Source organism: Acipenser ruthenus, chromosome 4, assembly GCF_902713425.1.
Source record: "Acipenser ruthenus chromosome 4, fAciRut3.2 maternal haplotype, whole genome shotgun sequence".
Lineage (NCBI taxonomy): Eukaryota > Metazoa > Chordata > Actinopteri > Acipenseriformes > Acipenseridae > Acipenser > Acipenser ruthenus.
In genome coordinates this window covers 44,947,838-45,224,030 of record NC_081192.1, presented here as the reverse complement: position 1 = coordinate 45,224,030, position 276,193 = coordinate 44,947,838, and the positions used below count along the sequence as shown (strand labels likewise).

The 276,193-nt window shown below is 38.7% G+C and overlaps 4 protein-coding genes across 6 annotated transcripts; 3 read left to right on the top strand and 1 right to left on the bottom strand.

The window, feature by feature from the left end:
- Positions 1 to 4,281: 4,281 nt before the first annotated feature.
- On the top strand, positions 4,282 to 18,242 carry LOC117400020 (glutamate-rich protein 5-like). 2 transcript variants are annotated; one of them, XM_059022443.1, is made up of 4 exons: positions 4,282 to 4,632; positions 9,613 to 10,113; positions 14,539 to 14,652; positions 15,102 to 18,242. In XM_059022443.1, exons 1-4 carry the CDS (start codon positions 4,548 to 4,550, stop codon positions 15,119 to 15,121), a joined length of 720 nt encoding a protein of 239 aa, XP_058878426.1. In that variant the 5' UTR covers positions 4,282 to 4,547; the 3' UTR covers positions 15,122 to 18,242. The 2 variants fall into 2 exon arrangements, with proteins under 2 accessions (XP_058878426.1, XP_033855367.1); XM_033999476.2 differs by having other exon boundaries at positions 14,539 to 14,668.
- A 65,874-nt stretch (positions 18,243 to 84,116) lies between these two features.
- Positions 84,117 to 90,667, top strand: LOC117399864 (potassium voltage-gated channel subfamily S member 2-like). The gene is made up of 2 exons (XM_033999280.3): positions 84,117 to 84,876; positions 86,237 to 90,667. Exon 2 carries the CDS (start codon positions 86,273 to 86,275, stop codon positions 87,704 to 87,706), a length of 1,434 nt encoding a protein of 477 aa, XP_033855171.1. The 5' UTR covers positions 84,117 to 84,876; positions 86,237 to 86,272; the 3' UTR covers positions 87,707 to 90,667.
- LOC117400326 (serine/threonine-protein kinase 3) lies at positions 90,269 to 230,576 on the bottom strand. Its single transcript, XM_034000121.3, has 11 exons — positions 230,279 to 230,576; positions 227,392 to 227,472; positions 225,489 to 225,617; positions 224,939 to 225,053; positions 199,553 to 199,717; positions 198,763 to 198,930; positions 151,594 to 151,731; positions 150,013 to 150,138; positions 142,467 to 142,671; positions 120,316 to 120,491; positions 90,269 to 95,242 (listed from the first exon to the last, which is right to left on the bottom strand). Exons 1-11 carry the CDS (start codon positions 230,299 to 230,301, stop codon positions 95,084 to 95,086), a joined length of 1,485 nt encoding a protein of 494 aa, XP_033856012.1. The 5' UTR covers positions 230,302 to 230,576; the 3' UTR covers positions 90,269 to 95,083.
- Positions 230,577 to 250,302: 19,726 nt separating this feature from the next.
- Positions 250,303 to 256,796, top strand: LOC117399278 (protein odd-skipped-related 2). 2 transcript variants are annotated; one of them, XM_033998369.3, is made up of 4 exons: positions 250,303 to 250,568; positions 254,249 to 254,961; positions 255,825 to 255,924; positions 256,422 to 256,796. In XM_033998369.3, the coding sequence occupies exons 2-4, from the start codon at positions 254,309 to 254,311 to the stop codon at positions 256,494 to 256,496; spliced, it is 828 nt and encodes a 275-aa protein (XP_033854260.1). In that variant the 5' UTR covers positions 250,303 to 250,568; positions 254,249 to 254,308; the 3' UTR covers positions 256,497 to 256,796. The 2 variants fall into 2 exon arrangements, with proteins under 2 accessions (XP_033854260.1, XP_033854259.1); XM_033998368.3 differs by having other exon boundaries at positions 256,340 to 256,796.
- Positions 256,797 to 276,193: the final 19,397 nt, after the last annotated feature.

The following is a 276,193-nucleotide window of genomic DNA, read 5'->3' as shown; positions in this document are numbered from 1 at the left end:
TATCTGTAACCGCTTAGTCCTATAGAGGGTCGAGGTGAGCTGGAGCCTAACCAGCAGACACAGGGCGCAAGGCAGGACCCTGGATGAGATACCAGTCTATTGCAGGGCAACTAAGGGTCAATTTAGAGGCCAATCCACCTAGCCAGCATGTCTTTGGGCTGTGGGAGGAAACCGGAGTACCCAGAGGAAACCCACGCGAACACAGGGAGAACATGCAAACTCCACACAGACAGACCCCTGAGGCTGGAATCGAACCCAGGACCCTGGAGCTGTGAGGCAGCAGCGCTAAGCACCGCTCCACCGTACCGCCCACTGTTATTACCACAAATGCTAAATATAATGACAATCGGATACATGCAGCAAATATGTTCATATTTAAATATACTTTTAAAAAGTATGCAGGGTTGTGTTTAGTTTTTTGCTTTAAAGTATATTTTCTAAATGTGCAATGTCAACTTTTTAACAAACCAACAAAAATATGTTGCTAGTAAGACAACACTTAAACAATGTCCACAAAACTGTATTGCTGTCTTACTAATCTTTGCCAGCAGATGGAGGTATTGAATGTATTATGCCATGTTACTAGGCACAAGAAAGTCTAGGTGGCAACTGACCACTTTTTTTGTTTTTCTTTCACCCTAAAAAGAACCAACTGAGTACATGAGTACAAGCTGCAGCACCAGCACATGAATAAAACAGAAACACATCCAACATTAATCTAAAGTTAAAATCTGAAAAATACTGGTTATTATCTCAAAATGTATCCAGTTGTTGTTAAGCAATGAAAAGTCTAAGAACTCAAAATGATACCTTTTACACACATGAATATAAATTATTGCTTAAAGAATGCCATCTTTGTTTTTCTGTCTAAAAAAATTATTTATGAGTTTTTTTTCTTTATTTGTATTTCTTACTTTTTGCTTTCTCAGTGTAATGTGCGCATGCTGTATATGCATTATGATAATGGTATTTACCTCATACATTTCCAAAACCTCAATCTTGGATTCTTTCCTATTCAGAGCACATGAATAATCCAAAATAGTTCTTACATAATGTCTGGAAAGCACTAGTCCATATGAAATTGAGAGAATAAAGAAAAACATATTATGAATACATATATAGGCTACTATGTAGCACCAGGTTCCTGACAGATTGAAATTGTTCTAAATAAAGCAATGACATTGAAAAAAAAAAAAACATAATTAGATTTCATTTGTTGCTGCTCTCTTTTTAAACAAATCTAATAGAGAGGCTATTCTTTCCTCCCCTACTGTACACCACAGTTGCCAAGTCGCTTTAATTTTCTGAGAGTAGCGGGTTGCGTGATTGACTGGTGTCAATGTATATGCACGTCATTATAATTTTAAAATTCTCCTATCCCCACCAGTTCAACTAAGAAAAACTAGTACTAAAAAGCACTAGAACTACTAAAAAAAATTGAATTTGTATAAACACCCCTACGCCCCTCCCTCTGAAACGAGTTGGGCTTGTTCTGAAAGGTAATGCCGCTTTTTTTCTCGTGAGACTTGGCAACACTGCCATCTCAAATCACCACTAACTAATACGATGTGACAGACCCGTCTGAAAGCCAGAAAGCAAATGTTTCCGTTTATCTCACTCTCGGTTGACTTATAGTATTAAAAATGACAGCCTTTGTCCGAAGACAATTAAAGGTATTTGGATGCTAAAAAAAAAACAAGTCTCCAGCTTTCCCACGCCTCATTAACTGTCATATCTATTTTATGTCTGCATAGCCCTTTTACTGCACGTGACTGCTAAAATATGCATGACCGCAGCTACTGATGGTATAAGTAAAACCTTAAAGCGGGCACCTGTTACAAAATCCGAAACACAGCTTTCTTATGCTGTTTATCTTTCAGAATGCTGAAGCTACATGCATCTTGGTTTATAGACGGTGTAAATTGTGTACATTGATAGTGGTTACAGTGTGTGTGTTAAGGGCTGAACTAGATTGTTACTCCAGTAATTAACATTCATGTAATTATGGCTAAACTGTATAAAACAACCAGCAATTCTTACATGTCTATAAACCCCATGGATCGTATGGTCTCAGACAGTCAGATTACAAATCCAGCTTTCATTTTCTCACCTTTAGATGATTTTTAAGATAACAATCCTGACAACTGCAATGGCGGTTTAGTTTCAAGCAAAGTGATTCTGGACCAAGAAAATAATAATTTTAAGACATTTTTTTTTCACTTCATAATGAGAATATCTTGCCTTCTTCACCTGTGGACTGGGGCCTTCCCAAACAGGCACTATAATCTGTTGATGTCCTGAATTTTTTTTTTTTCAAATAAAAAATCCATGCCAATGTTACAAAACGAGAAACAAACAACTTGTCAGTGCTTAAGTGCTCTGCAATTAAATGACTTAGTTGTTTGAAAATATGACCCCTCACACTTGCATCTAATCTGCATACTTCTGAAACCACTGAAACCGCCCTCCTGTCTGTCACCAACTCACTAAAGTCTGCCCGAGCTGCCTCTCTCTCCTCTGTCCTAATTCTCCTCGACCTCTCTGCTGCCTTTGACACTGTTGATCACTCTATTCTACTATCATCTCTTGCTGACCTGGGGATCTCTGGCACTGCTCTGGCCTGGTTCTCCTCCTACCTCTCCAACCGCACTTACCAGGTAACCTGGCGCGGAGCAACCTCCACACCTCGCCCTCTCTTAACAGGAGTCCCCCAAGGGTCAGTCTTGGGTCCTCTCCTGTTCTCTCTCTACACCCGCTCCCTGGGCCCCCTCATCGCATCCTATGGTTTCTCATACAATTTCTATGCTGATGATGCTCAGATTTTCCTCTCCTTCACCACCTCTGACTCCACCATCCACTCCCGTATCTCTACCTGTCTGTCTGCTATTTCCTCCTGGATGCACTCGCATCACCTCAAACTCAACGTCTCTAAATCTGACCTCCTTTTCTTTCCCTCCTCCTCCTCCCCCTCCTCTGATCTCTCTATCTCTGTTCCTCTGGAATCTACCACACTCTCTCCCTCTTCCTCAGCTAAGAACCTCGGAGTCACACTGGACCCCTGCCTCTCTTATTCCCAGCACATCTCCACTCTGGCACGCACTTGCCGATTCTTCCTGAGCAACATCCGAAGAATCCGACCCTTCCTCACCAATTACGCCACCCAGCTCCTGGTCCAGGCCTTGGTACTCTCCCGCCTAGACTACTGCAACTCCATCCTGGCTGGCCTCCCTGCGTCCGCCACCCGTCCGCTCCAGCTCATCCAGAACTCCGCTGCCCGCCTGGTGTTCTCTCTGCCTCGCTTCTCCCATGCAACTCCATTGCTCCGCTCACTCCACTGGCTCCCGATCACCGCTCGCATCCAGTTCAAGACTCTTGTACTAGCCTACAGATGCCTTGACCAGACTGCACCCAGCTACCTCCAGACCCTCATCTCTCCCTACACCCCCACTCGACCTCTCTGCTCCGCCTGCACTAGAAGACTGGCTCTACCTCCTCTACACTCCCGTGCCTCTAGAGCCCGCTCCTTCTCCACCCTCGCTCCGCAGTGGTGGAATGACCTTTCTACAGATGTCAGGACTACCCAGTCCCTGACCACATTCCGGCGCCTCCTTAAGACTCAACTCTTCAGACAGCACCTGTAGAACTCCTCTGTTTTTCCCCTGGGACACTTATCACCCTTCCTTAAACGCGCTTTACTTGCTCTTATCTGCCCCCTATTTTACTGCATTTAATCCTGTGCTTCAGAGTACTGTAATCTGCCAAGTGTTTAATCTGTAGTATTTCGTATTTAATCATATCCTGATGTAACTATCACTGACACTGTTATCTGCTCCATTATTGAATCGTATTTTGTCATACTTGTACTTGCTTGAACCAAAGTCATTGTATTTTGTCTTGCTCTTAATTGTATTAATACTTGTACTGTGATTCTTGAAATGTATTTTTGTTTACGATTGTAAGTCACCCTGGATAAAGGCGTCGGCTAAGAAATAAATAAATAAATAAATAAATAAATAAATAAATAAATAAATAATAATAATAATAATAATAATAATAATAATTACTGTACAGTACTACACACTCTTGGTGGAAATGTAAAAAATAACTTTAATATTGAGCAGCACTTTTCAGAAACAAACAATTAACTAATAGAACAGAGATCCCACATTTCATGTAAACCCTCTGTGAATCCCATCAGAACCAAATAAATGGTTAACTTGAGTGGTACCCATGCGTGCTCTGACACCCAGCCCTCAAGCTCGCTGAATAATGTAACTGTCCTCAGGTTGGGATACACCGCTTTTCTACCCTGACTGTTCTAATGACAACCGTTCACAACAAATAATATAGACAGATACGACGACAGCTCAGGCCAGACGTAAAGAAAAGGTTAATGGGGAATAAAGATGTTAAACTACTGTTAAAAATCGATTCCGACTTGCTCGTTTCATAGAATACTAGCCTAGTCAACGTCAAGGCACTTTCTTACTTTCTTAGTTTACATTGATATTAGTTCTGTCGGTGCTGGATAAGTATCAAAGTTCAGAATGGGTTGTTCGACCAGCACTCAAACCCAGGAGAACAACAGACCGGGTGTGAAACCCGAGGAAAATAATGGAGGAAATTTATGCGGTAAGTTTAAATAAATAAACTAACTAACAGTCAGGTAACGCTATATATTTACTTTTCCATGTAAGCCATGCATAATAACTTTTTTTTAGCACATAAAGCCGTCAGTTGATTTAGGCAAAGGATATGTTGCTGCTGTAATAAGATTGGAATACCGTATTTCTCTATTGGTGCACGTTTAAAATACCGATATTATTAATGATAAAATGCCGACAATTTCACATTGATTCATGGATTGGGATTCTATGCAGTCTATGGATTTAAGAATTTATTCTGCACGGTGTTATAAATCCAATATATACAGTAGCCATAAGAAAGCTTCATCTACTTTGTCACTTGGCTGCTGACATCATATTGCAGATAGTATTATTATTAATTAAGGATACATGCATGCATTAAACAGACGTCTGTCCTGATTATGTCAATTGTATGTTACATATATGGGTAATTTAATACCCTACTAACTAATTCGTATTTTAACATAATGAGGTTGATTGTTATGTTTAATAATTCAACGAGGTGAACTGCAGCTTCAAAGCGTTTAGTCAATCACACATAGTTATGTCTAATTCGTTGAGTGGAACGTTTAAAAGGAACCTGGGTTGCAATAAAAATCAATTTTATTAACTATTCAATGGAATGTATTATAGGAAAACACAAATATTTGAGTTTCAGAGTTTTTCTAAAAGAAAAACAACCTAAACTCAGATGTTTCTTAAGTTGGACCGTATCCAATGGATGTTTCCAGAGAGGTATTATAAAGACACTTGTGGAGAGCTGTCGTCTTCAATTCTTCACAGACTGGTTCTGTCCCTGTACCACTGTTCACACTCCAGGTGGGTTTGAAAACAGTTGTGAACCCTGGTTTTATACCAGGTTAGTGAATATAGACTACCATTTTACAGAATGTCAAACCAAGTTAATGCAAACAAAGATCTTCAGTTTGAGGGTCATGACATGTTCCCCAACTGACTAGTTAACTCCAAAACACTGATAGATTTTTTTTTTTTTTTTTTTTTTTATGAAATTTGAATTCTGTCCAACATCAGTTTAAAAACAAAGGAACCCAGCTGACTTTTGTTCTGAGAAATAAAAAAAAGTTTAATATCAGAAAATGTGGCTATTCCATGACAGAATAAACTTGCTCTGAATCATATGGTCATTGAAGGTTGGTGTGAAAGGTCACTGAAGAAAAAAAAGGGTCACTAATTTCACTCTATCCTTGATACTTGATAGGCTGGCACTAAGATATGTATTAACAAACCTAAATGATAATGTCTAGTTTGAATGTGAGTATTTGCTTGTTAATTTATTAGTTTTCTGTGTTGGTGGGTTTTGAAGCCTATTGCTTAAATTCTAAATTCAATTTTAATTTAAATATTTTTTATGGTATGATCTTTTTGGTATTGCAAGTGTCAGATCTAAAGTCTCAGCTCTAAAATCAGACCATAGTAGTATATTATAAGAGTGCCTAGGCCCTATACACAAAGGCTATTTTAATCAATGTTTTGATTTATACTGTAATTGAGTCATGTTTTCATTTTTCACTATTTTTTGTGAGGGTTTTTATCATTTTTTTTTTTTTTAGCAATGTTTAATGTAAGCTTAATTTAAAAAAAACAGTCCTTAAGAACATTCCTAAAAAAACTCCTTAAAACAGGAGGTATTTGTTTTTGCTGCTAAATTATTTTGCCCATCTAGTATGGAATTTTAAACTTTAGCCAAATTATAATGTACTGCCAATATTTGTTAAAACAAAAATAGCACATATTGCTGAAACCTTTTTATGGTTATATGCATACAGATGTATCTTAGTAATGGTAGTTATTAAATAGTTCATATAATGTTTCTCTCTGCACACATTTGTTACATTATGCTGTGGTAAAGGGAAGAGTTTTGTACACTTAACAGAAGCAACACAGTAAAAAATTAAATCTTGTAATACCAAATAAAACAAAGAGATTAACATGCCGTGCTTCTGCGGTGGTTCCTTTTTTGCTTGCAAAGCTCGGTAGCATGTTATTAATTGTTTGTCTCGCAATAAAATGATTTGCTAGTGTTAACAGCATAACTTTTTAAAAAAAAAAATTTTAATGTAGTAGTCGCCAATTATTATTTATTATTTTTCTCCCAATTTAGAGTATCTAATTATTATTTAGGCTCAGCTCACTGCTACTACCCCTGCTCTGACTCGGGAGCGGCGAAGACGAGCACACGCAGTCCTCCGAAGCGTGTGCCGTCAGCCGACCGCTTCTTTTCAGACTGCCGACTCACCATGGAAGCAGCTCTCGGGCAGCTTACAGGCAAGCCCACAGGTGCCCGGCCAGACTACAGGGGCCGAAGGTGCGTGATGAGCCGAGGACACCCTGGCCGACCTAAGCCCCCCCCCCCCAGTGGTGCTCGGCCAATTGTACCCTGCCCCCTGGGAGCTCCAGTCCACGGTCGGCAATAGAATAGACTGGACTCGAACCGGCAACGTCCAGGCTATAGAGCGCATCCTGCACTCCAGTGCCTTTACCGGATGCGCCACTCAGGAGCCCCTACAGCATAACTTTTAAATGTCCTCTTATTAGCAAATGTGTAATGATGAAGTCAGCTAGCTATTTGACAGGTACTCTGGAACAAAAACTTTCACATTTGTGAGAAAAGATGCATCTATATCTAGACTACCTCCCTCGTTGGTTATATTACGTAATGTGTTTGTTAACCACATACCCTCTTTTACCATACCCTTTATATAAATTATTTGTTTTCAGAGATTAATATTGTTATATTGTTCACCTATTGCACATTTATTAATGATTGTCTGCCATGTTAAGTAACAGACTCTGATCAACAAAGTGTTATGAGCACAACCTTCTTTATTCAGACCAGAGGTATCAAAGGGCTAATGTTTATTTTTAGTGTTTCCTAGCAATCCCTATCCACAAGGCTATGGATCATTAAAAACATATTTAGACAAGGATTAGCCATTCCAAACATTGCTGCTTTTCAAATTTTAGGTCTTGCTTGGGATATTCAGTATAAACACAAGATTACAGATAATAATCAGGTATATTACAGAGATTCACTGGTAAATGTCAAGTGTTTACTAGAAGATTTTTTGTTTCCCATACAGTTAACAAAGAATAAATAAACAAACAGAAGAAAACTAAAATGGTTTGATAATGAATGGTAAAATGTTACAGATGGACTACTAGAGGCTTCAAAAGAAAGCAATCAGTTGTATTTTGACAGTCATTTTGTTATCATTAAATAAAACAGTTTACTCCAATCAACATAAGAAATTCAATAATCAGGCCCTGCAGTACATTCACAGACAGACACAGTGTATGCAGGTGCTACAGTATGTGAGCTTCCCCACACATCCTAGCAAACCACTTGCAATTCAGTCATCGGCATCTTTCAGGCAGATACTGACCTTGATTATGTGAAACTGGCTGCTGAATTTGTTGTGAGGATCAAGTATGAACCCCAAACTCAAACCACTGCACTGGAACCTTTTAGCCCCCCTAGGAGGAGAAGGCTAGTGCTAATCTTAGTGCTAATCGTATCACTGGTGGTTTTTGTTCTTTTCTCTTTAATTCAGGATGAAGATCAAACTCCTGCTTCTTGGTACACAATTACAGTAAAATGAACACACAGCGAAGGAAGTAATTGTGTACCAGGAAGTAGCATCAATGCTTTTTTTATTTTTTTTGTAGCATTGTATTTGAAATATCCACCAAATGTAACCACTTTTTGAAGTAAGCTGTTTTATCAATGCCAGCTGACATCTTTGGAGCTTCAAGGAATAAAGTTCAAACAACAAAACACAAATATAGTGTTTGCAAATCCTTAAAGGCAGCAAATAAGCTTGGTGAGTTGGTGGTTGTGTTGGACTTGGAGTGGATGGAATGATACGGGGAAGCCACATCGCTTCAAGACAGTCTACTGCTCCAGGCTAGACTTTTAAAGTTTAAAGGTCATCAGAAACCTGCTACCTACTCAGAATGTGCACAGTTTTAAAATGAGGAATATCAGTTCTCTTCCTGGTTTACTAAAAATAACTTGACATAGTTAAAACACTAGAGTAAAGCATAGTGAAACTGTCGTTTGACATACACACAAGTAAAGGAGAGTTGGGCCATAGTGGAGCTGACACTGTTTGTCTGACGCCTCTGTCTTTGAACTAACTGTCCTCTCTAATTAAACAGCCGCATCGTTGACAGTTCCAGGTAGTCTGAGGAATGTCTACAGCTATTCGGTTATGTTAGCAGACATGGCACCTGCTCTGTAAAATATGTTAAACATGTAAAAACATATTAAAATGTGGCTAGAGGCATTTGTTAATTTGTGTTCATTGTCATGTCAAGATGGTACAGTGCTTTGGGAGGTTGGCCCTGGTGCTGTAAAATGGATCTCCAATTTGTTCAGTCATGCCAAAAGTTTTTATTTTTACTGTTTATTACAGAATTATAGATGCAGAGAAGGACCCGACTTGTGTGTGCTTAGAATATTAGTGATCTGTGTTGTTATTTTGTTGACTGCTAAGAATTAAGAGTCGAGAAACAAAAAGAGGGAGTCTTTTTGTTTAAGACATTAAAGTCTTGTACAGTATACAACCAAATCCCAAACTACTAAAAACCAGCATTTTGGAGGGGTATTTTTAACAGCACAACTTAATCCTGACCTGAACACAAAAACTGCTATTTGCACCTAATGGCATAGTGGTTTTCTAATGTGGGCTAATGTGAACCAAACTCATTTCAGAGGTCTTATGCTCTCCAGTAAGAAGAATCATTGTCAAGGTACAGATTTATTTTACTCCATTTCATTGTTTTGGTAAACAGAGTAACTGGTACAATATGTCTGACATAAACATTACTTTAATATGATTGCTTTGATGGCTTCAAATACAAATATAAATCGACATATTTCACAACGCATTTCCTCCTCTTTCCTTTCCATGTGCAATAACATCTGATAACGATGGCAACACAGCTCCTCTGGATGAGAGTAGCCCCATTGCAGATGAAAGCGAAACTATTCCTGACCAGTCTGTCCTAAATCAGTTAAAAGAGACAGACACCCTGCCAGAGGAAAATGTACCAACTGAAAATACTCGCCCTAAGCAGACTGCACCTTTAGAAAACATGCTGTCGGATTGTACCGCTGTCGATTCATCAGAGGCAGCCGCTGAAGAAACTGTAGAGCCTGCAGCTGAGGTGGAAGAAGTCATTGAAGATGCCTCTGTGGCTAACTCCCCAGAGGATACTGCTGCAGTGGAACCCACACTCCTGGAGACCATGGCAGAGGACGTGGCACCCAGAGTCACAGAGGCAGTGGCAGAAGAGGCTCCAAACCCCCCTGATAGCTTGACAGAAGTGGCAATGGGCCCACCAGAGACAGAGGCTGAAATGGTACCGAGCCTCCCAGAAACAGTGATAGAAATGGCACCCAGCTTGCCAGAGGCTGCAACAGAATTACAGGAAACTGCTAAAGGTAAAAACATAGAAGATAAGTGCCAATCCAGCGATTCAACTCAGCGCTTTGGTAACTGATACTGCCAGTTGATAGTATAAAGGTGCAGTTTTGACCTGCAGTGTAGTGTTTGTGAGTGTGTAAATCTAAGGCTTTCTGAACCTGCCTGATTGGCCAGCTGAGCATAACATAAGGGTAAGCATCAAGCATCTTAATTACTATGCAAAATACTTGTTTGTATTTTTGGTTATAGAACTTGGAACATCTCATCCCACCTACAGGGGTTAGAATCCCAAATGGCAGTGCATCACACTGCCCATTACACTTATCAGGGCCAATGTGTAATATTCTGCAAAATGACTGAAATCCAAAAGTTTGCAGGTGGTCACAAAATGTAACTACAAGGAACACAGGCTTTTTGGTTTTACTGTGATTTACAATACTCTTGGATTAACCTTGCTTGCCTGTTCTTCACTATGCCTTTTCTATGTTCTACTGCACTTTGCTATGCTATTACCATAGTATACCACAGTACACTTATATATGTGTATGGGTGAACATACCAAGTATGTTAATTAAGCCATATAGCATGACAGGGTGTGTATTATTGTGGGATTTCTCTATGCCTCAGATGCGTTGTGAGACGCAACCTAAAAACGCAATAAAAAATGTCTTCATGCCCATTGGTTCATGACACCTAGCTGTCACTGCAGTCAATTATCTAGTAGGTAATGACCACTGCGTCAAACCTTAATGCTTTAATAAGATAATTTCCCATTAGAATGGCTTCCTAGTGTACAGTAGTGAGACATTTTACCCATTGGGAAAATACAGTTCAATTCTACCACAGAAAAGTATCTGGAACATGCTGCTTGGCAATAGTGTTCAGCAGTCCTATGTCCAATGCGTTTGCCTCCTTCCGTCCAGGCCTTAAACTCCTGTTTGGGTAAGTGCTTCCTAGTGCTTTCTTTCAGTGACTGTTTATTGTAGGATCAATAAGGTAACTGGAAGGTAACAAACATATAGCAGCTGATTAACTATGCCTGTCATTACTGAGCAAGGTTCATTATACAGTAAGCTGTTTATGATGAAAAAATACTTAACTAAATACATTGGCCAATTTGTTGTTTTATTTTTCATACTAAACCCTTTTGCATCACCTTATAGAATTAACTAGAATGAAACCTGCTGAATAATGTCATGTTAACATATTGAATTACATACTGCTTAGTAGTTTTCCATATACTTAACGAAAAACTGAGAATGTGACATTTCGAAATCTAACAGTACTGTACTACTATTATGGCTTCCAGTAGACTTTTGAGATATTTTGTAGTTTCTTTGATTACCTGTTCTTAAATATTGTTCATATAGATACCTCCTGTATTAATAAAGTCTGCATCTTTTTCCTTTTTAAATATGAGAGCTCCAAGCATTTCTCTCTCACTTAATTTGCTTCCTTGGGATGCATTAACTTTTTGTGCTCCAGCACTAACACCCAATCCTGGTCTCTTAATTATCTTCTGCTGCTCTGTATTTTTTCTAATAGGTGTTTGCTGAAAAGGAGTTGACCATTTCTACCCTGTGGTCAAGTATTGCCTAATTAGGAGGAGGTACCACTTATATTGTCAAATTAGATTAGTAACCTATTGGAAATGTTCCTCAAATGACAATATGTTCAACCTGCTGGAAAAAGATAAGACTCCTCCACCTGGGTAATGTCCAGACCTGCTCTGTTTTTATTTACATCCACTCTCTAACAATGCAAAAATGCTTTCAATGTTCAGGCCAAAAAAACATGAATAGGAATGAGAAGCAGGAACTCGCTCTCTCTGAGTTGCAGATATCACAGTTAAAACAAATTATTTTCAAATAAACATGCATATAGATATGCCTCAGACCATGAATACCACACAGGGTTGCCTGGCAACCATTCAGAGTAACAGAAAGAGCTGCCACAGCGCTCAGGAACAAAACAGAACTGATGTTAAAAAAAATGCAGGTCTAATTTATTGATTGATGAATGGTCATGTGACTCCAACAATGGGTCAACATCCTATTCAATGGGCAGTAAGACATGAAAACCATGATAATAATAACAAAAGCTCTGGTTTGGTTTCTATAGTAAGCATAGAGGATAAAAGGATTCACAGTTATTCCTATTGAGTTTTCATTGAATCGTTTCCTTTAAGCCTGTATAACAGACTCTCACCAAAGTATGCCACAGCTGCATATTTGGACACTTCAGGGGCAAATCCATGCCTGGTACTAAACAGTAGAGTTTAGTGCAGAAAAGAAGCAGACCCTGTGAAACCTCCTGACAGGCTTGTAAACACTTCGACAGATGATCAGCCACCAAAGATAAGACAACAAGATACATGCTTGTATATGATTTACCATGCTTCCACTGTTTTACTATTCTTTGCTATGCTTTATGTTATACAACAGAGGAAGAATTAGGGTGCATACAACTATATGTAAAAAATATATTGCCAGTGTGTTCCAGGGGAAGTCAATAGATACACAGTAGGATACACCTGATACAGGCCCAGTCGTCCACATGTAACCAGAGGAAGAAAAGTACATTAGACAGCTCCTAAAGGGGCACACTCATTGCTGTGTTGCCAAAAAGCTTGTTGTTTGTAATTTTCCTGGGAATAATTATGCGAGGTGACATTTCCAGTTGGTTGGACACAAGGAAAGCAGTTATTATTTATTTCTTAGCAGATGCCCTTATCCAGAGCGACTTACAATTGTTACAAGTTATCATTATTTTTTACATACAATTACCCGTTTATACAGTTGGGTTTTTACTGGAGCAATCTAGGTAAAGTACCTTGCTCAAGGGTACAGCAGCAGTGTCCACCACCTGGGATTGAACTCACGACCCTCTGGTCAAGAGTCCAGAGCCCTAACCACTACTCTACACTGCAGTTAATGAAACGGGCTGATGGTAGAGGTGTACCATCTTGCGCTCAACTACAATGCTTTTTGTGGCACACGTGTAACTCGTAGACGTTGCCAGGGGGAAAAATAGTTAATTGCCCCTTTAAAATGAAAAAAATGCCGTTTTTAGAGGCTGTCTGCCATGTTCTATCAATGGTTCAGCTAACAAACAAAAACTTGATATGCATGCTAGCAAAACCCAAATGTCCTTATGAGAAGGCACTATAGGAAGAACAGAAGAACGCAGTGATCTGATTCAAGCATTCAAAATCCTAAAAGGTTTAGACAATGTCGACCCAGGGGACTTTTTTCACCTGAAAAAAGAAACAAGGACCATGGGTCACAAATGGAGATTAGATAAAGGGGCATTCAGAACAGAAAATAGGAGGCACTTTTTTACACAGAGGATTGTGAGGGCCTGGAACCAACTCCCCAGTAATGTTGTTGAAGCTGACACCCTGGGATCCTTCAAGAAGCTGCTTGATGAGATTCTGGGATCAATAAGCTACTAACAACCAAACGAGCAAGATGGGCTGAATGGCCTGCTCTCGTTTTGTAAACTTTCTTATGTTCTAAAAATTGTTACATGTTCCCAACTGGAGGAACAGTAACTAAACAATTCCCGATTAAGTTACATAATGTATTCAACAAGGACCAGGAAAACGATATAGAGGAAACTCTTTTGATAGACCAACCAAATATTCTTTGAAACACCCCGACTCAGAAATCAAAGGTATCTCGTCATAGCGAAAAAAATAAATAAAAACTCACTAAGAAACAAAAATAACAAACAGTAGACATGTAGTTTGTTAAGTACATTGAATCCTAAACCTTGGACTCTTGGTGTGTTGGTATGATCGATCAGAAAAGATACTGGGAGTACTTGGACTAGAAAATGAAAATGAAATATTTGCAAAACAGTTCTGAGCAGGAACTGAGAGGTTCAATGTACTGTACGGTGCAACTCCACCCCTCAACACACAGAAAAAGACAAACGTTGTTTGTTGTTACTCGACATTATATTAAATACACCAAAATAACACTTCAGGCTGTCACCTGCTTATACCAGCCAGTCAAGAGGCACCTTGAATAAGCAGCCATGAATGTCCAGTCCCTTTCATCACTGGTTTACTCATGCTATGTGTATACAGAAACACCACATGCTGGATAGTTAGCATTTTACAGCTTAATCTGCGAAATCGTCTAACCACCCAATCAGAACCAGGAAAGCAGCTGCATGCATAGCAGCCTATTAGCCACACTACCTTGATATTTATATTAAAATAAGCATTTGATATAAAATGCTAAACGAGTGGGTTGAAGAACTTGGAATCAGCCCCGTGTTAAGAAACAATTTGACAAATACAGCACGGCCAAATGACCACATTAAAACTGCCACTGCCTTTGTGCGCACACACTGTAAATAGCACATGAGAGAGTGACCTTTTAACTAGCGGTTCAAATGCATCCTGATTTAATCTCCATGGTTACTGTTTCCAGGTGAGACAGGAGAAAAGGTGGAAGATGAAACGCAGCAGGAGGCAGCGAGCCAGGAGCCTGAAACAAAAGAGGTTGAAACAGGAGAGACGCTGGAGGCTGCTGTGACAGAGATAGGCAAGTAGACTGGGAGGTAAAATACATTGAGCCTGTTCACAAAACTTCCAAGGTGCTTTAAAGTAACGTTATGTTAAGGACTATTAAAGCCTATTTTCATTAATTAATTCATGTGTGCAGTTCACAAAACAGCAAAAAACAGTCCTTAAAGTTTTGTGAATTGGGCCTGTTATTATTATTATTATTATTTATGTCTTAGCAGTCCCCCTTATCCAGGGTGACTTACAATTGTTACAAGATATCACATTATTTTTACATACAATTACCCATTTATACAGTTGGGTTTTTACTGGCGCAATCTAGGTAAAGTACCTTGCTCAAGGGTACAGCAGCAGTGTCCCCCACCTGGAATTGAACCCACAACCCTCCGGTCAAAAGTCCAGAGTCCTAACCACTACTCCACACTGCTGCCCCATTATGACTGATACCTTGTTTTATTTGCATTTCAGTAACCAGCAGCAAGGACTGAAGCAACACAAGGTGCAACAGTACCATTATTGGACACTATCCATTACAGTGCAACCATACAGTTGACAGTTTCGCACGTCTGGAACTCTAAAAGCTGGTGGAAGAACTGCTCTGGTGAAGTCTACAAACATGTTGAACCAAGTAGTTTCTAACTTGCCAGTTGCCAAGATACAAAATAAACAATTACAATGGGGAAATGTAACTATACCTGCCAGAGTGTGCCTGTTTCTGTAACTTTGGGGTATTTCTAATTATTATTATTATTATTATTATTATTATTATTATTATTATTATTATTATTAGTGGGAAGAGAGCTGTTCTTCTTTTAAGTTGCTTGGGCTGGCAGGATGTGGAGGAACACAGTTCATTGTTTTACATGCCATGCAATGACCTTCACTATGCTGTCCTTTTTTTTATCTCAATGAGAGGTCTCTCTGTGTCCTCAGGTTATATATCTGCATGTAGCTGTGCATATTTGGAGCCAAAGAAATACTAGTTCTCATTTGTAAGTGCTGTTTTGAAAGATGTAATTACCTAGGGGGATTATCTTTTAACGTCTGGCATTATGTTACACATGTGTTGACTTTATTCAAAATATTCTTGCAGCAAAATATTATTATTATTATTATTACATTTTACTGACCAAAGTTTGAGAATACTGCCTGAGACTGTTTTAGTTATTACGATAGTGTTTTCAAAGTGAATCTAAAAAATGAGGATTATAATGTATTTGTATATTGCTAGAACTGTGAATATGGTATTGTGGTAGGGTGGAAGACCAGCCAGTTAATTAGGGCTAAGTTTGGCAGGGACGGGGTTAAATCTGTCCCTGCCAGCAATCACAAGTGTGGCCATTCCCCAATTGGGTTACTGAGTGCTAACTGGGGGATGGCCACATGTATAAAGGCCACACCTGTGATTGTTGGCAGGCACAGATTTAACCCCATGCCTGCCACAGGTTGTTCTTTTCTGTGCATTTGCAGGGCTGTGCAGGTAAACATACTCTGCAGCCATGCACAGTGCAGTGTATTTGCAAATAATATAACCAGCACCATAATTCTGAATTACACAGGCTTGATGTGTTGGAAATGGGATGCTATAGTTTAACAAATTATATATTTGATTCTACTAGGCAAGTCATTAATATGAGTGTATTAACAATGAATTATTAGTAGGGTGGTCTAACATGGTTTGCTTTATTAACATGTAGATTTAAAACTTAAAATGTATAAAACTTTTTCTACAGAGTATGGATTGGTATTGGTATGGAATAGTGTTTGAAAAAAATATGCATGGAACTACTTGCTGTTGCCTTGTTAATTTTAACACTATGCATACTATATATTTACTTTTGAAACTGCTTATTGTACATTTGAAAATAAAAATCTTATACATGGTAATATTTTACGAAGTGCATTATGCTTCACTGTACACCATCTGTCATGCTAATTGGTAAATACTGGACTTCATATTTGGAGCCATGTGGTACATACGGTAATATCGTGTCTGTAGATATTAAATAGGAACTGTGTAAATATTGTCAAATATGGTCTGCATGTGTGGTTTGCAGAATATTAAACAAGCAACATTGAAGGGCATGTCTATCACGTTCACAATGGAGCCATGAAGAAGTAGATCCCCATGTCTTACATACACTGTATTGAGCCAGCCTTCAATATGAATCAGGATGTGGGTCCCTAGCAGAAGGATAATAAAGGTACATACGAATACTATACACCACACATTATAGTAGGGCAGTTTCCCACACTTCAACATGTTAAAATATCTGCTCCAAACCAAAACATGCCCACTGGCAAACATTACGTTTGTATTGGACGATACCCATAACTGAAATAGACCCAGAGCATCTTAGAATACAGCTGTGTACCAAATGTGAAGGCCGATCCACAAAGCTTTAATGAATTGTTTGATTTTTTTTTTTTTTTCAATGCTTGTTTTTAGGAGCAAAATACAGTTTTATATCCATGAAAGTGTAAGGATTATTGCCCACATTGGGGGAGTTTCCATGTGTATTCTAATTTTTCTCGAGACATTGTGCTCGAGCCAAATGAAAAATGACCCTATACATTTCGGGTTTCCATTAGCTCAGTTTATTTTACTCTAAGACACTCTTTTCACCTGTGTGGTCCAGTGGTTAAAGAAAAGGGCTTGTAACCAGGAGGTCCCCGGTTCAAATCCCGGCTCAGTCACTGACTCATTGTGTGACCCTGAGCAAGTCACTTAACCTCCTTGTGCTCCGTCTTTCGGGTGAGACATATTTGTAAGTGACTCTGCAGCTGATGCATAGTTCACACACCCTAGTCTCTGTAAGTTGTCTTGGATAAAGGCGTCTGCTAAATAATAATAAGCTCGGCAAATGAAGGGGAAAGGAAGAGGTTGATATGCAAATTAGCCATGCATACCGTTCTCGTGCTGTTTTCGCAGACAGCTCGGGAAAATGTGGTTTCCATGCACAGGGAACAGGTACAGAAAAGAATCTCGCCTTGAAATCCATGGTTGTCAGGTGACATCTTGTCTGAGTGAAACTTTAAAGCACAGTGTTAAGCTCATGTAATAAAGCTGTGATTTGTAAATGCCTTCTGTCTGGTTGTATAATAATGTGGTTTACTGCTCTAGCCCAAATTGTTTTTCAAATGTCCATTGGTGAGGTGGCATATCGTTAGTAGTGAATAATATTTCAACTAATTTATCACACAACTTATTAATTAAAGAAAAAAGAACATAATTAAACTAGAGGTATATACTGAAACTGTCCAACCCAGCTATTGCAGATCACCATGGCTGAAAACCAGCAGAGACACAGGATGATAGAGATCTGTGCCAGACACCTTCCACGTATGCTCCCAAGGCTGTCTGGATTGGGAGCAGTGGACGTTTTCACGTGAAATGTGGGTTTCCATGTGAAAATGGGTGTGGATTTCCTGTGTTTTACATCATGCTCACGAGTAAATGAGATTTACCCTATCCCTCTCTGTGGCCGTTATTTTCAGCCACAAACCTGATCCTCTCGAACTGTTCTCCCAAATGTGTACGAGCATCACCACTTCACGTATAAATGACCACACATGGAAACTCCCCCATTGTCAAACAGGTAACACAGCAATAATGATCCATGATGTGCTATGGAACTGAAAAACCAGAGCACTTGTTATGTTTTTGTTTTTTTTATCGCTCTTCCTGCAGAGGACAGATAGATCTCAAACCCCAGTCCACCAGAGTGGCCATTTTAAAAAAAGCTTTGAAACACACTTTAAACTTATCAGTTATCAATATTTAAACCAATGTGTAACCTTAAGTGCTCTTTCAATAAACTGTTTTTTTTAAGAATGTGGTGACATGGTTTAAGAAATGTGTTCAAGTTTGCTGAAGTTCTGCTTGGTTAGTCAGGCAGCTGTATCTGCGATTGATCCCACTGCAGCTATAGCTTCAATCTCAACAGCTTCAAGCACACCCTGGTGAAACTCTCCAGGACAGGAGCATCATTTTCTGCAGTTAAAGTGGTGTAAAATGGATTGACTGCCACCATTTCAAACAGATAATGCAGAACAGCTACAGAATGCAGATTACCCACAGAGCCAGGTCACTGGACATCAATACAGACCAGTCCATTACATCACGTTACAAGTGTTTCAACAAATCACACTGCAGTACATTCACTGTAAGAATAACTGCAACCCCCCCCCCCCCCCTTTCAGCAAACATAATTATGCCTACTTGTCAAGAGTTGACACACAAATAAAAAAGGTGACACTTTTTACTCTAAAGTGCCATTATCCCCGCTCCCCCCCCCCCCCCCCCCCAAATTAATTCTCAAATTTTGTAACTTCAACTGGTGTTTTTTTGCTCATGACTTGGAGTAAATTACATTGTGAATTAGCTTCATAACCATTGGGTGATACTGCACTAGTACAATAAGGCAAATTCATTGTTTTTTTATGGAAATGTTCACATTAGTGTAAACTAATGAAAGTCTCCTTGTTTGTGAAAGTACTGCCTCTACCTCTAACAGATAACGGAAAGTTCTTTCATTCTTGAAGCAGACGTTCAAGTCAGGCCTCCGAAGCGCAGCTCATGTTTCGATGCCTTTGATAGTGTGCTATTTCACTGGGATAAAGGATTGAGTTGCATTCTACATGATATTGAAAAGGAAATACCATTACAAATTCGTTTCTCCAGTATAAAAGTGTTCCAGTCAGTGGAGTTGATAAATAATTTGCGGTTCCTTACTTCCCACATGCACTAAATTGTATTGACTGCATTTTGGTATTCGATTTACCAAAATGCAATCAATACTGTTTATCATGTACTTTATGATAAACAGTATGTCTTCTGAGAAAAACTCATCTCAGCTCAATTACTACAATATGTTAAAAAGCAAATGTTTTACTAAAGACTTTACCACATTCAATTTGCACTTCAATGTTCCTCAAAAACCAAGTTTGTCTGACCCAACTAGCCAGAAAGCCAAGAGTGCCACCTAGTGTCAAATGGAGTAACCTTTTTTGTTCAATAGGTCAACAAACATGTTCACGTTCTAATGAAACAACACGATTTTTACCTAACAATAAACAGACAAAGTTATATTTTAGGGTTACAAGTTCATTTCTACAGTGTCATGTATGGTATAAGACTAGTCTACTAGTATGGCTTTTAGGCTGGGTGAAATGAAAATATGTTTTTCTTTCTTTTTTTTCTAAAGAAACAGCAGTGTTTATTTTACTATAATGCCTTTTTATACTACACATTACTTTTATTGATAACACTTTTAAGTCTTCAAAAAATGGTATATGTTTGTCTTAGATTTTCTTTGTCAATATATATAACAAATGAAAACAGTTATTGTACATACTAAAGAAATATTAAAGCGACCACATCTGTATCAGAATGTGTGTACTTACAACATTGCTTGTAAACACTGATAATAACACTGAAGTTCTTCATATCTGCCAGTACATTGGTCTTCACAACTAGAACAGGTACATTACAAAAATATTGCAAAAAGCGCTTCTACAAAATAAAAAAATAAAAAGCAATCTACAGTCTACACTGCTCCCACAATGCAGCATTACTTATATGCAGACTGAACCCTTGAACATGACAACACACCAAGCCAGTGGGGCAGTATGGTAATCTAGATAGCATATCTAACAGAGGCTGATAGAAGGCTGACAACAGGGATGGCCAAATCAGACACTGAAATTGCATTCCAGTTCATGATTTTGTTCCATTTGTTCTATAAATAGTTACACCTGCAGAACATAAAATCATTTCCACAGACACTGAGATGCAATAGAAATTGACACTGGATCCTTAGAGACAGGTTGGAATACAAAGCTGGACTGGAATGAGATTTTATCTAAACAAATTTTAACCACCATTTAATTAACCCCCAGCTTAAATAAAGGCTTTCATTTTATAATTGCCTAATAGATTGTATTTCCCTGACAACAGGAGGTGGTGTTACTTACCATTGTTATAAATCACAGCCTGCAGTTTTAAGAATTTCCCCCATGTTTGTCAGAGCCTGGAAAGAAATAACACACGTACACTATTTACATTTACTTGTTTGCAAATAATTCACTACTTCTACTGAGGACGCATGCAACCCAGTGGTCAAATATTTCAATTGCAGTTTCTTTCTGAACTGTAACAGCTTCCACAGTTGGTATTCTGAGAAACTAAAAACCTGCAAATGTACCTTGTAACTTTGAGAACAAAGCAGCCTACACAAAAGTATTTGTTCAGCTAATCATTATTTAATGATGTGGTGTAGGAAAGCTTCATGCAGGGTGCACTGGTCTGGCAATTTTGGATGCTACACTTAACTTTTTTCTTCACCCAGTTACCCAGTAGGGACCAACTGAGCAGCAACATCTTACACTAGTGAGAGCCGGCTTGTTCCTAGTTTTTACACTTGGCACAACTGACGTGCAAGTAGGTAAGTAGGTGTCGATCAGTAAGCTTGAACTAGTATTTATTGAAATGACACCTAATGGTGGTACAGTTTAGACCTGGGCTGGCTTCGGGTCATTAGATAACAAAATTGTATCATTAGACCCACTTGTTTATACTTGAGCAGTGCTCTAAGTCGGCTTTGAGCCTGTATGCACGTGTACAGCCCCTGAACGAACGTGCGTGACTTCAGACGTATATGGCAACCTCACTATACACAGGACGAAAAGTTAATACAGATGTGCACTGCGATTTCCTGACTTTCAAATGATTGAAATCCTTTTTCATAATATAGTTAACACATCCCTTATTTGATCACTAACAAACATGTATCCAACTCACTGCTTGTGAAAGTCCACAAAGCAGTTCTTTTCAGCAGTGAAACAGAGGCAAACACCACACTTCACACATTGCACCTTGATGATCCCTTTGCAGTCTGGGTATTTACATCTACCTCTGGTTTCTGCCCAAACAGGCCAGTGGTCTGTGTTGTCCTGGCGGACAGGTGTCGGTGGCACTGGACCCACACGCCCTCTCTTCCTTTTTTCAGCCAGACTTGCCTCAACACAGTGGGATGGTCTTCCCTTCTGCTTCAGGTTGATTTTGTTCTACTTGAAGAGACAGCTTGCTATCTCAGTTTTAAACTCCAATAAACTGAGCTGCTCTTTTTTTTGAATGCCACAATCTCTCCGGTACAGGAGCCAATCCTGCACAAGTGTGAAATCCATCATCTGGAAGACAATGCAATGGTACCACTTCTTGGATCTTATCTTGGTTCGGAACAGTGCGATGAGCGAATCCAGGAGGTCCACCCCACCCATGCTCAGGTTGTACAATTTGACAGTACTGGAGCTTGAAAAGCTTCCTTTCTCTTCTTGTCCCATCTCTCCACTGTGGAAGTTGGGTTGGCCGCTGCATAGGTGCTCAAGAGAGTCACCGGATGGTTGTCAAACCATTTGACTGCCCTGAGGTACACACCATTGTGTTTTGCCTCTTTTTCTTCAAAGGTTCCCCTTCCTTTCTTTTTCATTTCCTTGTCATTCATGAAGGTGCATCCAGCCAGACGATTTTGTCTAACTGTCCAAACACTGTGGATCTTTTTTTTTTGTAGAGCCACTTGCAGGTCAATGCTACAAATTGTCAAAGAATATTTTGTAGGAGAGGTTGTTGGGATGATGCTTGCAAGTCGCACAGTACAAATACTTTGTACCCCCAGCGTTTGGGCTTTTTTGGGTTGTACTACTTCATTGCACTTTTGCCTTTAAATGGCACAATTTGCTCATCTGCACAGAGCATCCCATCCATTGGGGTTGCTTTGAAGCTCTTCAGAACAGATGTTAGCAGTGGTCGCACTTTGAAAAGCCTATCATGCCCAGCAGGAACTTGATCATCATTGTTTGCAAAGTGAAGGAAACACTTGATAGTCACCCAGCCATGTCTTCCCATTGTGTTTGCCACACAATCAACTCTAGTGGAGGTACACCAGAACATGCAGGATCATGGCAGACCATACACTGACATATAAAAACATATGCCGATAAATTGTTCCATCTCTTCATTGGTGACATTTAGCGGCCTGTTTGGATTTGATTGTATTGCACAGAGATTGGTTTGCTCAACCATAAATTCAATAGTGGTTGGCTTCAGGAGGTGTCTGAAGTAGTCAATTGGCTGTTTAACTTCAAAAGCTTCAGGCAGCCTGCACTTCCATTGGGGAATAGGGGGAGTGCTCCCCCTGCTTTGCCAATCCAGACCCCTAGCCCTTACTTCAGTTGGTAGAGCAGATTCAAAAGGGGCAACACTTTCCTCCTGCTCCATTTGCTCTGCAAAGGCAATAAACAATGTATGGAAAAAAATGATAAAATGTTACAGAAATTGTAAATGTATCCTAAATATAAATACATTTACCTCATGATGCATACCCATACGTGTAGACGTGAACACAAAGTGTAAGCAGTAGCTGTATTTACTGAATTATTCTCTCAAAATACCTGTATCTATACTGTGATCTGACTCATCCTCACTTTCACTGCTTCTATCCATGGTTCTTTCCATTTCCTCATCGCTAAACCCTAACTCATCCTCACTATCATCAAGGGGGGAAGCCAACTCTTTTTTTCCTTTTTTCTTCCTTTGCCATAAAACATGGTTGTATTCATTTTCTAAACATAGAAAATATAAAACAGCATTGTAATACCATATTACTATATGACATAGCGTGGATGATATGATAATGTAATGCTGAAAAGCTTTGATATAATATTCAATATTACAGTATAATATTACAATATATGGTAGAACAATATTTTATCCATAATATTACAGTAATAATGATGATAATCATAATAATGATGGTAATAATAGGCCGATTACTTTAGAATATGACCACGTGTAAACAAAAACAAGTTGTAAATGAGATTCCGTTGTGGTTCAATGTTGCTTTGAGGCAACATACCTATTTCATGAATTTATCATAATATATATGTTGTGAAAATGAGGTAAAGTGATTAAAAATAATTCTTAACTTACCCAAGATTGTGAATCCTTTTTTATTGAAGAAAAAGCTGTAAAAATGGTTATTTTAGAGCAGGGGTGTCAAACTCCTGGATGGCTGCAGTGTCTTCTGGCTTTCGTTCCACCCGAGCTCTCAATTACTTAATTGGTCTAATTATCTGATTAATTGGACAGCTTTAACACTTCTCTTCAGGTCTCAAAATGTTTCATAGGTAGTGTACCTTGAATCAAGTGCATTTTTAAAACCATCAACTGTAAAAGACCTTGAAAAATATTAAATATGTCAAATTGAACAAATAATTAGATCAATTATGTTAATTGGGAGCTTAAGTTGGAATGAAAACCAGAAGACCCTGCGGCCCTTGAAGACTGAAGTTTGACACCCCTGTTTTAGAGCAATTTTTAAGAGCACTCTAATGGCCATCGCACATGTGCTATATCCTGATTTTAAAAGGTGTTGAAGGAAGGAAATACTAGTCATGTGAACAAATGCAAGTCTACTATTGGTTTATTTAGCTTCCTCCCGTAAAGAGAGAGAATTGTATTATGGTTGATGTTGTTTTTTTTGTGAGTGTAAGGGAGCAAAAACTGGTATGTTACTTTGAGGTAACATTTGGCCATAGAGGGTTAAATTACTTTACGATTTCAGCGAGTGCCTTTGAGTAAGATGACACTGGCTGCAACTCTATTGTCGTTTTTTATACACAAATAAGCTTACTTTATTTGAAAAACGTCATGAATGATACAAGCAATTTCTTACACTAGTTGGTTTGATTAAATGAGTAGTATACAACAAAATATATAAGCTGGCCTTTAATTTCAACAAAGAACAACGACAACTTTTTTATGAAAAAAAAAAAAAAAAAAAAATATATATATATATATATATATATATATATATATATATATATATATATATATATATATATATATATATATAAATAGTCACTTCACTGTCTCTTTTGCATTGAACCCGCGAATGCAAGTCATCTTCTCTTTCAGGGAACCGTTCCCTTTCAATTCAAAGATGACCGCCAAATTGAATACTTTTGGGAAAGTATACCAGAGCCGTCGTGAGGGAGAATGAGCGCACAGCATCTGAGGGACATCTCGCTACCACCATCTAGTGTTGGTGGTGTGAGCGTGCAACTTCATGGACCCTAGTGCCTATTAAAGGCATAGAGGCATCTACGACATTAAGTCGGTAGAACCTGGTAAATGTATGCTGGGTAGTCCAGCTAGCTGCAGTACATATATTGGTCAACGAGGCACCTCTGAAGAGGACCCATGACGTAGCCACACCTCTGGTTGAGTGTGCGACCACCCTCCCAGGTGGGGGTAGGCCGGCATTAGTATATGCAGTCGAAACCCTGTCCACAATCCAATGGGACAGTCGCTGCTTAGAGAGGGCTTGACCTCGGGTCCGTTCACCATGGCAAACGCAGAGCTGGTCAGACTGACACAGCGCTCTCATTCTATTCACATAGCATCTCAATGCCCGAACTGGGCAGAGGGAATTTAATCTCCTATCCGACTCCTCTGCAAAGGGAGGGGGATGGAAAGCCTCTAGTTCCACTATTGATTCAAGTGAAATGCTGTAATCACCTTAAGAAGGAAAACAGTCGATGGGAACATGGCAAGCAGATATGGCTGCTAGGTACACTTAACGTAGAGGGGATTGTAGAAACTGTAATATAACTGCTATAGGGCAATACATGGGATCATGGCCTCTGGCCATGCACCAGTTTTGAAAATATTTCCATTTATAGGCATACAATGCTCTTGTGGAAAAAGCCCTAGCATTCTGCAGTGCATTCAGTACTGCGTGTGAGAGCCCTTGGGCGGACGGACGGTCCCGTTGAGGGGCCAGGCTCACAGTTGGAGTCTGCCCGGTTCTGGGTGCCAGAGGGTGACTTTCGTCTGACTGAGGAGATCCATGCGTAATGGGATCTCCCAGGGCTTTCCCTGTAGCAGATGGCAGAGGTTCGAAAACCAGGTTCTCCTGCGCCATCTTGGGGCCACCAGAAGAACTGTCACTTCCTCGCTCCTGACCTGAGAGGCAGGGAGCAGTGGTATAGGTAGGAAAGCATTATAAAAGCACTTTGGGCCACTCGTGGGCTAGGGCATCGACACCTAGTGGACCTCCGCAGCTGCGGACGGAGAACCACAGGGGGCAATGGGTCGTCTCTGCCGTGGCCGAGACGACTGCCCAGTTCACCACTCCCAGGAGATGTACAGCCCGGAGGGACAGTAGGTGCCTCTGTGCCCAGATCAGCAGCCGAAAGGCTATGCGGTTTAACCCCGGGGACCGAAGCCCTCCCTGGTGGTTCATGTACACAACCACTGACATGTTGTCCGTGCGGACAAGGGCATGTTTGTTGCGGAGCACAGGGAGAAAACGTTGCAGAGCGAGGTGGACTGCTCTCAGCTCTAGCGCATTGATGTGCAGGGACGTCCAGCGGTCTGACCAGGATCCGCTGACTCCTCTGCCTGCCCAGACTGCCCCCCAACTGGAGCTGAATGCGTCTGTCGTCACCACTTGACGGTTGTAAATGACTCCCATCCTTACGCCTTCTCTCAGGTGAGGGGCTTGCCTCCACTAGCGTAGTGCTCTCCAGCACAGACGAGACACTGTCAGCCAACGGTGTCTGTCACGTTTGGGGTGTAGCCGAAAGGCATTGAGAGGTGTGTTCTATGAGACGGGTGGCTTGTTTTTAAAGTAGTGTTTCTACCTCTTGTTTGAGGGCCAAGACCTGGAGAGCATTGTTCACAGATGTGACCGTGATCCCTCGAAAGGGAGGAGATCCCGAGTGGAAGTGCAGTGTGTAGCCGATGTGTACGGTGCCGAGCACCCAGTAGTCCAGATGGTGTTGTGCGAACGGGTGAGTCTGTGGCGGCAAGCCTTCAAAGTCCCTGCTGGTGCTGCTGAGGCTGGGGCAAAGGCTGCCTTGGAGGCTGCCTGGAGCAGTTCCGCTGGAACTGTCTCCCTGGGCACTGGTGTGCTGGGGCCCCACATCCGGCATTCCCCCGTCCTTGCTGCTGGCTCCTTGCTGCAGAGGCCTGGAGGCGGTGCCTCAGGTCACTCCATGGTGCCATAGGGACTGGGATAGTCTGGGTTACTGTGGTAACTGCCGGACGCCAACACCTCAACCTTCCCTGTGCCGAGGCATGGGAGGGGAGCATCGCAGCTACCGGCCGGGACGAATCTCGCTCTCTGTGAGAGCACTGCAAGATCTCCTCTACCGCTGGTCCAAATGTATGGCCACGGAAGATAGCAGCCCTGGAGCCTGGAGGAAGATGGCGGCCCTTTCCATCAGTGCACAAACCGAGTTCGAGGGTGCTGGAATCTCAGGCTCCGAGGTGAGCTCGGAGCTGGGGACCATTAACTGAGTAATGTCTGGGTCCTGAGTCTCCTCATCCCAGGAAGTTGCTAGGGAAAGTGCTTTGTGGTCCTCGCTCATCACCAAGTCCTGTTTGTCAACTTCTGCAGCAACCACTGGCAAAGCTGGGGTATGCTCTGGGGCAGGTGCTGGTGGATCTGTGGTAGGCACAGGGGGGACCTGCTGCCTGTTCAAGTGCTCGAGTATTTGGGCCATTTGGCCCTTTAACTCGGCAATATCCCTCGCCTGGTCCGCATTTCTAGATCTCTTCCTGCCCCTCGAGGGAGATCTAGATCGATTGCAGGGGCACCGTGGAACCAGCGTACAAGAAATACTCTGTGTAGGACTGCGTAGGAGGGTGGGGAGGGGAGGCCTGGGATTCCGTGACCGACAACGGCTCTCCTAGGCTGGCTGCAGAGTTCTTGTTTGAGAAAAGCACCAGTCTTTTTTGTAGCGTGCTCTCCTCTGACCCAGCGCAAAAAGAGCAGGATGACCTGTCTGCCAAGGCAGCAGAGGTGTGCTCGATGCCCAGGCTCCTCACATCAATTTCCTCCTGCAGGACGTGCACGGGTGGAAAGTCGACATTGCAGTTGGAGTGCTTAACTCTGGAGTGACACAGGGGCACTGAAGCACCGAGCATCAAGTATCGAGAGCAAAGCACCTAGGTACTGGCTGCGTGTCTGTCTGGGCTTGCTTGCAGTCACAACCAGGAACAGCGTGTAGCTTGCAATGGTGTGGAACGTAGCCTGCAGACAGTTGCAGTGCAGTCACACAACCAGTGCAGCATGAAGCGTGCAATGGAGTGGAGCACCCAAGATGGCGTCCGGACCGTGTGGAGCCCTCAACTGGTGCAGCGTGTAGCCAGCAGTGGAGTAGTGCAGTCACGGACCTGAAGAAGGGAGAGAGACAGATGAAAAAGAAAACACACCTTTTTTTCTACACACAAACACACTGCTTTATGTGCGAGTGATGATGCGCGTGGTCTGCTCAATATTAAGGCCAAAGCCTAATGGAGGAAGCACTCGGTTTATTTATTTATTTTTAAATTGCAATGCAGTAGAAGAGAGACACTCGACAGCAAACTGGAGTGTTGTCTTTTTTTTTTTACTGTAACAGTAAAATCAATAGTAATCGGTGGCCTGTAGGGGCACTAGGCCGCACACACCAAATGGGTGTACTGAGGTCGCCCAGAGCCTTTGAGTCAACAGCGACTGCAGCGCGAGGCTGGACCCGCTGGAGGGTTGTGTTCTCCTTCTTTTTTTTACAGCTGCAAAGGAAAATTATAGCAAGAACATGCAGCAACCTGCAGAGGTTAGAAAGCAGCCTACGATTGCTAGGCGATGTAGGCTGTTGAAGAAGATTTTTTTTTATTTTTTTTTAACTGAAACGCAGTTGCGTAGCATTAGCTCAGCCTTCAGTTGCCGATTTTCTGATTCCTGGGAAGTGGCAAGCCTACTTCCAGCAATTAATTGAAGGGAACTCACAAAAACTCGAAGAAGGAGCTCTAAAGAGTCAATCACAACTGGAAAAGGTTAGAGTAATACTCACACACCTTACCTACCTATCTGTGAAAGGCAAAAGAGGCTGATATCTCCATGCAGTGACTATTTATTACCTCGGTGAGGCGGGACCGAGGACGTCACTCCGCAGAGGGGCCTATCGGCAGCTTTGATATAAAATGCTCAGCGAATACCTGACAAGCAGGCATATCCCAAAAGTATCATTGGCGGTCATCTTTGAATTGAAAGGGAACAGTCTGTACATTTAGAAATATGCCGGATCTCAAATAATCGTCTGTCTCTAATACGCGCCGGGTCTGCAGGCAAATATTGTATATAAACACCAGGTCTTTATTAAACACCGGGTCTCTGTCATTGCCATTGAAGCTGAGGAAGATGAGGAGCTTGAGCGTAATGAACTGCTAATAAGTGACAGCGATGAAAGTGACTCTCAGGATTAATAAATAATAATCATAGAAAACATAATTTAACGTAGGCCTACATCTAATGCATATTTGTTTAATGCAGTAATTACATTACTAAAAGTTTTGATATAATTTTAAGCATGCTGATAGGCCAGATACAAACCTCTTGGTGTATTTTAATGTGTTTTGTTGTATTAACAGTGTACAAGTTTGGGATTAAACAATACATTTGTTTTGATAGTGACACTTATTGCTTTTATTGTTCATTTTTAAAAACATTTTAGAAGTTATGTGTTATTATTATTATTATTATTATTATTATTATTATTATTATTATTATTATTATTATTATTATTATTAACATTGGTAGATCTAATTCCATTTTTAAATACAAATTCATACTTTTGCTTGTTCATTTTCCAACATTTTGCATACCGTATCCTTGTTAACCAGTGTATATAAAAAATATTATAATAATACTGTAGCAATCTCGGTTAACACAGGCAGGCGCATCACACAGGGCGAGGCAATCCACACACAAGAGGAGGGCGGGTGCGAACCCGGGACCTCCCTCACTAAAGTATAACACCGATACAGCTGTACAAGAGCCGGCTCCTTTGCAAGGAGTGTATATCCGGCTTATGTCTTTGTGTGTGATTACGTCACCTACCAGCCCTGCTGCTGCCTTCCCCCATGCACGCTACTCTCCCCTGCCAGCCTTAAGTCCGCCCAGGCTACAGTCTTTATCCAAAAACCTGGAAAACTTCTTCAATAGAACTAAACACCATGTTACTCCTTCATTCACCTTACCTCATTTATAGTTACTAACAACGCCATTTATTTGTCCACGCGCAACTTTTGTCTGCGCCACATCATATGTGACTTATACCTAACCCCTATACTTAATCCCTAAATCTAACCCTTAAACCTTACCCCTACCCCCTAAACCTAACCTCTACCCCTAAACTTAAACTCTACCCCTACCCATAAACCTAATCTCTAACCCTACTCCTAAACCTAACCCCTAAACCTAACCTCTAACACTACCGCTAAACCTAACCCTACCCCTAAACTTAACCCATAAAACTGTCACTATCAAACTAAGACCCCGTTCACACCCCGAGCCACCTTTTCTCATATATGAATGCTCCAAAAAAGAAAAGGCAGTCCAGGGCCGGCCCAGATTTAGGCTGCCGTTTCGAAGTGGCCCATGGCCTGCAATCCAAGACCAGGGCCAGCCTTTACATATGTATGAATGCAAAGCAGACTAGGGCTGTCCTTTTCATATCACATGACCAATGTGGTTGCACAGCTCAGTAGACACTCCCATACTCTCGAAAGGTAAATAGAAAGGCGAATGCTCTGCTAGCCAAGACGGCAGTGGATCAATATTGAATGGTAATTATTTCTACATCATACAACTTTAATTATAAAAATATTAAATAATAATAAAAAAATCTAGCTGGTTAATGTTCAGGTTGTTTCTTTCACATAATATACGAGCTGCAGTGCATTCATAATTATGCTTATGCTCGTTTATATTATACTCTTTCTCACTGTGTCCTGGCAGATGCTTTTAAACCAGTTTCAGACTGTAAAGTAAGGAATAAGCAATAGATCTAATTGTTTTTGTCTTCATTGTTTACGTCAGTTATATTTATTTCCCTGTTTTATATGTAGGAGCCTGATGGTGTGACAGAAGGGCCCTGGTCGTGGTGGTCGAGGCACCGCAAGGATGCAGACAATCTATCCATACATCACTGTCAAAAATACATCTTTCAGATACTGAAGGGTGGGCCCTTGTGGCAATGTGCCCCGCCCCTGTGTGTATTTTTGTGTTTTATGTTGTATGTTGCGTGTGTTAATGTTGGTGTATTGTAGTTGGTACAAGGGATATAATGTGGGTAATGAGCACGAGTATTTAAAATGTATAATTGTATTTAGGCACGGGGATTCCACTTCACTTCGTGTCCATTTAAAGTACTTAATATATGAGCACTGAGTTTTCACAGATTAGTTCACGTGCTGGGATTCAAGTGAATAATTCATTGGTAATTGAATCCCAGCACAATTGTATATATAGATGCATGTTTTACTCACTCGGGGTTGTGTGTTCGGTGAGTGGAGAACGGGTGTGGAGAGAAAGTAAACTAAAATAAACTAAAATAATAATTGTTATAAATATTTGTACTCACCGTGTTTGTTTGTCTGTTCGTCCAGTTTGTTTAGTGTTAATCCATTTTGTTTGTCTATTTATTTTAGCTGGAAGTGCCGTGTCCTGTTTTCTGTTTAAACCTTTTATTTTGTTTAATAAACGTACTGAGCGCAGCCATTGCAGCTCAGTTTCACTCCTCACTACTGCCTGTGTGTGTGATTCTTTCTGGCCTGACGTCATCCCTGCAGCTAGCCTGTCACAGTCCTGCACAATCTTTTTTGTATGGTTGCTTGGTGTTTAAAAACAATTGTATTGCAGTAGCATTAGTTTTCATGAGTCTCAGGTGGCTCAGAGCACTGACAGATTAAACTAGAAACAATTACTAAGTGCACACGTGTTTCTGTGTTTTCTTAAAGGTGTCGGATCCCGAGCAGAGATCCTAGCAGCTATGGTTCTTCGACTCGCTGCTGATGACCCCAGACTGAACTTGCCAAACAAGAGAAGCCAATCCATGCCCAATCCCTCGCAGCTGCACGGTAACCAATTGAAATGCAAGGGTGGAAACCTGATGAGTATTTCCTTCTCAAGGAGGGGCTGTGTGTGAACAGGTTTGGTTATTTGCATTCTACAGTGTACTCAAGTACCTGGAGCTTTCTGCATGTCTTGTGCTCATTGGGAGCCTCTGCTTGACCATGCAGATGAACCAGGTTTGAATCCTGGCAAGACTATCCAGGGTTATGTACACTAGATCTTCCCTTAGTGTTCTGAACTAAATTACACTTTTAAAGCTGTTCAGTCATTTCAGGTTCCTTTCATGTTTGTTTTTGTTTTAGCAGAGAGGTATCCGATGGGAGATGCAGCTTTTAGATATTTCAGAATACATGTTGGCATATGTCTTTTCAGATTAATGGGTTATGTGAGGAGCATGTTTGCTCAAAAGTACTGTTAAGTTTAGAACTAGGATCCAATTAATTCAAGCATAAACCAATTTTGCGCTGCATGGTCTCCGAATTAACCTGACCATAACATTTTTAATTCTTGTGTCTATTGCTTCCCTCCGCCTGATGATAGAACACTTCCTTTTTCATTTTGTTTCCGAGCTCTGCAGAAGATCAGGCAGCGGGCTCTGTCAGGTGTCGCAGCAGAATGTGCCTGGAGCTCCATCTGGGACCAAGCAGTCTGAGATAATGTTACTGAAAATAAAATTCCAGAGAAGGTACACCGATGCAGAATTGTTTGCAGTAATAATAATAATAGCTGTCTCTCATTCTCTCTCGTTAAATGACTAACCCTTTTTTTAATTGACAGTTTTATTCTTTTTTTAATAAAGTTGATGGAAAGCAATGAATAAGCAGCAAATTGATTTCTCCGACAGACTCATACACTAAGAGTCGAGGGTTTTTAGTAGTACAGTTGTCTCAGGCTAAGAGAACACTTCACTTGCTTCCCGATGGGTGTTCTCTAAGACGGAGTTAGCCACAAGACACAATATAAATAAATAAATAAACATGTACTACTTGTCATGAAGCACGTGCATCAACATATGAAACTGAATAAGTAAAAGAAAAGCAATAGGCAATTGTATGTTAATAAACTATAATAATGAAGTATGTAACACAATTTTTGTTCCTGGGTAGTGTTATTTCCTAATTGCTTATGCCTCAAAAGTATAGAAAATGGCTATTATTCCCCACAAACTTTGCTTTTGTGACCAGGACAGTGATATTTTGAAATTTACCTATTTCCAATGAGAAAACGGGCGAATTTGTGTCTTTTCGTTCACATAAAGTCAGAAAAAAACAACATATGAATCCAAATTAACATGTATTTATACTAAAGTAATACAAAAAATATTTTTTCGAGATTTACGATTATACTGTAAATCACTTTCACGAATCAGCCCCCAAATGTAGTCTCCCATCATGTTCTCGTTATACTGTCCTTGGTAGCGGCGTTCAAAGTCCAGTATATCCTGGTGGAAGCGCTCGCCTTGCTCCTCCGAGTACGCTCCCATGTTCTCCTTGAATTTATCAAGATGAGCATCAAGGATATGGACTTTGAGGGACACCCTACAGCCCATTGTGCCGTAGTTCTTCACCAGAGTCTCAACCAGCTCCACATAGTTTTCGGCCTTGTGATTGCCCAGGAAGCCCCGAACCACTGTGACAAAGCTGTTCCAAGCCGCTTTCTCCTTACTAGTGAGCTTCTTGGGGAATTCATTGCACTCCAGGATCTTCTTTATCTGTGGTCCAACGAAGACACCGGCTTTGACCTTTGCCTCAGACAGCTTAGGGAAGAAGTCTTGAAGGTACTTGAAGGCTGCCGACTCCTTATCTAGAGCTCTGACAAATTGTTTCATAAGGCCCAATTTGATGTGCAGTGGTGGCATCAGCACCTTCCGGGGGTCCACCAGTGGCTCCCACTTGACGTTATTCCTCCCCACAGAGAACTCGATCCGCTGTGGCCAGTCCCGCCTGTGGTAGTGCGCCTTGGTGTCCCTGCTGTCCCAAAGGCAAAGATAGCAGGGAAACTTGGTAAAACCGCCTTGGAGACCCATCAGGAATGCCACCATTTTGAAGTCTCCTATGACCTCCCAGCCGTACTCATCATACTTCAAGGCATCCAGCAAGGTCTTGATGCTGTTGTAATCCTCTTTGAGGTGCACCGAGTGAGCCAGGGGAAGAGACGGGTACTTGTTACCATTATGGAGCAGCACGGCTTTGAGGCTCCTGGATGAGCTGGCAATGAAGAGGCGCCACTCATTCTGGTTACAGGCGATTCTGATTGCCTCGAACAGACTGGTCACATTGTGGCAGAAGCAGAGCCCATCTTGACGGGTGAAGAAGCTGGAAAAAGGTTGGTGACACTTCCTCTGATCTGCGACTTGCACACTTTCATCCAACAAGTTCCACTGCTTGAGCCTAGACGTCAAAAGCTCGGCATTGGACTTGGTGAGACCAAGATCTCTAATCAAGTCATTGAGGTCTTTTTGGTTGGGGTAGTATGGGTTTCTCTCCTCAGCTCCACCTCTGAATTTGTCATCTGGATCTACAACGTCTTCCTCGCTATCTGACTTGCTGCTCTCTTCTAAAGACGGCTGCTCTCTCTCCGGAGGAGTGGGTACGGGGAGCTCATGGCAGTGTGGCACCGGGGCGATGGATGAAGGAAGGTCCGGATACGTGATAGCAGGTGCATTCTTGCCAGTCCGACGTTTGGAAGGGTCCACCATGCAGAAGTAGCAGTTGCTTGAGTGGTCAGTGGGTTCCCGCCAAATTCTTGGGATAGCGAACTTCATGGCTCTCTTTTCCCCTCTGTACCATCCTACAAAAATACATTTATTTCACTATTGACTAATGTGTAAGAGATTCTCGCAACATTTTTCATATATGATATATTTTTTCAATAACATTGAAAATTGTAAAATATTTTAAAATTAAAAACTTTTACAATTTTAAAAATTTTAACAAATTTTATAACATAAAATTCCGAGCAACAATTGTCCATCTTACCTTCCAGAGTTTTTTTTGCAGTGCTCGCAGGTGAAATGAGGTGCCCAGGGTTTGTCTTGACAGGCATGCCGAAATATGCCTTGTAGGCCTCACACATCTTAGCAGATGCTTCCACGGAGTACTTTTTCGCTCTTGTCTTGATAAATTGGCCACAGACATAGCAAAATGCGTCTGCCGGATGCTTGCAGCCTTTTGATGCCATCTCAGAAAAATGCAGATATGTATCCACTTAGGCAGCTGGAACTAAACTGAACTGGTGGGCTTAAGGACCCTGTATTTATATTACTGGAAAGTTCTAGAAAGTTCTAGAAGTTACTCCAAGTTTACTCAGCACTGAATCTATCTGGAATGTTCCGGAAAATAGGTACATTTCAAAATATCACTGTCCTGGTCACAAAAGCAAAGTTTGTGGGGAATAATAGCCATTTTCTATACTTTTGAGGCATAAGCAATTAGGAAATAACACTTACTACACAGGAACCAAAAAAAAAAAAAAACAAATTGTTACACGCTATGAAACTAAATTAACGCAGCACCCCTACACATGTTAAAAATGCAGCAGCAATATACAAGACATGCACATTATTTAACAGAATGGTGAAGCAACTCACCAGAACGGAAACACCAAATTGCTCAGCGACTTGTGTCTGATTGAGGTTTTTCTCAAGAGCTCGAACAACTTCCAACATTTTGGAGCAAGAGAAACAGCAGCGCATTTCACATTTTTTTTTAGCGATGAGGTGCACTCGTGGAAATCAGAATACAAAACGAGTCAATGATATGTGGTTCTGGAAAGATTTAATAAAACAATCAGTGTGCCTCAAGACACTCTCAAGTTGACAAGTCACATTGTTTTTTTTGTTTTTTTTTACATGGTGAAAAGTGCTGCCTTGTGGGTAAATCATGTAATTTCACAAGTGCATTTTAAGAATTGTATTTTATGATCTCACTTGAATGGTACGCTGTAATCCTCCATTAGAGGAAGGGGGGATTTGATTAGAACACATTGTAGAAAGATCTAACCGGATCCCACTTCTAGTCGTATACATTTAGCTAAATGGCTGTTTTTATTGAGATCTAACATGCAGGTATGTGGTCTTCTTCCTCAGATATACAGAGGTGGGCTGCAGGAGGGGCTCAAGCACTCCCAGAACAAAGGATCAGCTCACTTCCCACATGACTTCCCAGACTGCCAGGCCGGCATGCGGTTTGCTAAGGAACAGGAGAATGAACTCGTTGACAAATTCAAAAGTGGACAGTGCCTAGTCTTTTAACATTCTCCAAGTACTCAGCTGGGAGTCTTTTTCTGCAATTGGAGTCTTATTTCCATCCATGCCATGCAACATTATGGAAGGGTGGTGGGCAATTCACTGACACATACGGGAGACAGAAGGTTTTATTTGAAACACCGCACTGGTGCCCAGTTTTATTTTGGAAATGTTCTTTATTTTCTGTTAGCCCGCAGAGGGCGCTGTTGTCCGTGGCCTGAATAACGGCAACGGTAAACAGGACCACAGAAATACCAATACTGAGAAACAGTTTATACTGGCGCACTCACAGGTGCTCTGAAATAATGAATAACAAAAGGCAAAAAAAAGGGAAAATAATAATGAAACTACTAAATAAAAGTGCTGCTTACGCAGTACCCCCACTGCTGCTAAGCTGGTCAGCTCGGGTTGCCGTCCTACGCTGTTATGCACTATACACTGGGGTGGCCAAGGTTCCCCTTCTATTCATACACACGTTCCCTCGGATACTTAACAATTTATTTTTTATATTATTCTCTTTCTCTAGGCTGGCTGTCTTCCTCAGCCGTGCTTGACTATTTTGGTCGCTTGCTCCAACCACTGGCATTCCTGCCTGGTCTATGTTTACACTGGTCTTCTCAGCCAGCATCTCTGTGTATTCCCAATCACGGCCACCCGAATGCATAACCAAGCGCAGTTCTTATGGGCCAAGCAATCCCCCAAAGCCCGCCTCTCAGCCACTCAGAGAAAGGGAAAGCCAACACACCCTCTTCCCCATCTCTCCGTGTCACTGCCACGACTGACAGGCGGATCTACGAGGCTGCTGCCCCCTTCCTGCAGGACCCCACATGCGCCAGACAGTCAGCACAGACCTCCCCTGTTACAAACATGTTGTACTTTGTTTACATCCCTGCAATGACCAGGCATGGAGGGTACTCTATAAAGAGCAGAAAAAGGAACAAACTATCCAAAAACACAAGTTGGTTGGAACACTACAGCCAAGATAATGTGCCTTTAATATATTGAAATGATTTTGAAAGCAATTTTTTATTTATGAGATTTGTGAGTGCGGGAATGACACTACTTTGTTATATCTGTTTTGTCTTGTGTAGGCATCCACCTGCCAAAAGGCCCAATTATATAAAATATGGCAGCATCGCACCATTTTGTTGCCCATGGCAACAGTTAGCAGAGGAACGGGAGATAATAGTTAAAGACTCTGGAGAATAGCAACCAGCTGCCTTGAAGGGAAGCGAGAGGCCTTTATCTGCAGTTCAAGGCTTTTGAAATCTGCTGAGTCACCAAGTAAACTAAAACCAGGTTTGCACCTCGAGGGAATTGAAGTTGATGCTGGAGTTTCAGTCACCTGAGAGCAAAAAGATATATGCTGAAGGGATTGGCTGGGTTCTAAGGTTAGCGTGCATATTGCTGGATCTATGAATTATTTGTTTCTCAAAGAAACTTCTCATTTAAACTGTTCTGAACTGACTGTTACAAGTACAGTTTTTTTTTTTTAAATTACAACTACTAGACAAATTCTAGGTAGGCACCCCTGTGAGGAGCGCTTAACGTTTTTGTAAACCATCAGCTCTTCAACTGCTGATATCTCATAACCTTTTTAGATGCCGACCTACATATTTTCAGTTTTATGGGAAATGTAATGGCACCAATCACTATGACAAGTGATCTAAGATGGCTTCCACATTAGGGTCACGTGAACCTGACAGTGAGATGACATTTCTCAGGCAGCTCTCCATTTGGTGTTGAACTACACCTGGAAAAGATCAAAGGGGGCAACAACTTGTGCCTTCTTTCCAGCAGTTGACCCCTGAGTCTGCTGTATCCATCTCTGCAGCCAATCCCATATCTCTTGTTTGGGCCAGGCTGACTCTTAAAAAAGGGCAGTCTGCACTGCATGCAATGATTTCCATCCCAGCCACTGAGGATTTCCAGCAGCTCAGCAAAGACCCAGCCTACTGCGGCCCCCAAGAGCCGAAACACGAAGATCACTTTAAGCACAAGATCAAACAAAACAAGAGACTTCTGAAGGTTCCAAAACCAGCTTCCCAGAAGGAGACGTTTGTAGGGATCTCACTTTGGGTGTGTGGCCAGAGTCCCTGCCCAGCGGCACCTCTCACTGCTCCAGAGTTACCATCGGATTCGTCACGCGACTATTACTTTATATAAATTATAATGTTATGCACGAATGTAAAAATTGGCTTTCTGTGGTGATCTACTTTTTTCTTTCAAATAGCAATCTATAATCATTTGCATGGCTTATTTATTTTATTAATTGCAAATATATATCTTGCCCACTATTACAGTTTTGTTACAGAATTAATTAGTTTATTTCTAATGTAATCACAGTTTTACTCATAGACTGCTCGTTTTCAGGCTATGTTCCAAATTCTGGGCCGATTTGGTTTTCAGATAACGTCCCAAATTCTGGACCGCTTTGGTTTTCAGATAATGTCTCAAATTCTGGGCCGCTCTGCTGTTCCACATTCAGCCAAGTTTTTGGGATGTTCTGCTCTTACAGATGACAGTCCAGTTTCTAAATCATGGTCAGTTTACCATAAAAATGTACACCAGAGCTGGATTGAGAATTCATTTAAGAGTAACCCTTAGTACATGAATCAAAGTTAATGTATTTTTGACTCTCCCCGGAATTTTTTTTAAGAAGAAACAGAAATCAAATTGAAATGTGTGGGTTTTTTTTTAAACTTATTTCTTTATTACAATGGAGAAACTACATTGCACTGAAATAGATACATCAAAATGCAGGTGTTTTCCCATATTAAAGGTTACTATTATAACACATTTTTGAGAAGGAACATGGTATTCTAAAAAAAGGACATCTCATTTTCTTATGCAATGTCCATCAATATATAGTCATGCGTAGGAGTTTATCATACCTCAACATGAGGTATTCAACATATTTTATTCACATGCAAAAAAACCCCAAAAACAATAAAAGCCTTTATCAGCTCCTTCACTTATGGGTCCATTAAGAGACCAGTGCCCTTTCACAACTTAACACGAGTATTATTGTATGGTATTGGTCAAATAGTCATCACCTATTCCTGATAGTTTAAACTGTAGGCTATACATAATGTTAAAAACAGTTGGACTATGCAAATACAATGGAACAAAAATGAATACATTGTACAATACTAATGATTACATCTAATGAGATTACAGACATTGTTGTACAAATAATGTAATGATATGTGATCATTTATAGATGAGCCCTTGTGCCTTAATATAAAAGGAATTGGTAATTGTTATCCGAGTGTATCAAAAAAACATTCACTTGATCTATGAACATATTGAAGGTGTTGACATGTCAATGGATGACATCATTGTGTGGGGATCATCTAAAGCGGAACATGACACCAGACTAAAGGAAGTGATTGATGCGACAAGAAGAGCAAACTTGAAACTTAATAAAGAGAAGTGCTTACTAGAAGTTACCAAGCTAACTTTTGTAGGGGATGTGTAGCAGGGCAGTAGTAAGCCCTGCTGTTTAAATATATTATTTATTTATTTTTAGAACGGGGTCTCCCCCTCCGCCCCTGTGCAAGTTATTATTTTGTATTTGTTTGTTTTGTTGTTGTAGTAGTAGTATTATTGTTATGGTTTATTGTTTTATAAATATAGCGGCTGAGCCATGTTTTGCTATTGTTTTGACGCCGTAGCCGCGTGTTGTTTTTGTTTTTATTTCAAATGTGTTCTGGCAGAGGCAAGGTTGGGTACTCGTCCTCTGCCAGGCATAATTAAAAAACTTGTGCAGATTGTGGCCGAGGGGTAATAGAATAATTACCAGCTAGTTAAACCCCTCGGGCACGGTATATAAACCTGCAGCTATCCATGTTCCGGGTGGTATGCGATCGAGAGGAGGAATGAGAGAGAGAGAGAGAGAGAGAGAGAGAGAGAGAGAGAGAGAGAAAGAGAGAGAGACATTCAAAATAGAAAGAACTGGAACAGTGACAGCAATCTGCCAAGCCTGACCTATTCGGTTTTGTGTTTGAGATTTGTTTTGTTTACCTTTTTATTTTGCTCTGTGAGCACTGTTTTTGTGTTAAAATATTTATTTTATTTTTGTATTATTTAAATAAACGACGCATGCCGCGTCTTTTCACTGCAGTACTTGCCTTTGTTTTTCTGTTCCTGCATCTGGCCTGACATCACCACAACGTCATCCTGTCACAGGGACATTATCAGCAGTGAAGGCATCCGGCCTGACAAGGTGAAAATATCAACCATTGAGAACACAGTGCAAAAAGGATATTCAGAGATTCATGGGAAGGGTCAATTACATGGAAAAATTCATACCCAATCTTTTGGAAAGAATATCTCCACTCAGACAACTTACAGAGAAAAACACTGAATGGAGTTGGAACCATGAACATATGCTTCCCGCTCTCTGACTGGGATGGAGACAAGATATATGCAAATTGAAAAAGAGCTTTTGAGCATTACATTTGCATGTGAGAGATTCCATCAGTATGTGTCGGGACAAACAGTTAGTGTGGACACTGATGATAAACCTCTAATTGCTCTGTTTCGGAAGCCTTTGAATGACTGTCCACTTAGAATCCAGAGAATGATGATCAGGCTACAGAGATATGCACTGGATGCAGCATACACTCCAGGTAAATTAATGTATACTGCAGACCCCTTGTCAAGAGCGGTGGATCAGAATGCTGCAGAAGAGATACAAGCATCTGTGGACATGATCATTACAAGCTTGCCAGTGGCTGACAAAAAGATGCAGGTGATTTGAGCTGAAACACTAAAAAACCTGAAAACTACAATACTGCATGGCTGGCCACACATCACACAGGACTGTATTCGAGATGTACATGAAAACTATCGGTAGTAGAAGGGGTTGTGTACAAAGGCAGCAAAATTGTGATACCAAGTTGCTTAGAAAATAAATGCTGAAAAAGATTCACAGACCTATTCATGTGTCAAGGAAAGGATTTTCTGATTGTTACTGATTATCACTCTCACTACCCTGAAGAGTGTAGCTTAAGCAGTACTACCAGTGACGCAGTGATACACAGCATGAAAGCCATTTTTTCTAGACATGGTGTACCCACTGAAGTATTCAGCGACAACAGACCACAGTTTGCAAGTCAAGAGATTTGCCAAGGACTGGGATTTTGTCCATACCACTTCAAGTCCACATTTTCCTCAGTCAAATGGACTGGTGGAAGTGTCTGTGCAAACAGTAAAAAGAATGATGCAAAAGTCAAAAGATAGTGGAAGTGACTTTTACAATAGTCTCCTTGAGTACCGAAGTACATCGCTAGAGGGCGGACTATCACCTGCCCAGTTGCTCATGGGCTGAAGAATAAGGTCCAATCTTCCAATGAAAGAAGAGCTTCCCAAAACCGAACAGGGGAAGACAGTGAGAAACTACAAAGAGCAACAGAAATTAAAACAAAAGTTCTAGTTTGATAGAGGACCTCGCAATCTACCAGAGCTGGAAAGAGGAGATCAGGTGAGATTGATGAACACAACAAACACCTGCACAGAGAGGCACTGTCATCGAGCAAGTACATCCGAGATCGTACACCATTCAGACTGAACAAGGTGCAGTACTTCGTCGAAATCACCGTGACACCACCAAAGAAAACCAGACTGTGCTGGAAGTTCCTAGTGAAGATGCTGTAGTCACAGAAGAATCAGCGACATCTACCATAAAACCAAACAAGACTGATGTAATCAGAAGATCAAGTTGTGAAGTGAAGTGTCCAGAAAGACTGATAGAGACTTGCTAAAATAAATAAACAGAATAGTGAGGTACATGAACGGTAAAGGTTCATGGTGAGAGTGATGTGCTTGTAACCTCTCCTCCCAAGCTAATGAAAGTAAATAGGTGAAGCCTGTTTATTGTTCATCTTAAGATACTGTCAAGTGGACTAGATAATGTCTGCAAAAAGTAGTTCTTATCAAATATATTTTGTTAGCTGAGACAAGGATAAAGTAGTTTTATTTAAAAATTCACTGGGCGTGAGCTGGGGGAAGGATAAGGCAGAAGAAGCAGCAAGGAGCAGTTAGTAGGACAGAATGTGGTTACTGACTGAGGGCGACGCTGCCGCACATCCCAGTGGCAGAGGACCCAGCAACCGAAACGGGATAGAAAAATGGTCACTGACTGAGGGCGGCGCTGCCGACACAACTCAGGGGCGAAGGACCCAGCGACCGAAGACAGGATAGAAAAGAGGTCACCGACTGGGGGCAACGCTGCCGCGCATCCCCGGGGCGGAGGACCCAGAAACCGAAAACACAGATGAGGGTTATGACTTGGAAAGCCGCCCCTCGAGAGGAGATGAGAGAGGTACCCAGCATCTGAGGCTTCTGTAAGGGGCGCTCGTAAAACCCCTGATTGGTCGAGACGTCACGCTGCCTGGGACCTGAAAATAAGGACAAAGCATTAAGGTTAGTATAGGACTCGGCATGAGTGACCACGTCCTGAAGAGAGGCAGAATAGAAGAGAGCCTCGAGTGAGATAAGATGAGTGCAGGAGCTGCGACAGGACAGAGTTTGGCCGGGGGTCCGCTCTGACTCACGCGGTGAGAACCCCCCTGAAGGTAAGGGAGGCGGCTGCCTAGCCCTGAGGTCGGGGAAGTGAGACTCACTTGCCCTCCAAAGGATGGACCCCCGGCACCCCACGAAAACTCCCACACCGTGAGACACAAAAGACAGCACATGCCAACGCATAACATAAACAAAAGACCAGAAGGACGAACAGGACGAACAGAGGGAGATTAGTAAATTTGTTAGTAGGATATAACTATGTGTATACCTGCCGCTCGGTGGAGAGGAAAAAACCCCCTTGAGGCAGATTAGGGGAAAACCTCTGGTGGCCCCGGCGAACAGGTAGCCCCCACTCCGGGCATGCTAGCGATTTTAAAATGGGCTGCAACTATATCGGAGGGAGATGAATGAGCGTAATAATCTACTGCGGAAGAGGACCAGCGGCCCATGGTCTTGATCAGACTGTGGTTGATGCTGGCTTTTGCAGCGGAGGTAGCTGCACTTATACGAAATGAATGGGGAGAATACAGCTGAGGAGGGAGGCCTGCTCTAGAAAGGAGGGTGGAGAGGTGGGCTGAGAACCAGTGACGAGTGATAATAGAGTAAGAGGAATCGATGAATAGAGGGTCCAGGAGGGGAAAGGATTTCCTGATGGAGAGATATTTTGACATTGCTGAGAAAGGGCAGATAGAGGATTCAATCCTTGAAAGCTGGATGAACTGACCACACCAGAGTTGATCTGTCTTTGAGGTACGCAACCGGATTATGAAATAGGAGTTGCTAATACAGGAGAGATCACATAGACGAATACCCGCTGCAGGGAAGCTTGAAGCTGAAGGAACTGTGAATTCTGAGCTTCTGAGGAAGCCGAAGAAGGCTGTGAGGCAGATGGTTTCCATTAGGAGATCTTCGTCGCTGCAGGGAAACTTGAAGCTGAAGGAACTGTGAATTCTGAGCTTCTGAAGAAGCCGAAGAAGGCTGTGATTGATGTTGGCCCTCGCAGCAGAGGGGGCTGTGCCTACAGAATGATTGGGGGTGGGGGGGAGGCCTGCTCTGGAGGCGAGGTAGGTTGGAATCCAGTGACGAGTGCTCCTAGGAGCGAGAGAAATCAATGAGGGGGTAGAGTAGAGGAGGGAGGCTTGCTCTGGAGGGTGGAAAGGTGGTTGAGAACCAGCAATAAGTGATGATAGGAGCGAGGGGAATCAATGAACTGAGGGTCCTGGGGGGGGGGTATAGAGGAGGAGGGGAGGGGGGTTCTTGCTGGGGAGATACCTTGATGTTGAAAGGGGCAGATAGGGGACTCTACTTGACAGCTGAATGAACTAACCACGTTGAAATTGATCCCTCTTGGAGGTATGACCGAATGGTGAAGTAAATTAGAAGCAGAAGAAACTGCGAGTTCTGAGGAAACCGAAGAAGGCCGAGAAGCAGATGAGATACCTTGACGTTGAAAATAAGGGGCAGATAGGGGAATTTGCTTGACAGCTGAATTAACTGACGGCGCTGAAATGGATCCGTATGGAGGTACACAACTGAATGATGGAGTAAATTAGAACTGTGGATTCTGAGCTCCTAAGGAGACCGAAGAGGGCTCAGATGCAGATGATCTCCATAGGTAGATCCTTGTATGGAGAGAAGTGGCGTTTCCGAAGAGTAGAATGAGCAAACTGAGAATGTTCATTGATGCGGACAGCGGGAAGGTGAGGCAGAAGGGAAGGCTCTTAAGAATCAGCTGTTAGGCAGATGGTCTCCATGAGGAAATCTTCGTAAGGGGACAAGCAAACTTTCCGAAGAGTAGAGATGAGTGAATGGAGAATGTCTGTTGATATGGGCAGGCGGGAAGGTGCTGCAGGGGGGGAAACTTTTGAAGATTCCGCAAAGAGTCAGACGAACTACTGGTATGGAGAGAATGGTGGGAAGGGAGAAAATCCCAAGCTGGACGATGAAAGCCATGATCTGGTTTGATTTGAAGGAATAGGATGAATCCGATTCTGGCACAGAACGTTTAAAACACTGACCAAGCTGTACAATATGAAGCTTTCAAAGGAGGGAGAGGGCTGCAGATATGAAATGCTGAGCAGATTGAAGGAGGTTACTGAGAGTATGATTCAGTCAAATAACAGCTGGTGAAGCTGGGGAATCGGGGGGGTGGTGGGCACGCAGCAGACGGGACCAGTCGACGGAACTTGGATACTAAAAAAGTGGAGGCAGAAGGGGAGCTGGAACTGACAGTTGAAGTAGCAGCTGGAACTGAACGAATGTGTGTAAATCGACTGCTGGGGAAGCTCAGCATGCTTTGTGCTCCATTTTCTGGAATGGAGGGCAGAGATGAGATGTTGATTATCCTAGGTGTCAGTTAATACGGGATCGATCTGTGGTCTGCTACTATCATGTCTGCTTGAAATGGAAAAGGTGAACTCACATTGAGAGACTGGGTTTCACAACTCCAGTTTTTCTCCTAGTAGTGGAACTCCTTAACTCAAACAAGACAGATTTCCAGTCTCACACCGCGTCTCTCACCATGTATTAATGCTGTAATATTTGAGAGGATGTGTGGACATATGAATAGATTGCTGAGAAAGTCAAGCACCTCGTATTTTTGATTAGATGGGGATTAGCATTAGCCTCGACTGCGTAATGCTTCCACGATCTGCGTATTGGAGGAAAGCGGAAGCGTTGGAAGATCTGGAGTAGTGCAGGTACAGATTTAGACTGTGAACTAAAGCAACTTGCATGCTATAATAGTGAGTAGATCTGAAGAGGGAGCAGAGATCTGCTGCAGTGAGGAGCAATCAACAGTAGAGGACGGGATCTGCTGAACGGTGCAGAGATCTGAGGAAGTAAACAAAGATGAGCTGTCAATAATGAGCGGTGGTCTGCTGGAGAGAGAGAGAGAGAGAGAGACCTGCTGAAGCAGTGATCTGTAATAGTGAATGGTGGATTGCCATCGGTAGTGTGATGATCTGCTGTAGAGCGCAGAGATCTGCTGAATGCGGTTGATATTGGTCTTTGAGTTAAAGTGATTTAGATGAAGCCAGAGATGTAGAATGCATAGAGCTGAGGCCGTTGTAGAACCTAAGAGGATGAAGAATCCGTTGCTCTGAGGCTGTTGAAAAATCTATTGATTTGGTCGGGAGCAGTCCGCCTCAAAGGGGCGGGGGGGGGGGGGGGGGGGGTAAGAGTTGAAATTGAAGAATGTCATTTGATATAGATAGACAAAGGAAGAGGCAGGAGGGGAACTCCCGAGAATCCATCCGAGTGAGAACTGCGGGAATAGATAGTAAAGCTGTAGTGTCCGAGCTTCGCAGCGATACCAAATTGGTTTAATGTATAGAGAGAGAACTTGTGGTATTATACTGCCATCCAGAGGTTATGATTGGAATTAAATCATTGACTTGAGTGAAGCAGGGAAGTATCTATGAAGTTATTACGATTAAATCCTTATCTATGTAGAACAACATTTGCTTATTCCTTTAGATTTGAATAATACATATTCTAGACATGTTTAGGACAGTTAGTCATGAATATAAATAAGTTAACGCAGTATTTAGATGTATTACTCGTATGTAACCCTTTTCCAAATAACGTATTAGAAGGTAAATGTACCAGTATTTACTGCACTAAAGCAATTGGGGAGGGGACTAAGCAGTGTTGTTCTCGCTTGTTTTATACATCGCAAGATCTTTTTATCACGTCTACTTGGTGATATTAAAAATGTTTGTGAACGAGGTGAAACAAAAGATAGCGGAGGGTTTATATCATGTACTTCGAGAGGTAAATCAGAAGTGTGGAATTATTTTGGAATCACAGCGAATGAAAATAATGAACATGTGACTGGATTCGTTGCTTGAAAAACTTGTCATTATGTTTTTGTAAATGACAGCCACAAAACTGGTACATCATCTCTGTGAAAACACAGGTATAGCTCTGTGACAGAGATCGAATGATTATTGGTGTTAGATTTCCCTCCTGACCTGTGAGGGCGCTGTCATAAAGGAACAGAGTACTGTAACTAAATGGCATGACAGTTTATTCCTTGGGGTAGGTGGAAGTCGGTTGTTTAGGAAGGGGGCGGAGCTACGGTACCCAAACTCAATGACTCAGATGGGAAACGGTGTGGCATCCGAGGATTGGAGGAGCTGATGCGCTCGTTAACCTAGGGGTCATGAGCGAAGGTATAAATATGGGTCGTACTGTAAGTGATCTGTTCCTCGGTAAATGGTTAGATACAACCTACAAGGAGCCTGTGTTATAACTGTCTGTTTGTTTTAAACTAGACTACCTATAACACAATCCAGAGCTAGCGGAAGCCAGCATAAACCCGGACATCACTTTCACCCCTGCATTTCATGGAGAACTTCAAAACACCACTAGCACCTATTCACTGTCACTAAAACTGTGTTTGTGTTTTGTGTTGGTGTATAAAACTGGACTTTTGGTTGCAGGTCAAACCCGGGGATTACAAATACTGAGTGATACACACCGCTGTATCACTCCATCATTATTATTTACAGGTATTCATCATAAGGCTCTGGACATTGTATAATCAATAAACACCCTTGCACCTGGAAATTATTGTCTGTTTTGTATCCGCTCTGCACTGAACACACCTGTAACCACTCACCACTTTGCCACAAGCTCCCTTTCAATTGGTGGCACGAAAGGTAGAGATAGGTATTTTATTGTAAAGTAGTGATAGTTAATATGTTACAATGTTAAAATATATGCAGACCACTTGAGAAAGCTACCATATTGTATAGCCTATTGTGTAAAACTCAATCCATGGAGAATGGTAGAGATATCTGTGTGAGAGAGTCAGTTGACGCAGGCAGTAGGAAACACTTGCGGGTTTGGGTCAGGTAGCAGATCTTATTAAAGTGGTTCGTGTCGGGTCGCGGGTAAGAAGACAGCGGGTCGTAAAAATCGGACCCACCAGGACACTAACCTACGTAATGCCTAAAGGATGTTCCAAATATTAGGGTGTTAGTAACCAACAACAATGCGGTGTTAACAGATGTACTATAAAATCTCTTAAATTATTTTACAAGCTTTTAATGCAATTGTAATTATCTGTTATTCAGTGTAAATAATCATTACAATGTTTATTAACACATTAACAGCCATCTTATAAATGGACTCTTAAAGGTTACTCTGTGTTTATAAGATGAGATTTACCTCTGCTCTTCTACCATGCTGTGTATTTGGCAGATTTCTTTTGACACAATGCTGATTGTTTTGTTCACACATAGTAAATCCAGATCGTGCTACCCCCTCAACACTGCTTGTCGTTTTCTGATCCCACAATACGCTGTTCATTTGAAGAGCACCGCCATTGTTGTAGGAGGGAATATGAACTGGTTACATGATGCTCATAAGAGAATTTCTCTTTTGCTCAATTAATATTGGGAAAGATATTCCCAGCGGGTTTGTGACAATACATATCAAAACTTTAGGGATTATGTTTAAAATATATATTGCTGCGATACAGACAACTCAGGATACAGGAAGGTAAAGTAATGCACTTCCTTAAGACACTGCATGGTTTGTAATAATAAAGGGTGTTTGTTTTGTTTATGTTGAAATTCTGTCAGATAGTGTGTGACATTTTTCTACTAATAAATTAAAAGAAAAAATAATTGAGATAAAAAAAATAAATAAAACATAATAAGTTAAGTTTTTCAGACTGGTTAAACCTAAGTTAAGTTGTATAATGTTTCAACGTTACAACAAATACCTTTATTTCAAAACAATTAAACTGCTGCACCATTAAACTGTTATCTGTGTGGTCCTGTAAAAATGAACCGTTTCTGGCCATGTCAAAAACAGATTTTCATTCTTCTTGTTAACAAGCTATTATAAAGAGGCTCCCTAACCCTTATAATGAATGTTATTATAATATAACAAGGCCGTAGCAAGCTATGAGGCACCCGAGGTACAGGCCTTGGTTAAAATCATACTAATAATGAATTATTTAGGCTCTTTTCCACGTTGCTTTGATGCAAAATAAAATGCATTTCATCCCTCATTATATGCATACATTAAAAGTCCTGCTGATATCTATAGCCTCTATCCCATACAGGGAGTGCATGGGTAAGTGCCTCAGTGATTTTTCATGGCTGGCTATGGCCCTATACAAATTATACAGTACTGTATAATACCCCAACATTAGTATTACCTAACCTTCATAGTTTGATGGAATTGTCTCATGTTGATTGCAACATTAATTATAATACTGCAGTTTTTTTAAAACTTCTTAGAGGTTTTTGTATTAGTCAGAATGATAAAGATGTGCATTGCAGTGAGCAAAAAGATTAGTGTTGTGTAGACATGTCTCACTGGAAATCCCTGTTTCCAGGCAACCATCAAAAGTTGGTCACCTTTTTTGCAGGACATATTATCTAACTTTGGACATCTTGTCTCCTCCCTCTGCAATGAAAAGATGTGTACAGTTATATATTAAAAACAAAAAAAACATGGTAGGCAGAAAAGAGAGCAATTCAAAAGAGCCTTCACGGCTCCCGAGTGGCGCATCCAGTAAAGGCGCTCCCCGTGGAGTGCAGGATGCGCCATATAGCCTGGAGATCGCAGGTTCAAATGCAGGCTATGTCATTGTCGACCGTGACCAGGGGTTCCTAGGGGGAGGCGCACAATTGGCCGAGCGCCACCTAGGTAGGGAGGGCTTAGGTCGGCAGGGCAATCCACAGTTCACCGCGCACCAGCAACCCCTGTGGCTGATAAGGCGCCTGCGGGTCTGCAGTGGAGCCACTCAGATTTGTGTTGTCCTCCAGCACTATAGGTTTGGTGGCTTCGCTGTGGATCTGCAGTTCGAAAAATGACAGATTGGCAGGAACATGTTTCGGAGGACGTGTGTTTCAGCCTCCATTCCCCTACGTTGAGCCATCAGATCCAAGGACATTATCCCCTGCTGGTCCCAGGTAAGAAAAAGTTACTGAGAATATCAAAATCACATGCAAATACTGGATGTAGGTAATGGTGATATTACCTACACCTAACAGAAGCATGAATTTGTTATTTGCATCAGTAAATAGAAAACTACTTTTGCTGTATTCCAGTCTTGGGTGAAACTCAGAAAAGACATTATTCCAAGCTGAATAATTAATGCATGCAATAATTAATGCACAACTTGAAGACATGGCAGGCAGAAATGCACACTCTCTTATGCCCAGTACATGTAACACCCTTTCGTTTAGTTTCCCTGACACCGATTTGCACTGATCATGGACTACTTAATGCTACCTTAGGTAAGGTCATCCATGATTAGTGCTAATCAGGGGCCATAAAAACCAACAGTATAAAAGCCAAGTTAGGAGTCTTTCCACACAATCCACACTTTGAATGTGACTTTTAAGTGATAGTGAGATCAAAACTCTTACCTTAGAAAATATATTTTAGAACGTACACAGCTGGATTCAAAGGCACAGATCAGCACTAATCTTGGTCTACCTGATGTTACCATGGTCCAATAGTGGTCTATGAAAACAACCGACAAAGGCTCAATCTGCAGCAGTGTGGAGTAGTGGTTAGAGCACTGGACTCTGGACTAGAAGGTTGTGGGTTCAATCCCATGTGGGGGATACTGCTGCTGTACCCTTGAGCAAGGTACTTTACCTAGATTGCTCCAGTAAAAACCCAACTGTATATATGGGTAATTGTATGTAAAAATAATGTGTAAAAAAATAATGTAATTGTATGTAAAAATAATGTGATATCTTGTAACAATTGTAAGTCGCCTTGGATAAGGGCGCCTGCTAAGAAATAAATAATAATATTGTATTCTTGATCAGAGCAGTTCACAGATCAAATCCACATTTTATAACAAAAGCTGTAACAGGAGATTCTCTAATATGTAGAATATTGATTTGACCTTGGTGTGGAAATGTGAATGCTTGGTTTGTCTTATTGCTTTGTGTCTTGCATACTGCTACATCCTCCAGATGGCACCCCAGTGTTTAGATTCTGTTCTTTAGTTTTTTTTTTTGTCTGGTACAGAACGTCAAATGAAGATTGCTTTGCTGTCTCACATTATCAAACTAACAATTTGAAAAGGGTTTGTCTTTTATTTCTGACCTATTTCACTTTATTTGGGGTTATGTGTTATTCTTTCATTTTTTTTCCATTTGTAGTCATTATTTTTTAATGTATTTCAACATTTTTTTGGCTGCCTGCTGAACTGATTTGGAGAACACTCAAAAAGTGTGGCATCAAATATCCTCCTTCCTGGAACAGCATATCAGCATTGGGTTCCTGTTTTAAAATGTATCCTAATTCAGATTTTAAGTGGATTAATACTTGCACTAAAATGAAAAGCTTGTATAACATCTTTTAAATCGTCAGGTTTGGGATTGAAACCTGAAAACCCTTCGGTTTTGAACAGTTAATTGTGTATAAACGTGTAGTTCAAATTAAATGTATTACATTAATTTGCATGTTTGTTAGACTGGTGTCATACCAGGTTGCTATTGGTCTCCAGTACTTTTGTTAGTTCTGGTTCTGGAGAAATGTTTTCTGGTTACAGTGCTAATGCTTGACATTCTACCCATAGTGAACACCAGCTGAGTTACAGATGGTGATGTGTGGCAGGTTCTTTGCCAATTTCAGACAGCCAATTTGAAGTCAACACAGTACTACTGAAACTTTTACTAATATAAGCTATGCTTGTTTTTTTGGAGAAGAATTGAAGCTTCGCAACATTGCTCACAAGCATGCCTCAGACCCTGGACTGGAAGTATTTTTTGTGGATCAGTATCATATGTATTATGGCTTGTCTGCTCCAGTGTTAGGAATTACAGTTTGCAGTGTTATTTTTATATATTTATTTTAGACTAGCCCTTTCTGCTGACCTTCCAGGTAAATTTGATGATGGCAAAGGTAAAATACTGCTTCTGAAACTCACTAATCGGACACCAACACTTGACACTGAATGAATGTTTGGTGAAGGATAATGCTGGCTTCTTCTATTCTGGGAAACAGTCTAGACATTATTTTTTATAATATAATCAAGCTGCTGTGTTGATTTTTTTTATGCATATATCAAATCTCATATATCACATGGAGCTCAAGTGCTAGGCATTTTTGTTATTTCTAGTAAATACATGTCAAATATATATATATATATATATATTTGTATACATGAAGAAAACAATTCTGATGGTATAAAGTACTGTCTTGACCTTGATGGAGAATGTTGTGCTTTTCAATTACAGTGAAAAGGGATATGCAGTATTGCTATTGAATATCATTACTTTTGCTGCTTGTTTTGGTTTCACTTCCATGGAGATACAGCACCTCATGCTAGTATTCTTAAACTCAGTTCAGATCAACCTCGCAACATGAAATAAAACATAAAAATGTAAAAGGTATATTATCTGTTAATAATGTAACATTCGATTCATAAGGTAGGCCATGCGTGCATACATGGAAAGGCTTCACTTGCACAATATATATTTATGAGCAGGATCGGTCAATATGTTTTACAGTAGTCTGGATCACATTTGACAACATATCAGTGAAGCACAGCTTAGCTATATACAGTAAAGATTATTGGAAGTCAAACTAACCAACACTTACTGGAATTACAATAGTCTGTTCAGCCAATCAGGTAAAAGGTTGAGAGAGAGAGAGAGAGAGAGAGAGAGAGAGAGAGAGAGAGAGAGAGAGAGAGAGAGAGAGAGAGAGAGAGAGAGAGGCAGGCTCTTTACAACTGTTGTAGAGGAAGTGAATTTACATTGAGTGAATTTGAAAATCAGGTCTAGAAAACTAAACTAAGACCTAATTTGAACCTGTCCAGGTGACTCTGTCCTATTTTCCAAAGAAAATAGACAATGGAATAAAGCATTACATTTGTCTGTGAAAATTATGCTGAATTACTGCAGTTGGCAAAGACTGGATATCAGTGGGTGGGTTCCATGGCAACCCATCAGATTGTTCAAAAAACCTTTTTTTCCAGATAATGGAATTATGCAGAACAATTTAAATTTATAAAAAGCACCTTTCACAAACAAACACCGCAAGGATCTGTACTGCAGAACAGATAAAGCAAGATCTGCTTGTTGAATAATTAAGCAAGACATCGAGTCAATCAAAAATGTTTTTTTAAAACGCAGAACTGGATTCTCAGTAGGAAGCAGAATATTACACAGGAAAGGTGTTTCAAGAGTTTTTGTGCGCCATGTAAACATAATATGATAATAAATTCACACATACGATACTTGTCACTTCCATAATCCCTATCCACAGAATGCAGAGTGGCATTTTACAACAAATACGAATGCATAGTTTCATCAGACTGCAGTGGTTTCCAAGCTTTTAACTGTTTTAGCATCATGTAACTTTGCAGGCAGACAGCACTGCTATAGGTAATTCAATAGTTTCAGTGTCACAGAAATAGGTCATACAAAAATGATATACAGGAGTACACAAGCGGGCCCGATTAACTGGTCAGATGTGCCGAGTGGAGTTTTTTCTTAGGCTGCACACGCAGTCTGTAATCCGAACCATGATGTCAAAATTAAATGTGTGCTGATTGCATCTACGGAAATCAAACTTCAATTTCAGAATTCTATCGTGACTATTTAAAGCATTTACTGCTGTATATATATATATATTTTTTTTATTAAATATTAGTATGATATCAAATACAAGACATTTTTAGTATGATACCAATTACAGTACACCCTCGCTATAACAAACCTGTTGGGGTCCAAGCCTTTTGTTCGTTATATCGAGGGGTTAGTCAGAGAAAGGACAATCAAAATGAACGATACACTGTTGGACTAAGTTAATGAGATGATATTGTGATTAAAAGTAGAATTACATGTACCTGTTTGTTTCATGTATGCAGTATTCTGCTTTTACTTTATCCTATTTGTTAAAGAATTAAAATGCAGTACAAAAAGCAAAAACACCGAATTGAAGCTGAACTTGAATTGTTTCAAAGTGCACCAAATCTTAATCCAACATGTAAGAATCCCAAACTGAGTTTTTATTCCAAATCAACCTGACCATGAAAAGTTTCCCGCTAGGACACAAATACTCACCCCAATATCCAAGGGCTGCTAAATGGAGAAAGTGCAACAGCAGTTGATATGTTATGCATCTGTGGAGAGGTTACACTGTTTAACTTTGTTCTTAGCCACACGTTATAAAGTACTTTCTCTTTTTACAGTTAAATTATTTATATTGTCTGGAAACTGGGTGTTAAAAAATAAATAATCTAGCTCTAGGTTCTATTAACAACAATGTATGGTAATTAAATTGTAGCAATTGCGTAAGAACAGCTGAATTCATATTACATTCATAAACACCAAAACTAAACCGTTTTTAATGCTTCTCGTATAGATAAGCATTAAAAATGGTCTGATGTTGTTATGGTGATGAATAATAAAATAATACTTATTTTCCCAGGCAGCTTTGTGTTTTAAATAGATTGGCTACGTCTGTGCAGAGCTCAGGGTTTGTGAGAGGATAGAAGGTTCTCTGCAGGCTCTTTGAGTTCTCCATCTTTGTTGCCTAGAGGCTTTGTTTCAGGATCCAGAGATCCATAAGATATATGCTTGCATCTGGCTGTATTTTATCCATTGATATTTGTCCTACATACAAAAAAAGGGCTATTTTACTTAATAAAGCAATCTGTTTCTAATATATTTATTGTAAAGTTCTAACATTTTCTTTTTCATAACCTGTGTGATTCAGTCAGGAAGAACTGCTGTACCCTTTTTAAATAAACAGGCTATTTGTATTTGGATGTCACAACTTAGCCCTAGTAGTCCCTCTCCCAATACTTGTTGTATGGCACTTACATATCTAAATTGTTTATTTGCATCCATTAAATGAAAAAGATTAACAAGTACATCATCAAAAGGAACAGTTGTGTGTCACTTATTTTCTAACAATGGCAGTTTCAAAGAATGATGTAGATGGCACACTGCAGTACAAAGCTTTGATAAAAAGGACTGCTAAATGTAATGTTTCACTAAAGAAAACTTTTCTTGTGGTATTTAACCTAATCGCACTGTGGGGAACTTTGGATAAATGTTGACAGATTTTTTAGTTACATGAATACAACAACAAATCCAGTAATGGGAAATTCCTGTGCCAGTGTCCCAGACAGAGCTTTTTAACTCAAAAATTAAAAAATCAAATCGGCTTTTCTTTAAAAAAATAAAATGGTGTCCAAAAGTTTGACGAATCATCATATATGGAAATGTACAAACAGAACTAGTCCATAATTAGGTAAGTTATCATTTTGTTGGAAGAAATTTACATTTTGCATCGCTGTATGCGCACAGGAAAGTATGAGGACTTGGATGAGAACTTACATTGGTTTCAATTTGTACGTGGTCATTTGGTTATTGATAGGGTTACCAAACATCCCGAGGAAACAGTAAAATTGATACATTTGTCACAGGGTGATGTAATGTCTACAATTTGTTATTTTTTTAGCTTGACGGATATAAAGGAGCAGAGCAGACAGACAACGACAGACAGCCACAGGCAGCGAAGAGAGCAGAGACTGGGATCCAAAGAGCAAATACGGATACTAGATGCACCTTTATTTTCTCTCTGCTGAGAGTAATACCTGCATTTTATTTTAACCCACCAGCTGGAAAAAGGCAGGCTGTGTGGTGTTTACCCCCTGTATTTCAAAAAAATATAATCACAATGATTGGTATTTGTCTGCAACTTGTGATTTGTTCTGCACCATTTAATGCTTGTTGTTAGGGTATAAAAGCTTTGCCTTTTGTAATTGCATGTATATTAGGCTGTGTCCAGTTATTACTTCGAAAGAAAATATCTATCTTGGTGGTGTGTTCTATTGTCTTGCACTTTATATTGATATAAATGCCCGCCATAGAGTGAGTGGTATTTTAGGTGCTGCATTTAAATTTTAACTGTGGCTGGAGAGTGTGTTCTTAAATGTACAATGTGGTATAGGTAGCAGTGGTAGAGCAATAGCAGGTGCAGCAGGTGCAACTGCACATGGGCCCACGCACTCAGAGGGCCCCGGAGGGGTTCTAAAGTTTTTATTTATTTATTTATTTATTAACAATGATACTATCCTTTGCATTTATATTTGCAGATGTTACACGTTTGTATCACTGTAGCTGCCGCTGTGCGGTGCCAGTAATTCAGATTGTATCCTCCCTCATTTCAACAGGTATCGCTATTGTCTTAATTATCCTAACTTTTTTCCCCAGGGGGCTGGTACGAGGCACATCTTCATGGAAGGTTTTGGGGTACTATTCAACACAAACATTAGCAGTTATATTCTGTGTGCACGATTCATCCTGTAGTTTAGATGGAAGCTGTTGGATGCTGCTGCTGACACAAAAATAAACTACAGCAAATCAACATGCCTGCATTTCTGATTTCAAAATAATAATAATAGTAATAATAATAATAATAATAATAAAACAGTTTCCTATGTGAGACAATTTCTGCAAATGTCTGTGCAGAATTGTGAATTCTGTAATAATTTCTGTGATCGCAGAATTGGGGAATCCTGGTAGGACTGATGATTTAAACCTGTTCGTTTATGATTAAAAATAGTGTAGTGTTGGATGTAAAGATGTACGCAAAATAAAATAAAGTATGTGAGTAGAAAACGTTCTTATTACGTACTGTTTCATACATGCTAACATTCTGACAATTAAATATAGTTAAGTATTGAACACTTTATTTGGTATGTTTGATGTTTATAAATAAGGGTTAAATTAACATTTGGGGAGGGGGGGCCACAATAAGGTCCTGCAGTGGGGCCCATCTTCATCTTCCTCCGCCACTGATTGGTATAGTTAACTATAAAAAAGCATACTTAATTTTTGTTGGGGTGTCATGTACCGTGGCTAGTACACTGCATATAGTGTGTGGGTCACTCAGTGCTGTTGCTTTTTCTGTCTCCAGGGGGGTGCCTGCCACGTCAAGGGAGGAGCCAGCATATGAAGATATTTAGCAAGACTACACCATAAAGCGTCTGATAAAATATTAACTAGAATAAAAACAATCAGCAGAAAAAAAATAACAATTAAAGAATACAATGGACCTGGTTTTTCACAAAAACAATAACACGATGTTCCAGTACTGTACTTAGTTAAATGCACACCTTTCAGTGAGATAACTGTCTGGTGCAAATCAAAAAGCAGACATATTTTGTTAGATTATCTTTAGCACAAACTATGTAAAGCTAAAATCCATATACCACTTATTTTGTTTATTTTCTTTTTTTAAAATTTTGAATAGCCAATTGTTTTTACTCCCCAATTTGAAATGCCAAATATATATATATATATATATATATATATATATATATTTTTTTTAAGCCTGGCTCACCGCTGCAGCCCCTGCGCTTACTCAGGAGGGACGAAGACGAGCACACACGTCCTACGAAACGTGTGCTGTCAGCCATCCGCTTCTTTTCACTCTGCAGGCCCGGCATGCAGCTACCTTCAGAGCTGCAGCGTCGGAGGACCATGCAGCTCTGGGCCGCTTGTAGGCAGGCCCACAGGCGCCCGGTCAGTCAACAGGGGTTGCTGGTGCGCGGTGAGCCGAGGACACCCTGGCCGACCTAAGCCCTCGCCACCCAGGGTGGCTCTCGGCCAATTGTGTGCCACCCCCTGGGAACTCCCGTCCACGGCCGGCAGTGAAATAGCCTGGACCCGAACTAGGCTATAGGGAGCATCCTGCAATCCACGTGCCTTTACTGGATGCACCACTTGGGAGCCCCCTACCATACTTAAATTTAAACTTAAAAACACTTACTCCAATATTTTTTGTATCAATATTAATGCTTGTAAAATATTCATTAGTTAGGTTTTAATGCAACCTTAAAACTAGAATAACTAGCTTTGTAAAGGAAGATATTGCTATCAGAAATAAATCCATCTTAATAATGTGATATTATCCCAGCTCTCTGTTCACTTGCTTTATAAATGTACATAGGTGCTTTCTCAACATTTAGAATCATTTCTGTCTGCAGTTCTGTTACGGCTTGTTGCCCCTACATAAAGTCACTGAAGTGGATTGATTACCCAAGGGATGCAACAGCAGTGTGAATGTTGTGATTGTTGCTGTGTTTGAAAACAAAACACAATTTGCTCAATGGCAATTAAGAAGTTTATAGCAAAAAGTTATTATCCAAAGCAATCTAAATCTCATTTTCATCCACAAATGAAAGACACCAGTTTTGCATGATAACATTAAAGTGTGAGTCATCATGGCTATTGAGGTAGCAGTAATTCAGTCCTAAGGGAAAGAGAAGGAACATTGTAAAACCTGTAATGAAAAACAAAAGGCAAGTGCATGAAATAGATTTTCATTTTGCTCCCAGCCAAGTTTCTGACTCTTTAGAGAATGCGTCATGATATGATATTTAGGGCCACTTTTTTCCCCCAAAGCATTTCCTCCAGTGATTAGTTTTTTGAAAGGAGAAAAATTATTGCAAGCATTACAAAATAGAAACAGACACATAATGAATGCTTAAGAGATCTTGGATTGCATTACTGTTTGGTTCTGGTTTTGTATAATTAACTGGAGTTAATAAAAATAAAAAAATAAAAAAACTGGAGAAAACGCTTTGAAAATATGGCCCATAGCAGAATGGTGTCATTTTGAACAAGCTCCATTAACACTATCTATTAAACAAGACATATTAAACATGTAAAATAATAATAATAATAATAATAATAATAATAATAATAATAATAATAATAATAATAATAATAATAATAATAATAATTTTCCTCTCATCTTTATTTATAACAAAAACTCACCCACCCCCTTCTCAAATATTCAACAATTGTAATGCTTATGAAAGTTGTCCAGGTTACTGACAGCACAGCAGGCCCTGTGTGCTGAACACACTTTGTTGGTAAGTGGTGCAGTGAAACTCTTACAGAAGACTGCTCAAAATTAGTACTAACTGGCAACATAATCTGCAGTCACTCAGAGTGGCATAAGACTGTCAGAACCTACCCCCTTTGGCCTCTATGCAGAATGTTCCCTCTGAAACACTTGAAGCAAATGTGCCAATTAGATATGCACACCCATCCACTGGGATTCAGGCAAGGACCAACACAAGTTTCACAGCACAGCAGAATATTTTGAGATGTCTTTTTAAATGAAAGATTTTGGATTTGATGGTAAAATAAAATAAAATAAAATACAGGGTGATTAGAAAGTAAGTTTACTATATCAACACACACCATATCACTGATGTGGTAAACTTACTTTAGTAAATATGGTCATGGAGGGGATGGCTATAAACATTATTAACCCAAGGGAAGACTGTTGTTACCAACGGGGCTATAATGTCCGAAGCCGCAGGTAACAATAGTCTTCCTGAGGGGCATTTAATTTTCCACTATGGCCGAGTCTGCAGTACATATTTTATATATGAATCAGTCAAGAAAATAAGGGAGGTATGGCTGGATAGTAAATACAACTTTATATATTTTGTTTAAAAATACAGTAGCTGATACAGCATAGGTAAATAAATAACAAATAAATACCAGAAAATGTTTTTGAAGTTCATATTGTATAGTTAGCAAAGTTTTTCTCTGTCTGGTTTACCGACTGCTGCATAATCCAGTTTATATCCTGCCTGTCACATTTGTTTGAATTTCAGAAAGTCAGAAAACAGTGATGTTTTAATCACCATTTTAGTGTTTGGAGCATCTTTCTTTTGTAGTATGTTTTGTAATTCATTTTCTGTAACTCACAGAATCGGTGTTCAGCCATTTTCTCTTGTGAAGAGTGCAGGGGAGAAGGGTGTTCCTTTGAAAAGGCGTTAGACTGACAGTGAAGTGAACCAATCACATGACAGACCGAGACTATTAACTGGTGGTGTAAGGATGTTAGGGCAATAGTTCAATCTATTTTCCTCCTATGATGAGATTTTAACCAATCAGGTGTTAACTGAAGACCAATTATATGTGAAGGACTAATTTGGGGTTTGACCAATTTTGGTCAGTTTGTTGTTTTGGTTTTGCAGTACGGAACATAGGGTTACTTTTTACTGGACAACACCTGTAAAGTAACTTTATTGAGCGACAAAATAGAATATAACTGTGTACCAAATGTAAAAACACTCTCTCAAAGCATGTGGTGTGTATCAATAGTCCTATACATACAGTATAGTCAGATCAGCAACAGGAAAGTATATCCAACTGCATAGTTTCTAAAAAAAAAAAAAAAAGTTAACAGAGGAGTAACCTTTAAACCAGACTATCCTGTAGGTCAATCAAACTTACAAATTTAAGCTCAGGTCTCCCAAAATGAAAGGCTAGTGAACTAGCCACTAAAACGGCATGGTATTACAAAATAGACTGTGTTCAGTAATTTGGATAAAAGGCTGTAAATAACTCAAGTAAGGGCAATGTGACTTAAGGTAGAAAAGGCTTCAATTACATAAATAGCTGAAAACTTTTTTAGATTTTACTCATCTACCACTGTTTGTCTTTGTTACCCAATGTAAATTACTTGCACAGCACAGGGACATTTCACTTTACCCAATCCTTTTGGACTACTCTAACATTTAAGAAACTTAATGTTAGATTCTTACCTGCACTCATTTTTTTATATACAAGTTAAATATTCCACTGTTCCTTTGAGTAAATGCACCAGGACGACTGGCACACCTTAAACCACACCAGTACTGACGAGTTCTGCAGATTGATAAGGGCATACCTGCAATTATTGCACTAGCTGTAAAGAGCACAAAGTTGATAGGAACCACTTCTGTTGCATCAAAAAGTTTCATAGCTTGGTTCAAGAATCTAAAAAACAAAACAAGTAAAATCAATTCTCATATTTTTTTAAAACATTTTTTTAAGCATTAACCCTATTTCTTGGAGTAACATTATTTGTGATTTCCATTAAAAGCACAGTGATCTTTACAAGAGAGCTTTATTCATTACTAGTAAAATCCCCATCAGGTTTGTACTGTGCAGGTACTTCTGTATATGAAATAATCTTCTAGCATTTGTACTTGTCTATTTTAAAAGCAGAAATTTGCTTGGAATAAATACTATAGACTGTATTTTCATTATAAAATAAATTGGTAATGTATCTGCAGTCTAGATCAAACATATTCTCCAATACCTAGATTTTTGAATGTCTTACATTCAGGCTGTCATTCACTTCTTTGGTCATTTCACCTTGGTAGTGAAATTCTTCCCACCTCTTGAAAGCTTTAATTCTTTCCTGTCATAAACCAATCAGCTTTGACCCCAAAGACACTGCTGAGGCGAAAATACTCAGAATATGAATAATGAACAACTGCCTGGAATGTAGTGCATGCAAACTAAAAGCTTTCTTTTAACACGAAATACAAAAACGAGGAATAAAGTCAACTGAATCCTTACCAAGCAAAGCCACCAGCATTAGAACAACTGCAAAGTGCTTCAGATCCTTCTTCTTGTACAGGTAGAGCAAGGTGCAAAAAACTATTTTTTCAAAGAACTGCAAATTAAAAAAAAGTTCAATATGTATTTTGTGTGCTTATTTGCTTATTTGTTGCTTTTTCATTTGATGTAAAATACAAATGTTCCTTAAAAAATTGTGTAAACCCTTCCTAAAATCAGGCTCAATAGACTTAAATTTTATATATTTGTAGCTGTAACAAGAAAGAATCAGTTAAATAGTCAATTTACACCCCCTCCTTAGTATCTTAGATAAAGCAGTAGAGCAATACATCAGCTCGAAAATGCAACCCACAGTCTCATATGGTGAGTTCAGTACTTAATCGGCTTTAATCTTTTCATATAGTACCGTGGGGCCCTAAGCTCCCCAACAGATTTGGCTACATACAATTAATCTTTTAACAAAAGCTTTTTAAAATGGACTGTTCATCTCTTTTGAGATAAAGAATGTCAACATGCTTTCTTTTTTCTCCCTCCTACATTTTCTGAAGTGGTTAGGTACATGCGGATTAGGCTCACTTCCAGCCTACTTCATTTGTTTAAGCAGTGCATTATCTATCCTCTATGCAGAACAGCACTGGCATGTATCTTTTCAAGAGTGCTGATTGTTTTACTGAAATGGGACCCCATGTCATTTATAGCGATGTTCAGCCTCCCACATTTACAAGAGTAGAGTTCTCTATAAAAGAAACAACTGTGATGATGTTTTTTTTTTGTTTTTTTTTAACATTTTAGTAGAACAGCACGACTTATCCAATTATTTAGTCTTTTAAAGAGAAACTTGGTATGGGTATGGAATATTAGTTGTCTTAATGTTTTAACATTCACTTTTGGTATCACTTTCGGTTTCAGTTATCAGGTTCTCTGAACTGATCTCAAAGTAAAATCATTAAAAGCTGCAGTTCACTATGATTCTTACTTGCTGCCCTACCATCACAGTGTAGGAAGCCTTGAAGCTGACATGTAATAATCAGAAGCCCCAAACACCCTGAACAAGCAAACCTGAAACTCGTCTTTCTCACGTGAAACCCTCCATATCAAAATAACACATAACATATAAAACTCACCAATATACTTCACAACTCAAGTGTGCAATATGATACCTTATGGTTCTAATCTTTTTTTATTATTGTTTCTACACAATGTCAGATTGTATCATAAACTATTTGAATATGAGCACATTTTTCATTTTGCTTCTTTACATTTTTTTTTTTTTTAATTTAAAACATTTCTGAGCTGGTCAAAATGTAAAATGACAGATACAGGAAGAATCCTGTCAAGTAGGAGGCTGTGTGGTCCAGTGGTTAAAGAATAGGGCTTGTAATTAGGAGGTCCCCGGTTCAAATCCCAGCTCACTCATTGACTCACGGTGTGACCCTGAGCAAGTCACTTAACCTCTTTGTTCAGGTTAGACATTGTTGTAAGTGACTCTGCAGCTGGTGCATAGTTCACACACCTTAGTCTCTGCAAGATGCCTTGGATAAAGGCGTCTGCTAAATAAACAAATAATAAAGTATGATACATAAAGTGTATTTCTATATTTATTTCTGTCTTCCTCTGGGTATATGCTAAACTGATGTGATATTTTCTGTTTTACCCTAATATGATTGATTCAAATATGCAGCCAAATCCTAATTTCCATCTCTGCTTTACTGGCATGCATAAATCCATCACAGGTTTAGATCTTACCAGATAAACTAGAAACTGCCAGCTCATTAAGTATTTTATTAAGGGGGGGGGGGGGTAAAGTCCTCCAGGCTGGCTTGACCTCCTCTCCTGCCCCCAGCTGCTCCCTCCAATAGGTATCTGGAAGTGCTTTAAGTAGTTAACTATCACACAAATGTGATAGACTTTTTTCCCCTCTAATAAGTTTCTAATAATAAATGACTTTTAAACAGATCCTTCACTTTTAAAATCTTGCTGTTCTCTTCATCAAATTGACTTGTCGAAGGAGAGATTAGCAAAGAAGGAAACAGAGTTTGCGGAGGCATTCAACATTCATCAAAAACACTCTCCGGTACCTCTCACCACTCCAGAGTCAGAGCTTCATGCAGCTGTACCAGATACAGACCTGCCACACGCACAGACCGCATGACCAGGGCACCAGCTACACATTCAGGGCTTTTCCAGACACACTGCTCTGTGTCTATCAGGTCACAAATCTTTACTATTTTAGCTCTTATGAAAGAATCATTAAACAATTCCGAAAGGACAATTCCGAAAGCATCAAATAAATATTTAAGTGTAGATTAAAAACCAAAGGCTGCTCCCGAACCCAAAAGGGGTCCAAAGAATTATCATATTCAACCTCTAGTAACATCCAAGCCCTCAGCACACTATTATAAAAAAGAGGAAAACATGAAAAATGTATTTTGTTAAAATTTAAAAATAACAAATTAAAATCAAAACCAAGCCCCCACAGCCTGACGAAGAAACAAAAATGCCAGTTCCCTCCAGGGCATCTTTACCTGAGAATAAACCAGTTTTTGCAGCACTTGAATCCCAAAGGCAGCTAACCTGCACTCAATATTCATAAGCCCTTGCCCACCCTCTTCTAGTGGTAGATACAGCACACACTGCTTTAGCCAATAACACCCATTCCAGAAAAACTCTAAGAGCCGGGAATTAATCTGTTTAAACAATAGTTGCAGGGGCTCCACACAGATCAATGTATGCCAGAGACTGGAGGCAACTAAATTATTTATAACTAAACCTCTAAAGGACATCTGTGGAAGAAGCCACGTCCACCTCTGTAAACAATCTTTTACTTTTTCTAGAACCCCTTCACAGTTTAAATGTTCCACTTTCTCATGCCCAATTTAAATGTTCCACTTTCTCATGCCCAAAAAATATCATCAAAGATGGATCTATTTGGGATGCAATAAGTTTGATCAGGGTGCACAACCTTCTCGATCACTGTACTCAGTCTGTTGGTCAGAGCTCTGGAAAGGATCTTATATTCAGAACACAGCAGTGACACAGGTCACCAATTTTTGACATTACTAAGATTAGCTTTCTTAGGGAGCAGCGTGATGACAGCTCTTCTAAAGCGCAAAGGTAACTCTTCAAAGACTTTGAGAAGGTTGTATTGAAACAAGTCGCAAAAACGTTTTAAAAATGATATGGGCAACCCATTGATTCAAGGAGCTTTACCTTGTTTTAACCCCTGAAGGCATCAATAGGCTCTTTCATAGACAGTGCTCTTCCCAGCTTCTTTCTTGCCTCTTGAGGTAGACATGACAAGTCCTGCAGGAAACTCTGCATCTCTTCAGGCTCAGCCTTAGCCTCCATTACAAACAGGCCCAAGTAGAACTCCACAGTGTACCTGCGAATCTGCTCTGGCTCCCTCAGCGCTACTCCATCTGGCCTTGTCAAACAGTAAAAGGTCTTTCTCTGGCCACTTTTGTTCTCCAACCAGAAGAAAAACTGTGTGGGTGCATCCATCTTTGTCAATCCTTGCATCCTGGACCTCACCAAAGCTCCCTGTACTTTTGCATCTAAAAGATCTGCTATTAAATGTTTCTTACATTTCAATCTTTCAATTAAACTATCATATGGGTGGGCTCCCGAATGACGCATCCAGCAAAAGCACTCGCTAGAGTGCTGGATGCACTCTATAGCCTGGACGTCGTCGGTTCGAGTCCAGGCTATTCCACAGCCGACCGTGGATGGGAGCTCCCAGGGGGCGGCGCTCAATTGGCCGAGCGTCGTCCAGGGGGAGGGAGGGCTAGGTCGGCCAGGGTGTCCTCGGCTCACCGCGCACCAGCGACCCCTGTAGTCTGGCCGGGCGCCTGCGGGCTTGCCTGTAAGCTGCCCAGAGCTGCGTTGTCCTCCGACGCTGTAGCTCTGAGGTGGCTGCACAGTGAGTCTGCAGAGTGTAAAGAAGTGGGCGGCTGAAGGCACACGCTTCGGAGGACAGCGTGTGTTCATCTTCGCCCCTCCCGAGTCAGCGCAGGGGTGGTAGCGGTGAGCTGAGCCTAAAAATAATTGGGCATTTCAAATTGGGGAGAAAATAATAAAAAATTTGAGAAAAAACAAACAACAACTGTCATATGGGTTGGAGAGTTTCATAGTGTGGTTTTGGTAGGTCAGACGAAAAATTACCAGTGTGGAAGGAGCAGGCGACTAGCACCTCTGAAGTTGTTTCATGTAAGTGAGTTGAGTCCGGAAGTACAACGGGTAGCTGAAAAGTATCTGCATGTATGGACATGCCACAGCAATGACTTTGGGAAGGATAGGGGTGTGGAAATTGCAGTGGAAGGAGAACCACACCATCAGTATCCAGTCAAAGCTGAAGCAGTAGAAGCTGTATAAGGCATCATACAGGATCTGCTTCAGCAAGGGATAGTGAGAGAGTGTAACTCCCCTACCAGTGTTTGTATACAAAAGGGAGACCGAGGACTTGTGATGGGAAACGTAACACTATACTAATTTGCAATTGCTTGCTATTGTTAGGCTTCTTAAAGGCTTTGAGCAGGTTGTGCAGCAGAACCGTACTCACTGGTGTATTACTTCTGATTGCACTCACCTTTCCATACAACATAGACAATATTCCACCAATATCTCATACTGCATAGGTTCTAAAACCATATATGCTTTACCACGCTTATATGTGGACTCTGGCTGGGACTCTTGATCACTCAGCCCTCCTCCAAATGATACAGAAGATGAAAACTGCTCTGTGCAATGCTCAACACGAAGCAATGTTGGCTGAGGTACACGCTGATATGGTGCAAGCTAACGCCAAGATTATCAGATCAAGTGCCTCTTCCTCAGGATGGGGTTTTGGTCACACAATGAGTCAGTGGCTGAGGTGGGATTTGAACCGGGGACCTCCTGGTTACAAGCCATTTTCTTTAACCACTGGACCACACAGCCTCCTTTTAAGATGAATATACGTTCTGCTGCACGCACACACTATTTTGTCTTGTTTGTGCATTACTATAAAAAGCTGTACCTTGTAACTATGTGTCAGAGAAGCATTAGCAGACTGTCTGCGACGTGTTGTCTCTCCAGATACCTGCTTGAATAAAACTACCTAACCGTTAAATGATTTTTCTTTTTTTAAATGTTATTTTTATTAAAACCTTGTGACTTCACCAGACCCCAAAGTCCCACTGATTGTAACCATAGCAACAGAAGGATGTGGATAATGTGCATGCAGAATGATAATGTGGTTTCTATTGGATTTCCATGTCATCCAGAGACAAACATAATAAAAAGAGACCAGAAGATAGTAAAATTCAATTTAGGGCATTGGCAGGCTACAGTAATATGTTTAATGGAATACTCTAAAGGACAAAAATATTAAATATTATTTCTCTTCTATACTATACAGTGTAAAGGGTAATAAATAAATATTTGAAAATAATGTATGGCCTCTCATTAGCATTACAACTTGTAAGTCCCTTATCATTACTGTGCACATTGTTTAATTTTCCATATTTATTTTATCTTTCAAGGTGAAACTCATTTATCCTGCACTCCAGGCACAGCAGGTGCTGTATAAGGATCCCATCTGCCACCACTACCACAAGTCATATGTGCAGCAAAGGAAGTTTTATTTATTTTTCAGGTGAGGGCCTAATACCTGTCGATCTACAGTTTGGCGACAGGTTAAATGGACTCATGAGTGAAAACTAATGTATTTTAAACCAAATCTAACAGGTAATATGTTTTACTGTCCTCTTACCTTTTTAAGATGTTTACAATCATTCTGAGTGCTTCTTTTTGACAATTACTCACAATTCACTTTTGTTATATACAATGGTGAAGGTGCCTTGACCAGAGTTCTGGAGCAGACCTTCTTCACCATAGACATATGCAACAGAGACAGGATTAGCAAAGTGTCTGTATCATTGTAAGAGTCAGCACCATCTAATGAATATCTACAGTGAATCAAGTTTCCTTTCGTATTGATGTCAATACACAATAGCTGTTCTAGATATCACTTTGGTGATCTAGCCTGTATTACACTATGTCTATAGTGAAAAGAACTAAAGATCTGCCACTAAGCATAGGTCAAAGCACTTTAACACAGAATACATCAAAACATTCAAATAGACGGTATTTACTAACTTCAATAAGAACTACTTAGAATAATTGCAACTAGTATACATATAAAGATTTTTCATTTATAATTTTTTTTTAAATTATTAACTGAAAATTAGATAAGTGACAAATCTTTATAAGTAATTCAATCTTTTCTCAACCCTTGAAAAAGTATCAAATTAGTATCAAATTATGAGCAAGATACCCATGAGAACACCAGTGTATAATGAGATACTCAGCAATGCATTTATTTCTTCTGTAATATTGTACAAGAAAATGAATTACTGCAGCAGTAAGATAAAAACCTTTTCAACAGGTCCTGGGGAAAAAGTCATTGTTATTTTGAAGGTGCTTGATCATTGTTGATTTGTTGAAAAAGGTTATGAAGTTGATATTAAAAATGATCACATGTACACGAATCGCTCTAAGAAAACATTCATTATTCAGTGAAGGGATATTGCTTCAAAGATTAATAAGCCTGGAAACTGGGCCACAGTTTCTTAATGCAGTCACAATAGTACAGAAGAAAACATGCATACAGGTATATCTGAGCAGATACCTGTTTATAAACTGGTGTTGTTCTTAGGGGTCACGGCCAAAGTGAAACAATCACATCCAAGTAATGCTGTCTTTTATGAAGTTAAAAATAAATTTTAAAAAATTGGTAATTGGTTCAAACCCTACTTTTTCAGGACAAAACTCCTTGACCAGAGAGCGTTATGGTTTTAAAATCTACGTATTAAGTTGATCGTACTCAAAGGAATCCTATAATACAAATGTTCTTTGTGAACCAATACAGCTAACCCTACATCTATAAAAGCAATTTGATTTTCTGTTTTGCATAAAACCAATGTTTAACTTGTTAATTAAGTTTTCATAAAAAGTTAGGGATGGTTGCAACAACTACAGTGAGGCATAATGCCAAAAGGTTCCAGAAAGCACTGCCTCACAGCTCTGTGAGTGCACCACAACCACAAACTGAACAACAGTCTTTTTGTGGAAACTATGCATGGGAAGTTGTTCTGATATATCCTACATGCAACTGTTGTAGTAGATCAGTGTACTAACATGTATATTGTGTTTTATATCCTTATTTTGGGGATACATAGTTGTAATCAAAAGTTTACATACCATAATGGAAATTTATAATTTCTAGAAATTTCTCAAAAACAAATAAATATAGGACAAATCTTTTGTAGCAAAAGTTACAAGAAATTAGGGTGACCAAACGCCCCGTTAAAATCAGGATTGTACCGATATTAGGGGTTTGTCCCATGTCCTGCGACGTACTGTTGGGACGTCATTTGTCCCGATTTTTAGCGTAAACGTTGAAAACCCACGCGTAAAATGTGACATTTTTATTTTCTCGTTAGGAAATTCCGTATATGTGGCTGCTGTACCGTCTCGCGGTGCAACAACATACTCTACTGGTTTAGGATTTCACTGACATTTCGCGGACCTGTTTAAACATTAAATACACCTAATATTTTATAGCACTATAAAAGCCTAAAAATAGTAGTACTTGCTTCCTTACTAAAACAGAGCGCTGTCATTTGTTAAAAGGCAAGCATGCAGCATTCCCCAGCAGTTGCTGCCGACATTTTCTGTCTGGTGTGGATTTACCCATACATTGAGACTGCATGTCTGCATCCACGGAATTGGTTGGAAGTGTAAGGCAGGTGTGAAAATCGATTAGAAACAGCCCCAAAACTCGGTTACCCAAAGGTGTCTGGCATTCTTTAATAAAGTCCATATAAACAGCACGTTTGTTGTCATGTTATTTGTCCCATCCAGGAATTTATTTTATCAGTACCGAGTCAAAACAAAGAAAACTTGCCTATTTCGGGTCTAAAATTCTAACTGCGTTTAAAAAGGAAACAGCAGGTTGTTTGAACCGAGGTAGCTATGCTAGATCGTACCTGTAGTGCTGATTTAACTTGGGTGCAACCAACACTTTTGTTATCTGGTCACCCTACAATTATTTATTTCCGTTTTTTTTTTTTTTTTTTTTTTTTGCAAAACTCAAAAAATACTCATTCAAAAGTATTCATACCCTGAGAAGGAAAATGAAATTAATAACTAGCAATAATAACCTCTTTTAAACAATTAGGATATTTGTCAGTGAGCTTTTGGCATGATTCTTTAGTGATTTTTGACCATTCTTCAATGCAAAATTGTTCCAGTTCATTCAAATTCCGAGGACTTCTCTTGTGCACAGCCTTCTTCAACTCATACCAAAGATTCTCAATTGGATTTAGATCGGGGCTTTGACTAGGCCATTCCAGAACCTTGATTTTATTCTGCTTTAATCATTCTGAAGTTGATTTTGATGTGTGCTTTGGATCATTGTCGTTTTGGTACGTCCATTCGCGCTTTAAACCAAGTTTTGCAGCGGAGGGTTTCAGATGATTGGCCAATATCTTTTGGTATGCTATGGAAACCATTTTACCATGTATTGGAACTACATTTTCTGTGCCATTAGAGGAAAAACAGCCCCATAGAAGGATATTACCACCTTCATGCTTGACAGTAGGTATAGCGTTCTTTTCTTTGTACACCTCACCAGACTTTCTCCAAACATAATGACTATCAGCGTGACCAAATAGCTCGATTTTTGTTTCATCACTCCACAAAACCTTTGACCAGAACTCATATCCGTCATGCAAATGCCATTTTGCAAACTTTAAGCGATTGTCCTTGTGACATTTTCCTAAGATGGCTTTTTCCTTGGCCTGTGACCATTGAGACCTTTACCATGCAATACTCAACCGATGGTTGAAATGGAAACCCCAGTCCCACTTGCAGCCAATTCACTTTGAACATCTTTGGCAGTCAATCTCAGATTGTTATTAACCTTCCTCACAATTCTTCTACTTGTTCTTGGTGAAAGAACCTTCTTTCTTCCAGACTGAGGGAGCATTGTGAAAGTACCATGAGTCTTGTACTTCTTGATAATAGAAACAATAGTTGAAATTGAGATATTAAAATGCTTGGAAATCTTCTTGTATCCTTCTCCAGCTTTATGACAATAAACAATTTTCTGCCTAAGGTCTACAGATAGCTCTTTACTTTTTCCCATATTGATTGATAATGAGAGCAATCATTATTATTATTATTATTTGTTTATTTAGCAGACGCCTTTAACCAAGGCGACTTACAGAGACAAGTGTGTGTGAACTATGCATCAGCTGCAGAGTCACTTACAATTACGTCTCACCCAAAAGACGGAGCACAAGGAGGTTAAGTGACTTGCTCAAGGTCACACAATGAGTCAGTGGCTGAGCTGGGATTTGAACCAGGGACCTCCTGGTTACAAGCCCTTTTCTTTAACCACTGGACCACACATCCTCCTTAATGCTTAGGCATCACCTACAATCCATCATTTTCTAGACTTGTCTAGAATTAGGTTCTGCATTGTCATATTGACATTTCTAGCACCTTGTAGACAATATTGTCATAGCATCAAAAGGTATGAATACTTTTGAATTAGCATTTTTGGAGTTTTGAAAAAAAAAAAAAAAAAAAAAAGCTGAAATAAATAATTGTAGACATCTATTTCTAAGTTTTGATTGTTTAGATCAACGGTTTTCAATCAGTGGTCCGTGGAAAGGTTACATAAATACGGAAAGGAAATGGCAGCACAGTTTATAGAATCCCATTGCAAACCCAAAATGTTAGACCTTAAAACTCAGCTACAGAAGCAGGAAGAAAATGCATACATGGATACCATCTCCACGTTAAAAAAAACAAAAAACGTCTAAACTCTCAGTTTTGGAGTGTCTAAAATGTATTATTTACTATGGAGTTTTCGTGTATTGCACTCATGTGCACTGAACACACCAGCTTGTAAAGTAATGGATAACACACGACAGGGCATGCATGCGTGTTGCATTAACATATGGCTGTAGTTGGGTTGGAGGCACAAAGCGAAGCCAAGTGCCTTCAACCAACAATGCTGTATGTTAATGCAACACAACACACAAGCCCAGTGTGTTATCCTGCTTATAAAACGGATACAATTTACAAAAGAAAAAAATAGGTTTTTTTTATAAAAAAAAAAAAATAATAATAATAATAATAATATTCTTCCACTTTGGAGCGAAAATAGTCAATCAAACAAGGTTCTATTTGTTGTAAAAATTAATGATGCCTCCGTGCTGGTCTCAAACGCTATTAAAATACAGTTTTGTTAAGTGCGATTTGCAGGTTGTCAAAGTTTAGATTTGGTCCCTGGCTAGATCACTTGCGCACATGCTGGGTGAAACAAAATCTTGGAACCACATGACAGCTGTGTTGTTGCCTTATGTCTTGAGACCAATGATTTTCTAAGCAAAAATAGTGACAATGAATATGGGAAGTTACCAAACCAAAATGGATGATGAAAAAGAAAAAGAAAATGTAGAAAATGAAAAACAGCAACCCCGACAGTCAACGAAGTGCTGTGAAGAGCGAATTGGAAGAACAGCAAGAGGGGTAGTGCGCAAAAAAACACACATTGTGATAGTGGGAATGATGTTATGTGGGGGAAAAAATGGAAATGGCTTTTTTACTGCAAGGAATTGGGTGGTGCAAGCACTGCCAGAAACAGAAAAAAAAAAGATTACAAAGGATCAGGGGGTAAATGGAGCAGTGTAGCCTGTGTACAAATTAGGGTGGGTTATTATTCATTATTCTCTTTCTTATTAGTATTCAAATTCATTGTCTTATTGCATTTTTAATGTAAGGCAACTTTATTTTTCTTTTAAAAGTGCTCCCAGCTATAATGCTCTGCCACCCAGCTATACATAATTCCTGGGGAGAACCCTGCAAGATAGATGGAGTACTCAACCAGCCGAATTACGCAATGAAGTACAGAATTCTCATAACCACCCGTTTACAAGACAAACTGTTTTTAAGTCGAGTACCATTTCTTTATGTTTCATCCAATCTATAAAAACACCATCTGATTTGTTATATCTTTGTGTAGATGTTTATTTATTTATTTATTTTCAATGGAGGTTTTGCTTCTTGTAATTTTAGCCACTTGTCTACTGTCATACCTCTGATAAAATGTGAAGAAAGGAGGGTGACTCATTTTTAAAAAACTTTAAAAGCTCAAATTGCAAAATGGTTATATTTGTCGGTGATTGACCAAATCCTGACTCAGAGTGTAACATCCTATAACACATTAAAATGAAATAATTTTTTTGGTACATTTTTATTTTTTATTTTTTACAAATTGTTTAATCTCTGTGTCAGTAACAGAGTCAAAACACAGAAATATTTATCAAAAATAAAATGTACAATAAGTGAAAGGCAGCACAATGAGATCAAATAGAGAAAATGGCAGTTGATATGTACAGTTGTTCTTCTTTCTGCCAGACAGCAAGGTACTGTTTCCCTGGGATGCTCCAGTTAGTAGAGAGAAATACTAAAAGTGAAATTTGAGATGGATGAGAGTAAAAAATGTTGTTTCCTTGGGCAAAAGCAATTCCACCACAGGGATATCTAAGCGAGAGAAATCAATGTAAAATATGGCTTCAACGTTCTAGTATTTACATAATCCACATTAACTGTGTCGGTAAATTTGCATTTCTATTCAATAATTTGAATGTGTGAGAGCGAACAGTCATCCCTCTTTGTACTGTTATAGGTCAAACAAAAGTTGTTATATTTTAGACATAACCATCCTTGCTCAGTTAAAAATATTTCCCAGAACAAACAGTACAATTGTGCCACAGGTAATGTTCTTGAGCAACATAAAGGTTCCAATAAAACCTATGAGGCTTGCATTGTTGAGACTTAACACAACCCTCCCAACCCTTACTAAACATGTCATGGTTGCTTTGTTTACAGCACGGATCTACTCATCCACCCCACCTTGTACACATACCACACATTAACACAGAACCATACCAATACATCATTGCAATAGCTAAGGCTTTATAAGTGCAAATGTCTCAACTCTGTATAGTTTATTTCTAATAATCGTTTAGAAAATCCATAAACTAGAAACTAACAGTGAGCAGCTGAGCATTGGTTTTTGCACTGTGTCGCAATTACATATTGATATCCCTTATTAAGCAAGACACTAGATACCGTTCATGTGTTATCCCTGCATCATGTTGGGTTATATCAAATGAATGTGAGAATAATAATCGCTCTCATTACAGCACATCTCCCTCTGTGGAATATTAGATCTGCTACCTTGACAGCAGTCTTGCAGTTAAACACAGGGTTCTTTTGACCATTCAGCCGTTAAATATTAATGAGTCACATATCTTACCTATAACAGACACACATCCCAGAGGAGCGACGAGCGTAGCTGAGGCAAAGCCATAGGCAGCAAAGTTCTCCAGTTCACCAATCCCCATCAGGATGATGGGACTCCACCACAGGACACTTTTGTAATATGGCTTTGGGTCTTTCTGCCAAGACAGTCGCACATGTGTGTATTTCTGAAATAAAGGTAATAATAATAATAATAATAATAATAATAATAATAATAATAATAATAATAATAATAATAATAATAATAATAAATTATTATCATCATGATGCACATATTATGTTTTATTTATTTTTATTTGTATTCAGTGGACAGCAAAGGAACGAATCTGAATAATGTACAGTAACAGGTTTGATGTTAGAAGGATAATGCAGTGGATTCAAATTAACCTAGCTAAGGCCAATGTAATACTGCCCTTCGCCTTGAATGCATTGGATTGCATAATTATAAGATACTTGCTTTTGTCACCCATGATGATGTTGATCATGTTACAAGCCAGGAACTAACATGGCACAATGCGGTATAGTTTGTTATGTTCTGAAATTCACCTGTATGCCTCAGATCATGATCATGACTTCCCCCCTTTGTGCATTTAGGATTAAAGGGTAGCAGCATTATTCCAGAATGTATGAACAATGAGCAAGACTAGAATAATTCATGTCACACATTGTCATAACATTACAGCAATTTTCAGTATAACCATGTATGTAAATGTCAAAAAACCTTACCTGTATTATTATTATTATTATTATTATTATTATTATTTATTTCTTAGCAGACGCCCTTATCCAGGGCGACTTACAATCGTAAGCAAATACATTTCAAGTGTTACAATACAAGTAATACAATAAGAGCAAGAAATACAATAACTTTTGTTCAAGCAAAGTACAAGTGTGACAAACCACAATTCAATAATACAGCAGATAATAGTGATAGTTACATCAGGATATGATTAAATAGTGATAGTTACATCAGGATGTGATTAAATACAAAGTACTACAGGTTAAACACTTGGCAGATTACAGTATTCTGAAGTACAGGATTAAATGCAGTAAACTAGGGGGCAGATAAGAGCAAAATAAAGCACATTTACATGAAGGGTGATAGTGTCCCAGGATACAAACAGAGGAGTTCTACAGGTGCTCTTTGAAGAGGTGAGTCTTGAGGAGGCGCCGGAATGTGGTCAGGGACTGGGCAGTCCTGACATCTGTAGGAAGGTCATTCCACCACTGCGGAGCAAGGGTGGAGAAGGAGCGGGCTCTGGAGGCAGGGGAGATTTAACGACATACTGATTAGAAAGTTCCCTGCTGTAGCTAGCAGTATTCCCAGTAGCTGAGTCTGCAATATGAAATATAACCATTCTATTTTAATAAAGGTATGGATAAATCAAATTTAGTAAGATTAAACCAGATGATGCAATCCTCATGTTATCCACATTTATACTTACAACTCTGACCTGTGCCTCCATAGATCAGAATGGATTAAAACATTGTTATCATTTGGGCCACCCATTTCCACTTGTACTGGACTCTAAGACTCTGTTCACACTACTACCTTTGCACGTTCACATATGCTGAAAAGCAGGCCTAAAATGTGGCGAATTGCTTGTTTTTTTATGGAATAATAGCCTGCACTCCGAATGTTAGTTCTATCGGGATATACAGTAATCCTTGATTTGTAGCAAATGTTTCTTATTAATATATATATATATATATTCAATGCAGCACAGTAGCAATTTTACCCTGGGCCGCCTTAAAATCACAAGTGTGAATGGGTCTGCGTTAAAGCCAATGGTCGGCATAACCTTTGGGGTGTGGCCTCATTTGCATGTTAGCTTTGAGCGATTATGATGAAGGTGCAGATGGGGGGGACTGCGTCTCAAACTAACCAGGTAAGAGGAGGTTTATTTGAAATGCAGGCGCTGTCAATCCCATTAAGAAAAGGGAACAGCAATTGGTGAAGGAACGAGGAAGCGAGTGAGAGAGAAAACACACATTTTCAGAAAATGTTTGTTGTATTTTTATATTTTAAAATAAACAATAAATAATATAGCTGGGTGAACTGTGACGTGGAACGTGCCTTTGTTAAGTTAAGGGCTGATCTGAAAAATCGAGGCCCTGCTCTTGTAAGTAGTGTGTTTGTTTTTTCTTATAAATAAAGCTTGTTTATTTTGAATGTAAATTTGACAGGAATGGGGTTAAAATCCCATTCCTGCCAAATCCATGTGCACAATGTTGCCAGGTGCTGACAGGTTGATTGATTGTCAATCAGCCCTGGTAACATTATATAAGAGGAGCCAGGTCCTCTGTTGTGGGTTCATTTCATTTAGTGAAAGGACTGGGAGCAGCAGGTTGTACCCAGGAGTCATGTTTTCATGTAAAATTGTAATTTATAACTTAAAGCGGCAAAATCCATAAGTGGAATTAAACCCCAACAAAACAATACTGAATAGACTGCTGAGGTGAGAATAATGGAAATGAAATATCCTGTTTGAGTAAAATGTATTAGGACTTTGAAAACATGTCTATGGATTAATGAGAGTAGAAACAGAAGCGTTTCATACCAATAAATGTGTATTCATGTTGCAGCATTTTGTTTAAGAGGACGGACCATTCATGTTCCAAATGTCATTCCTTGTTGGTACACATGCTTGTTACGCTGTTTCGGGCGATCGAGCTGGCTCAACACATCCAAGTCACTAACTATACTTACTAATGCCCGGGTGTCCTCCTCGCTCCAGTGATTTTGAGTGGAGGCCGGACACGTGTTGTCTTTGGACATAGCTGGGATCAAAAGCAAGGGAATTCAGTTACAGACATTTATTAAGCAGCTCACTTGCTCTTCGCGTTTAACTTTAGCCTAGTTTTTACAGCAAGGGTATTCTCAAGCAGCTGCTTTAATACTATAACAAGGGTATAACACAGTTCATGGTAAGTGGTTTTATACAGAACTGTAAACCCATAAGAGATATACAGCATGACACGGCCAACACAGCAAAAAACAATACAAAAAAAAAGCCGCCCGCATTATCATTAAGGTGAACTACACCACTGCTAACCATAAAACCTCCCATCAGCCACTTACTTTCTGCCGTCTTGGAATCCACGGTAACAACTGACCCGCTCCCTTGCAATATTTATAGTGATGTCACTTAAGGATAAACACGCTCATTAACATTTACATGTGAAATGCAGGTTTCCATGCGAAACTGGGCGTGGATTTTCCTGTGTTTTTCATCATTTAGTAAATGAGATTTACCCTATCCCTCGCTTTGGCTGTTTTTTCCGGCCATAAACCTGATTTATGCAGTGGAAACACCATGAAAGTTGCCTGAAACTTGTAGCTTGCAAGTCACTTTCTACAAAAAAGTATCCCTTTCTACATTTTTCTAACAACATGTAGACCAGTGTCCCCTCGGCTTTACATCAAACTAATTCAAAAGTAAAAACACAGCTGTATGTTATGACCATTAAAGCAAAGCAACAAGTGCTTAATTCGCAAGACATCCAGCTCCTGAATGTTTTTAGCACCATCATCCCTGAAAGAAGAGAAATGCTTATTAATGTTATAGACCTAAAATATAATATAATTTAATCCCTAGATTATAATTCTTCACTGTTTATATTTGTACTTCTGTAATGTTTCTTTTTGTTCTATAGATTGGATAGCAATGAATAAAATAAAAGTATTTAATGGAAATTCCTGACTACATCTGTAATTTATAAGTACACTTATCTTACTTTACTGTAAGTGGGAGTAACAAGATTATGCTAACAGTTTGAAAGTCTCTATTTACACAATTGTACTGTGATGAGTTCATTTCAATAAATTACTTTATTGTCTTAGGACATGCATCTCCATTTTTTGTAAACCAAGTGTAAAATGTACTTATATTATTTGCTCTGCAGGTGTTACAGTATGTGAGGCAGGCATAGGAAAGGGGTATGTGGCATACAATCTCGCAGTCCTTCAGGACAGATCAGCATGGAACTCTTCAGGATAAGGTTGTCAATGCTGAGGTGCTGTTTACAGGATTTTTAGTTGAGCACAACCTGCCATTTTCAGTAGCTCAACATGCAAGTAAGATGTTTCCAGACAGCAAAGCATTTTGCCTGTTTTTACACAAAAACATCTGCCATTGTAAATAATGCACTTGAACCAGAGTTTTTCCCAAAACCTGTTTCAGCATATTCTGTCAGAGAAAGGGTCATATAGTCTAATGATAGATGAGAGTAATGACATTATCAGCATGGTTTTCAAAAGGAGCAAAATAGGAACTAGGTCACAAAATGATTTTTAAATAATTTATATTTTTTAAAGGGTCAACAAGTGAATACATGACTCATTTCATATAACCCCTTTGAAAGCCTTATACTTAGTGACCCAAATCAGGTTTTAGAAATCACTTTGCAACCTAGTTCTTATTTTGCCCCTTTTGGAAATCATGCTGTGAAAAAGAGTGTGCTATCCTTGCAAGGTACTTTAATGAAGAGAATGTTCAAATCAGCGCAAGGCTTTGTAGATATGCCTATCTGCAACTCAGCAAATGCGGAGAACATATGCAGATGTATTTAATCATCACTGGAAGGAAAAGGAATCTTAGGCTTGGTATTGCTGGCTCCCTGAAATCAATCTCATAAACTTGGGCTGTCTGTGTAGTAATTGTGGTGAAGAAGAAACAGTGGAGCATATATTCAGGAAATTGAATACATATATTCAGCAAAGAAACATATTAAACAGAACGTTAAGGGAAATAGAAATTGAAGTAACAACAGTAAATGATATTTTGAAGGTAGGAGGGAAGAAAAGAACAAATGGAGAAAAATAAATGTTTAATCAAAATTATAAAAAGTATATGGAAATGGTAGAAAATATAAGCAAAGAAATAAATGCATATATATAATGGTAGAGGGAGCTCATCATCTCTGTTTTAGATGGCATGCACCAACAACCCCTAAAAAGAGAGAAATAACACTGTTTACTGGTTATTTTGGTGCTTTATCCAACAATCACTTTGTATGGTAATACAGTACACTTCATTATTAGAATTATTAAATTTCATTGAAGATTTTTTTTTTTCCCCAAGTGAAAGTTAGTGTCCTTTTTTTTTTTTGGTTGTGGATCTCAGCCTTTTTCGACCTGTGACCAAAAACATGTCCCTAAGAGATTGTAGCAAAACAAGGATGCTGGTAACAACCCACCAAAAGTTTCAGAACAATTGACAATTTGTGAAAGGATTTTGTTAGTTACACAAATCGCTTGAGTGTGCAAACAAACAATACATGGAGAAATGACAATGTAATTGCAAATGGTAGATATTTTTTCATTCATTAAAAATTCAAGCATGAGAAATATTTCAGAATCTTTGGGGTAGGTGATTCATTAGTAACAAGGATACTGATTCAAGTACATACTGTATAAACTATCTTCAATGTGCATGTCCTCTGCATGTGTTTGCAGATAAAACCATAGCTGTTATTTCATATGTAAATATTTTGTGGATTATAGTCTACAGGCACATATTATCTACAGTCCTGTGTTTCTAGGTCACAGATGGATTCTGGCTCCACACGGATGAACACAATTATGCATTTATTGTTACTGTATTTATTTGATATCAGTAGAAAACTATGGCTTTTCCATATAAAAAAAAGATTAGTATTTTCTATGATGCAGAAGCAATACATCATAGAAGACAGTATGCACACACAGGCTCATAAAGAAAAAAAAGATATGATTTGTAACCATGACCATATATACCAGGATTTAAACAACCATATTTATTATTAATTTATGTATTTATTGCGTTTATATAGCGCTTTTTATACAAAAGTATTGTAAAGCATTGTATAGTACATAGCAGAAAAAAAGAACACACCACAATACATTTCTATAGCATGTCACACATACAACTGCCATAATCAGACCATTTAAATAACAGTATACACATAATAATACAAAAGCAGCAAGCTGCAAGCTGGATACCACATGTTTTGGGGCACCAGAAAAAAGTGCATTACAATAATCAATGCTAGATGAAACAAAGGCATGCATTAGTCTCTCGGCATCAGATACGGAAATAACTGGTCCAAGTTTGGCTATATTTCTCAAGTGGTAAAAAGATACTTAAGTAACTTCCCTAATATGAGTCTCAAATGATAGACCATGATCAAAGATGACTCCCAAACTCTTAATTTCTAGTTTATGTTTTGATGACAGACTGCAAGGTTACATCAGATTGTATTATTATTTAATATTTTAGGGGTTTTTAGTTGAGAATAATATATAATAATGCATATTGTGTAATGAACCCCATTGCTATCTGATGAACGGTATTTGATTTCGCTGGTGATGTTATGTGATTTCAGTGTGTAGTGTATGAGGTGTCAGTTTAAAATTATGTCCCAAACAGCGCCTCATACTGTGACAGGATTGAAAGGAGTTTCTGTCGTAATTTTCCCTCCCGATCACCGGCAGCGCTGTGTAGGGTTGACCTTGTTTGGGTCAGGAGGCTGAACTCTGACCATACAGGAAGTTCCGGGTCGGGCGGCCATCTTGGCCCAAGGTGGAACCATGCGGCCGTCAAGTCCCATCATTGCAATCAGCTGTGCTGTTCTCATCGATTGGCTGACGTGAGGCAGCGTGCTGATTGCAGGGGTGGGACTTGGCAGTATTTAAGCAGTGTGGTTTTGCCATTCGGTCTCCCTGTCCTGAACTGGAAAACATGTGCTGTGCTTTGTTGTTTTATTGAACCTGCTGTAATTCACAGAAACTTGAAAATTTGGGAAACCCTGGTGGATTACCGCAGTGAGGAAAACCCAGGACAAGTCGTTCATCCGTGGAAGGGAGCCAGGAGGCGGTGAGAGGAAACCCACTGCAGTAGCACGGAGAAACCCAGTGCTTCCTTTGTTGTTGTTTTTGTAACCGTGATGTTTTTGTTTACTCTTTATTTGAAACCTGAGTTTACCATTGCTGGTATTCCAGGTGTTTTCTTGTTTATTTTCTGCAATACTGGACTCTTTATTTTCATTTTGTGTGAAAATAAAATCCTGCCCAGATACCATTGTTGGAACAGGGCTCCAGGACTAAACGTCACTTCCAGCTCCTGTGTGCTGCCATTTCTGGTCCTTCCCTAAGCTCCACCTACTACCCTCCCACATACATTTTACATGTGCCCTGAGCCTCATATGTGCATATCTTCTACTCATCTGGTGGCTTTTTAATAACTGTTCTATTGTCTAAAGTAATATTTTTATTTAATTAAAAACAAAGTCACTCACATCCAATCTGATATATAAATAAATTATATGAAACATGGACAGGAAGCCAATTAAAAGAAAAAACTACACCACAAGCTGTAACCCAGAAATAGCATAAACACTTTGACATGTTAATGCTTGTAGTTCAGTTTTCATTACACTGTAGAAAGAAAAATATATAATGTGCTTAAGAGTGACTTGTAGATATTTCCATTGGTACAGCAATAGAATGGAAATGCTTACAGTGTGCAGTTTCAAGATAACGTATACAAGTATGTAAATATATTATTATTACTATTGTTGTTGTTAATAATAATACTCCTACTAATAATAATCACTTTTTGACTAGCAACCCCATTGTTTTTGAATATTTCCTGTATCTCACTACATAGCTGTTGTCAATCATGTTGGTAATATGACTTTTGTGTTTCAAGACAAAAGCCAGGGGATTTCTGTTTCTGCTCCAGTTACTTCAAGGCTCTTCTATAAACCTACAGTCCTGGTACATGCTTTGCATAATACAACATGCAATGTGGGTATTGTGCACATCCTAATGGACTAAGACAGCTTAAAAGCAATTTTTTATTGAATGATGTGATCATTACGCTCAATTCTGGCTGTATTTTCATTGTAATCTTTTGGGGACATGTAATACAGTATCTTCCTTGCGTTCATCCCAGATTTACTTTATCCCTATACATTAAAATATAAACAACTGATATTGTACGTGACACACATTGCATTCCTGAGTAAAAGATAATGAAAAAGGCCCACCTTGCCAAAATGTGAGTTATGTAAAACCTGTGCATGAAATGATGTGTGGGCACACAGGTTGAAAATAGGTTTTCACAGAAACAGAATAACAAATATACATTTATATTCTAAAGTCACCATGGCAAGCGCTGGGAAAGATAAATCCTAATATTAGTTCATATCATCACCTTCTTCAGTGCGCAGTCAGTGCTGTTCAATGTCAACAGTAGCCATAATTATCACTAAGTACAACAAGTACTGTAAAGCGGGCTACATTCAAAAGAAAGATATGGACAATGCAAAACAAACTAGGTTCACACCAATAACAGAAGAATGTAAACAAATGTTTTTAAGAGAGCAAGAAAATGAAAATACAAGAAGACACTAACTGACATAGACCTCAAAGTTGTTGGTTTTGAGATAGCAATGCACTCATGGCTGTGCCACTTTTTTCAAATTGTTTTGATTAACATTATGTTTAATAGACACAAATAATTCTCAGTGTCGCACAATATATCACTGGATTAAAAACCACAAACCAGAATGTATAGTGACTGAACAATATCTAGCAGAAGGCGGCCAAAAAGCAAAAGATGAAAATAAATAAAGTGAGCATTCATGACTCACTTTTGAAATTGCATTTTCACAAACAAAGTAGAAGTAATTGCTTCCAAAAAGTTCCTCAAGGGTGATTGTAGCATTCTCCCCAGCACCAATTAATAGTTTGCAACCCCCCTGCTCCATTTAAATTGGTTTAGCCTACAGCAAACCTGTGATGATGACAGGCAGTGACAGAAAACTTCTCCAGATTCTCAACCGTGCCCTCTCCTGGTAATACTGGGATTGCTTCCCATTGTCAAGTCTATACCATAAATCCTTTTGAGGCTACTGAATAATGTTCCTCTTATTGCTTTTGTGTTGTACTGCTGGATATATGTGATGTTTATAGCTGCCCACTGAAAAGAGTGTGCTGTTTTCAGATTGTCCCCTGAACAGCCATTAAGCTGAATAACGTCAGTCATTATTGACGAGGCCTGGAATTAAAGCGCATTCCAGAGGCCGATTACTAAATATTTTATTAACAACTCAACAAGCCCACTGAAATGGCAACATTTAATTTCACAGCTTTGCAATAATGGGTGCCAAGCAAATAGAACTTAGCCAAACTGAATGCAATTGCTATTGTTTACACTACAGCTTTACCATATACATTTAACCACCATCAATATACACAGTAAAACCAAAATGTTTACAAAAAAAAGAATTCAGGGTCTTTAGTGAAAATGTCAATGAAAGTCAATAAAGCCCATAGCAGGGTTATTTGCAGTAGGACCTGTGGTTTGGTAACCTTGACCTTACAAGGTAAAATATGGCCCTCTGCAGCAGTTCAATACATTAGTAGATCTTCATCTTCGGACACTAGAAAGGACAGAGGGAAATGCTTCTCTGCTTTAAAAACAGTAACACAGCTCACTCATTTTGTTCTTGGATTGCACAAACACATACTAAATGCACATCAATATAACTGTGCTTCTGCAAATGTCAAAGAGATAAAAATGGTACAAAGGGCACACTTTAAATAAGTCTACAGAGATAGTGCAGCAGTGCAATTGTACAGCACAGGGTGTCCAAAATAAAACAAATAAAGCAGCATTTCCATCACTGATTGTGCATATGTCTATTTGTGAGCTGTATTGCATACAACCTTTTCAAATATGTTTTCAGCAATAATGGTCCTAATACAACATGGTCCTAGTACAACTAATTCAATTGTTTCAGTGATTTACACAGTACTGCAAAAACAACAAGACTGGTTGGCAGCATTGAAAGAGTTAAAATACCTACAGGTGGTAATGGGCACCATCCAGAAGGATAGGTCATCAAGTTGAGTTCCCCTCAATGTTTAGTCATTTGACTAGTCTAGTTCTATTGTTTTGAATGACCACCGTTTTACAGCAGATAGAAAATCAATCAACAAGGTTTTGCATTTTCAGGAAATGAATGCCATAACTGAAGGCTGTACAGTATGTTGGGAACTACCTCTCCCACACAGAATACCTCCAATGAAGCCAATTACACAGTCCCAGGCTACAAACATCTTAAGATAACAACTGTGCTGGAGTAACCTTTTAAGAGGAATTGCTGGATGATTTCATCTCTTGGAAGCCTCAGAAAATCACCAATCCAGTGATGCAAAGCTGGAGTGAAGGATCTTATTAAAGGATGATCACAGATGTCCCTAAAACAAGTAGGCATGGGCCATGTGGGTACACATGATCACCAGACTGTTGAGTTGAGGAGCTAATCCAGCCATTGAAAGCACCCCGGGTTCCCTTCAACCAAAGCATTTCTCCATCTGCAAGCAAGATGATTTACATCATATTCTTCAACATCCCTGGCTTGATACAATACCTTGCTGTGTCCTATAAAACTATTATAATCAGTCACGTTTATTAGGCTGTCCTTTTAGACTTTGACATATGTCCCAGAAGGAGGTCATTCATGTTCCAAATGTCAAAGTAAAGGGGTGCAGCAGGAGGGTACAGAACATACAGGACCACTATTTAAAATCTCATACAAAAAACAGCTCATCCTCTGAGCAAAAGGCTAGTAGTATTTCATTTTAATTGGTCCCTTTATAGTAAATAGTGTCAGCACAAATTGTGTGGTACTTCATAATGTTTAGATATTGGAGAAATTGAAGAAATGCAGTCGTTTTATAGACGCATAGTTATTTAAACAGTTGTCACGGTATAAGCAGCAAGGAAATTGAATACATTACATGGACAGTTAATGGATATTTAAAAGACCATGCACCTGCTATGCATAGTGCGTATTTTACCATCATCGTCCAAAGTTTAAATATCAGACTGCATTTGATTGACGGTGCAGTGCAGAAAACGTGTCAAATTATCTTCATCTATATGGAAGTGACAGGTGTTTTCTTTTCATAAGACACACCTCACAGGAGATGCGTTAATGTATTCCGCGTATGTCTTGGCTTACATGGCTTCATGCACAATAAATTGCATTTTCTATTCTTGGAAACGCTACCTTAGTCCTTCAGTATATATATATAAAGCAATAAACTGAAAAAAGTGAATCTGCGGCTTAGACGATTGACTTCAAGATACGTGTAAGAATTCTTCTCTGAGCTAAATAAAATAAAATAAAAAATAGTCTTGAACCGTGAGTGTAATATATTAGGCTATTTACAGGTCTACCTTTCTGAACCGACACCTAACCCCAACAAACCAAATATCCTAAAATTCTTTATTTTATATTTTTTACTCGTAACCGCAGACGAATTCATGACTGCTGCCTCGGAGCTGTCTCTTCAGCACCACAATGATGTTTTATTCCAACTACTGCTACAGTACGTGTTGCTGCGCCGTGCTGGAGTAGACTACAATAAGGTTTTCCAAGACTGCTTCAGTGTAGGGATAAGACATGAACAGAAAGCTTTGCGCTGATCGTGATGTTTCTTTGTTGAGGTAAAAGAGCAAAAATTAGGACAGTGATGCGAATTCTTTGATTGCAGAGGGTGGAAAAAATGACCGCGTTGATTATTGGGTAATCCCCCCATCCAGACATTTAATTTCCACAAATAACAAAACTGGCACCAGAACTAAAAACGGCTTGGAAACTACAATCTCAAAAAGGAAAATAAATCTGCGGGATTAAATGGAGGCAAACAACTTGCTGCTTCTCAGTACACAGTAAATAACTTATTTCAGGTAAGGCATTGGTAGGAAACTTATTATATATATATATATATATATATATATATATATATATATATATATATATATATATATATATATATACGCACGCACACACACACACACACACACATTCTCTGTATAGTGGGTAGGTAGGTTGGGTCAACACAAACTAAAGGTTCAATGCTATAATGTAATATTTACATTATTTTGTTAAATGCACTTAAATACACCGAAGGAGAAGGTAAAATAGGAACTGATTTGAAACCCCCGGGTTTAATTTGTTTTTGTGGAAATTAGATTTTAATATACACATAATTGCAAGGCAATGTGAAATCAAGAGTTGTGCTGTGTTCTATAAATACACAAGAGGAAAAAAGCTGTGCTTGAAAATATGGGCAGTATTTATAGGTTAGCTACAGATAACAGGGCTCTGTTCTAGGTCCTTTGTTATTTTCATATACTACCGTTAGGTGATATCCGCACACACGGAGTGAACTTACATTTGAGAAATATAGCCAAACTTGGACACATTATTTCTGTATCTGAGACTAATGCACGTCTTTGTTTCTCTAGAATTGATTACTGTAATGCATGTCTTTCTGGTATCCCAAAAGGTGTGGTGTTTCGCTTTCAGCTCGTTCAGAATACCGCCGCTAGAATTCTAACTAAAACCAGTAAAAATTAAATTACCCCTGTTTTAGACTCCTTACACTGACTCCCTGTGCCGTATATAATAGATTTAAAGATTTTGCTGTTAACGTATAAAGCCCTAAATGGATTAGCACCTAGTTAACTGCAGGAGTTACTGATTCTGTATCATCCAAATCACAGGATGTGGGGCTACCGGTTATTCCTAGGGTCAACAAAATTAAGACCTGAGGAAGGGATTTTTCATGCAGAGCCCCTTAATTATGGAATGCCCTCCCTTCTTTAGTCAGAGAAGCTGGGACTGTTACAGTTTTTATGTCAAGACGGCTTTCTTATTTTAGTGGGTTTTTAATGTAACTTTAAAATTTCTGTTTAACATTTTTTTTTTAAATATGTATACTGTTTTTTAAATATGCTATATGTAGAAATTATGTGTGTGACATGCCTGATGACTTTTATACAAAAGGTATTGTGTTGTGTAAATGATTATTTATTTTAATATACTGTACAGTGCTTTGTGATACTTTGGTATGAAAAGTACTACAGTAAATGTAATAAATAAATAAATAAATAAATAAATAAATAAAAAGGAAACCTGTGCTAAAAAATGAATGCTCTTCAAATTTGCTGAGCATTTTTAAATGATCTAGGGGAATTGTTTGAAGAAGCTGCACATTGTTACAATACAGCTGCATTACTTTTAGTTTTTTCCTTTTTCCTTTAGACCAGTTTCCTGTGTATCTGAATTCTGCATCTCAGCATGACAGGTCAGAGTCTGGAAGACCTAACAGAAGCCAATTTTGAAAACAATGAAATAAGCATAAATGTGGGAGGATTTAAGAAAAAGCTGCGGTGGAACACCCTGTCCCGGTTTCCCGAAACCAGGCTGGCCAGGCTGCTGAGCTGCCAGTCCAGAGAGTCTATACTAGAACTGTGTGATGATTATGATGACACAGAAAACGAGTTTTACTTCGACAGGAACCCTGCCCTGTTCCCTTATGTTTTAAATTTCTACAACACCGGCAGGCTTCATGTGATGGCGGAGCTCTGCATTTTCTCTTTCAGCCAAGAGATAGAATACTGGGGCATAAACGAGTTCTTCATTGACTCCTGCTGCAGCACCATGTACCATGGCAGGAAAATAGAGCCAGAACAAGAAGACTGGGATGACAAAAGCGAAGAAGAGAGCACCACATCTTCCTTCGACGAGATCCTTGGCTTCTACAATGATGCTTCTAAGTTTGATAATCAGCCCCTGGGGAATATCAGAAGGAGGATCTGGTTAATGCTGGACAACCCTGGCTATTCTATCCCGAGTAGGATATTCAGCTTCCTTTCAATATTGGTGGTCCTGGGGTCTATAGTTACCATGTGTATGAACAGTATGTCTGACTTTCAGAAATTTGACAGTGAAGGGAACCCAGTAGAGGACCCCATGTTTGAAATGGTGGAGCACTTTGGAATTGGGTGGTTCACTTTTGAGCTGGTGGCAAGGTTCGCAGTTACACCAGATCTCCTCAGATTCTTTGAACACCCTTTAAATCTCATAGACCTGATGTCAATCTTACCTTTTTATCTGACTCTCTTCATCAACCTGGTGGTAGAAAGCAGCCCGGCTCTTGCAAATCTTGGACGTGTGGCTCAGGTTCTAAGACTCACAAGGATCTTCCGGATCTTGAAACTTGCTAGACATTCAACAGGGCTCAGATCCCTTGGAGCCACCCTCAAGAACAGTTACAAAGAGCTCGGCCTCCTTCTGCTGTATTTGTCTGTTGGGGTCTCCTTTTTCTCGGTGGTGGCCTACACCATTGAAAAAGAAGAAAATTATGGACTGACCACCATCCCTGCCTGCTGGTGGTGGGCCACGGTCAGCATGACCACAGTGGGTTATGGAGATGTGGTCCCAGGATCCATAGCAGGCAAGATAACTGCATCTGCCTGCATATTAGCAGGGATCCTGGTGGTAGTGCTTCCCATCACACTCATTTTCAACAAGTTTTCCCACTTCTACAAAAGACAAAAGCAACTGGAATCTGCAATGAGGAGCTGTGACTTTGACGAAGGAATAAAGGAGGTGCCTTCTATTAATCTGAGGAACTATTACGCACACAAGGTGAAATCCTTAATGGAAAGCCTTTCAAATATGAGCCGGATTTCACCCAGTGAACAGAGCCTTAAGAATTCAATACTTTGAAGGTGAACAAAGCAAAGGTCAGCGTTAGAGGTAGTGTACTTCACTTCCTAATATTTCATTTAAAACGGGATGCATGGACGGGGGAACCTGTTATGTAAAACTGAGGTTAAAAAAAAAATGAAACTGGTACTTCATGTTCACTTGGAAAGATTGTGTAGAGATTTACCCAACTAAAAGACATCAGCAAATTGGAATAGATTTTTAATACATGAGGAGCATCTCCAAATGCAGTGGCTACTACATAGTTAAAAATGATATTATAATTTTTTGGAACAAATGTAAATGTATGTTTTATGTTTTGACAGTATAAAGAAATAATGTATAGCAAAGGCAATTCCGTATTGACAATGGACTGAAGAAAGACAGTTGGATCAGTAACTTCTTGTTCAAGCAAATTAAAATTATAAAATGGTATATCTGAATATAAGTAAATGGGCAGTATTTTATATCCAGTTCATCAAATGCATTATTCACCTAATTAAAAAATCACCTGTTTATAGAAAAGCAGTGAGCAGAATTGTATATTGAAAAACGTGGGGCTTGTCCTCTTGGAGTTGCCAGCAACAAACGAGGTGTTGAATCAAACGTACAAGCAACATGTACTTTTACAAGCAGCTAAAAACGGGTTCATTTTGTGTTAGTTTTACCATTATAAGTGTTTACCATAGTAAGAGCATAGCAAAGTGTAATAAAGCAATGTGAAAGCATGGTAAAATATAAGTAGGCATTGCAAAGCCCAGAGCAGTATGGTAAAGCAAATTTAAAAACATGCATAGTATATCCATGGGAAAACTGCAAAAGTTCCATGCAAAAATACCATGGTTAAAAAAAAAAAAAAAAAATGTATAGCCTTTGTTCCATAAAAGTAACTAACAGGTTGGTAATTATTTTTTGTGTTGGTCTTTTCAGTATGCTAGTATTTCACATGTGTGATTCACTGCCCTGTAAACAAAGCTTTCAAGTTACTTTGTACAATAGTGTACTGCACTGACAGCTTGCTGGCTCATAATGATATCCAGCTGTTGTATTAAATCGAGATAATTTGTAGTATAAGAGCACCTGTGGGTTACTTCTGACCATTTCATAAAAATGTACAGTCGTGATAAAAGGTATTTTTCAACAAAATTATTTAAAGGCTTGTCAAGATTCAGATCAGTGGGGGCTCCAGAGTGGCGCATACAGTAAAGGCACTCCACGTGGAGTGCAAGATGTGCCCTATAGCCTGGAGATCGCTGGTTCGAGTCCAAGTTATGCCATTGCCGATCATGGCCGGGAGTTCCTAGGGGGCGGCACACAGTTGGCCGAGCGCTGCCCGGGTGGGGAGGGTTCAGGTCGGCAGGGTAATCCTCGGTTCACCGCGCACCAGCAACTCCTGTGGCCGATAGGGCGCCTGTGGGTCTGCTGTAGAAGCCACTCAGATCTGTGTTGTCCTCCTGCACTATGGGTCTGGTGGCTTCGCTGTAGACCTGCAGTGCGAAAAGACGGCTTGGCAGGACACGGGATAATAACTGGGCATTCCAAATTGGGGAGAAAACCGGGGTAAAAACCATTGGCGACGACCAAATAAAAAAATTAAAAAATAAATAAATAAAATAAATAAAAGATTCAGATCAGTGGCTATTTTCTCATTTGCTCAAGGACGTGTAACAGACAGAACTAGTGTAAGAGCCCCTTTCTATTCCACCAGCACAGATCCTGCATTCACATACCATCATTGCATACTGTATTTCCTAGCATGGGATAAGCCAGAATTCATTATTACTTTTTTTTTTTTTTTTTTTTAAACCAATGCACCTTACTAAGCCTGTAACATTCTTGTTGCTGTTACCTTGTACTCTCACACAATCTACTAATATATTATGCAATATAAAATCTGAAAACAGTATCTGGTAATTGTGTCAAAACAATTAATGAATGTATGTATTCTTTGTTAGTCTCAGTGTTACTGTAAAATAGAGTTTTACTAACTTATAAATCTTAGAACCAGACATCTCTGCATCATCAACTGAATGTGCTTTTCAAATGTGAGTGAGCAGCATGGATAATTTAATGAACTTAAAAAATAAAAAAAGCATGCATTGTGTTGTATGCATAACCATGAATTGTGTTTATAAAAACTGTTAATTTGCTTAAAGTTGTACTTCCCATACCACAAGGGGTAAACACAATGTTAAAATAATAAAGAATATTACATTTTGTTGTGCAAATGAACTTATTTAGTAGTGGTGTGCAAACAAAGACTACACAGTAGTCTCTCACGAATAAACCTTTAGGGAAAAAATAGAGACAGCTCTAAATGTTTTACACATGGAATTTTTTTTTTTTTAATGATAGCATGGTCCATTGGTCATTTAATATTCTACTGGGGTCCAGGATTCTGAAAGTCTGTTGTACCTGGACATGTCATATTACTGTAACATTTTTCAAATACAAATATAACCAATAAGAAAAAAAAAAAAAAAAAAACACACACAAAACGAACACAAAAACCCCAGTTGGTAATCTCTAAGAAGTTACCCAACAGTAAAGGGGAGTTGGGTACACAATGTGAGAGCAGAATGGTTGACGGGCAAACTTCTTTAATGTGTTCGGTAGGTAAATACATTTCAGAAAATAACTTAGTGTCTTCATTGAGAGGTTACAGACCCATTTAGAATGCGTACAAAGTCTTAAACACTACGTGAAGTAAATATGAAGTAAATAACTGAGCAACAAACTCTGGCAAACATTTCAATGAGAAACAGCACCTTATCTCATTTGTAATCTAGTTTCTTTTAATTGCCACTGAATGGGTGATATACTATACAGTAGTAATACAAGAGTGGTCAGGTTGACAGTCCTGGCCTCTTTTTAAGTGTGAAGATCTTTAAGTTTTACTTAAAATTTAAAACTGAAAATTCAATACCATACTATGGATAGAATATGAATATGTACTAAAATAAAATGGGTAAAAAAAAAAAACTGATCCTGTTCACTGCTTTTTAAACATTTCTAAGCTCCTTTGTTTATTTTTTTAAAATAAACTACAGAAATAGCAACCAGTTCTGGAGTTAGAGACAGCATTATGTCTGCTAACCACAGACAGTGATTCAACCTCCACTCCAATAGCAACTTTCAAAAGGTACTTTTTTATTGAATCAGGTTTGTATCCCAAAAGGCGAGTACTGTGCTTGTTCATTTAGCTTTATAACTGGGTATTTATAAATGTATCACTGATGATCACTGGCAAAATATGATCATAGTCCAATTTACAAGGAATCGAAGAATGGAAAAATCTGTATGTCGTAGATTAACATAAGGGCTTAAAATCACTTTGTCAGATATTGCCAACAAGGCTGCTAGTAAACATCAATCATCGTCCTTTATTTGTTTGCGCATACCTTCTACAAAGTCCACGTTAACTAATCTCTCTGGTATTAAAAATGACAGTGCAGATGTATCACAACTGCTGAATGATGGAGCTCTTGCAGATTTAACGACTTTTAAGAGACCTGAACCTACATTTATTAGGACCTTGTCACACACCCTGTATTGTAAAAAAGACAATGCAGCCTTTAACTGCAACTTCATGCAGACATAATGTACTGTGCCACAATCCACTACAGAAATCAATTCCTTTCTGACAATGCGGATCTAAATCTCAGTATACCATCCTTAATTAACACCAGCTTTTCTCTTTCTGCCAATACTGGAAAACTTATTAGGGGGTCTCTGCTCATTAAAAGAGATGGTCAATTACAAAGTCAGCACACATTACTCAAGGCAGTGCAAAAGATGCAGTTTAGTTTTACAAAACTATTAAGAAACAACTTGGGCAAACTCAGCTCATAAACTAAAACATACATGTTTTTTCTAACATATAGTTTTGAAAGATTAGTAGTATTTTATAGATTTTAGGAAAAGAGGTGCAGGAAACTGGACCTAGAAATTTAAATTTCCAGGAAATACCCAGGCAAAATACTTTACTTTGAAATTCTTAAAAGTAATCATTTAACTATTTTGTACATCACTTAATTTTTAAGAACACAAATAGCTAGTTCTGAGTTTGTAATTAAATGTTTTTTTTTCTCTCCAAATGTATTTACATCATAAAATAAATAATGTTTGAATGTGACTGGCTTAAAACAAATACTAAAGATTGTATTCATAAAGCACTGGCATCCTTACAAAGCGGTTACCAAGACATGCTTCAGCAAACAATTGTAAAAGGACAACAATTTATTTAACACATAGGAAACATACAGTAACTACCAAAATAAGCCTAAAGCTACTGTTCAACATACCAATTGGTCCCATACCAAGTGGCTCATTATTGTTGCCCCATTTGTTTTTTAAAAGGGGTAATAAATCAAGGCTTGAAAAACATTCTTATCTCTCATTAGCATAACAGCATTCTGGCCAGTGACCTGTCATTTTTTCTGCTTCCCAGGTTAGCTATATCTTCAATTATCTTGGAGCTAAACTGATTCAGATTTAACTTGTCACTTTAGATATAGAAACTAGCGGCTAACCCGATGGGATATAATAACCAGTTAAAGAGCAATAGTTCCACATAGTTGCAGCAAAAACATTAAAAAACATATATTATTCAGAGCTTGACAGCAGCTGAATTTATGAGATGGGAACTAAATGAAACGTTAGGTTATTATCATAACCCTGGTTCCCTGAAATAGAAATGTATCCATTACACGATGGGTTAACCTATTACAGCCGGTTTAACTTAACACTTCTACCAAAGCTGCATCTCCACCCCCACAGGAGACAAAACTGCATGCAGGATGGCACTCAGTGCCATACATTTTCTTCAGCCTACTGCATAGTATGTACACAGCAACCAAATAATTGTAATGGATACATTTCTATTTCAGGGAACCATGGTTACGATAATAACCTAACATTCCCTTTGAAGTATGAAATGTATTCCATTACATAATGGGTAAATATACCCATGCTGTCACAAGGACATGACTTGCAGAACAACCAATTTGGCGAGACTGATGGCTTGCCATAATTATAAGGCACGGTAACGTCCACAGAACGCATAATTACCTGAGACGCCGCTGTCAGCATTCTGGTTCCAAAGTAAAGGTTCTGAGGATCCAGGACATTAAGCCTGTAAAATCTTGTGAAAATGTGGCCCACACCACTGTATCATAAATGTCAGAGAGCGATGCACCCTGAAACAATGCCCAACACCCCTGGTGGAATGACCTGTGACCTCTGGAAGGGGCAAATTGGCTTGCTCGTAAGCAATCTTGACTGTCTCCACAATCCAATTGGACAGCCTCTGTTTTGATAGGGCATGACCTTGGTTATTAGCTCCAAAGCATATAAACAGTTGCTCAGATTGCTGCCAACCTTTTGTCCTGTCAACGTAACACAGATGGAAGTCTGGGACGGTACCAGCTGGCTTTTTGACAAGTTCACGGTCAGGCTGAGACTGTCAAGGTGAGCAGTCACCAGTTCCATGTGCGCTACTGCCTGCACTGGAAACTCTGCACATATGAGCCAGTCATCCAGGTAGTTGAGCATTCTGATGCCTTGCAGCCTCAGAGGGGCCAGGACAGCCTCCCTGCACTTCGAAAAGATGTGAGGGGCTAGAGAAAAAGGCAGAACGGCAGAACACAGAACTTGTAAGCAGTCCCTTGAAAAGTTCGGGACATGTAACAGAGTCTTCACCTCTTGGAACATCACCAGGACGTCTTGAGGGTTGAAGACAGAAGTCGTAACCACTCCTGAAAAGGGGGGAGGACCCTGTTTGAACTGGAGTGAGCAGCCGAGCTGTACTGTGGAAAGCACCCAGATGTCCGTGGTGCTTGATCGCCAGTAATCTGAGTTGCTGGTGGTTTCGCCATTGATTTTTGTGTGTAAAGCGGTCGGTGATATTGCCGGCGGTGCCCCCTCTGTATCTGGCCGCCCCTATGGTGGGGAACCCCCTGACCTGCAGGCACTGCCGACCACTGAGTCTGGGGCTGCTGAGCCCTAGAGTGCCAAGGCACCGTTTGCTTTTTGGGCAGCAAGCGAACCAGATCTTTGGTGGATTCGCGTGCCTTCTGGGAGCTCAGCAAAAGTTTGTCAACCACTTGAGCGAACGCATGGCCTGGGTTGACCAGGGCATACAAAAGGGAGGCCTTGTCCCCATCAGGCACTCGTGCCTGGGAGAGCCAAAGCTGCCGTCGAGCAGCTATTAGTGCTGCGAGACCTCGACCATGAGACAAGCGAAAACAGACTCGCGGTGAAAAACACAGTGAAATTATTTAAACAATTTTTTCTTCAGCGGTTTATCCCATGGGGGAAAAAACAAGCAGAAATAAAATAAGACAGGCTTATCTGACTGCTTCTGGTCAAAGATAGCGAATTTTCACTCTCTCGAATGGTGAGTCACTCTCTGTGTATAGCTGAAAGGCTGAAATAGAAAATGGCACTGAGCATCGTCCTGCACACAGTTTTGTCTCCTGTGGGGTGGAGACAGGCGTGCTGACATAAGACGCAGCTTTGGTAGAAGTATTCTTTTTTTACAGAAATTTTACCTGCATTCAAATTTCAAATAAAAAAGCAATGTCACCCTGGTTATCACAGGAATGAGATATTACGGTATTGCTGCCAAAAGCTTACAAGTAGAGGCTGAATCGACATGGTTTTTCTTCTATTGGTAGATTCAGCAACTCAGGCTGGTGTTAATTCCTGATGATCAGCTGTACTGAGATGCTTCTGTCATCACTCAAGACTCCCACACCTGCTGGATTCAATATGCACACTGTCAACGATGCCATCAATGTTTTGCTCCATACGGAGATTCTGCTAGGAAAGTAACACCAAAAAGTTGTTTGAATTTAAGTTATTATTAGAAAATGATTATTTATACAGAAGCCTTGATTATTACCCTTTTACGCTAACATTCCAGTCTGGCTTTTTTCCCCCACTGTTTGTTCCCTGAATAGGGGACTGCTGCAGTACCAACTAGTTAAAGCAGTACACAAAATGAAAGACTAAAAAGGCACCCAATCTTCATCTGCTGTTGCTAGTGCAACAGGTTTCCTAGACAATTCCCTTTGGTTTGTACTTCTGTGTGTCTTCTGGAATCCCATTCATCCGTAATGTGTTACTAAAAAGATCCAGTGAAAGATGGCCAACAGTAAACTAACCAAAAAAAAAAGAAAAGACATGAATGCCCAAACTCTTACTCAAACCTTCAATTAAATACATTTTAAGCACAACTTAACTTTTTCTAGTGTCCATATAGTGTTGATGAATAAGACTGTTGGAAATAGAAACGGCTGCTTTAAATGGCACCCTTTAATGCAAATGATCTGTTTAAGGTAGCCAGAATACATTCTGCATTTGCAGTCTGTAGGAAAGGAATGTCTGGGGCATCCTTTAGAAATTCTGCTGCCTGCGCTTCTTGGCGTCCATGGCATCCAGGATGGGCTGACGCTTTGCTGTGTATCGCTGGCGCAGCTCCTCGATCTCTCGCTCCATCATGGGGTCCAGGGCGGTCAGTCTCATCTGTAGCTCTTCGAAACTCAGGTTCTTCAACTAGAATAGGGAGAGAGAGCGAGAGAGCGAGCGAGAGAGAGAGAGCTCATTCATTAGTTAACTACAAAGCAAAGGAACGTTTAATGGCAGTGCCACTTGTGATTTTGTCAAAAGTCTACAGCAAGAACTGAGCTAATACCAGGAAACTTCATTGCTACTCCCTCAACAGACACCAAATCAAATGACTCCTAATCCTTTTCTTATTGGTGCTGAAATGAAGTGGCGACCCACGAGATGAAAGATTGCCATTGAGTCACTACTTCATCACAACAATCTTAGAAAATATTCAATACAAGAAACTGGTGTAGTTATATAAACTGAAGCTCCACTTCCCTATTCAAGACCCTTCTGTTTTTTATGCTTTTTTTAACATTATTTCACCAGACAGCATGAATCTGTTTTCCATTAAATACCAATAAAAAGGACCCTCTTGATAAACAACATATTCAAAGCTGAATTAAGATGTTTTTGGAAATAAAACATTAGGTTCAAATTCATAAGCAATTTTAAAAGATTAATTAATGCAACATCAAGAAAGACACGGCTCGGGCTGTAACAGGGGAGGTTTTCCATCACCTGTGATCCCATATGGTCAAGAATTACAGGATGGTGTAGATGGAGGCTTCAGATCCCAAAGGTTTTGGTGCATTGTTAAAACTAAATCAACAACCGTTTCCAATAAAGAATAAACCTGTTAATATACAATCTGTCCTTGCTACACGTATAAAAAAACGATGCACTATAAAAACCACAATTAAATAACCAGATAACATTTCTTGATCTGAAACACTGGGGATGATATTAAAACTCAATGTCCGTTAGTTTGCTTCTGTAAGATGTGCTCAGTATTATTACTCGAAAGTCAGATCCTCAAGTTATTTGATGGTAAAAAATAAATAAAAAAGGTGTTGCATTACTTACAAACAACAACCACAAAACAAAAAAAAACACACTTCATGGGAACAGATGGTACAAGTGCAGTCTGATACTAGTACCATGCAACTATGTAACTAGTAAGAATTACACCTGAGTTATTCAGCATTTCTGAAGACTCAGTGGAGGGGTCTCCCTTTGTGTCATGCTATTTTTGTAGTACCTTCGGGGTAATTTGGCTTTCCATGTAGTTTCCTTTAAGTGAGAGAAATTCTCCTTGCAAATACAAATGACCTTATTAATATTACAATACGGGAGAGCAGATTTAAATGTTTGTCTGCTTCCAATCTAGCCTTGTGCGACTACTGATATCACGCAGCTTTCTTTTTTAAACTGGGTTTCCACAGTTTTTGGCCACCACAAAAAATATAACAAACAAAAGTATGAGAAAACAAAACAAAAACCCAGACATAGCATTACACGAATACACTCCCCCCCCCCCCCCCCCCCCCCAAAAAAAAAAAAAACTAAAACAAAAAAAAACAACATTCATTAAGAAATTCAATAATGTATTATTTGCTGAACATTTTTTGACTGCTTATATATTTATTATAAAACCTATTATACACGCACAAATATAAAATATACAAGTTTTCCTACAGAACCATAGCTTCAGCAATTCTTATCCTTAGTTCATGAACAGAACTAAATACATCTTTTTAGGTTAATTATTCAGTCACAATGTTTAGTACAGTACATTTTCAAAATGCAGGGACAATGCAAGGCTCTCTCCCCTGTAGAATCTTGTTTATTTATTTTGTTATTGGGGCTCCAGTATGCCGGTAGTTCAACACATTTCTCAGTAGATGCTAATCCACCCAGGCATTTTTGTAATTTTCTGGAACTTTGTTCTGTAAGACTTGACTAGCAGCAAGCTGATGTTAAGCCCTATATTTGCCTTTTTGAACAAATTTTTTAAATCATGTCGGTAGCCCGGCAGTAATACAAGAGACCACTGGCACGAATTCCCAGCTATGCTTGGTTATTAAAGGTAAAAGCTAAAAGCAATATTTTTAAATCAATTGTAATCTGCAGTGGGAGCTAATGCAAAGAGGCCAAAACAGGAGTAATACTGTATGTTCACTTTTTCTGGCTTTAGTCTGAATTCTAGCGGCACTGTTCTGACCATGCTGTAAGCAAGACATTTTGAGATACAAGAGAAAGGTGCATTACAATAAATTATTCCTAAAAGGTTGTATTTTGTAAGAAACATACATAGTATTCTCCATGTATAACCATGTATATAGATTGCAGGCAAAATAAAATATTATGTATGCCTCAACCACCTGCTATTTTCTCTGGTCTTTATTTTGAAGCAATGTCTTCTGCATATTTTTACTGACAAGGTTTATTTCAAAAGCACCAACAACATTTCACACTAAACTGTTTCATATTCTTATTGTACATCTCTTTCCTGGAGGCAATCCATGAAATCAGTATATCATAATCCTGCATATTCCCTTAAGACTGTTATTTTTCCATTGTAAATTACCTAAGCCTTCTGGTGTTCTCAATCCACCTAGCATTCAGCAAACATAGCATTCAGACAAAAAAATTATCTTACATCTCAACACTAAAACTGAATACATTGATAACATGTTTAACATTCCTTTTTGTATGCAGCCAGACACATCTCCATCCTAGCGACTAGCCTACCACCTTTGTTTGAGTTTTGTTGGTAACCAATGCACATAAAAGAACACAAGAGCACACAGAGCCTGGAAATGAATCCACAATACTGTATATGTAAAATTATTAAGCAGGAGATTAACAGCCTGACAATCTGCAGGAATTGAAGGAAGTTCTCCAGGACATCTGGAAAAGCTTGGACCAAGGGTGACACAGTCCCTCACTTACCCATTGGCCAGGCAAAAGATGTCCTTTATTCCTGCTGTAGCAGGCACAATAAAACCATTCTTATTCTGGCTATGGTCTGTATATACTGGTAGGTTTAGATTGAAAACTATGCATATCTAAAACTTACATCACAAATATTTACAGAACAATCCATGGAAACACATATTATTATCTGTTTTTTAAGCAGAAATGATAGTCAGGATGTGGCGGAGCGGTGCCAACTTGAGCTCATGATAATTCAGCAAGGGGCAACATTGCTATATAATTATAATGTGTCTATCCAAGACAGGACACTTTCCAAGAATTAGACCTCAGCTCATCATTAATAGGAAAATACATGTCAAAAGTAATCCAGGAATTTTCCATAGTAATCAAGTAACTTAGCCTCATTTTCCCCAGGATGACATGGGAGGATTCATTCAATAAGTAGAGACAGTTATTGAACTAATCAATCTAAATTAAAAGTATGACAATGATAAGCATGACAGCAAAACTGTGGAAGCAATTAAGACTTTTCAGTATTGTTATTGTAGTCTGATCTTGATCCTTTCCAATGATCTCAACCCATTGGAACATTGGAATTGATTGCACAACAGTTTATTAAAAGTTCTAAAAATAACCTTATATAATGCCTAACCACAGCAGTTAAACAGCACCTTAGAGAATATATCTTGATCATACTACAAATACCATAAAAAAAGTTGATGAATGCTTACATTTCTTCACAAGCCAACACCCTGAAAAGGTTATGCTAAAATATTAGTTCGAAAAATACATTGAATGATTACACAAGCAGGAGCAAAAGAACCACTCCCCATTCAATTAAACAAAACTGAAGTCTACATTTAGGCAAGTTATTATAAGTGATTTATTTATTTTTGGCATTAATAATAATAATATCTACCCACTGTGATATAAAAACTTTGAAGCTGCAAAAGTCATAACATGCATTTCAAAAGCAAGATGTCAGTTTGAAAAATATTGTAAATGATGGATGTTACATATATAACTTGGGCCCTATTCAGCAAAGTCTGCAAACCCCTATGGCAATGGACATGGGCTGAACTTTTACATACAAATGTAGAGATTCAGCAAAACATCAAGTGTTGGCGTTTGTGCAAACTACATGGTCGACTATAAATACTGCTTAAACTACCAGGGAAGCAGGTAAATAAAAAAAAAAAGAGAAAAAGAGAAATAAAATAAATATGGAGTATGCACTGGATTTCTACAAGGCAAGACAAAGAGAGAGGAGAAGGAGACATTCCCAAATATTTAGAAGTCATCTGCCTTTTTTGAGCCTGTCTGACACACAAGGTATGCAGCAATTTTGCCTCAACACACAAACGATCACTGATATCTGCCAACTGCTTCAGGCTGACCTGGAAGGAGAAATGCGGAGAGCACACTGTTTGCCTGTAGCTCTAAGGGTACCCGCTGCACTAACATTTTATGACACTGGCTCGTTCCAACGTACTGGGGGTCACTGTAAAGCCATAGATAAAGACTTCCCCAAAAAATGCATAATAGAAGGCTCGCAAATATTTATGACTTCACAGTATATTGCAGAAATGAGCCAGTCGACTGTATCATGTGCAGTGCTAGATGTACCTGCAGCTTTAGTAAAGCAGGCAGGAGAATTCATCCATGTCCCTGTCTCTCACGAGCTGCAACAAAATACAAAGCAGGGTTTTCTTGGGAGGTATGGGTTTCCTTGTGTCCTAGGAGCCATCAATTGCACACATGTGCAGCTACGCGTATCAACATAGAATAGGCACCTCTACATAAATCGGAAGGGGATCTATTCTGCCAGTGGGCAATAAGTATGTGATGCCAACAACTACATCACAAATGTGTATGCAAACCATCTTGGCTCCGTTCATGACTTGTTTATCCTCACTAATTCACAGGTGGCAGCTGCGTTTTAGCAGGATGTCAGTCTGAGATGCTGGTTGATAGGGGACAACAGGTATGCACTGAAGCGATGGCTACTGACACTGCTGCTTAACCCCATGACCCCTGCCGAAAAGAGGTATAACCATACCTTTAAATGTGCTTGTACTGTAATTGAGCGAACATTTGGAATCCTCAAAATGTGATTCCGTTGCATGGATGTCTCTGGGGGAACACTACAGTACACATCAGAAGGTTAGCAATATCATCCTGGCTGGTTGTGTTTTATATAACATAGCTTTGTAATGGATGTGATGTTGAACTTAGAGGAAAGATTACACGGTTTGAGGGAAGCAGATGAAGATTTGTGCAAAGTAAACATATTTAATGTATTTAAGATTCATTTAATGTGTTTTCTTTTAACACACACTTCTTGTCAAAAGTAAAAATACATGGGGTTTCCATGCGGGTCAATTTACACGTGAAATGGCGATGCGCGTGCACATTTGGGAGAATTACTCGGGTAAATCAGGGCTGTGGCTGAAAAAAACATCCAAAGAGAGGGACAGGGTAAATCTCATTTACTCATGTAAATGATGAAACACACAGGAAAACCACGCACAGTTTTGCATGGAAACCCGCATTTCACATGTAAATGTTAGCATGGTAGCATGTTTATCCTTAACTATAAATATTGCAAGGGATCAGGTCAGTTGTTACTGTGGATTCCAAGATGGCAGAAAGTATTGGCTGATGGGCGACTTTATGATTAGCAGTGGAGTAGTTCACCTTAATGCTAATGTGGGCAGTCTTTTTTTATTATTGTTTTTTTGCTGTGTCTGGTCTGTCATGTTGTATATATCTTGTGGGTTTACAGTTCTGTATAAAACCACTTACCATGAACTGTGTTATGCATTTGTTATAGTATTAAAGCAGCTGTTTGAGAATACCCTTGCTGTAAAAACTACACTAAAGTTAAACACGAAGAGCAAGTGAGCTGCTTAACTGAATTCCTGTCCTTTTTTTGATCCCAGCTATGTCCAAAGACAAAACGCGTCTGCCCTCCATGTTAATAAATATAGTTTGTGAACTGGATGTCAAAATCCAGCTCGATCGTCCAAAACAGCGCAACAACATCCGAGTTGTTGATGCCCTCTCAGAACTGACCAAATAAAATTGCAAATGAATGTATTGATTGTGTTTTATTTGTTTGCATCATTAATATTTAACACAGCAGTAAATCCAACACAGCTTAAAAGAAAGGAGAGCATCTCTGATAGCACGAGTCTCCTCAGATCGCTGCTGTCCCATTGAAACTGGCGGCTGAGGTAACCTTCACAGTTGCCAAGTCCGCTTATAATAAATTTTTAGCGTCGCGGGTTGTAACTTGCATAAACACCCATACTCTAACATGGGCTGCTCTTGTTTTGGGCTTGTTGTGAAAGGCAGTGACGCTATTTTTTTTCTCGTGAGACTGTAACCTCCCTTTCGAGTGCCCACTACCCGTATTTGCCCAAGTGTGATGTTGAATGCTTCCTCAGCAGCTGTGAGCCATCCAGACGGGTAGGGTTTCTAAGCCAGGGTAGTATACACAGCATCACATGATTCCCTATATGCTATATCGCCTGAATGAAAGGGATATATATATATATATATATATATATATATATATATATATATATATATATATATATATATATATATATATATATAACGTCCGCCGGTTTCCAGCGATGGTATATCTGCAATACCTGAGTTGGTCAGAGTCATTTAATTTCGCCACGTTTTTTTATAGTTCTCTGTAAGTACTCACTTATATTTGATGTTTGCTAACCGCTTTAACTTTGCACTGAAACCAATTTAAAAGACGTTAACTACTCCTTTCCTATTTTCATGCTGAGTGGAAATAAATGTCAAAATTCACAGGTTTCGTCACCGCTGTGACAAAATCACATCCCCAATAATGACCATTAGAAAAGTAAATATATCTGACAATATATTTGGTACCTGTAATTATTAAAATTATTGGCCTTATAAATGTTATATTTCAAATAAAAATACATAAGTTACTATTTTTATCAGTTTACAGAATTTATTTTTGTAATTTATTTTTTTGTTCAACCTGCTCTTTTCCCTCCAGAGGCTTGTACCTTACCGAAATGGCTATCAAAGGAAATTTACTTATACACGTAAATAAAAACATACTTCACGTTCCCTGACTTTCTTTAAAGAGCATGTTCAAGTTCAACTCATTACATCATGCTTGTACAGTAGACACACTGTAGAGTGTATGTATTGAGTCCACAAAATCTCAAAAAGTGTTTCAGAACACCCTGCAAAGTTTACAAGAAATGCATCACATTACCTTTTGCTGTGTCCTGTGCTCTCCGTATCGCATTGTGTTACCCTTGCTGTGTCCTGTGTTGTCCGTATCGCATTACGTTACCCTTGCTGTGTCCTGTGTTGTCCGTATCGCATTACGTTACCCTTGCTGTGTCCTGTGTTGTCCATATCGCATTACGCTACCTTTGCTGTGCCGTGTTGTCCGTATCACATCACGTTACCGTTGCTGTGTCCTGTGATGTTCGTATCGCTGTGTTCTATTTTTAAACATATTCCTGGCTCTTTAAATATTGAATCCTATAGGCCTACCACGGATCATAAATCAACTGGGCAGGAGAAATAAAGTGGTCTTGGTGTATTCGTATCACACTCCCTCTTGAAACAAATACTGGTTTTCTGCTCCCACAATGTGCCACTCATTTCAATCAAAGCACCTGCATTGTTGCAGGTGGGAACATTAACTGGATACACTGCAATGTTTAGAAGATAAATCTCTCTCCTGGCGAACATTCCCCGAGTAAAAACTCTACCAAAGTGTCTAACACAGTCAGCAAGCTAACTTGACGAAAATATAACACAGTATATAAATAACAATATACATGTTCCAATCACTGAACAGGTCCTAATACAGTCAGCACTAGACCACGACTGGAAATTGTGTCCGGTCACCATGAAAAATAATAAAAGGATGTTTTAATGACTTTCCGCAAAGCTCTGATGTAGACCTACTTATTCATTCTAATACAGAACTCCATGGCTTGCATTGGTCACTTGTTTTCAACAGCTCATGAACAGAGCACCAGATGCATCTCTCTGTACTGGCAACATACTTTAGAAAACCATCTTGCCTAAACATGAAACATATAGTGCACTAGGGTGCAGCGGTGCATGGGATTTCTTGAACAGAAATTCAACAGATGATTTCTAGGAATTAGAGCTGTCCAATGATACAGTCTAAAACATCCAAACATATGGTACAGAGACAATAACACGTTAACACAAATTCTCCTCTTGCTTGAATACAGATCTTAAATAGTTGTATATATGGCTACGTTCTACATAAAAAAAGCCAAAATCGATCATACTGCCCGTTTTAAGGGGGCAGTACAGGATTAAAGGGCAATATTAACAATAACATACATACTATTCAACACAAGAACCAACGGCAGTAGGCTAGACACAAATGGACTGATTTGTAAGCATTTCTTTCACCACCTGAGACTTCTAATATTACCACAGGATCTCCATCAGTTTAGTTTTGCAGTGTGCTGGAGATCACAAGTATAATAATTAAATCACACAGGCTTTGTAAAGTCTAATTGAAGGCTTACTGTCCTCAACAACAAGCTGGTCAATAAACTGAAGTGGTTTCATTACATCAACACCATGACCATATCCTGATGCCACTATTACAAGTAGAGTACCAAAATACACCCACCTCAACATGAGTTTCTATGCTACCCTAGAGACAATGACTGAAATCTCATAAAAAACATATTTAAGGAGCAGAAAAAAACTCATTTTAAAAATGTGCATTAAAGTTACGTGTGAAAGCCACAAAAGAGAGATGATAAACAAACAAAAAAAAAAACAAACAGAATGAATTTGGAGAGACAAAGGGACTGAATCCAGTAAATGTAGCCTTACTGTAAATGTATATCTTTCCCAAAGGAAAACAGTATTATCCCAAATGTATAGAATAGTACAGGGGTGGCCAAACTTCCTGACCCTACGAGCCACATACCAACATTTCCATATGGTCGAGAGGCGCAAGACACATATTGTAAAACATGAAATGTGTGCGAGCAAGACATTTTCAATACTAGCATTGTTGTGCAGTACACTAGTTGTTAGGCTATCTCTTGATGGCAGCAAAACACACAAGAACAAGGGATAGAACATTGCAGAGGCTACACGGTGTTTGTGTAAGTGTTACTTTACTGTAGATCTACAGTGTATTAAACTTTAAATGTAACATACTGGTGTTTTTCCATTATTTCTGTTTATAATGTATGTATTACACACTTTAGATAAAATATATTCAGTTATTATGAAGCAAAATACAATAACTGACCTGATTTCACCAAAAACACCACATAAAAACACATTTTGTAAGGATTCTTTTTGACAAGCTCTTCCCTTGAAGATCTAAATGCTCAGTTTAATAATAATAAAAAAAATTAAAAAAGATGTGTTTTTGTATGACTTGTGTGTATTAAATACTTTTGAGAGCTTTGTTGATGACAAATTCACTGTTTTTATTACAGTACCTACTCATGACAAGGCAGAAGATATGTAAATAACACTCATTTTAGACCTGCAATATAACATTTAAACATGCATTCCTAGCGCCAACACTCCAATTTTATAAAAAAAAAAAGATTAATGCATCTGAGTAAGGACGTTTGGCATGAGCGATATTCCATGCTTGCCATACAAAACTCGCTTGAGTCGGTAAAGCAGCTTCTTTACTGAATGCCAAAAGGAGCATCTGCCTTAAGTGTGATCCAGGAGGATATTGAGATGAAAATGTGTTGTGATTTGTTTCATAATGATGTTTGGAGGTTACTCATCTTGTACAGACTACAGTGTGTAAACGATCTGTTGCAGAAGAGACACAGGTTTACCACTGTTTTCAGTGAAAGCAAACTCTTTCTTCCAGTCTGGTTTAAAGCCTCATACATTTGTTTATTACTCATGAATGGGTTGCTCAAAGCCATTGTCACCACTAAACGAACGAGCACTTAATTCAAAATTATGAAATTTACTTTCAACTACACATCAAGCTTTCACTCGGTGATCGAAATACACATGCGCCAGCGAGCTGTGTTGAAAGTCAACAAGTGACAAAATATCCTTGCAGTGAACAACATGCAGGCTCAGAGTAACAGGAGAGAGAGAGAATGGGAGAGAAGAAAGAATAAATTAACACGAATGAATACAGGAGAACAAAAAATAATAAACTAAATGAAACATTACAGGGCGTTACTTGGTGTGTTAGTGTCAGCTTCAATCTCTTCTTTTAAACCTATAAAAACTTTCCAGGCACTTTTAGTTTTATTATTATTAATTACTATTTTTAAAATAAAATTTAGGAGTGACCAATTATTTATTTATTTTTTTCCCCCCCAAATTTGGAATGTCCAATTATGTTTTTTCTCCTCACCGCAGCGGGTCCCCACACAGCACAGACGTGTATCACAAGCAGATGATTATGGAATTGGTAAAACAGTCTGATTGCTTGTCAGTGGTCACCGACGAGTCGACCGATGCCATAGATTAGTATGGGTTACACATTGTATTTGTTTTGCATCTGACGTACTAGAACTGAAAGTTGTCCTTGCAGATACACTTTACCTACAGGCTGTTAATTACAACACCGTTTCACAAGCTATTGTAAAGTGCTTGAATAACTTTGACGTTAATTTTGATGAGGTCAGTGCATTTAATCTCTATATCTGCTGTTTAAAAAAATAATAATCTGTACACAATGTATAAAATATACTGATGCACAATGAAAATGCAACGGTCTAAGTTTTACATCAGTAGCTCATTGGGCACATACATAATGTTATTTACATTTTAAATAGTGAGCAGATAGGTTTCTTTACTGAGGCGGTATGGTCCAGTGATTAAAGAAAAGGGCTTGTAACCAGGAGGTCCCCGGTTCAAATCCCACCTCAGGCACTGACTCATTGTGTGACCCTGAGCAAGTCACTTAACCTCCTTGTGCTCCGTCTTTCGGGTGAGACATAGTTGTAAGTGACTCTGCAGCTTGATGCATAATTCACACACCCTAGTCTCTGTAAGTCGCCTTGGATAAAGGCGTCTGCTAAATAAACAAATAATAATAAATTATAATATTGTTCCTTAGGATAACAAAATACTGAGCTCAAGTCCTGTGATTTCATAAAAACGCCAGGTGCTCAGTGGGAATTGAGTCAAAATTGCCAAAATGAGCTGATTAAGAATCTGTATAAACAGCCATTCGAAGACATGATTTTAATTAACACAAGAAGTGAAAGATATGACCATGCCCCGCTTGAGTAATGAAGATCGTCTGGTTGCTATAGGCAGCCTGTCTATGAGAGAAGCTGCCCGGAGAATGAGATGTTCTGCTTCAACAATCAGTAGACTAGTCCAGAGAAACCAGGAAACTGGCTCTGTGAGGGACAGGCCACATCCTGGAAGGCAGAAGGTCACCACACCGGCCCAGGACCGTCACATCCGACTGATCCATCTGCGTAATCGCATAAAGACAATGGCGACCAGCCAACCTTCGCCAGCTGGCTGCAGCTGCACAGAAAAAGTGGCGGAACATCCTACAGCAATCTATCCAAAGGCTGATCAGGTCTATGCGTCAACGCTGCCAGGATTGTGTTAATGCCTAGGGAGGTCATACCAGACGCTAACTTTGTAATTTTGACAGTGTGTCACGATTCTTTGATCTGTATTTTTGTTCACATTTTCTGTGATTTTGTTTGATATCTAAGTTTAAAATATTTAATTAAATCATTAGACCCGAGTGTTGCAAAATACGATACTTTACCCATGACACTGCCGTGAATTTTAAAGAAAATTTCTGCGATTTTCACAGGGCCTTAGTCATAAGGTTATGGTTTGTTTCATGATTTATTTTTTCAGTCTCAGTTCAAGACATATTTTTGAACAATCAAACCTACTGTACATACAGTGTTGTGCATAAAGATATATTCATAAACACATTTGCCAGTAGCAGGGATTTGGAGTACAGTCAGCAATTTTAACTACAAAAGGCAAGGCCACAAAGAAAATATATCCACTTGTGGGTTTTAGTGGTACACAGGGATACAGGGATATTGCACTTTAAATCAAACAGGCATGTTAGGAGAATACATCCTCTGATACGTCTGCAAGACAAAATTAGATTGCTCAGTATCACGATAAAATAGATCACCATGATCTACAGTACATCCATTGTGTGTACATGTAAAAGTATGACACACAATGGCAAAGGGGTAAATACTTTATACATGGATGGCAGGATAAGGTTCAGATTCTTCCATATACCCACCGACTCTCAATAACTTGGGCTTGAACAAAGTTCCATCAAAATGAGAGAAGGGGTTATTTAGATATATGCAATTACAGCTCCCATAAACCCATGGCTGGGGATAATATGCTGATGACTCATCACTCTGTCTTCAAGCATTGGGGAATAAAAATAAAAAAAAAACATAAAAAACAACATTTAAAAAGATTAGATAAATAAAGAATTAAACAGCAATGCTATCTAGAGAATGCATAAAAGAAAGCTTTCAAACATTTAAAGAGAATAGCGGGGTTCCGAAAAATATAGCGTTACACGTCCCCGTATGTAGCTACGACTATTTCAATAACGTACCTGTAATTTCTTTTCATTGGTAATATCCTGACACTTTTTCACACCTATAAATTTAAACTCTCTCTCAAAGGTCTTTTAAACATGTTTGCTTAGTGCACAGGTTTGAGATCAGGGGGGTGTCCTCTTTCTGATCACTGCCGGTAGGCACACACATTTTTTTCCTACACATTCTTGAAGAGACACAACCCAATGAAGCTGGGGCAGTGAAGAGTCTGTGTTTTTTTTCTTTATCTATTTATCTATCTATATAAAAAGGACCCCAAGCCGAAATACGACCCTATCAGGATGCAGAAAATGCACTTTACCCGAAGCCGATCTGAAGATCTGTTTTTGTACTTGGGTCATTCTATGCCAACTCAATGAGAAAAGGAACATTTCGTTGTACGTTCGTCTCAGATTTTCCTAGAAAAATTCACCTGGGGGTTTTCAGACACACTGAGTTCAGAAATGATAGCCATTTTTTTTTTTTTTTAATTTCCCCTTTGACCTGTGACCTTGTAAAGGTCAACCTAAAGTGAAAAAGAGACCTTGACCAGAAAAATCAGCCTAGGTGCAATTTAGATGCTACCATCATGTGTAGCACCTCGTTCTACTCGTATTAAATTGGGCTTTTCAGAAAAAAATACTAGGAGCACCCTACTCACTTCTGGCAAATTGCCAGACGAGGAGTAAAGTCTTATTCAAACTTCAGCCTAACCCTTTACCCTGTAGGGGATGTGGGTCCTAAAATGTAAGCATTGCTGTAAAATCCCCGGATACTAACATATTTTGCTTGATGCTTTTAGAGCTCATTAACAACTATCCAAACATATCTTTGGGTGATTTTTTGGAGTCCTCCCACGCAAGTTATTATGGCCTAAACTTGGTACAAATAGCAAAAATTCTAATTTCAAGGGGGTTTAATGACCAATGGTGGGACTTGAAACCAAATGTTTTTCACAGAATTCGGAAGACTGGTTCCTAAGGTTCTTACAGCAATACTTACATTTTAGGACCCACGTCCCCTACAGGGTAAAGGGTTACACTGAAGTTCGAATAAAACTCATCAGTTACTCCTCATCTGGCAATTTTCAAGGAAGTGAGTAGGGTGCTCCTAGTATTTTTTTTTCTGAAAAGCCCTATCCAATACGAGTAGAACAAGGGGCTACACATGATGGTAGCATCTAAATTGCACCCAGGGTGATTTTTCTGGTCAAGGTCCCTTTCTCACTTTAGGTTGACCTTTGCAAGGTCACTGGTTGAAGGCGTAATTAAAAAAAAAAAAAATGTCTATCATTTCTGAACTCAGCGTGTCTGAATCCCCAGGTGAATTTTTCTAGGAAAATCTGACAGACAGGCAACGGCACTGGTTGAGTTGGCAAGAAATGACACACTTTTGAAATGTAAGTAAATAAATAAATACATACATACATCGGATGGTTTGATCATTTTATTTATAACGCATAGGTCAGCAATGCATTTATTAGGCCAAGGACACGTAACCCGCAACCCATGGGCCGCATGTGGCCTGTTTATCGCCTGACTGCGGCCATATATTTATATATTTTTTTTAAACCTTTGTTGAATTTTTCGCATAAAAAGCAGCACACAATTTTAATTTGTACTGCGGGGGGTAATTGCTACCCTGGAGAATGATTCCAACTAGTCTCGTTTTTACATGAAGGGATGAAAACTAAATAAACATGGTCTATGGGTAGAATTGTACACAGTTGTTTATTTGTTTTATAGTTTTTCTTAAGATGTATAACTGAGTGTCTGAAGTAGTGGATGAACATACTGTAGTGATCTGTGTACTGTATTCCTGCACTGTGTATAGTATTTCCTGTTGTATATTTCTCGCTGCTGGTTTATTTACCTCTGTCTGTATCTGTGTAATTCTAGCCTGCTGTGTGCGTTCTGTGATTCCCTTGTGATTGGCTGTTATCTGTCTGTCGTCATTGGCTGTTGTATCCCTGTGCCCATTGGTCCTAGTGTGCGGCTGAGGACCAATGGGATGTGTGTCAGCTCTGGTACCCTGATCTGCATAAGGAGCAGAGTAGAAGGTATAAGAACGGGCTGGACCTGGCGTTCTGTGTCACTGTTGTAACCAGAGTTAAAAAAAGATCATTAAAAGGAAAGCATCATCTTTCTCTTGTATTCCCGTCATCGTATCAGGTGACTTCAATTGTGCTCTAAGGGACGTAGACCAGAGCAGGCCACGCAACGACCACTCTAGTAGAGTTTTGTCCTCCGTAATATCTGATTTCTCCCTGTGTGATGCAGGTAAGGACCTGGTGCCTCCCTTTACCTGGGTGAGCTCATCTGGGACCTCCTTCTCCCGTATAGATCTCATCCTGCATACCAGCTCCCTTACGAAGACGGCAGTAGACACCCAGGCCGTCTTCTTCTCTGACCATAGGCTCCTGCAGGTAACATTGCAGGTCCCTCAGACCTCCCAGATGGGGTCAGGGGTCTGGAAATTAAACACCTCCTTACTCGACGACCCCTCCATAGCTGCAGCCTATAAGAGCAGGCTTGTTGAGTGGACCACTTTGCGTGACCTATTCAACTCCCCTATAGAGTGGTGGGAGATGGTCAAAATGAGAACTAAGGGTTATTTCATAGCAGCAGGCAAGAGGAAAGCAAAAGAAAGGAGGGCCAAATATAAACACCTGAATGCTGCCCTCCAGCGTCTGAGCCTGCTTCAGCTTCGGGGGTTCCCTGTAAGCGACGAGATAGCCCAGACCAAGCTGGATCTTTCAGTGCTTTGTAGGGAAGAACAACGAAAGGTCATGCACAATGCAAAAGTGCAAAAAATGGAGGAAGACGAAAAGTGTACCCGCTTCTTCTTCCAGAAAACGAGGGAGAAGCGGCACTTGATGTCCTCCATGCTCGACAGCAGTGGGAGGATAGTAGAGGATAGTGAGGGAGTGAAAAAAGTGATAGAGAACTTCTATAGGGACCTATATAACATCAAAGCTACAGATGACACCCTGATAGGAGCCTGACTCAGTGCGGGACGAGGAGGAGGAGGAGGAGAAGGACCCAGAACTCACGCTGGAGGAGCTCACCCAGGCGGTTAAGACCATGAACACCGGTAAGACGCCAGGTCCAGATGGCATCCCGGGTGAGTATTACCATCTTTTTCGGGACACGCTAAAAGTCCATTTAGCGGAGGTCTACAGAGCGGTCTACAGGGAGAAGCGGTTGGGCCCTTCTATGCGGGAGAGTGTAATTACTCTCCTTCATAAGAAAGGGGAAGTTAAAGATCTACGGAATTGGCGCCCAATCAGCCTCCTTTGCGTGGATTACAAGATACTAGCCAAAGCTCTGATGCTCCGGCTACAAGTACACCTCCCTTTGGTCATTGGCCCCGACCAGGCTTGTGGTGTCCCAGGGAGGTCCATCACCGATATTTTAATGTTAACAAGGGACATTCTGGCTTATTCTAGAGAATGGAACCATCCCCTCTGCCTGTTCAACCTTGACCAGGAGAAGGCGTTCGATAGGGTAAGCCATGAATATATGTACAAAGTGATGGACCAGATGAAATTCGCTCCTGGACTTAGGGAGTGGGTTAAAACTATCAATACAAACATTAGTACCTGAGTCTTGGTGAACAGACACCTGACTGGTAAAATATCTATCCAGTCAGGGGTCAGACAGGGTTGCACACTATCCCCACTGCTATATGTCGTGTGCATTGAACCCCTCCTGCAGGCAATTCATAGGGATACCAATATAACTGGTTTCCAGCTACCTGGATCCAACGGGGTCCAGGTCAAAACAACAGCTTATATGGACGATGTGTCACTCATTTGCACCAACACATCGTCGGTACCTCGGATTAGTAATATCCTTGAGAAGTACTGCACGGCGACCGGGGCAGTGATTAATAAGTCCAAGAGCGAAGTCTACGTGTCTAAAAATTAGCAGGTAGATAGGGAACTGTCGGACATGTACCCTGTCAAAAAGGACACAATCAAGATTCTGGGCCTCATTTTCGAGAACAATAGCTCAGGGGCCCAGAGCTGGACGGCGGCCATTAACCAGGTCCGTAAAAAGATTGGCGGATGGAGCACAAGATCCTTAACAATGACGGGTAGAGTATTAATAACCAAGTCTATACTGTTCCCCATCCTCTCTTATGTAGGAAAAATCTTTCCCCCAGACAGGACCACCAAAAAAGTGGTGGACCGCATTATCCACCGCTTTATCTGGGGCAGCAAGATGGAGAGGGTAAAGCGAGCCACCTTGAGTAAAGCCGACAAGAAGGGAGGTAAGGGGGTCCCAGACGTTGTGCAGCTCACCCGAGTGCAGGGGCTCACGCAAACTATCAAGAACATCCAGGCCCTGGACAGGAAGGTATGTTACATGAATCGTTTCTATTTTGCCACCTGTCTCAGGGCCTTGGGCCTCTGCACTATTGATAACACCGTGCCGTACTCCTGGGACCCCCCATTGTATTATAGAACCTTAAGGGACACTATATATAAATTGGCCTCCTGGGAATACAAGGCTGTAACTAAATATCTTGCCGGTTCCCAGGAAATTGAAAAAGTAGCTACTTTCTCCCTCACCCAAAGCCAAAAAATCTGGGAGAATGTGTCTCACAGCTGCCTCAGTAATGTCCAGAAGGATATAGCATGGAACACCGTCCACAGTTCACTCCCCACTCGAGCATTCATGTTCAGGAGGGGACTAGCCCAAGTAGAAACATGCCCCTATGCAAAGTGCCGCAAGAGAGAAACACCAGCCCATATCTTCTGGGAGTCTGATGTGGCTGGCAGTGTCTGGCTCTCTGTCTCTGTCTTCCTAAACAGGTTTGCTGACACGGCCAAGATGACCGCTGAGACTGTGCTCTATGGGCCTGCGGGAGGAATCGCTACCAGCACAGCTAAGTGCGTTTGGCGTGTCATCAATGTTGTCAAGCAGATCCTGTGGGAGGACCGTAACGTCTATGTCTATCACAAGCAGGAGCTAGACACTATCACCACGACCAGAAGGGCACAAACTCTTATTAAGGACTTTGTAATTCTGGACATCCGGACCCTCGGGAAGGACAAGGCCTGCGCGGAGTGGAGGATCGCCGGACTTCAGGACGTGAAGATGGAATGAAGGAAAAAACTGGAACCGCTAGCTCCTAGGAGCGGGACTACGGGGAACCGCTAAGCCTTTTATTTATTTTGTCATGCCAGCATTCCGCCCTTTTTAGCTGGCATGACCGTTTTTGAACGGTGCCCTGGTTTTATGTAGCCTTTTTGTTTCAGTTTTATGGACTTTTATTTGATTTATTTTGAATGTTTTATTTGATTTTGTTTTGTTTTGTTTTATGTATCTAAAAGATTTTTAATGTTAACTATTAAAAGTTACATTTTAAGTGTTTTAGAATTTTATACACTGTCCCCTTTCCCCTGTACCTGTTTTAGTTCTATAGTTTTATTGTTCTGTTTTATGTTCACTTTTGAACTTTTTTAGAGAGCACTCCCCGGCCCTCACAAGCACTGGTTTTTTATAGATGGTTCTTTTTTTCCAGTCACTTTTAAAGCAGCACAGGTTTTTTTTCATGTTGATTTTAATCTGTGTCTGTTTTAACCATGTACAAAGCACGATTGTCTTGGTGTTTTTAAATGTATTTTAAATGCTTTTAAAACAAAATGTATGTCTGTATGCATGAATGTCATCTTTAAAAGAAATGTATAATGAATGAAAAAAAGAATGGGTGTAAATGTAAAAAAATGTAAAATCTCAATAAAAGAGTATTTCTCTTGTATTCTGCCTCCTGCAAGAAAGCTACAATACAAAATAAAATATAGTACGTGCCTTTCTTAAAGTAAATTTGCCTATTTCTCTTCATACAGGAGCATCTTCAGTTTCATACAATATTAATACATAAATAAGTGTGGAGTAGTGGTTAGGGCTCTGGACTCTTGACCGGAGGGTCGTGGGTTCAATCCCAGGTGGGGGACACTGCTGCTGTACCCTTGACCACTTTACCTAGATTGCTCCAGTAAAAACCCAACTGTATAAATGGATAATTCTGTGTAAAAAATAATGTGTAAAAAATAATGTAATTGTATGTAAAAATAATGTGATATCTTGTAACAATTGTAAGTCGGCCTGGATAAGGGCATCTGCTAAGAAATAAATAATAATAATAAAGTTAATGCAGTAATAGGTATATTGCATGCCTATGCTTTTAAATAGAATTATGGAAGCTGTCTGTCTGTCTGCCATATAAAACACAAAATATTATACAAATAGTAAAATGTCTCTTGAATGTGCATTCATTGTTTGCAATTATACCTGACAGTTCCCCAAGTCAGCAGCATCTTCAGTTCATGAATCCCTGAAGTTGAGAGGGCCTGCAGTACATTTGTTCATTACATTTCTCCAAGCAATAACCGCTACGTGATTATAATATATATAATAGCATGTCACACATACAACAAGCCATTTTATAAAAGTGCATTTTTAGTCTTGACTTGAAAACTGGTCCCAGCTTCCCTGACAAACGGTGGCAGAGCATGCCATAATTTCAGAGCTTGTGACCTCAGAGTGCTGTTTGGAAGATACTCCTGCAAATATCTAGGTGCTAATCCATTCCGGGCCTTGTAAGTGAACAGCAAAATCTTAAAACCAATTCTATACTACACAGGGAGCCTGTGTAAAGAGGCGAAAACAGGGGTAAAACGTACACTTTTTCTGCTTTTAGTCAGAATTCTAGCGGCGGTATTCTGAAGTGGGATACCACATGTTTTGGGACACCAGAAAAAAAGTGCATTATAATAATCAATTCTAGATGAAACAAAGGTATGCATTAGTCTCTCGGCATCAGATGGTCATGGAAATAGACTGACAGTCATTTTGTATTTACAGCCAATGCGGGATGTATGTAACAGACATACCTGTTCAGATTTTGCATTTGTTGGTATGCCAGGACTTCATATGGTAAAATGAGTGTAAATACTCGATCATCATTGATGCATGACAACACATTCTGTGTAATGACTAAAATACAGTTTGTATCCACTTTGAATTCCAAAAACTAAACCTAAAATACACTGGCCTTACCAGCTGCTACACTCTTCACATCGTGTGGCATCCGGACAGTTCTCTCAACCCGCACATTCACCAACTGGCAAGTTTACATAATCTATTTCCATCCGCAATACAAGATGGTTATATTCTTTGTGTTTCAAACATCAAGGTAGGCCTGGATTGTATCCTTTATCTACCATCTCTCTTCCTATTGGCAAACATTCAGCTGGTCCTTGTTGCCAAAATTCTTATAAATGTACCTCTTGGTAGCACCAAGAATAACCCTCCCAGTATGTTTCTCTCTCTATCTCGCTCTCTCTTATCTTCAACATTCAGTCTTCATCAAAATACGCAGAAGTAATGAATACAAATGCTCCTTCTGTATATTATGCAGATGATGACATTAGTGGGGACACAAGCTCCTGATTGATTTTCCCGATTTATCCATTCCCTTGCTTACTGTTGTTTCTTGCCTTTCCTGTTGTCACAAGCTTCCATATTCCTTCCATGTCTGCTTAGGAGCTGGAATTCTATTAATCCATTTACCTTTACTCTATTTGGTTAGATTCTTAAATTGTGTTTACATATTTGACTCTTTCCTGCCTCCCTGGCAGTCATTATGCCACACAGATTTCTGCCACTCGATACAAAGAGCTTATCCAGTTCCTGGTTTGCTGAACACGTCAGTGAAGCTGACAAAACCCATTTCTTTTCCACATCAGTGCTGGCTGATGCATCATCTATTGCAAACTTTATCCTTTCCAATCACTCTACAATGTGTCCTCCAAAAAAACTTGACTGGAAATGGAAATAATGAGTCTCAGTGTAGCTACTGAATATTCAGCACTGTCTATTATCTCACAAACCTCTGAAGTTAAGTTGCAATTTCTTACAGACTGTAAGCCAGCATTTTAAAACTTGAAATGAAAACTACTTTATCATGCAAAAAAAATGAAATAAAAACTAAAATGTTAAATTTAAGTATATTTAATAAAAAATTATATTTATAATACATATGTACTTCTCACTCGTGATTTAAACTATATTTTCCCTTTATAACCAACTAACCTCTGGATTCCTAGAAGTTTAATTTCTGGAGTAGTTCATTTCCCACAGCTGCTTTTTTGTTTTTGTGACAACAGAAAGCCTGTTGTTATCTCTAGTGGACCTGGCAGCTCAACCTGGATTCAGTGCTGCACCGAGTGACACACGCAAGAGAAAACATGTTACTTTCGTTTTAAATTAAAAATGTTTTTTTTTACAGTTTTGTATGTACATATACCTGTTTACACACTAGTTTCTTTTGAAATGTTTATTTTATTATAGTTTTTCATTTTTTTGAAGTAGTGCTTTATATGCGGTAAGTTAAAAATAAACCTTTTATGTTTAATTGTTCATTTAAAGTGTTTCGGCTGTGCAGATGTTTGATATGACGTGCTTGAATAGAACTTTTGAGTTGTATCCAATAGTTTGTCTTTCATTTTAATATTGATGTTGTTAAAATCTAACTGTCATAATGACTGCTGACACCGGTTTTAGGTATGAGTATAACCGCGGTGGCTCGAGTGTTAAGCACCACGCTTAGCCTCCAGTGAGGAGGCCATAGGTGGCCATAGCCGCCGAGCCCCTTTTAAAAATTGTACTGCCAGGAAGTGAGCTCCTGGGGAGACCGTCAATTTCGACATGACAAGCCAAAATGGCTGCAAGATAGATCTTTAAAAACGTGGAGGGGGATTTCTCCTGGTCAAAAAGCTGCAAAAATGGCAGTATAACTGCCATTGGACAGGTTGTGGGGTCGAACCCGAGGCAGACACCACATCTGGAAAACACCCCACTTGTACCCTTACTGTGAACGTGTGGACTGTCCTCTGACATTCTGCAGGGTGTCAATGACCCTGTTAGAAAGCCCAGGGCAGCGCAAATGGAGCCGTTCAGGGGCCCCAGTGCCCCATAAACCTGTCCTCCTCTTGCCTACACCAGTTTTTTAGCCATGTGTTAACTTCCAATCATCGCTTGTTGTCTTGGCCCTGCGCGTGGAACCAACAGTATTTCAGAGAAAACTACTGTAGCGGCTACTTTTAATTCTTTGCCTAGCTCTATAAATTTATTTTTACAGAGTCTCATTACTCTGTTTACCTATGCCATTTGTTCCTACGTGAACAATGACAACTGGATCCTCGACTCGCCCAGGCCAAGAGCCTGTCCACCCGTGTCGTGATATCGTGCACCTGGGCGCCAGGTAGGCAACACACCATTCGCAACTCAGGATCACGGCTGCACACCCGACTATCTATGTTCCTAATGATTGAGTCCCCTATGACTATTGCTGCCCTTACTGAATTTCGCCTGGGGGGCCACGGCACTGTGGTGCCCTGGCCACCCACCACGCCCTCCACTGTGCTTGCTGTGTCCGTTATGGCTGTCTCTCCGAAACCTGTTCAAAATATTTGGCACTGCAGTGGCTTTTTTGTCAAAGGATGCACTCCTTTTCCTTTTATTCCATCCCACTGTAACCCAGTCCCTACCTAGTACTGACTGTTGTTCACTCCCACCTCCTCTATTTGAGTGCACACCTCTCTAAAAGACTGTTCTATAAAATCTTCCGCTTCTATCATGCTGTGCAGTCCAGACAGCCTTGCCTCAAGGCCTGCCACCCTAGTCTCAAAGTCAGAGACCAGCTGGCATTGTTCACAGGTGTTTTCCCTCTGGATGAGGTTATCCAGAAAACAGGGGATGTACATTAAATGTTTCGATCTAAAAACGAATCCATGGAAATCGTGCAGAGCACTCCATTCAGAGTTCAACTGATCGTTAAAGGCCATAATATCAGCAGTGGACTCTGCATGTGTGTGCGCCAATGAACCTGAGACCAGACTAGGGCCCTGAACATGGCTCAGCAGTAAAAGACACGTACGCTTCCTGTTCTTGTAAATGGACAGTTCACAAAGTAGTAGCAGTATTTGTTGAACGTTCTTTTTCTAGAATGTTAATGTCATTGAACATCGAAATTAGTGTTCTAAGCATGGAAAATCCAGAGGGGGTAGGTCAGTGGCTGTTTGGGAAGATTAGCAACAGTTCATAGGTGAAAATGTGTGAAATTCAATGCTCCAGTTACAACTGCTGTAATCTTGGAAGGCCACGATTGGGTAAGTAAAATTGGAACATTTCTGTAGCATAATGTAAAATCGTACAAAGTACAAAATATTAGCATAACCCGTCCTTAATTTCCATATAACACCCACTGGCATGGCACTTAGAAGCCTGTTGTAAAGCCTTGTCAAAATAAAAAAGGACAAAGGACAAAAATAGCACGACAGTCATAGCATACCACCTCTATTATCACTGTAAATGTAGTCATTGTGCACGCCTGGCATAAGTTGTGAAACACTGACTGTTTTTGGAATCATGAAGACAGCTTGTCTACTAAAATGTACATAATAAAAACCTATGGTCATAAAGTATGTTGTACCTAACAATTATTTACTGATTATCTTGTGAGAGTGAAAAATGATTCACTGTGTTTCACCAGTCGAAATTAAACTGCTTGTCAAATATAATGAAGGGATTATTGGTTTTGGATTTTATTGTTTCAAACAGTGAACAAACTGAACGAATACTGTGACTACTAACTCACTAATTAGTGCACACTGACACTGTTTTTCTTTCATAATGTTTCATTTAAGGAAGTGATATTTTGTTTTTAATGCTCTATTTAAATGTGACTTTGGCCATCATGTTTCTAATCTGATTATGTATTACTATTATTTTGCATTTATAAAAGGCCTCCCCTGTCCCATGTTCCTCTAAAGAAACACCTGGTTGTATTAATTATTGAAATGTCTAACGAGGGTAGGTCAAATCATTCTAGGTTTTATTGTAAGCTTAGTCAATCACACATGAACTTCATTATGTATGGATCAAACTACCATGCAATGGTCTCATTCACACTCCTGTACAAAAATTGATCAGCATCAGGATGACACATCAAGGATGATTTTGACAATGGCGCTGCCCTGCTTTGTTGTTCGGCCATGTGTTCAGATGCAATAAATAAATCCTATTTTAATCTTGTTCTCATCTAATCCAACTGCTGCCCTTCGATTGTTACACTTAAATCACATCCCTGAAGACAATGAGCTATAAAATACTGCAACTCATTCATTAGTTAAACTACAAAGCAAAGAAACGCTTAATGGCAGTGCCACTTGTGATTTGGTCAAAAGTCTACAGCAAGAACTGAGCTAATACCAGGAGACCTCATTGCTACTCCCTCAACAGACACCAAATCAAATGACTCATGATCCTTTTCTTATTGGTGCTGAAATGAAGTGGCGACCCACGAGATGAAAGGTTGCATATTCTATTGCCAATCCATTGAGTCACTGCTTCATCACAACAATCTTAGAAAATATTCAATACAAGAAACTGGTGTAGTTATATAAACTGAAGCTCCATTTCCCTACTCAAGACCCTTCTGTTTTTTTATGCTTTTTTTTTTTTTTACATTATTTCACCAGACAGCATGAATCTTTTCCATTAAATACCAATAAAAAGGATCCTCTTGATAAACAACATATTCAAAGCAGAATTCAGATGTTTTTGGAAATAAAATATTAGGTTAAAATTCATAAGCAATTTTAAAAGATGAATTAAAAAGAGGAGAGGAAGAGAGGGAGATACTTGTGGGGGGGGGGGGGGGTGGAGGGGTGACATGTCTGATCAAATAGTTAGTAAATAAGAAGTAATATTTGTGTGTGTGAAAAAAGTGTGACCTGCAACAATGTGGCAGTCATTTTAGGTCACGGGTCATATTGAAACGTGGCATTAGATTTTGTCTGGAGGAGTTTTCATCACACTGAAAAAATGTGGTTGCTAGCTGAAATGGTTTATAAAGATACCAGTAGTAGTAGATGAAGTAGAATGGAAAATAAAGCTACCCTCTCTGGGATGCCTAAATATAGTAATGTACAGCAGGCTTCATTTCAAAAGTCTAGTGTAGGTTTGCCCCTTTTTAATAGGCCTCAACACAAATGGTGCTTTTCCCAGACACTGTGATGTGACACCTTTCTTCAGGGTCATATTTAAAGTGCTGTATATGCTATTAGCATTTGCGTTAAACCTTGCAATTAGTCCCAATTATAGAGCCAGAGATATAGCAAGCATATTAAATAACAGGTAAAAAAACAAAGGCAACGCTATATTTTGCCTGCAGAGATATGAGCAGTAATGGATTTAGAGACGTGGTGGGTTTATAAAATTATGCTTAAATAACAAAGCAGGAAATCTAACAGAAAAAACAACAGAAGAATGTTATGGAGTAGTCACCAAGGGCATCTCATTCTTACTATTTATTTATTATTTACTTGAGCAACACAGTGAAAATCCAGACAAAAAGCATGGTATAGAGAATCAATAATCTGCTCCTGTCTATCTCACTACTTACCAGATCTATACCCAGTCATTGTTATATTCTTCTGCCTCTTTGTACCGATTAACCTTCTTATTAGTTTGTAAAAATGAGGTGCATATAAATACAGAAGCTTGTTCACCTAATTGCAATACAAATGTTTTTTTGTTTTTTTTAAATTACATGCCTTTCCCTTTCTGTTGTGAACACAACTACTAGAAATAACTGGATACTTACAAAGTCAAAGTCACCATCCTGTGGAACCTTCCAATTATCTGGGAAGATATTCTTTGCTATATGGTAAGGCTCCTGCTTGTTTTGATTGCAGTTTTCATGAGCTTTATTTTTCGAATCCTGCTTGTCAAAGTAATCCATGAAGGAAGGTCTTTGTGCTTGTTGTGAAGTAGCATTTCCTAGATGAGAAAAAGCAATTATATAAAAAATTATATATTCCTGAGAGTCTCTTCTGTCGAAAAAAAACAAAAACAAAAACACAACAACAACAACAAACAACCATATTCTAAAAAGGAAACCAAACTGCTTCATGGACTGAACTAATTATTTACTTATGTTATATTTAGGGACTCTGATTTTCGGTTTGGGCAGCAGTGTGGGGTAGTAGTTAGGGCTCTGGACTCTTGACCGGAGGGTTGTGGGTTCAATCCCCAGTGGGGGACACTGCTGTTGTACCCTTGAGCAAGGTACTTTACCTAGATTGCTCCAGTAAAAAAAAAAAAACAACTGTATATATGGGTAATTGTATGTAGAATAATGTGATATCTGTATAATGTGAAATAATGTATAATGTGATATCTTGTAACAATTGTAAGTCGCCCTGGATAAGGGCGTCTGCTAAGAAATAAATAAAAAAAACTAAAAAAAAAAACTGATAAAACCCAATAAAACACCCCCGATACAAAAAAAATTTAATCGGTAGGTATCTAATAAACACTGGAAAACACCGTAAAAACTGTGGAAATGGTTAATCTATTCAAGTTGACTTTACCCTTTTCACATTTAAAAAAATAAAACCTAATACAAAAATAATAATAAATACATTTCCCTGTGCTTCTGGGCAATGTCCTGCCTTCCAGACTTGTATCTATCATTGATTAGTTCTGAATACTTTAAAACGGCCCCAACTACTGAGTGACAGCACATTCCTACATTTCTATTGAGACTCCGCTTGCGAGATTTAAAACAAGATTACAATCAGGATGGAGGCTTGTTAGCGGGATTTAAAGCTGAATTACAGATAAGACACAGAGGAGCTAAAACAGAATTGTGGCGAAATGTACAAAAATGCCTACACACAAAATCCCCAGAAGAATGTGCCCGTGACCATAGGGATTTCGTTGTGGAAGACATCAAAGGAAAGAAGGTACAACTTAAGTGTGCAAGTACTGTTGAGTTACTATACATATTTTGACACACACGCACGCATGCACGCACGCACACACAAACACAAACACACACAAAAATGGTCAAGCATTTTGGAAAGTAACCGAAAACACTAATTTCATACAGTATATCAAAAATGAAAGCCCCGAAAAAAACGATTTACATAAAACTCGAAAACAGCTAAAAATAAGCACCGAAAATACAATTAATAAAACCCGAAAAACAGAAGCCCTAGTTATATTTCTTTAAGAAGCACTAGATCTTACACACTGTAAATCAATTATAAATCTGTTTAAAAGCCAAACATGAGCTGGACAGAGTGTCAGCCAAAAACAAACTGTTCCGGGTAGAAACAATTATTTTATAAACTTCTATTCTATAAGCAAAAGATAACAAAGTCTTACATTGTTCTTCATTGAGTAAATGTAAATGTGAGTAAAGGTATTCTACTGTTGTGATAGGGCAGAAGCTCTGCACTTGTAAATATAGTGTGTTGTGTATTTACGTTTGGCAGGGATGGGTTTAATTGGCTGTAATGTGGCTGGGTCTTGATTGAATAATTGCTCAAATCGATCAAGTCAGTGGGTTCAGTGAAGGCTGGCCAGCCCGGACAATTCTGCATAAACGATTTGACAGTAAGGTTTTGTTAAGCTGCTTTATTTAGGCCCCTGCTATGTTCCTGTGTTCAAAATGAAACAGTATATAAATATAAATATATTCTTCAATAATAAGAATGAGGCGTTTAAAATGGTTGTTTCTGAAAAATAAAAACAAACCAAAAAAAAAAAACAGAGTTGAAAAGTCAAATCAAAGAGGCCAAGAAGCAGAGCATCACAAAGACCAGAAAAAAAGACCCTCTCGTTTTATCTATAGTTTGCAGGAAATAAAAAAAAAAGATGTTTAGCAGCAGTCTGAAGTATTTTGTTTAGCAAGGTTTAGTGCTAATAAAATATAAATTAATATTTTTTAAAGATGCAAGCCCACTTTTTTGTTTAAAAAAATAAATTAAAAAGCGCTGTATGTATGTGAAGATCTCAATCGAGTTTACAGTAAATGCTGTGTGCATACACAACCAAACAATTTACAGATACTCGGATATTTGTATTTTCAGAGCATGACATACTGCATTTTAAAAGGAAATAAAGGAAGTGCCTAACCAAATGTATTTTTACATTCATTTCCAAGATTTCAGTGACTTTTGTTCAAATTTACGATTTCCGTGACAAAATCATATTCTTAGCTATTGTAGTTTAACCTCCCAAACTCTGTTAATCCTAACAGTTAACATCCCTCGATTGAAAATGCAACTGATCTCACTGCTCATCTCAGAACAGCTGTCAACAGCAAACTCATGGGTACAATAAACAAATTATAATGAAAAAACACATCTGAAAGCACTGTTACTTGGTATTTCATACTACAAGCTCTACATTGTACAGTAAACGCTGTCCTCTGAAGCGGTGCCGTCAGCCGACCTCTTTTTTTCACACTGTGGACTCACCATGCAGCCACCCAAGAGCTACAGCGTCGGAGGACAACACAGCTCTCGGGATGCTTACAGGCAAGCCCGCAGGCGCCCGGCCAGACTACAGGGGTCGCTGGTGCGCGGTGAGCCGAGGACACCCTGGCAATAAAAACCTGAGCAATATAATGGCTTTTATTACTTTTTGAAAAGGAATGAATATTTGAACGAATATTTAAATTATGAGCGAATATCCGAACATGATATTATTTGCTTGAAATTACACAATCCTGTCCAATTTTACATTGAACTAGAAATGTGTGCCTTTGTGAACACTTCTTAGTGAGCAGGATATACAGACACATCGGCTTATGACTAAAAAACAGACTACAACAACAATTCATTTCATATTTTGGTGTAATTCGAACAGCAGCAAAAACAGTAGATGAAATAGGAAGATCTGTTATATACAAACAGTGTAGTTTTACAAAAACTGAAAATACCTCCAGTTAGACCGGCAGACTGGAGACTTAAGCTCATGACCTTCTCCTGCAGAACTGCAGGTAAAGCCAATCGCTTTAAATATCATGCAATAACTTATAATTAATTGGTCCTATTTAAACAGCATCCATGTGCTGATATCCGTGACCGCCACTGTGTCTTAGTCAGCAAGTCCAGTGTTAGTACTGTATGGGTTTTAATGTAAAGTATATGCAAACTCATATGTGCTGTATATCATTAAAGGAACGTTATGCGATTAATAATTCAATATCTTGGAATATGTTACAATATACTCCCCAAATCGGACCAAAATGACAAATTGGCTATTGCTAGGCTTGTTTGACCTTAATTTATTGTCTGTTAAGGTCTCGTCTGTGATTCCATTTTTAAAGCTTCCAATAAATTATTTTGCAGATAAAGCCACCTTGGGTTTAACCTTGCTTGCCTGTCTTCCAGTGGGAAATCAGTGGAATCCCCTACATAGAGCAGGTAGAGTACCATTTCTAATACTGTAACTTGCCTCTTAATTGCCCATGCTATTGATAATGCCATTGAAGGCAGCTGGGTATTGCATCATAGTACAGGTATTTAAAACTACTTGTGTAAAATAACTTGTAACGTTGTGTATGAGTGTGAGGATGGCTAAAACACACTTTTATAGGAAACTAGTCAAAGTACTGTGCGAGATAAGCTCATGGACTTGCACACAAGACTATTTTAGAAAAACAGCAGAAGAGAAAGAAGAAAAAAATCTGTGCTTAAATGTGCTCTTCGTTACTATCATAATTTATCATGCTGGTGTATAGTAATGCAGTAATGTATAAAACATCTTGGCCACCACATCTTGTATTTTAACTTCTTTAGGGGCTTATGAAACCAAAGGATTAACTGCTTTTTCTCAAAAGTGCACACCCAACTACAAGCCCCAGCTCCTACTGTATTCACATGAACCTACAGTGAAGCCTATAAAATGATTCTATCACAAGTGAGGGATGGTCCGATAATGAAGGAGTGGCAGAGCAGAGCACAGTAGTGTAGGAAAGTCTGATGGATCACCAAGAACAGTTACGGATTATGGAGCTGAAATTACTGAGCAGAAAGAATGGTCACTTCTGTCCTTTACTGGATTTTTTATATTTGAATAGCTGAGGTTTTCATAAAAGGTGTCTACAAGGCTGATGATTGGACAACCGCCCTTTCATGTGTTTTCATAATGCCAGAGTGGATTATGAGGTTATACTATTGAGAAAAATAAATAAAAGGTATAGCCACTTAGTCCTTCAAAGCAGGTCTAAATCTAATCTGTACACATTCTGAATATTAATGCTGCAGGCAGACCGCTAGATCATTTCAGTTAAGTGGCAATTATTAGTAATGCCTCTACCCGTGTTTTGTCTTAATTCTATCAATTTCAGCTGAAAGACTGCCAAGATAGTAATATGAGTTTAATGAATAGTCTTCAGCATTTAGCAACATTTGATCTATGATACCTGTATCCACAGTTCAGTTTCTCAGACTACTCATTAGAGGGTTTTCCAAAGTTGGCATCACCTTACTAATGGAATTCAGCATATACTGAAACAAATGACAAAATATGAATGTAGCTGCTGATGATTAATTACACAGTTAGATGGTACAGTATATTATACTTTGAGAAGTACCGGTAGTTGATTATATCTTATGGTTTTCTCCTGCAAGCTTTTGCCTGCAAGAATTCTGAAACATACCTTAAAATGTATCTGTAGTCAACTATTTATAGCTCAGGTCTTCTTCAGCCAATTAACTTGTTAACCATTGTGTTTATTAACAAACTATTGGTTTTGCCCAATCTTTTAAATTGCCAGGATTGATTTGAATATCTTTTATCCTGAAAGTGTACATGATTATTAAATATCAAGTATTAACTGAACAATCCTTAGCTAGGTCACAGATAAAATCACTGTTAGATGTCCATGTAAAAGTATCTGATATAAGCACCGCGAGGCAAGACACTTTCCATCCCAGTCAGGTGCTGCAGCACAGACAATGTCATCTTGCCATTATATAATCCAGATACAAAATCATTTTAAAATCACTTAATTTTCAAAATATTCCATTATGTGGTCCTGTGATACAGTAGGTGTGGCTTATCCACTGACCGATTGGGAGAGACAGGAAGTTGTTAAACGCCACACAGGCACTCAGGGTTCATTTACATTGAGAAAAAAAAACAAAAAAGAAACAACCTTTGACTACCACATCTTACAGGAAATGAACAAAACAGGTAAAACAAAAACATAACTAGAAAATATAAGGTGCCGTTAAAGACAGCAAGCGCTGATCCTCTGTTCTAGGAGGTCCCACTGACACACACACTCAAACTTTCACATGGGACTTAAAATCCCTAAACTAATCCCTACTATGTGTAGGGTTAAAACCACGATCCCGGTTCCACACACAGTGGTTGGAGGTTTGGTTTAAGCTAGGATTGTTGTCCGGGGTAGTGTAGACCGTCCTGTTCCTTGACTCACAGCCCGGATGTGTGTCTACTGACCCCGGTATCGTGAGACACTCCACTGGGAGACACCCAGCAGCCGGTCAAGGAAGCACAGCTGTCCAATCCTTGGCTGCGATTCCTTGTAAACAGGCTAGTAGCATATGTCTAGTGGAGCGTCTGGCTTTAATTATTTACAAAAATAAACAGGAAAGAACTCTAACAAAATACACAAATTAAACTATATACACATGTGCAGGGCTTTAGCTCTGCCACAGGTCCATTAAAGACGTTTACTGCATCACTGAAGCCTATAAATGCTCAGTCTAATATTACAACTGACTGCTTTGTCATTCACTTCAGTCAGGCTGCAGCGTCAAGAACACAAATAGATTTGCAAAGCTGATTAAGGGATTACATTAAAAGGTTTGAGTAATATCAAACTACATTAATTATTTTGAATAAAATTCTGAGCAAATAAGAAAATGAACAGAAAGCTTTTCCAGAAATAACTAGTGCTGGGACGAACATGAAATTTCCATTGGTGTATGTAAACTTTTGACTCCAACTGTGTGTGTGTATATATATATATATATTGTGAATGAACTCACCCACTTGGGTTCGTTGCCCCTTTAAAAACATGACCCAGGACACTCAAATGGATTTTTTTCAGCGCGGTTGCGCTATTTTTTTAATAAACACAAACGTAAAACAAAGCACAAAAATAAACACCTAGCTCTTTCTGAGCACTAACTACACACGCAGGAACCTAACTATCACAGGACGGCTAAGCCGTTTCCCTGTTCCACAAAACTTAACCACACAGGTTTGCACTGTACCTTTTTCCTCGGGACTGCCAGGAAGCAGAGCACCTTCCTTCTGCCTCCTTCTACTCAGCAGCCCCGAGCAGACTGCCTGCTCTCCTTTTAAACCCCGCACCTGGGCCTAATTTCCAATAACGCCCAGGTGCGGATGATAATTAATAATAAAACAATTAAACAATTAAACTAAACAATAAGACACTTAACAAAACTGATTAACTGAAAAAGCAGAAACAATTAAGAAATCAAATGAAAATCAAATGAAACAATAAAGCAACACAAATCAAAACGGTGCATTTCTATAGCAGGGAGGTTTTAACCCCCTCCCTGCTGTCTCTCACAACCCTCTATCTCACATACCCCCCCCCCTTGTCTTTACAAGACACAGGCCACGAGACGGCCACCTCCTCCCCTAAAACACAACCACCCACCCTCAAGTCCATAAATGTCCTTTCTTGCCCTCTTCCACGGGCAGGCTTGAGGGTGGATCGGTCCACATCCCGGCTCAGCCAGGTAAGGACCGCGCACCGGCGACAAGGGGACCCAACGGTTCGACAGGGGCGACCGGAGCGTAGACCGTGGCACTGGAGGATGCAGCAGTGGACAGAGATCTTCCCCTGGGAACCGGCGCAGTGATGTCCGATCACCCAGGGGAAGCGAAGCAGCGAACAGGGGGAGCGACAGCGACGTCTGGCAGCAGCCCAGCGACGTCTGGGTGCTCGGGGAGAGCGGAGCAGGGACCCAGGGGAAAAGCTGTGGCCAGTGCTGCAGACTCCTGGGCTCTAGGTCCAGCGCAGGAAGGTCCGGGAAGACCGGCCGGGTGTCCTGGAGCAAGGGGTGAGGGACTGGACGCAGCGGTGCCGGACTGGACCGTAGGGGCGGTGGTCGGGGCTGTGGTGGAGGTATACTTTTCACCTCCCCCCTGGGCTCCGGAAGCGGCGGCTCCTCCCCTCTGGGCTCCGGAAGCGGCGGCTCCTCCCCTCTGGGCTCCGGAAGCGGCGGCTCCTCCCCTCTGGGCTCCGGAAGCGGCGGCTCCTCCCCTCTGGGCTCCGGAAGCGGCGGCTCCTCCCCTCTGGGCTCTGGCAGCGGCGGCTCCTCCCCTCTGGGCTCTGGCAGCGGCAGCTCCTCCCCTCTGGGTTCTGGTAGCGGCAGCTCCTCCCCTCTGGGCTCTGGCAGCGGCGGCTCCTCCCCTCTGGGCTCTGGCAGCGGCAGCTCCTCCTCTCTAGGCTCTGGCAGCGGCGGCTCCTCCCCTCTGGGCTCTGGCAGCGGCGGCTCCTCCCCTCTGGGCTCCGGCAGCGGCAGCTCCTCCTCTCTAGGCTCTGGCAGCGGCGGCTCCTCCCCCTCTGGCTCGGGAGGCTGCGGAGCTCCGCTAGCCCGCTCCCATTCTTGGAGCAGCAGCTCCAATTCTGTTGGCTCCCTTTTCTTCCCTGGGGCCAACCCCATCTCTCTCTCCCATCTCCCAAGTTGCTCTCTCTGAGCAACAGCCTTCTTTGTAATCTGCTCAATCATCTGCAGTAAATCCATTTTCTGAGTCTTAGGGGCGCCCACACTCTCTGCCACCATATGTAAAAGACTCACCCACTCGGGTTCGTTGCCCCTTTAAAAACACGACCCAGGACACTCAAATGGATTTTTTTCAGCGCGGTTGCGCTATTTTTTTAATAAACACAAACGTAAAACAAAGCACAAAAATAAACACCTAGCTCTTTCTGAGCACTAACTACACACGCAGGAACCTAACTATCACAGGACGGCTAAGCCGTTTCCCTGTTCCACAAAACTTAACCACACAGGTTTGCACTGTACCTTTTTCCTCGGGACTGCCAGGAAGCAGAGCACCTTCCTTCTGCCTCCTTCTACTCAGCAGCCCCGAGCAGACTGCCTGCTCTCCTTTTAAACCCCGCACCTGGGCCTAATTTCCAATAACGCCCAGGTGCGGATGATAATTAATAATAAAACAATTAAACAATTAAACTAAACAATAAGACACTTAACAAAACGGATTAACTGAAAAAGCAGAAACAATTAAGAAATCAAATGAAAATCAAATGAAACAATAAAGCAACACAAATCAAAACGGTGCATTTCTATAGCAGGGAGGTTTTAACCCCCTCCCTGCTGTCTCTCACAACCCTCTATCTCACATACCCCCCCCCTTGTCTTTACAAGACACAGGCCACGAGACGGCCACCTCCTCCCCTAAAACACAACCACCCACCCTCAAGTCCATAAATGTCCTTTCTTGCCCTCTTCCACGGGCAGGCTTGAGGGTGGATCGGTCCACATCCCGGCTCAGCCAGGTAAGGACCGCGCACCGGCGACAAGGGGACCCAACGGTTCGACAGGGGCGACCGGAGCGTAGACCGTGGCACTGGAGGATGCAGCAGTGGACAGAGATCTCTGTACTTTGCCCCATTCATTTTCCCTTCTATCCTGACAAGTGCCCCAGTCCCTGCCGATGAGAAACATCCCCATAACATGATGCTGCCACCACCACGCTTCACAGTAGGGATGGTGTTCTTTGGGTGATGCGCTGTGCTGGGTTTGCGCCAAACATAACGCTTTGCATTTAGGCCAAAAAGTTCCATTTTAGTTTCGTCAGACCACAAAACTTTTTGCCACATGGCTACAGAACAGTCTTGGCCATAAAAGTCCTTAGCTCTTGTAAAGTTGCCATTGACCTCTTGGTAGCCTCTCTGATCAGTCTCCTTCTTGCTCGGTCATCCAGTTTGGAGGGACGGACTGATCTAGGCAAGGTTTTGGTGGTGCCATACACCTTCCACTTCTTAATAATCGTCTTGACCGTGTTCCAAGGGATATTCAAGGCCTTTGATATTTTTTCATACCCATCCCCTGATCTGTGCCTTTCAACAACTTTGTCCCGGAGTTATTTTGAAAGCGCCTTGGTGCTCATGGTTGAGTCTTTGCTTTGAAATGCACAACGCAGCAAAGGGAACCTACAGGAACTGCTGAATTTATCCTGACATCATGTGAATCACTACAATTTAACACAGGTGGAGGCCACTTAACTTGGTGTGTGATTTTGAAGGCAATTGGTTACACCTGAGCTAATTCAGGATTGCTATTACAAGGGGGGTGGACACTTATCCAACCAAGCTATTTCAGTTTTTATTTTTAATTAATTTTCTACAAATTTCTAGAATATTTTTTTCACTTGGAAGTTGTGTGGTAGGATGTGTACATAAATGAAAAAAAAAAAAAGATTTTAATGCATTTTAATTCCAGGCTATAAGGCAACAAAGGTGAACATTTTGAAAGGGGGTGTAGACTTTCTATATATATATATATATATATATATATATATATATATATATATATATATATATATATCAGTGGTAAGAATCCAAGTGTACAGTGTACAACTTATCTTACAAAATAGATAGATCTCTTATTTAGCAAATACAGTGAACAGCAACACTCACCAGCGCGCAGGCTGATCTTAGCTGACAGTCAGGGCACCCCAGGAGAAAGCCCCCCACTGCTCTGCGACTGCCATGACGGTGCCAGCAGGATGTGCCCCCCACTCACAGCAGCAGCAGTGACAATAGCAAGCAGGTGACAAGCAAGGGAAAGTGAGCAGTGGCTCCAGGAGTGTAAATCCGGCCGCCGGCCTCCACGACAATATATATAAAATCTCAAATAGATAAAATAATTTCTGACAGACACGACCATATTGTTTTTTGCCTTCGATTCAGGGATTCGAAACGGAACAGGAACGATAAGCGGAAAAAAAAAAATAATAATTACTCATGAAACAGAAACAAAAAACGAAACAAAATTAATTTATTACGTCCTGGAACGAAAACAACATTCAAGATTTTGTTTAAATCGGTTAATAACATTTTTTTTGTTTCCTTTCAGCTTGTTGTTTCTGTCTCTCTCCATTGTTTTCAAACATGCAATAATTTGAAAAAAGCGCTCTTCCCATGGTCTTACACCTCATTGGTCAACGACAAAGCACACATCACAGCCAGCTCATGAAATTCAACATTACATTTAGCTTGCTTTTTTGTAGTAGCCCACAAATCAAATAGCACTACATTTGCCTTCAGTTTAGGTTTCCACCTTTCGGTCAGCTACCTGCTGGATCCAGGTTATGTGATCAGTTTTGTATTTGCACAAAATAAACAGGTACTGTTAACTTATTAAGTTATGTACACAGAAAACAATCTGTAAAAGTATATGTGGCAAGTGAAGCGCTTAGGTCTGCTAGTTGTTAGGCCTAAGTGTTCATTTTAATTGTTTTATGTAATTATGTTGCATTCTGTCATAAATTACTAATATATAGATATTTCTATGTTTAACTTAAAAATAATATAAGTAGTATCAGGGGTTTGCCATTTTTGAAAAAAAAAAAAAAAAAGAAAAACTTGTGTAAGGGACAAAATGTAAAAAAAAAAATCTACTTGTCCTTCTTAAAAATCTACTGCACCCCCTATCTGTGGCGCAAAACACACACACAAAAGTAGAATATGAAACTTGTAGGATTTTGGTTTTATTTAACAATGAACACAATCAATTAATTACTGATTAACAGGGGCGGATCTAGCCTTGTAGCTTGACTGGTTCACTAAATTCTTCAAGATACACAAAAGGTTCCCTGTGACCCCACCTCACCTCAACAAATGTATAACATACTTTGAGGAAATGTTCCTTTCAGTGCAGTTTGGAAGTTTTGTTAAGTATACTGATCAACATTTTGTTTTGTTGTGATCCTAGTATTTTCTGTTATGTTGACTGAAATAAACAAAAACAAAAACAGTGAGGTGTTTTTTTCTTTTTACAATGCCCCCTTTTCTAAAACATTTTGAAGAGTATATTGAGTTTGTGAGTTTTCACTTGCATGCACATCTAATAAAAAAGGCAGAAGTAAACCACAGTAATGATATTACTTTTTGAAAATTTGTCATTTGTCATTTTGTTTCTTGTGCAGAAACCACAATGCCTGGGATAAAATAAAAAAAATCTACTGTTATACTATTTCTGCCTGAATTTTTTTTTTCTGGAATAGATCATGGTAATTAATCTACACAGAAACACAACAGAGAATCACACAACATATTATTGTAAGAGAAGTAATAAAGTACAAAATAAATAAAAGAAACAGGGATATATGTTCTAATCCAAGGCTATTATTGTAGCATGGCCAGGTCATGTTGTAGTTGAGTACCCAGGGTCTGGAAAGTATGGGGATGATTTCAGAGAATACTATGGAGATTAAAATAGCCAAGTACATCATTAGTAGTCATAGTAGTGCCTGTTACATAATACATTTGAGGTTTTTTTTTACATACCATTTTTTTTTATAACATCATCCCTTTGAAACAAAACTCCCTCTCTACAGCAGTAACCTCATAGTGTACTATTTCTTAATGCTTGTCATTTAAGGTTTAAGTGTTATATTACAGTAGCAGTTAAACTTACAAAAAAAATAATACTAATAATTATCATGGCCTTCAAACCAGTAACCTGTGACACCTGCATGATGTGGGAAATTCGAGAAAACCCAGCAGAGCTAAACCAAGTGTGTGTAAAGTGCTGCAAAATCCAGGACTTGCTTCAACTAGTAAGCATGCTAGAATTGGAGCTGCAAGAAATGAGAGAGCTACTGGAGCTTGAGGAGCTGACAAACCCAAAATTCTTGGAAGTTTGTACCCCCAACAGACAGAAAGTCACCAGCAAGATAGAAGAGGGTCGAAACAGTTGGATCCAGATAGGCAGAGAAAGGATAAAAAAATGTATGTTGTAAAACGATGTGTGTTCAGATGCTTATTCATTTACATTTTCTTGTTTTGATTTGTAAAATAAATGTTCATATGTGTATGTATATAATATGCTTCGGTTGTTCAGATATTTATGTGACGTACTCAAGAAAAAAACTAAATACATCTCCTTTCGTTATACTATTTACAGTTTTTTAATACAGCCGTCAGAAAGACTACTGCGGGGCTTCTAGGTATGAGTATATCTCCGGTCCTTCTAGTGTTAAAAGACAATACCAAAACTTTGGTATTTTCTGGGATACTGTCGGCACCTTGCAAAAGGACCATACGGACAGCTGGAAATAAATAATCAAAATGCATGGCTAAAATCGCGGTGCACATAGGATGTCTTCACCTTCCTTGAACATTGGACCACATTCTACAACAAGAACTATCTATACAGGCGGGACAGACTGCACACAAATAAAAAGAGAACCAATCTCCTCGGAAAAAATACTTGAGGAGGTTCAAAAGCATTTAAAACTAGAAAGGGAGGAGAAATCAACAAAAAAACAGACGGGAGACTACATCAAAACAAGGGCAACAACTCAGGTAAGACAGCCATTAAATGTATTTATCTAAATGCTAGAAGTCTAAGAACAAAATGATCAAACTTGAAGCTACTGCACTAACAAGTAACTACGATGTGATAGGTGTTACAGAAACTTGGTTGTCTGAGCCGAATATAATATTAGTGGGTATACACTGTATAGGAAAGACAGGCAGGACAGAAGAGGTGGAAGGGTAGCACTATACATAAGAAATAGTCTTGAAGCCCAGGTGGTAAATCTGGACAAAGAAAACAATGCCGAATCAATACGGGTCAGAATAATGGACACAAATTCAAAAGGAATAATAATAGGAGCATGCTATAGACTGCCAAATTCAGATGCCGAGCAAAATAATCTGTTATACAATGATTAGAAATGTGTGTAGCAAAGGAGGAGCCATACTAATGGGGGATTTCAACTTCCCCATATAAAATGGGAGAACCTGGTTGGGAGCACGACGGACGAAATTGAAATGGTGGAAATGACAAATGACTGCTTCCTAACGCAATTTGTCAAGGCACCGACTAGAGGGGAGGCATGCCTTGATTTAGTCTTTTTCAAATAACGAAGACAGAATAACTAAAACAGAGGTCAGAGGTCAGAGAGCCATTGGCAAACTCAGACCACAACATGGTCTCATTTGAAGTGTTTTTTAAAACCCCAAAAGTAATGACTAAGGTTTACAATTTTAGAAAAGCAAACTATGAAGATGAAACAGAGACTAACAGAAGTAGATTGGAGTAAAATAGAGAAAACATCCACAGAAAAAGGATGGCTGTTTTTTTTTCAAATGTAGTACTAGAGGCGCAAAACAATTACATCCCAAAAGTAGACAAATCTAAATCTAAAATAAAAATGGCCAAAATGGTTTAATAGATTAATTTAAAAAAAAATATTCAGCGAAAAAAGGCAGTTTACAGAGCGTTTAAAAGGGACCAAAAACAAAGTACACAGAAAGAGTACTTGGAACTGCAAACACAAGTCAAAAAGGAAGTTAGAAAGGCCAAAAGAGAGATAGAAATCAATATTGCTAAGGGGGCTAAAACCAATTCCAAAATGTTTTTCCAATATTATAACAGCAAGAGAACATTTAAAGAGGAGGTTAAATGTCTAAGAGACACAAATGGCAAAATCATAGATGAAGAAAAAAAATAGCAAATATAAATGATTACTTTTCACACGTTTTTACAAGAGGCCACAGACAACATGCCCCACATGTCGACCTGTTCCTATCCAGTTTTAAATAACTTTAGCATAACAGAGGCAGAAGTGTTAAAAGGACTAGGAGCTCTTAAAATAAACAAATCCCCTGGGCCGGATGATATCCACCCAATAGTACTCAAAGAAATGAAAGAAGTTATTTACAAACCGCTAACCAAGATCATGCAACAGTCTCTTGACACAGGGGTTGTACTGACAAACTGGAAAATTGCAAACATAATACCGATCCACAAAAAGGGAGACAAAACTGAACCAGGTAACTACAGCCAATAAGCCTGACTTAGGGAGTGGTTAACATCTAGAAAACAGAAAGTACTGATTAGAGGAGAAACCTCAAAATGGAGCGAGGTAACCAGTGGAGTACCACCACAGGGATCAGTATTAAGCCCTCTGCTCTTCCTAACCTACATTAATGACTTAGATTCTGGTATAGTAAGCAGACGACACAAAAATAGGAGGAGTGGCAAACACTGTTGCAGCAGCAAAGGTCATTCAAAATGATTTAGACAGCATTCAGAACTGGGCAGACACATGGCAAATAATAGAGAAAAGTGTAAAGTACTGCACCATATGGGAGTTACTGAAATTGAAGAAGGAACCTATGAAAAAGCACTAGGAGTTTATGTTGACTCAGAAATGTCTTCATCTAGACAATGTGAGGAAGCTATAAAAAAGGCCAACAAAATGTTCGGATATATTGTGAAAAGTGTTGAATTTAAATCAAGGGAAGTAATGTTAAAACTTTACAATGCATTAGTAAGACCTCATCTAGAATATTGTGTTCAGTTCTGGTCACCTCACAACAAAAAGGATATTGCTGCTCTAGAAAGAGTGCAAAGATGATGCAGACAGGCTAAAAGAATTGAATCTATTCAATCTTGAACAAAGACGACTACGCGGCAATCTGATTCAAGCATTCAAAATTCTAAAAGGTATTGACAATGTCGACCCAAGGGACTTTTTCAACCTGAAAAAATAAACAAGGACCAGGGGTCACAAATGCAGATTAGATAAAGGGGCATTCAGAACAGAAAATAGGAGGCACTTTTTTTACACAGAACCAACTACCTAGTAATGTTGTTGAAGCTGACACCCTGGGATCCTTCAAGAGGCTGATTGATGAGATTCTGGGATCAATAAGCTACTAACGACCAAACGAGTAAGATGGGCCGAATGGCCTCCTCTCGTTTGTATCCTTTTTTAATGTTCTTACAATACAAGACTGTGTAATACAAATAAAGGGTACAAAGCTTTCAGTATTTTCAGCTTCTTTGCTTATGGTGAATTGGTTATAATTGATCAGTTATTTTTAAGGCTTATTATGTATTTATAAATGTACCAATATGCATACATTTTTAAAAGTATTTATTCATTGCCATTCAAATTGTCTCAATTATTAAAATGTTTACACCCATCTCTGCATATGAGTACCTGCACTTTTTTGTTGAGAATTTCACCCCTGGTGTACGTGTATATAAGCCTGTATTTTTCTATGTTTTGGGTGTGTGTTCGAGGAGGAATGTGTGAGAGAGACTGGAAAAACAAAACCGAAAGTAAAACGGAAGGAAAAGCAATTGCTACTTGTGTTGGGCAGATCAGCACTAGGGTTGCCACCTTTTCCACAGACCAAAACCGGACATATTTCTCAGTCAGCCTAGCTCTATCAAAACTGCAGTATACTGTTATACAGTTTAACAAACTACCACCAGATCTCGGTACAAATCAATAATCATGCAGTATACAGAATATTGTGCTCTTAATAGTTCTAGCAAACACGAAAATAGTAGCTATATCATGGTAGGTTAGAGGCTAATCTTACCTCAGACAAGTAGCTGTCATGATGAGTAAAGCTGTAGTAAATCAATCCAATTTCTGAAGTGACGATCCTGTCTACGTGCTTTTTTTTTTTTTACAAATAATTTCTGAGCCTGTAAAGCCTGTTTGTGAAGGTCAGAATTATTTTACAGCCATTGTGTCATGGCAAATTTCGCCACCCCCCATTAATAAATATTAACAAACGTTATTAACAGACTTTAAAAACTACTGCACTATTGGTTGTGTGTTGGTAAAAAGAGACAAAATGTGTCAAAATGAACTCAAATTTGGTTCGGGTTTTTCAATGCTCCTAATGGCTACCGCTAAATATGCAATGTTTATACATGCACGCACGCATATACGTGGTTTAATTACCATAATATATCATAAGTAACCCATATTTTTACTGCAAAGGTTATGTATTTAATCACACACAGATCAGTGAAATGTACAACATTATTCAAATGCTTGAGGCACAGTAGAATGTACAGATCAGTGCTAAACATTACATTTCTAATAAGATAGTGGAAATCCTTTAGCAACTAATGTACCGTATAACTGGAAATGTTCTACTTTTAATTTAAAAAACATTCAAAACACGTTTACTTAATGAAATGTGTCTGCTAAAACAGTATCTAATTTATAGTAACTAGTTATAGCATCTACAATGTCACTGCAGCAACTTGGAGAACAACAAAGAAGGCCTTCTAAAAATGAGTTCCAATATTTATCATGCTTATACGGCCCTTCAATTTTAAGATATCAGTAATTGGAAAGGATTATTAACTGCAGTACACTTTAATGATAGGCATAACTCAGTTTTAAAACGTAGCTATGGTTCATTAGCATAACAAAGTGGAATGATTACAGTATCATGTAGTGATTGTAGAGCAGTATTGCACATGTGAAAACTTTAACAAAGCCAAAACTAAAACACTTTAAATTTAAAACTGTTTAATAGACTAGCAAACACTGGCAAAATAAAAAGCTTTTTTTTGTACGGTGCAGAACTAATTTATTTTAACATACTGTTTAGGGACTTTGCAATACCTGCACAGTGGATAGTAGTATCTACATGCATCGACAGTAACAGTCCAAAGCAAATTGTTACAGATTTTCTATCACGTCTGGCATAAACAATTTTGGCTGCTACTTAATTAATCCCTTGTAAAAAAAAAAAAAAAAAACAACCCACAAAACTGCTTAACCTAAAAGAGCCTACAGGTACCACAGTAGCAGGTGCAGCTTACACATGTCCGGTCTGCTTTTAAGTGAAGCAAACTGGCTTAATCACTTACTACCAGTCTCATGTTCTCATATTCACTTTGACATCCGACACATTCTTTCCCTTGTCCAGCATGTGCTTCTTTAACCTGTGCTGCATAACACCACCAGTCTGTCAGAGGGCGGGATCACACACTGTATGCCACACTCTGATTGGTGGAAGTATTATTGGCGATCCAATCCAACCCGCTAATAAAGCCAAAATAAATTCCACTCCAAAATGTCCCATTATACGGTTTGTCAAAAAAAATATTAAAAGGAAGGTTGGTGTTTATGTGTTTCATTTAAAACCGGACATTAGGGTGTCCGGGTTTGTTAATTCCTGCCACCCTGATACAGATGCCAATTCCCGGACCGTCGGGTGGCAACCCTAATCAGCACTATATTTGTTTATTCGATTTGTGTTCGAATGTGTTTCAGACTACAATAGTGTGTAACGTCTTCATGTAGGGTTTAAAAAAAAAAAAACAGAACCGACATTTAATTTGAACATGGTGTCGCTCTTATTATGATGTCATTAGGTTCTGCAGACTGCTTTCAATTCAAAGGGAATTGTCGGCTTTTAACTGGCTAATTATCATCATGTATGTTTTGCCTCATCTCAATTTAAAACTTTAAAACCTCAATATCAATAGATCAAAGAATTGTAACAAGAGGGATTTTTTTTTTAATCCTACCTGAAGACGTTACACACTATTGTTATGCTTATGTGTTTATAATGTGGATCTGTATCGGCCACGCGAAACTCACCTGTTTATAAATTAAAAGGCTACAATTTGTTATTAATTGAAAGCACTTTGGAGCAGCCCTGTACATTGTTTATTTATTTTTAGATCGGGGTCTCTCCCTCCGCCCCTGTGCAGATTGTTTTGTAGTGTTTATTTATTTTTAGTGTATTGTATTTATGTCGGCGAGCGCCGTATGTTTTATTGTTTTGATTAAATGACGGCGTAGCGCCGTGTTATTGTTTTGTTTATTTTTTAAAACGTGTCCTGGCAGAGGCGAGATCAGTGCTCGTCCTCTGCCAGGAGTAATTAATTGTGCAGAAGGTGGCCATCTCCCGAATGAGTTAAGTGGTTTAATTTGTTGCTAATCGGGAGATGGTCACCTGTTAATAAAAGCCTGCAACTCTCGGCACTCGGGGTGGGTGTCAGAAGGAGAGAGTGTGTGAGAGGAGACGGAGTTACTTAAAACGAAACTAAATCATAGCATACAGGAACAGTGACAGCGACTGCCCAGCCTGACCTGTATGGTTCATGGTTTATTTATTTTGGATTTTGTGTTCGTGATTTGTTTTTGTTTACCCTTTTATTTTGCTCTGTGAGCAAGTGTTCTTTTGTTTAAATATTTTATTTTATTTTTGGTTGCTTTAAATAAAACGGCGCCGCGCCACTGCATCATACCTTTTTGTTTTTGTTGTCCCTTCTTCTGCCGTGACGTCAGACCAGTCAGCCATTCCTGCCACAAGATTATACACACAGCACAACCTAACTGTGTGATTTAAAAGTTTAACCGGCTTTCAGTGAGACCTTAAAGGAACATTATTCAGAACCGTTGTTACATTTGTTGTATGTCTTACTGTGAAATGCGCATACTGATGTTAACAATGTTCCCCTTAGTGCTTAATAATAAAGAGTATTCATACGTAATTGATTACTTGAGATGATTTTTTTTCTGCATATCTTCTGTTTAAAACAGAGTAGCTATACAATAAGAAATATGCAGGTTATGGTAAATATATAATGCTTTGAAGACATGTTTGTCACAAAAATGATTTTTGGGTATTACCTTTCAAATATACAGCAGATGAGTAGAGCCCTGGATTTTTTTAAAAGACAAAACACCACAAAGCTGAAAGGTTGAACAGAAGTGAGAAAAAAAAGCAAGCGGCATATTTGATAGAGCCATGCTCTCGATTAGCTGCAGAGCTTATTTCAGACAAACATCACATTAAGTTATTACGTTGAATGTATGGACACTAACCCATCGAGATTGTTAGTAAATGTTGCTGTTTTTAATTGTTAAAAAAATAAATAAATGTAAACTCGAACTGAGGCAAACGAAAGTTGCAATGGAGAAAAAAAGAAGCGGACTGCTGTCATTTTCTTTTAAGGCTGCAACATATGCATTGTTGTTTCTAGACAGGACGTAAGTGCATTTATTGATACAGACGGATAACTTGGCACACCGTTTTCCCTTTAAGTGCAGAGTTATCTGGAGTTTACTGCATTTTATGCTTTTTTGTTTAATTCGAGAAAATGAAAACCTATGAACAACAATACAATAGCCTACTTGGCCTGTCATATACTTGTACTTGCTAGAACCGAAGTCATTGTATTTTATCTTGCTCTTAATTGTATTAATACTTGTACTGTGATTCTTGAAATGTATTTTTGTTTACGACTGGAAGTCGTCCTGGATAAGGGCGTCTGCTAAGAAATAAATAATAACAATAATAATAATAATAATAATAATAATAGAAAAAAAATTGAACCAGTATTAACCAGTATTTCATTTCATTCAAAACGGAACAAAATCAGCAGTTCAGAACTTTAGGAACTGGAGCCGAAAATTCTGCTTTGGTTCGAATCCCTGCAAAAAGAAAAAAAAGTTTGTTCGGATATTTGTCCCAGCACTACAAATAATACTCTCCTAGATCGTTGATTTAAGGCCTCACAGCTTTCACAAGGCTTAAGAGATAATTCACTCCACTGGCTCCCGATCACCGCTCGCATCCAGTTCAAGACTTGTACTAGCCTACAGATGCCTTGACCAGACTGCACCCAGCTACCTCCAGACCCTCATCTCTCCCTACACTCCCACGACCTCTCCGCTCCGCCTGCACTAGAAGACTGGCTCTACCTCCACTATGCTCCCCTGCCTCCAGAGCCCGCTCCTTCTCCACCCTTGCTCTGCAAAGGTGGAATGACCTTCCTACAGATGTCAGGACTGCCCAGTTCCTGACCAGATTCCGGTGCCTCCTTAAGACTCACCTCTTCAAACAGCACCTGTAGAACCCCTCTGTTTGTATCCTGGGACACTATCACCCTTCATTTAAATGTGCTTTATTTTGCTCTTATCTGCCCCCTATTTTACTGCATTTAATCCTGTACTTCAGAATACTGTAATCTGCCAAGTGTTTAACCTGTAGTATTTTGTATTTAATCATATCCTGATGTAACTATCACTATTATCTGCTGTATTATTGAATTGTGGTTTGTCACACTTGTACTTTGCTTGAACAAAAGTTATTGTATTTCTTGCACTTATTGTATTACTTGTATTGTAACACTTAATGTATTTGCTTACGATTGTAAGTCGCCCTGGATAAGGGCGTCTGCTAATAAATAAATAAATAATAATAATAATAATAATAATTCTAAGGATAGGATCACTGATAACAGCCACATATATAGGGCTGACACATTATCTTTACTGACAACAATGCCCATTGAAGCAAGTACAAATAAAAGCAATGTACAAATCTTTCACATATTGCTTACAGTGTCACAATATAATGAACAAATCAACTGCTTCAACAATACCCTGCTATCTCCAAGGACCACTTAAAGATGCTGCCAGCTGTGCTTTAGAATATCGGAGAACAAAGGCAGCATGATGGCCTGATATTTGCAGCTTAGCCTTTGAGTACCCTTAGCCAAGTACCATTGAAACTAATGTTTTGTACAGCAGGAGACATTATCAGTGGCACAATATCCAGGATTATACCAGGAAATACAGAGTGCCTGTCAGTTTTAAAAGCCAGCTTTCCTAAATTTATGTACACTTCAGAAAGTATTTTTTTTAATTTTGCCATTTCTTCCTGAACAGTGAAAAAGATGGAATGTTATTAAGACTCAAAACGATGTCTAAAATCTGCAAGGAATAATGTGGATATTAGAAAGAAAAGTAATTCTAGTTTAGTGTAAACTTGAAGTAATATGGAACTGAGACAAATATCTGCATCACTGGTATATCCCGCTGTTAAACAATAATGTGGCACTGAAAAGGTTACTTTAGACTGGACACCACCGGTAATAGAACTTTATTAAAGGAAGTAGACTACAGTATTTGAAAGCAAGTGGTCTGTATCAATTATAAAAGAATCTGGCACTGAAAGTGTTACTTTTCACTGGACACTACCTGCAAGGGAATTTTAATTCACAGAATACAACTGTGTACCATGTCAAACCATATGTCAAAGCACCTGGCCTGTATCACTGCTATGGACAACATGGAACTTGTTGAAAATCAAATAATCCTGCTGTGTACTAAACATGCAGCTGTAACTTCAAAATGTCATATGACCTCAATAAGGCAGCCATGTTAGGTTAAATGGCCAATGTAACAGTTAGCAATGCCTTAAGCATGCAGGGTTTATTGAACCTTGAAAATAAGAAGCTACTATCTTAAATAGGATGCTTTGACACTGGCTGGGTAAGCTTTGCAAAACAAATTGCACAAAAGGGTACGTAAAATAAACTCTCAAGCCTCAAGACAGGGTAATTTGTATCCCATAATATATTATTGTTTTAAAACATGCTGCGATGTGCAGGTTACTTTGGGGCTTTGGCACACAAGCCTAAGGTAATGGCATTGAAGACTGCATTAGGGCAATCATAATCAATTGCACTTCATGACTGAATTTTGATTAGGTGTCTGCAAAGAGAAATAGCAAGGTATTACACTTCCATCTAGTGGTGAACCCCCTTAATAGCAGCTCAATTGTACTCTCCTGCATACATGACAATGTTGAGAACCAGGAAAGGTAGAATGTACATTAGTTTTATCTGAACGAATATGTTTTATATGTACGGCTCATTGCACTGGTATTCTATACTGTGCCCCATTGTTTTCTTAAAACAGGTTGATTAAAGTTCAATTGTTAAGGGTTTAATTTTCTAAATTATAATTTGATGAAGCATATTACGGACTCAAGATTAATCCCAAATAGTAATTTCAACACCTAATATGTGCACATTTTGCATCGATATTTATATTTACATAACATACTACTACTACACACATGCCCCAGATAAGGGCATTTGACCACACAGGATAAAATGAGCAACTCACTTTTCATGGTGCCATCCACCTCCTCCTCTTCCTCCTCCTCATCACTGTTAATGACCATCGTCCCCAGGTCAGACTCCAGCATGGTGCTGTTGTGTTCGATCATTGTCTGGGCCCCGTCGCTCATCGTACTAGTAGCCCTCATTGTGCCAGCGCTTTCTGAGCTGGTCTTTACCATGGTGTGGGAATCTACTTCAACCTCTTCATCCTTAAAAGAAAGAACATAAAGAAACTAAAAAAAAGCAGAAAGGTACTGAACACAGTTCAGCATTGTTCTAAAAAAAGCGGCACTCTTGATTGAATTTAAACGTAATGTTTTATTGTCATGTTCCAAAAATTTGTGGTAACATTTTCAATGACCGGACAGTAAAAAGTATGCTTCTTTTTGACAGGTTTATATTTCCAGATATCCAGGAAGGTGGCTACACAAACTAAAATGTTCACGCTGTTTCTTTTACAGCTTTCATTTATGGAGCAAATCCCCATTCAAATCCAGTAGAACTAGTCAAAACAAGGATTAGTAATAGAGTATAGTGAAAGATAAACATTCTTTAAGGAGGACAGAAATCATATATTCGCACATTCACGGATCTAAAATATTGTCTCTGGACAACCTTTTTAAAATGTGCAACATCGGGCTACTTGCTTATGGCAACATTTCAACTCCAAAGCCAATATAATCTATAATTTCTTACAGCACAGTTCCCCCTGGCTGGAAAGGCTTTTACTGAAATTAATTAATATTTAAAATGTGCTACTTAATGCATCTTCATGTGTAGAAATGGTATCTCTGTTAGCATACTGCACAACCAGAGTACCAAAGGGAGCCTGAGTATTATAATACAATAAAATTGAATGATTAATGGCACTAATCAATGTGCTCTTGGTGTTGTTCGAACAAAGTGGTCAGCAATCATTAAATGTCTCTTGGAGACATCGCATAGTAATTAAAATCAGAGGACTGCATGTACGAATACTCAAAAACAGGTGTATTGCAATTTGCAGACACATACATTCAGAGCATGAGCAGGGAAGCATATGAGAATGAGAACATTGGACCAGGTCACCTACATATATTTGAGTTTCCATTATAGATATATATGGAGAAAGCAGCTTGAAAAACAGATGTACTGCAAGTTGTGGAGCCGATGTTTAGTTGAAAATAAGCCTAGCTGACTGTAATATGACAGAACCCTTTAACATATATAGTCAACTCAATCTAAACCACAAAACAGTGGTTTTAGATCAACAAGGCACACAACCACATCCAAAAGCTGGTCTCTCATACATACAATTTGGGTAACATGTACAAATGCTTTTATCAACAAGAACCACATATCCTTATCTACTCATATGGGCTTTGTCTCCAACTACTAAGGTTTTCTGGTTCTCTTAAATGCCTTCCAAATTTGCCACAAATCTCAGGCAACCGATCATCCACCTGTTGGTTTTGAATCCTTTCCCAGTGTGTATGGCCATTATGTTTTTTCAAGCATGCAAATGACACCCTCCTTTTCTTCACCTAAACAATTCCTGATAGTCATTGCATGTCCACTATTAAATACTAACTAGAAAAAAAAAAACAGTTAAAAGTTAGTCACATGAAACCCTAACCATACACCCTATATTTCAAATATACATTAAAATGTTGTCAAGACCTAAAAAAAAAAAAAAGAAGTTGAAAATCATCAAATTAGTATTATTTTAGCTGAGACAAGGTCAAAGTTTGAACTCACAAGTAACTTTAAATGGCATTTGGAAACGCATGTCTTATGGGAAACTTTATCGAAGGATATAATGCCTTGTGGATTTGTATTTTTACTTTCAGGATCCCCATGAGGCCTAGATTAAAGCAGTTCAAATTACTGAACTCAAGTAACTTATCTTAGCTATCCATCAAAATGTAACCTGTATGATAATATTAATCTGTAGGGTATTTATTAACTCTACTAGTTGGACACATTTTCTTGGGGGGTTGCCTAAAAAAGAAAGTATGACTCACTTTCATCAATTATACCCAAACCTTTTCATGATGCTCCTTATTTTTTTATTTTATTTTTTTAAATAGCTCATAATTGTTAATAGTAGAACACCAAGGGACTGAAGCTGGGTCACCTAAGGGTTGTTCTGGTGTGTTTAACATGATGCGTATGGAGACTAATCTCAAAATCTAACACTCAAACTATGCCTGCAAGTGGGGATCTCTGCCAAGTTTTCCATAATTGTACTACTTTCTATAGAACAGGTGCTGGCCACATGAGAACAATCCCCCCCTCCCCCAATTTTTTTTTTTTTTTTTCAAAACACACATATAATTTAAACATCTGTAGTCAATACAGTGTGTTGAGTTCTTAAAAGAAACACAGTACAGATATAATTGTTGGCGCTTCATTTTAAAAAGAACAGAACAGATTGCTCTGATTGATAAACACTGTAGGGGTAAAAAAAATAAATACCTCCAAATAATAAAACTTACCAGACCTGCTTTTTTTGTCTATTAAAAACAATAGTACTCAAAGAAATGAAAGGTCTTATTTGCAAGCCACTGATCCGACAGACTGAAGAATTGCAAACGTAATACCGATCTAAAAAAAGGGAGACAAAACAGAACCAGGTAACTACAGACCAATAAGCCTGACTTATATGATATGTAAACTACAATAAGATCCAAAATGGAAAATTACCGATATGGTAACAGTATCCTGGGAGACAGTCAGCATGGTTTTAGGAAAGGGAGATCGTGTCTAACTAACCTGCTTGATTTTTTTGAGGATGCAACACCGACAATGACACTTCCCAGAACCAACTCCCCAGTAATGTTGTTGAAGCCGACACCCTGGGATCCTTCAAGAAGCTGCTTGATGAGATTCTGGGATCAATAAGCTACTAACGACCAAACGAGCAAGATGGGCCAAATGGCCTCTCTTTTGTAAACTTTCTTATGTCCTTATGTTCTTAATAAATGCAGAACCCAGGCTTTTTGAGTAGAACAGAATCATATTCAATGTGGTTTAAGATACACTTCTGTAATTATCTACTCTATTTTGCTCAACATAAAGGCACATTCATTCTGTTCCAGACCACTTCAATATATCTTTCAAATCATATCATATGATAGGTCCACTGCTGGAATAAAAACTGGCATTCAAGAAAAAGATTTATCCTAATTGGCAATTTCCTTGGCATAGCATCCGATTGCAAAAACTACAACCAGGACAAAGAGCACCTTAAAAGATCGAGTTTTTGTGGTTACTTACTTAAGCTTAAAGGGTATGTGCCAATGTATTTCCTCCACGGGCATACAATACTATGTTGATTGCTTATAAATATGTTAATCTGGAGCTCAATATCTAATAAACTAAGCTTCTGGTGCAATGCTTTCACAGAGAGCACTGGACTAGAAAATGTAGCCCAGGGTTTACAGTCATAAAGAGGACAACACCCAAACTGCTGTACATGAAAGACATTTTTAGTACCAGTGTACCAGGAAATAAATAGATCAGGAAATAAGTTGATCAAGCTCTAGAATTTAAAGGGGAGGTTCCATTGTTTCTAATGTAAACGAGCCTAGGCCAGGAAATAAGTAGATCGAGCCAGGAAATAAGTAGATCGGATATATTAATGAACAATAAATAATTTAAAATTAATGTTGCAAGTATAATTTATATCAATTAGTAGATAAGATTTATGCTGCTAGATAAGATTATGTGAATATCGCTTTAGATCCGATATATTAGCCGAACAAAAATGCATAATTTAAAATGACTTTTGTACGTATAATTTACATTAAAGTAGATCGGATATATTCGACAGTATTACACTAGATAAGGGAATGTGAATACCGCTGTAATATATATTAGCAGCAAATAAATAATAATTTTAAAATGGTAAATCCCTGTAGTGCAACAACCAATAAGACATATAACGAGAAAGATACAGTATATTGAATTAAAGTGAATAATCACAATTTAAAATCATGTAGATATACACATATATATACGGTATCTCTCTTCCTCATTTTATATGTCTTTTTTATATATCTCTATTCCTCATTATAAATTCCTGTAGTGCAACAACCATGTAAGACATAACGAGCAATCATATCTACCATGGCATACATTTTTCATTTCTGTATTTGTCCTATCAAGAGGATTTGACAGGGTCCTTATTTTTTTATTTTATTTTATTTTTTTTACATAGTACAAATCTTATCCCTTAGTAATACTATATATTACTGCAAGGAATACAAACTCACAGCAACCACAAAATGATTGTGAACCACAACCAACTTTTTTATTCAAAATGCACCTCAGACTAAACATTTACAGAATAAAATAAACATTAAAACTCCTTAAATTATGTTTTCTTTTTAAGCAACTCATTGGGATGGTACTATTCAACTATAGCATGTCACACTTGGAGATGTGCAGTTATAAAATTTCTGGCTTCAGGTTACATGTGAAAGCTGTTGAATTATCAGTTAACCCTTCTGCTACGGCACTCCCAGAAATCGTTCCTATATGAACAATGATGTAATGGTGAAGTTAGATGCCTATTTTAAGTCTTTTTAAACATCCATTGGTTGCTTACCAAATGACTGACATCTCCAAAATCTCCAACAGCCAAATCAGGGATGGCTGTATATACTTTCAAAATGAAAGTAAAAGTTAAAATCGACAGAAAGCTAGACAAGTGAGTTTTAGTTTTTTGTTTTCTGGTTGGGAGATTAGGCGATCACAAGTACAATCTTACCAGAAATCATACTAAAATCGTCCAAAATGTTTATAAACCCAAAAATAAATTAACAAAATATTAACTGTAGCTAAATATTCATAGGATAAACTTCAGGGATGGCTCTCCAATCAAAATGCATTTCACTAAAGCCCCAGGCCAATAGAGACACCATTAAGAGATGCTGCAGATCTTAGGTTTCAGTTTTGAATACCATATATACCATGATTTTAAAGCGCAGCATTACCGGAAAGCAGGGGTGCCCAATCCTGGTCCTGGAGGGCCGATGTCCCTCCTGGCTTTTGTTGCAACTGTGCCCTAAATTACTTAATTGGACCAATCAAGCCCTTATTAGAAGCTTAATTGGTCCAATTAATCAATTTAGTGTACAGTTTGAACAAAAACCAGGAGGGCATCGGCCCTCCAGGACCAGGATTGGGCACCCCTGTCGGACAGCATACTAAATTGCTTTACATAACCAAGAATGCTTTCTGGCCCAAAATGACTAAATTACACTTATGGACATTACTAAAGAAAAAATAATTTTAGTACATTAAAACTATTTTATATTCAAACTAGGTAAATCGTTGGGTATATTTCATCATAGAGTGATTCTCTTAATTCTCTCAGCCAGCTGTTTAGAAAGATATAATACGGTATCCTTTTCGGTGGATATTTGTCCTGATACACCAGCCAAAAAATCAAGTTATGTCAGTCAGACCTCAAACAGGTGGAATGTTCATCGTAGCAGAAGGGTTAAATGGTAATTCCTGTTGGTATGGCAGCCAAATGACTGTCTAGGGTTTGTGAAACAATACTGAATGATAAAAAGTAATTCATCACTGCCCCCCATGTACAAGTTAAGGACACTTCTCTCTAACTGTAGCAAGCATCACTCAAGGGCAATAGATGGCAACAGGAAAATAAAGCCAACCCCATCTGCAGAAGTTAAGCCAATTCTCAACAGGGAGTTGTGTAATTCAGCACCCCTTTAATTGGCAACAATATGAGCTGCTAATGCAACCCAATTCTCAAATGTATGCATGGAAAGAAATCCTTGCAGGTGCCTTTGGCTGGCCACTACTCAAATAGATTTTTTTTTGTTGTTGTTCACAGGCCAGCTTTTAAAACTTTTGTCTATGCCACACTGGGCATTGGGATGACTAAACAGATTTGTGTGTTTTGTGTAATTATGTTTTCCAGAACGGTAAATGGCTGTGAATTGTGTTACAAGTATCTTGGGAATCTACAAGTATGAGATAACAACGTGAACATTTTGTTTTGATAGTTGGAGCTCCAACTAATGTTCAATATTATACAATTATTTTTTCTTTTACCCTTGAGTCCTGACACACCTTACACTCAATGGCTTATTTTCACACATTTCTTAGTCTATGTGAGCACAGCTCTCTGAACACCAACTGGGAATTCTCATCACTGTCCTCAGAGAGACCAAGTGAGCTAATAAATGTACTGTATCATCAAGCTCATTTAACAAGGGTTTAAGCACAAGGTTGCTGTATCTAGAGACATAGCTCTGGAAGCATGAGGTTTAGTTTGATGCCAAAACTGCCAATTTCTAAAGCACATAGAGACAGGAACACATCCTAGAGACCTTGAATCTGCAATCAAAATGAAATGTACTTACCAACTGCAAAATAATAATAAAAAAAAAAAAATGAAAATCGATTTTTTTGTTCCAGCAATCATGAAAACACATTACAATAAAACAAAACCCCTAATTTACATAAAAAAGGTCTTATTGATTTCTGCCTTAGAAAAGATCTCATGCAATATTTATGAATGTTTCTTGCCCATTGCCAGGCAACCTTCAGCTTTCCATTTCTTCCAATACATCTGCTTGACCTGAGAATGAACTTCACATCACACTACAAATAACATGTAAGGGATGAGGGTGATCATGTTTAGTATGCTTAAACCAACATCAAAACTTTGATATTCAGATTAAAAGTATGCGGATCGCAATTTATTCTTAATTAAAAAAATCTGAAAAATTACCTCAGCAGCTATCAAAACATTTCAGTTTGTCAGATTGCATTCTCATCACTAAGGCCACGTAGAAATCAGATCAAGGGGTTCACATTATTTGTTTCTGAAGATATTCAGTATCTGTCTTACCGGATGGAACAGAAATGGTTTATTTGGTTTCGTGTCATGCGGACCATATGTGTGGATTTCACATAAAATGAAACAAAATTAAAAGGAGGAACATTTTGACAAAGCGTTACTCCAGTAGAGGGCTATCAGTTGTGCTGATGCAAACACATTTCTTTTTTTAATTTTGTATTTGAATTGTAGATTTCCTAACTTTAACAAGATTTAACTCCCATTTGATAATAGAAAAAGCACACATCATGCATTTTAAAACAAGTATGGTCAGTAACATACAATACATCCCCAGCTACAGCTGTAAATTCAAAATTAGAGCTGATGAAAATGTTCATGACCATGACAGATAACAGTATGTACTGAACAGTATACAACATGTATTAGCAGTATTACAGCCCATTCTGCTCAATGGAGACTTTTATCCTGCCTGCCATTTAAATCCATTTGTCTGTTCCATTTTAGATTTGTCAGTGGAGTGCGTTGCTATAATTATATTCCAGCTACTGACTTCGCAATTTTATTCCAGCTCGCCCCCTCCTTGTTTCAAGTGGTTTATTTGCTGTGGTTTACTGTGGAATAGCCTGTGGGTGTTTTCTGGTAACCCGTTTAGAATACTTACGTTGTGGTATAAATGGGGTCTAAAAGTAAGTTTAAGTTTAAAGTTAAATGAAAAAGACAGCTCACACACCGAATTGTCCTCCTCCTCTTCCAATTCCCTCTGTTGCTCCAGGTGTCTTTTGGTCTTGATCTCCATAGCTTCTGTTATTAGATCCCGTAGTATGGACACAGGCTTAGCATTCTTAATAAACTGATGCTGAAATGAAAAAAAGTTTGCTTGAATCTTAGTGATAAATTAACCACAGTTTGTTTTCTCAGGTGAAATAATGGTTTTCCTTAAAAAAGTTAACAATTTTTTTTAAGTTAAAGTATAAACTGTATTATATCACAGTACATTAAAATTAAATGTACTTTTTTATTTTATAATGACAAAACTCGACACATTTACAAGAATCTTAAATTCCAATTGGTATTCTGCATACCGAGTATGCAAACGCTATATTCTACAGGAATGGCACATTCCCCATCATATAAATGCAACATAATACAAACTGCGTGTGAGCATACTGAACAGGATTAATACATTGCTGAATCTTCTGCATAACATGGGGTTCCATCTCATGGACAGAAGACCTTAAAAGACTGAAGAAATCTGTTGTTTTCATAGATTAGCAAATAAACTCTGCAGCAATAACCAACTAACTAAGGGGTTTTAAGAATGAAGGCAGTGATGTCTGGAAATAATCCACAGCACACCCATTCTTTTAATCAGCAAACATCAAACAAACAATCAGGGGCCTGCACTAATTAACTTCAATTAACTTTTCTGGAATTTAGCAAACTAAATTTCACTCTACTAAAAACTAAATTCACAGTCTGGGCATGAAGCACGAATGATTATGAATACAGTTCACAAACTGTCAAATCAAATCAGTCTTGCAGAACAGTCTGCAGTACAAGTGTTCAGGTTGGTATGGAATATCAGAGACCTGCCAATTATTTTGTCATGCACAGAATTTATGCATTCAACCAATCAACATTTTTCAACAAACATTGTGCATACAGTATGCACCATTGGTTATTCTTAAAACTACTACAAAAACAAAATCATTAAAACCAGAACATAGTTCTATACAATGTCAAAGCGTATACAGAGCCTTGATTACACAATTTTAGTGTTATAAATGTAGCCGTTTGTCATAATATTTACATGAAAGCAATAACACACTCCAGGGTGTCCAAATATGGTCCAATATTCGCACAGCTTAGGGTGTTGTTAAAACAGCCTAGGCACACAGATTTTGAACATTTAAAACACCCTGGAGTGAGTTATTGCCTACCAAAGCAAATTGGTTACCAAGTGAATTGGGCAAAGTGGGTCGAACAGTTCCAAAACATTTTGGTACAGTGACATATTTGCTCAGGTTGTAACACTTGTTAGCCAATGATATTGCTTCCTCTATCTTTTCTTTACAGGAATAGCACAGGAAAGTTGTGAATAGTGTACCAGCCACAGTCTCACTGTTTAACATTGGGCCCATCACCCCCTTGTCCTTTGCTCCTATCTTACTTACTTGAAACAAGACTTTCTTAAAATATGACCAGGAATATTTCCCTCATGTAAAATGAATCTCCTCCCTCCTCAGCTAAAATATTCTAATACATCAACACCACTTTCCCCCTTTTCTCTCATGGGATCCTCTGTACACACCTGTAAAAGCTGAGTTGCAGTAGCTCTCTGCTCAGGGTTCTTCACCAGACATTTCTTTACAAAATCAGTGAACTCGTCAGACCACAGCTCCGGCTTCCTGAATGTAGGAGGTGGGTTCGTGGGAATCATAAAAATAGCCTAGCGAAAGAAAAATAAGATGGGGAAGGGAGGTGGAAGAGAAAGGAGAAAACAAAATCAGCAAACATCTGAATCATCTGACACTGAAGTCCAGGCAAATAAACAAATCCCTTGATTCACCTTCTCTATCAGACTGTAAATCTGGTGAACAAATTTCAACTGGTCTAGGATTTCTACCGTGACTGAGTTTCAGGAAACAGGTCCATCTGCTACCAATGTAGCCACTTCCCATTAAATTTCCTCTATTTAAATTGTACCTCATTGAGCACATCATTCTTTATTTTATCTATTACTTTTTATCAGTCCCTAGAGAAGGGCAGGTTTCCTCCCCCCCTATTTATGTCTCGTGCTGGTTCCATCTTGGTTTTATCAGAAAAGCCCCAATAGATTATTTTCAGAGCCGAGTCTTTCATGGGAAGAATATTTTTGTAATATCCCCAACTTGCACATAGGTCAAACACCTTTCAGGTTCATTCCTCACACCATTTTAATTTTGACAAAAATAAACACGGTAGCTGGCCACATTACCAATAGTTATTAAAATTGCAAGCTCTGTGTGTGTGAAAAAAATAAACATATCTAAGTACAGAGTGGGCAGTTGTTTTTATTAGGCAGGATGTTTTTCTGTAAGGAGTCCAAAAGCTACTGTGTACGTTCTGCAGTAGAACATCCTGAAAATCTGGAAGATATTATAAAGAAAAAAAGGTGACACAAAATTTGTATTTCACTTATGCCTTAATAAATCTCCTTGCTCAGTCACCTCATAACTGGAAGGTCAGAGGTGTTTGTGGCAGGCACCATTAAAGAGTCTGCTGAAGTCAACTAATCAGCACTTTTCACAGGCAATGTCCAGCCATAGCCAAAAACCGAAAAGTTAATATATAGTCTCGCAGGTTTGAAAAATTGTTACAAATTAACAAACAGTTTTTGAGGAAGTACACAAAGCATTTGTTTCTTGTGACGAATTAGTGATCACCATTAACTAGACATCAGTGATTTTAAAATGACTAATAAATTCAATCAACATCAATATTTACTGTAAATTGACTGTAAAGATTAGTTACTGTACTATATAGGTGATATTTTTTTCATTAACTGCATTTGAATCTTTCATTGTTTGTTGTACACATCTAAAAGAGGCAGACGAAAGAACACCATCATTTTCTAGAATATAAAAATAAACACAGTTTATGTTCCACATGTTTGAAATATGAAATAAGCTAAATACTTATGGTTATCACCCACAACATTATCAGAACATAAACGCATAACAAACAAATCATATACTGTATGGACAAGAATAAAAGATATACTGTACTGTTGCCTAGAATAGCTAAGCACATCATTTCAGTACTGTTCAATAAAATAGGTCACTGTGATGGGTTTATCATCAGATTTTGTATTTTTTACATTTGTAAACCAGTCAGAGGCAAGAACTCATGCAACAGCAAGGCCACCATAACCTACATTCTAAAACACTCAAGCCAAATGCTTATTGAATTAAGGTCTCCTAAGCCAAACCTTAAAACTAAAACACCTTATTTTTATTAACTAAAATAACACTTTATATTTTGCCATTTTAAGGCATTTTCATTTCACTTCAAAATTGCATTTCAGTTCATTTCAATTAAAGCCAACTCTGAAGTTTGTTACAGCTTTCAAACTAACCACTCAGTTTGAAATAAAACTGCCTCAACAAATCACTTGAGAAATATGAAATATATCTAAATGAAATATATCGTCTCCTACCTTGCCAGCAAACTAGAACGTGCTAAATGTCAAATACAAGTTGGGCAATATAAAATGATACGCCAATCACATGCAAATTTCACAACTGTCTTCGATTACCACAGCTGTAACAGTGACAGGGGATAGATTTAAGCTCTAAAGAAATCCCAAACAGAACTACATCCTCCCAGTGATTTAACCCGATTCGAGTGATTTAAAAAATGACTAACTTCATAAAATCACCTCTTTTTTTTACCACCACAAAGTTCTTGTTGGATCTACTTCAAATCAAAAGTGAAAGATTAGTAAGCGCATGTATCCAAAATACAAACAAAACAAAAAAAATTCCTCCCTTAAACCACTTTCACCCATAAAAGGTGACCTAATGTATATATAATCCTGCATATTTAACATAATATACCAACAGCAGGACAGTGTTATGAATATCTGTTTATATACTCTAATATTTATTAATGGATAGGTATGTTAGAATGAATACATGTATGCACATATTTATATTAAATATATAATTTAACTTCAAAAAACATTTCGATTAACTATCATTAGAAAACAATTCAGTACAGTCAGCCAATCAGCTTTCAGTTCTAGTGGGCTTTAATAGACGGTAGATGCCGGCTGGAACGTCTCAGCACCAACTGTGAATCTGCAAAAGTGCTTGACTTGGTGTATTAATAAGCTTAGTTCACATCTATTGGACACTAAATACTAAACAAAGACACAATTGGTCCAAATTAATTTTATTATCCCAAAACCAGCCAATCAATACTTTGCATCGACAAAAGCAACCAATCCTGTACCTGCAACTGCCAAGAGCCAATCACAGACTGTTCGCTCGACTGAAGCACACAGACACAGCATCTTTCAACAACAACAAAGAGAGACACAGACAGTTCAGTAATATTGCTCCATTCATAGGCTTTGGCCCAAGGTAGAAACATGGTGAGTTAGGAGGCGTTTTAGAGTGGTATTTAAATGAGAGATTGTATTGGTTCAGTCTCCATCATACACGGACTGTTCAGTAATTGCTCCGTTCATTTCTCAGGCAGTGTCCAGATTAAAAATAGGGGTTTAAAACCCTAACAAGTTACTAACAAATACAAATTGATTTACTAAATAAAAACTAATTGTTTTTCTATCTATATATGTATGTCATCCTTTTTTCTTATTTAAAAAAATGTTTGTGACTATTTTCTTAGAACCTCTTTACTTGGCAGAAAGGTACCCAACGATTTAGTACAAGTTAAAGGTAAATCTATGTTTTAAGGTTGTTTTTTTTTTTTAAGAAAAAAATGTACAAAGTCATTTTCTAATAACAATAGAGCCCTCTAGATGCGTGCTCTACCGTGTGGCCTACGGATCGGGACGCATAACTCCTGTCGCAGTCAACTACCACACGGTAGAGCCCGCATCGACGGGGTCTATGGCTTAATTATGAATCATAATCTTGTCACGTTATTAGCGCATTATATAATGTAAAATAATGATGATATATGATGCATTTAATTTGATCAGCTGATGTATATAAAATAAATATATAATAAATATAAATATATAATATATATATATAAAAGGGGCTCCTGAGTGGCGCATCCAGTAAAGGCGCTCCACGTGAGTGCAGGATGCGCTCTATAGCCTGCAAGTCACGAGTTCGAATCCAGGCTATTCCTTTGCCGATCGAGGACGGGAGCTTCCAAGGGGCGGCGCACAATTGGCCGAGCGTCGCCCGGGGGGAGGGAGGGTTAGGTCGGTCAGGGTGTTCTCGGCTCACCGCGCACCAGCGACCCCTGTAGTCTGGCCAGGCGCCTGCGGGCTTGCCTGTAAACTGCCCGAGAGCTGCGTTGTCCTCCGACGCTGTAGCTCTTGAGTGGCTGCATGGTGAGTCTGCAGTGTGAAAAAAAGCGGTCGGCTTGACGGCACACGCTTCGGAGGACAGCGTGTGTTCATCTTCGCCCTCCCGAGTCAGAGCAGGGGTGGTAGCGGTGAGCCGACCGTAATAAAATAATTGGTCATTCCAAATTGGGAGAAAATAATTTTAAATAAATAAATAAATAAATAAATAATAATAATAATAATAATAATAATAATAATAATAATAATAATAATAATAATAATTGGCAACGACTAAATTTAAAAAAAAGAAAAAGAAAAAAAGATGAATGTGTCAACTTTGCCAAAAATTTATTTGTTAATTACATCATGTACACCAAAACAATGTTCAAATACAGTTCTTCTTAAGGTTAATGCACTATTCCAGTTGAACTTTGAGCTGTAGTCATAGCTGTATCTTTGCAGATAATCTTACAGTAATTTGCAGTGGCACTGCAGCTAATTGGAGCTCAGATAAACAGAATGCCTCTATAATACAGTTTTCTAACACTTCAATTTAGTGTGCTAGGTAATAGTTAGTGAATAATATTTACCATAAAATGTAACCTTTATCCTAGACATTCAAGGTAAAGTTGAAGTGAAACCTTTGACTAGAAAAGAGAACAAGTCAAACTAAATAATAACCAAAAGGTTTTGGTTCACAATATACCCCTCCCTCCCCTCCTATTTTATTGTCAATTTAATGGGGAACATTATGGGTATGAAACACGTCATTTTCAAGAACCAAGTGTACATTGGTTCTGCAGCATTCAGAAACAAAGGCCATGTGTATTTGTATCTAATGTATTTTTAAAACCGTTACAAAGCTACATGGCCCTGTAGTCTAAAGCTGCTTTTTAAGTCATTTAAAACCCTTAACTGCCTTTGAAATTCACAAGCTTTAGTTAATTTTATGAAACACACCATAAATCAGAGCCTTGAACCACTGTATTGGGCATACAGCACAAATACCTGATCACGTCAAAACACAACAACTTTAGAACAGTATCACCGTTCAGTAAATTGTTTTTATTTTTAAAAGACATTCTGCTTTAAAGGTTCATATACAACTTCCAAGGCATTAATAAAGTTTAACAGCCTGTGTGTCACACCCATTGTACACTCCCTGCCATGTCACCAACAGAAAACACAGTGCAAGGCCTATAAGCACAGTCTTTTTCTCTTTACAAAGATCAAAAGCCAGTTGAAACTCACTCAAAAAGAGTGGACTGGTACTTTAGCTGGTAATGCAATCCAATTTCTTGCTTTAGGGGCAATAGCTGTATGTATTTCTTGTCAGCAATTCCTCAGCTAACAGGGAGGATTAGACAGCCAGACAAACCAGCCTCACAAAGCTTCTGCCTTTCCAAGACGTTATCTTGCCAGCGGAACAATTGTGCTGGAAGAACCTTAATGTTGACTAAGACAAACCACACTTTATAGCACTGCCAGTGCATTTCTTCATTAGATAAATCACCAGCAGATACGCTGTTACTATATCCAGCACAATGTCACGATTAGGAACTACTTAGGAACAAAGGCAAATCACTGCACCTGTGCTAACCACGTATCACTGCGCCACCAAAATCAAACAAAACACCTGTCAAAATACCTGCTGTCATGGAAGATACTGTTCAGTGAAAGGATGAACCAGAAGCATTTCTGCAAGAAAATAACCAGCACATGCAAAATACTGCATACAAATTGTATTTAAAAAATAAAAATAAAACCCTCACACAAAACTTTGCTTTCAAAGCTAGAAAATAACACCATGGACCAGACCTGTATTACACAAATGCAGAAATACTAATTATAAATCTCCATGTTTTGAGGCCAGCTAGTATTGTAAGCTTGTCTTATCTCCATGCTCAGATAAACATATTATTGTCTTTCCATCCCCCAGACAGTCAGGTATTTATCAGCTACAACTAACTGCACAGCCAGACATTTTTCGCTTTTAAACAGTACAGACTGAATACACAACAACTTTAAAAGCTGAAAAAAACAGCTGATATTGGTGGTTCAGTGGCTTAAAGTGACAAACAATCTTAAACTATGTAATTGTAATTCAAATAAAAGTTTACGCTAACACGGCCATGGTGAAATTGTTAACAAAGTCAATAAAGTTTTTATTATCTTTTTATTCATGTTTTTCCTGATCACTTTATTTTTTCAAGAATATCGTACAACAGAATTGTACTACTGTATACTACAGAGGTGGCCAATTCGTATAGCCCGACGTCCGGGACAACAAGATTTGTAGGATGGACAACAAGTTTTGCCTTTATACTTTGCCCGTCAGACAAGTAGTTTTTATTTATTTATTTTTCTTATGTTCGCTCTGTTGCTAGAAAGGCACTCCGGGTATATTTGTAGAGAGCCATACAAGTTTCTGAAAACTGAATTGCAGAAGTCTAGCGCCTACAAACAAACATTTTAAAAAGTGTTTACGCCCCACCCCATTACTTCTGATTGGCTAGCTGTGGAAGAAGCTGATCTTCTGTTAGTTACAAAGAAATCCAGAAATGGCTGCCTGAGAGCGAGTGCCTCTGTCAAGACATACGCTAATCTTTTAAAATTTAAGGTATTATTTACATTTTTTGTAAATTAGAAAGTAAGTTATACTGCTTTCTTAATGCATGTACCTGACATTTAAATGCAGCAATCTAGTAAAGTTACAAATAAATAAATACACCAGTCGCTAAGGTACTTGCGGATTTGAAAAAATCGTGTTGTGTAATTTATAACACTTCGTGGTCAAGCGTGTACTTGTTGGGAAAATGTTTTTAAAAAAGTAAAGTTTACTGTTTAGAACCATTTCAAGACAAACTTTCCCTGGCAAAAAATGTAATGATTTTTTTTTTTTTTTCGATTTTAGTGTTGCTAACCTAGTTTGCCATTTACCAGTTACATTTTTCTTTTTATATTTGAACGCTATATTAAATAAATATATTCCTATATTAGTTATTTATTGGACATGCACAATCCATGGGCTTGTGAAACTTGTGAAAACATTAAGAGATTGACAAATATGTTTATAATAATAGAAATGAAATGCTTAAGCAATAAGGCACGAGAGGGCATACATGGGTTGTGATGGATATTGTCACTTCTTTAATAAAGACTTTAAATAAAAAAAAAAAAACCTTGATATGTGTTTCAAATCATTTTTCTGACTTTAAATAACTATCAAAAAAACTTGCTTAGTTGTGTATCTGTGAGGTGATGCCTTCTTGCATATTCTACATAACACTGTTGCTAGGTAATTCACTCCCATTGGCTCTAACAGGCGCAAGAGTTTAAATGCGTTCCTAAATTTTGACAAAGTCCCGCATAAAACATTAATTCTCAAACTGAACGCAGTAGGGATTCAAGGAAATGCATGCACATGGATTAGGGAGTGGTTAACATGTAAAAAACAGAAAGTACTGATTAGAGGAGAAACCTCAAAATGGAGCGAGGTAACCAGTGGTGTACCACAGGGATCAGTATTAGGTCCTCTGCTATTCCTAATCTACATTAATGATTTAGATTCTGGTATAGTAAGCAAACTCATTAAATTTGCAGACAACACAAAAATAGGAGGAGTGGCAAACACTGTTGCAGCAGCAAAGGTCATTCAAAATGATCTAGACAGCATTCAGAACTGGGCAGACACATGGCAAATGACATTTAATAGAGAAAAGTGTGAAGTACTGCATGCAGGCAATAAAAATGTGCATTATAAATATCATATGGGAGATACTGAAATTGAAGAAGGAATCTATGAAAAAGACCTAGGAGTTTATGTTGACTCAGAAATGTCTTCATCTAGACAATGTGGGGAAGCTATAAAAAATGCCAACAAGATGCTCGGATATATTGTGAGAAGTGTTGAATTTAAATCAAGGGAAGTAATGTTATTAGTAAGACCTCACCTAGAATATTGTGTTCAGTTCTGGTCACATCGGTACAAAAAGGATATTGCTGCTCTAGAAAGAGTGCAAAGAAGAGCAACCAGAATTATCCCGGGTTTAAAAGGCATGTCGTATGCAGACAGGCTAAAAGAATTGAATCTATTCTGTCTTGAACAAAGAAGACTACGTGGCGATCTGATTCAAACATTCAAAATCCTAAAAGGTATAGACAATGTCGACCCAGGGGACTTCTTTGACCTGAAAAAAGAAACAAGGACCAGGGGTCACAAATGGAGATTAGATAAAGGGGCATTCAGAACAGAAAATAGGAGGCACTTTTTTACACAGAGAATTGTGAGGGTCTGGAACCAACTCCCCAGTAATGTTGTTGAAGCTGACACCCTGGGATCCTTCAAGAAGCTGCTTGATGAGATTCTGGGATCAATAAGCTACTAACAACCAAACGAGCAAGATGGGCTGAATGGCCTCCTCTCGTTTGTAAACTTTCTTATGTTCTTAAATACCTGGAAGTGTTGTGACAACAGTGACGTTTTTGTCGAGCCAACGCTCAACAGTACAATTTAATTTAGGTATGCACACCATGCTTTGTTAGGGTGAAGATTATGAATTATTAAGTAATTAATTTAAAGTCTAAATGTATTTTTTTTTTCTCAAAAAGCCATTCTTTTTACCATTTAACAGCCCAATTTGTGTGGTATTAATTTCATCTCGAGTTTTTTTTCTTTTTTTTTGTCTGTAATTTAAGAGTGAGAGTGAGTGCGCGGTAGTAAGACATGAGTGAAGAGAGGCAAGAATTGGATGGTTAAGACATTGCGTATAGTAATGCAAGTACTGTCGAAAAATATTAAAATATCCACAGTTAAAAATTAACTAAATTAAGTCAGTTTCACAAAACAACGGCTGATACCAACTAAAAGGAGTAAAATAAAACTGATTATCTGACAACTGGATCCGACCGAAGTTACAGAAAATGACTGGTATGTACTACAAATTAAATACCAAAACAGCGTCTCGTTTAAAATAGCAAACTGGTTCGTATTGCAAATTAATATAAACTGGAAGATATGACAAGACACCTTGATGTCTTCCGTATCTTCCATGACAGCAGGTATTTTGACAGGTGTTTTGTTTGATTTTTGTGGTGCAGTGATACGTGGTTAGCACAGGTGCAGTGATCTGCCTTTGTTCCTAAGTAGTTCCTAATCGTGACATTGTGCTTGATATTGTAACGGCTTCGAACTCTGATGGATCAATCAGCATGCAGCATTCTAACAATCCGTTTTATAATTATAAGTATAGTACTACTAAGTAAAATAAATATATCACAGAAATAAACAAAAGAAAAAAGCCTACTGTAAATATTGCATGCATTTTGGTAGAAAACCACACGTTCTTTATAAATCTGGGGTTCAGCAGTTACAAAACTGAAAGAACGTCAAGAAAATCTTAATTCCACAAAGCAGCAGTAATAGTTGCCAATGAATTTGTGTCTGTGATGCAACAAACTAAAACACCTGTACATCAGAAGTTTAATTCAGCTTATAAAGAAAGAGTGGAAAAAAACGGCAGAAGCTATTTTTATATTTGAATAACTCCCAAGTATTGCTTATTATAGTTGTACACTTAGTATGTTACTTAAATGTACTAGCAAATGTGTTCCAAACTGCACTGAAAGAAACATTTCCTTAAAGTAGGTTATAAATTTGTTGAGGTGAGGTCGGGTCATAGGGAACCTTTTGTTAATTTAGTGAACCAGTCAAGCTACAAGGCTAGACCCGCCCCTGTTAATCACTAATTGATTGATTGTGTTCACTGTTAAATAAAACCAAAATCCTACAAGTTATATTATACTTTTTTGTGTGTGTTTTGTGCGACGGGGTGGGGCCAAGTATTTAAGAAGGACAAGTAGATTTTTAAGAAGGACAAGTAGATTTTTCTAGCATTTTGTCCCTTGGACAACAATTTTTTTTTTTTTTTTTTATAAATTGGCCACCGATACTATTGCCAATGCATTTTCTAAACTAGTGTTGTGAACATACCCTGCATTGCAATGGTTATTGCTCCACAGACTTTGGTATGTTATGCAAAACACACAATAAACCCTGTCTCCATTAGAGGGCACCAGCAACTGACTGAGAATAAATGTTTGACAACACACAGTAGACTATATCATTTAAGTAAACCCTCTACCAAATGCCCTTGGACACAATATCATTCACTATCTTCCACATTATCTTACAGCAGATAACAATCCAGAGAGACACCTTTGAAATTATGAAATCTTAGCAATCACAGCTAGTTATTGGGTGTGCAAGTCTCTTCTAAAAAATACTTGTACTTATAAACCTGCATTAAAGCATCAGAAAATAATGTCAAAAGTTAATAAAAGTTTCCTCCTAACACTGCATTCAATCGGACACATTGCTATTTGAGCCATGACCATACATCTTACAACCAAGAACAATGTATACTGTCAACTTTGTATTAAAACACCACCTGTCTTTCATAACCAATCTGCTCCCCCCCTGCATTTTCTATATATTAAATCACCAGTAGATACAGGGTCATTATATTTGGGTGGTCATTATCAGCAGGTTTGACTAATTACACCCCCACTTCTCCCCACAATGTAAATATAATCTTTTGTTCTGTAGGAATTAAAGTAAAACTAAAGAAACTTCTTGGTCTAGTCAACAAATGTTATGACAAAAGTATATTTAACATCTGTAGGGGTTCTAACCATCACGTTCCTTCCCAAATATTTTTAGCAGGAGAAAGATTCAACAAGACTGTTGAAAGAAAAAAAACACACACACACAACAACATGTTTATAAAATAAATGTTACAAGCAAGTTTTCAAAGTAGTTGTACAAATCTACTAACAAACTGGTTGTACAAATCCTGAAGACTGCCAAGCTTGTATACATTTCAAGTGAGAAAGTTACAGTTTGGTTTCAAGTCACATTTCATGTTTGTGAATACCAAATCTCCAGCAATTGTATTCAGCCAGGATGTTTCCCGTTCAAAAGCAGCATTTTGAAGGTTTCACAATGCAGCTCTGTTTTGTACTGCCTTATTTTTTGGGAGGCCAGAGAATGTTCTCCAGATACAACTCATAAGTGTGACAATATGTACGTGCACACAGGCGCCACCGCTACATCCCAGTCAACAGGGCTATACATCCTCAGCTGGGGATGCTCGGAGGGATGTTTAGAGATGCTCAGCCCATCTCTAAATTACATCACTATTATCATTCAGACTTGTTAATCTACATCAAAGGTCTTGGCCTTGCAGTTTTCATTCTTACCCATTAGTTGTCTCAACACCATCAGGGCTGTGTTTTATAGCAATCCCGGCACAGAAACAGCAAGGCTGCAGATGTGTCCTCCAAACACTTTTAATGAAGGTCAGGTATGTGCCATCTTTATTACAGGGAGGCCAAGAGAACATTACTGCAGATGGATGGACGCAAAGCTCCAACACGGCACGATTCTCTCCCATAACCTTTAAATCTGCCAAAATCCAGCGGTTTGCTTGAGATAACATTCTTACATTGTGTCCTCAACAACAATCCAACATTAAAACGCCTGATCTTTTCCTGGTTACACACCTCTTATTTTTGTCATTTTTATACTTTCACTTCAATACAGTACTTTACCTGTTTTTAATTGTGTACAGGCGCATGTCATGTCATAGAGAAGCCTAGATCAAGTAAGATTTGTCCCCTGAGTTGTCATACCAAATTAAGAAGGAAAAGTACTCTTGTTGATGGAGTGCTGAAAAAGATACTACAGCAGTGGTTCCCAACCTTTTTTATATGCCACGGCACACCTTTATATGATAACATTTTTTTGAGGCACACCTCCTATTTTCTCCAACTGAATTGCCCTCTCACAAAAGCCATTTCTCTCTAAAACCCCCTAAAAACAATTCAAGCCACCATCTAATACAATTTCTCGTTAGTTTAAGCAGTTTACAATGAAAGTTAAAAAAAAAAAAAAAAAAAACGTCTGCATTTCTCAATGTGAAAGTTCATATTCATAACAATAATTAAAAAAAGTTATGTACGGTTGATGTTTTTGCAGCAGCGTTTTTTTTTGTTTTTTGTTTTTTTAACGGAAACAAAGGTACATTGTGTTTTTATTTTAAATGGACGATTTTAATGTCATTTTGACAGGTTTTAATATGTGTATGTATTAATAATTTTGAGACTTGCTTAAATAAAGTTTAAGCTTCTGTTCCAGACAACTTTGCCTGTGAATTTCTGTGAATGTTCAATTAACTATTTCACTCCAGGGGAATTTTTATAAAAAAAAACACCTTCCAATACAATTTTGGGAAAAAACAAACACTATAAACCTTGGTGGTCACTCTTTTTTCTGGTTTAATAAACCTGATCCTAGGCAGCTGTGACATGAAACTGATCCAATGTTGTCCTATTTCTTTTAATGAGGTGGGTGAACAAATACGTGCTTATGTTTGCTTATTTTTAAACTATTTACATTTATTTTTAATTCAGGAGATTGCACGTTCAGGCTTAATCCTTTGTTGACATCTAGACTCATTCCAATTTCTTTTCACCCCAATTTAGCATGCCCAATTATTATGTGTATCCCAGGCTCACCGCTCGCAACCCCCCCGCCGACTCGGGAAATGGAGGCTGGAACACGCGTCCTCCGAAACGTGCTCCTGCCAAGCCGTCATTTTTCGCACTGCAGATCCACAGCAATGCCACCAGACCTATAGTGCCGGAGGACAACACAGATCTGGCGGCTCCGCTGCAGAGCCACAGGCGCCCTATCGGCCACAGGGGTCGCTGATGCGCGGTGAGCCGTGGATTCCCCTGCCGACCTAAGCCCTCCCTACCCGGGCAGCGCTCGGCCAATTGTGCGCCCCCCCCTAGGAACTCCCGGTCACGGTCAGCTGTGACATAGCCTGGATTCGAACCTGCGATCTCCAAGCTATAGGGCACATCCTACACTCCGCGCGGAGCGCCTTTACTGGATGCGCCACTCTGGAGCCCTTTGACTCATTCCATTTTCAGTTTCCTGGACTTGGGTGACAGACAAGAGGCTTGATTTGTGTTTTTTTTTTTGTTTTTTTCCCTGGTATGGTGTTTCTAATACTCAAGGATGGTTGTTTAACTATTTACAGTACTAAGTTTAACAAATTGCAATGTTTTAAGTAAAAGTATTCTGTAACTTAAAGGATTTTCTATGAGCAGTTAGCAGTTTATAAAATAAATTCTAAAAATAAATAACGTTTATATAGGCCTATATATTGTTCTTTTTCTATTTTACTTTAAATTATTTGTTTAATTTTGTTTTCATTATAAATAAAACAGGACAAATTACTGTATCACTGTATAATTACACAGCTATTATAGAGCTTACATAGACACTAGGAAGTGTCTAGCTGGACTTGTCACGGCCTAACCTGTAGAGGTTGCTGATGAGAAATTAGGTGAACTGCACTGTGTTTTCTGTTGGTGACATGGTAGGAAGTGTACAATGGCTGTGGGTCCATATTTATTTATTATAATTTTTTTTTTCACCCAATATAAAAAAATATTAATATCTTGACTCCATAATATTTAGAACAGAGCTAAATGCACTACACAGAATAAAAACTTCATGTGATGGTCGCCTAAATGTCCGCACAAATCGCATGCAAAAAAAGGCCAGCAGTGGACTAGTAATTTCTGTTACAAATTTCAGTCATTATACCGTTATTAGGATAAATCTGAAACACTGGGTCCTCGTTAAAAAAAAATAAAAAAAAATGCTTGAACACATTTTGTGGAATGACCAAGAGATAGTATAAATAAAAATGTATGCAGCGGTCCAGATAAGATGCGTACTTTCCGTTTTTACGCATTAAAGAATCCGGAATATGCATACAATTTTAATTTAATGCGTAGAAATGCACATAGCAATTTTGCTGCACAGCTTGTCTTCCTCCACTCCTGCCTCCCCTAAAACATCTACTGCCAACTACATCTCCCAGAATACAATGGCTTCAGTTACTAGGAAACTGTACACAAGAAAAAAACAACCCAACAAACATTATCCAATCTCTAGCTATCCCTGTTGTCTTTGCAGCCATTCACAGTAAGAATATGGAAAATTGAAAGCTACATAGGTTGAAGCGTAAACACCCCAGTCCAGCTACAAATCCAACTGGAACCATCGTCAGAGGCAACTGTTAAAAAAGGGTGCCTATAATATTAAACAAAGTGTTTTACGACATATTAATGAATTTCCTTATTTTATTTACCTGTATGGCTTTATATTGAAATTTTAACATGTTCAGTGAGTTTAAGAATTTAAAGTTAAATTATAAATAACTTAACGGAAAAAATGCCCTGAGCCGATATTAAAGAACCTCGTAGAACACACGCGTGGTTGTACAGTAGCTCAAAGTAACATTGCAGTTAAAACTGAAAGCTCTTTTTAATGCCTACCCCATTACCACTAAATATTGTACAACAGTTAAATCGAGGTTATGCATGACTTAAAGGTAATGTTGCATTTTACCTCATGAAAATACATTTTACTCTCTCAGTGTTAAAATTAGAGGGTAAGTTATTCCCAGACCCAAAACCTTATCTGGAGCGCTGCTTGTATGGCAGTTCTCTTACATCCAGTCCGAGAGTCACAAACTGAATTTTAACAAAATATATCTTGTGCATCTGTATACATTTAAATAAACTGTATACCTCACAGCAGTCTGGGGTAAGGGGAACTATGTAGTATTGTTTATCAATATAATTCGATCTGAATCCTGCCAGTTACATTCTGATCTGATCAATTCAGATGAAGTGGTCCAGGAGTTTTCACCAATGCAGGACATACCAGAAAACCTGAGTTAAATTGCACTAATTCAGTACAGTCAGTAGTCTTACGAGGGGAATAGATTCCTTTTACCCTGGCAGATTGAGGCGGCAACAGATGAGGGAAAAAAAGTTAGGAGATCTGCTGATCTTTCCCCTTCCATGAAATCACTATTTACCCCACCATGAAACTGAAAGTACCTATGAATATATTGCTAACAAAGCAAAGCTTTCAAGGGAAAGCAGATGGGTAAAAACAAAACCTAATCTAATTTCACTTATTGCATTTTCCATTTGTTTCTGATGGACTACATTTATATATGCAGTATACGAGTTAATCAATTAAATTATGGGTTGAACGAATATTAGTTTATTTAAAAATGTAACTTTACGTACTCTTGCCCTTAAAAGGATTGGTTTTGATAAGAATATTTACTTATGTTTTTTTTTTTTTTTACGAAATGTCAATTGAGAACAATCATTTGGCAGAAACCTACATGCCACTCATGTATTTTTTTTTTTACCTACTCTGTTGTTTAAGACCCCATTAAAAATACTGGAAGGAATGAAGCATTGGATAATCCTCATATAAAGCTTTCATGAACACATCTGTTAGGATTGTTAGCTACCAAGTTCTTGGCTGAATACTTAAAAAGTACTGCCAGTGAACAGTCAGTTTAACATGTTTCTGTAAGCATAAAAATACTGCCACTCTGTTTGCCTCCAAAAGACAGCATTCGTGATAACGCATGCTATTAAAAACCAAGCCAAAAGATCTTTATCTCATAATATAATTTTTCAAGTATTCCGCCCCTATCAATGTAAGTCAAGGATGAGTTGCCAAATAAAACTACAATCTTTTTCTTGCAAGGAACACAATTGCTTTATTGTGAGCAAAGGTCTAAAACTGCTAGCACAAAGAAGGTCTGTCGCTGTAATAACCTTATCTGCCATCAGCTGCAAATATCTGACAGAGAAACTGCATTTTCCAAGACTTCTCAATATTTCTCCTTGTGGGCTTCTTCAGGGGAAAGTAAGGTATAACAGATATTAACAGACAAAAGTTGGACAGGTATATTCTGCAATCCGATTGGTCTGCCTCCATTTTAAAATTACCACAACAATATTGCTGTCACTGGACAAATTTATTTTCTTCTAATTTAGTTTTGTTCTACATATGTACAGAAGTTTGAAACGAGCTGTTCATTATAACCAAATAATAGCCAGCAGCAACCTTGAGTAACACTGCACCCCAGGCGTGCAAGCAAGAATAACAAATACCTAGTTGTTAATTATTGCTTTATTACTACACAATTAGCAATATATTTAAATAGCCCCATTACATGTCATCTACTCCAGTTTCTTAATTTAACAGCTATTAAATTACTGGTACAGTCGCCACCACTTACACCATACAGGGTTATTTCAGGCAGCCGTTTATATCGGACAAATAGTTTGCTGTTTGCCATTCCCATTGATTTCAATAACAAAGGCATTGTTCATATCGTATCAAGCACGGCGTATATTTCGGGTACTCAGCTGTTTGGATCTCATTATGTGCCATTCACATAGATTTAAATAACAAACGTACTGCTCTATACTGTAGTAATCGCTCTTACTAATCCACCAATCAGATGTTTTCACCTTGTTACCTTGCCATTCACATAGATTTCCATAAAAAGGCAGCACTGTAGGAAAAAAGCTTAACAGATCAATCAATCATCTGTTTGCACCTCTGTACTGTACCGTAGCTACTTAATCCCTGTACACAGTGTCAGGTTTATTTACAGTTTGAAAATACAACACGGACTGCAACAGCAAGCAAGCACGGCTGGAAAGAGAAAAGCGATGAGCATCACCACAAAAATTCAGTGCAAATAAAATGTCTCTGTTAGATGCTGTGCTCTTGTTAAAGCATGCTTGGAACTCTAGTCAGTCAGCAAACAATGCAACGTTGCTTCAAAAAACTGGGGACAATGTGGGAATGGACCTGATTATGGACTGGGGAAGGGGATGGGAGTACTCTATAAACAGTGTGCGTTTGTAAACTGTGTTATTCTTGTTCAGATCTGTTAGCGTTCTTTGTGTTTTGGTGCTTGTATGACTACAGCTGAAAGACTGCCTGTGTGTGACTGCATCACTGAGGGGGGAGGCAGCAGGTGTGACACGAGCAGAGATAGGGAGTGTTGAACCAATGAGTGAGGAAGGGGGAGGGACTTGGGTGTGTGTGTGGAGATGACAGTGAGAGTTGAGAGGTTGAGTTTGTGAGTGAGAGGAAAGGAATGAGAGCCATTGTTCACTAAAAGCTAAAAAAATAATAAATACAGCTGTTTCCTAATGCTTTGAACATCATCTGTTGTCTGTCATTATATCCTGGAAACCCCACAGCACAGCGCTACAATATGTAAATAAATCACGTTCGCCTGATTTCCACATGGCAGGCGGCTACTCTGTCACAAGCATTAATACCCAGTATCTTACAAAACAAGGGATTTAGGGGAGCTCCATAATAAATGATGAATGTCAAAACGGTAGCAATATAGTACAGTAATTGTTACAGTTGTGTATAATGGCACTTAAAACAGAGTAATAATGCCTTTCTGCATGAGGTATTAATTATGTTATTAATTATAAGTTTTACATTGTGTGTCTTTTATAATTAAGTTGTTTTTAATCGTTAGGTTTAAATTGCATGTGAATGTGCTTTTATAGTCGTTTTAATGCAGTATTGTCCAAGTTTAGAATTCTCTCATTATACATAGCTGACCCTGAGACGGGGGAGAGAAGGTGCATTAAAAGACAAAATGGCTGCACCATGCCACATTACATGTGGCTGACCGTGAGACAGGGGGAGGTATTTTAAAAGACAAGATGGATACGCCCTGCTGAATGTAGCACGTGACGGACCATAAGGTCAGAGAGCACCGCCGCCTTTCCCACAGAGGAAGTACGTGGTAGGCTCGCCGTGTGTAATAGAAGTCAGTTTGAAGAGGTGTCAACATTTGCTTACAAAGGTATAAATATCAAACATTGTAAAGTTTTGTCAGTCTTTTCATCTCTTTCGAACTCCATGGATATCCATGCTTTTTGATACAAACATATGCACTGAGCTGTACTGCGGCCTTGTCCAAAGTCAGTTTGGAACTCGAGTTTGGAAAGATTGTATTGGAGGTATACCTTTCTTGTATATAAAGTGTTTTTGAATCAAAAACCATTTGGTTAGCTTGATTTTTTTCACTACAACAGGATTCATGTATCCGTCTTTTTACATATCCGCCCTTACTTTGGTCCCATCACAGTCGGATTACTGGACTTTTTATTACATTCATAGGTTTTTTAATACATCTTTTTTATTAGTGTAATGAGTGTCTTAATAACATTTCTTAACCGCATACACGCTTGTTTGTTTTGATTACTGTACTGGTGATTGGGGGACATTTTGAATGTCAGGTTATTGTGTGGGTGTTTATATCGTCCATCACTTACTGCAGGTGAATCACGGTAACACAAACACGCCCGTTCTAAGTGGTGGCGACTGTATGACAAAGCAAGACAGAAAACCATAAAACAAATCTCTGCTTCAATAATAATACAGGTTTTAAACTTTTAATGTCAACCCACTGTATAAAGCTTTCTTTTGTTTAGCAATGCAATTGTGGATGAAAGTTACACCTTTAATGATGGAAAAAAGGTACATCAATAAAATTTGATATTTGTGTAAGGTGCACAACATAGCTGTATTGTATGGCCAGATCTGAATGCAGAATGTGTACTCCAGGTGTTGCCAGGAGAAACAGCTGCCCACGCCCTGCGGCCTCTGCTGTCTATGTCTAGTGCGCAAATCCCCAAGTTGTTTAGGAGCAGCAGTTACTTTTACCAGCCTACAAATATGAAGATTTCTTGACCCAAACGACTTCTGAAGAGCGATTCTGGTCATGATTTAGAGACTTTTATAATCAGAAAGTGTGAATTTTAAAATGTATGGGTAATAAAAGGTATTTCTTTTTAAATCCCCCGCCAACAATTTTGTATATTTTGCTATGTAAATATTTAGTGAATATATATACTGTATATATAAACACAGGATCAACACAGCAGCTCTTGAGGCTCTATGTAAAAGTTTTAGATAGCAAAAAGTAAACAAACCAGATTATGCGTGCGCACTCCTAGTGATCTCTATGGAAAGTCATCTGGGACAAGAATGCGTTGTGCTGCTTTAGAGCGAGCCAGAATCTCATAGGACAGAAAAAAAGGCAAACATGTCTTTCTGAAATGCCTCGCTTAAACAGTACCCAACTTCCTGAAAATATTATGTAGTGATTTTTATATAGATTGTATATATTATCGAAGCTTTTAGTTAACGCATAATTGGTAGCATTTTGTTACCCAAAACTCTAACTTGCTATTAGATTTTTTTTTTTTTTTTTTTTTTTTATACAGTAGCATTTTTCTGATACCTTACGATGCAGTTTATGTGACCGACCCTGAGTGAACACGTACATAGTACCCGGTATTATCATTATTATATTTTTTTTTAACACGTACATTAGTATCTTTCATAAAGCAGGAAACCATTGCTAATAGAGCTTCCTGATAGATGACTGAGGTTTGTACCGCTTCATGTAGATACACGCGAGGCCCACAATGTAAATCGTATTGACCAGTGGAGTACAAATATCTCGTCATTTTTTCTCCAGAAAAAGCCGAGAAAACCATTCAGTGGCCAAGTGAGACCGATAGGAGTCGAAAATAAAAAAAAAAATAAAAAAGGGCCGTATCTCATGAATACAGATAGCCCCGACACCACATAGATAACATGGACATAAACAAACAAGATAGTTGCATCTGCATCCAGCGCTCAAAGAATATCACAGACATTTGCAGAGCTTTTTTTTAGATGTTATAGTAATAAAATAAAGACTTGGATCACATTATTGAGGAGTTTGGTGATAAAACGAGTGATCATATGATTTATCGGTATGCACAACTATGTAGAGGTATGTGAAATACAGCGAACAAGGGGTGGGGCGGGGCTGGAGATGCAGTACTGAGTGTCCTGTTGATATGCAGTGCCTTTTAAACCAGTTTTACTGTGAAAATACCTTTAAACAGCGCGTCTAAAATAAACTGTGCGTGTGAAAATAAACTGGACCGGACGTGCCTGAGACGCGCTGAATAAATGGACCACTAAGAGTTAATAAGCATTTTTGTATCCATGGCAATATGATCAAATATTTTTTTCAGTCTGCTCGTGGCCTTGCATTAATGCTGTTAGAACGAAAACAATGTTATGTTTTGTAAGTAATTTAAACAGAATTAGGTTAAGTTTGGGACAGTTTTTAAATGTTAGATATTGTAAGCAGGTTAAACAAACAATATATACGATAAAGAAATGTACTGTTTTGCATACATTTTCTGCAATAATATTAATTGAGTTGAAATTAAAAGCAGGAGGAAATTGCATCTGTTTTTATTATTTTATTTAATATGATAAAAGGAATATTCATGTCAATTTATTTATTAAGCAGATTTACTAGCGGGTTGTCATTTCTTTAATATCTCTCTTGCACACAGCAGCATTCACATGCCCAGATTACAGCTTTATATTTTTATATAAATTATTGATTACATTTTCTTCTTTTTAAATAGAAAACAGCGTTAAATGTGATAAGCGCATTGACCGTGCCATTGGTGTGTGTAAGAGGCTGGTGAGCACATTCTCTTACAGCTGGAAGAAAAGATAAGCCCTGAATTTGGCTCAAGCTGAGCTCAATCTACCTCAGCACCAGCTGATAACAGAAACACCTACTCGCTGGGGATCAAGGTAGCAAATGGTTCAAAGGGTGCTGGAACAGGAAAAAGCTATCACACAAGTCCTAGCTTCAGATAGAAAAAACAGCCACTTTAGTTATTGACGTGTTTGATTCATTGAACAAGGCTTTGCGCTCACTGATGGGTTTTACAGACGCTCTGTTAGGTGAAAACTATGTCGGTGTGTCCTACCTGAAACCTGTTTTGCATTTGCTTAACAACAATATTTTGGCTGCTGAGGAAGACAAAACTGAGCTCACAAACTCAATCAAAGAACGAATTTTGAATTACTTAAATGAAAAATATTCTGACACCCAAGATCTACTTGATATTTCATCTTTTATTGACCCAAGATTCAAGATGGAGTACATGAGTGAGGAAAAGGCTGCATCAAATCAAATCAAGAGCACTGTCAGTGGTGGAATCTCTGCTAGAGCAGGAAAAGGGCTTCGCTGGCACAGCCAGTCACAATGGAACCTAATCAAATGAAGAAGGAGGAGCAGCAGCAAATAAAGGGGCACCAGCTAAAAAGAACGAAGAAAACCTTGGGCAGCTTTTTCAAATCAAGCACGCCTGGAGCTACTATTACCACCTCTGTAGTTTCTGAAAGTAAATCATTACATACTTAAACCCTTGGCTGACAGTGAATCCGATCCATTGATCTGGTGGAAAGCTCAACAGATAAACTTACCTAGACTGAACAAACTTGTAAAGAAGCATCTGTGCATACCAGCAACAAGTTCTCCATCTGAGAGAGTTTTCAGTACCTGTGGTAACATTGTTACTTGTAAATGTACAAAACTAAAACCTGACGCAGTTGTGTTTTAGGCCAAAGAAAACTGTAAAAAGCAGGGCAGGGCTGCGTGAGTTGGGAGTAATTAGAGAAGGGACGGAGGCATTATTTAATTGAAAAAATAATAATTGGGGTTTTCAATTGTTCTGTAGATTTGGGTTTTTGGGCATGTTTGTATTATTTGAAGTGTTTAAAGTTTAAATTTCAGTTTTTGTTTGCTTGTTCAGCAAAAAAAAAAAACACACAAGTAAACCATGTGTTATTTTATGAAAATGTGTCTATGGCCACAGTTTACTGTGAAGAAAAGGCGATGGCAAGGAATGAAAAAATAAATAAAATAAAATAAAATACGGTGTCATCTTTATGTACTATTTATTCCTGGAATAAAACAAAACAATGTTTAATGTGAACTGTTACTTGGCATCCTTTTGTTTTGTAGTTAATTCACTGGGGTAAAGTAAGTCCTAAACAACTTATTCTTTACTCCTGGGATACTTTTCTATTTTTAACGTGTTACATACTGTAAGGTCTTGCTGTAAAATAAAGGCACACACACAGGGGCCACGGCCACGCCCCCTGCCCCTGCTGCTATGCTGTCTCTGCCTGCGTTCAGAGCAATATAATGGCTTTTATTACTTTTTGAAAAATGAATGAATATCCAAACTAATATTTAAATTATGAGCAAATATCCGAACATGAAAATCCTGTGTTCATCCAAGGACTAATTATAATATTGCATTGCAGTTATAAAGAACGGAAGATGATTTACTCTGCTTTCTAACAAATAGCTTAGTTTGGTTGACTATGGGTATTGAGAGTAACTAATTAAACTTTTTTTTTTTTTTTTTTTTAGTAGTCGCAAATTGATTTTACCCATTTTACTCCAATTTGATATATCCAATTGTATTTTTAAGCTCAGCTCACCACTACCACCCCTGCGCTCACTCGGGAGCGGCGAAGATGAACACGAACACACACTGTCCTCCGAAGCATGGACTTTGCAGAGGAAAAAGCAGCTCTGGCCAGCTTACAGGCAAGCCCGCAGGCACCCAGCCAGTCTACAGGGGTCGCTGGTGCACGGTGAGCTGAGGACACCCTGGCCGACCTAAGCCCTCCCCCCCGGGCAGTGCTCGGCCAATTGTACACTGCCCCCTGGGAACTCCCGTCCACAGTCGGCAGTGGAATAGCCTGGACTCGAACCGGCAACCTCCAGGCTATAGGGCGCATCCTGCACTCCACGCAGAGCGCTTTTAGCGGATGCACCACTCGGGAGCCCCTAATTAAAACTTTTAATTAGAACAGTGGTTTTGTGTTTCTACCTAGCAACATGAGCTGGATGCAGTATATCCTGAAAAAATAAATCAGGTTGTTGACAGTTAAGTTTGTGTGAACCATAATCCTGGCTGTAGTAACCCATTGTGGCACTGGTACAGTAGTTTAATATTAGACACACCACTGCATACATCGCACCGGTGTGTTCGGTCGCTCACCCCTTTTAAGGGTCCTGCAAAAATCCTTAGAAAATCAACTTATACAACAGTTTTTACAGTAACTGAATTCTTCAAACTCATGGTTGTGTAACAAAGAAATAAAAGTGATGCCAGTAAGCTACTGTTTACTGTATTTCAAGTTACGTATTTTTGCCAACAATGCATTAAACATTACTGTTATATCAGTAAAAAACAAACAAATTGAACGTTGTTAATTTACACACATGTACACATTACTGAGTTATACATGTAGAGAGAGAGAGAGAGATTATTACAAATCTTTACTTTCAGCAAGATAGTCCTCCCTGTTTTTTGTTTCTCTCCTGATCCAACTATAGTCCCCCTTTATAACACTAGTCAGTAGCCATTACCATAACACTGTGCTATTTGTGGTCCACCTTATAAACGAGAATACTAGTGCAATGGCATAATGGGGCAAATGGGAGCCATGACTATACTGCCTTATAACCTGTTCCGCAGTATAAAAGAACCACTTTATAATGCACTGTACAATTGACAACCAGTAGATGACATTGAGTAGCCCTGCTGACTCCTCATTGTCATATCTTTAACAGAAACAACATCTACGGGCTAGATTCTCAAAGCTATTTGCTCCAAAATAACCAGCAGCACATTTGTTTCTGACAAGGAAAAAAATAATTCCAACTCTAAAACAAATACTAAAAAAAACACCTAATTTAAATGTTTCAGTTATTTATTTCTGGTTTGGTAACTTTATTAAGTGTATTTTTCCTTTTGGAAAAAAAACACAACAAGCGAATGACAATTTGAATTAAAGAGCTTTGAGAATCTAGCTCTATGAATCTTTCCAGGTTTGTTATTTTTTGTTTGATAAAAAAACATAAGCGTATTGTAAAGCTTGTTGCAGTATATGCAGCCATAGATATAAATCACCCATAACTATTAAAACACTCAATAATGCTGAACCTTCAAACACTTAATAATATGTAGGGCAAAATTAAAAGGAAAGAATAGAGGTTTCATGTTAATTTTCTTTGTACCCATTTTGTGCCGATACCTTATTTATGGTGATTTTCGCTTGTATGGCATACATACTGTAGCAACTAGGATATCAAAATAAATTGTGCGCTACCTTGTTAAGTTTCACTGCATGCATTATTTTCAATCAATAGGGGGGTAATTTAACAAGGACAAAGAACAGTTGATTTTCCAGTTCACTCCGTGAAAAAAAAAAAAAAAAAAAAAAACTGACATTAGTAAATAGCCTCAAGAACTGTCAAATAAAATGATGTTTTAGGACAGAAGTCATTAAAATATGCCGGCTGATCTAATTGCAAGAATTAAGTCATGCTGTTAAGACTGTATGACCAATGATTGAAGGTGACGTGCACGTTCTTTGTACCACTTTGTTCTTTTACAAGCAGGAAATCATTGCCTCTCAAACAAAATGTAATAAAAGCAAACCATCCAAAACCAACAAAACAGTATTTAAAGTGTCATTATAAAATTAGGATCACATTAGAGACATCCAAGTATGCCAAGTTTTTTGACAACCTCAGTAGTGCAGAAAAAGACTTCCTTTGGAGAATGTAGTGCAGTTCTCAATGATGAAAGAGGAATTAGATCTATGAATTAATATAGCTTGCATCTACAACAATAAAGCAGTGCCAATAGACCATTTGGAAAAATCTTCAAAGGAAGCACTGAATAGTTACAGAAAGACATTCTTAACAGTGATGATCATAAAAATGGCAACTCTGCTAAAATCATGACATAAAAGGAAATATGTAGTCCAGTTGCATGAATCTTCAGTTTCAGTTTATCAAACAAAACCATCTTTCCAACTTTCTCCTTTCCTGTACAAGGCCCAAGCTATGTGGTGTTTTATTTATTTTACAATTACGCTAATTCAATGCAGGTCACTCATTTTTACTAGGTCCAGATGACATTATTTGACTAAACATATGCCAATTAGCAGTGTTGTTCTCTCCACCATCAGGTAGGTCACAGTGGTTTTGCAATATGCCAGTGATCTGGGTTTCAGAAAGGACATCGCTTCATCAAATCAAGAAGGTTTCTTACTGTATCACTGTACAAAAGAAGTTTAACCACATATGGTAGCATGTTAAATGAATTAGGATGCAGTACTTCTCATTAACATAATTCAACAAATGGAATACAAGGATTGACCAGAAATAAAGGTTTAGTGTACAAATTCAAACAAGGAAAGATAACATTATCTTGCAGTCCCCCATAGAGAATACATCCCATTTACATCGCCAAAAGCCTCAGCATATAAAATCCTGTTTTCCAAAAACGGTTGGAAATAAAATAACTACCTGTGGCAATGCGCCCAGCCCCTGTGTGTATTTGTGTGTTATGTGTTGTATGTTGCGTGTGTTAATGTTGGTGTATAGACTGGTACACGGGATATAAACGGGTCTGTGTTTCACGTGTATTTAAAAAGTGTAGATTTGTATTTAGGCACGAGGAGAGCACAAATCACTTCACGTGCTGGTTAAATGTAATATGTGAGCACGGGGTTGCACAGAATTAATTCACATGCTGGGATTCAAGTGAATAATTAATTAGTAATTGAATCCCAGCACAACAGTATATATAGATGCACATTTTCATTCAGTCGGGGTTGGGTGTTCGAGAGTGGAGAACGGGTGAGAGAGAGAAGGAGAAATAACTTTAAAATATCAATTGCTATTACGTGCTGGTAGGACCAGCACAATACTTGTTTATTTAAAACTCACCGTGTTTGTTTGTGTGTCTGTCCGTGCACTGTATAGTCCGTTTTGTTTGTCTCTTTATTTTGGCGTGAAGTGCCGTGTCCTGTGTTTTTGTCTGTTCCAACCTTTTATTTTCTGTTCTGTTATTAAATGCTGAGCAAAAGCATTCGCTCAGCTTCACCAAACCCCAAATCTCTGTCTGTTTATTTCCTGCATCTGGTCTGACACCACCCACTCCGGCCGTCTTTGTGACACTACCCCACCAAGTTAAAAACCCTGGATTGTGCAAACAAGGCGAAGAGGTTAACTAAAAGTGCAAATATACCTGAAAAATATTAAGTGATCACAGGACTTCAAATTAACGGTGGCCATGCGGCAATTGCCATGGTTGCCCTTATCAATTGCTACAATGCCCCTCAAAATAATGGCCACAGTGCCCTTTCAGCTACAGCAACGAGGGATGCCTGTATTAGGAATTGTTTGGATCCAAAACATGATTATGTGATTTGCGTGGTTAAGTCGCACCAATTCCATACACAACACATGTCAATATTTACCAATGCGCCATGACGTCGTCTGTAAAGGAAAAAAAAAAAAGCAGGCATATCACTTGTTTTAAAACTGAAGCATGAGAGGGACGACAACAATCTGATCGAACACACATGCCTGGAAGTTCAGAGGTGCTGTATTAACACCAGCAGAACACAGTAACCCCAGGTTCATGTAGCAATTGTGATGGTGACCAAACGTGTGCGAGTACATTTTAGCTTAAAAGGAAAACGTTGCAGTCAAGAAATTTAAAACGAAAAACAAAAATAAAAATACACTTAAGGTTTGCGTGTTGCCCACATGCCATTAACAAAATGCCCTGAAAACTTAATAAAGAAAATTACAATGAAGGGCTGAAACACAGCAGAAGGTCAATTAAACAGATATATTCGGTTACAAAGCAGGCACAGTAATTCAAGATGTTACCATAATGAAAAACAGTAAATGTAGCGTGAGTTTTGTACTAAAGCAGGGTCAGATGAACTTCTACAGGGTTTATTTCTCAAACTGACCATTTTAAAGAACGGTGACAGCACAACACAAATAAATACTAGGGACTGTAATTAGGAAGTGTACTGAAAAAAAAAATACATTTAGCAAATTAAATTAAATGTACTGCACCTTACTTGATTGCAGTAGAAAAACAGCCATTCATTAAAACTTAGCTTTTAGATTGTGTTAATGAAAAAAAATGGTTTGGAAATATCTGAAATATAGGATACTGTGTTTACTGTGGTGTATTTAATATCGTAAATAGTAGAACAAACTCACTGAAACAGTTACATGTATAGTAAAAACATAAGAGCTGGCTGTGTTACATGCTTTCAGACCAGGCCTCCACTACACTAAGCATGCGAGCTGCAGCATGCTACTTCCTATACAACTGGACACAATTAACGGGGCTGTCACGAATTCTCTACACAACAAAATATCTCAAATATAAAATGCCGAGTTCATTGCAGTCATCTGCTGATCAACAGAATGCTGCAACAACAGAATGATGCAACAAACAAGTACCTACGTAAAGGTACTATTTTAGTATTGCTTTAGTGTCTTAACAAATTATATTTTAATCAGTTGAATATGGTAGCAACCAACTCGATCTTAAAGTGGCACCCAACATTATTTTTTGGCCTACGAGCCATTGGCTCCTAAGGCAAAAAGTTAGTCTGGAGTCCTGTCTATGCTGCTGGTTGACAAAAAAAAAAAAAAAAAAAAAAAGCTTTTTTGAATAAATAAATAGTTATTATTAAGTTAAACTGTGTTGTTTCTTTCTGTAGCCAATAATTCACTTTATATATGAATACTAAGCAAAATAACACAACATACTACACTTTGGCCTTGACTTACGTGTATTGGCCTGGTGCTCTCTACAAATGTATTGAACTGAAGGCCATTTTAGCCTTGCCCTTTTTTGTTGCCAATTTAGAGCCCTGTGATCAGTATAATAAAATCAAGAAGAGCACTGTGCAATAATGTTAAAATAAATTAATTAGATAAATCAGTTGTTGTTTCCATTATTTGTGACGGTATTCTATACACAATTTAAAAAAAAAAAAAAAAAAAGACCAAAAGATTAAAAAGTATTAGGATTACAGTGGGATGGTGGGAATTTCCAATACTAAGTACTGCATGGCGATTGTAAACTCTTGCATTTCAAAACATTATATTTTTTACTTACAGCATTTTAAATCAATAAAAGCAAATAAAATAAAAAAGCTCTATAATGTTTTTTCAAAGCCATCTTCATGGAATGGGTTAGTTAGCTTGAAAGCATATACAGTATGGATGCTCCAACAACAGAAACAGATGCTGTAAGTGTAATAGAACAGAACAGAAGTTAGAAAATACTTTTCACAAAGCATTGGGACAGTGCTCATTGACATACACTTCTGCATAAGCTTATTTTCATTTAGAAGCATTGTCGGCTTACTCAAAACAAACACTAAACTACACCAAAGCCAATTTTGGATTTTAACCAATCATGTATTGCTATACTGTGTAAGGATCGCGGTCTGTCTTGGAAAGCATCTTCAGTCCTGGAAAGTTCTCAGTCACTTCCATCCACAAAATTACAAAACAAAGTTTAGAATGCCACCCAACCGCTTCCACCGAGACCAGAAGCAACATGTTTTGTAAAGGACTGAATGTAAAACACGGGGTGCTACATAAACCTGATGTCATTTTGAATAGCTGTAATCATACGAGTTAATCTGGCCTCATCATGTCCGACAATAATCAACTGTACACTAAGGGTGGTCTCTGCATATTTGTTACCGCTGCTGTTGTCACCCAGCAAACAAAATAGCTTCCATTTTAAACCACCTTCAACTACGTTTCTATAAACCTTCCAACAATGCAGCTTCAAAATCGGACAATACTTTGAGACAAGACAGGGATTCTCAGATGTCTGTGGACCATCAAGTGGTGACTATAACAAATTTATACTGATTGGAAAGTCTTTAAAAAGATTACTGCTAGGCCCTTTCAAGGTGCTGAAACCTCACCTAAAGCTTTTAATGTAGCTGTGTGTTTGAGGTTTCCTGGTACTCGCACCCATCTATCTTTCCCCCAGTATATTATTTATTTGTCAAGATTTTTTTTCTTTTTCTTCCTCTTAACAGAAACTGTTTGACAATGTGTGAATACTATAAATCACACATTAAATGTCACTCGCATGCAAAATTCGATCATTTGATTTGTATAATGCATATTACGTAAACAAAATCCGTTACCAAATCATTATACATTACGTACAACTCTACATGGCGCCGCAGCCATGTATGGAGCAGGGTCCTCTAGTGGCTGTATTGCTTCAGTAAAATATGTACTGAATATCTCGTGTACAAGACAGTGTAAGAGAACTGTTATGGTAGAATATGTTTGAAACTTACAAAATATATACTAACACTAATAATTTTAATTTCGAAAAAACTGAGCACTGTCCGTCCCTCGCCCCTCCATCTCATGTTATTCAGAAGCAAACCTTTAATTTCTTCATTCTCCATCCCGACAGCAAAGCGTTGAGCTCAAGACGTAAAAGCTGTATTGAAAGAAATGTCTCGAAACCCCTCTGCTTTTTGGGGATTTTTTTGTTATTATTATTATTATTATTATTATTATTATTATTTATTAGCAGACGCCCTTATCCAGGGCGACTTACAATCGTAAGCAAATTAAATGTTGTTAAATGCCCAGACGACCAAAATAAAAAGAACGCAAACTGTGTAAGCGACTCGTATCATGGAGGCATAACCAATCTCTGGGGTCACTTGACAAGCGTAAGTTCATATTATTATTAGTATTATTATTTTTTTTAGTAGTAGTAAAATGTGACTGATAACCTGCTTGGAACGGTGAATGTTAAATAAAGCTTTGTCCGCTGCAGTTGGTGCTGCTGCAATGCAAGCTTACTGTGTATATCACAAGCAGGCTCAATTATGTGTAAATAAACACTTTTTTATTTAAATTATAAAAACATGATTACTGTTCTATATAACGTATTTTTAAACTACATATGAATGTTTTATTCCATTTATATGGATAACCTGTAAAATAGGATTTTCAATCAAATATAAACAAGTAGCTATGGTGACGTCACCAATACATTATGCAAATGAGTACCATCGAAGGTACTAATTCCTTCGGTAATGTGTTCCGAACCTTCGAATGTCAAAATGTACCCTTCGTCGCAGCCCTATTTATAAATAATAATAATAAAAAAACACATACGAACATAATTTAGATATTTTATTTATCATGTAAATCAAAGAAACTACAAAATGACATCGCAAAAGTCTACCGGAAGCCATAATAGTAGTGCAGTATTTCATGTTAAATTTCAAAATGTCACATTTTTCAATTTGTCAATTTTACATGAAGTGTATAGAAAACTACAAAGCGGTATGTAATTCAATATGTTAACGTAACATTATTTCAGCAGGTTTCATTTAACTTTATGAAGCAAAGTAAATGATACAGTATATGGTGATGCAGAGCTTTTGGCCATAGCTGTACATTATTGAAACAACTGAAAAGAAAACTTTGAAAGAAACAAATATGGCATTATTGTATCTGTGTAAACTATTATTTTACGTGCATTTCCTTCAGACCAAGATTAAACTTATTCTAATTCGATCACCAGAAATAGAACCCCAAACCCCTTCCTCTAAATAGCATGAGAAGGACTCCTCCCATCCCCATCTTACTTTTTGGCCAATATTTTTTTTGCAAACCTCTTTCTACAGTCGAGTCAGTACACACACATATCCCCAGGGTTGTTGCTGTCCCGTTTTCTTTTTTTTCTAATCATTGGGATTATACTTTTGCAAAACCAGAAAGTCTTTTACAATTTTAAATTACCTCCTTAACTAACAATGAATGTCCCTTTTTGACTAAGGCAATCTTTTGCATCCTGTGCTCCCCCAATAAGTTATTTAATGTATCTATATAGGTCACACCACAGGAGAAAATATATCCTTAGTGGGGGGATATGAATGACAATTGCATACATGTTCTGGTTTTAGTATAGCTGTACTGTTTTTATGGTTTCCCCTAAAGCCAACACCATTATGAGTTGTTGTTTTTTTTTTTTTTTTTTTTTTTTTTTTTAAACAATCAATTGTCTTCTCAGAATAACACATATCAGAAGGAATTCTCTTCAGGCTATAGATGTGGCAAATTTATGGTTCTGTGTGTCAAGAGTACAGCATGATTGGGCCATTCTGTATATTTAATCAATTCCTTCTTCTCCCACCCTTACAGCTCTCATCCCCCACACTCTCCTGTAGTAAACACAATCATTACGAGTACAGAAGGAGACAAGTCACAAGTAGCAACAACCTCCCATATTAGTAACAGTCCACGTCTGTTCTTTATCAGGGGACTCCACTAGTAGAAATATATTTGTTTTTGCTACAAATTAGGCCTACATGACCACCCCCAGCCACAGCAGTCACTCACTTTACCACCAAGGACACTGATCATTTGATCTATGACCTGGCCTAGGTTTTCAAACCTAACCCGTTTGAACTGTCACCCGATTCCCAGTGGTGGAATTACATCTGAACTGTTGAAAATGTACTTCTGCTCACAGTACTAATGGAAATTTAAGCAAGCTTTAAAAATGTAATTCAAGTGAAATCAGCAATTCTTTTACATTTTTTTTTTTTAAATACATACAGGTTACTCATTCTAAGCCATGTTATATTTGATTATAACATTATAATAAGCATTGAGCAGAGAAATCTTAAGCAATTTTTAAACTGTGATTTATATACAAAGATCATAAATCATAATCTCAGATACTTTTCCACGACTGTACTTCTCCCACGCTGTCGCTGCCACACGCTGTCACTGTGAACACTGGCAGGCTTTGTATGTAAACTTATGGAAACTATAATAAGATCCAAAATGGAAAATTACCTATATGGTAACAATATCCTGGGAGACAGTCAGCATGGTTTTAGAAAAGGGAGATCATGTCTAACTAATCTGCTTGATTTTTTTGAGGATGCAACAGACAATGGATAATTGCAAAGCATACGACATGGTTTATTTAGATTTCCAGAAAGCTTTTGACAAAGTCCCGCATAAAAGATTAATTCTCAAACTGAAAGCAGTAGGGATTCAAGGAAATGCATGCACATGGATTAGGGAGTGGTTAACATGTAGAAAACAGAAAGTACTGATTAGAGGAGAAACCTCAAAATGGAGCGAGGTAACCAGTGGTGTACCACAGGGATCAGTATTAGGTCCTCTGCTATTCCTAATCTACATTAATGATTTAGATTTTGGTATAGTAAGCAAACTCATTAAATTTGCAGACAACACAAAAATAGGAGGAGTGGCAAACACTGTTGCAGAAGCAAAGGTCATTCAAAATTATCTAGACAGCAGTCAGAACTGGGCAAACACATGGCAAATGACATTTAATAGAGAAAAGTGTAAAGTACTGCACGCAGGCAATAAAAATGTGCATTATAAATATCATATGGGAGATACTGAAATTGAAGAAGGAATCTATGAAAAAGACCTAGGAGTTTATGTTGACTCAGAAATGTCTTCATCTAGACAATGTGGGGAAGCTATAAAAAAGGCCAACAAGATGCTCGGATATATTGTAAGAAGTGTTGAATTTAAATCAAGGGAAGTAATGTTAAAACTTTACAATGCATTAGTAAGACCTCACCTAGAATATTGTGTTCAGTTCTGGTCACCTTGTTACAAAAAGGATATTGCTGCTGTAGAAAGAGTGCAAAGAAGAGCAACCACAATTATCCTGGGTTTAAAAGGCATGTCGTATGCAGACAGGCTAAAAGAATTGAATCTATTCAGTCTTGAACAAAGAAGACTATGCGGTGATCTGATTCAAGCATTCAAAATCCTAAAAGATATAGACAATGTTGACCCAGGGGACTTCTTTGACCTGAAAAAAGAAACAAGGACCAGGGGTCACAAATGGAGATTAGATAAAGGGGCATTCAAAACAGAACATAGGAGGCACTTTTTACACAGAGAATTGTGGGACTCTGGAACCAACTCCCCAGTAATGTTGTTGAAGCTGACACCCTGGGATCCTTCAAGAAGCTGCTTGATGAGATTCTGGGATCAATAAGCTACTAACAACCAAACGAGCAAGATGGGCTGAATGGCCTCCTCTCGTTTGTAAACTTTCTTATGTTCTTATGTTCTTATGTTATCCAGTTAAAACAATCTGTCTCTCTCTATCTCAATGTTACCAAAACAAACACCTCTTATCCTAGTGCATACGCATAACTTTACTACTTTTTCGCTAAACTCTCCCTCTCGCTTAATTAAAAGGTAGCAGTGTAAATCTAACATGCCGTGACCGAACATTTCTTTACTGTTTAGGCATTAACCTTGTGACATGACTCGTGGCTCTGCTGCTTATGAAGACCCCAGGTCAGGGATAGCTCGTAAAATAATAATTTTCATTTGGGCCGTTCTACACTACAAATAACAGTTGTACTATTTATTATTATTATTATTATTATTATTATTATTATTATTATTATTATTATTTATTTCTTAGCTGACGCCCTTATCCACCTTTTCGTCGTTGAAAGGTGCCAAAAGATTCTAAGTTAAGGTGCACTGGCATCTAAAAATAAAACACCACTTGATTTCTTAAATAAAAGCTTAGAAACAGGCAATTGAGAGAGTAAAACAAAACATCCACAAACATTAATTGCTGGTAGAGGTATAATCTGATCCAATTGTTTAGTTTTATTCTCATTCCAAGAAAATACAAATCTCTCAAAGCCTTCCCTCCCCACTACAGTATTAAGTTAAATACAAATAATCAAATGAATAAAATATTGGTGTTATGTACACCCATGATTCCTTAATATTCAGATAATTAGACAGAATTGCACTTATACAGTAGTTCTAACCCAAAACTAAAGTTTCAAAAGTACATAAATTCAGTTGTCACTGCTTTTACCTTTGTTTCCCCAAGTTGTGTTTTTAAAAACAAACCTACAATGCACACTGGCTAATTCAGGGAGCTGAACAATCTGTTATTTATTTTTATATCCGGGGAAGGAGAGAGAAAATTAGGTCAGGACCATGCATGGGAATTTGTGTTATAAAAACAAGCTAGGGTAAAAGATAGTAACAGTTTTTTTAAGTGAAACTTTTAGTTATTTCTTGCCAGTTTTACAACACAGATTTATTTTTGTTTTGCTTTTACTTATATATATATATATATATATATATATATATATATACACACACACACACACATATATATATATATATATATATATATATATATATATATTTTTTTTTTTAAGGACAAGGAGCGAATGTGGCTTTAAAAAAGTTACACATTATTTACGAGAGCACTGTCATCTCCACGGATGGAAGAATACACTTGTCTACAGGAGAGCACAGAGGAACAGTCCAAGCAACATATTTCTTTTCTTTTTTTTTTTTTTTAAACTAAACAACTTTATGCTCTCTGGGAAGCATAGGCTGTTAAAGGTTTTACGGGAATAAACTTGGGTGTTTTTTTTATTTATTATTTTAACAATCCAACTGCTTACTTTGAAAGTGATTAATCAAAGTGAAGAAAACCAACCATCAAATGTGGTATGTTTTGAATTTCCTTTTTCTGGTATATCATTCAGATGAGATGAGCTTATTACAAGTTAATTGAAACCTCATTTTGAAATATGAGGTAAATGTTTTCCATGTTATCGCAATTACCATTCAATTGCTCTCTTTAAATTTCAAATTGCATGTGCCCTTAACACTGTGCTACTTGATTACACTAGACCAGGGTTTTCAACAGGGGGTACTTCTAAGAGTCAAAAGGGGGTATGCAGGACGACTCAGAAATGCAAAAATAAAAATAAAAATTATTATAATGCTTTGTATTATCTCTAAACCACTGTGCATAAATATTTAATTTTTGTTTAGCAGCTCAAACTTTACAGTACTTTCAAAATGATCATCCATGCGTGATTTCAATCGAGCATGATTCCAATGGGATATTTGGCGCGGCTGCATTTTAGTAACAGCGACAGGTTGAATTGTTTTCAGGTACTCAATCCTGTGTATCGATTCTTGAGTCAAAAATGGATACATTTCTTACTTGCATGAGAAAAACGAAGGAAGAAAACAAGATTCTACAGAAAGTGCAACATTTTTATGTTGGCTTGAATACAAAGTTTATCATTGTTAATTACAGTAGTATAGTTTTATCTTGAGTTTAAAGATTTTGATGTTGTAAACATTTGAAATGGCACACAATTATGCAGAGATGGGAAGTAAATGGCAACGTGAAAACATTAACAGTGCAGACTGTTTTGGATTATTTATAATAGCTTTGCCAAATATAAAAAGTGAATAGCTGTGTTATTTGATTCTGTGCTTGTAATTAAACATTAAAGAATTACTGTTTTGTATTCTGTCCTAAACCAGCAGTGTGTCAGTCTAAAACTGTTGTGACAAATTAAATACCAAATAAAACAGGAAAGAAAATCTGATTATTCTGCCGTTTATTGCAACTATGGGACCATTCAGTAGTGTGAACATTGTAAAGGGCTACTTGAGCTGAAACCTTGCAATAGAGATCGAATGATTCTCGGTGTTAGATCTCCCTCCCGACCTGCAAGGGCGCTCTGTAAAGGGAACAGAGTACCCTGGACTAAATGGCATGACAGTTTATTCCCAGGGTTAGGTGGAAGTCAGCCATCTAGAAAAGGGGCGGAGCTACGGTACCTTAACTCAATGACCAGGCCAGGAAACGGCGTGGCATCCACGGATTGGAGGAGCGGATGCGCTCGTTAACCAAGGGGTCATGAGGGAGGGTATAAATAGGGGTCGTAGTGAAAGTGATCTGTTCCTTTGTAAATGGTTAGATCAAACCTAGAAGGAGAACCCTGTGATAGCAAAAACGTGAGTGTTGTGTTTCGTTTGTCTGTCGAAGTAAAAACTGTTTGTTTGTTATTTTAGATGGCTGCTTACACGATCCGGAGCTGTCGCTATTCAGCCAGCATCAAACCCGGACACCAGAACATTCCCTTTGTTCACGGAGAACTGTCTTTGCACCACAAGCACTAATTTCACTCACTGTAAACTGTGTTTGTTTTGTGTTTCATGTGGGTGTAATAGAACTGGACTTTTTGGTTGCGGGTCAAACCCGGGGATTACAAACTAAGTGATACACGCCGCTGTATCACTTTTACTACATTATTATTTACACATGTTTGCCATAAGGCTCTGGACATTGATTACTCAATAAACACCTTTGCACCTGGATATCGTTGTCTCTCTGTTTCATTCTGCACTGCTGCATTGCATTCACCTGCACTCACTTAACCACTTTGCCACAAACCTCCAGACAGAAGGGGTACAGTTTAAAAATAAATAAATTGAAACCCATTACACTAGACAAGACACACACCAATGTTAGGAGGACAATGTATATTCTGTCCTCAAAATCAGAACACATGTACTGTAGCACCTAATTCATATACTTATACATAGGGCAGTCACTTGATTAAAAATATTGATCGGTTAATATATGGGCATTAGTTAATTAAATCGGTAGATTAATTGGTAGAGTAATCCGTGCACATTTAATAAAGGTAACAATCTTATAGTGGCTGTCCTACACAGTAATACTAAAAGAATCTATATACTTGTTTTTTTAAAGCCCAATGGGAATTTGGTCATTTTAAAAGCATTTTATGATTTTTATTTAATAAATAACACATTTTCACAGAACAACCGTTCTTTCGGGCCACTGTCAGTCACATACCTGAAAACACAAGAGCTGCGTTTCCAGCATTGGTTGTTTAATCTACCATTACAGATACGTACTTGGGTTCCTTCCTGTACTTCTGCATCTAGCAGAATCTGAGGCACCGAACAGATTAAGCCGTTCATAATCTTGTTAGAGGTACCCGAGAATACTGGCTATTGATAAGTGATTGCTTAATATGCTGTCGTAGTCAGAAATCAGAGAAAGTAATTCCACATACTTACCTCTATTTGAAGAATTGGTGCCTTCATCATGCCCTCTGAATGCCAGTTCTTACTTGCCAAGTTAAACAGAATTAATCAACCGTTTAGAACCTCACAATGATGTCTTACTTGCTCATTGCGATGTATTGTATCCCTATGCTTCTGCTCATCCAGTTGAACATCAATCTGGGTTTGTCCAAAACGTTTTGAGTGTTACAGTGGCTCGCAAGTGCCTTTGGGAATGCTCATGTCTTGTGTTGACTTTGTTAGACATCCTAGACTGCTGTAGCCAGTGCTGTTCCATATCGCCTTTTCTGTACTGAACAAAATACAGTTCCAGCAGTATACTTTTTTTTTTTTAAATTGACAGCTACTGGTAAGCCACGGATACCTTTCATAATTTGAATTTTGTAAGTGCCAAGTATATACCTTCCCTTCCTGTGTCGGGTCAGGTATTTGTGGTGTAAACCTCAATTTTTTTTTTTTAAGAAAGTTCTTAAAAATTGATTTATAACCAAATCGACTACAATGTCTCCATTGTCTGATTACTTTTTTTTGTTTTCATTTGTAAAAAGCAATTTGAAATATTACTTCGAAGTTCTCAATATAATTCTCAATAACAATCTCTACAATAAGCAATATCGCACGAAATTCAGGTAATCTTACACTGCTTACCCAAGCATATTTATGTCCCGCCTCTGCTCACTAATGATTGGACAGCTGCAAAACCAGGGCAGATTTTTTACTATCCCCATTGGTTAAACTCCCAATTATGTCCCGCGTCTGCTCACTCATGATTGGACTCCTGCATAACAAGAGGCAGATCTTTGACTCTCCCACTGGTTAAACCTACTGCAGTGGAGAAAATGCAGTTCTATTGGTTGCTTTTATTTTATATAAATAAATTAATGCACGATTAAATTGTAAACAAAATTAATCTGCGATCAACTCTTTAGTTCAGCATTCCTCATTATATGTCCCGTGGGCCAATAGTGGCCCTCAGGGTCCCAAGGAGTGGCCCGCCAGCTGCCTCTGTATAGTCCTGCAGCATTTTGTACATCTTTATTATATTACAGTACTTTTTTTTTTTTAGTACGTACTTGTGTATTTTTCATTCCCTTTTCACCAGCTCCACTGCTGCTTTAACCCGTCTACTTTTTTGGGGTTATTCAGCCAATCACAAAATCTAAATCATAAATCCTACTCTTCTTATTGGTTGTTGCTCGAGAACCGCGTAACCACACGTCAGTTCCTGCCGGCAAAAACGAACAAGATATGAAAATGAAGAGCTTTCTACTGATGCCACCGATACTGCTCCCAGTCAAAGTACAACAAGCGAGTCCCCAGCGCTCTGATTCTGAAGACGTTTCATGCCAGGCAGCAAGTCGTCACATTCAATACAAAAAATTTAACTCTGTCTGGGAAGATGAGTTTTTCTTTATCGAGTTAGAAAATAAACATATCTGTCTGATTTGTCAGAAATCCATGTCAGTCATGAAACGGATCAATCTGGAAAGGCATTTTAAAACAATGCACAGCGATTATTCAGTCCGCTTTCCGATGGGATCTATAATTAGAAAAGTGCAAGTAAAGAAACTAAAAACATCTCGGAATTACCAGGAGCAGTTCTTAACTCAGGCAACTGGGCAGGAATCAGTAGTTACTGAAGCGTCTTTTCGAATTATATGGATTTTACTCAAACATAAGAAAGCTTTGAGTGACACGGAAATCATAATAATAAAAAAAAAGTTTGTGTTTCAGAAACAGCAGTGTCGTAGCGCGCATTGCAACAGCAAGACAGCGGGAAAAGCTGTCAAGACAGTCACAGAAAATGGCAAAGCGAATCTGTAAAACTCAAGCCTCAGCACACTACAAGCTTTCGTGGAATAAAATGGTTGTCCATTGTTTATCAGCTCAAAATAGGCCAAGTACTGTGCATACTTCCATCAAATATTTGTTTGCTCAGTTGTACTCACAAGATCTACATTAAGGTACTGTACACACCTGTTTTACTTTTATGTTTAATTGTACTGTATAATGTATAATGTGATATCTTGTAACAATTGTAAGTCGCCCTGGATAAGGGCGTCTGCTAAGAAATAAATAATAATAATAATAATAATAATAATTACAATAACTTTGTTTATGCCAGCTGTTATATACTGTACATTATTTTACTTTTCATATCATGCTTTGCCAGAGAATAGTGCTGTTTGTATTGAGTGCATAAGTTGTTTTATTTTTCTGAACTTGTACAGTATTTTGGGTTACTTGTAATAATATATAAAAATAACTTTGTTTATACATTATTTTACTTTTCATATCACAGGGCGAATAAGACGGGTAAATACAATCAATATTCAGCAGGTGGAAAAAAGACACCTTAGAAACATTGCAAATATGCTCTTCAAAAGCCAAATTTGGATAAAAAATAATACCAAGGTTCTTTACGCATGTGCTAGGCCGGGTTTCAAATTCTATCAATAACCAGTTTAAAAGTAGTGTCAAGTAGATCAGTCACGTGAAACAACAGTGTTGAGTTATCCACTAGTCTTTAATAGTTTTTAACCCTTCGGTACTGGTAATAAGTGTAGAGTTACGAGCAAAGCATGGTGTTGAATTAAAAAATTAAGAAGCAGGATGCATATTTTATATGGAGAAAATCCGGGACCAAGACTGTCGAATTAAGCAAAGGTGTCAAGTTATCTACCATTCGAGTTAACCGAGGTTATGGATGCATGTATGCATGTATGCATGTATATAAACCTACAATTTGTGTACAAACAGTGTTCAACACTGCAGATCTGTAAAGGTCAAGGACTCCACTGCACTAAAACAGTAGACCAGTAAAGTAATCAAATATTAAAATATATACATCTATGCCCATTTTTATTCCACTTAGTATAAGACACAAAGAGCTAGATTCTCAAAGCAATTTACGCCAAATCATCATTAACACTTCTTTATTTTTACATATTTATTAAAGAAAAATGAATCCCATTTAAGTTGCTGGCTATTGGTGTTTTTACCTTTCCAAAAAATATAAAAAATTAAAACAAAAATAAAATAAATAATTGTTCTACTTGTCATTTTGACACAGGACCACATTCTGACTTGGTACACCAGACATAGCAAAGGGAAGAGAGCAGATGGAGAAGTACTGGACATCTCTTCTCTGCTGCTATTAGGAACTGTGCAAACAGATCTGGTTTGAGAACTGCCAACCAACTAACCACATGCAAGCAGGCTGGAAGTGAATGCAAATCAGAAAGATTTCCACTAATCAAGGTAATTGGGATCTTCCAGTCTTTGCTTACAGTTTGTCCTTTTACTATTTGTATCTCCCAAACACTACTTGCCCAGTTCTGAACCTTTTTCCAGCTACTGCTCATCAAAGCGTGACGTTGGGTCATTAGCTTGTGGCTGCATGAACTGTGCGGAAAATCTCAACTTCTGTCTTCCTTCACACTGCATCATTTATTGTTGGTAGACAACACACAGACCTGCATAATTAAGATCTGGAAAGGACTCATTATATTTAGTCTATTCTTGGGACTTAAAAATTAGCACTGGAGGGCTGATCCACAATTCATTTTTGCTCAATACAAAGTCACAGACTTTAAGTACAGACAGTAGTGTAATTGAGGGTAAACACGGATAAACTGAGTTTACCCACTTTCATTTGGGGAATATGGACTTTACCCAGTTCTCATTAAAGAATAAAGCAATTACTCATGCCTACTCTATTGTGATAAGCAAATCCTGGCTATACCAAGGGTTAAAGCCAAGGCATATTCCAATTTATTTTGCAACTCTGTGCATTTAATGATGGGCAGAATCTCTTCTGTTTAACTTTTAACACAAAATTCTGCATGACCACTACAAAAGAAATGCATGTAATCTACTGTAAAGGCATCTCTGCACACGCTTACTGCCTACCGTAAAGGTTAGTTTGCCCACTTCCTTTTTTATCACTACACCACGGGACCAGTGCAACCCCTACCTGTCCATTTTTCACACAAGTCAATGACTAATGAGTAGAAACAGCAGAGAGCAGGCTGTAAATGAAGCCTCTGAGGCACTTACATTATTACAAACCCTGCTTGCAAACCCTGTCCCAGTGTTTACATAGGTCTATAACACAAGAAGGGTCTCTGCTACTGCCAACTTTATCAAGGCTTTTGTTTGACAGTGTGATGTTGAATGTAAATAAAACTGAGGGCAATACAGCAGGTTTAGACACATACTGTAGGTGTCTGTAGATGTGTTTTTTGTTTTGTTTTTTGCAATATGCATTTGAAATCAAACACTTTTTAGGAATAAAACTTGGGAGGGCCTCCTAAATTAAATATTTTAGGGTATGCTGATCACCCCCCCAAAAATATGAGTTTGCAGTGTGAAACTCAAGAACCCAAATATTGCAGCAAGATTTTCAGACCTCCTTTATCTTTATGTTGTATTCCCCAAATGTTCCCTGCAGCACAAGTCAATGTCATTCTTCAGTAACGAAGTAGCAGGCAATCTGCTCAAAAGTTCCTTTTCGCATTACTTACACACTGCACAGATCACTGCTCAAGGTTAAGAAAACATTTTGGCAGGTGGAATATATTGTGAAGAGCAACACATTTGGTACGTTTATTTCTGAATAAGATTGCTCAACTAAAAAGAAAATATCCAACAATCTGTAATCCATTTATTGTAGGCAGTTTTTCAAAAAGTCTATAATTACCCAGAAGATAAAATCAAGCTGGCAGACATTTTTAAAACTCTTCATGTGGTCAAATCAGCAGCGATATTTTTCAGTGAAAATTGAAAACACAAAAAAATATCAAATATTAAAAAAATATATATATATTAAGATACTGGTAATTTATTCTTTCAGCATCATCCATTACTGTCGAGGTGTAGGCTAGATGAATTTTGGAAACTAAAGATTTTTCGCAGAGAAAATGTAATTTCAAGGAAGATTTAATGTTACTTATTTAATATTTGTCCTCATTGCCCCTCCTCTACACTGATCCATTAACATCTATTGACACTCTTGGCATTGGCATTTGGTGTTTCAACCACAATACAGGTTTTCGAGAACATATATTAAGCAGTATCCCACCATAAAGTATCCCCCCTTCAATCAACCATATTAGTGCTTAGTAAATACAGTTACTGCTGATCGCATATGTCAGATGATAATATCTATTGACAGCTTTTGCCGTTTTCTTCAAAAGGCCTTGGGAAAATGTGAAATCTACTTCAAAAGTTTGATGCATTTTTTTTTTTTAATATGGTGAAAACCAGCAACATTTCTTACGCCTCCATTGACTCTCCATATAATTTTTTTTGCCGAACTCCATGTATATACCACAATGCTTTGCGCGCAGTGAGACGGAAGTCTCCATTGAAAATCAGCGGAGTCGAGTATCTTGATAAATAGAATATCTTTTGAAACGCCATTTCTAATAAACTGTAATATTATTGGCTGAAGCAGTTTTGAGTGAGGCTGGATTTTCATTGGTTAAAAATATTAGTGTGTGCCCCCATTGGCTTGAAAGGTTGCAGTGTTCTCAGCACACTGTGAGAGATTGACAGTTGGAAGTTTGTCTGTTTGTTGGGAAGCTTGCAAGGAAGTTCACCTGGTTGATTGGAAATTTGCATGTCCGTACAGCCTTTCGTATTAATGAATTTACAAATTAATTAGTGAATTATTAGATGAATTAAGAAATATGTTTATGAATTACGGTACGAATTGATGAATTTATGGAGGAACTGCTGGACAAATTGACCAATTCATGAATTGACAAACGAATTGACAAATTAATGGCTGGATAGTTTTGGCACACCCGTGAGCAAAGCAAGGTCGTGTCTCAAACAATGGTTGGGTTTACATCACATGAAAATCAACTCATGACTGTGTGGCGTCACACAAATACATCGTGAAACAGCAAACGGACGTCCTTTTGGCAGCGCGACTTTAACAGCAGGGTCAATCACTTTCTCACTTCATTTTTAGTAAAGATGGATTATTTCATGTTTGACTTTTCTCACTTAACAGTCAAAGTGTCCTGTGGTGTGACTGTTCCCAATGGTGTAGCAATAAAAAACTCTGAATAAGTTAATCTTTTATGCTTCAAAAATGCTAGATAAGGCTCCTAAACTAATTCTACAGGGATATCCTAAGATATGTTTAGAAATTAATTTACAAAAGTATTATCTTAAAAAAAATTTAAAAAAAGTTAGTCTCAGAAATCTCTTAAATCATCATCTATGCCTCCCTGTATGACATTATGATTTTGTATGTCCTTCGGTGTGACACAGAAAAGGAATTTATCAACAAACAATCAATAAACTGCTTATAATCTTACATTGAAAACAAATACATGTCAATAGATTCAAGGTCATGAGATGATATATATGGCTTTATAAGTGCCTGTTTGGAATAAGACAGAAAAAGTCTTAAGGTGTGACAAAAATGTCCTATAGCGTGACAAATATTTGAGCGTCGCTCCATAGGACTGAGTTGTCACACCATAGGAAACAAATGTTTTATCTATGGGTTTTTAGCCTCATAAGAGGTACTACGTCCTTGTATAATCTATAAATGCAGTATACATAATTTACCAAGAATTGCTGCAGGATTGTAAGTGATAAATCTATCATATTTTCAGATATAGCTAATGCTTTGCTGGAAAATGTTCTGCCACAACTGATAATGATGTACAGATTTTTCTTTAACGTCTCTTAACCTTTATTTATTCCATTTGCTTCCAGATGCCCACTAGCAAAGAGAATAGCTAAGTACTGAGGAAAGAGCAATAAGAACCTGACAAATTAGGTATATTATGGAAAGTTCATCATAGACACAGCCACAGCCAAAATGAGTATTCTCATTTTTTATTTCTGAATCATAAGCCTAATATTTAATCTCCACCCACCACCACTGCATTATTATTGTGTGGCCCCTTATGATTGTAACTGCTCTCATTGTTACTAAAGCATGTTTTTATCATTTGAGAAATATAACTAAACTTACATCCATTATTTCTGTATCTGATGCCGAGTGGCTAATGCATGCCTTTGTTTCATCGAGAATCAACTAGTGTAATTTACTTTTTTCTGGGATTCCAAAGTATTTGGTGTCTCGCTTGCAGCTTATTCAGAATGCTGCTGCAAGAATTTTAACTAAAACCAGAAAAGGTGAACATATTACTCCTGTCTTGGCCTCCTATCACTGGCTTCCTGTGCAGTTTTGAATTGATTTTAAGATTGTATTTTTAACTTATAAAGCCCTTAATGGATTAGCACCCAGTTATTTACAAGAGCTGTTGATCCCATACATTCCTAAGCGGAATCTTAGATCTCAGGATGCAGGGCTCTTGGTTATTCCGAGGGTAAATTCTAATAGTATGGGAGGAAGGGACTTTTCTTATAAGGCTCCTACATTATGGAACGCTCTGACGTTTTTTGTCAGAGAAGCTAGGAGTCTTGCTGTTTTTAAGTCAAGATTGAAGACTTATTTTTATTTTTTAAATATACATGATTGGAAATATATTTACTTTTATTTAAAATACTCTTATTATAATCTTTATCCTATTTGAATGTTTTATTATGCTGTGTGTATTATGTTTTCTGTAAAGCACCTTGGGGTCTATGACGTAAGGTGCTATATAAATGAAAATAAATAAATAAATAAATAAATAAATAAATACCATTCGATTTAGTGTGCCATTAATCTTTGTACTACAGAAACTTCATTTTTCCCACTGCTGGTACCTCCTTTGCATAGCCTTGTATGGCTTATCTATCCATGCGATTTATAATAACAAGATTTCAGAAAGGTGTTAGTAGATGGAAATGATTGATGACCATTCCCTCAGTATCAACATTACTCAGCTAACAAGCAATGGCGACTAGGATAGAAGTACAGGTATTCTCCATCAAGGACCTCACTGAAGCTAGACAGAGAGAGATGCGGGATAGTTGGAGGAAATCAAAAAGAAAGATCAAGATGCTGTTAGTCATATCTCAGAGCAAGAACCTTCACCTTCATCACGCTTTGTGAAGCGGTGACAGGATGAGTGGGGAAAAATGTTAAATCATCAGGTAGCATGATCAATGTAGGGATATTTCTGAACTCCTCCCCCTGCCACATGATCCCTTTCTCTCATAAAACACGTCTTTTACTTGCGCCTCTTTCCTTGTAGCAGGTTTCAGATTTTATTAAAATAGATATATTAAAAAAGGTGTATTTTGTTTCAAAATGTTTCCCATTGCCTATCTTGTATTTCCTCATTTGTCGCATTGCAAATCATTATCGTATCTTTCAAACTTATGTGTAGCGTCCCATGGTGTGACATCAAAGTCCTACGGTGTGATGTTTAAAATTGGTATGAAAAATATCATGAATAAATGCTTTAAATCAGTAAATGTGCACAATATCATGGAAAACTGAATAATACAAAGCTATTCAAATAGTTTTATTTTTGTTAGGAAAAGTTTTTAATTAAGAAAATCAACTGACAGGCGCCAGCTATGGCAAAACCGATTACCGTTAGACCACAAGTCTCATATATAAAGACTTTCAAAAATGTAAAAAAGTGTTTTGGCCAAGGATACATATAGATTTGATAGTTACATTTTTTTTAGTTTCCCAACCATCATTATATATCGAATTTATTTATTTATTTTATTTATTTTAAAGAAAATGCTGTCGTCACACCACAGGACATTTTTAGGCCACCAATTAACTAAATCCTGCAAAAAATTTGAAAATGAATTGGATCTGGCGTGAAATGTATGTTCAGAAAGTTAAGACCCTATAAAATCCAATGCAAGCTTAGTTATGGTGTTTTATTTAAACTTAGATTTTTTTTTCAATTTTGAAAACCTTAAATTTATCCTTCACCCAATTACCAAATATCTGAAATGCCATCAGCAAAAAAACATGTGGCAAACGCCATTTTCTGGTAAATAGCACAAGAAATGTTAAGTTTTCAATTGCCCTCACCACCAATGAAATTCCTGATAAACCTGGAAGAACAGCTGGCTATGTGGTGGCAGAGAGGAAGCTGATCTTGTTTGCATTGAATCTGCCATTTCCTGCCTTCCTAAATACTTGTAAGGAAAGTCATGTTATACTTCCAATAAAGTGTAAGTGTAGCCGACTAGGAAACAACCTACTGGCAGTGCATTGCCTTTGTGGACATGCCAACAAGCCTACAGCAAAATGGCGTACCAGATTATTCCAACGTGCATACCAAGTAACAAAATTTAGTATTAAATAAAAACCGCGAAGTTAGCTCTGTGTCCAGAAAAAACAACTACATTTACTCTGGCTTTCATGACTACCCGTATCAATTGTATATCATAACTAAAACAAAATAGGAAAGCATTCACATGTGTCCAGGAAGCCTGTGAAGTCAGATCAAGTAACTCAGAAAGAAAGAAAAAAAGTTGAAATCTGCGTATTTGTTGTAAACCACTGTAAGAACTTACTAATACAAATTAGGAGAAGTGACTGGTATTCATTCCTGTAATTTTACACATTAAAACAATAAACTATTTATACCAATCCTGGTATTCAGTGACATGCTGGGATCAATAATAAATCACATTTTCTAATAAAATCACATTTTTGATGGTTTATTAAACAAGAATGAAAGAAAAATAACAAGCCAATTATTGTAATGCTAGATATATTGTAGTTATATGAGAGACTGAAATTATATTTTGTCTCTGGATGATGAGCAGAGTTAGCTCTATTACCCTGTATCTAGTCATGTCCTTTTAACAAATCCCAGATGTCCCATATTTTAGTCAGCCTATATTATTTCAAAAAGGTAAAATTACCTGCTTAAAACAGTAAAAACAGAGAGAGCACAAATCAAAAGTAATCAAGCACATTTAATGTAATTAATTGAACTTCCCAAAGTACTACTGCAATCCCTCATTTTATATAATTAATCATCAGTCATTACAGCAAGAACTCACAGAGGTATTTAACATGTCAGTGCACATTTATACAAGTTATTATTCTTCCTCTTATTTCAGCATATGCTCCCTGCCAGCAAAAACATTTTCACATCTCGTGTATTGTATTAATCCCCAGCCATAGGTCTTAATTCTGTAAAAAATCCTTCATGGGAATATAGATAGGCTTGTCAGCTTGCACAATAAAAACTAGAAGTTGATGTTTAACCAAGCTTCTAAGTTGAGCAGGTATGGTCATCTACATTATCAATTTACAGTATGATCCTGGGGGTGACCAGTCAATGGGATGTTGTGTTTCACAAGCCCATCTATCGTGTATGAATATTTTAAATATATAAAAGCTCCGAGCTTAATGCACAAACTGCATGGCCTGTCCATACAACAGTTGAATACAGATGGCTTATGTTTAAAACTAGCTAAAAGCAATAAAAAAAACATGCAACTTTAAAACATATACAAATGTTACTATTAAAATTCATCAACTATGGTATTCAGCCTTGGGGACTGCTATTTCTGAATACACCTAGGATTGCTTTGTCTGTGTACGAGGAGAAAAAAAAAAAAGCAATGAATACAGACATGCCACAGTTGTTACTTTTCTGCCTACTTTCACATGCAGTTTCTCTAAGTGTAATAAAAAAACCTTTTGAAAGATAAGATTTAAATCAGATGTAGGGATTAAAAATGTAAAACAGCATATTTTGAAAATAATAATTAGCATTTATAAAGGTTTATAAAAACAAGTAGTATGCTTCCTTCAGGCCGTGAGAAAGAATAGCAGGACAAAAAGGGTTAATACGCAAATATTAAACCTATAACGTACCCTCATTGGATGAATATCAGCATACGGTGGCTTGCCTTCAGCCATTTCTATTGAAGTAATGCCTAACGACCAGATGTCAGCCACGCAGTTATAACCAATTTCTTGAATAACTTCTGGTGCCATCCAGAATGGGGTGCCAATGACAGTATTACGTTTAGCCATTGTGTCCTGCAAACAATGAAAAAGTCATATTAATTCAAAGTCCAAGACCCAGTGGCTCACAAGGTAAAAACACCACTGCTTGCAGCACAGGGTGAATGTTGCCAGCGTGGTTCGAATCTTGGGGGTGTTGCATTAGTCTTTACCCTCGCCCGGGCCAGGGTGGAAAACCGGCAGGGCATAGTTCACATCATAATGCCTTGGCAACCCCTACTGATCAGACACCCGACGAGTGCAGTCGGAGGCTTCCCGGGTTGGGCTTCGGCCTTTAAGGTTCAGTTGCTACTTTGATATCTCTGGTTTGAAAGGTGAATAGAGGCGATTTGCTTGACAGCATGAACAGATATACTGTAAATGTGGCAAATTAGCTCTGGAATTTGACCTTTAATAAAAACTTTGTCCTTAAGCAAAACAATGGCACCCCCAGCAGCAAAATTCTCTTTTGATCTTTTGGGAAGTAAAGGGATGTGCTTCTGTGTTGTACACCAACAGGTGTTTAGAAAACAGCACAAACATTTGGTGTCTCACTTTTTTTTGCCTTTTAGTGGCAATTGTGTTTAATGCCAACTACCAATCAACTCCAATGAATCCATTTCACACTATTAGAAATAAACATGAAAACAGCACTTACTGTTAGCTGCCCAGCAACACCAAAGTCAGCTAGTTTTGCATGTCCCTCTGTATTCAGAAGAATATTTCCAGCTTTGATGTCTCTGTGAATTTTCCTCATAAAATGAAGATACTCTAGTCCTTTAAGTGTTGACTTCAGAATGGTTGCTATCTCATCTTCTGTAAGCTGAAAAACAAACCATAAATCAGATCCATAAATCCTTTCTTCTTGATATTTTGTTGCCGTTATCTTTCTCCAAAAGACAAACAGATTTGATAACAAAACAACAAACACAGTGAATGTTTTGCTTATTCTTCATTGTACAGTAGAATGGTTTGTTGTTTTGAAATCAAATTTAGTGGAAATTCAGTGACAAAGGAAAACAACAAAATGTACTCGTTGCCATCTTACGTTCTTACTGTTGGTTTGGATTAGGCTGCATGCTTACATCGAGGCTGAAATCATGAAATGGCTTTGGCAATCTGACAAGTGTGGTCAACTAGAGGAACGAGATGAATTCACTTCAAGCGACAGGTGAAAACACCTAAAAAAAAGTGTTTGTGCATTTATGCATGCGTGGAACTTAGTGCTTGCTCATATCTAGAAACAGCACATAAATTGGTATAAACACACTGGTGGAAAGCATAGTTCATAAAATGTTAAAAAAAAGTACTGGAACAGTCCAGACGAAGCCAAGACCAGGAGGCATGTGAGTCAAAGTGTTTGAGCCAGAGAATAGTTTGGAAAGTGAAGACCCAGCTCAATAGAAATGCTTTAACTATGGCAATCTGATGACAAGAAACACCATCTGTACTTTGCCATATAGATTATGTTGCACATAAAAACACAAGGAATGGAAAGACTAAAATAATTTTCAGAAGTGTACTTTAAGGCCAGCGATTTTGTATTTCAGTTTTTTTTTTTTCCTCACCTCTTTTGTAAGCTATACTTTTTCAGAGACCAGACCATGCTGCAAGACTACTTGGTGTGCTTAGCTTGTTTGAGCTGTGTAAATACAACTTACCAGTGCATATATACACATGTAAAATGTCAGTCTGAAACACAGCCAGATTCCTCCATACAGCCCCAGAGTCTGTTACACTTGATAACTTGCGTACAACCTTAGTTATACAGTGCAACATATAGTACGTATGTAACTTTGTGTAACTTCCTAAACATGTACATATAGATTTGGGATTTATAATTTGATGTGCACAAAATAGTATGCACAACAAACAGCGTACATAACATGGATTTTAAGAATGTGTAGACCAGTGGTCCTCAAAGCTGTGCCCGCCAAGCCAGACCATTGTGCCGTGGCAGCTGTTCTCTTACTTTATATTGTAACGACCTCGGTTCCTGCAGGCAGGGGTTTCTCAGACGCGGAGGTGGGACATGAACCCTGGACCTCCCGCACTGAAGCATAGCGCCGATACCGCTGTACAAAAGAGCTGGCTCTGCCTGTGAGAAACCCCTGCCTGCGGGAACCGAGATTGTTAGATTAGTTTCAGTAGTGGGAAGCAGGTACCCCGGAATGCACTTGGAAGCCTGTAGCCTGGTGAGCAAGTCTGGCAGGGGAGAGTGTAGTGTCCACGGGGGTAGGGGTCAGGGTTGGTAGGTGATGCAATCAAATATGAAGACATACAGTGCCTTGCGAAAGTATTCGGCCCCCTTGAACTTTGCGACCTTTTGCCACATTTCAGGCTTCAAACATAAAGATATGAAACTGTAATTTTTTGTGAAGAATCAACAACAAGTGGGACACAATCATGAAATGGAACGAAATTTATTGGATATTTCAAACTTTTTTAACAAATAAAAAACTGAAAAATTGGGCGTGCAAAATTATTCAGCCCCTTTACTTTCAGTGCAGCAAACTCTCTCCAGAAGTTCAGTGAGGATCTCTGAATGATCCAATGTTGACCTAAATGACTAATGATGATAAATAGAATCCACCTGTGTGTAATCAAGTCTCCGTATAAATGCACCTGCACTGTGATAGTCTCAGAGGTCCGTTTAAAGCGCAGAGAGCATCATGAAGAACAAGGAACACACCAGGCAGGTCCGAGATACTGTTGTGGAGAAGTTTAAAGCCGGATTTGGATACAAAAAGATTTCCCAAGCTTTAAACATCCCAAGGAGCACTGTGCAAGCGATAATATTGAAATGGAAGGAGTATCAGACCACTGCAAATCTACCAAGACCTGGCCGTCCCTCTAAACTTTCAGCTCATACAAGGAGAAGACTGATCAGAGATGCAGCCAAGAGGCCCATGATCACTCTGGATGAACTGCAGAGATCTACAGCTGAGGTGGGAGACTCTGTCCATAGGACAACAATCAGTCGTATACTGCACAAATCTGGCCTTTATGAAGAGTGGCAAGAAGAAAGCCATTTCTTAAAGATATCCATAAAAAGTGTCGTTTACAGTTTGCCACAAGCCACCTGGGAGACACACCAAACATGTGGAAGAAGGTGCTCTGGTCAGATGAAACCAAAATCGAACTTTTTGGCAACAATGCAAAACGTTATGTTTGGCGTAAAAGCAACACAGCTCATCACCCTGAACACACCATCCCCACTGTCAAACATGGTGGTGGCAGCATCATGGTTTGGGCCTGCTTTTCTTCAGCAGGGACAGGGAAGATGGTTAAAATTGATGGGAAGATGGATGGAGCCAAATACAGGACCATTCTGGAAGAAAACCTGATGGAGTCTGCAAAAGACCTGAGACTGGGACGGAGATTTGTCTTCCAACAAGACAATGATCCAAAACATAAAGCAAAATCTACAATGGAATGGTTCACAAATAAACATATCCAGGTGTTAGAATGGCCAAGTCAAAGTCCAGACCTGAATCCAATCGAGAATCTGTGGAAAGAACTGAAAACTGCTGTTCACAAATGCTCTCCATCCAACCTCACTGAGCTCGAGCTGTTTTGCAAGGAGGAATGGGCAAAAATTTCAGTCTCTCGATGTGCAAAACTGATAGAGACATACCCCAAGCGACTTACAGCTGTAATCGCAGCAAAAGGTGGCGCTACAAAGTATTAACTTAAGGGGGCTGAATAATTTTGCACGCCCAATTTTTCAGTTTTTTATTTGTTAAAAAAGTTTGAAATATCCAATAAATTTCGTTCCACTTCATGATTGTGTCCCACTTGTTGTTGATTCTTCACAAAAAATTACAGTTTCATATCTTTATGTTTGAAGCCTGAAATGTGGCAAAAGGTCGCAAAGTTCAAGGGGGCCGAATACTTTCGCAAGGCACTGTAAGCACGATACCAGCTCCTGCAAGTGAGGCAGCTCTTTTGTACAGCGGTATCGGCGCTATGCTTCAGTGTGGGAGGTCTAAGGCTTTGCATCCCATCTCCGCCTGTGAGAAACCCCTGACTGCAGGAACCGAGATTGTTACATTATATATTAGTGCTGGGACAAACATCCAAACAAATATTTTTTTACATGTATCTGGATACAAAAATCAGATGTTCGTATTTGCTACAAATGACAAAAAACAGTTCTGTATTTATATAAAAAAAAACAAAAACAAAAAAACACCACAGGATCAACACAGAGCCTCCAAAAGTTTTAGACAGCAAAAAGTCAACAAACCAGATTATGGGCATGCACTCATAGCGATCTCTATGGAAAACCATTTGGGACAAAAACGCATTGTGCTGCACGAGCCAGAATCTCATGGGACAGAAAAAAAGGCAAGCACGTCATTCTGAAATACCTCGCTCAAACAGTACCCAACTTCCTGAAAATGTTGTGTAGCGATTTTTATATAGATTGTATATTTGGTAGCATGTTGCTAACCAAAACTCAATTTGCTACTGGTTTTTTTTACGCAGTAGCATTTTTCTGATACCTTATGCTGCAGTATATGACAGACCCTGACTGAACACGTACATAATTACCGGTATTAATTATTATTTTACTACATTATTTGTATCTTTCATAAAGCGGGAAACCATTGCTAATAAAGCTTCCTGATAGATGACTGAGGTTTGTACCGCCCCATGTAGATACACGCGAGGCCCACAATGCAAATCTTATTGGACAGTGGAGTACAAATATCTACAGTACTACAGAACAACGTGCATACAATTTAAGAGGTATTAAGTTTTTTATAGACCAAAAGTAAAATTCAATAACTGTTAAAAACATTACGATTTTATAAGATAACAGGCAATGACCTAACAGGATAAGTGTCTATAAAATGCTAATTTAATTTGTCATGGAGATTATTTTGTTATAGCCTAATGTTAACCATGGTTTCACTCATGCTAAAAATGACCACATAATAGGTAGAAAAGTATTACTTTATCAAAATTCTGACTACAAAAAAAAAAAAAAAAAACAGGAGCAAATAGCTAGCTATTCATGATCCAAGTCTTCCTTGTTTTATCAGTACGAATAATAGACAAAATACAATCTTGAGGTGCACTAAATTTCTTTTCTTTTTATAAAAGATTAATGTTTAACTAGTGAAACGTGTGCGTTAACACAAAATGTTATATTATACACACACACGGCTAACTAATGTCACTGTTTAATAAAACAAACCCAGCGTGCATATATATATATATATATATATATATATATATATATATATATATATATATATATATATATATATATACAGTGCCGTGAAAAGGTAATTGCCCCATCTGATTTATTAAAGAAAGTTATGCAACACTCAATTCCCCCATGTGAAAAAGTAAATTGCCCCCTTAGACTCAAAAACTGGTTATGCCACCTTTAGCAGCAATAACTGCAACCAAACGCTTCCTGTAGTTATTGATTAGTCTCTCACAGCGCCGTGGAGGAATTCTGGCCCACTCCTCCATGCAGAACTGCTTCAACTCAGTGACATTTGTGGGTTTTTGAGCATGAACTGCTCGTTTCAGGTCCTGCCACAACATCTCAATGGGACTTTGACAAGGCCATTCCGAAACTTTAAATTTCTTGTTCTTCAACCATTCTGATGTAGACTTGCTTGTGTGTTTTGGATCATTGTCTTGCTGCATGACCCAGCTGCGCTTCAGTTTCAGCTCACGGACGAATGGCCTGACATTCTCCTGTAGAATTCTCTGATATAGAGCAGAATTCATGGTTCCTTCAATGATGGCAAGGCGAGAGAGGCCTGCAGAACCCTGGATGTTGTTCTAGGGTTCTTTGTGACTTCCTGGACGATTTTACGCCTTGCTCTTGGAGAGATTTTGGCAGGACGGCCACTCCTGGGAAGATTCACAACTGTCCCAAACTTTCTCCATTTGGACAATATGGCTCTGACTGTGGTTCGGTGGAGCCCCAGAACCTTAGAAATGGCTTTGTAACCCTTTCCAGACTGACAGGCATCAACAACTTTTTTCCGGAGGTCTTCAGGAATTTCTTTTGTTCGTGGCATGATGTGCCTCTAGAACCTGTGTGCTGACAACTTCACTCTGATGGTAAAGGCCAAAGTTAGTCAGATTTATATTGGGCAGTGCTGGCCCAAATCAGGCCTGGTTGTTAACCAAAGTACTGAAACAGCGGACCCTAATTATCCCTTTAATTAATATATTATATATATATATATATATATATATATATATATACACAGACGTGCTCAAATTTGTTGGTACCCTTACAGCTCATTGAAATAATGCTTCATTCCTCCTGAAAAGTGATGAAATTAAAAGCTATTTTATCATGTATACTTGCATGCCTTTGGTATGCCATAGAATAAAGCAAAGAAGCTGTGAAAAGAGATGAATTATTGCTTATTCTACAAAGATATTTTAAAATGGCCTGGACACATTTGTTGGTACCCCTTAGAAAAGATAATAAATAATTGGATTATAGTGATATTTCAAACTAATTAGTTTCTTTAATTAGTATCACACATGTCTCCAATCTTGTAATCAGTCATTCAGCCTATTTAAATAGAGAAAAGTAGTCACTGTGCTGTTTGGTATCATTGTGTGCACCACACTGAACATGGACCAGAGAAAGCAAAGGAGAGAGTTGTCTGAGGAGATCAGAAAGAAAATAATAGACAAGCATGGTAAAGGTAAAGGCTACAAGACCATCTCCAAGCAGCTTGATGTTCCTGTGACAACAGTTGCAAATATTATAAAGAAGTTTAAGGTCCATGGAACTGTAGCCAACCTCCCTGGGCGCGGCCGCAAGAGGAAAATAGACCCCAGATAGAACAGAAGGATAGTGCGAATGGTAGAAAAAGAACCAAGGATAACTGCAAAAGAGATACAAGCTGAACTCCAAGGTGAAGGTACGTCAGTTTCTGATCGCACCATCCGTCGCTTTTTGAGCGAAAGTGGGCTCCATGGAAGAAGACCCAGGAGGACTCCACTTTTGAAAGAAAAACATAAAAAAGCCAGACTGGAATTTGCTAAAATGCATATTGACAAGCCACAATCCTTCTAGGAGAATGTCCTTTGGACAGATGAGTCAAAACTGGAGCTTTTTGGCAAGTCACATCAGCTCTATGTTCACAGACGAAAAAATGAGGCTTTCAAAGAAAAGAACACCATACCTACAGTGAAACATGGAGGAGGCTCGGTTATGTTTTGGGGCTGCTTTGCTGCGCCTGGCACAGGGTGCCTTGAATCTGTGCAGGGCACAATGAAATCTGAAGACTACCAAGGCATTCTGGAGCGAAACGTACTGCCCAGTGTCAGAAAGCTCTGTCTCAGTCGCAGGTCATGGGTCCTCCAACAGGATAATGACCCAAAACACACAGCTAAAAGCACCCAAGAATGGATAAGAACAAAACATTGGACTATTCTGAAGTGGCCTTCTATGAGTCCTGATCTGAATCCTATCGAACATCTATGGAAAGAGCTGAAACTTGCAGTCTGGAGAAGGCACCCATCAAACCTGAGACAGCTGGAGCAGTTTGCTCAGGAAGAGTGGGCCAAACTACCTGTCAACAGGTGCAGAAGTCTCATTGAGAGCTACAGAAAACGTTTGATTGCAGTGATTGCCTCTAAAGGTTGTGCAACAAAATATTAGGTTAGTGGTCCCATCATTTTTGTCCATGCCATTTTCATTTGTTTTCTTATTTACAATATTATGTTGAATAAAAAATCAAAAGCAAAGTCTGATTTCTATTAAATATGGAATAAACAATGGTGGATGCCAATAACTTTTGTCAGCTTCAAGTTATTTCAGAGAAAATTGTGCATTCTTCGTTTTTTGTGGAGGGGTACCAACAAATTTGAGCACGTCTGTATATATATATATATGATATAACTTATGGCATATTAAATGCTTAGATGACAGATGGTTGCATTCTTGTAGAACTCAAGGTTAAAACTAAATACATTGACAAGAAATAAATGCTTTCTGATTTAAATAGAAGTCTATTAATGTCAAATATAGGTCAATTATAGGTTTTTATTAATTATTTTTATATATTACACTATGTAACACAATTTTTGTTTGTGGGTAGTAAGTGTTATTTCCTAATTGCTCATGCCTCAAAAGTATAGAAAATGGCTATTATTCCCCACAAACTTTGCTTTTGTGACCAGGACAGTGATATTTTGAAATTTACCTATTTCCAATGAGAAAACGGGCGAATTTGTGTCTTTTCGTTCACATAAAGTAAAAAACAACAACATATGAATCCAAATTAACATGTATTTATACTAAAGTAATACAAAAATGACTACAAAAGATTTAGAAGCGAGTAGTTTTTCGAGATTTACGATTATACTGTAAATCACTTTCACGAATCAGCCCTCAAATGTAGTCTCCCATCATGTTCTCGTTATACTGTCCTTGGTAGCGGCGTTCAAAGTCCAGTATATCCTGGTGGAAGCGCTCGCCTTGCTCCTCCGAGTACGCTCCCATGTTCTTGAATTTATCAAGATGAGCATCAAGGATATGGACTTTGACGGACATCCTACAGCCCATTGTGCCGTAGTTCTTCACCAGAGTCTCAACCAGCTCCACATAGTTTTCGACCTTGTGATTGACCAGGAAGCCCCGAACCACTGCGACAAAGCTGTTCCAAGCTGCTTTCTCCTTACTAGTGAGCTTCTTGGGGAATTCATTGCACTCCAGGATCTTCTTTATCTGTGGTCCGACGAAGACACCGGCTTTGACCTTTGCCTCAGACAGCTTAGGGAAGAAGTCTTGAAGGTACTTGAAGGCTGCCGACTCCTTATCTAGAGCTCTGACAAATTGTTTCATAAGGCCCAATTTGATGTGCAGTGGTGGCATCAGCACCTTCCGGGGGTCCACCAGTGGCTCCCACTTGACGTTGTTCCTCCCCACAGAGAACTCGGTCTGCTGTGGCCAGTCCCGCCTGTGGTAGTGCGCCTTGGTGTCCCTGCTGTCCCAAAGGCAAAGATAGCAGGGAAACTTGGTAAAACCGCCTTGGAGACCCATCAGGAATGCCACCATTTTGAAGTCTCCTATGACCTTGATGCCATCTCAGAAAAATGCAGATATGTATCCACTTAGGCAGCTGGAACTAAACTGAACTGGTGGGCTTAAGGCCCCTGTATTTATACTACTATGTATATATATATATATATATATATATATATATATATATATATATATATATATATATATATATATATATTATATATATATATTACTGGAAAGTTCTAGAAAGTTCTAGAAGTTACTCCAAGTTTACTCAGCACTGAATCTATCTGGAATGTTCTGGAAAATAGGTAAATTTCAAAATATCACTGTCCTGGTCACAAAAGCAAAGTTTGTGGGGAATAATAGCCATTTTCTATACTTTTGAGGCATAAGCAATTAGGAAATAACACTTACTACCCAGGAACCAAAAAAATAAATAAATTTGTTACACGGTGTAATTATTAGTCGAATAAACCGCTACCGAATACAACCATTTTGCTGCCTACTTTCCAGGCAGGTAACAAATACTCACTACTGCCTAAATGTTAACATCTAGCCCTGATATTATATAAATTTGTTTCAACTTTCTGTTATGTGGAATGTAATAAATGAGAAGCAAAACGGTAAGTTTTTTTCCCCTTCATTTTACAATGCCATTTCTGCGTTTAAAGTTTAAATTTCAGTTTTCGTTTGGTTGTTCAGCTTATTAAATTTATGAAAACGTGTCTATTGCCATTGTTTTCGGTGAAGAAACGGCAATGGCAAGGAATGAAAAAAATAAATAAAATGCAGTGTCAACTTTATGTACTATTTATTTTAGGAATAAACAAAACAACGTTTAACCTGAACTGTTACTTGGCATTCTTTGTTTTGTAGTTAATTCACTAGGGTAAAGCAAGTCCTTGTGACAGAGAGCAAATTAATCCGAGTCAACAATCTCCCTCCCGACCTGTGAGGGCATTGTCTAACAGGAACAGTGTGCCTCAGACTGGATGATTTGACAGTTCATTCCAGGATCAGTTGGAAGTCGGCGGAGCCACAATACCAGAAGTCATCACCCTAATACAGTAGGCGATGTGTCAGTCATAGATTGGAGGAGACGGAATTACACTCACTACCGAAGGGGGCGGGCTGGTGGTATATCAGGGGATGTGGCCAAGCGATCTGTTCCTTGTTATGGTTACGATACGACCGGGAGGAGTAAAGCAACACTGAGTGTTTAGTCTGGTCTTGTCTGTGTGATTAACTGTTGTTATTTGTCACTGTAGACGGCTCAAATCCGGGAGCTGTCGTTATTAAGCCAGCATCAAATCTGGACTCAAGTATTCTCTGTTTACGTATTTCACCCAGAGCACTCACTGTTGGACTGGTGAACGTGTAGGTGTTTGAAAGTGTGTGTATTACTATTATTTCCGGACTGAACCCCGTGGTTTTACTGACTTTACACATTGTTGTTTATAATCAGTATTATTATTTAAAACAATTAATAAAGCTTTGTTTTCACCATTGAACTGTTGTTGGACTGTTTCTAATCACTGCATCACCTCTACACCTGTGCACTACAAACAACTTTGCCACAGTCCTACACAACTTATTCTTTACTCCTGGGATATTTTTCTATTTTAACGTGTTTCACATTGTATGGTCTTGCTGTAAAATAAAGGCACACACACACACAGGGGCCATAGACACGCCCCCTGCCCCTGCTGCTATTGCTATTGTCTCTGCTTGCATTCAGAGCAATGAAATTCAGAGCAATGAAAAACAATGAAAATGAAAACAGTGAAAAACAAAAGAAAATCCAAACAAATATTATGAGCAAATATCCAAACATGAAAATCCTTTGTTCGGCCCAGCACTCATTTTATATATATATATATATATATATATATATATATATATATATATAATCACACACACATACAGTGGTTCTCAAAAGTATTCACTACCCTTGGACTTTTCCACATTTTATTGTGTTACAACATGGAATCAAAATGGATTTAATTAGGAGTTTTTGCCACTGATCAACACAAAAAAAGTCCATAATGTCAAAGTGAAAAATAAAATCTACAAATTGTTCTAAATTAATTACAAATATAAAACAGAAAATAATTGATTGCATGAGTATTCACCCCCTTTGCTATGACAAACCTAAATAAGCTCTGGTGCAACCAATTGTCTTTAGAAGTCACATAATTAGTTGAATGGAGTCCACCTGTGTGCAATTAAGGTGTTTCACATGGTTTCAGGTTAAATACACCTGTCTCTGGGAGGTCCCACAGTTGGTTAGTACATTTCCTAACAAAAACTACATCATGAATACGAAGGAACATTCAAAGCAAATCCAGAATAAGGTTCTTCAAAAGCACCAATCAGGGGTAGGATATAAAAGAACATTTCCAAGGCATTGAATATCCCCCGGAGCACAGTAAAGTCCATTATTAAAAAATGGAGAGAATATGGCACAACTGTGAATCTGTCTAGAACAGGCCGTCCTCAAAAGCTGAGTATCCTGGCGAGAAGGGCACTAGTCAGGGAGGCCACCAAGAGGCCTATGGCAACTCTAAAGGAGTTACAGTCTTCCACGGTTGAGCTGGGAGACACTGTGCATACGGCAACAATAGCCCGGGTGCTTCACAAAACTGGCCTTTATGGGAGAGTGGCAAAAAGAAAGCCATTGTTGAAAAAAACTCACATCAAATCTCAGCTAGAGTTTGCCAGAAGGCATGTGGGAGACTCTGAGACCAAATGGAAGAAGATTCTATGGTCTGATGAGACCAAAATAGAGCTTTTTGGCCTCAACGCTAAGCGCTATGTTTGGCGCAAGCCTAACACCGCACATCATCCTGAGAACACCATCCCTACCGTGAAGCATGGTGGTGGCAGCATCATGCTATGGGGATGCTTCTCTGCGTCAGGGCCTGGAAAGCTTGTGAAGATAGAGGGCAAAATGGATGCAGTAAAGTACAGAGAAATCCTGGAGGAAAACCTGCTGAAGTCTGCAAGAGACCTGGGACTTGGGAGAAGATTCACCTTCCAGCAGGACAATGACCCCAAACATACAGCCAAAGCCACACTGGAGTGGCTTAAAAACAAAAAGGTCAATGTCCTGGAGTGGCCCAGTCAAAGTCCGGACCTCAATCCAATTGAGAATATGTGTAAAGAGTTGAAAATTGCTGTTCACCAAAGGTCCCCATCCAACTTGACGGAGCTTGAGCAATTTTGCAAAGAAGAATGGGCAAAAATTGCAGTGTCCAGATGTGCAAAGCTGGTAGAGACTTATCCAAATACTCATGGCAGTAATTGCTGCCAAAGGTGCCTCTACCAAATATTGACTCAAGGGGGTGAATACTACAAAACAGAAAATAATTAAAGCAATCAATTATTTTCTGTTTTGTATTTGTAATTAATTTAGAACAATTTGTAGATTTTATTTTTCACTTCGACATTATGGACTTTTTTTGTGTTGATCAGTGGCAAAAACTCCTAATTAAATCCATTTTGATTCCATGTTGTAACACAATAAAATGTGGAAAAGTCCAAGGGGGGTGAATACTTTTGAGAGCCACTATAATATATATATATATATATAAAATCTCCCAATGAAAATGTATAACTTCTCAAATTTCTCAAGGGAAAATCTTTTGCAGCAAAAATTTTGGTTTGTGGATAAGGAAAAAAAAGTTACAAGAAATAAATGATAAATGTCTACAATAATTAATTTATTTCACCAATATTATTATTTATTTCTTAGCAGACACCCTTATCCAGGGCGACTTACAATTGTTGCAAGATATCACATTATTTTTTACACATTATTTTGACATACAATTACCCATTTATACAGTTGGGTTTTTACTGGAGCAATCTAGGTAAAGTACCTTTCTCAAGGGTACAGCAGCAGTGTCCCCACCTGGGATTGAACCCACAACCCTCCGGTCAAGAGTCCAGAGCCCTAACCACTACTGCACACTGCAAAAATGGTAATTCAAAATTATTAAACGATTTTAGCACGATTCTTTAGTGATTTTTGACCATTCACCAAAATTGTTCCAGTTCATTCGAATTCCAAGGACTTCTCATGTGCAAAGCCTTCTTCAACTCATAAGATTCTCAATCGGATTTAGATTGGGACTTTGACTAGGCCATTCCAGAACCTTTATTTTATTCTTCTTTAACCATTCTGAAGTAGATTTTGATGTGTGCTTTGGACCGTTGTCGTGTTGGAACATCCAGTTGCACTTTAAACCAAGTTTTGTAGCGGAGGGTTTCAGATTCGCCAATATCTTTTGTTATGCTATTGAATCAATTTTACCATGTACTGGAACTAAATTTCCTGTGCCAGTAGAAGGATATTACCACCTCCATGCTTGACAGTAGGTATGGTGTATCAGCATGACCAAATAGCTCGATTTTGGTTTCATCACTCCACAAAACCTTTGACCAGAACTTCTATCCATCATTCAAATGCCGTTTTGCAAACTTTAAGCAATTGTCCTTATGACATTTTCCTAAGAGTGGCTTTTTCCTTGGCCTGTGACCGTTGAGACCTTCACCGTGCAATACTCGACCTATGGTTGAAATGGAAACCCCAGTCCCACATGCAGTCAATTCACTTTGAATATCTTTGGCAGTCAATCTCAGATTGTTATCAACCTTCCTCACAATTCTTAAGAACATAAGAAAGTTTACAAACGAGAGGAGGCCATTCAGCCCATCTTGCTCGTTTGGTTGTTAGTAGCTTATTGATCCCAGAATCTCATCAAGCAGCTTCTTGAAGGATCCCAGGGTGTCAGCTTCAACAACATTACTGGGGAGTTGGTTCCAGACCCTCACAATTCTATGTGTAAAAAAAGTGCCTCCTATTTTCTGTTCCGAATGCCCCTTTATCTAATCTCCATTTGTGACCCCTGGTCCTTGTTTCTTTTTTCAGGTCGAAAAAGTCCCCTGGGTCGACATTGTCAAGAACTTTTAGAATTCTGAATGCTTGAATCAGATCACCGCGTAGTCTTCTTTGTTCAAGACTGAATAGATTCAATTATTTTAGCCTGTCCGTATACGACATGCCTGTCTGCATACGACATAAACCCGGGATAATTCTGGTTGCTCTTCTTTGCACTCTAGAACAGCAATATCCTTTTTGTAACGAGGTGACCAGAACTGAACACAATATTCTAGATGAGGTCTTACTAATGCATTGTAAAGTTTTAACATTACTTCCCTTGATTTAAATTCAACACTTTTCACTATATATCCAAGCATCTTGTTGGCCTTTTTTATAGCTTCCCCACATTATCTAGATGAAGACATTTCTGAGTCAACATAAACTCCAAGGTCTTTTTCATAGTTCCCTTCTTCAATTTCAGTATCTCCCATATGATATTTATAATGCACATTTTTATTGCCTGCATGCAATACTTTACACTTTTCTCTATTAAATGTCATTTGCCATGTGTCTGCCCAGTTCTGAATGCTGTCTAGATCATTTTGAATGACCTTTGCTGCTGCAATGGTGTTTGCCACTCCTCCTATTTTTGTGTCGTCTGCAAATTTAACAAGTTTGCTTACTATACCAGAATTTAAGTCATTAATGTAGATTAGGAATAGCAGAGGACCTAATACTGATCCCTTTGGTACTCCACTGGTTACCTCGCTCCACTTTGAGGTTTCTCCTCTAATCAGTACTTTGTTTTCTACATGTTAACCACTCCCTAATCCATGTGTATGCATTTCCTTGAATCCCTACTGCGTTCAGTTTGAGAATTAATCTTTTATGCGGGACGTCTACTTGTTCTTGATGAAAGAATCTTCTTTTTTCCAGACTGAGGGAGCGTTGTGACAGTACCATGAGTTTTGTACTTGACAATAGAAACAATAGTTGAAATAGCGATGCCCAAATGCTTGGAAATCTTCTTATATCATCCTCCATCTTTATGACAATAAATAATTTTCTGCCTAAGGTCTTCAGACAGCTCTTTACTTTTTCCCATATTGACTTCCCGGCTCCACAGTACTTGGCAGACTCGGTGGGTCTCCAGGATGATTGACTCGATCAACTGTCCAGCCAGGCAGGGATCACGTTTAATATGACCAACCCCCCGTTAAATCTGACGAACCCCGTCCACAGAGCTTGTGTCGTTTCAGACCTATCGTAGCTCAGCGCCTCTGTCGCCCCGCCCTCCTTCATTTGAAAGTGTATTGGTGGCTTGTTTTAAAATCAGATACATTTTGTTCACAAATAAAATAAAATACAAACCTAGATTTAGATAGTTTCAGTTTATAAATAAGGAGGGGGCTTAGCTTTTAGTTTAAACTAAACAGGATTTGCTGCATGCAGAATGTAGAAAACGAGCAAACAGGTGCAACATTTTATTCCACAAATCTTTAATACAATCTTAGTTATAATCAAAAAAAAAAAAAAGCTGTACAAACATTACAATTACTATTTGTAATTGCATTAACATTATTTACAGACTAGACACAGGTATACTGTAATAACAATAACAATAAATAATAATAATAATAATAATAATAATAATAATAATAATAATAATAATAATAATAATAATAATAATAATAATAAAATCTGTTTCATTTACAGGGCTTTGCTGTGAAACAATTAAATGGGCTTTTAAATCCTCCATGTCCTTACTTTCTCATTTAAAAGTGGAATGAAGAATGAGAAATCGAGAGTGCAGCATTTTAATAAGTGACTAGTTTTTTGTAATGGAGTAATACAATTACGAATAGTGATTGTAACAAGTTGCAAGATTTGCTCTTCGGTGCTTTCCTTTCACAGCAGTACTATGAGTTTATCTTCTCATCTGTGTGTCGCAAGTAAGTTTATTTTTCTTTTAAACAATGTATTATATTAGTTTAAATCTGTGCCATGGCAGTACATTTACAGCTATAGCCTAAGTCTACGTCTTAATTATGACATACTCAGCTAACTAAATTAAACTAAAATAAATTAGCTGTTAGTTTCAAGTTTATAAGAAAAACAGGCCAACATATTCAACACAGTATTGGTTGTACGTAGTACTGCTGCTAATTTACAGTAACGCATGGCACTGTATTTTATGTCTTATATTAAAAGACTTGCTTTGGCTAACTTCAGATTACATGCAAGTAAACATATTTATTTATTGTCAAATTGTTTAATTAAAGTTGCCTGTTAACTGTTAGGTGTCATTAATAAATGCTTGCAAAAAATAGCATTAATACCAAGTGTTACTTTTAGTTGTCTTTCACTACAATTGCATATTACAGCAACCGGGTGTGATTAATCGATTAATTAATCATGCAGATGGGTTGATTTTATCGATTAAAAGAAAATGCCAAGATTAAAACACCTAATACAATTAATAAAAATCGAAAAAAGAAGCCCTAAGCATAAGGTACAGCGTATTATTGAAAAAAAATTGTAATGGGTATGTGGTGGATTAAAATGCCAAAATTAAACGGCATTAAAGATAAAACTCAGTTTTATCGTATCCAACTGCTGTGGTGCCACAGTAAGGGCAGATATTATGAAAAGGAAGGGGATTTGGCAATTGCCTCCAAATAGTTTTTCTAATTCTTGGTCGATCTAGCACTTCACTGGTGCACTCTGTTCATGCTGTAATAGGCGTGGTATGGTATCCAGTCTGTTGTATATTTTTAATAAAAGGGCATCTCTAAAACAAAGGAACGAGGTGAACCATGAATCACGAAGAAAAAAAAGAAAGTTGCAGATGATCACTTATGCAGTAAATACTGTTGGGGAGGAGCAAAGAACAGTACTGAAATAAGAAACTGATAGATCTAGCAAGCAGAATTAAATTAAAGGGAAAAAGAAGGCAGATGAAAAAGCTTTTAAAAAGTTGATTGAGGAAAACCAAAATAACTCACTGTCGACAGAGATTTGGAGCTGTGTAGAAGTGAAAGGCTGCCCTTCTTCAGCTGCATATAAAAAAAGTAAATGCTATGCAGTAAATGTATTTAAAGAAAAAGTGTACTGATCTGAGTTTACTTTTCTTTTACACAGCTGAAAAGGGGCTTTTGGTCAAAAGCACAAGTAGCCAGCTAAGCACTCGCTACCTTGACACTTGTATTAGTTTTTATTAGGGGGCATGCCTGATAATCAAGCTGCATTTAGCCTCATTATTTAAACCTGTGGGGCAGGTTATAACATGGAGGTGGCTGTTGCAACAAAGCTTTATTGCTGTGGCTGTATTGCTGTAACTGTAGCCGAGACGATTTGAGGAAAGTGCTTTGTTTCCGTGATTTGGGGATCTGGCGGGTTTCTTTTTATCTAGAAGCGAGAAGGAGGCACTCATCACTATTTTTGTCACTTGTTTGGTCCATTTTATTTATTTGTACCATGTTTGTGTGAACTTATTTATTGTACACATTTAATTTTGTTAGCATTATTATTATTATTATTCACGTAATAATTGCTGCACAGCATTGTCACCCGTTTAAAGCAAGGCAATCTGCCCAATAATGCTATTACACAGTGTAACAAATTTTTTATTTTTTTTTGGTTCCTGGGTAGTAAGTGTTATTTCCTAATTGCTTATGCCTCAAAAGTATAGAAAATGGCTATTATTCCCCACAAACTTTGCTTTTGTGACCAGGACAGTGATATTTTGAAATTGACCTATTTCCAATGAGAAAACGGGCAAATTTGTGTCTTTTCGTTCACATAAAGTCAGAAAAAAACAACATATGAATCCAAATTAACATGTATTTATACTAAAGTAATACAAAAATTACTACAAAAGATTTAGAAGTGAGTAGTTTTTCGAGATTTACGATTATACTGTAAATCACTTTCACGAATCAGCCCCCAAATGTAGTCTCCCATCATGTTCTCGTTATACTGTCCCATTAGCATTGGTATAAAAACAGGTAATTTGGACCTCCAACACACTTCAGTTAAAAACTGTATCTTGCCAACATATACAGACGTGCTCAAATTTGTTAGTACCCCTCCACAAAAAACGAAGAATGCACAATTTTCTCTGAAATAACTTGAAACTGACAAAAGTAATTGGCATCCACCATTTTTTATTCCATATTTAATAGAAATCAGACTTTGCTTTTGAGTTTTTATTCAACATAATATTGTAAATAATAAAACAAATGAAAATGGCATGGACAAAAATGATGGGACCGCTAACCTAATATTTTGTTGCACAACCTTTAGAGGCAATCACAGCAATCAAACGTTTTCTGTAGCTCTCAATGAGACTTCTGCACCTGTTAACAGGTAGTTTGGCCCACTCTTCCTGAGCAAACTGCTCCAGCTGTCTCAGGTTTGATGGGTGCCTTCTCCAGACTGCAAGTTTCAGCTCTTTCCAGAGATGTTCGATAGGATTCAGATCAGGACTCAAAGAAGGCCACTTCAGAATAGTCCAATGTTTTGTTCTTATCCATTCTTGGGTGCTTTTAGCTGCGTGTTTTGGGTCATTATCCTGTTGGAGGACCCATGACCTGCGACTGAGACAGAGCTTTCTGACACTGGGCAGTATGTTTCGCTCCAGAATGCCTTGATAGTCTTGAGATTTCATTGTGCCCTGCACAGATTCAAGGCACCCTGTGCCAGGCGCAGCAAAGCAGCCCCAAAACATAACCGAGCCTCCTCCATGTTTCACTGTAGGTATGGTGTTCTTTTCTTTGAAAGCTTCATTTTTTCGTCTGTGAACATAGAGCTGATGTGACTTGCCAAAAAGCTCCAGTTTTGACTCATCTGTCCAAAGGACATTCTCCCAGAAGGATTGTGGCTTGTCAATATGCATTTTAGCAAATTCCAGTCTGGCTTTTTTATGTTTTTCTGTCAAAAGTGGAGTCCTCCTGGGTCTTCTTCCATGGAGCCCAGTTTCGCTCAAAAAGCGACGGATAGTGCGATCAGAAACTGACGTACCTTCACCTTGGAGTTCAGCTTGTATCTCTTTGGCAGTTATCCTTGGTTCTTTTTCTACCATTCGCACTATCCTTCTGTTCAATCTGGGGTCGATTTTCCTCTTGCGGCCGCGCCCAGGGAGGTTGGCTACAGTTCCATGGACCTTAAACTTCTTAATAATATTTGCAACTGTTGTCACAGGAACATCAAGCTGCTTGGAGATGGTCTTGTAGCCTTTACCCTTACCATGCTTGTCTATTATTTTCTTTCTGATCTCCTCAGACAACTCTCTCCTTTGCTTTCTCTGGTCCATGTTCAGTGTGGTGCACACAATGATACCAAACAGCACATTGACTACTTTTCTCCATTTAAATAGGCTGAATGACTGATTACAAGATTGGAGACATGTGTGATACTAATTAAAGAAACTAATTCGTTTTAAATATCACTATAATCCAATTATTTATTATCTTTTCTAAGGGGTACCAACAAATGTGTCCAGGCCATTTTAGAATATCTTTGTAGAATAAGCAATAATTCATCTCTTTTCACAGCTTCTTTGCTTTATTCTATGGCATACCAAAGGCATGCAAGCATACATGATAAAATAGCTTTTAATTTCATCACTTTTCAGGAGGAATGAAGCATTATTTCAATGAGCTGTAAGGGTACCAACAAATTTGAGCACGTCTGTACAGCAGGTAAAAACCTTCATGTGGATAGCTTTCCCCTCACGTGTATCTCTTAAATGGTTTAACAATGTATTCAAAGCAATACTGCATTGTCAAACCAAATAGGCATTTCTAAAATAATATTTCCTGTCTGCAACTTCAAATAATGTATCCAGAAGCCAGTTCTCATGTGACTCAAGCAGCTTGATCTCCCTTGCTACCAGTTGTGAACATGCACCTTGTAATCTTTTAACTTACTCACACAGCTCGAAAGGAAGTCATTATGAGTGATTGATGAAAGACAGCATGTAACCTTTTAAACTAAATAAACTGTTCTTGAGTTACATTACTTGGACACTTAATAATAATACATGGAAAGAAAGTCTAATTCATCAATTGGTACATTATTAAACAAGTAAAAAAAAAATTACAAGTGTAAAATTTAACTAAAAAGAAGGAAATCAAAATACCCCTTGCTTTAAGTATGTAGCCATCAGGGCCTTCAAGTTTGACAGTGTTGGAGCTAGTGTTATTGCAATTAAATATCATGTAATAAAGAATATAAAACAACATGCTTTATCTGAACAAAAATAGGGTTTATGATATCTAACTTGGGTTGAGAGTCTTCTTTGAAAAGTATGATTAAAAAAAAAACAAGGCCCATTTTAAATTTAAAAAAACAGAAGCAGGTTTTAGATTAACTAAATAAACATTCCATTTTCTTTTGGTGGCCCTCTAAGAAGTACAGTATGTTAAACTTGAGAAAGGATTATGTATAGTTACAGTATAATGGGCCTTAAATATTTCAGCACTAAGTAACTTAACGGAATAAGTTATCCAATGTTTATCTTTCAGTGATGAAAACATTCAGTGTCTTGCAGTGAAAAAGAAACCAGTACATACAGAGGTTCCTCATAATCGCGCAGTACATGAAAGATTTAAAATGTTTGTAGAAAATAGGGGTTTATCGAAGTTAAAACTGCAGAGTTAAAACTGCACTGAATTAGGGCCCATTTCGTTACAAAAATAAGGTGTGGTATTAATTAGTGCTTTTTAAAAGCTTATAATCTTTAAAATGTTTAAATAATAAAAGGAATATGTCACGTAACCCCAAGGCCAAAGTTACTAAATAGTTCCTGCTAATTTTAAAGAAAGTCTCAACACCACCTCCTCTGTGCCACAGTCAACATGTGGATGGTATAGGGGATTAAAGGCCTTGTTGGTTCAGTGGCCTTCAATTTGGCTGACCTGACTTTCCAGAATGGAGTTAATGTTTAATATAATCATAGGGAGCCTACAAGTCTGATGCTGGATGCAAGGCAGATGACCATGTTGAAATACAAACTTTGCTATGGGAGGCAAAAAATAGCATTATGTTTGGATCACATGTCAGTGTAGCATCCTTGTTCACTATTCCTGAGATTTTTAAGGCTTAACAAACATGTTGCTCCCACTCCTATGACTCTTGAGCCAAGACAAGCTGTTCTACCTTCAACCGCACAATAACTGAAGTGAAGATTATAGTGAACGAGTAGGTAAATTGGGGGGGGGGGGGGGGGGGGGGGGGGCCTTGTCTTGGCTCAAAAGTCATAGAAGTGAGACCTAGCACTGTTTAACTCTGTGAGACCAAGTAGAGTTCATATAGCAAAATATATTGGGCCAGACAGTGTATAAGCACTGGAGAATACACATGGGAAATATGTATTCTCACAGAATAAGCTATGAATAGGCTATGCCCTGAAAATACAATTCCACCTGGCAAAAATTCCACTTTTTTTTTTTTTTTTTTTTTTTGTTATAACCCTTAATATCTCAGGAATAGAGAAAGATGCCAAAATAAAATTCTGGAGAAAGTTAGACCCTGTTAGGACTCCCTTGTGTGTAAATCTCAACTTGATACAACCTATGCCACATCTTCATTTTTGCCCATTTGTGGGACTACCTCACTACTGGAAAACAAAATCCTTGATGACCATTGGAGCTCAATTTAGCCATGAAATATATGAGAGTTTTTGATGTGGTTTTTGGAATCTATGGCTAAAAATCTATTAGAATGGTAAGTTCTGTAAGCCTATCATAAATATTCTAAAGGTTATTAGCTTTTTGCTGCAATGTGTGTGATTTTTCACAACCTCTGTCTGGGAGGCGAAAATGGGGTGATAACCCCCAAATTATGTCCTGCCATAGCTCAGAAACTATTTGGACTTAAGAGCTAGAACGTCATATTTTTCATAACTCTACATTAACTAACTATGTACCGAGTGTTTGGGCGATTTGACACACAATGACCCATGTGAAGACTAGCACCAATAATTGCCGCCCCATGTCCATGTCATCTAGAGTTTTATGACCAAAGATATTAAGAACCTTAGAATAAAGAGGAATTACTTTTTGTCTTTTCATTGCAAAAGATATTGCAAGGAAAATGTGTAATAAGGCAATACATTTTTTTTTGATTTTGAAAAAAAAATGACGATGTACAAAGATTATTTTTAATTTCTGACTTCCAGAAGGCACCCACTGAAATACAAACTGCAGTTTGGTGACCTTATAAAAACAGCCAGATAATAAATGTCAACCCTTTAAACCTCAGAACATCCATCCTGCAAATTACTAGAACTCTAGAATATTTATTTGAATTTCAAATTTTTGGCATAAATTCCAAGGAATCTACAGAAGGGTTCTAGAATTATTCTGGGATCTAATGGGTTTTAACTGAGCACAAAAAAAAGAAGATGCATGAGTGAGAGAAACAAAAAATGTTCACTTCAAAAACAGATTTAAAATATAACACATATGTGCTTAAAAGCTTTTTTGGAGCTTATAAATGTTAGAGCAATAACCTTGAACTTTCAAAAGCTGGGGCAGAGTTTATATATACAGCAATAGATCAAGGCATGTAATTTAATCATTAAAGAACATTAACAATACAAACACTCCAGACATATCGTATTTGTTCATTTTAGAATGAAAAATGCATTCTGTATTTTCATAAGTAGAAATACAGCAATGTATATGATCCTTTAGAATTGTACTGTGCATTTCTGATCTTCTATGTAGATCTTATGTGCAATTTTGTAAGATGTGTTATGCCAAATGCATATTTTTATGGAAAAATGTACTAAAAAAAGTAAAGTACAAGGACAGACAAGTTCAACCTTTGATAAGGACACCGGTGCAGTTAAAACGTGCAAGTGTATAAATGCAGACATTGAAACAAATGCCAGTAAATATAGCACAGTATTCTTTTACTCCCATTAACCTTCTCTTTAACACATGAAGTACCAAATAATTTTTTCTTTGAAAAAACAATCAGAACACAAGCTGTAATTCGATACATTACATTTTTACTCAACTAGCCGTTAACAAAATTGGAGTAAGTTATCATAACAACATAGTTAAAGAGAAAATTAAAACAGGTAGTAGCCAGTTAAAGCTCCAAAATATGTTGCCATAGAAAATAAGCGGAATATTTTAAGGCAAAACATTTTCCACTTGGGATCATGTCAAACTTCCCCAATCAAACTGTATTTAACCAAAAAAAGAAGCTTTTCAATCACAACACACAATTATGTTCAACAGCAATCAGGTTATAGTACTGTCCAGCAGAAAATGAGGATCATTTTCCAATTATCCAATCCACTTACTGCAAATTTAAATACTGCATGCTGTACCAAATGTTTATGGCTGTAGCTAACCGGACATATTTGTGCCCCAAGGTAAGTCTGCTTTAAATAAGTCATTCTGCATATTTCTTACTTTCCACCAAGGATTGCACAATATAGCTGCTTAGAAGCTACCCACAAGGTTTAGAAACAGACCAAACTGATTAAACAGAAAACAATAACCTTACAGTACTTTCTTGAACATACAGTTATTGGTACAAAGGTACTGGTACCCGGCATTTAATATAAGATAATTCAAGAAAACATGTTAAATACAATCATTTAGTGAAAATTAAACCACCAATTACTATGACAAAGACCAAAATACACAAATGCACATGCAAAGTCAAATATTTGTTCATGACAAAAGTATTGGCACCTTTACATTAAAAGTGTAAAAATGTTATAGAAAATCATTACACAGCAACTAAGCTTCATAAAGTCAGTAGCCAGAAGAGTTAATTATTTCCAATACCTATTGAATAACCACCTTTTGGTAACACAGCAGATGATGGTCAAGACAAAGGACCTGGATTCACATTTAAGAAAAAAACACTTGTACAAACTACAACAAAGGAAACGGCTACTTAACAATATCAAAGAAATATAGAATACCAAAATCCACAAATCAGAGCAATAATCAAGAAGTACCACATAACAAATTCAACTGAAATGCTTGAAAAAAAGAAGTGGACATCCAAAGAAAATTACGGATACAACAGGTAGGAGAATCATCCGAGCAGCTCAAAAAAAAAAAAGATCAACAGCCAAGGACTTGAAAGAAAGTTTAAGAAGCATGAGGCATGGGGGCTCCCGAGTGGCGCATCCAGTAAAAGGCACTCCTCGTGGAGTGGAGGATGCGCCCTATAGCCTGGCGATCACAGGTTCGAATCCATGCTATGTCATTGCCCACTGTGACCGGGGGTTCCTAGGGGGTGGCGCACAATTGGCCCAAGTGCCGCCCGGGTAGGGAGAGATTAGGTCAGCAGGGGAATCCACGAATCCAAGGTATTTTTTTGCATTTGAAGATACCTATTTAAGAAAATGTAATGATGGGCTATTTCTGTTTAACACGTCATCATACAGTGTTTGATTTTAAATAGAAGTGCAGAATTAAACACAACCCTATAACCATGGCAATAAACACATACATTTAAGTATAAGTGTGTGTGTGTTGGGGGGGGGGGTTACATACATACATACATACATGTCTATTTGTGCTATTGTATGGTAAATAGGTAGGTTAATTAGTGAATGAAGCAGTAAAACTAGTAAAACCTACAACATGCACTTCATAACCCAACTCAACCCCTGCAAGATAATGATCTAGAGTTCTAGAAACTGTGGATACAAAGATATTTCCCTCAAAGAAAATAAAGCATACAACACGCTAGGAAAGTCAATGCGTCATTTGCTTAGCAACGGGCTATCCTGGCTCTAAACAAACCAGCAACATTGCATTGCCAGTTTGTTTTTACAGCGTTATGGTTTTATTCAGTGATGAACCAAAAAAGTTATTGTAAATACAAAACTGCTATACAGTTATGCTTGTATTAATGCATAGTAAAGTTTTTCTTTTGTATGACATTGCCTAATTATTATTATTATAGCTGTAGAAATATCAAACCTTAAATCAGAATACCATGATGAACATTTACTCTTAAGGAAAAAAATTAAATTACTCTTGTATGCTGAGATTAATTATTACAGTAAACTATAGTCACATGCCGGCAAGACCAGAGGCCTAGTTTCCCTGCATATTTTCCAAACGCATTAAAATATCTATGGAATTTGACCTTGCTAATTATTAGGAAAAGTTGAATGCTTCCTGGCTTCCTTCCTAGGCTGGCTGTCAGCTTTATGTAAAATGTGTAAATTGCATTGTGTTTTAGCATGCTCTCAATGCAACTGAAATGGAATGACCTGCATATCTGGAGATTATATTTGCAGTTTATGTTATAATCCCAGGCAGGTAAGGGTAAGTATCGTGATATAGGAGGTTGTATAATTACCAACATATTTGTATGGCAAGTACCTATACATGAACACAGTTTACAAGGAAAGCTTTTTTGATGGTGTTCTATTTCCATAGTACTGGTAACAATATTATATATATATATATATATATATATATATATATATATATATATATATATATATATATATAATAAAGTATAGGGTGCTGTAAAATACAAAGTGGTATCCAACCCACAAAAGGTCAGAGTGGATTTTTTGACTGCTTTGATCTAAAGTTGGATAAAAATAAAACCCACAAACAGCTTGTGACAGCACCCTATATCATACTTTTATAGCATAGTTTTAAAAAAAAAAACTGATCTTGACAGGGCGTCATTTCCATTGGATACAAACTCTGACGCAAAGAAATTTCAGAGAGCTGTATCTCATTAACATCAGAGTCTACTATATTTAAGGGTCAGTGGCATTGCTGTAGCATGTTACAATGAAATCACGGAACGTCCCAGAGGTCAAGGGCATTATTTGAACGAGGGAGTTTCATTATTACCGAGGAACTCGCCACAGCAATGCCATCATTACTATACTACAGTGGTTTAAAGTTATTTGTTTATTTGCCCATTTGTCTGAAATAATCATTGTAGTCCACATGTTATTTTGGAGAACAAGGCTTGACAAGCCGTGTGAAGCGTTTCATCAGTAAGCAGCAATTTTAGAACAAGTGCCATTTGTCAGCCATGCTTTATTTTACTCAAAAATGGAACGGCTGACCTCCATAGAAAACAATGGGAGAGCAATGTGGTTGTTGTACAATATAGCTTACCGTTTTATTTCTCAGTCTGATAATGTCAGATACAGAACCTGCTCCACAGTACTCCATAACAATCCACAAGTCAGTATTCTTGAAATAGCTGCCGTAGTACTTTACTACATACGGACTGGAAAAAACATGCAAAAACAAAAAAGGTTTATTGTGAAGAAAAACAAAAACACAAACTATACGAATGCTTGAATACAGAAAGTAAAAATGCATTCTAAAGTAACTAAGGCATACAGTTCAAGTATGCAAACATACCAACAGCCCAAGTGAGAAATAAACACAGCAGACCCTCTCTTTCCTGAATGGATGTGAATACTATTTTTTTTTTTCTTGACCAGAATATCGTCTGGTTTAACAAAAGAGAAGTACAAAACATCTTCAAGTATTTTGGTTTTCAGTCGTTGTGCCAAACCAATTAAAATGTTTACATGGACAGGTAGCTTTATATGGCTTTGCACTTTGATTTTAAAACAAGATACCCAATACAGTACCTTACAAGAACACCAACCTTTACAAGAGCCTGAAACTTGAACAATATACAGCCTTTACATACCTGTCACACTGCTGCATTATTGAAATTTCTTTTATAATTTCTTGAAGATCCGATTCAACAGGCACTTGTTTGATTGCAACCACTTGACCAGATTCCTTATGTATTGCTTTGTAAACACTGCCATAGGATCTGTGAAAAAGAGGAGAAAAACACCACATATATGGTTTACTGGTTTTACTCTCTAAACTTTTTTAAACTAACAGATCATTTATCTGCATCACTGTAGTTTTATTTCCCATAAGCCAAAGTTTGATTAACGTACAGTGGTTTCTAATAAGTTTTCTCTTACAGTATGTGTCAGTGTTTCAAGATGAAATTAAGCACAGGGGGTCAGAGGAACACAGAGTGATGAATAGAGAAAGATCAGCCAACTCAAACTTCATAATCACAGCCAGTTCACCCTCACATCCACTGTAAGAAGTTGTGCATTCCCCTTCCAGTATAACCCTCTGCTCAGCAACTTTGATTCAGTAGGAAAGTACAGCATCATTGTGCTTTTTCTTTAGAAAATTTGGCAGAAGTAGGTTAATCTGCAAATACACCTTTAAAAATCTGCAACAGGCATTAAATATTATTATTTATTTATTTCTTAGCAGACGCCCTTATCCATGGCGACTTACAGTCGTAAACAAAAATACATTTCAAGAATCACAGTATTCATATAATTAAGAGCAAGATAAAATACAATGACTTCAGTTCTAGAAAGTACAAGTATATGACAAAATACGATTCAATAACGGAGCAGATAAGTGTCAATTACATCAGGATATAATTAAATACAAAATACTACAGATTAAATAACATTTGTGACAGATTACAGTGCTCTAAAGTACATGATTAAATGCAGTAAAATAGGGAGCAGATAAGAGCAAGTAAAGCACATTAAGGAAGAGTGATAAATGTATTAAATACATTTTGAAATGTATTTGCTTACGATTGTAAGTCGCTATGGATAAGGGCGTCTGCTAAGAAAAAAATAATAATAATAATAATAAAGTGTCCAGAGGGAAAAGAGGAGTTCTACAGGTGCTATAGTTACGGAGTTGTGAATTGTGCAATGTTTTTACTCTCTAAATCCAACTTTGTAATGTTGAAGGGATTTTAATTTAAAATACAATAATGTAGTAACACAATAATGTAATTTACAGTATGTGCTAGTAAAACGCTTCAAAGTTTGTAAAGTTTGCATAGCAGAAGCAGCCTCGTTCTAGCCAAGTAGCAGTCAAAAGGTCAATGCTCTTTTCATACTTTTTTTTTTTTTTAAGTTTCAAACACCAGGTACAGTATGGACACCAAACCTACTTTTGAAACACATTTAATGAATAGTTTAAACAGTGCTTACCACAATAGTTTTACCATGAATAACGCCCAAGAAGAGTGCAGACAACATTGTCAAGAATGAATGAGATAGTAGTGATCTTCCACAAGACAAAAGCCTGCTGTATGCTTACCCCTTATAAAAGCGGTTCTTATTGCAAACTCGTGATAGATCATTTCTTAATTTAAATCTTCAATTAATTATACTGCAGTTACTTATTTGTTTATTTAGCAGACGCCTTTATCCAAGGCGACTTACAGAGACTAGGGTGTGTGAACTATGCATCAGCTGCAGAGTCACTTACAATTACGTCTCACCCGAAAGACGGAGCACAAGGAGGTTAAGCGACTTGCTCAGGGTCACACAATGAGTCAGTGGCTGAGCTGGGATTTGAACCGGGGACCTCCTGGTTACAAACCCTTTTCTTTAACCACTGGACCACACAGCCTCAGTTACTGGTGACGTTTGCCATCTCTTCTGCTTCTCACATCACAGTAAGGAAAATAACACAGCAAGGAAATATTTTTTGGAAACAGCGAGATTCAGCGTTATCAAGGCTTTAATAAGACAAAAAGCAATTCTTACCCTTCACCCAGCTTTTCTAGAACATCAAAAACTTCTTCTGGCTGCTTCGTTAAGCTGTCTTCACTCAGCTTTTTCAACGTGCTGCAAAAAAAAAAAAAAAAAAATCGGAATCCTAATTATTATCTCAAAGTAAACATGTTAACATGCAGGCACTATCTGAGCAAAATTCCATAAAAATGCAGGAATGGTAACAAGGTAAATGGCAACAAGTAGTAATTTAGCTTTAATTCTAGTATTAAAAGTTATTAAAATAATTATTTGGTAAAAAAAAATAAAAATTAATTATGGAGCGCACAGGCCTTCAGAGACTGCAGTAGTTACGATTTTAATTTGGAAATGGGAATATGCTCAAACATTACATTAAATTGGCTCTTCACATCATGGCAGGCAGCTGAAAGGATACATCAAGACATGGGTTCATGTCTAGATTTACTATAAAGACATAGGCCTATTTACCAACTCCATTAATTATAACAAAGATTACTCTATCTCTACAAAACAGCAGCTGCAAGCTCAACAGCATTTACAGCAGGTTATCAAAGGAGACAGATAGCTCTAAAAATGTTCCATTGATCTAGAAACCACACTCTTTGGTTACAAGAATGCACCTGCTTGGAAATGGGAATCTGTTGAGACACACATTTCTGGTAGAGCAATTTCTCAATTGCCTATATTTTTGGCTTACATAATTACAAACAGTCAGTAAACAACAGTAATCAGAGAATGACCTATTTGCAGTTTAACTGCTGCAGTTTTTACAGAATGCAAGCTGTATGATCTCCAAAGGAAGACCTGGTTTACCATCACTACACATGTAGTCCACTTTGTTTTTCCCTAAAGGTAGTTTGCAGCCTTTTAGCCAACCTGCAGAAAGTTATATTACTAACTTTTACAGCAAAAAAAAAAAAAACACAAATTTGCTTTTTCTGAATTTGTTTGAAAAATGACACTGACCCTACTTGATATTTTTCAAATTTACTAACTTGTAGTTGCTGAGGGAGCAGAGATTACAATTGCAAAACCCAAGTGGTGATTTGAGAGGAGACATTTTTGCTGGAATAGTTAATAAGCATGGTAAAAATGATCTATGCAGAAACCATTAAAAATGATGAACTAACATATAAGATAATAAACAGGTGAGAAATTAAACTGATTATATAGTGTAACCTTTAACTGCATCTAGAAAGGAACTGACGCGAGTCTCAAAAAATGTATTTCCGTTTGTCAAATAGTGTACAGCATCTCTAACAAAAAGCAAAACAGCTATTCAGAAAAGTTCAGTGACATTAAAACACTATCATATGTCATTTTCATGGTTTAGCTCAGTGAAAACCTATTTTGATTAAAATAAAATTGAATAACCTTAAAACAGGTTTCTCTGAACAAGTTGTTGAAAACAAGATATGAGTGTGTTTCGACATGCAATGACCCAAGAACACAGAAGTAAGCTAAAACCATACAAAGTTTCACTTCTCAGCTTTTAAAACACCAAGTTGTATCATCTCACTGACAGTCGAACACAAAACCACTGAAGTGTTGTGTGTTGTCATCTTGGTTTATCCAAAGCACAATTCTGTTGAAAAGGGGGGTTTGAATTTCTTGTATAATGTGAAAATAACCTTGCCTGAACCTGAACATATTAGGAATATTCAGAATCAGAAATCCTATCCAAAAGGTGTCCCCAAATGTCTCTCTAGACAAAGGACTGCAGATTTTTATGAAGGGTGAGTTATGTGAGCATGGATGGAATCCCACTAGCGCCAAGTTACCGTTCTTGGCTGAGGACCCTGAGGGAGCGCTGCATTGCCCTCTGCGCTCCCACTGATCGAGGAAAGAAAGCCAGCTGGCACAAGGGAGCCTCAAAGTGCTTCACAGACAACTACTGGTCAGTAAGCCTAAGAGTCCAGTCAGACTTCCCAGGCTTGGCCCCGCATCCAAGACTCAGAACTTTCATAAAGCTGTACTTGGTGAAAAGAGGCTATGGGCTTAATAGCCAGAACAGAGGGACCCTGTTGATCTAATCAGTTGGTGGTTTGCTGTGGTGAGGCAACATTCGGATTGGGCACTCCAAATGGGTTAAATCAACGGGGTATACTACACAGTAGGCCTAACTGATAAAAAATAAGAGCTTCCAAAAGTACCGTTGTTATTAGGTGACTGTGACATAGCCTGTGTTATTTAGGTTGAAATAAGGGACTGAACATGTATACACATTTTTTTAAGCCAGCCCCCACTGTAGAAGTAGAGTCAAACCAGTATACCACCATTAGGGACCACATGGACAATCCCTTTGTAGATTATCATAGTTCCAAAATTAAATGACCTGTAAACAAAGACAAGCAGTCACTTTAAAGGGCTGTCATTAACAGTGTCTGCAGTTATGCTGTACAGGCCAGAACCAACACACAGTATTTATATTTCTGACACTAATATATTTTATTAGGGGCCTCCTGCAGCACAGTATTCCATTTCCTTTCCATTCAGTAGAAACCTCCCATGTTACATAAAGGTTATCGGCATCATATGCATTTTCAATTGTATATGGTTTGCCAAAAAACAAAGGAAAATTAATTGATAGTTTATCCAAAATGGTTTGGATTCAACACAGCGCGTACGTTGAGAAAACCTTTCTTTCTTTTTTCTTTCCTCCTAAGCAAAAATGGAAAAATGGAAAAATGGAAAAACATCTACGGGTATTTCATGAACTTGGCAAACATGGCCTACTACCAATATAACCAACAGAGTAACCCTTGTTGATTAAAAAGAAAAAGAAAAACAAACACGAAACAATCGTACAGCACTGGGAAAACACCATAACAAACCAAGGGAAATAAAAGTTTAACACATCAAACAGTATCTTCCCATTTCAAATTGACTGGTATATTACCTTTTGGGCGCTGGCTGTTCCATTCTTTACAATTTCCAAAGACACCACGTTGCTAAAACGATGTGAAATAAAAACGCTGGTGGAAAAGTCTAAACTTTCATGTTCTTTACTCCAGCTGTCCGCTCAGTGACACATTATGTCAGGAGCGGCGCTTTCTAACGTGCTACCACAAAACGTCCCTGCCTTCCCATGGAAGCTTTGCCCTGGTTGGGTGGAAGAACAGAATGGAATATCCACACTGGTTACATTTAATGCCAATTATAGCTGCAGCTGTTTGGATCTCTCTTGCCTGCTTGCTCACTTGGTACAGTAGGAAGTGAACCTGTGCGTTGTTGTGGCATTGTGGGAAAGACGTATCAGCTGGGAAAATGCTTAAACGAATGACAATGTAATTATGGATGTAGTGGTTATTATAATTTAGTAAAGGAATCGCAGCTCAGCTGTTAGTCGAGCGCAAAACGTGGAAATGTATTTAGTTTTATTTATAGGACATTTTATTGTTGCAAATTTTGTTATCTTCTACAGCGGTTGCCTCACTTCCTTTTTTGCGGTGGGCTTTAAAAGCGAATATAATGGGAATTTAGGGTTAATACTGCTGCTTTACATATAAAGTTTTGCCTTATAGTGCAATGCGCAGCTGTCGTTGCGAAGTGAAAGGATAATGTTTGTTTACGCTGAGTCCTCAAGAGTCTCGGCTTCCATTCTGAAAACGGAGTTAGAACAAGTTAAATGTTTACTGGCTTTTTACTGGGACCCCCACCATATGACATCCATGACCATTTTTACAAAAACGATTATTTAAGGAGTGTAGGAACAGCTGACACATTGTAGTAAATTAATTTCTGGTGGATGTTTTATAATGGATTTAGGCAGCTCCTCACTAAGGTTGCCACCAGTCCCTGTTTTCCTGGATCTTCACGGTTTTGAGCAAGTTGTCTCGGGAATTCAATATGCCTTTCCAGGACACTAAATGCCAGTACCACAAATTGAGCCCTAGATAGATATTAAAAAATGGCCAACAAAATGCTCAGATATATAGTAAAAGTGTTGAATTTAAATGAAGGGAAGTAATGTTAAAACTTTACAATGCATTAGTAAGACCTCATCTAGAATATTGTGTTCAGTTCTGGTCACCTCGCAACAATAAGGATATTGCTGCTTTAGAAAGAGTGCAAAGAAGAGCGACCAAAATTATTCCGGGTTTAAAAGGCATGTCATATGCAGACAGGCAAAAATCTTAATTTCACTGCAACCAAAATATATAATAAAACAAGGCACCATGTTAAATTATTTTTTCAGGAGCCTCTTTCCACAGCAAAGCAAAATCATTGACAATTTTAAACACAGCTTTGATAAGCATACACAAAGGCAGAATTAACACCGTAAATGCTGGAAAAATTATGAGTGCAGAGAAGCCAACCGTGTAGTGCTGTAGTGCAAAATACAATGAATCATGGTAACAAGTGAAGTGCTGTCCGGGTTTGTGCTGGCCTCTGGCAACAGCTCCGGACGTGTTTAGCCGCCTACCAAAATAACAAGTAACAGTTAGAGACAAGACAAAACAAACAAAGCACTCAATCACGATATAACACAGGTCCTTCCGGTCGATTCCTTAACCAAAATGAAGGAACAGATTACGTTGCTTCGTCCCCTTCTTGTACTGTCACACATGACCCCTTGGTAAACGATTGCAGCTGCTCCTCCAGATTCGGCTGAATCTATCTTTCCCATTACTCCCCCCTCCTGGGAAAAGTAATCCGCATTTTGATGGTCTTTCCCCGCACGGTGTACCATGTGGTACATGAAGGGTTGTAATGCCAGATACCACCGAGTTATTAAGATCAAATAAATGTCCCAGCAGGTAATATCACAAAGAGTGAGTAGCCCATTTAATGGCCAAACAGTCCTTTTCGACTATGGAGTAGTTGTGCTCCCGAGGTAGCATCTTCTTACTCAGATACAGTATCGGGTGTTCTACTCCGTCTACCTTTTGGGACAAGACAGCACCCAAACCCACGTCCGACGCATCGGTGTGGAGGATGAATCTCTTTGTGAAGTCAGGTGTAATAAGGGTGGGGGTCTGGCACAGTTTACGCTTAATAGTATCAAACACCCCCTGACACTCAGCTGACCACTTAATTAAATTTGGAGCACTCTTTTTGGTGAGGTCGACTAAAGGGTTAACTACTGCGGCATACTCAGGGATAAAGCGGCGACCTCACCTGAGTCTTGGTTTTGGGGATCGGCGCGTCGACCAAAGCCTGGATTTTGGTGACCACAGGTCTTACCCTTCCATTTCCCATTAAAAATCACAAATATTGAGTCTCTGTCTTGGCAAACGCACATTTTCTCAAGTTAGCTGTTAGCCGGGCTACCCTTAGAGACTGAAGGACGGCTGTAACCCTAGCCAAATGCTCTCGCCAGGTGGAGCTGTAAATCATCACATCATCAATATGCGCTGCTGCATATTCATGATGTGGGCGTAAAACCTGGTCCATCAGTCTCTGAAAGGCAGCAGGCGCACCATGTAGCCCAAACGGCATGGTTTTAAAGTGAAACAGCCCTTCTGGTGTTGAAAATGCGGTTTTCTCTCTAGAACTGCAGGTTAAGGGGATCTGCCAGTATCCCTTTGTCAGGTCCAGAGTCAAGATAAACCTCACCTTTCCCAGTCTATATAGAAGTTTCGTCGACCCGAGGCATAGGGTACGTATCGAACTTGGCAATAGCGTTTACCTTCCGGAAGTCCACACAAAAGCGATTGGTGCCGTCTTTCTTAGCCACTATGACAATTGGACTGCACCACTTGCTCCTGGAAGGCTCAATCACCCCAAGTTCGAGCATGTCCCATACCTCTTTTTGTGAAAATGCCACTTTGTCAAATTTCCGGGATCCAGTAAGGTCTCTTTCGTACTGTGACAGCTGAGGGAGAGACAATGTCACCTCAGAAAAAAAACATCGTTGAACTCCCGTTGCTGATCTGGAACCAATTGTTCCCCCATCGAAATGATTTTAGTGCTAGGGGTCTCTGGACAGGGGCCTAAATCATCATCTACATTGCCTGGGGCTATAAATAAGACCTCCCTTGCCTGCCAGGGCTTTAATAAATTTACATGATCAATTTCACGTTCATTACGGCGATCGGGCTGTCTAATTTTATAATTCACCTTCCCTATAGCCCAAATCACTTCATATGGCCCCTGTTATTTAGCACATAATTTCGATTCTGAGGAGGGAAGCAGCAGCATTACCTTGTCTCCTGGTCGAAAGGTTTGAATTAGTGCATTTCTGTTGTAATGCTGCTATTGCCGGTACTGAGCTGATTTGAGGTTGTCCTGGGCCAAACGATTGACCAAATCCAGGCGATCTCTCAGTAGGAGCACATGCTGTACTACATTTTTGGACGAGCCTTTGTGCTCCTCCCACCCCTCTCTCAACTGTCGGCCGTACAAGAGCTCGAAGGGGGAGAACCCTGTCGAGCTCTGCGGCACCTCTCTCACTGCAAAAAGGAGGTAGGGAAGAAGCGATACCCAATGTTTTTGCTCTTGTGTTACAAAACATCTCAGCATCTGCTTCAAGGTCTGATTAAATCATTCCACCAAACCGTCCATCTGTGGATGATAAACAGGTGTCCTGATGGGACGTATTTTTAGTATTTTATATACTTGCTGTAACGTGTTAGACAAAAAGTTGGTTCCATGATCAGTCAAAATCGCCTTGGGGATCACTACTCTAGCCATAATCTGTACTAACTCTGTGGCTATTGCAGCGACACGAGTGGACCTCAATGGAACTGTCTCCGGGTATCGCGTTGCATAACCTACCACTACTAATATATGCGTATACCCAGAGTCAGAAGGTAGCAAAGGGCCCACTATGTCCATCGCAATGCGTTCAAAAGGAGTGGAAGTAATCGGCAGTGGGACCAAAGTGGTGGGGCGCACTCGACATGGCGCTACTCGCTGGCAGTCTGGGCATGTTGCTACATATTTCGGTATGAAGACCTACAGAATAGAATTGAGCCAATATCCGCTCCCTTGTCTTGTCAGCTCCGAGGTGCCCCGCAAAAGGGATATCATGCGCCAGCCTCATGACCTCGGTCCGACAAGACAGGGGAACCAATAATTGTTTTACAGGCTGTCCTGTGCCCGCAGCTGGATTTACCCTTAATACTGAAGTGTGGATATACTAGTGCCCCAGTGCCATCAACATCCTTACCTTCAATAGACCTGACCTGCCCCCAAGCGTGCACTAGTGACGGGTCATTATGTTGGCCCCACACTATGTCCGCGCTTGAGTACCACATGTCCGGTATATTGAAAGGGGCTGGAGTAGCATCTGCCCTAGATGGCCCAGTAACCTCGCCCTCTCTGTCACACTGCGTTCCGACTCCTTTTGACTGGCGTTTGTTACCATCCGAGCACTCTCCCACCAGACCCCAGCCTTGTCTCAGGGATGCTCCCTCCCATTTTGCGGTCCTTCTCTCTTTATTTGTTTTTCTAGGACGGTAAATAGAAGAAAACATTTCAGCTTGAAAAGGAAACACATCACCAATTTGTTCCCTTTTCTTTTTTTCTGCCACGTTTACGTGTGCGGCTGAGACTGCCATTATTTGCATTAATTATTTTGGCCCAGAATAACTGGGTGTGGCAACCTTTCCGCCACCCCTACTACGAGGTGATGTTTTATCGGTCCTACCGATAAATATACTTTTAATGTGGGGGATGCCGCCGTGTCCCCATGGATACAGGAGATGGCCACTTGACCTCGTGGCCGCCACTACACACCGCCCAAGAGAGCTGTTCTAATTAAGCTTTGCTCACACCCTGTGCTCACTAATGCATGGGTTTTCACATTTCCTAAAACCACATCAATCATACAAGGCCCCTCCTGACCATTTTCCCCATGCTTACCTATCTCAGGTGCCCAATTACAAGTGGCCACGTCACACTGTATGGCAGCAGGGCAAGACCTGGCCAGATGTCCCGGTTGGTTGCACCTAAAACAAGTTGGGGGAACAGAGGGGGCAATGGTTAGATATCTGTCCAGTTGCTGGTATGGCAACAAGGCAGGGGCAGCTCCTCTACCCCAGCTTGGAGTCAACCCTAGTCTCCATGAAGGGGAGGCAAGGGGGCCCATTGGGGTCGGCGGTCTCGGAGGTCTGGGTCCTAGGGCTGATGGTGGCTGCAGAGGAGGGAGAGGAGGGTCTCGGCTGCTCCAAAGGGCAGGAACCGACAGTATCCCGGTCCGGGCGGAGACTAGGGAGTCCTCATAATCCTCTGCCAGTTTCACAGCGTCTTCCAGGGTGTCGGGGTGGTGGCGCCATATCCAATTGCAGGTTGGTTTTCTTCTCGGGGGTCTGCCAGTGTAACATGTGGTCACACAACCGTTCCGCAACCACCCTGGGGCGTGTCTCCGGGGAGCTTCGGTACTCCCTGAACCATACCCTGTGGGTCTCTGCCATAATGGTGAGGCGGCGGAAAACGGCCAGCTTGACCAGGTTGTAACTGGTGGCGTTGGGGTTGTATATCATTAAAAAGGTAGCATCTTCTCATGATGGCTTTTGATTGGTTACAAAGTGTGATACATTTTGAAGGTTTAAACATGCTTAATTGTACAGGAAATAAAAACAAATCTAACATCCCTAGCAGACATCATTCTAACAAACTGGCAGACTGAGACATCACACAGCTAATATGCATCCAAATACATCTGATTTGTCTTCATATTTGGGGCATACTGACTTGCCTTCTATTTTAATGTTAAGAAAAACGCTGCTTCCATTCGGTATCCTCACATCTTCCTTGCCCTGCCATTAATTGTGCTTGGATGATCTTAATTTAGCTTTTAATCGTCTGTATTTCTATAAAGAGTTTGTGCCAGTCTCAAAATGCACAGAGCTCTGTTCAGGTTATTAGTCACATACTGACTGTTAACTGACTATATTGGTTCTACAGCTTTCATCGCACCTCTACTCTTGGGTTAGGTATACTGATCTTCTGAAACATAAGGTTTAACCCTTCCAAAACGACCCCCCTTGCTGTAGAATATGAAATCCAAGAACTGAAGACAAACAAGCCTTTTCTTGACTTCTGCAAGCTTAACACTAAATGAAGATCGATGTCATTCAGTCATTGCGAAAGCACAGATTTAGCTCCCTTTCAACTGGTGGCATGAATGGAATAGACAGGTATTTTCATTGCATGGACAGGAATTGTTCAAAGCCACAAGGTAAAGTATTATTTCCAGACCCATCCCTGTTTGTACTCATCATTCATAATACATGTGCATGTAGATTGCCTGAATTTCTGACTTTTGAGTTTAAATGTTAGCCTTTAGGCGTAATTCGGGGGATGCCGTAGAGGGCGCTCTCCCGCTTTGCGCTCCTTTTTTCTTCTTATCCTATTTCCTTTTCTTTAGCCTGTCTTACCTTCCCTCCGTGGCATCCTGCCCGGTAGCGTCCGCGATCTCTTCCGGGTGGAAGCTGATCCCAGTTCAGCCTCATTTAGTATTTCCAGCCAATCGCACAATGCAGCGCTCGCCACGTCAATTATTAGGGCATGGCCAGCACTGCTCCACGTATGTGTTATTGGCTGCCCCTCCTGTCTATCTCGCTCTCTTTTTCTACTTTAACCCAGCACTATTTCCGCTTCCTTGTCTGTGTTTGTTTTTTGTTCCTGGTCTGTGTTTGTTTTGTTGTTCGTTTCTTTCACTGCAAGCCGTTTCTCTGTCTGCGCTCGCAAGATAGTATCAGCTATTTTCCTACCTGCTCAGTCTGCGCCGTTCAAAACGCAGCGTCATTCTCAACTTGGTCTGCGTTTTCATCAGAAAGACTGTTTCAATGTCACCGCTGCACTGCAACTGTTTTACACCGGCGCCTCACAGACCATGGTTACCACGGCAACGCCTCAGCGAGTGACTACTGGGAGTGGTAAGTTGCTACGGCGACCAGGCAGCTTTAACAGGCAATGAGAGCCTGTGCCACACGACTGCAATTTTCTGGCTCCTGCTGCAGCGCTTTTGCAACATGAGAGCTTCAACTCGCCGAATTGTGACATCTAAATACTGCAGGCTCCTCTTCTAGACCTACATTAACTTACTTATATCATCACTAACTGTTCTAAAGCAAATGCTTAATACATAGACAAGGATTGTAATCGCAATAACCAAATATATGCTACCCTGCTTCACTGAAGCCAATAGTTTCAATTCCAATCAAAACCTCTAGATGGCAGCATAACACCACAAGCTCTACATAATTTAAGATGATTTGCTATCGCTGCGAATCTGGCACTCTCCAAACCTTCTATCAATTCCTGCAGTTCGTTGTCTTTTTGAGGGATTCTCAGTACCCTCCTGCCTCAACCTCTTTTTCTACATATATTAACTTGAATTTTTCAAATCCAAACTCCTCCCCTTGAGAACCTTGTCATGAAGCCATGCTTATCAGCTTTCTGAGATGTTAAGAATCCACCGTCACATTAATTTACAGCTTCCCTGCATCAGTCCATTCCTGCAACCTTCTTGTTCCTGGATTTGCACTTCCTTATTTGCCCCCAACTTCATCAAGGCACTTAATATAACTTTCAAAGTCCATTTCATTCAATTTGAGCTACCAGTCACATTCGGAAACTATGTGCTACGATTATCAACATTTCAGTCTAGCGTCCTCGTATCCCGCAATGGACAATACACTCTTAGACTGCTCCTGATCAAATCAATAGGTTTTGCAGCAGCCTCCGAGCAACGCATTCCTATCCTCTCAGGTTCTGCAGCGGCCTCAGATCTATGCATTCTTCATCTCTGCCCAAAGGCAGCCCCATCGCCGACATCATCTAAAAACGCCTTAACTCTTAAATACCAATTTTCACCGCATTCAGCAGCTCTCTGCTCTCTACAGCAGGCCACTGCAGACTACTGACAGCATTCCATCATTTACTCCCTCAGATCTCTGCCCGTTCAGCAGATCTTGCCTCTACTGTTAATATCTCCTCATTACAGCAAATCTCGGCTCCCTCTTCAGATCTGCTTCTATTGCAGCATACAAAAGTGGCTTTAGTTTACTGTTCAAATCTGCAACTGCTCTCCTCCAGAGCTTCCAACGCTCCAGCTTTCCTCCAATACCTGGATCTAAGATATATATATACACGGAGAGCTTGACTTCCTCAGCAATTTAGTCATATGTCCGCTCATCCTCTCAGATACTACAAGCTTTAATATATGGTACGAGACTGGAAATCTGTTTGATTTATGAATTAAGGAGTTCCACTATTTGGAGAATGATTGGAGTTGTGAAACCCAAATCTCTGATTTATGAGTTCACCTTTTCCATTCCAAACAGACAAGATGGTAGCAAACCGCTGATCAATCCCGTATTAACTAACACAGGATGGTTGGCATCTCAGCGCTCTGCCTTCGTTTTAAAAACATCTCAGCAGTCGATTTCATATATTTGTTCAGGTCCAGCTGCCACCTCAGCTCTCATCAAACTCTGCAACACCAACATCTGCCGTTCAACTAAATACAACACTCTCCAACCTTCTGCAATCTGCTCATCACTACATGGCCACACTCTTAGTCCCAGCGACCAAATCTTCATTTACCTCTGGATGGAAAACATTTACAACTTTCTGCACTCAAAATACATCCCATTCTGATTTAATGAGCAATGGATTCTAGCCTCCATCGCCCATGCAAGGGATTCTCTTCACTTAGCCCCCTCTACCGTTAAAGCCTACATCTCCGGAATTTAGTATTTCTGCCGCCTCATCTCCGTCCCTTCTTCAACACTCCTATCCATCCCATCAGTTTGCTTGACACTTAGAGAGATCCTCAAGAGCCCCCCCCCCCCCCTGCTGCTCCCTCCTGGCTCCCTATAGCAATAGACATCCTTCACTCTTTAATATCTACCCTCAGAAAAAGCTGCTCTGTCTATGCAATGACCTTACCTTGGAAGTACTATGTCTAACTGCTCTTGTGAAGCACTTCCTCTGCAGGATTCCTGAAGGAACAGAGTGCACCCTGTGAACTTACCGTGACAACACCTGTGATTTACCGGTTTTTAAAAAAAAAAAAAAAAAAAAAAAGCAAGAGTACCAAGACATCAAGGGGAATACAATGGATAGACTCTGAGCGTTAAGCCATTTCAACCATGAGGTCTTGTGAACCATTCCACGCACCCAGATACTGGACTTTGGCCAGCTGTAGTAATTTTACTACAGAACACTACACCTTGCAGTTAAAATAAAAAAAATAAATAAATAAATAAATAAAAAAAATAAAAATCAGGACTTCATCAGGACTTCAAAACAGACAGTGACATCAAGATCCAGAAGTTCTGCAACCTGGTCCCAGGAGCAGACCCCAACCCTCGTCTCGTACTACCTTTCAGCAAAACAATATTCAACTGAATAACTCTCTCTCCGGCCTCCTTCAATCAGCACGTGGATTCATGGAGAACGCTCTCGCCCCATCTACCCGTTCCTCCTACTCGACTGCCTGGTCTTCATTTACTCACTTTTTTTGCGAGTAAAAAATAAATAAATAAATAATTTAAAAAAAAAAAAAAAAAAAAACGGATCTCATACCTCTTTCAACCTACAGCACCTCCTCGCCTTCATCACTCACCTCAGGCTGTCTCTACGTTTAGCCCCCTCCTTTATTTAGATGCTACCTAGCGGGCATTCAGTATCAATTTCGCCTCCAATCTTTCTCCTCTCGTCCGTTCTAGAGATGGCGGATCTCTAGAGAGAACGCTCAGAGGTATGGAGAAAAGCCTGCTCCCCTCCTCTCCATCAAGTTAATCAATCTCTACTGACCTTCTCCTTTGTCTCATCACTGCTCTCCCGCAAGGATGCTTCAACCTATTCAACGACATCGTCATGGAAACCCTGTGCCTGACCGTCGCCTTTGGATTTCTCCGCTGTGCAGAATTCTCAACTCCATCAATTTCCAGCTTCCCAGCTCTAGGCCTCAAGTGCTCAGATCTCTCTCAAATCCCCGGAAACCACTTTATCCTCTTCATCAGATCTTCAAAAACAGTCCAATTAAGCCGAGGATTCAGTATCTTCTGTCAGATCCCCTCTTCGACAGCTCCAGATCTATACTTACGAGTCACTGGTTCTCATCCCGTTTATGCACCCTCTCGTCACGGATCGGACTTTCTTCTACTATTTTTCCCCCCATTCATTCTGGATCGGAGCAGCTGCCTCCGCGGCCAGGGCAGGTATCAACACTTTGATTAAGTCTATGGGGCGCTGGATCTCTTCAGCTGTGAACTTTATATTAGATCATCCTCTGCAGACATCGCCACAGCTCACCAAGCACTTGTTAGCTTGCCCGGAGTGGGGGGCGCCCTCTCCGCCAGGCCCACCAGAGGTTTCCTCCCTGCAGGGGGGTTTTTCCTCTCCACAGTGCGGACGGCTTATAGGCATAGGTTGTCTACTAACATCTCTTGTCTTTTCTCTTTTCTTCTAGCTTTTGTTTATGTGTGCGGCTCTGCGATCTCTTTTCTATCCCACGGTGTGGTTCTTGCGGGGAGCCGGGGGTCCTCTTTTGGGGGGAAGTGAGTCTCACTCCCCCGGCTGTCCGGGTCGGCCTCTCGTCTCAACCACTGCCGCCCGGCTGCTCCTCGCCGGCCTGAGGGGACCCCCGGCCACATCCTATTCTTCTGCTGCTTATGCGCTAAGCCTTCCAGGCCTCAACCTTGCTGTCCCGTCTCCTCTCTTCTATTTCAGGTCCAGGACCATTTCAGCCCCCTCATGCAGTAGGCCGTGCCTCCACCTGCCGAGCGGGCCCCGACCGAGGGGGGGGGGGGTTTCTCTGTTTTCGTCTCTCCTAAACGGACCCGAGACACTTTTTCCTAAGCTCTCCACGCCGCCCAGCTGCCAGCTTAGCTGCCTGAGGATGCTGCACTGAGTTGCGAAGGATCTGTCCTTTTGTCCTGTTCGTCCCCTTCCTGTCTCTTGCTCCACTAAACGCCCAGCAGCCAGAGGATGCTGCCTGACCCGTCGGGAGCGAGAGTCAGTTTGTTGTATGTTATATGTCTAAACTTTGCTCTCTCTCTCACTTTTACGTCACCCAGCAGTCGGAGGATGCTGTCTGACCCGGCGGAAAGTGTTTATATCTAATCCTTTGCTCTTCTCATGTCTCCCTCTCTACGTCGCCCAGCAGCCAGAGGATGCTGCCTGACCCGACGAGAAGGGAAAACTCTTCGCCCCCCCCTATCTCGTCCTGCTATCAGTATCTAACCTCAATGTTACTAAGCACCATTCCCAAACTCCAGCCCTCAATCTCGCCATCCCTCAAACTCGTCTCACTCTTAAACTCTCAAATGTCTCACCCCTCTCAAGCCTCCTAAGCAACCGGAGAAATCCTCTCATCTGGTCTCATTCTTAATATCTCACTCCCAATTTCGCCTCCTCTCAAGCCCTCGTAGGCAACCAGTGAAATGTTAGCCTTTAGGCGTAATTCGGGGGATGCCGTAGAGGGCGCTCTCCCGCTTTGCGCTCCTTTTTTCTTCTTATCCTATTTCCTTTTCTTTAGCCTGTCTTACCTTCCCTCCGTGGCATCCTGCCCGGTAGCGTCCGCGATCTCTTCCGGGTGGAAGCTGATCCCAGTTCAGCCTCATTTAGTATTTCCAGCCAATCGCACAATGCAGCGCTCGCCACGTCAATTATTAGGGCATGGCCAGCACTGCTCCACGTATGTGTTATTGGCTGCCCCTCCTGTCTATCTCGCTCTCTTTTTCTACTTTAACCCAGCACTATTTCCGCTTCCTTGTCTGTGTTTGTTTTTTGTTCCTCCTCCTCCCCACCTCTGCTCCTTTCCATATCGCACTGTCCGCACAGGGCTCCCTCAGGGGGGGAAGTGAGTCTCACTCCCCCGGCTGTCCGGGTCGGCCTCTCGTCTCAACCACTGCCGCCCGGCTGCTCCTCGCCGGCCTGAGGGGACCCCCGGCCACATCCTATTCTTCTGCTGCTTATGCGCTAAGCCTTCCAGGCCTCAACCTTGCTGTCCCGTCTCCTCTCTTCTATTTCAGGTCCAGGACCATTTCAGCCCCCTCATGCAGTAGGCCGTGCCTCCACCTGCCGAGCGGGCCCCGACCGAGGGGGGGGGGGGGTTTCTCTGTTTTCGTCTCTCCTAAACGGACCCGAGACACTTTTTCCTAAGCTCTCCACGCCGCCCAGCTGCCAGCTTAGCTGCCTGAGGATGCTGCACTGAGTTGCGAAGGATCTGTCCTTTTGTCCTGTTCGTCCCCTTCCTGTCTCTTGCTCCACTAAACGCCCAGCAGCCAGAGGATGCTGCCTGACCCGTCGGGAGCGAGAGTCAGTTTGTTGTATGTTATATGTCTAAACTTTGCTCTCTCTCTCACTTTTACGTCACCCAGCAGTCGGAGGATGCTGTCTGACCCGGCGGAAAGTGTTTATATCTAATCCTTTGCTCTTCTCATGTCTCCCTCTCTACGTCGCCCAGCAGCCAGAGGATGCTGCCTGACCCGACGAGAAGGGAAAACTCTTCGCCCCCCCCTATCTCGTCCTGCTATCAGTATCTAACCTCAATGTTACTAAGCACCATTCCCAAACTCCAGCCCTCAATCTCGCCATCCCTCAAACTCGTCTCACTCTTAAACTCTCAAATGTCTCACCCCTCTCAAGCCTCCTAAGCAACCGGAGAAATCCTCTCATCTGGTCTCATTCTTAATATCTCACTCCCAATTTCGCCTCCTCTCAAGCCCTCGTAGGCAACCAGTGAATTCAAAGCTGTCTTGATAGGCCCCATCACATTTTTCTTTGCAAACAAATCTGTTGTGTTAAATTTCAGGTACATGGTTTGAACAGGAAAAATTGGAATGTCCTCGTTCTTAAACCCAGTCTGTCCATTTGCTCTATCCAAAATTGAGTTTTCTCAGATTGTAAATTGAGTACATTTTCGCTAAACCCTTAAAAATGTGATCCATTTTCAAACTTTTACTAAAGTCACCATAATTTGGGATATCAAATTCTGATTAGAATAGTAGTCTAGTAAATAATAAGTTTGTGCATAGAATGATAAACTGGAAGAAATAATAATACCTAGGAATCACTTCGTACGATGAAGTACAGTCGGTGCTATCTAATCGGGATACTGATAATCGGGATTTCTGCTTAAATGGGATCCAACTCTGGAAGGCGGTTCTCCCCAATGCTACTGATGTCGTTTAATTGTGACGTCACTTCATTTAATTGGGATACAGTATTTTCAAACGATGAACAGAGATCGCTTTTCAGAGCAAGTTTGCTTAGCACAGTGCAGTGAGTACATGATTATGCTGTGACTTGTGTAAATTGCGTAAACCACGCTGAACTCTTGAAGAAGGAGGAGTTCTCAGGCTGCTGTTACAAAGAAAGTTGGCATGTCAACATCATAGGTGTGATGTCATTCTTTTTCATTTCATGAAGAAATAAAAGTGATTAATTTTATGTTTTTAACATTTAATCATAATGTGATGTGATTTCATTCTTTTTCTTTTCATTAAGAAACAAAAAAGATACTTTTCTTTCTCCCAAGGCGTCAGCTTTATAATAAAACAACAAATTATAACATAACATGCATAAAATGAAAAATAACATGCAAAAACAAATGTCACACTTTGACAAAAGTATTTGGGCTCCCTTACATTAGTATTTTGTGTGCCCACCCTTTGCTTCCTTTACAGCTTGCAGTCTTTTTTTGTATTTTGAAACCAGTTCCTGGCATCTTTCCAGAGGTATTTTTGCCCATTCTTCAACACATACAGCTTTGAGTTATGCAATTGACAACATCTCAATGGGGTTTAAGTCTGGGGACTGAGATGGCCAATCCATAATTGTAATCTTCATTTGTTTCCTTTGTAGACTTCACAGAATGCTTAGGGTCATTATACTGCTGGAACACAAACTTCAGTCCAATAAGCCTTCTAGTACTGGACAACAAAGAGCGCAAAATGTTTTGATATTGTAGTGCCCAATGTGCTGGCATAGAAAAGCAGAGGCAGGAGACAGGAGTCTTCAAAAACAACACTCTTTTATTGAGCTGTGCCAATGCAGCACTTACAAGTGCTAAAACCAGACAGAGACACACACACAGGGAGGAAAGGGGGGAGGTCACTTCTGAACAGAACCAAGCAGCTGAGGGTGACCTCGTTCAACACCGAGAAAACACACAGTAGGGGCACAAGAGACAAACAAATGTGACGCAATTACTGCAACGGCAGGTAAGATAAACACATACAATAACTAATAAACACTAATAACTGGAACATGAACAGTTTACAGCCCTGCTAAGCATCCTGGGATACTGCTGTAGCAGCTCTGTCTCAGTCCTGAAGATGGCAGCACCAGACACGCTACAATATTTTGCAGCATTCATTGATCTTTCTACAAGACAACAATACAATGGTCGCCAGTGCATGAGGAAGAAAAACAAGCCCATACCGTCACGCAACCTCCACCATGTGTAACACTGAGCATGAAGAACTTTTTTTTTAAATTCTTCTCCTCTCTCCTCCAAACATATTGTTGCTTTCTTGGTGAAAAATTGTATATTTTGGATTTGTCTGACCATACAATTTGATTGACGGAATCATCAGGCTAGTTCAAGTATTCAATGGAAAACTCCAATCACTTTCTTTTGTGTATTTTTTAAACAAAGGTTTGCATCTTGGTTGTCACCCATGGATATTCGTCTTGTTAAGGTATCATTGAATTGCTCGCTCGTGAATTTCTTGACCATCTTCTCTCAGTTCTTGTCAAATCTTTTGCAGTAATCCAAGGATTTTGCCAGGCTGCTCGAGCGATTCTTCTTCCAGATTTTGCAGAAATCTTTCTTGGTCTTCCACACATGGAGCCAGTTGCAGTAGATCCTGTTCTCTTGTGTTTGTCGCTAATAGCCCACACAGTGCTTTTGGTAAACCAAGTCTTTCTACTATTTTTCTAGTAGCTTCTCCTTTTTCGTTTAGTTGTATCACTGCCATTTTGAGATTGTTGCTGTACTCTTTAGTTTTAACAATTTTTGTTCCTTTTTTTTAATCACAAATTTCCAATTTATTTTTCAGCACTTCATGATTATGCATTTATTTATTCTATAATTCTCATTAGGTGTTGGTTTTCAATCATGAAAATTGTCAATAATTAGCAACGAATGGGTTTCATACAAAATATGTTGATTGCCCAAGTACTTTAGTCATGAAGTTAGTTTTCACGTGTTATTTTTCATTTTATGCATGTTACGTAATAATTTATTGTTTTATTATAAAGCTGAATCTCTACTTTAATTTATATCTTTCAATAGAACAATTAGAAATTATAGAAATCACTTTCTTTGTGTTTTTTCTCATTTTTTAACTGCCCAAATACTTTTGTCTGCAACTGTCTATATAGAGATACATGAGGAAATCAAGTATGCAACAATAACTACTTCAATCCTGTGAAATCTGTGCAACTTCACCAGTCATACATGCCCTGAACCCCTAATCACCTTCTTGCGCTGCTAAACCTGCACACAACTTCTCCATTCCCTGCACTTCAGCAATGATTCTGTATTTCAATTTGTGTTGATGGTCTCTCTCTTTCACTCTCACTCTCACTTTCTCCCTCTCTCCCTCTCTTTGTATGCCAGCCAGCATTGAAAGTGGTTGCTAATTCAATTCATCATTGTTATCGACTTGCTTCACCTGGGTCAATCCTGTTCAAGTAGTCCAAGGGGGGATGGTTGACCCCTTGCCTCATCACATGTGGTTCATATATCACCATCCACAAACAAAGGAGTCTACTTGAGTTGGAATGACACACCTCTTTACTGATAACTGTAAGGCTTCCATTTCTCTTTCTTTCCATTGGTGCAGAGCCTGGGGGTCCGAGACACTGTGTCAAATCCTGACGAGGAGTCCCTGTGCAAAAAAAAAATAATCAAATAGGTGTCTGAAAACTAAAAATCAAATTGGACAGATCTGAATAAAATAGTTAGGTCAAAAGGCTAATTTTATAATCTACAGTTTCTGAATTTGTAGCTTTAAATAAACAAAAATAATCTGGCTGTAAAAAAAAAGTATGTGTTTGAGTGTTTGAATACATAATAAAAGGTTGTAGAAATATAAACATTAAAATGTAATAATTGCATTACTATCAACTATTTTCCAGACTTTTTTTTCAGGAAGTAACAGCCCCAAAATGCAACACATTGGAAGTAATTATTGGTGGTCCAGATTATGCTTTGATAATTGCTATATTTTTTTCACCTAAGAAGCACTAAATGGTAATTAAAACAGATTTTAAATATTGTTACATGAACTTGTTTTTGTTTAACAGTGAAACCAAATCATTTTTTGCACCAGAAATATAGATGTAATATACGTGGGTGTTTTCGATTGCAATGTTCACATCATTCAACAAACCAACACTTTTGCATTAATCTTGCTGTAGATGTTTATTTAATGTCTGATTTCTTGATGATTTTTAAATTCTGCATCAGGCTTTTTAAACCATGTTCTGTATCTTAACAGTGAAATAAGTACCTGGGTCCAGTTTCACCAACCACTTTCAGGCAGCAGTTATAATGCTACAGTAAACCCAGTTCAATTATAGTACACTGAAAGACAATACAGCGTTGGGCTTATTAGATTTCTGTGATACTATTCTGTTAAATGCTAGAACTGAACCATAAGAAGAAGGGTAGTTCCAGAGGGAAAACTTGTAGACTACATTTAAAATCCCCGGAATATGAGTTGTTCTTTTCTCAGAATTGTAGCTCATGCGATCTGTTCTGCTATAGTGTGTCAACAGCATCATCAAACATTTGAATAAATGAAATGGACATTTACAGTACAGTAAGCCTTTCTTTGTAAAAAAAAAAAAAAAGTTTCTGTGTAAAAGAAATCATGATGAATATGCTGTAGAATATATTGGCTACTGCGTGGTAAAGTTTGTGTGTTTATCAAGTAAGATAAAACAAACAAACAAAAGACTTATTATTTAAATAAATACAAATACATACCCCGATTAAGGTCAAATCTTCTTGTTATAAAAAAACATAACAAACAGACAGCATTTTAATACTTGTGCGTTCCGCTTTTGTCATTGTGTTTAAGACGTTAGTACACATTTGAAGACTAGGAATGTGTTTCTTCTCTGAATACATTTATACATCGCAGCAATCGTGTGATCGTATTGTGTGGTTGATGAATGTGCAGCTATTGATAGCATAGTGCAATATGCTGCTAAATGAAAGTAAAGGGAATGCTATTTATTTTTACAAGCGATTCTAGTTATGCAGGACGAACATAAAAAATGGCCATTGTACAAAGCAACCGGTCATGGTATGTTATGTTTGATATAGTCTATAATAGAAAAAGAAAGTCCATGTTTCTATTGTGACATACAAATAATAAAAAAGTTGAAAGATTAGTTACAATTTGATTTGTACACCAATAACTTTTTTTTCACTAAAGTGAAAGCCCATACTGTTTATAGCATCTCCCAATACTATAATAACAATATTAATACAAAATACGGAAATCTATTTAAACGCAAGTCTTTGAAAAAAAGTGCTCAACTATGTACTTGTAAACGCCAAATGTGTATTTAACAAAAATCATATTCTACTGAATTCTAAATGTACATATATTAAAAACCAATTGAGACATCATTGCAGTACCAGTGGCAGCTCAGAGTACTGCGATGTTCTCAATAAACCATAAGGCGGCGCTGCAGACTTGATTTAACTGAAGAACCGTGAACTTGTACGTGCAGCCAGCCTTTTGAGCTTTCTCGATCTGTTCCTCTCAGTTTTCAAATACATTGTAATTAGTCGGTGTTTAGTGACAAATTACAATAAATAGGATATGTTCATTCAATTGAATTCTTGTATAAAAATGTACCGGGCGTTTTAAATGAACATAACATATAGATGTAGATAACTATTAAGATGTTAAAGCATCCAATTAGTTTTAACTTGGATTTATTTGTATTATTGTACTGCTTTTTTTGTTTTATTCATGTAATGCGAATAATTATGCATTTGCTAGCCGGGCTGATTTTAATTTATACTATGGTCTATTTATTTAGCGCGATTTTTTTTTTTTTTTTTTTTTTTTTGTATTAGGTTTACTTCCTTTCACTCCGAGCTTCAAAGAGGACCCATATAGACCACAAAACATACCTTTTACTGTAAATTGGTTTTTAAAGCTTGTACTGAGTAATATTTTCTTTTTCTAAAGTGAATAGTTTTATATGAAAATCATACCAATAGTGTTCTTATATTTTGAAAGAAACAATATTGGTCAATCTGTCTTAAACTAAGATGTTTTAGAACATCTTATATAGCAAATATAACAGCAAATAGAACAGATCTTTAAACCCTTGATAACTTCTCTCCAGTCCATGGTAAATTCAATACAGTGTTGCTTAATAAAACGGTAGGAATCACTTGCACCGCCTCAGTGAGTGCGGTTCTTCATTTTACAATACACGTTCGTTTTTAAATTATCGTTGTTAATATAACACGTTATGTAGCTTTCTTTCTGAAGCCTATTCAATTTAACAAATTATGATAACGAAGTTATCAATAAAACAGGTTTAGTTAACTTTTTCAAAATATAGTACACCGTGTTTGTTTAACAGGTGTATACTGACAATGTTGATAAATAAATAGGCAAGCTAATAATAATAATACATGATACATTAATGAATATCAGGTTCTTGTCTAAGTTTAGTCTGAAGTGTGTACCCTGTTTTCCTTTAAGGAAGACGTGAAGTAATTTAGTTTGAGTCTATTCAGCACCTGTTGCATATTAACTTTTTCCACTCAGGTTTAAACATGCAATGGAAAGTTTGTATTATTGTAGTATTTCTGTTTTTTTCCCTGGAGCTAAATGTTATATATATATATATATATATATATATATATATATATATATATATATATATATATATATATATAACTATGTTATATATATAGTTTTAATTGTTTGTGGATTTTAACCTATACTTAAAATGTGTCGATAAACGATTGGTGCTTTATTAGCATTTCATTCTAAGCAGTAAACATTATTATTATTATTATTATTATTATTATTATTATTATTATTATTATTATTATTATTATTATTAATAATAATAATAATAATAATAATAATAATAATAATAATAGCTTTACCACACTATTTACAGATAAATAAATACCTATGCGCCAAATAGGCTAGTGCAGAAAATGTAATTCTGTGCACTTGAATCCGTTATTTTCTTGCAGACCACACTTTGTCAAAGCAGGCTAATTTTTCAAATAATGTGAATTATTATTATTATGATTATTATTATTATTACAAGTTAAATATTTACATAACAAGTTCGTTTAAATGTCCCATGTGATATGTAAAATCTAAATCTATAAATATACAAAATATAGCCTATAATATATGTAAATTAAAGCGTTTACAAAATTGTGCTGGAAGCGCTAGATCACAGCTCAATCACTGAAAGCTCTTTTCACTCCACTTTCATTAAAGCCTCTATGTTTCGCCGTGCAAATGTGATTATTGGTATTGGTGTGAATGGATGTCATACAGTAAGCTAACCCATATTGTTTATTTTATGATTGCATTTTGTGGTGGTTTAAAAACGGTGCCTTGTTAAAAGAAAAAAAAAAAAAAAAAAAAAAAAACACCCAACAGAGTTAAGTGTTAACATAATAGAAAATGACACAAAATACATGCTATTGTCTTTTTATTTGTTCATCGATAAGTCACTCCTGTCGAAGTACAACAAAGTAGATGTATATTGGAAGTGTATACAACTTTTAGAATAATATCACTTCCATGACAAAAGTGATAGTTTGGGCTGCATACGATGAAAGGGGAGTGCTTCCCTTTTAAATCGTAGTTGCTATTCAAACACACATGCACAGATTAGAACATTGCAGTTAATAATACACAGAAGGCGTGTCTAAAGGCGGGGTCTGAGTTCCAGTGCCCAAAGCTCTGAAAAGTAGAGGACCTGACACACACAACTCAGACGCAAGTCTAACTTCAACTCAAAGAGCCGGGAACAGACTTCAGCGTTGGCATTCGGACACGAGCAAATTTACGACTTTTAAAAAGTATACCATTCTAACTGCAAGAAATACTTTATTGTATTTAATTATTTAACGCAAAATGATGAATTATAAAAGAAAAACTTGGAAAAGTGCTGACGTTTGACTGGAGTTCACCGCTTACAGACAGTGGATTAATGAAGTTTTGTAGAAATCACTGCTGGCGACCTTTGGCAGCCTGTATCTTGGGGTAGGTATTTCTAATCTGTGTATAAGGCAGTGCTCTGAACAGAAATGTTTTCCGATACGTTACAACATAGAACCTCGGGCGTTGTGAAAGCAATTACATGTATGTTAATACAGCATATAACTCGTGTTTTTAAAATCATGGCGTGTATGTGTTAATAGTTGAAATGTCTGCCAACCTGCAAAATCTCTTTATGGCTAATAGTCAACATGATATAACATACTGTTATTATGGGACATTTGTATAGGCTATCGAAGCTACTTTCCAGCTGCATTATTTAAGGGCATAACTTTCATTCCGTACATTGTGTGTGTGTGTGTGTGTGTGTGTGTGTGTGTGTCTATATATATATATATATATATATATATATATATATATATATATATAATGAACATGATACCTATTAACTCAATGTGAGAACAACATTCCTGCCATGTTTGGATCCAGACGTGTCAATTGTTTATCAATAGCTACCGTGCCCCGCATCCAAAGCTGTCAATCCAGCACTTAACTAAGAACAAAAGGGAGGATGTTAATTCCACTCAAGGGACTCTAACAATATCACTTTATTAAACTAACTGTTAAATAATAGGAAATAAAAACTAACACCTAAAGATAGTGTTTTAAAGAAGGAAAGGGGCTCCCTGCATGTCAAAACACTTGTAAGCACTGATGCGCAGTCAGGACGTGTTCTTCACACATGCTTACTGTATAAACATGACGCATTTCATAATACCAAAATATTAATAATAACAATAACATAACAACAAAAGCGTACCATAGGGAGGTTGCAAACACAGGCAATTGTATGTCTAAAAGTAAATGCAGCTGGTTAAAAAAAGTAGTAATTTAGAAATGATTGTTTATACGATGGATTAGGCCCACAAGAGCAAACATTGCAAAAATATTATATATAATGAATTTAAGAACAGCATTTCTCCAAAAAGTACTGCGACTACTGGCCTTAAGCTTTGTTTGAGAAAGAGTTGCTGCATAGTAATTACATTATCTAATTTGCCTGAAACATCTTACAACTCCTGCTTTTTCATGAATATTTTTTAGTTTTTAATTTTAGCTAGCATATTATTAATTGTCACTAAAATGCGTTATATATCTACATACACAGTTTATAATCGCCGTATAAGCCCTTTTCATTATATTTTAGTTTATTATTAGTAGTAGTAGTAGTAGTAGTCGTAGTAGTAGTATTAATAATTTGATATATATATATATATATATATATATATATATATATATATATATATATATATAACAATGTAGTATTGTTTGTAGTGAAAGATTAAGTTTTTTTTCGTATATTAAAACCAACTATTCTCAAAATAAATTCCATTCTGTTCTTAGATAAGGGACATGTCAAATACAACATTTCAAAGTTGTCACTGGAATTAATCAGGCACTGATCGTAATGGTGAAGACACATTAAAACGATTTGGTGGGAAAGTTTCCTACAGTTTTTGTGTTTTCCCTCCAGTTAGCTTGAGTAAAACCCTCTCACAGTCACACAGCTCACCACTGAAATCCATAACACGAGACAAATATTGCACTTCCTTTCATTTACTATTCGAATACATGCATGCACAAAATACAGAGTTGCAATGGATGAGCGCGGATATACAATAAGATCCGATATAACACAGACAGTATCACAATACAATTCAGCAACAGTGTGCTCTTGTTAATAAACTATAGAGAAATACTAGTTAAGCTTAAGTACTGTCCAAAATGTAAGCGATATTTTGAAATATTGACGGCTATTGCTTGGTTAACCAAAATAGTGAAAAACGTGTCTTCGGCTTTTATACAGAGTTGCAATGGATGAGCGCGGATATACAATAAGATCCAATATAACACAGACAGTATCACAATACAATTCGGCAACAGTGTGCTCTTGTTAATAAACTATAGAGAAATACTAGTTAAACTTAAGTACTGTCCAAAATGTAAGCGATATTTTGAAATATTGACGACTATTGCTTGGTTAACCAAAATAGTGAAAAACGTGTCTTCGGCTTTTATACGTAGGCCTGTTGCTGAAATTTCGACATATTGTAGAATTTTGTTATTCTTATTTATTTATAGTCTAAAATCAGTTTCTTTTTTTAGTTGAGTTATAATCCCTGACATTAAAATAAAATGAGCGTCTGTGTTTCAAGAAGGCTATTGTTTATAGGACTAAACAAATGAAATATAGCCTATTGTTAACATTTCAGTAGGCCCTCTACAACTGTATTCGGTTTATCAACGAGCTGTTTCTAAATTTAATTTATTTTCAGATGCCCAAATATTATTTTTTGTGGTAGCTGTATACGTGTAGGCCTATGTCCAATACAACATGTTAGTTTTCAGTCAACGATAATTTAATTTAAATAGTGTAACTTTATAGGCCTACTATATGTATATTTTACTACAATTTAAAGTAATAAAATCGTAAATAAAATGAAAAAATAGAGAGACAGATGCGAAGCGCAAAGCAGTAATAGCCTACATTTTCACCAGGGAATCTATCGAGGCTTCACTGCCCTATTGTTTTTATTTGAGGAGTTTAGTATCGTTTTCAGGGGAAAGGCGCGTATCTTTAGTTAATCAATTTGTAATTGGTTCGACAGCAGGGTGAATTTATTCACAGCCTGTCCTGCTGGAAAGGTGTCGTTTTTCTTTCCAATTATCTTGACAAATTAGATCTTGTTGAAGAAAGAAAACTAAGCAGCAAAGCGTCAGAATAAACTTCCCTGCATAGACAACCCCTCCACCCTGGCTCCAAACACAGTCTGTCTAATTAAAGTACCTGCAGATTTTAACAACACCCCCTCCAGTTCTAAAAGAAATAATCAATAAACCCGTGTAGTAAGGTGAGAATTCTCTCTCCATGAGCGGTCACTTCTGAAGACCCTATACAGACGTAAAGAAATACGCATATAGGTGAGCATTGCAAATTTAGTAAAAGACAAAGATCGTCGATCTGGTGGTCACCAGAAAATAATTTTAATTTCCTTGATTTAGGGTCAGACATTATTTGTTTGTGTGGTTTTCTTTTTATTTATTTCTTAGTAGACGCCCTTACCCAGGGCGACTTACAGTTGTATAAAAAAAAATAATAATAAAAAATAAAAAATACAATGATTTCAGTCCTAATAAGAGCAAATACAAAACCCAGTACGATTTGATGTCGGGGCAGTTCAAGAGCAGATAACAGTATTGATAGTTACATCAGGGTTAGATACGAATGCAAGTGAAATACAAAATATTACAGATTGGGTTAAGTGCAAGATTAAATACAGTAAAATAGGCTTTAACGTTGGCTATTAGAGACACCTTGCTAAGTTAGAGTTGTGAGGCATTCATTTTGATTGTGTAAGGTTAGCGTTGTCACTTAAGTTGCCATTTATATGTACTGCTTTATTTTGAAAAGTCTGGCATTGATTTTGTCTCATGATCTATTTCTAGTTGGGCTAATCTGAAGGATGAATGTGTCTATCCATTTCTTGGGGTTAGGTGGACATAATATTGTAAAATATCATAGATAATGCTTTTACTTTGGACATAGTTTAAAAGCCCCCAACCTGACGCCCCCACCCCCACCCCCACTCACCAAATGTAAGTAGTAAGGCATTCCAAAATTGTCACAGAAAAATATTAAACTATTTTATGCCACTCTTTTTTAGGAACTAGTTCAAGAATCTATCAAGTTCTATTGAGGCCTTCCGTTAGCGTCCAAAGTGAAGATGGGAAGTAAAGCGCTCCCCGCTCCGATCCCTCTGCATCCTTCCATTCAGCTGACCAACTACTCCTTCCTCCAAGCAGTCAACACCTTTCCAGCTGCAGTGGATCACCTGCAGGGCTTGTATGGACTGAGCGCAGTGCAGACCATGCACATGAACCACTGGACACTGGGCTACCCCAATGTGCAAGGCCTCAGGTCTACAATCACCGAAATGGCTGCTGCCCAGGGCTTGGCAGACACCAGGTTTTCTTTCCCCGCTTTACCCTTCGCAGCCCACCTTTTCCATCCAAAGCAAGGCACCTTATCTCATGTACTCCCAACCCTACACAAAGACAGGCCAAGGTTTGACTTTGCCAACCTTGCAATTGCTGCCACACAGGAGGACCCACCAAAGTCTGGAGACCTGTCAAAACTGAATCCGGGGCTGGGGAGTCCCATCTCAGAGATAAACAAACTTTCCCCAGATCGGAAACCCACTAGAGGGAGGCTGCCTTCCAAGACTAAAAAAGAATTTATCTGCAAGTTTTGTGGCAGACATTTTACTAAGTCATATAACCTGCTTATCCACGAAAGAACCCATACTGATGAACGGCCGTACACCTGTGATATTTGCCACAAGGCCTTTAGAAGACAAGACCATCTTAGAGACCACAGGTAAGAACCCTATGAATGATTACATTATTTTCCACAATTTATTGTGAAAATGTATATAGTTTAGTTGAGAGAACATATATTCTCAGACAGAATAAACAACTAATATGCTCCTTACTTATTATTGAAACCTACATTAAGCCTCAGTTGCACTCAGTTTAATATATCATCATTAATAAAACTTATACTACATCGTGTTATTATATGTGCACAGCTGTTTTGCATTTATTTTGTAATATAGTTAACATCAATAAATGATACAAATTAATTATATCCTTAGTAGCTAATGTTACATAACCTTTTTTTTAATTCACACCATGTCCCTTTAGGGGTTCCATATAATGTAGCTTATCGTTGTATTTTTATTGTAATTTTTAATGACGCACCTGTTCAAATTCTTATAGTTATTTATTTCTGTGGTGTCGATTAGAGGGGAACGTCAACACATTTGTGAATTACATCACTCTCCTCTCCCTGTGTCAGTTTTATGCGTAATTACTAGATACGACAGGAGAACCTTTGAAGAGACACTGTAGATCTTGTGGAACACCTCAAACAACATAAACACGACGAGATGAAATGTATTGAACGTTTGTTAAATTAAAGTGCTCTTGTAGGTGGTATTTTTTTTTATTTACAGTGCATTGAAATCTATGTCCAGTATTGTGACTTTTCTGAGAGGGTGCTGAAGGTTTTCATAACGCCTATTACAAAGCAGAAGAAGTTATTATAACAAAATAACTGTTATGTTCAATATTGTAAATTGCCGTTTATTATAAAATATTAGAAGATAAACTATAGTAAACATGGGCTTACAGTAGGGTTAATGCACTTCCACTAAACCAAATCCATGTATTGATTTTCAGATATATCCATTCCAAAGAAAAACCATTCAAATGCCAGGAATGTGGTAAAGGATTTTGTCAATCAAGGACTTTAGCTGTGCACAAAACATTACACATGCAGGTAAGTTCTTAACAGCTCTTGTGGGATAACATGTATTTCTTAAGATTGTCGACAGTTTAAAATTATCATAATCAAATGATTGATTACAATTGAATATTGTACTCTAATTTAATTTTTTGATGTCTGTTTATTATAATGAGGATGATCAACTATTTAATGCTGTGCAATAGTACTATAGCCTGCAGTAGTCTTTAGTTCTGGCAAACATGCTATAGTTAGTATTGTTTATATGGAGAATACAGAATTGGTTTTGCATTTAAATAAATGGACATAGCCTGTGCAGTAATTTCAATAAACCGATAAACATTAATTTGAAATGATAAATAAATAAATAAATAAATAAGTACAAATTTAAAGCAAAAATAGAATACATTTTGTGAAGGATTAATCCTTTGCTTGCTTCAAATCTAAACAGGAATCACCTCACAAATGCCCAACATGCGGAAGAACCTTTAATCAAAGAAGTAACCTGAAAACTCACCTTCTTACCCATACAGACATCAAGCCCTACAACTGTGAGCAGTGCGGGAAGGTGTTCCGGCGCAACTGTGACCTGCGGCGGCACAGCCTGACACATACGCCCCAACAGGGCTACTAGCCGCTAGCCATTGGGGCCTAAACTATCCTAAAAACTTTATCTAACAACAGACTCTCAGTTTATAGCAATAACAGACTTTCTGACTTGTAAAACACAAACCCGGAAAAGAAAAAAAAAAACTCCTTCTCATTCATTGTGTATGTGGCTCCTTCGCTGAGCTTTTGTAAATACTGTTTTTGTACTGTCCTTTTTTTGGATACAAATTGTAAAAGTTTTGTAATATGAAAATATGTTAAAACAAATTGTATTTTAGAAATAAAAGATGTTTACTATTCACATTTTATTACTTTGTTTGTCATTTTCTATTATCTATGTTCAAATATTGACATGTCATGTTCTTGGAAAACAACAAAGGGCACACACTCATCAGCCACATATACGGATGTTCTCATATTTATTATAATATTGTAATCAAAACCAGACTAGGGAATGACATCGTTTTGCAATAATAGTATTTTGATAGTTCAACCTCTTATTTAGTTATTTCAGATGTTTATGAAACATCCTGGACAGGGGTATGTGCAAAAAAGAATGGGTTTATAGGCACGTGTATTTGTATTTGCAAAAAACAAACAAACAAAAAAAACATAAGCATTAAAAAGTATTTCAGTAGAAGATGTATGTATTTACTTAACAAACCTATGTGTTAATTTTTGCTAGCCTATAGGTTTTGTGAACAACAATAATTGTTAAAGCTGGGCAACACTGCCACACACAACCCCCCAGGCCTAACGAGGAATAGCATACAGTTGAGGATTGGAATAGCATACAGTTGAAGTGAATCGTTTTGTTTATTTATTTATTTATAAATATTTGTCTGCCTGTCTGTTTTTTTTTTGTTTGTTTTTTTAAATGCCTTGTACTTTGCATTGTACACCACTGGTCAACTTCGCGACAGCAACTTACTGTGTCAGAATTGATCTGACGTAGGGATACATTTACGTGTGTTTGCATTTTGTAAGTTAATTAAAAGAAAATCTAAATCAAATTTTAGGCATACCACGGTTTTGAGACATCAAACATACTGTATATATATATATATATATATATATATATATATATATATATATATATATATATATATATATATATATATATATACGTGTTGTAATATAAATTATGACATTCTTTATAATACAAAATGTGATAAATAAACGAAACGTTGAAACAATTCCTGTTAGGTTTTGGATAGCTTTACAGAAGTCAGCAAATGGATAAGACAAGAGACAATACTTAATTGTGACCATTACCGGTATTATTATTATTATTATTATTATTATTATTATTATTATTAACCACCCAAAAAGGGTGGTTTCTCGCTTACAGCCCCTAGACATTCTAAAACCAGGAAAAGTGAACACCCCTGTTTTGGCCTAGCCTATTTGCACTGGCTCCCTGTGGAGTGTAGAATTGATTTTAAGATTTTGTTGTTAACTTATAAAGCCCTGAATGGGTTTGCACCCAATTATTTGCAGGAGGTACTTACCCCATATCATCCGAATCGCACTCTTCAGCTGACAGGATGCGGGGCTACTCCTATAGGGTCATTATTCCTAAGGGTCAACAAAATCAGCAATTGTGGAATGCTCTGCCTGCGTCTGTCAGGGAAGCTGGGACCATTACAGTTTTTAATAGTTTGTATAAAATGGCTTTCTTGTCTTAGTGGGTTTTAATGTAACTTTTATATTGCATTATTATTATTATTATTATTATTATTATTATTATTATTATTATTATTACATCAAGATAACATAATGGGCATCATATAACTTGTTATTAGCATTAAGCACTCATGAATACAGGTCCTACTGTTAACATAAAAATAGGTGCATTTGTTTTCCAATTTATACTTCCAATCGCACGCCCGTTTTTAAATGATGGGTCAATCTGTCACTGATGATTTTCGTACTAATCACTAGATGCTAATTTTCAATAATCTTAACGTTTTGATCTCTGAATATTTAGCCAACAGTCATACCATAGCCATACCATTTATACAGGTGGAGAAATACAGATGGGCGAGTTCAAAGCAAATGGTCACGCATGTTCATTCATATACCGTTATCTATTTATTTTGTATTTTATATTTTGCAGTTTCCAAAACAACACCAGTCAAGGGGCAGGTGATCCCTATAGGCAAATTCACTAAAATAAATCAAAGAAATAAGATTAAAGAACATTTAATAACATTAAAAGGTACGTGCTGTTCCTGGGAGGGAAGATCCAGAGGTGTGGTTGAATCTGAACCTGCAAAGTATCAAACGAGTACTTTTATGGCAATTGCTCTAAATACATTTACAAAATACAGGACACGCTAACAAACTCTTTACAAATATGTAAATATATGCATTCATGTTCTTAATAAAAAAAAATATATATTCACATAAAATAAACAAACAGTTGTCCCTTATTATATATTAAGCGTTTCGAGCTCCAGAGAATCAAATCATACAATGATATACAATTGGACAAGCTCGCGAGAATCATAGCGCACAATGATGGGCATCTGTTAGAAAAAGAAAATGCCAACGAAATCTGAAACAAACTGCTTTGATGGAAGGCCACAATCAGCAGGCTATGGACTGTAACTAAATGTTTAAGAGTCAGAACATAAGCCTATTTGTTATTAACAAAATACCTCCATTATATAATCAAAACATAGGAATGCGTATTATCTATATTTGCACTAAAGACTAAAGACGTTTTGTTTTCATAGAATTTTACATTTTTTATATTTATTTTGGGAAGTTAAAATTAAAATTGTCTGTAATGCAATGTCTACATTCATTGTCTATTATAATGACATTTTATATGTTATAAGTAAAATTATTAATAATCAATTTAGCAAATCAATATTAAACCTTTCGAATTAACTTCGTTTTAATAATAATACAACCATTTAAATGGGCTGTAGAATGAAAATGTCACATATGTCTATAAGCAATATACTATATTATTATGATTATTATTATCCCTGGTAGTAATCTATTTTCCCCGATACAATAAAAATGTCTGCTTGTGACAACTGCTGTCTATGCATGTTTATAATGTCTATCACATTGTGTTGTATTTGCAGATGGATGTGTACATTTGTATCTATAAAGAAGATGTATAAAAATAAACGTTAAGCATAACAAACAATTTGGGCATTAATTGTTTAATTAGAAATAATGGAACCAACCTAAATTATTATTATTATTATTATTATTATTATTATTATTATTATTAACGGTATTATCATTCGGTATTATCATTATGTATGGTCCGTAAATAGTAATATTCCTATGTGATAAAACGCATCAAAAAAGAAATGATACACTGAAAAAAACATGTTTGATTATTAGAAGTGTTTTTGTTACATTGTGTTATGATTAACAGTTTTGAGCATGTTGTTAATAGTTATGAAAAATATCGCTTTTTATACATATCTTTTTATCAGCTTCTAAACTGAAGACTAATGAATTGCCTATTATTAAAATAAATAAATAAATGTACGTTTTATACACCTTAGCGCATTTATACATATTCTAAATCATAATGTATATTCAACCGCGTTTCTTCCATACAGGAATCCCCACAACCACTGCAAGTAACGCCGTCATGCCAGTCAATTCTGAACCAAACTTGGGTAAAACGACTCATCAGAAAGCTAAATCATCTGATCTAATGAAAGAGGCAAGATCTGAACAGGCAATATATTCATGGAAAATGTGGTTGATTAGCAATCGGAAAATAAGTCGATCACCATAGACTGAAAATGAAATACAGTAATAACTATAAAAGATAAAAGAAGAAATGTAAAAAAAATATATACATTTCGCCTAATGTGACATAAGGTTTTTAAGGTTTAACGTTACTTTTAGAACATATAAATATATACTTTGATTACTAAGTTGAATATAACACAAACAGTCAAACTAATTCAAGTATTATTATTATTATTATTATTATTATTATTATTATTATTATTATTATTATTATTATTATTATTGTTTTTGTTGTTGTACTTTGTGGTAAATCACCTAGTTGAAAATATTTTTCTAACAGGTTCATTTTGGCACTTTAATCCCTCCCAATTTATGTTTATAAAAAGCGACAAAATCATCAACAAATTTAATAAACGTTCGAAAAACAAGACGGCTTTTTTTTTTAGTAGCCTAAAAAAAGATTTTTTAAAAAATATAAATAAAATACATCCTTAATTAAATATTTGTTGCTAAATGAACAATAAAAAAACGGTTATAATTGAACAAAACGTAACACATTATAACCCAATTCCTTGAATGTGACAAGTGATTAATCAGGCGATCAATACTTTATTTATATAGCGCCTTTCATACAAACAGTATATCAAAGCACTGTACAGGACAAAACAGAAGAAAATCAAAGTACAATTCATGTGTATAGAAATTAAAGAACAAGAGTTTAGAATTCAGTTTAAACAAGCTAATCCAAAAAAGTAAGTTTTCAATCTTGACAAAGTCATCAACTGATGTAGCACTTCTGCTATGAGATGGCAGTGCATTCCACCATCTGGGAGCACAGTGACTGAAAGCTCAGCTGATCTTAAATCAGGAGAAGGTATATATGTGACTAGAAGCTCCTTTATTTAATCTGGTGCCATATCTTTAAGTGCTTTATAAGTCAGAAGTACCATTTTTAAATCAACTCTAAACTTCACTGCGAGCCATTGCAGTGAAGCCAGCACAGGAGTTATATGGTCTCTTTTTTTCGTTCTGCTGAGAAGTCTGCTGGCTGCATTCAGTATAAGCTGCAGGCGATTTATGGCGTGACCTGGAAGCCCAACAAACAGAACATTGCAATAGTCAGGAAGTCGGGAAGACACCAAAGCATTAATAAGGTTCTCAGCATCAGACAACAACAGAAATGACCTAATTTTAGCAATGTTTCGCAAATGGTAAAAGAACGCTTTGGTGACATTGCAAATATGCGACTCAAAAGATAAATCAGAGTCAAATAAGGCCTCTAGAATTTTCACTTCCATATGAGGAACTGTATTAAAACTCAGAATCAGGATTTCTTTGTTCCCATTCCCAATGACATTTTCTAATAGAATTCCTGCCACTCAGTTTGTTCATTGTCACACATAGGATTCCTAACGAATAACGTATTAAATAGGTAGGCTACTCACTGTTGTATTTTCTTCATATCTGGTTTCCGTCCTTCCCATTCCACAGAGACAGCCCTCCTCACTGTCCAGAATCATCTGGCCAACTCCTCCCACGCTGGCCTTTCTTCAATTCTCATTCTCCTTGATCTTTCCTCCGCCTTTGACACAGTCGATCATTCCATACTCCTCTCCCCGCTTTCCAACCTCGGCATTTCTGGAACACCCCTTAGGTGGCTGCACTCATACCTATCCTCCCGCACCCCTGCTGTTGCTTTCAACAGCCTCACCTCTCCCCCCTCACCTCTGACTGTTGGTGTTCCCCAGGGCTCCTCGGACCCTTGTTATTCTCTCTGTACACCTCACCTCTTGAAGCTCTAATCTCTTCATTTAACTTCCCCCACCATTTCTTTGCTGATGACACCCAGATTTTCTTTTCCTTTCCTTCTTTCACCCCTGACCTTTCCACCTGTATAACTGCTTGCCTGACTGCTATCCAATCTTGGATGGCACACCATTACCTCCTCATTAACCCATCAAAAACTGAAATCCTTTTCTTTCCCTCCCCTTCTTCTCCCCCTCCCACCCCCACCATTTAATTTCCTCCCCTGTCCCTCATTCCGGTTAATTCTGCTCGTAACCTCGGCGTCATCTTTGACACTACCCTTTCCCTTGCTGATCATATCTCGGCCACTACACGCGCCTGTCGATTCCACCTATTTAACATCCGCAAAATACGCCCCTCCATCTCTTTCTCTGCCGCTAAACTTCTGGTTCATGCTCTCATCTTCACCCGCCTCGATTACTGCAACTCCCTCCTCATTGGCCTTCCCTCCTACACCTTCACACCACTACAGCAAATTCAAAATGCCTCTGCCCGCATCATTTTCAACCTCCCCCGCTCCTCTCATACCTCCCCTCTTCTCCTTCAGCTACAGTGGCTCCCTGTTTACTATCGCTGCTTATTTAAATTCCTTACTCTAGTCTATAAATCCCTCCATGGTCTCACCCCACCCTACCTGGCTGTGCTCTCAAACTCTGTTGTCCCTCTCGGTCCCACCCTCGCCCTGTGCCCAATCCCGTTTCCATTCCTTCTCCCTCCTGGCTCCCCTTCATTGGAATAAACTCCCACTCCATATAAAACAGTCACCTACACTACGCAGTTTTCGCTCCTCCCTTAAAACACATCTTTTCACCCAAGCCTATCCCACTGCGTGCCCTAGCCCCTAACCCCCAGTCAGGACCCTGCTTGTTTGCCCAACCCTGCCTTAGCCTCTGTTCTCACAGTAGCACCACTCTTTATTTCCTCACCCTTGCCCAATAAACGTACCTTTTTCCTTTCACCATTTCTCTTGATTGTACCGCTTAGTCTAATAATTGTAAAGCGCCTTGGTCAAAGGCGCTATATAAATAAAAATAAATAAATAAATATTATTTGAGAAGAAGCATTCAAAATGAACCCGTCCTAATGAGGGGCAATATCGTTCCTTGAAGTACAGCACATCAGATGAAAACTAAAAACAATGATGTCATTATACAACTATATTTTCATTTATGTTTTTTTTTCTTTACCAGTCCCCAAGGCATATCTGATTGGCTAGCAGAGATTTATAAGTTCTGGCACAGGTCCATTAAGCCAGCTGCTGTAATTGTTACTCTACTAGTGCCTGGTGTATTAATTTAAAACATGACACAAAACCCTTTCATCAGTCTAATATTTGTTTCCAGTGCCAAATTCCTTGCATTTTTATACAACAAAACAATAAAATAACAAGCGTGAACGCTGTATGTTTAGCTGCTTGTCTAAACATAAAGGCCTACAAACACCGGATTCACACAATTTCAGCTACTGTATACCTTAAACTAGCCCTACCAGTTTAAGTAGATTTTGGAGACTTCTGGCATTTTGTTAACCAAGAGCCTCTGGAAAACTTATATGGGGGTAATTTGAGCTAAATCTTCAAATGAAGATTTAGCAGTAAGTAGTAATAGAATTGACTAAATGCAGTGGTGTTATTGTGAAAAAAAAATCATGTTATCAGTTAGGTCATGTTGACATATACAGAAACATAGGCCCGTAAATTCAAGCATAATTAATAAATAGTTTTTCAGGGGTGGTTTAACCTTTTTGAAGTCCAAAAGTTATAGAGCCATTTACTATCTAATTTGGAAACATAAATGTAACCACTGTAACAAACATGCCATTGTATTATACGAGTATGCCCCCTAACATTTAAAGCAAACATAATCAGTTACAGTGCTTAGACCCCCCAGAACAACATTAAACCGCTATCAAGTACTCATGTAAAGGAAGCAAGCATTCTTTTGTTCCTATATACAGTAACACTAAGCACGTGTGTGGCGAAAAATCCAATTGAAATGAAAATCAATGTACGTGAACCCGCTTTTCGTTTGATATATAATCTGCAAATTGAAGCCATCTTTTTTACCACCCCTCCCCAAAGAGTTTCACACATAAAAAAGTGAACACTACTTTTCCTTTGAGTTTGCACTATAGATTGAACTAGAGTACACCAGACAGCAGACCTAGAGTTTTGGGGAAATCAAAGAAAGCAAATTTAAAAAGCAATTATTATTATTATTATTTATTTCTTAGCAGACGCCTTTCTCCAGGGTGACTTACAATTGTTACAAGATATCACAAGATATTTTTTTACATACAATGACATTATTTTTTACACATTATTTTTACATACAATTACCCATTTATACAGTTTTTACTGGAGCAATCTAGGTAAAGTACCTTGCTCAAGGGTACAACAGCAGTGTCCCTCACCTGGGATTGAACCCACGACCCTCTGGTCAAGAATCCAGAGCCCTTACCACTACTCCACACTACTGCCCATTTACTAATTTAAGTGTGGCGTACTGAATGGACAGGCACCTTTCCTACCCCCATTAACACAGATAATAAACAGTAGACCCTGATGCCTGTCCCAATTCTTGCAATTCTTGCTGATTGTTATACTCACAATCAATTAATGCTTGACTAGTATGGCAAATCACATGCCATGGTTAAAATACGTAATTCAACCAACCCTTTCTAAAAATTCTGGCAGACACTGATTACAGTGAACAAGCCACATATAATCATGTAACTGTTTAATAATAAACCACCATTTGGATAAAAAGGTCATTGGTTACTATTAATTTCCCCCAATTCCAGTTTTCTGAACTAGTAAACATATCAAGTGGTGCAGTGGCTGGAGCAAGCCTATGGATCAAGTGCTTGAATAATTACAGCTAAACTAGAAGTAAAAAAATTTAAACAAGGTCCTTTTTCTTAAGTAGATTGCACTTAGTTATTATAAAATTGAACATTACTGTGAGACACTATTTAATGGGTCCAAGCTATGTTCGCCAGTTTTTTTGTGTTTTGTTTTACTTTTGTTAAATCTGTGTCTGTAACTTTTTAAATATAAAGGTTACAGGTACATGTCATACATGAAATGAATGTGCACACACTGGACTTCCATTAAAAAAGGTTAAATAGACTGAGACTCAGCCTGTTTAATACAGATAATGAAAAAACACAAAAAAGATAAAAATAAAACATTATTTATTGTTTTAAAAAGAAAACATTATTTATTGTTTTTAAAATTATTTTAGCATGGCAATGAAACTTTAACATGTAGGGAACATGGGGAAAATGTGAATAAATTGGATAATAAATAAAGGAATTATGTCCATATATACAAAAGGGACCAAAAGCAACCAAAACAAACTGAACAACTGAAAAATGTGCAAAACAAAAACAAACACACATTCAAATTATTCGTGCCAGGGACCCTGATCATGTGGTGCAAGATGGAGCTATTCACTGTGGCTTCAAGCCCTGCAAGGTGGCAACCACGGCAACCTAACCCTAACAGCTGACTTGTGACGTGCATCTGATCCACAAACATAAAAAAACAAATATATATTTATTGGAAAATAGGTCTTTGTGCCTTGTGCCATTTCTCTTCTTTTGTAAGGATTGTGTCTGAAAATGTTTGTTTTGGCACCGAGGTAGGTCTATCTCACAGCGCAACAGTAACATTGCAAAGCACTCGCATTCACCGATCTCTCCTGACATGTTCCAATGCTGGTGTGGTACGCCGTGTACTGCGCTTGCCCGGGCATGCACATATGATTTTAACTCTGAAAAACAAGGAAAAGGCCATCTGAACGGGGTACGATGTATTGCGTTTGGCCCTTAAAGTTCTTTTTAATATCATTCAGCAAATTTATGAGACTTTAAATGATGAGCAACAAATTGGGTTGTCTAAAATTGTAAACATATCCGATTCTGTGGGTGATCTACAGTTTGTCTTGTTCGTAGTGATTCGTGCAGTCATCAATCGCAGCACTTCCGAATCAATGTACCTTAATTAGAACCTTGTATGGCTGGAGATCTAATTTTAAAATATAACTTTTTATTACTTATTTCTTAGCAGACACCCTTATCCAGGGCGATAATTGTTACAAGATATCACATTATTTTTACATATAATTACCCATTTATACAGTTGGGTTTTTAACTGGAGTAATCTAGGTAAAGTACCTTGCTCAAGGGTACAGCAAGGGTAATCCCACGACTCTCCGGTCAAGAGTCCAGAGTCCTAACCACTACTCCACACTGCTGCTCCAGTGTGGAGTAGTGGTTAGTTATTATCATAAGAGATGTGTATTTTTAGTGCAATGTGAGGATATACTAAGATCACTAAGATCACTAAGATAACTGAGCAGTATTTTGGTTTGTTTGTTTTTAATGATCGTGTGTTAGCTACTTAAGTGCCTTACATGACATTTTATTGAATGTTCTACCACTGCATTGTCTTGGATGGTATCAACAAAGGTTTTTTAATTTTTTAGTTTATTTATTTTACTTATTATACTGAAAAATAACTGCATTTTACAAATGCAATGTGCTCTGGGTATTGAACCGAACGCTGTTACAAATGCAATGTGCTCTGGGTATTGAACCGAACGCTGTTACAAATGCAATGTGCTCTGTGTATTCAACCAAACGCTATTTAAACAAAAGTAAAATACAGGAGAAAAAGCAAACAAACTAAAGATCTGCCAAAAATATTATTATTATTGTATTTATTTTTAATTTTAAATAATGGTAATCACCTTTTATCTATTCGTGGCATGCTGTTTTTATTCTGATGAGGAGACTCCCTAAGCCTATTTCTTGCAAACGGACATAGTAGCGAAGTTCCCAGCAATTCTCCATTTGGAGTCCCCACAGGTTTCTTCTTGTTTGTTTGTTGTTTTTTTTATCATAGGGATGCAGTACAGTATACTCCATGTATAGGAACACCTCCTAAGAGAACACTTCGCCTAAGGGAACACACTTGTGTGTAAATGCTCTGGCTAAAGGAACAAAAACTTTGCTTAAAAGAACACCATCTTGGCACCGATAGCGATCTGTTCACAACGGATACAGTACTGTTTGTAAAAAAAGCGACTTGTCATCGTGAGAGTGTCTTGATGGACACTGTTTGGTTTATTAAATCTTTCCAGAACCGAGTGCACCTCATCACTACCAATGTTAAATGTGCCGGTATTTCTCTTGCTACACATAGTTGGAAATTGTTCAAGCTCCTGAAAAAAACCCAGAATCAGAACAATTTGGTTTTTCCCATTCTGGTGAGTTGCTTCACCATTCTGTTAAATAATGTGCACGTCTCATATATTGCAGCTGCAACCCAATCCCCCTGCACGCAGACACACACCATGCGTACACACAACCACACTATTTACACTACCATGATCCCTTCCCCCCACCCTGCACCCCGGATCATTACATTGCCCCTCAGGAAACTGTCCTGTAGCCTCTGCGGGACCTGATGGGGTCTTCCACTCCGATGAAAGAGGCCCTGTGGGGGATTTGGCGCTAACACAGAGTTCTGGTGGGCCACCTCAGCGTTGGGCCCCTCCCCTGCCAGTGATGCCGGGTAGCACCTGAGTCTAGTGGTGTAGAGGTGGTCCCCCCCTGGTCAATCCCCGACTGATAGGGGGCAAGCCGGTCCCAGTGGAAGACCACCTTCCGCCCCCGAGTCCACAGCTAGACCTGATATACCACCTCGGAGAGCCGGAGAAGAACCTCACAGGGCCTCTCCCACTGGCTCAGTCCCTTCTTACGCCGGGGGCAGTGCACCAAGACCCGCTCCCCTGGCTGGAAGTCTCGCCCCCTGCTCCGCACATCATAGGCTCATTTCTGCCTCAATCCAGCGCCCGTTAGCCACTCCCGAGCAAATTGGTTGACCGGGTCCAGTCGGTCCTGCAGGTAATGCACAGTCAGGGCCACGTACAACCCGTGGACTCCTAGATAGCTGTCTGGTAGGCGGAGAGAGCCATGGGTAAGTGGTGGTCCTAGTCCTGTTGGTCTTGGCCGGTTAAACCACTCAGCTAGCCTGTCGCCCTGGGGGTGTTGCGCGTCTTCCGAGTGTTCCAGCCATTGTGCTGATGGGCAGACAGCGAGCTGGCGAACCAGGGCAGCTGTTGAGCAGGCAGACAAACTGGTTGGCCAATGAGCAGGCAGGCGAGCTGGTGAGCTGGGGCGAATGTTGGGCAGACTGGTGAGCTGGGGCGGCTGGGAATTGTCGGGGCGATGCCCCTGGCTTGGCAGCTCTCCCCCTTTGGGTTGCAGCAGTAGCAGGTTAACCCCCTCTTGTACCCACAATGCACTCCTCCTCGATGTCTGACAGCATGGTGGTGCTGGTGTCGACCAGGGCTCTGCACTGTACCGCACCGACCGTGCAGGGCACGTATATGTGGCTACCCTGGCCAATCAGCCCCACCATCACAGTGTCTCGGTTAGTTGTGGGGGTAAGCTGTGTATCTTGGGCCGACTGTCAATGGGAGAAGGCAGTCTGGGATGGCATGAGGATCTGTTCTAGGTGGCGTGCCTCCTTTATGGCCTCCCCTATCGTTTTCGGCTCCCCTAAAAGGAGAGTTTTTATTGCCCAAATAAACGCATCCCTCCCTATTTTGTCCCTCTCTTTGTTGGTTCTGGGCATGTCTTCGGTATTGCCCCGTGCCCCCAATGACTCACCGGTCACCTCCGTCGCTCCTTCAGCCGCGTCACATGTGTGAAGTTGGACATGGCCTGTCCAAATTGTTGTTCCACCACAGTTACCAGCGCGGTGTAGTTGGTCCTCTCCCCCGTCGGTCAGGATGCAGCTCTGCACCTCCCCATCTAGTGCAGCAACCAATTGGCTCCCCTTCTCGGCCTCTGACCACCGGTTCACTATTGCAATCACTTCAGACTCTCTCAGGAAAGCCTCCCAGCTGCCCCGCCCATCAAATCGATTTGTTTTGATGCACGATGACGACATCACCGCTGCACCTTGCGTGGTTATTGCCGGCTGCGCTACCTTTACCACCATCCCCGGCATCGCGTAGGGAGCATCCCCACCTCAGAGTAACTTTGGGTAGTCTCGGCCTCAGCCACTGCCCGCAGGATCTCTTCAATCTGGTGCTGGGCCTCCTCACACTGTCGGTGGACCAAGCGCTCCAACTCACCCATTCGGTCACTCCTGTCCGGACTTGGTGCTGCCGCACTGACTTCCCCCCTCGCTGTTTGACTGTGGCGGTCACATTCACCTCAACTCCAGGCCGGGGTCCTGTTGCTGTGACTCCACAAGGCGGTTTATCTCGGCCCGTACCTCGCTCTTGTCGTCCGCGACCAGGTCTTCTCCCCAGATTGGGGCTAACTTTATTTGACACCAATGTAGCGTTTTTGGGTTCTTTGGGACAGAGATGAGATTGAGGCTGTGATTGATTTGAAGGCTCAAGCTGTTTATTTTTAACACAATAATCAAGAAAATAAAAGCAAAAGGTAAGGGAAGGGAACTGGGAGTCGAAAATGAAAATAAAATGTATTTATTTTATTTATTTGCATTTTTATAGTGCTTTTTATACACTAGTATCTCAAAGCACTGTACCATACATAGTAGAAAAATCATACCACAATACATACTATTTAAATAACATATTCAAACAGTATAACAGAAATATATATATATATATATATACATATATACATACATATATATATATATATACATATATACATACAGTGCCTTGCAAAAGTATTCAGACCCCTGACCAATTCTCTCATATTACTGAATTACAAATGGTACATTGAAATTTCGTTCTCTTTGATATTTTATTTTAAAACACTGAAACTCAAAATCAATTATTGTAAGGAGACAATGGTTTTATGTTGGGAAATATTTTTAAGAAAAATAAAAAACTGAAATATCTTGCTTGCATAAGTATTCAATGCCCACACATTAATATTTGGTAGAGCCACCTTTCGCTGCAATAACAGCTTTAAGTCTTTTGGGGTAAGTATGTACCAGCTTTGCACACAGTGTCGGAGTGATTTTGGCCCATTCTTCTTGGCAGATTTGCTCCAGGTTGTTCAGGTTGGTTGGACGACGCTTGTGGACGGCAATTTTCAAATAGTGCCACAGATTCTCAATGGGATTGAGATCAGGACTTTGACTGGGCCACTGTAAGACATTTACCTTTTTGTTCTTGAGCCACTCCAATGTTGCTTTGGCCTTGTGCTTGGGATCATTGTCCTGCTGAAAGGTGAATTTCCTCCCAAGCTTCAGTTTTTTAGCGGACTGAAGCAGGTTCTCTTGCAGTATTTCCCTGTATTTTGCTCCATCCATTCTTCCTTCAATTTTAACAAGATGCCCAGTCCCTGCTGACGAGAAGCATCCCCACAGCATGATGCTGCCACCACCATACTTCACTGTAGGGATGGTGTGTCTTGAGGTATGGGCAGTGTTAGGTTTGCGCCACACATAGCGCTTTGAGTTTTGGCCAAAAAGCTCTATCTTGGTCTCATCTGACCACAAAACCTTTTCCCACATCGCAGCTGGGTCACTCTCAGGCTTTCTGGCAAACTCCAGACGTGCTTTCAGATGGTACTTTTAGAGTAACGGCTTCTTTCTTGCCACTCTCCCATACAGGCCAGTGTTATGCAGAGCTCTTGATATGGTTGACTGGTGCACCATTACTCCACTCCCAGGCACTGAACTCTGTAGCTCCTTCAAAGTGATTGTTGGCCTCTCTGTGGCTTCTCTCACAAGTCTCCTTCTTGTCTGAGCGCTTAGTTTTGAGGGACGGCCTTTTCTTGGCAGTGCCTGGGTGGTGTGATGCAGCTTCCACTTCCTGATTATTGATCCAACTGTGTTCACTGGGATATCCAAACACTTGGATATTATTTTGTACCCTTTCCCTAATCTATGCATTTGTATTACTTTATCTCTAATTTTCCTAATGTGATTCTCATGATAGATCAGGAACAAAGATGATCCCCAAATTTCTCATTTCTCGTTTTAGTTCCAATGAGACTTCTGGTATCTAACTTATGTAAATTGATATTCTTTAGTTGATGTTGTGGGCCTACACGCATGACCTCCATTTTCAACATCAAGAAGACATCCAACACTTGATGATTAATGTTTTTCTATTTCTCTACAACCTTGATCCTTCCCACCCTCTCTCCCACTCTTTCCTTCCCAGTCATTTCCACACCCCCCTTATATCCCCTCGCTCCCTCCGCCCCTTAAGCCAGACCCACATCTTTTGCGCCATTCCTGCAACCCAATCCCCCGACACACACTAACACACCTCTAATCAGTACTTTCTATTTTCTACATGTTAACCACTCCCTAATCCATGTGAATGCTTTTCCTTGAATCCCTACAGCATTCAGTTTGATAATGAATCTTTTTTTTTTTTATAAATTTAGTTGTCACCAATTGATTTTTAAACCCATTTCCCCCCCAATTTGAAATAGCCAATTGTATTATTTTTAGGCTCAGCTCACCGCTACCACCCACGCGTTGACTCGGGAGCGGCAAAGACGAACACACGCTGTCCTCCGAAGCGTGTGCCGTCAGCCGACTGCTTTTTTTCACTCTACAGGCCCGCTGTGCGGCCACCTCAGAGCTACAGCATCGGAGGACAACACAGCTCTGTGCAGCATACAGGCAAGCCCATAGGCGCCCGGCCAGTTTACAGGGGTCGCTGGTACGCAGTGAGCCGAGGGCACCCTGGCCTACCTAAGCCACCCCCACCCGGGCAACGCTCGGCCAATTGTTCGCCGCCTCTTGGGAGTTCTCATCCACGGTCGGCAGTGAAATAGTCTGGACTCGAACCCGTGACCTCCAGGCAATAGGGCACGTCCAGACTCCAGGAGCCAGTTTCACAATCCACTTAGAAATAAACAGGGTGCCAGCCAGACAGTTGTCTTCCACCTGTTTCACAAAACACTATTTTAAGAACGGCATAGTTTTGTAGAAAGTTAGTCCACAGTCCTGTGCATTATTCTCACACTGCCACACAAGCGAGGCAGCTGACGCACCCTTAACTGAATTACTGCACTCATCGCACAGCCTTTACTTAGAGGCATTAGTCTTTCTAAAATAGATTTGTCCATCAACGGGAAAATCATTCTGTCTCATTTTGTCAGACACACTCATCCAAATACTAAACTGCCGGTGTTAGACTAATTCTTACCCCAGGCTAATTCTCACTCCCAGGGCTGTGAAGGTTTTTTTTTTTAGATCAGTAAGACAAGAGGATATGTGTCCTTAGTGTGATTTAACCTTTTTGTTACGTTAATTAAATTAAGATATACATTTAGTTTAAACTTACTGTTTAAAATAAAAAAATATGGGAACACTTGAACTCAGCTTTATGAATATCATATTTTTTTCTTTACATCACCAGCACCAAGGCTACATTAAAAACCTGAAGCCACCAGACCTGCAGTTGTCACTGTGGGGAGAAGATGTGGTTCTCAGCAAACTGGATCTAAAGCTGGATGTCTTAGAACAGGTATGTCATACTGTCTTTAAGCAGCACAGTGCTGTGACTTCATCTGCAGGGGAGAATGACACAAATGTGTGTGTAGTCATCCAACAAGGCCTAGATTTTTCCACACAAACAATATAGAGGAGTCTTTTTCTGCAGGGCTAAGAACACGTTGCCCTCAGATTAAGTAGTGCCCCCACATATATATTCACAGCTTGGTTTAAGGATTACTTTCTGACTAGTAAAATGTTTATACCATAGTTAGCTTGGGTGCCAGACAAATTACCTTTCAAACACATTTGGACAACTTGAGCCCGAAGCTTCCCTCGTCACCTACAACTAAAGAGGAGTGGGTAGTCTTCCACAGTGTTACTGTCTGACGCTAACACATCAGGCGATGTGATGTATGTATTGAGTCTACAGGTTAAGAAGTGGAAGTATCAACCGTTTTTTATTTATTTATTATTTTTTAAAAGTGTTATCCTGATGTAGAACAAATATGGACACTGAGGTTGTTCTAGGAATCAACACAAGCTTCCTGGGATCCAAAGGATTAACAAAAACCAACATAAAATAAAATAACTGCACCTCTTTTTCTTAAGGCTATGGCTGTTTAAGACCTTTTGACTTCTCTGTGTTTAAGAAGATTGAAAAAACTTTGTTCAGTGAGAAATGCTTGTTCATTTTTTTTTTCAGGATAATGTTACTATAAGGTAAAGCTCTTAACACATAATTTAGCAGTTGCTGACAATATTAACATCAGATTTAGCCATGTGCTCAACACTTACGTATGGATGAAAAGTTACAGATGCATGAAAATATATAAAATGTCAGTCTATGCAAGATAATGACAGCAGAATGTGAGATTTAGTTGTGTGTATTATACATTTAAAATAAACAGGGAAAAAGCTGTAAAATGTGTGCATGAACATCTAGGAGCATAACTTAAAGTAAAACAGTGTGGGTTTAAAAGCAGACACATGCTATAAATCCCTTCCTTGGCTTCCTTCAAAATATGTTTAATTAAGTTTTGGATGGGAAAAAGAAAAAAAGAAAGTTAAGGCTATGTAGGCATAGTGGTTGCTGGAGATATTTTGTGGTGCTTTTTTATGGCATACGATTCTTACAGTTTGAAAGCTGCTATTAAAGTTTAACACTTACACTTCTTCCACATGAATTATTTTTTATAGTTTCCGTCTCAAAAACACAATACAAATGAGACTTCATTAAATGCTAAAAGTAGTGCATTTTTTATGGTTCTATAAATAAATTCAGCAGGGTACATTTATTTTTACCATTCTGATGGATTTTAACACTATTCTGCCTGATAAGGCTGCTGTGGAATTTAAATTACTTGGGTTATTGAAATCCATTGCCTCCTTGGTATTGGGTTGGTCTTGATTGAAAGTTAATTTTCTCCAGAAGTAATAGTGATTTTATAACAAAGTTGACTAATAACAGCAGTCAATTGCTACAGCGAAAAGAACTATGAAAAGGGGGCCACACAGAGGCTACCAAAAATACATTTATTACTACAAAGGAAAATGGACACAAATTGTCTATTCAACATCCTATAGAAAACTATTGGACAAACTATAAGCACAAATCATTACTGTAATACCCCCCAGTAAAAGGGTAATGAAAAAAACACAGGTAAAACAAACCAATTCAATGGAAACATACAGATGTCCTGAAAAGCTCTAAAATAAGAGACAGGAATAACACTATAAGGCGAACGAAAAAACAGAGCTAATAATAAAAAAGAAAAGACATTGCCTGGCCAGGCTCTGCTATTCATAATTATGAATAGCAGGTGATGCATTTCCTGCAACACTGTGTGTGGCTATTGCCACATAGTCACCACCCCCCCCCCCCCAACCGGAGGTACCAGGGGTTTAGCTCCAAAATATGGCTTCAGATTGACCACATGCACTGTGTCAACCCTCTGTTTCTGGTCTGTCCACTGTACCTGGTAATTGACAGGACCCAGCTTTTTAATAATTTTGGCAGGACCTGACCATTTTGGTGCTAGCTTGGCAGAGAAGTTGGCAAGGGCATCAGACAATGGGTGTGTTCGAACCCAAACCAATGTCCCTTCTTCCAGCTGAACATCTCTCCTACGGAGATTATAGTTTTTAGCCTGGCGTTTTTGGGCAAGGCTAACCCTATGTCGAACTTCCCCGAGTAGGGTGTGCTGCTGTTCTAACAGGGAATACTGCTGAGAACCAAGAGAGGGAGCCACTGCAATTAATCGATCCAGAGGGCCCTTAAGGGTACGCCCTACGGCCACTTCAGCTGGAGACAAACCAGTGGTTTCCTGCCTGGCTGAATTTATGGCAAAGCGGAACTCAGGTAGCCATTCATCCCACTGCTTATGATTCTCTCCCACAAAGGAGGCAATCATGGTTTTGATAGTACGATTCGCTCTCTCGGTGAGATTTGCCTGTGGGTGGTAAGCAGTGGTTAATTTACGGATGACCCCCCAGGACTTGCAGATCTCCTCAATCAGCTGGCTGGTGAACTGGGGACCTCTGTCAGACACAAGGTATTGGGGGGTACCCCATCGAGTGAAAATCTCCTGGGTAAGTATTCTAGCGATACTTGGCGTCTTGCTGTTTCTTAATGGGAACATTTCCACCCATTTACAAAAGTAGTCTATTACCAATAAAAGGTAGACGTGTCCTTTCTTGCTTCGGGGAAAAGGGCCCATTAAGTCAACCCCCAGCTTCTCTCCTGGCTCCTGGACAGTAGTGGGTTGCAACAATCCAGCAGGTTTTCTGTTTGTGGGCTTATATCTCTGACATATGCCACACTCCTTTATGTGCCTCCAAGTGTCTTTGCGGATGGATGGCCACCAAGCAACTTCCAATATCCTCAGTAGAGTTTTATACTGACCTAGGTGTCCCCCCAGAGGATTGTTGTGGTAGTAATAGAGAAAAGAAGAGGTAAGTGTCGTTGGCACAACCAACTGAAATCTAAAACCTTAGTCTGGTATGGGAACCCTACGATAGACTAAACCCTGCTGTAACATAAAAGTAATTCTGTTAGTTGCCACCGGAGTCGACGTCTTCAGATCTTCAAGTACACGGGAGATCATGGGGTTTCTGGATTGGGCTTCAGCCACTTCATCAAGGGAAGCCGGCAGGTCTGAGCTGTAACTCCTCCCTTGGCTCACACATACCGATGCCTCCACATCTGTCGAGATTGGAGCCCGGGACAGTGCATCAGGGACCACATTAAGGCTACCCTTTCTGTACAAAACGGTGAAGGTGAATTGCTGAAGCCTCAATGTCCAGCGAGTTAAACGAGAGGATGTCTTAGGGGTATTGAAAGCCCATGCTAATGCAGCATGATCAGTGACCACGTCAAACGGGACGCCTTCCAGAAAATGCCGCCATTTCTCCACTGCCCACACTACTGCCAGACATTCCTTCTCCGATGTGGAATAATTTCTTTCGGCCTTGTTGAGAACTCTGGAAGCATATGCTATTACGTGTTCCCCCTCCTCACCCATCTGTGCAAGAACAGCTCCCAGCCCGACTTCACTGGCATCCGTGTAAACCGTGAAGGTTCTGGAAAGATCAGGGTGTGCCAGCACAGGCGGAGCTTGTAGAGCTTTCTTAAGTTGTTCCAGGCTGTTTTGGCACTCAGTTGTCCACTCCCATTTTACCTCTTTTTTTTCAGGTGGTTGA

What these genes read in the sequence shown, in the direction of transcription:
- LOC117400020 (XM_059022443.1), top strand. Translation starts at nt 4,548, where the DNA reads ATGGGTTGTTCGACCAGCACTCAAACCCAGGAGAACAACAGACCGGGT. An exon ending in TAATGGAGGAAATTTATGCG is followed by an intron (nt 4,633 to 9,612) that starts GTAAGTTTAAAT and finishes ATGGCAACACAG; the next exon opens with CTCCTCTGGATGAGAGTAGC. An exon ending in GGCTGCTGTGACAGAGATAG is followed by an intron (nt 14,653 to 15,101) that starts GCAAGTAGACTG and finishes TTTGCATTTCAG; the next exon opens with TAACCAGCAGCAAGGACTGA.
- LOC117399864 (XM_033999280.3), top strand. Translation starts at nt 86,273, where the DNA reads ATGACAGGTCAGAGTCTGGAAGACCTAACAGAAGCCAATTTTGAAAAC.
- LOC117400326 (XM_034000121.3), bottom strand. Translation starts at nt 230,301, where the DNA reads ATGGAACAGCCAGCGCCCAAAAG. An exon ending in ATAATGCAGCAGTGTGACAG is followed by an intron (nt 225,054 to 225,488) that starts GTATGTAAAGGC and finishes TGTTTTTTCCAG; the next exon opens with TCCGTATGTAGTAAAGTACT. An exon ending in TCAGACTGAGAAATAAAACG is followed by an intron (nt 199,718 to 224,938) that starts GTAAGCTATATT and finishes TTTGTTTTTCAG; the next exon opens with CTTACAGAAGATGAGATAGC.
- LOC117399278 (XM_033998368.3), top strand. Translation starts at nt 254,309, where the DNA reads ATGGGAAGTAAAGCGCTCCCCGCTCCGATCCCTCTGCATCCTTCCATT. An exon ending in GACCATCTTAGAGACCACAG is followed by an intron (nt 254,962 to 255,824) that starts GTAAGAACCCTA and finishes ATTGATTTTCAG; the next exon opens with ATATATCCATTCCAAAGAAA. An exon ending in ACAAAACATTACACATGCAG is followed by an intron (nt 255,925 to 256,339) that starts GTAAGTTCTTAA and finishes AAATCTAAACAG; the next exon opens with GAATCACCTCACAAATGCCC.